The sequence below is a fragment of the Microcaecilia unicolor genome, chromosome 10 (genome assembly GCF_901765095.1).
Source record: "Microcaecilia unicolor chromosome 10, aMicUni1.1, whole genome shotgun sequence".
NCBI lineage: Eukaryota > Metazoa > Chordata > Amphibia > Gymnophiona > Siphonopidae > Microcaecilia > Microcaecilia unicolor.
The window spans coordinates 31,953,534-32,182,306 of NC_044040.1; the positions used below are offsets into that span (position 1 = coordinate 31,953,534).

At 43.6% G+C, this 228,773-nt stretch overlaps 1 protein-coding gene across 1 annotated transcript; it reads left to right on the forward strand.

Moving 5' to 3' along the window:
- The first annotated feature begins 5,313 nt into the window (after window positions 1-5,313).
- Window positions 5,314-140,276, forward strand: LOC115478627 (V-type proton ATPase subunit S1-like). Its single transcript, XM_030216112.1, has 10 exons — window positions 5,314-6,000; window positions 38,630-38,756; window positions 40,040-40,108; window positions 50,560-50,753; window positions 66,347-66,387; window positions 76,126-76,211; window positions 101,453-101,694; window positions 110,367-110,420; window positions 119,963-120,203; window positions 139,541-140,276. Exons 1-10 carry the CDS (start codon window positions 5,891-5,893, stop codon window positions 139,748-139,750), a joined length of 1,374 nt encoding a protein of 457 aa, XP_030071972.1. The 5' UTR covers window positions 5,314-5,890; the 3' UTR covers window positions 139,751-140,276.
- The last annotated feature ends 88,497 nt before the right edge of the window (window positions 140,277-228,773 follow it).

Genomic DNA, 228,773 nt, shown 5'->3' on the forward strand with positions numbered 1-228,773 from the left:
TTTAAGGCATGACTCCTCCTTAATCCTCCAGTGGTTGCTGACCCCTTCACTCTCCCCTGAAAGTGAAACTGGAAAGGAAAACCAGGTTCTATATCAGCTGCAGGCATTATATCCATTCATAGGGTTACCATATTTTGTCCTCTCAAAAAGAGGACACATGTCCCGCCCCCTGCCCCGCCCACTCCCCTTTCGCATCCTCACCCCGCCCCCTGTCACATATTCCCCTCCCCTGCCCCCCCCCCCATCACCTCCTCTCCCCTGGGTCACCTCCCCTCCTCTTACTATCTACTGCCCTGGTGGTCTAGTGACCTCTTCGGGGCAGGAAAGATGGACGTTTCTGAGATGGACGTCCTAGGTTTCGCTTATCGTCGAAAATCAGAAACGACCAAGTCTAGGGATGACCAAATCTAGGGACGACCAAATTTAAGGTTTTGGACGTCCCTGACGGTATTTTCGAAACAAAGATGGATATCCATCTTGTTTCGAAAATACGGGTTTCCCCGCCCCTAGATCGGGATGCTTTGCGAGGATCTCCATATCAAAACATGGACGTCCCTTTCGAAAATGCCCCTCCAAATAGAATCCAGGGGATAGTGTTTGCATATATATAAAACCTCATTACTTTTAATCTGGTGTATTAGTTCACCAGCCTAGCTGATAGCAATAGACTTTCTTTAGTCTCATTTGTGCAAGGGAAGTCATCTTTTCAATCAGGTCTTGCTGGTCTGTCCTTTACTCAAAGTCAGCTGAAACCTGAATGTGTGGGAGGAGTTATTGCCTTCATAATCTTTTTCTTTGTTGGTTGAATTGCAGCTTGACATTTTGTGAAGTTATATAGCTGCTGCTTGAGGATAGAAGGTAGTTCAACCTCCCTTTTGAATTTAAGAGTTCTGTACTTACTCTTTTCTATACAATACCAGTAATTTAGAGAAGTAAGAAGAGTACTGATTTTTAATAGCAGGTTTTGTTGTTAAATATGTTTACTTACTTGAACTGATTGACAGTAAATGGTATCACTTTAAGTTCACAATCAGGTGAATTTTCGAAAGAGAAGGGCGCCCATCTTCCAACACAAATCTGGAGATGGGCGTCCTTCTCGCAAGGCATAATCGAAAGCCGATTTTGGGCGCCCTCAACTGCTTTCCGTCGCGGGGATGGCCAAAGTTCACGGGGGCGTGTCGGCAGTGTAGCGAAGGCGGGACTGGGGCGTGCTTCGGAGATGGGTGTCCTCGGCCGATAATGGAAAAAAGAAGGGCGTCCCTGACGAACACTTGGGCGACTTTACTTGGCCCATTTTTTTTCATGACCAAGCATCAAAAAGGTGCCCCGAACTGACCAGATGACCACCAGAGGGAATCGGGGATGACCTCCCCTTACTTCCCCAGTGGTCACTAACCCCCTCCCACCCTAAAAAATAATCTTTAAAAATACTTTTTTTTCCAGCCTCTATGCCAGCCTCAAATGCCATACTCAGGTCCATCGCAGCAGTATGCAGGTCCCTGGAGCAGTTTTAGTGGGTGCAGTGCACTTCAGGCAGGCGGACCCAGGCCCTCCCCCCATCTGTTACACTTGTGGTAAATGTGAGCCCTCCACAACCCACCAGATACCCACTGTACCCACATGTAAGTGCCCCCCTTCATCCCTAAGGGGTATGGTAGTGGTGTACAGTTGTGGGGAGTGGGTTTTGGGGGGGTTCAGCACCCAAGGTAAGGGAACTATGCACCTGGGACCTTTTTCTGAAGTCCACTGCTGTGCCCCCTAGGGTGCCCGGTTGGTGTTCTGGCATGTCAGGGGGACCAGTGCACTATAAATGCTGGCTCCTCCCACGACCAAATGGCTTGGATTTGCTCATTTTTGAGATGGGTGTCCTCGGTTTCCATTATCGCCAAGAACCAGGGACTGCCATCTCAAAAATGACCTAAAGACGACCATCTCTAAGGTCGACCTAAATTTTATGATTTGGACGTCCCCGACCGTATTATCGAAATGATGGCCATCTTGTTTCGATAATCTGGTTTGCCCCGCCCCTTTATGGGGCTGTCCTGTGAGGACGCCCTCATGTAAAATTGGGCACCCCGTTCGATTATGCCCCTTAGGAGCTCATTATCAAAACAGAACAAAGTCCAAAAAGTGGCACAAAACGGCAGATGGACTTTTTTTTTTGCCAAAACATCCAAATTGCTATTTTTGAAACACATTTTTAAGACGATTTTCTATGCAGTTTGTATGCAAATCACAAGGGGACAGGATTTGGATGTTCCCAAAACTTGGACATTTTTCTGCCATAATGGAACAAAGCAAAAACGCCCAGGGCTAAGAGTTAGATGTTTTGGTCTAGACCTATTTCAATCATGACTAAGTCACAAAAAGGTGCCCTAAATGACAAAATGACCACTGAAAGGATTAAGGCATGATTCCTCCTTACTTTCCCAGTGGTCACTGACCCCCTCCCACCCCCAAAGATGGGAAAGAAACAGTACATACCAGCCTCTATGACAGCTTCAGATGTTATGGCCAGTCCTTGTAGACTGAAAGCCCACCTCTTTAACATTGCTTTTGACTCGTAACCACTTGTAACCACTCGCCTCCACCTACCCTCCTCTCCTCCTTCCTGTACACATTAATTGATTTGATTTGCTTACTTTATTTTTTGTCTATTAGATTGTAAGCTCTTTGAGCAGGGACTGTCTTTCTTCTATGTTTGTGCAGCGCTGCGTACGCCTTGTAGCGCTATAGAAATGCTAAATAGTAGTAGTAGTAACAGCAAGCAGGCCCCTGGAATAGCCTAGTGGTCAGTGCAGTGCACTGTAGAGAATGGGACTCAGGCCCATATCCCACTCTAACTGGTATACTTGTGGTAGAAAGTGTGAGCCCTTCAAAATCCACCAAAAATATACTGTACCCACCTACTCCTAATTGCCGTGCATCCATTTTGAGTCTGAGACCTTAGCGCCAGCCATTGACCTAGCAGTCAAGTCTCACGTGGTAACTGGGCGGTAATGACCTATGCGCATCAAATGCCACTTGGCGCGTGGCCGATACGCGCGGCCAAAAATAAAAAATATTTTCCAGACGCACGCATCGGATGCGCACCAAAAATGAAAGAGCTGATCAGGAGAGCAGCAGTCACTTTTCAGGAAACAGGGAGACTGGGCCTGGTCTTTGAAGACCGGAGTCTGAGAGGTTCCATGAGGTTTAAAGCAGAGCTCAACCAATGTCCCAAGTTAATTACAGTAAGAAATAGATAATAAAGTAATTTTCAAAAAGTGTAGTGAAGGTGCTCAAAAAAACCCCCAACGCGACTAATAAGCAAATTATTTCTCACACCAGGCCATACCCATATCCGTAGCAGGTCTCCAAGGTGAACAGTGTTTGGCATTGGGGTTGGTTGGAGCAGTAAGGCACTGGGGTAATAGCAAAGGAGGAACGGTCACAGCATTGATCCCGCAGTTTGAACTTTATCATTGAAAGATAAGGTGTGTTTTTTTAAAATTCATTTTTTGATCAAGATTATGGACTGTGGACATTGTAAACTCCCTATTAAATAATGAGGAAGTGCGATGATAGATAACAGTGACTGGCCGCTTTCTTTTTCTGAGCACCTTCACTACCCTTTTATTATTTATTTATTTCTTATTTAATTAAGTTGGGACACTGGTTTAGGATTGTATAACTATAGCCCAGGATTTTTGAGAAAAGTAATTTTTATTTTGTTTGTCGAGCTATGAATATGTATGAGATAAATCTGTATACCAATGGAAGCAGTGTATGTCGATGTATCTCATGTGTATTCATTGTAGATATCTTGAAAATCTGAGGGGCTCTTTTACTAAGCCGCATAGGTACCTACGCGTGGCCAACGCATGCCAGACTCCGTTCATAGTAACATAGTAGATGACGGCAGAAAAAGACCTGCACGGTCCATCCAGTCTGCCCAACAAGATAAACTTATATGTGCTACTTTTTGTGTATACCCTACCTTGATTTGTACCTGTCCTCTTCAGGGCACAGACCGTATAAATCTGCCCAGCATTACCCCCGCCTCCCAACCACCAGCCCCGCCTCCCACCACCGGCTCTGGCACAGACCGTAAAATGAAACCTACCAGCCTAGATCTTATCGGACTGAGTTCTTGGCTTGCAACATGAACTCTACTGAGCACAAAGAGAAAGAATAGAGAAACAGAGGCTTTAGTGGATAGTACCAGAGAAATCAAAATCATCCCAGAGCCACAAACTAGAGAAGGGGTGCTCAAGGTCAGTCCTCAAGAACTACTACCAAGTCAGATTTCCCCAATGAATATGCATGAGATCTATTTGTATACACTACTTCCATTGTATGCAAATAGATCTCATGCATATACTGTATATACTTTTGTCTTGCTGCACCATATGCCTGGAATAGACTTCCTGAGCCGGTACGTCAAGCTCCATCTCTGGCCGTCTTCAAATCTAAGCTAAAAGACCACCTTTTTGATGCTGCTTTTAACTCCTAACCCTTATTCACTTGTTCAAAACCCTTATTTTATCATCCTCACTTTAATATTCCCTTATCTCTTGTTTGTCCTGTCTGTCTGTCCTAATTAGATTGTAAGCTCTGTCGAGCAGGGACTGTCTCTTTATGTTCAAGTGTACAGCACTGCGTAGTCTAGTAGCGCTATAGAAATGATAAGTAGTAGTAGTAGTAATTTTGAGTTACCACCCGGCTACCTCGTGGCCCTTGTGGTAATTTCATTTTTGGCGCGCGTCTGAAAAATCAAGTGGCATTCTACGTGCGTAGGTCATTACCACCCGGTTAACACATGAAACCTTATCACTAAGTCAATGGCTGCAGTAAGGTCTCAGACCCAAAATGGACATGCGGCAATTCTTATTTCACAGCACGTCCATTTTTGGCAAAAATAGAAAAAAGGCCTTTTTTTACAGGTGCGCTGAAAAATAGATCTGCGCGCGCCCAAAACATGCGCCTACACTAGTACAGCCCATTGTTCAGCGCACCTTAGTAAAAAGGACCCCTGACTGACCGTGGGGGTCCCCAGGACAGGTTTGTGATGCCGTGGTCTATAGAGGATCTATCACAAGCCATGGAATTTTGAATGTATTCCGTGTTGTTCTTATTTTTGTATACTGGACCTGCAAAAAAAATTTTTTTCTCTGTAAATTTAGTTTGCACAGTGAAACCCTAGTCTGAGCTGCTTTGCTGAGGAGTGGCTGTGCTTGTTGACAGAAAGCACTGGAGACTGGCAGGGAGCATGAGCAATCCACAGAGGTAGGGCTTTCAAGCTTGACCTTCCCCCTATGTACCCTGGCCCCAAGGGTAAAGAGGTTGGTGTGCCAGTCTATACCCGCAGCAAAACAGTAGCGAAGTGCTTGGGAGGCACCTCAGAGTTACAGTCAACAACCAAAAGGGAAAGAAGAAGTTCGAATAAAATGAACAATTAAGCAATTTAGAAAGGAAACTGGCAAGCTGCAGCTCGGAAGAAACTAGTTTCTGATGCCACTTAAAAAAAAAAAGCAATAAAAAGCAATAAATCAAGAATAAAACAGAAAAAGAAAAGAAAATACGGTGATATTGGACTAACATTAATCCAACATAAAAAAAGGCATCGGCGTATTTTTTTGTGTTTTATTTCTCTGTATTACCTTTACAATGGACAACACAGCAACCACAGTGCAGTACTTTAAAAAAGCAGAAGTGGAGAAAAAGGCCCTTCCTGGAAGTGAAATACCCTTTGTATATCTTAAACAAGCAGCAACCATCTTAAACAAGCAGCAACCATAAACAAGTGCCTGGATCTAGCCAGATTCTACAGCTTTTGCCCTCACTGTTTTGAGCTCAGTGAATTCCTTGCTTGTCCAGTCAGTCCTGCTCACCTTGAAGAGGCACCAGCATGCAAGCCTACAGGGATATCCTTGTTCCCCTCATCTGCACGTTCAGTGTTCTCTTCAGAGGGGTCTTCCCCAGGGATCATGTGCCAGCGTTGCTGTGGTCAACTCATGGGTAAGTGATGGCTTCAAATTTCTCAGCATTTTTCTCAGTTGTTTGTTGAGGATTGTGAGAGAGGAGACGTTATCAACAGGGGCTACTATTAAGTCATGTTATTTTACCACTAAAGGTGGGGAGGGGAGTTATTAATGTGGGCTACTGTTAAGATGTATTATTTAACCATTTACCCTAGGTCTCATTGCAAAAACATAGGAGCTGTGCTAAAATTACATGAGTTGGGGGGGGAGGGGAAGTAATAAACATGGGCTACTGTTAACTACTACTACTACTTATCGTTTCTAAAGCGCTACTAGACGTAGGCAGCGCTGTACACTTGAACATGAAGAGACGGTCCCTGCTCGACAGAGCTTACAACCTAATTAGGACAGACAAACAGGACAAACAGGACAAACAAGAGATAAGGGAATATTAAAGTGAGGACGATAAAATAAGGGTTCTGAACAAGTGAATAAAAGGGTTAGGAGTTAAAAGCTGCATCAAAAAGGTGGGCTTTTAGCTTAGATTTGAAGATGGCCAGAGATGGAGCTTGACGTACCGGCTCAGGAAGTCTATTCCAGGCATATGGTGCAGCAAGATAAAAGGAATGGAGTCTGGAGTTAGCAGTGGAGGAGAAGGGAGCAGATAAGAGAGATTTACCCACAGGTTATTTTACCACAACGTTTGCTATTTTAGCATAGGGTCCCATTTTATGCAGTGAGACCCTGTGCTTAAATAGTGTGGCTTGTGGTAAAGTAACCTGACTTAAGGGTAGCCCACGCTGATAACTCCCCCCCTCCTAAATCTGTAAAAGTAGTAAACTCCTTTGTACTCTGGATTTTTTTTCACATTGGCCAACTGCAGAGCTTAATCTGTAGACCAAAAAGAAGTGGAACTGTGGAGCCAGAAAGGGGGTGGGTAGGCCAAAAAGCATTAGGAAAAGAGGGGCTGGATTGGGGAGTGGTGACTGCTTTCTGCTCTGCTCCATGCTGGCTCCTTCCCCCACCTTCGTTTTCCCTGCTGGAGCAGAGCACTCCTGAAGTCTGGAAAAAAGTAATAGAACTGTGTTCCAGGCCATTCCCCGCAAAATTAAGCCCTGGCTGGGGGGAAGATGCACTAAAAAAATTGTTAAACCCTTCCCTTACTGATTCCCTTAGCGAATCGGTATGGAACGGGCATGCATCGAGGAAAAGGAATGCAAATGAGCTGCTCGTTGTAGCTCACTTGCATTCTCTATTCCGTCTGTAAACAGTCGGCCAGTCGGCCGGTCGATCATGCGCAGAGCAGCCAAGCGTTATGCTGGCAGCTCTGCGCATGCCAAATACGCCTCTGTGCTGCCCGAAAGGAAGACGCCGCGCCGCTCACCCCCTCCACGGCCTGCTGCAGGAAGGCTCCAATGCGGCTCAATCCTAGCAGGAGAGTGCAGTTGAGGACGTCCATCCAAAAAGACGTCCTTTTTGGATGTCCCCCCCTCCCCCGCAATAATAAAAACGTCCTTTTTGGACATGCTTCACTCAGCTGAGAGACCTGGAAGTCTCTGAGCCAATCACAGAGCGTTAAACGCGTTGTGATTGGCTCAGAGACTTCAAGGTCTCTCAGCTGAGTGAAGCACATCCAAAAAGGACGTTTTTACTACTGGGGGAGGGGGGAGGACCTCCAAAAAGGACGTCTTTTTGGATGGACATCCTCAACTGCATGATCGAACTGTATCGGAGCCTTCCTGCAGCAGGCCGTGGAGGGGGTGAGCGGCGCGGCGCCTTCCTTTTGGGCGGCACATGTTTTTATTAAGTGAAGGACGTCAAAAAAGAACATCTTTGGAGTGGGGTTTTTTTTTCAGGTGAAGGACGTCCAAAAAGGACGTCCCTGACGACATTTCTTTCTTCCAATTTGCCCCAACAAGAGGTGTAGACCTCCCGTTAGGTTAGGTTTTAACAGTAAGGGGATCAGAAAACCGTAGTGCATCTCATTATAATAGACTTGCAATAGCCTCTGGATCATCTGCATTCCATTTTTGTTAGCTGCTACTGTGATCGGAAAATGGCTCGGAGAAGCCTTTAGTGCATGCCACGGTTTACTACTTGTTCGTTAATGGCTCGTTAAGTTTAGTGCATCTGGCCCTGAGTTTACTAGAAATGGTATTAAAAGCTCAGAGCCTACAAAGTCTGAAAACTGTGGAGTATAAGGTCCTAATACTGAGCCTGAAATATATAGGGGCCCTTTAGTAAGCTGTGCTAAAAAGTGGCCAGCGATATCCCCAGCATGGGTCTTTCCTGCACGATGAAGCCACTTTTAGCGTGGCAGTAAAATGGCTCCATTTTTCATTATTCCCAATAATGGGCAAGCGCTAATTTCCCTGCACTTACCGACACCTATATTTTAGGCCATTGGTTCCCAAACTATGCGCCACGACACACTGGTGCACTGCACTAAACTGCAGGGGTGCCGCAAAAAAATCCTGACCTCCCTCCCATGTACCTTTTGCTGGCTGGCTGCATTGGCTCAGCAGGCCTGCTGGCATGGCAACAGGAGTACGTGGTGGCTGCCTCCGCCTCCTGAGGTGAGCTCCCCCCCCCCCACATGTTGTCGCCTGAAACGAAGCCGTTGCAGCACGAAGAAGGAGCCTGCTGCGTGCTGCAACTTCCACCACCAAGGTCCGAGAATGAGACACAGACAGGACTTCTCCGGACCCCGACTTTGCCCGGCCCGTGGTTCTAGCTAACGAGCTTAGCTTAGAACGCTCGTCAGTCATCAGGCAGGCTGCAGGCAGGAAGGGCAGCCTGCTGCACTTCCTCCGCAGAAGTGCAACTTGCAGCAGGGAGCTGAAGGACAGGAGGAGCCTGCCATGTGCTGCAACTTGCCCCGCGGTGCCAAGGCGGGACTTCAGGACTCCCGACTGGGCCGTCAGCCATCAGAGGGGTTTACACCACGGTAGGAGAGCCTGCCAGTGCCTTTCCCAGAAGGCACTCACTGCAGTGCCAATCAAGCTTGCTGTATTGGCTGAGCTGTTGAGGGGTGCTAAATCCCTCTGCCTCTCTGTGGGCCATTCATTTGTTTTGGCCCGCATTCTACTGTCTAACTTCTTTAGCCACTACTTCCAAATTTCCCCAGTCATCCACAAATTTGCGTTAGCCTCGTATGACACAGGAAGTCGCTTAACTTTCTTGAAGCAACGGGGCTGTTGGCTCTTTCCAATGACGAGGGGTTCCAACTTCTCATTTCCATCCATATTGCAGCAAAGGAGGATTGTCAGTCGGTCCTTCGATGTTTTACCTCCAGTAGTTTTGGCATGTTTGAATGCAAGTGTTCCATCAGGAATCGCTCGCCAGTAGAGGCCATTTTTGTCAGCATTGAAAATGTCACGAGGTGCAAACTCATTCAAGATGGTAGGAAGAACTGAAACAACCCAATTTTCAGCACCAAAGTCATCAGCGTCTTGTTTCTCACCATGCTGTTTCTCCTTCCATCTTTCCAACCATCCAACAGTGGCTTTGAATTCAGTTAGTCCAAGACTTTCAGCTAGCTGATTAGCTTTCTCCATAAGCAGTGGACCACTGACAGGAAACTGTCTGCTCCTGACTTGAGAAAACCACCAAAGAAAAGCTGAGGATGTAGAAGATGCTCTTCACGCCCATTTACGTTTCCTGTGTGGATTTGTATTGTTTTGCCAGTCTTCCAGAAGCTGATCTTTCTGCTTCAAGATACATGACATTTGACTGGGATTGACACCATATTCTTTAGCAATAGATGCTTGACTTTGTTTGATTTCTAATTTTTTAAGAACTTCTATTTGTTCAGCCAGTGTTAAAGTCTTACAGTTCCGCCGTGACGACGACCCCGGTGTATGTCATAACAACATTATTTCGCTTATTCTGCCTGTAGCAGTTAAAGAGGCAGTAAATTTGAAATCTCGTTGGTTGTCACGTGCCAATTGGCTTCCATATTCCATGCGTGCGCTTATGCGGAGTCTTTCCAGCAGAGGAGCGGTCTTGAACCATGCATATAAGCGAATCTTGCACTTATCAGTGGTGCGCTAAAATGAAGTTTGTCCCCATAGAAATTGATGGTGCCAAAAACGGGACCGAAGTACTGCATGCAGTTAAACAGAACATGCTCTTATCCGACGTGCACTTAAATGGAGTGCACTGTATTAAAAAAAAAAAATATATATATATATATACAGTGGTGGAAATAAGTATTTGATCCCTTGCTGATTTTGTAAGTTTGCCCACTGACAAAGACATGAGCAGCCCATAATTGAAGGGTAGGTTATTGGTAACAGTGAGAGATAGCACATCACAAATTAAATCCGGAAAAATCACATTGTGGAAAGTATATGAATTTATTTGCATTCTGCAGAGGGAAATAAGTATTTGATCCCTCTGGCAAACAAGACCTAATACTTGGTGGCAAAACCCTTGTTGGCAAGCACAGCGGTCAGACGTCTTCTGTAGTTGATGATGAGGTTTGCACACATGTCAGGAGGAATTTTGGTCCACTCCTCTTTGCAGATCATCTCTAAATCATTAAGAGTTCTGGGCTGTCGCTTGGCAACTCGCAGCTTCAGCTCCCTCCATAAGTTTTCAATGGGATTAAGGTCTGGTGACTGGCTAGGCCACTCCATGACCCTAATGTGCTTCTTCCTGAGCCACTCCTTTGTTGCCTTGGCTGTATGTTTTGGGTCATTGTCGTGCTGGAAGACCCAGCCACGACCCATTTTTAAGGCCCTGGCGGAGGGAAGGAGGTTGTCACTCAGAATTGTACGGTACATGGCCCCATCCATTCTCCCATTGATGCGGTGAAGTAGTCCTGTGCCCTTAGCAGAGAAACACCCCCAAAACATAACATTTCCACCTCCATGCTTGACAGTGGGGACGGTGTTCTTTGGGTCATAGGCAGCATTTCTCTTCCTCCAAACACGGCGAGTTGAGTTCATGCCAAAGAGCTCAATTTTTGTCTCATCTGACCACAGCACCTTCTCCCAATCACTCTCGGCATCATCCAGGTGTTCACTGGCAAACTTCAGACGGGCCGTCACATGTGCCTTCCGGAGCAGGGGGACCTTGCGGGCACTGCAGGATTGCAATCCGTTATGTCGTAATGTGTTACCAATGGTTTTCGTGGTGACAGTGGTCCCAGCTGCCTTGAGATCATTGACAAGTTCCCCCCTTGTAGTTGTAGGCTGATTTCTAACCTTCCTCATGATCAAGGATACCCCACGAGGTGAGATTTTGCGTGGAGCCCCAGATCTTTGTCGATTGACAGTCATTTTGTACTTCTTCCATTTTCTTACTATGGCACCAACAGTTGTCTCCTTCTCGCCCAGCGTCTTACTGATGGTTTTGTAGCCCATTCCAGCCTTGTGCAGGTGTATGATCTTGTCCCTGACATCCTTAGACAGCTCCTTGCTCTTGGCCATTTTGTAGAGGTTAGAGTCTGACTGATTCACTGAATCTGTGGACAGGTGTCTTTCATACAGGTGACCATTGCCGACAGCTGTCTGTCATGCAGGTAACGAGTTGATTTGGAGCATCTACCTGGTCTGTAGGGGCCAGATCTCTTACTGGTTGGTGGGGGATCAATACTTATTTCCCTCTGCAGAATGCAAATAAATTCATATACTTTCCACAATGTGATTTTCCGGATTTAATTTGTGATGTGCTATCTCTCACTGTTACCAATAACCTACCCTTCAATTATGGGCTGCTCATGTCTTGTCAGTGGGCAAACTTACAAAATCAGCAAGGGATCAAATACTTATTTCCACCACTGTATATATATATATTTTTTTTCTTTCAGAACTACAAACCTTATCCTTGTATGAGTCAGTTTCATGTCCCCAGAAGAAATAACATTACATTTCTGTACAGAAAAATTTCTTTGGTAAAACTGTACCTCTTTAATATAGCATATGCTACAGGATTATAAAATAAACCAACCAGCTGACTGGCTACTAAATTGATGTGGCTGGATTCTTGTTTATCTTGAAGTACTAGAAAACAATTTAAGAATATTTTTTTAGTAGGAATTATAGATGCAAGAACAGATGCTAACCAAAAAGGAAGGGAAATTAGTTATCATGTCTGAGAATCCAAACTCAGCCTTTACAAGCAAAAAAAAATGTATATTTTAGAACCTGCGTGAGTGGTGACAGACAGCATGTGGCAAACTCAGGCGTATGAGAATGGTATGTTATATCAAACACAATTTGTATTTTGGGGGAAGAATAAGTGAGTTAAATTGACTGGTGCTGATGGTATTTAATGGCTGGGGTGGAGTCCTGGGAGATAGAGACACCTGGAGAATATAATTTATTACCAAGGCTGATTCTCAAGAGCTATAAACTGGTCAGATTTCCAGCATAATCATGAACATGAATGCATGCACATTACCTCAGTCGGATGCACATCTGTTTCATGCAATATTTTGGATTTAGCTCACACCTTTTTCAGTAGTATCTCAAAGTGAGTTATGTTCTGCTTCGCTAGGTATTTTCCTGTTCCCTGAGGGCATGCAATGTAAATTTATGTTATGCATAGTCAGTTGGGATATTCTGAAAACCACAGCTGGACTCCTCTTGGTGCAGTTTTCAGTCTGGGCAGCTGTGCAGTTTTTAAAATATATATTCAGCATCGCTATACCCATAGTCAGCAGAACTAAATATAAATATATGCCACTGACTCCTGGCAAATATATGGGAAGCAACAATATTCAGCCCGCTCTCTTTAGAATCTATTATTTATGTATTTCAACTTCATATACCACTACTACTACTACTACTACTACTTATCATTTCTAAAGTGCTACTAGACGTACGCAGCGCTGTACACTTGAACATGAGGAGACAGTCCCTGCTCGACAGAGCTTACAATCTAATCAAGACAGGCAATCAGGACAAATAAGGAATAAGGACAAAGAGTAGCAAGATTCCAGAATCCCAAAGAGTACAAGATTCCTGAATCCCAAAGTCTGCTATTACTACTACTTATCATTTCTATAGCGCTACTAGATGTACGCAGCGCTGTACACTTGAACATGAAGAGACAGTCCCTGCTCGACAGAGCTTACAATCTAATCAAGACAGACAATCAGGACAAATAAGGAATAAGGACAAAGAGTAGCAAGATTCCGGAATCCCAAAGAGTTCAAGATTCTGTGCAGAATCCCAAAGAGTAGCAAGATTCTGTGCAGAATCCTCCCAAAGAGTAGCAAGATTCCGGAATCCCAAAGTCTGCTATTACTACTACTTATCATTTCTATAGCGCTACTAGACGTACGCAGCGCTGTACACTTGAACATGAAGAGACAGTCCCTGCTCGACAGAGCTTACAGTCTAATCAGGACAGACAAACAGGACAAACAAGGGATAAGGACAGTGTAGCAATATTCCGGAATTCCAAAGAGTAGCAAGATTCCGGAATCCCAAAGACTACTACTACTACTTATCATTTCTATAGCGCTACTAGACATACGCAGCGCTGTACACTTGAACATGAAGAGACAGTCCCTGCTCGACAGAGCTTACAATCTAATCAAGACAGACAATCAGGACAAATAAGGAATAAGGACAAAGAGTAGCAAGATTCCGGAATCCCAAAGAGTTCAAGATTCTGTGCAGAATCCCAAAGAGTAGCAAGATTCTGTGCAGAATCCTCCCAAAGAGTAGCAAGATTCCGGAATCCCAAAGTCTGCTATTACTACTACTTATCATTTCTATAGCGCTACTAGACGTACGCAGCGCTGTACACTTGAACGTGAAGAGATAGTCCCTGCTCGACAGAGCTTACAATCTAATTAGGACAGACAAACAGGACAAACAAGCGATAAGGGACTATTAAAGTGAGGATGATAAAATAAGGTTTCTGAACAAGTTCTGAACCACACGTTGGATAGGCCCTACAGTGGTTTAGAAAATCAGAACAGGAGAGAGTCTAAAAATAAAAAAAAGCTGAAGAGTTCTGGCCTAAATTAAACCACTTAGCCATATAGACAGCATCTGAATGTCTCCACTATCCACAAAGTTAGGCACAACCAGAAGGTTTAATTGACAGGAGATGGCGGGAGCATGCTTGGCCCATTATCTGGACTGAAGCCAGTAAGCAGAGCTTGCCCCCATATTGAATCACTCAAAACAATAGCAAAGGCTTATTAGAAATTAGAAATAAGGACTGCTTATGTGTGGTTTGGTGTGACCAATAGTTTACTTTGCTTTGAGTATATCAAGATGGTGGCTAAGGCTTCAGCTTTGTCACATGACGCTGTCTCCTGTCAATTAAACCTCCTTGGGCACAAAACCCTCACTCTGCTCTAATTCTGCCCTGGCAGTAGGGGGGGGGATAGGTAGTTCTATAAAGAGCCACCTACTTTTAGGTGGCAGGAAGGTGCATAAATGGTTGTATTGTAGTCATTTGTGGGTGTATGCAGGTATTTATGGATGTACGTGACCTCTTGTAGAATACTGACTGGTGGAAAGGTCAGTGGCGATTGTGGTCAGCTGTCACCGGGGCGGATCGCCGCTGCGCACCTCCACCCCATCGGGTGCAGCGGCGTCCATCCCCCCTGGGTGCAGCATGACCCCCTCCCCCCAACGCATCGACACACCCCCCCCCGGGTGCATTCTTACCTGCTGGGAGAAGCCACGTGGCTGTCGGTTCCGCCTGGTCCCTGCTCCCTCTGCCCCGGAACAGGAAGTAACCTGTTCCGGAGCAGAGGGAACAGGGAACAGCGGAGCCGACAGCCGAGCGGCTGCTTTCTGCACCCCTCCAGCGGCGTGCACACGGCGCGGGACCGTCCCCACCCACCCTGCTCTCGGTACGCCACTGGGAAAAGTATGCATTATGCTTTGAGGGCGCATATTTGCTAGTGGGCATGCGCAGAGAATTTTTGATCACATATCCATACAGTATCACTAAAATCCATAGATAGGGGCCCTCTTACTAAGGCACGTAGGCACCTATGCGTGTCCAACGCACGTCAATTTGGAACTGCCGCCTGGCTTACCGTGTGCCCTGGGTAGTTAATTCCATTTTTTACGCGCATCCGATAAGCACGGCAGAAAATATTTTGTACTTTCTACCGTGTGGTGCTAACCGGGCGGTAATCGGCAGTGTGCGTGCTGATGATTACCAACCGGATAACATGTGAGACCTTACGCTAAGTCAGTGGGCGGCGGGTAAGGTCTCTCAGGCCCAAATGGACATGCGTCAATTTTTATTTTGCCACATGTCCATTTTCAGCCAAAAAAAGAGGCCTTTTTGCAAGCCGTGCTAACAAAATGGACCTGAAAGCATCCAACACACGCGCCTACAACAGCGCAGGCCATTTTTCTGCGCACCTTAGTTAAAGGACCCCTTAAAGAGCAATTCTAAAACAGGGCACCCACATTTGCACACCACTTGGGTGTGTAAATGTACAGAATACTGTCACTTAAGTGCATAAGTGCACACTTACCTGTGAAAGTGACAGCAGGGTGACCAAGTGCTGTTCTACAATAGTGCATGTAAGTGGCGTGTAGTGTGCAAATGCAAAGAGGACATTTACCTGGATTGCGCCGTAGACATGGCGGCCACTTACATGTATAGCTTACACAATACTGCCAGTTACACGCGTCCCTGTCGCATTTACACAACTGCTGTTATTCCAGATCTATGTCAGAACTGCAGGAATGCAAATGTTAAAATGGAAAGGGGACAGGGTCTGGGCATGTTTAGCGTGAGACAAGGGCATAGCAAGTTCATAAGAACATAATCGTTGCTATACTGGGACAGACCAAAGGTCCATCAAGCCCAGTATCCTGTTTCCAACAAGGCTGAGAGAATCCAGAATTAATGAAACTATTGCGTGCTTCTCTTTGCTGCACTGGATATAGAGGAAGAAAACGTTTCTGTTACAGAAGGACTGCAGTTACTGTGTTGCATAACATGAAACGGATTTATTGTTACTAAAGAACTGTTAACAAGCCACATAAAAAAGGCCAATGGAAGAACTGATCATTGACCAATTCCATTTCACAAATATATTATTTATTTATTACATTTGTACCCCACGCTTTCCCACACATGGCAGGCTCAATGCGGCTTACATAGTAACAATAAGGAGAATTATAAGTCGTAAAAAGAGTATACAATTTGTAGTAAACGTAATATTAGTGGGGTTAACGGATAAGTAAATTGAACAAAGGAGGAATTAGCTGTATAAGTAAATTGAACAAAGGAGGAATTAGGTGCAGAAGGAAATGGGCGTTAGGAGGTGGGCGTAAGAAGATGGAGAGGAATAGATGGAGAGGAAAAGATTGGGGATAGCAATAAGGATAATGGTAAACATGGTCAATATATAATAATCGTTGGTAAGGATCATGTGGGCATGCTTTAGTTAGTTGAATCGTTAGGGTAGGCTTCCTTGAATAGATGGGTCTTCAATGGTTTTCTGAAGGGCAAAAGGCTGTTGATTGTTCGGATTGGTCTTGGTAGAGCATTCCAAAGCTGGCTACCCAGAAAGGAAAAATTGGTGGCATAGAAGGATTTGTACTTAATACCTTTGCAGTTGGGGAGGGTTTTAAAATCATATCTTATCTTTTTCCTCTTCTCACCCACTCCAGGGAACAACTCAACAATATACTTTACAAAGTTCTGAGGTCACTAGTTTTCAAATTATTTAAGTGGAAGCTGTCATGTTAGAAAGCAGATGACCTCATTCATGGGTCCTTTTACCAAGCCGCGGGAAAAGGGGCTCTGCGCTAGTGGTGGTGGTGGGGTGTTTTCCCCACTTGCCAGGGCCATTTTTTCCACAGCCAGTCCACGCGGTGATATAACTTACCACATTGGCCATGCAGTGGGGAGCGTTTACTGCCACCCATTGAGATGATGATAAGGGTTCCAGTGCTAACCTGGCGGTAACTGGGTAGCGTTCCGTGATGCCTGATTACCACCGGGTTATCACCACGCAAGCCGCTTGGGGCGGGACTACCGCCGGCGGCCGTGTTGGGCCGGCGGTGGTCCCGGAAGAGCGAGCTGTAAGCCCAACGCGGGCTTACCACCACTCTGTAAAAGGGCACCTCACCGAATCTATATTATTTGTGACATACGAATGAAATCTCTTGCACTCTATGAAACTGATTCATCCACGTTTTCATTCACCTGCATATGAAGGAAAATCACAAAACAGCCCAAATGTGCAGAAACACTGGGGACTGGGATCGTTGTAAATTTTATATGCCTAGAGCTCCCTTTATAGCGAGGGTCATAAAATGTCCCCTTACATATAATAATCAAAATCATGACACACTTACAGGTGAGCAGGAGGAAAAAAAGCCTTGAGAAGCTCCTAGGTTTTTTAATAAATAACCTTAAAGGAGTGGGACGCAAGGGTAAAGCTCCATACACTACATAATGGAGGTTTTTGCCTATGATGAGGAAGTCCCGCTCCTTGAAGGTTATTAATTAAAAAACCTAGGAGCTTCTCCAGGCTTTTTTTCCTCCTTCTCACCTGAAGTGTGTCCATGATTTTGAGCTCCTATATTGTTCTTTTCATACTCTACAACATGAGTTCGTAATCTTTTTGGTTCCCACAGTCCTTTATGTGTCAACAGTTTTTATTAATGACAACTCCAAAACTACATATACATATGAGGATGTGTTAACAGTCATAGAGGAAGACTCTTCATTTTAACAATACATAATGGAACACTCAGTCGTCCGTCTTTTAACTTTTATCCCCCCCCCCACTTTCTTATATGTAACATTTTACCACCTCCACAGCTCATTATATGATCCTCCCTCATTCCCCTCCCCCTCCCTTTTCCACAGTCCTTTAATTGATAATGAATCCTTGCAGCCCCTTCTAAACCACAGTCCACTAGAGACCTTGACATCTACATATGTCGCTAGCTGTCAGCCACTAACAGTGCTAACTGCTAACATGTCACTCAATTAGAACGGTGCACACTTACATTATCAATAACTGTCCTCTCTCAGGCATAGATGGTCAGTAGCCCAACTGATTGGGGAGCCTAAAGGGGGCGGAGCTTACCTCCATACACTCCGTGGCAGCGACGTCAATGAAGAAAAAGACACTACAGACTCGCCGCCAGCTTCTCCCTTCTCTCTGCACACAATGTCCCGCCCTCGCGGAAACAGGAAATGCATCACTGCAGAAGGAGGGACACTGTGTGCAGAGAGAAGGGAGAAGCTGGCGGCAAGCCTGTAGTGTCTTTTTCTTCATTGACGTCGCTGCCACGGAAATAAAAGGTCAAAACACGCGGAGCGGGGGGGGGGGCTGCATTGCAAACGGAAGTCCACGATTGGGCTGGGGAGGCTTAGCCTTCCCAAGCCTCTTATACGGGGCACCTATGCTCTCAGGCACTGTTTCCTCTAAGCTGAGCAGGTGTCCTCCCGCTGCACTGTTGCCAGTAGTGGTGGTGGTGGTGGTGGTGGGGGCTTCAATATTGTGTTTTCAATCACCAGAGACAGACAGGTTCCCTGGAATCCTGCAGAGCTTGCCTGTCCTTCACTATTGAAAATGTAATAGTGAAACAGCTCCCCCCACTGGTAGTACTGTAGGTGGAGGACTCCCACTCGGTTTAGAGGTGACAGTGCTCTCAGGCGTTCTTTTATTAAAGTATGGGCGTAGCACACGAGAAAAGGCTTATCCAAAAATGCACTAAAGTATTTTGCAGTAATTTGCCTGTCAAAGTGCACTAATCACGTTATTTAATTGTTTTTTTTTTTAAATTTTCTCTTTATTAGTAATTTTTAAATTTTACAAGCAAAATGTATATACTTGAACTGAAAATTGGATTGCCCCAAAAAGCAAAAATACAATAAACAGGTGAAAAAAAAAAGAGACTGACTTAACAAAGGCAATAAACAAAAATCCTCTTTTAGTCCCCAATTTTGTGATCCTTCGGAAACTAAAGAGAGAACATACGCAAACCAATAATATAAATCAAATGAAAAAGGCCTAATCAATGCCCAATTTACTACCTAGAATCTAAACAGAGGGTAATTTCCAATCTGAATGGGAGACTTATTATCCAGAAATTGTTTAAAATGAACAGGATCATAGAATATATATCTAACATTCTGAATTTTTATGAAACAAGAAATCGGAGGAAAACTTCTCCACCATTTTAAAGCACGCAAGGGGTAAAGCTCCATTATTTAATTGTTTTTGAATTTTTTTCAGGCAGTGACATGTCATGGGCAGGAAATAGGCATGGACGCTTTATCCAGCTAGGAAATTCACATTACTGTGAACCAACTGGATAATGCGGACTTCATATGGGAGAACTTAGCGCCTCCAAAAGTAGGAGGCAGTCAGAGCTTTTGCGTTATTTTTTGGCAAATCCCATGTGCTAATGGAAAATGAGTGCAGGACCTGCAAAAAAAAACAAATAGGAGACATTCATCAGTAAACCTGGGCTTAACACGCATTAGCACGTGCTAAAACCCAGATTTTGCTGTGCTTAGTTAAAGAGCCCCTCCATCTGGAAAGTTTCAGTAAATTGCCTCAGATTTAAAGACCCTTCTCTGCACTCTGTTTGACCTCTTCCCACACCCCTTTGGGGTGCTGGCATCACTGCCTAGCCTAGTGGTTAGTGTGGTGGACTTTGATCCTGCGGAACTGAGTTCGATTCCTAATGCAGCTCCTTGTGACTCTGGGCAAGTCACTTAACCCTCCATTGCCCCTGGTACAAAATAAGTACCTGAATATATGTAAACTGCTTTGAATGTAGTTGTAAAAACCTCAGAAAGGTGGTATATAAGTCCCATTTCCCTTTTTGAGATTCTACATGGAATGTTGCTACTATTGAGATTCTGTTGCCACTATTGGAGATTCTACATGGAATGTTGCTATTCCACTAGCAACATTCCATGTAGAAGCCTGCCCTTGCGGATCAGCAACGTGGCTGAGCAGGCTTCTGGTTCTGTGAGTCTGAGGTCCCCAGACTCACAGAACCAGAAGCCTGCACACTGCTGACCTGCAAGGGCAGGCTTCTACGTGGAATGTTGCTAGTGGAGGAGTAGCCTAGTGGTTAGTGCAGTGGATTTTGATTCTGGGGAACTGAGTTCAATTCCCACTGCAGCTGTTTGTGACTCTGGGCAAGCCACTTAACCCTCCATTGCCCCTGGTACAAAATAAGTACCTGAATATATGTAAACCACCTTGAATGTAGTTGCAAAAACCCCAGAAAGGCGGTATATCAAGTCCCATTTCCCTTTCTTAAGAACCTTTCTCTACCATATACAGAAGTTTACTATCATTCAAGGTGCTGCTATGCAATACCATGCAATGCAGCCCATAATCTCAGAGTTCTACAGAAATTGGAATGCAAACACATCTTTGCATCTCCGTTTTTGCAAAACTGTTTACTATGTTTCATGTGACAAATAGTTAATTGTTGTACCAGCACCGGCGCTCAGGCTTGTGTAGAAGTTTTATACTAACCAGGCTGCTAACCTACAGGAAATCCCCATGGCTATGTACATTGACCTCCTTGTGAAGTGATTTGTGACAATGCCCCGAATGCTTTAGGAATTCAAGGGAATTGTAAAAAGAAAAAGTGGCATAATGATTATTTTTATTCGTTCTAACCCAACAGATGTTAGAAAAATATTATACATAAAGGGGTCAAGAATGTCTGTCTGTCAGTTTGGGGGTAAAATAGCTTTCCAAAAATTTAACAGAATAGGACCAAATTTGATGAAACCCCAGTGAAAAGACACATCAGGTTCAAAAGTGGGTTAGAGAAATAAAGCCCACCCCCCCCCCCCCCCCCCCCCACCAAAGCACTGAATTTTATTGGGAGAAACAGTTCCAGCTTCTGCAACATAAAAATTACTGAAGCAGGGCAGTTAGGGAATTGTTCCTTTCAAGCTATCTCTTTCCTCTCTCTCTCTCTCACACGCACACACACACACACACACACGCGCGCGCGCACGCCCAAATATACCATAACATAAACATTGCCATATAGGGACAGATCAAAGGTCCATCAAGGCCAGTATCCTATTTCCAACAGTGGTCAATCCAAGTCAAAAGTAATTGGCAAGATCCCAGAACAGTAAAACAAATTTTATATGGTGTGAAGCCCTGCCCAGCGCATCCCAGGATGCACTGGGCAGGGCTGGGTGCCGCCTTTTTCGAGGCAGCACTGCTGGAAGAGGAGGGAGTCTACCTCCTTCCTCCAACAAAGGTACGGTGGGGGGGTGGGAAAGAGGGCTGCTAGACCACCAGGTCGGGGGGAGGGCTTGATTCGCTGTGCACTGGGCCACCAGGGCTTTTCATGGGGGGGGGGGTTGGGGGGGCTAGAGAGCCACTGCATATCCAGCCCCCCTTGAACCTGTATCGGGGAATCCTGGGGACTGGAGGTCTGCTGGACCTCCAGCCCCATGTCGCTGGCTCGGAGTTGGGGTTCGGTGGGGGCACTAGGCTACCAGGGCCATGCTGTTTGGGGTCTGGTGGTCTCACGGACCTCCAGCCCCTGTGTTTGACAGGCACAATCCTCCCGCACTTTACCCTATGATCAGAGATAATAGCGCGCATAAATCTGCATGCTATTATCTCTGATCATAGGGGCGGTAAAGCCCTGCGCTGTTCAAGCACTATTTTTAGAGCGCTGTTTGGAACAGCGCAGGGCTTTCGATCATCTGGGCATACGTATCTGTCCATCTATCAACTTTCAAGACAGAATTTAAGTCAAGTGTGTTAACATTACTAATGCTCTTAATTTATCTTATGCTGCCCTTTCATTCACATTGCTGCTAATTCCCAACACAGAAATCCTATTTTATTAGTGATTAGCCCCCAGCTAGGGTGTGAATCTAATCTGAAGCATTTTGCTCAAAGGCAGCACAATCAGGTATCAAAGGCCACTCATTCCCTTAAGATTTGTAGTAGCACAGCACATGCTGACAAATAACGTAATTTGTCTCAACCAGCTTTGCCCATTCTTCACTGCTTGCATTGCTGGAATTCTGATTTGTATTCTTCCTTGAAATTAACTCTGCTGTTTGAGCTATGGAAAAGCAAATCTCCCAGCTGTCAACTGTATAAGATTATCTGTCTGCAGAAAGTTGCTCCTTATCATTTTTACTGTTAGCTGAGAGGAAAGCTGACAGCTGACGTCTAGGTGACCTGAAACTTCCACCACGTACATGCCCAATGTCAACCTTCCAAATATCTTTGTCTAGAAAGGACAGAGGGGTGCCTGATTTCTGCTGTGATGTCGTCGGGGGCCTGCTTTCCACCAGGGGCTGAATCCAGGGCCGGCCCAAAGGTACTGATGCCCTAGGCTATCCTTCCATAAAGCAAACCGAGAAAATAAAGCCATATAATATCCCTTCCTAAGTACACAGTGCATAAAAAAAGATAATAAATCAAATAAAAAAGACCCTCAGAAATTAAACTCACCCATACAGCTGGCCAAAGCTTGGCTGGTAGAGAGGGTGGACAAGTTTTCTCATTCACTGGATCTTCCCACTGCCATAATCAAGCCTTTTGCTCTAACTAGTCACAAGTAAATAACAAATTCCTATATACTGTGAACTCCACAGCTGACATTCATACAGCAATATTCAAATGATTTTCAAAAACCTTCAAATGCAGTAACATTCTTATTTCACATCCCACTTCACTACTATAAACGCTATACAAACTTCAAATATACGTCAGGCTCAGTCTCTGGCTGTCTTCCAGTCTAGGCTTAAAGCCCACCTCTTTGCTACTGCTTTCGACTCCTAACCATGACTCTCTTACTCAACACCCTCACTTATCACCCCTACCACTGCAATTTCCCCACCCCTAGCTGTCTGTTCATCTGTTCAATTTAGTTTGTAAGTTCTGTTGAGCAGGGACTGTCTTTTCATGTTCATTTGTACAGCGCTGTGTAAGTCTAGTAGCGCTATAGAAATGTTTAATAGTAGTAGTATGAGCCAAGTATAGGACAGTCAAGCCATTGTGACATCACTGATGAGGTTGGCTCTTAGGCATTGGTGGACTGAGGCATTATGACATCACAATGTCAGCTCTGGTTAAATCACCGCAGCTCCTCAGTACCTTTCCGCTCTCATCTCTCCCTACACTCCTCCCCGTGAACTCCGTTCGCTGGGTAAATGTCTCCTGTCGCTGCTCCCTATGCCTGGAATAGACTCCCTGAGCCAGTACGTCAGGCTCAGTCTCTGGCTGTCTTCGTCTAGGCTTAAAGCCCACCTCTTTGCTACTGCTTTCGACTCCTAACCATGACTCTCTTACTCAACACCCTCACTTATCACCCCTACCACTGCAATTTCCCCTCCCCTAGCTGTCTGTTCGTCTGTCCAATTTAGATTGTAAGCTCTGTTGAGCAGGGACTGTCTTTTCATGTTAATTTGTACAGCACTGCGTAAGTCTAGTAGCGCTATAGAAATGTTTAACAGTAGTAGTAGTAGATTTCACAAAAATGCACTCTATAAACATCCAAATATCAAGGAATAAGAAGTACAACACATCTTCTTGCTGCCAGGTACACAACTTCCATACCCAGCAGCACTGTAGCTAAAGCGTCCTGGTCGTGGAGTGAGCAAAAGCCTTCTGCTGGTAATCACTCTTCACCGCAGTCTCCCTAAGAAATGCCCCACACTGCGGGTTTCAAATCTTCTGCTTCAGGGACTCAAGTATGGCTGCGATAAACTGCAGAACAGCAAAGATGCTACAGGAAATGAGCTAGGCTAACCTTCAGCAATGCACCCTTCCAGGTAGTTCAATGCTGAAGGCCCTAACCTCCCCTGTCTAGCATCTTCCCTTCCCTTCTGTACCTCACACGTCCATCTCCCCTTTCCTTCCCTACACCTCATGTCCAGCATCTGTCCGTCCCTTCTCTACCATCATGTCCAGCATCTCCCCTTCTCTTCTGTCCCACAGATTTCTACCATGTCTACTATCTCTCTTTTCCTTTCCCGTGCTGTGCTTTCATGTCCATGCACATGGCCCACATTGCTGGCTCAGCCAAGAAGAGCCTGGATTATGGCCTGATCTTCTCATTTTGCATTCCCTGCACATGGCAGCCCTGCTCTGCCTCCCTAGCTCAAAACCCATGGGCATATTATGCTCAACTTGCCACTTCCCTGAACAGCAGGGGACTTCTTTTATTTGCCCTTCACTGCGGTTTCCACTGCAGCTTGCTAACCTGCTCATCATGATGTGTGCCAAGCCTTGGAGCCCTCTGTCCAGCCAGCTGCATTCTCTCTAGCATGGTGCTATGCCAAATGATGGCATTTTTGGTGGCGGAAGGGCCTGAGAGGAGAGTGGGGACAGCAGCAGAGTTGTAGAGGGTGGCACAAGTAAGGAGGATGTATGGCTGTACTGCAGGTTGGGGGCCAGGCTGCCCGCATTAGAAGTCAGAGGAGGGGCTGCCTACAGAGTATTTCCACTGACTAGTCTTGGTCCATTCCAAAGTCCAAGCAACTAAAATTGGGATGGGAGGAAGGACTGGAGCAGCCATAGGACCCAACTCAAGAGGTCCATGGCTGTGAGTAGGAGCACAACACCACACTGCTGACATGGCACTGCACACAGTACTTCATTCTCTTCTGGTCTGTTTCCTTCACTGCTTGATTGGGCAACCCGGTGCCTGTCAAATGCCAGCCCGAAAGTTGTGTTGCCCTAAGCTGTTGCCTAGCTTTCCAACTGCTAGGGCTGGCTCCGGTTGCAGCACCAGGAAGATGGTGACAGTAATATCACGGAGCAGTCCTAGCGAGAAGTGGTATCAAGTTGTGTAAGTGGCAGCAGTGAGGGCCATGTTGAGGGGAGAGGCAGGTCACAGCAATGAAGGAGTTTGCAGCAAAGAGTTGTTAGGTCACATAAGTGACGGTGAGGGGTGTGTTGGGAGGGGGCAGTGTCACATAAAAAGGTTTAGACATGCACGGTGTCCCTCTCTCAGTCACTTGCAATAATAGAGGGGCATTTTCAATATGACGTCTAAGTCTGACCTTAAATGTCCAAAGTCTGAATAGGAAAGAAGGCCATTTTCAAAAAAGAAAAAAGTCTATCTTTTTTTTTTTTTTTTCAAAAATACTGTTTCGAACAAGGTTTTTTGCTTTGGACATTTTGTTTTTTGGTCCATTTTCGGAAAAAAAAATCCCCAACAAATAAGTGCAAAACATAGATATTCATGCCATTGGGATGTAGGAGGAACCAGCATTTTAAGTAGACTGGTCCCCCAGACACCCAAGGAGAGCAATGGGGCACCCTAGAGATCACTTCTGTGCACTTCATAAAAATTTTCCCAGGTTCACATTCTCACCTTTGCTCCCTTATCTGTCCCTGAGCCCTCCAAAAGCCATCCAAACCCATTACCCCTCACTTCAATAGCCCTATGGGTGAAGTGGCACCTATATGTGGGTACAGTAGGGTTTTGGTGACTTGGGAGAGGTCACAGTTCCACACAAGTGTGACAGTAGAGGGAGATATGGACCTAGGTACCCCCACTGTGTACTGCACGACCACTACACTACTCCAGGGACTGCATGCTGCTCTAATAGACCTGGCTATAATATCTGAGGCTGGGAAATCATATTTTATTCACATTTTTGTGGGTTGGGAGGGGGTCAGTGACCACTGAGGGGTAGAAGGTGGCCCCTCCAGTGGTCATCTGGTCATTTAGGGCACCTAAAAACAGGTCTAGCTCAAAATGTCTTAGTTTTAGTCCTGGATGGTTTTGTTTTGTTCCATTATGGCTGAAAAAATCCAAGTCTTAGGAACACCCAAACCATGCCCCTTAACACGCCCCTGACATGCCCTCTTGCAGATTTGGATGCACTGCAGAAGAACAGCATAGAAAACTGTCTGAAAAAAATAGGTTTTGAAAATACTGTTTTGTGAAAACAACATCTAAATGCTGCTTTATTCCACTTCTTAGACGTTTTCTTTTTGGAAATGAGCCCCAGAGTCACATTCACTCCCACACTTAAACGGTAACCTCCAATTTTATCACTGGTATGCACGGTTATGGAACAGCACTGCTTACCAGCACAACCGAATTGCTTAATTGGCCCTTAATTGTCAGTTAAAGGAGATGACTATCAATAATTGGCCATTAACTAGCATTAATTTGCAATTATGTGCATGAGTTTGTTTATTTATTTATTGCAGTTGTATCCCACATTTTCCCACCTATTTGCAGGCTCAATGTGGCTTACATAGTTTTGTTAACATTGTCATTACAGGATACAGATACATCTAGTATTGTGCAGAGATTAAGTAAGGGAAGAAAGAAGAAGGAAGGAAGAAAGGAAGGAAGGAGTGATTAGGGTAATTATAGAAGGTGGGCTTCTTAACTGAGTGGGTTAGTGAGGTGGATTGTGGGTTATAGGTTCTCATTGTAGGCCTCATTGAAGAGATATGTCTTCAGAGATTGCGAAAGATAGTTTGTTTTCGTCGATTGTTTTCATGCCATAATGCGTGCTTATCACCCTATTTTATAAAGTGCGTGCATAAATTGTTGCACCTGACCTGCCACAGAGGGTGTTCACGTTGAAGGGGCATCGGTGGCTCATGAGCGTTGAGGACTATTCTAGCAGACACTTTGTGGAATACTTTCAATTATGTATTCAAGGTGCCATACTTAGGCGACTGCATTTACATCTACAATAGACAAATTTTCTGTCGATTTATGCCGGTATCTATACAGATTTGGCACACCAAGTTGCCATTATAGAATACTAGCTTAGCGCTCAGTTTTTTGGGGCTTGACTTTTTAACAACCTATGTAGAACTGCACCTAAATATGTAACACTGAAGTAATGTTCCAAACTTACTGTATACTCTGCAGCGACAATATCAAGCAAAATAATATCGTTAGAACAAATAAGAGGGGGCTGAAGCCACTCCCATGCCATATCCAAGCCACCACCCTTTGAATCTGTGCTTGGTGTGTATCTCCACGTACAAATAGCAGGTTTCTGAAATCAGTATTCTGCGTAATTTCTCTTTCTGAAACCTCAGAGAAGGTACACAATTGGTTTATCATTCCAGTCATGGAAGCTTCAGTTCAGGTCAGGTATTGGAGGTAAAGGGGGGGGGGGGAGGGGGGGTCCCAAAAATGACTGCTTTAGAAACACAACCCAGATCTTATAATCCTCTGACTTTCAATGGAATAACATATCTCACCCATTCTAAGGAAGCAGCAAACCAGCCTTCAAATGTCGAAACGCCGCATTCACTGTTGCATCCTGTACTTCCCTGAGAGCAGAACCCAATGTCAATCGCCCTCCTGTTGACCTCTGAGGGCACTGGATGTCTTTGAAGTTGGAGTGGAGTAGACTGAAGAACAGGGGTTACCTTCAAAAGCTAATCGGGTCTCGTCTTATTATTTTTTTTTTTTTAATGTTTTATTTCAGTTCTATTTATTACCATTGAAGTTGGAGACATCTCTGATTGCCACATGATCTTCAGTGGTGGTAGAGTCAACCTACCCTTGAGGTTTAAAGGCCTTGTGGGATGGAGAGGGGAGTAGGGGAACCAGCACATATTCATCTCCCATTTTAGTCCCTCACCCATGGTCTGGCCAAACACTGTTCTCTTGGCACGTCTCATATTTACACTGCCCTGATGAAAAAGTCCAGAATTTATGTGAAGATGTTTAGGGACTTGTGTAAATTTGGATATCCACAATCAAGCATGGCAGAATATTAACTTTTTTTAGCTGTGGTTCTAGCCCACTAAAGGTTAACATTTTTAGAGGGAACTGAAGCTTGCAATTTTTAGAACAAAAAAAAAAACAATGATTTGCCAGGGAGTTCCTATTTTCATTCAGTATTTCTCAGAAAAGCAGCACCCTGTATCCAGAACTAGTTTGATCAGTGTTTTGTTGCATAAATACGGTGTTGGCAACATAAACAGACAAATAGTGCTGTTATCTGCATTTTAGGAAGGCAAAGGCCATCCCAAGGTCATAATTACTCTAAAAACAAGTTGATCCTTTCACAGAGCAGCTGATGTTAACCAGTGGCACCTTGCTCTGCTCAGTTCAATGGGGCTGCTTTGCTCAGCCAGTAAAATCTGAAAGTCAGATTTGGGGGGGTGGGGAAGAGATCCCTTTTTTCCTGCATGGGAGGAAATGTTTTAAATCCAAGTGTTCCCAGGCTCAGCTGTAGTCGTCCACAAACCTATTGTAGTGAAAAATGGAATTATAATATGCCTTGAACTAGGGGTGGACTGACAGTGACCTGGGATCCCTGGGCAGTAAAGGTTATTGGGCTCCCGCTGCCCCGCTGCTGCACCGTCACCCCCTCCCGCATACTACAGCCCCCCATCGTCGCAGTTGCCGCCCCCTCCCACACTCTACACCTCAGTGGGCCCTCCCCGGTCCTATCTTGAAGGCCCTCATTGTCTAGTGGCTTTTTCGGGGGCAGGAAAGAATCCCAATGTTTCCTGCTTGCTGCCACTGTTCTGCCTGGTGCCACTGTGCTTTCAAAATAGCTGCCGAGACTTCCCGTGGTAGTCTCTCGAGTCTCGGCAGCCATTTTTAAAACACAGCGGCGCTGGGCAGAGTAGTGGCAGCGGGCAGGAAAGTATGGGATTCTTTCCTGCCCCCGCAGAGGCCACTAGATCACCAGGGCCCTTCAAGGTGGGTCCGGGGAGGGCCCACTGTGGCTCTGGGGTGTATAGTGTGCGTGGGGGGGGGAGAGCCTCTTGGTCCCTCGGGCACTGCCTTGCTGCTCAAAGGCCAGTCTGCTCCTGCCTTGAACTCCCATGGAAAGGTGAAATGTAAATGTACACTAAGTGGGGGGGGGGGGGGGGGGGGGGGATTCTCGAAAGGTTACCTAAAGTTAGGTGCCAGGATGATGTGCTCTAAGTGTGAATCCTATGGACCCAATATTCAGCTAACTGCCACCAGTGTTAAACCCAGAAATTCAGTGTCTGGGCAGCAATGTTGAATGAGCCAGCTAAAACAGCCAATTAAGTGCGATATTCAGCACTTAACCGGCTATGGGTCACCGCATGAAGATAGGACTGATTTTTATGTGTTTCTTTTTCTGTGGTTAACCTGGCTGGTTAAGTGCTGAATATCAGCAATTAACTAGCCAACGTTGCCCCCAGAATGCCCCCCAAATAGCCAGTTCGGCTCGAATCGTTTATTTTCAGTAGCACTTAACTGGTTAAGTGCCACAGAAAATTAGCAGTTATCCCCAAGCAGGCAATTTAACAGGCCAGGAGCCATTTCTGGATGGTTAAATTGCATCGAATATCAGGTCTCACAATGTCAGCTATATCGTACTAGCATATGGCTGCATTTATGTGCCTAACTAGGTGTGAGCACTTATGCCAGCCAGGGCCGCCGAGAGACTAGGCCGGGCCCGGGGGAAAGCCGCCTCACCTCTGCCCCCCGCTGCCCCCTCCGCCCCGCCACTGCTGCCCCCTCCGCCCCCGCCACTGCTGCCCCCGTCGCTCCCCCCCGCCGCTGCAGTCCGCAGTCTCACCTGCCTGCCTCCACGGCTCCGGGCCCCCTTCATTCAAAGCGGCAGTCGCGGATCGCCTCTCTTCTGGCCTTCCCTCCCTGTGTCCCGCCCTCGTCTGATGTAACTTCCGGTTTCCGTGAGGGCGGGACACAGGGAGGGAAGGCCAGAAGAGAGGCGATCTGCGACTGCCGCTTTGAATGAAGGGGGCCCGGAGCCGTGGAGGCAGGCAGGCAGGTGAGACCAGGACTGCGGTGCCGGTGGCCCGACCCTGGTGCCGGGCCCCCCTTGGAGGCCCGGGCCCGGGGAATTTTGCCCCCTCTGCCACCCCTCTCGGCGGCCCTGATGCAAGCTCAACAACTGGCATGAATGCTCACACCTAACTGCAAAATGATAATACAGAGGTTCCTAAACTGTGCACCGTGGCACCCAAACTCGCAGGGGTGCCGCAGCATATTTTCCCACCTCCCTCCTGCCACCACCCAAGCCCGCTGCTGTTGCTTCTCTAAATGAGCAGCAGCAGTGGCAAAACAAACTGCAGCCATCGTGGAGCTGGACTCTCCATACGCGCAGCTGCCAGTCCTGCCCCTTGGACATTACCTCCTGTTCCGGGGTACTATCGGCAGCCAAGCTAATGAAGAGTCTTGCTTCATGGTGGCTGTAGTTTGCTTGCCATTGCTGCTGGTCTAGAGAAGCTACAGTGGCAGGGGTGTGTGTTGGGGAGGGGGGATAGAGGAAACAGATGCTAGATTGCAGGAAAAAACAGAGGGCTTAGGCTGGATGGAAGAGGGAAGAGAAGTAGGGCAGAAGCTGGGTGGAAGGGGGGAGAGGGGCAGAGGTTGGACTTTTTACCTACTGCAGTAAAAGGGGCCCTGGCGCAAGGGGAAAATGGCCCCTGCTGCTACCACAGGGCCCTTTTTTCCATAGCTTAGTAAAAGGACCCCTAAGGAGAGTATGGTGGCCAGAAAATGTCCGTAGTTGCAGGACCAATGAAAACCTAGCATTTTGTTACCAGATGAGGATTGGCTCTACCCTGGAGCTGGCCCCCAGGATCTCTGACAAAACTGCTTGATGTTTAGACTGAGAGGAGGTGAAAAGCATTCACAGGGCACTGCATGAAAACACAGGAAGCTTACTTGATTAAGGCATGTTTCAGGCACTATGCTATTATGCACGCAGCCTGGAGAACCTGAGAGTTTCCTAGAGACCCACATTCAAGTTCAAAATCTGGAGATTCTATATCAAACCCAACGAACCCCCGGTCAAGGAGGTGACCCATGCTTTGGAGGGAATTTGAAGGTCAATCCTGGTGCTTAGGCAGCCTATCGACTGCACTGCACAAGATTTCCCCAGCAGATGTGAAGGAAATCTGACTCATTGTTGACTCACCCTTTGCAGAAATGCACATCATCAGATTCACCTACTAGGGTGAATTTGCACAACCGTCAGTATAAATAAGCGTTGAAGATTATTTCAGTCGCTCAATGTTCACCTCAACACTCGTGTTGTTCCAAAAAGAGACTCTTTCTTGAGTTCCTAAGTTGTCATGTGCAGAGGAAACATATGAAGATGCACTTGGAAATTCTTTTAAAGCAGCAGGTGGCATCCAGAACAATTGGGATCATTTCTGTATCCTTCTGCCACTTTTTCTTGGTCTCTGATTGCATTTGTTGATACGTGAGAATCTTCTCTTTCTCCACACGTACAGAATAACCACTTGGCACTGACACTTTAATGCTGTTCTCCTGCATGTCTCTTTTCTCATAGTGTTTGTTTCTCTTGTATCAAGATTTCGATCTGTGGGACTTGGACTGCCCAGGCAATCACAACGTCTTCTTTCTGCACAATTCCGTCGTTCTGATCCCAGTATTTTTCGAAAGACGCGTTACCGGCTACGGGCAGAGTTTCACTGACGCAGAAACATGAATTCATGTCAGGGGAGGTGGCCCAGCATAAACTTTCATATATAAGATAAAAGATCCATGCTTTTGACAGAATTTTTTTTATCGAAAAGAATGATTTAAAAAGGGGAATTGAATAAATTTGAATTGAATATATACATTTAAAATCATTAAAAATCGAGGAAGTTGGATCGATGAAGAATTTGGCCAGAGTTGAGTGGAAAGAAGTTATTCCCTCGTGGGCCATCTGAGGATCCATTTAAAATCTGAGTGAAGTGTGATGGTATTATATTGATAGGTGTGACTATTTAAGCCATTCCAGTATTTCTGACACAGTGGATGAGACATACTACCTTATTGTATCTTTCTGTACATAAGTTTCAGGTATGAGATATGTGACCGCTTCCAGGTCAGCACTAGAAAGTCTGGATATGTCTGTTGTATCAGTTTTTCCTATGCCGGCTATGAACCATCTTTTTTTTTTGTTACATTTGTACCCCGCACTATCCCACTCATGGCAGGCTCAATGTGGCTTACATGGGGCAATGGAGGGTTAAGTGACTTGCCCAGAGTCACAAGGAGCTGCCTGTGCGTGAAGTGGGAATCAAACTCACTTCCTCAGTTCCCCAGGACCAAAGTCCACCACTCTAACCACTAGGCCACTCCTCCACTGTTGCTACTATTTGAGATTCTACATGGAATGTTGCTATTCCACTAGCAACATTCCATGTAGAAGTCGGCTCTTGCAGATCACCAATGTGGCCACGCAGGCTTCTGCTTCTGTGAGTCTGACGTCCTGCACATACGTGCAGGACGTCACACTCACAGAAACAGAAGCCTGCGCAGCCTTCTACATGGAATGTTGCTAGTGGAATAGCAACATTCCATGTAGAATCTTCAATAGTAGCAACATTCCAGCAACATTCCATGTAGAATCTCCAATAGTAGCAACATTCCATGTAGAATCTCCAATAGTATCTATTTTATTTTTGTTACATTTGTACCCCACGCTTTCCCACTCATGGCAGGCTCAATGCGGCTTACATGGGGCAATGGAGGGTTAAGTGACTTGCCCAGAGTCACAAGGAGCTGCCTGTGCCTGAAGTGGGAATCAAACTCAGTTCCTCAGTTCCCCAGGACCAAAGTCCACCACCCTAACCACTAGGCCACTCCTCCACTTATCTGTAGAGGCATAGTTAGGTGGGGTGCAAGGGGAGCAGCTGCTCCCCCAAATGGATTTTGAATGAAATGGTGCCTATGTAGATCGACCCTTGAGCCTTGCACCGGGGACTGTTTTACAAAAGGTCCTGCTCCCTCTGACATCAAAACCTGGCTACGCTTCTGCCTCAGTCCACTCTCCCGTGTTGCAATTATTAACTCGCATCGTTAAGGTTAAATTCACCCCTCCATCACATTTCATGTATCAGGTTTTGATCCCCTTGTAGTTTCTGAAGTAACTCTATATTTCGCCCGCTATTTGTCCTTTAGCTGGTTGTTTTCGTTGGTTGCTGGTCTGTTTCACTGCTTTGAGGAATCCAAATGAGCTTTTCTAAGTTTAAAAACTAATTTGGCAGTAATTGATAAGAGAAATTATTTGTAGAGAACCATTGACGGAGCTGTTTCACATCCCCTATTAACACTTTCAGTCTATGAATGTGGTACTAATGTTGAAATTACATATCAGGATTTTTCTCCTGTATTTCAGGAAAAAATTTCATAATTTATTTATTTATTAGGATTTATTTATCGTCTTTTTGAAGGAATTCATTCAAGGCGGTGTACAATAAGAATAAATCAAACATGAGCAATAGGCAATTAAAGCTGTAAAAATATTCAAATAACAATACAAAGTAAGGCATATTTACTCTCAAAAATTCAAAAAACTGCCCAGAGCAATAATTTCAGAAACTTATATAAATTTATGCCCCAAATCTACGGTATTGATTTTATACTTTATATCAAATGTCACTTATTGTAATTTTAAACAATTAAAGCCTCATAAGCCCAGGGTACCACTTAATTGGACACCAACTGAATTGGCTATCATCATTGGCTCCTACCTCCTCCGAAACACCTGCAGAGTAAAACAACTCCGATTGGAGAAAAAAAGTCTGCAGTAAAAAACGGAGGGGGTTAAATTGCGACAATTTTTAATCAAAGTGCAAAAACAATAACCCAAATTTCCTTCTAATTCTAAAAAATTGGAAGACTAAATTTAAAGTGTAGATCATACAAAAACGGGACCAAAAAAAGAGAGTACTTAGCTTCACCACGGAAATGCTACCAAGTTAGTCATCCCGGAGCCACTCTTAATTTTGTTCAAACCCAATGTTCATAATATACTATCTTTGGTCAGTACTGTCTTCAGTCCGAAGTAGCTATCTCAAGTCTTTCTAGTATCTTTCTCAAACTATTTCTCAACAGATGCGGGAATCCTTCTGTTTTGCTACTTCATCAGGATAAAAGAAAGAAAGAAAATGATCATTTTTCTTCTGCGTTTTTCTTGTTTGCGCTGTTCGGAACGCTTATGAGGCTTTAATTGTTTAAAATTACAATAAGTGACATTTGATATGTGTAAAATCAATACTGTAGATTCGGGGCATAAATATATATACACTAGTAAAAAAGGCCCGTTTCTATAGGCAAGGAAACGGGCCTTAGGCAGGCAATTCCCCCCCCCCCCCCGCGCTATGGCCCCCTCGAAACCCACCCCCTCCCGCGAACCTGTCGATCCCCCCCCGGAACGCCAAAAACTGCCGCCACCGCCGCCGCCGTTGTTGTGCTACCTTCCCTTCCTGTAGGTTCTTCAATCATCTTCTTAGAAAGTTTAACTCAGTGCGTCTGCGCGTGTTTCCCTACTCCTCCCCTTGCCTTGGAATCAGCTGTGTTGACGTCAGTGACATCCGTGCATGTCTGCCTCGCAGACCACTTGCAGCCAGGGAGCCACGGTCCCAAGCATAGAACGTTGGAGGTGAGAATTATTATATAGGATTTCTGATAGTATGCTATTTACAATGTCAACACAATACGCAATAGAACATCTTAATTGATAGCGTAGGGTATAAGCAAACATATAGATAGGTAAGAGAGTGACTAATTTAAAGAAAAGTTTATATGCTTTATGATAAAAACACTGACCATTTCAGTAGCCACTCTCTGGATTGACTCCATCCTGGTTATATCTTTGAAGGTGCAGTCTCCAGAACTATACACAGTTCTCTACTGTAAATGGGGGTCTCACCAGAGACTTATACAGAGGCACTATCACCTTCCCAGACCTGCAGGACTATTCAAAGAGGCCTAGGTGCATTTATAAAAATACATGTCATAAATACAGCTGAGGGGGGGTCCCTAGTATATGTCTGTATACATCAAGGGATTGCTCACATAAAGAAATGTATTGGTCTGTGGCCAGGCCTGGGACCCAAAGAAGCTGGGTAGCCAAAGGCAGTTTTACCACACAGGCTACACATTCCTTCTTTAAATCAGTAAGACAGACCACATTTGGTGTTCTGAACCCAGTTTAATTTAAAGTTTTAGGACCCTGTTTATTAAGGCACCTGTAGGAATATATGGCTGTCTGTAGCATTTAGCACCCTGCTAAAATGCTAGCATGCCTCAGTAAACACTATTACTACTACTACTATTTATTTCTATAGCGCTGCTAGATGTACGCAGCGCTGTACACTTGAACATGGAGACAGTCCCTGCTCGATAGAGCTTACAATCTAATTAAGACAGACAAACAGGACAAATAAGAGATAAGGGAATTACTAAGGTGGGGATGATAAAATAAGGGTACTGAACAAGTGAGTAAGGGTTAGGAGTTAAAAGCAGCATCAAAAAGGTGGGCTTTTAGCCTAGATTTGAAGATGGCCAGAGATGGAGCTTGACGGACCAGCTCAGAAAGTTTATTCCAGGCATATGGTGCAGCAAGATAAAAGGAACGGAGTCTGGAGTTAGCGGTGGGGGAGAAGGGTGCAGGTAAGAGAGATTAACCCAGTGAACGGAGTTCCCGGGGAGGAGTGTAGGGAGAGATGAGAGTATATTATATACTATCTAATATAACCCATAAAACCCTAGATGTTCTGTCAGCTGGAAAACGTATTCCTGAATAGAAAGACAACTCTATAGGCATTCCATCCAGAACATTACTGAATCAGGGCCCTAAGACAATTAACAGGGACAATATATCAGCAGTGGCAGTAACTTTGGCAAAGGCAGTATTCAACCAGTATTTACAATGTCTCTTTATCTCCTTCTCAACCTTTCTCCTTTCTGCCATCCTCTCTTACACTCTCCTCAACCTTTCCCCTTAAGTCTATGGTGAGTAGTATAATTCAGGGGCGTAGCCAGACAACAGATTTTGGGTGGGCCTAGGCAAGAATTGGGTGGGCACCAAGTGTTCTCTCCCCCCCCCCCCCCCCAAAAAAAAAGTTTTCGTTACCATCAGGGGAAAATCTTCAGCTGGCAGAGCTTGGGATTCCCACCAGTTATCACTAAACATTTGCTACTGTTGGGTGGGCCTGAGCCATAAATGGGTGGGCCCTGGTCCACCCAAGCCCACCTGTGGCTACGCCACTGGTATAATTCCTTCAATGATGACGATCACTTACTGTCTTTGTTATGGAAGCCGGAAGGCTCAGGGATTCTGAGGATCTGAAGCAGTGTTTAAGGTAAATTGACCCTGGATGGATGTGAGATGGTCTCCAAAGGACCTCTGGAGCTGTTCCGGAATCCTGCACAGATGATGGGTAGTCCTGGGCATCTTGCTGGAAATATACATCTGTGCCAAGCTTCTCTCTTTCTCCTTTGCCCATGGAGTGGGTAGAACAGTTTCCCCATTCTCACTGTTCCTGACACAATACAGAACATAAGATGTTGCTGTTACTGCTAAAGACTCTGAGGGTTTTTTCTGAGTAGATGTTCTGGCTTGTGTAGCTAGACTCCCTTCTGTACTTTTGCTGTTGCTAGTTGGCTAAAGCCTTTGGGTTTTACGGACTCACCCTTACATTCAGCTCAGTGGCCAGTGAGGCAGAAGCTAGAGAATGACATGGGGACTCGCAGTAACCGCAGGGATGGGGGAGGGGACAGATCCGTGAGGACAGGGACAACCTTTGTCCCCGTGTTGCTTTCTACTTTGAAGCCTGTTAATGAACTGGACTGTTATTTGTATTTGATTGATGCAGGCGACAATATTTTTATTTTTTGGAAAAACGAGCAAACATTCTGGCCACAGCTAGCAAAATTTGTATGGGAGATCCTGCACATTCCTGCTACCAGCACATCTTCTATTGCAGGAGGGACTGTGGAAGACAGGAGAGCTAGACTGAATCCTGAGATTATTGATGACTTCTTATTCATCCACAGATTTAAAAAATCATAATAGTGCTGCATAGGGCATATTTCTCCCCTTTAGGGCATACAGAACACGTTGTATTTTGTACTCCAGGACATCTTAACAGGGTGGATTAGGATTCCTTGGGGTAGTAGAAGTCAGCTATTGTTGGGGTTGTAAGGGTAGAGGGTGGTGGTGGCGGGAGGAGGGTTTATTATAGCTGCTTATTGTTATTATTGTTTTCTGTTTGTAATTTATACACAACAGTTGCACAGGATATTGTTCCTTTTTATACTTTAATAAAAAGATTTAAATATAAAATCCTAAGTATTTGAGGCTTCTGCAGATGAGAACAGAGCCCACGGGGATGGGGTGGGGACGGGGACAGAGCCTGCGGGGACAGAGACAGGGCCTGCAGGGATGGGATGGGGATGCAGATGGAGCTTGCGGGGACGGGATGGGGACGGAGACAGAACCCACAGGGACGGGGCGGGGATGTGGACAAAGTTTATCCCTGTGTCATTCTCTAGCAGAAGCCAAAGACAAAGATTTTAACGATGTACAGGTTTTGTTTTATACCCTTACCTAGTTCCCTTCAAAACTAACCCCCTCCCATGATTATAATACTGAACAAAGAGAAAATGCCTCCTTTCTACAGCTTAAGAGATGGAATTAAGGTCAATCATATAGTACTCATACAGAGACAGTAGAGTTTTTTTTATTTATTTATCGCAGTTGTATCCCACATTTCCCCACCTCTTTGCAGGTTCAGTGTGGCTTACAATCAGGGGTGTGCTGGTAAATTGTTAACAGGGGGCTCTCTCTCGCCAGCAAAGTAAAAGAGAATTCAGGAGGGGTCCAAGCCCACATTTTGGGATCCATTTGTTAAAGTAGCCATGGAGAACCGGCTCCCAAAATTCTTAAAAACTTAACAAACGGCTCTCGAGAGCCTGCTCCAGCACACCACTGCTTACAATACATCATGAATGATGGAAATACAATTTGTTACAATTTGATTATGGGTTACATGGTGAGGAATTATAAGAAGACAAAGTAAGATAACATTATGAGGCAATGAGAGAGCTATAGGATAGCAACTTGAATAGAACTTCATGAGACATGTATCTCTCCACACTCGTCCTTCCCTACACCCCTTCCCGTGCACTCCGCTCCATGGATAAATCCTTCTTATCTGTTCCCTTCTCCACTACTGCCAACTCCAGACTTCGCGCCTTCTGTCTCGCTGCACCCTACGCCTGGAATAAACTTCCTGAGCCCCTACGTCTTGCCCCATCCTTGGCCACCTTTAAATCTAGACTGAAAGCCCACCTCTTTAACATTGTTTTTGACTCGTAACCACTTGTAACCACTCGCCTCCACCTACCCTCCTCTCTTCCTTCCCGTTCACATTAATTGATTTGATTTGCTTACTTTATTTATTTTTTGTCTATTAGATTGTAAGCTCTTTGAGCAGGGACTGTCTTTCTTCTATGTTTGTGCAGCGCTGCATATGCCTTGTAGCGCTATAGAAATGCTAAATAGTAGTAGTAGTAGTAGTAGACATGACACATTTCTAGCTACGAGGGAGGGGTTTCATATGTGGTGAAGGTACGTAAGATGAGAGTGCAAAAGGAAATATTATGAGACATTTCTAACTATATATAAGGAATGTATGTGTTTTGATCCTTGTGATATATTTTGTTCACTGCAGAATCTCAAAATGCAGGATTCTAGGGCCTCTACACAATATATGAGATTAATTTTGATAAACTATACTAGACTGATTCTTGGATTAGAGAACAGAAGAATCATATTTTCATAATTAATTTGATACTCTACCCAGTTTATTACTTTCTTTCCTTTTAGCTGTAGATACATAAAAATGACATTTCTTGTTTCCTTGTCAGTTACCAAATAATATTTTTACATTCTGTGACATGTGGCATGAAAAATAATTACAATTTCTCTCTCTTTTTCAGTTCCTTGTGGGACTCGAAGCCTGCTGTGCATGAAGGGCATGTCATCTCAGGGAATGAACTGCACACTTTACTTCAACCAGTGTTTACCCAGAATTCCAAGAATCTTGTGCTGTTCCTCCAAGATCAGGTGCATGCTTTAAGCCCCAGTTTGCATAGGTGAACTAGGTAGGACATCCAGGCTGGGGAACGCATAGTTCCCAAATATTTTACAAAAGGCTCACTGAACGTAGTGCCTTTTGTAATATATGTACTGTATAAGGATGCAAGGAAATACATATGCATGTGTTGGCATGTGCAGCAGGAACACCTGCTTTAACAAAAAACATGGCAAGGAAAGAGCAGTATCACTCGGGATTTGAAAGTGTAAGTGCTGGATTTTGCAAAATTGGGCATCGAGGAACAGCTAATCAAGGGTTTCGGTGAAAAAAACACTTTTGAGGCAGTTTTTAAGCACCAGAAATGTAAATACAGTAATCACCTGCCTCGCAAGATGTATAAATTCCAATGTCTATTTTTTTTTAAGGATATGTGTATTGCCTTTGCAAAATTAGAAATACACACATTCAGTCTGCTCAAAAGGCTTCTTCAACATGCCTTTTTGAAATTGTGCAGATTGCAGATCTATACATGTAAATAGGGGCTTTCTAAAATAGCTGTTTATACATGTAGAATATTTACACGTGTAAATGTTGCAATCATTGGAGCCGACTCTGTGGGTGCTGTGAGTGCTTGAGCACCCCCAATATTGAGAAAATTCCTTGTATGTGTCCAGGGAGGGATTATTTCCATTGGACTTAGCACCCCCGAATAATTTTGAAAAGTTGGCTCCTATGGTTGCAATTGGCAAGTTAAAATGTCATATAATTAACCGAATTCTGCAAACTACTAAAGACCCATCTTTTTGAAAAAATATATCGAAAGGATCAAAACACATGAAGTCCACACACACTGTTAGCAATGCATCAATACATCCTCTTCCGTACTTCTATCCCCCGCAATCTTACACGCTTAAACATAATCTACTGGTAAAAAACAGAAAATATTATACCCGAAGGATCTCTTGCTATTGCTCTGCTACCCAATCAGGATCCGGTGTTCTTCTATTGTTTTGTTGTTCTTTGCCATTGTTTTATTCTCTTTAACGATACAGGGACTTGTTTTAATTTAACGCCTCATAATGTAACCATAATTATGTTGTAACAGATTGTACTTCCATCAATACAATGTACTGTAAGCCACAATGAACCCGCAAATAGGTGGGAAAATGTGGGATACAAATGCAATAAATAAATAAATGCAAGCCTTGTAAAATAACTTCCTTTGTCTCATCATGCAGGCTGGACATGCAACATGTGCTTAATGAGCTGGTCTGCCAGCACCTGACTTTATAGTATCTTTTTTGTCTTCCAGCTTAGTGTAGAAGACTTTACATATTACAGCAAAGTCCATGAAGATGAGAAACCATTTCACAGTGTGCAGGTAAGCGTTTCTGCTCCATGTGGCAAGATGGGAAGTTTTGAGATTTTTAAAATTTTAATTAATTAGATGGACTATAGTCTTTTTCCCTAGTAAGAGCGGGTTTTAGTGCTAGTATGTTGTGCATGTTATTATTCTTTCCAACCCAATGGAATGTTGGAAAGAAATTATATATGAGGCACCAAGGATGTCTCTCCATCTGTCTGTTGGCAAATTAATTCTCTAAAAACTTAATTGCACAGGACCAAATTTAGTACTGGGGAACAAAACATCAAATTTTAATATGGGCCAGATTAGACCAGAAGTTCCAGGGACATAAAGGCCCCAAAATGGCCTAATTCATTTCTAGAGAGAGGCAGTTCCAGCAGCCGCAATATAGAAACATTTATAGACTGAAACATAGAACTTAAGCAATTGCTCCTTTTGAGCTGCTTCTTCCCTCTCCGCTAATCTCCTAGTTACAGACACAGGCAGAGTTAACCCGGATACACAGCGAGACAATTTATGCTGAGTAGCATTTCTAGTGTGCTTTCTTGATATGCATCATTGACGTTGATTCCAAAGAAAGAAGAGAACATAGAACCAGTCATTGATTTGTTTTTGTATAAATCATTAAGCAAGATGTTCTTGTTGCCACTTATGTAGGCATAGATTTTTGCTGAAACACAGCTGTGTCAGGTCCTCCTTGATTTACAGTTGCTGATTGTTTTTTGCTTTATACACACACACACACACACACACACACACACACACACACACACACACACATATATATATATCCATGGAGAAGCTCCATCATACATGTCAGACCTAATTGACTTACCTGCACGAAACATCAAAAGTTCATCACGTACCTTCTTAAACCTCCACTACCCCAATTGTAGAGGACTCAAATACAAATCACTACACGCATCTACCTTCACATACCTCTGCACAAAAGCATGGAATAAACTACCGAATGCTATAAAAACAACGCATGACTTGACAACCTTCTGGAAGTTATTGAACACGCACCTGTTCGAAGAGACTTACAATAAAAATCCTCCTTAATGACTTGATTCCATTCTATATCTAAACCAACTAATACTGATCCCTTCTAATTTGATGATGTTAATCACATTATCACTATCGGTCATTATATCTTACCTGTTTTATTTTGTGTTATGTAAATAATTCTACTGATCTGTCTACCCAATTTCCTACACAGTAATATGTTAAATTAGACCATACCTCTTACTCTGTTTATGATTATACCTTTTGCAACATAGTGAAAGCCACATTGAGCCTGCAAATAGGTGGGGTACAAATGCAGCAAATAAATAAATATATACACACGTATATATATATTTTTTTATTACATTTGTACCCTGTGCTTTCCCACTCATGGCAGGCTCAATGTGGCTTACATGGGGCAATGGAGGGTTAAGTGACTTGCCCAGAGTCACAAGGAGCTGCCTGTGCCTGAAGTGGGAATTGAACTCAGTTCCTCAGGACCAAAGTCCACCAACCTAACCACTAGGCCACTCCTCCACTCCATTTATGTATGTATCTCTGTGTTCTCTGTGTCTATATGTCTATATGTCTATAAAAAGACGGCTGAGGGGAGGATGTGATTGAGGTCTACAAAATCCTGAGTGGTGTAGAATGAGTAGAAGTGAACTGACTTTTTACTCATTCCAAAAGTACAAAGACTAGGGGACACTAAAGAAAGTTACATGGAAATACTTTTAAAACAATTAGGAGGAAATATTTTTTCACTCAACAAATAGTTAAGCTCTGGAACTCTTTGCTGGAGGATGTAGTAACTGCAGTTAGCGTATCTGGGTTTTAAAAAAGGTTTGGACCAGTTCCTGGAGGAAAAGTCCATAGTCTGCTATTGAGACAGACATGGGGATCTACTGTTTGCCCCAGGATTGGTAGCACGGAATGTTGCCATTATCTGGGTTTCTGCCAAGTACTTGCAACCTGGATTGGCCACTGTTGGAAACAGGATACTGGACTAGATGGACCATTGGTCTGACCCAGTATGACTATTCTTATGTTCTAGATCTTGATGATCTGAAGCTATTTTAAAGGTGGAATTGCTAGAAATTAGGTGGGGGCAATATTCATATGGTGGCACTCAATGTTTTGCTGACCACTGCCAGCATTATACCCGGAAATTCGATGCCAGGCCATATCTGGGCTTCAGCATTGTATTTCTGGGTTCGCAAAGCCAGTTAGTGCTTAGCTGGTTAACTGCTAAGTTTTAGCCACACTAAACAGTTAAGTGTTGCTAAAAATGAGCTGTTAGCTGTGAACAGGCAATTTAACCAGCCAGAACCTGTTTCTGGCAGAGGCGTAACTACGTGGGGCCACGGGGGCCTGGGCCCCCATAGATTTGGTCCTGGACCCCCCTGCTGATGACCCTCTCGACCTCCCCTCCTGCCGCCAACCCACCGTCGCCTATCTTTGCTGGCGGGGGATCCCAGCCCCCGCCAGCCGAGGTCCTCTTCTGGTGCAAGGCTTCGTTCTGTTTCTGTGAGTCTGATGTCCTGCACAGAACGAAGCCTTGCACCAGAAGAGGACCTCGGCTGGCGGGGGTTGGGGTGCCCCGCCAGCAAAGGTAGGCAATGGTGGTGGTGGAGGAGGGTTGGCGGTGGGAGGGGGGTCAAGAGGGTCGTCGGCAGGGGGGGGGGGGTCAAAGTTGTTGTTGTTGTTGGTGGTGGCGGGGGGGGGGGGGGGTCGGCGGCAGGGGGGGCTAAAATGTGCCCCCTCACCTCGGGCTCTGGACCCCCCTCCCGCCGAAGTCTGGCTATGCCACTGGTTTCTGGCCAGTTAAATCACTATGAGTATCGATCCATTTGGCCATAAAATGAAAGCATTGGGAATCCTGAAAGAACGTGTATGAGGTGAACATTATCAGCTTCAGTCCTGCTGATTTAGAATGCTTGCAGTATTTTAGTTAATTTACAGTTTTAAAACCGTTTTTTTTAGTAAATTCACTACATCTCTGAAGTCATGGTGTTCTACTCTGTTCTGTGATGTCACATACCTTGATGAGGCTGTATTACAAAAATGATTCATTAAGAATTAATAAGCTTTCCCTCCTAAGCATCTCTCTTTTCATCAGGATTCCTAGACATGTATTCAACAACTTAAACCATGCACCTCGTCTAGCAGGGACACTTGTGCGTAGAAAACAAAGGAAAAACTATTAAATTGTAGCAAGTGAAGAGCACTATTGGATTCTAAGCCTTTGAGGCTTCCGCACATATTAGATTTTGTAGAACTACATTAACAACTGTTTTGAGCTTTTGGGATCAGTGACTGTGCATGCAATTATAGACTTCCATTTTCACATAGCACATACACAGAATAAAATCCAGATAGATTCTCTACTAAATAATAAAGTCTGCTTACGGACATTGCCAAACACCCAAATGAACTGATGCTTGAGAAGATTGTTTAGCAAATGAACGTATCTCTTCTTCATACCTCGGTCTTCCCTGGCTTCCTTCTGTTCGCCAACAGTTTGTTTCTTTGACACAGTGAATACTTCATTAAATGGCATTTCATTTGCAGTCAGAGCACAGGGCAAGGCCTCTTTATGGTATGCACTCTTCCTCCCTTAGGTGACACTTTGTTCATAGAGGATAATTCTCTTAGTTGTCCTTTTACTAAGGTGCGCCGAAAAACGGCCTGCGCTGTTGTAGGCGCGTGTATTAGACACGCGCAGGTCCATTTTTCAGCGTGCTTACAAAAAAAGGCCAAAATTGGATGTGCAGCAAAATAAAAATTGGCACGCATCCATTTTGGGCCTGAGACCTTACCCCGCCACCCATTCACCTAATGGTAAAGTCTCATGCGTTAACTGGGCGGTAATGGTCTGCTCACATACGTCGCCAATTACCGCCCAGTTAGCGCCGCATGCCGGAAAATTTCCGGCGCGCTTAGTGGACGGGCGTAAAAAATGAAATTGCCGCCCGGGCCATGCGGTAGCTAGGTGGTAGTTCAAACTTGACGTGTGTAGGATGCGCATATGCGCCTACGCAGCTTAGTAAAAGGGTCCCTTAATGATATTTATTGATATTTATTTATTTATTTGTTACATTTGTACCCCACATTCTCCCACCTATTTGCAGGCTCAATGTGGCTTACATAGTACCGTAAAGGCATTTGCCAATTTGGTTAACAAATACAAGGTTATATTGTGGTCAAATGAGGTAGGTGTGAATCAGGAGTCATGAGGGTCAAGGGAATGAAGATTGTAAATTGTCCAGTACGATCATTGGTTATGCTGTGTTGCTGGGTCTGGGGATTTACGTTGGATTGGTGGGATAGGCCTTTTTGAAGAGGTGGGTTTTTAGTGATTTCCTGAAGTTTAGGTGGTCATGGATAGTTTTCACAGCTCTTGGGAAAGTTGTGCGCTTATGTAGGAGAAGCTGGATGCGTAAGTTGTTTTGTATTTTAGTCCTTTGCAATTTGGGTAATGTAGTTTTAGGTATGATCGTGATGGTCCGATTCAGTTTCTGGTTGGTAGATCTATGAGGTCTGTCATGTATCCTGGGACTACGCCGTAGATTATTTTGTGGACCAAAGTGCAGATTTTGAAGATGATCCGTTCTTTGATTGAGAGCCAGTGCAGCTTTTCTCGAAGGGGTTTAGCACTTTTGAATCGTGTTTTATCATATATCAGTCTGGCTGCTGTGTTTTGGGCGGTCTGAATCAGGAGAAATGACCATTGTATCAGTCTAGCAGAATGGGGATACTTTTACAAATTGTGGGTGCCTTAAATTAGGTACCTCGAGGCCACACGGTGGGAGCATCTGGATGCCAGGATCCCATCATAGAATACTAGTGTAACGTGGTATCTGTGAGCCTTATATTTACATGTCCACGTTTCCACCAGTGGCAGGGGACGCACAGAACTGCCAGTATTCTGTAAGTTCCATGTATAACTGGGATCCCCACCCATGTCCACCATTGCTCTGCCTATATATATACATATATATATATGCCCCTTGTATTAAGTGATGTAAATCATTACAAAATAACACTTAGGCACCCTGCTGGCATTTTTGTGGGTAAGAGTACACTAATACATGTAAATGCTAATATTTCATACATTTATGCATGCAAAGGAGTGTATAAATGTAGGTGCCTAGTTTATAGAATAGCCTTTTAAGGGCTAGATTCAGTAAATAGCACCCTACGTTAGACACCAGCATGATGTTCTGTAAATGATGGAACAAAATTATGCCTAGGCGTATTCTCTAAAGTATGCCTAAGTTTTATAGAATAGACTTAAATTTCCACGCAGTACATAGAATATGCAGAGTGGCTTGCCACGCGACTGGATTTGGTCATGTCCATCTAGGCCATGTTTTACTTGGTGTAAATCCCGATTCCTAAATTAGATGCAGATCGGGTGTATTCTATGATAACGTGCATAGATTTTAGAAACACCCATGGCCACAACCCCTTTTTCAATAATGCGACTTAGAATGTAGGCGCACCATGTTATAGAATACATGTAGTGAGTTGTGTGCGTAACTCTCAACTAATGCCAATTAGTGCTGATAATTGCTTGTAAACATCCTGGTAACAGCACTGAAAAATCAGCACACGTCCATTTTATTTATTTACTAGCCGTTAAGCCCGTTAAAATGGGCAAGATTTGTGTTTTGCAAAATGTAATAATTCTCACCTCCATCCATCCATGTCCAGCAAACCTCCTATCTCCCCTGCCCTCCCCTCCCCCGATCCATGTCCAGCAACCCTCCTCTCTGCCCTGCTCTCTCCCCATGTCCAGCAACCCTCCTCTCCCCCCCCCTGCACTCCCCCCATGTCCAGCTACCCTCCTCACTGCCGCTCCCTCCTCCCTCCGTGCCGGGCCCCTGCACTGACATGAGAGCGCCTCTCACCTCCGTGTGAAAGCGCAGCAGGCAGCAGCAGATCGCTCTGCTGCTGCTTGCAGCGCTTCCACACTGAGGTGAGAAGCGCTGTCATGTCAGTGCAGGGGGCCCGATACGGAGGGGGGCAGGAGCGGCGGCAACGTCGGGGATGGGGGGGGGTGGAGGTTGGTGCACCGGCGATGTTGCTTCGTCTCCAGGCTCCAGCGGCAGCGTCCGTTTCCCTCTCTGTTCCACCCTCTGACGTCATCACGTCGACGCAAGGGCGGTACAGAGAGGGAAGTCTGTACTGCGCATTTGCGGGTGAGTCGGTCACTTGTCATTTATATAGTTAGATTTATTTGTTACATTTGTATCCCACATTTTCCCACCTATTTGCAGGCTCAATGTGGCTTACATAGTATCGGAGAGGCGTTCGCCGACTCCGGTATGAACAAATACAAAGTGATGTTATGACAGGATAAGGTTCGTGTGGAAAAGGCACATTGGGGAATCGTAGGGCGGAAGAGTTTGTTATGTCCATTATGTGCTGTAGTTTCGTAGTGTTGCAGAGTCCAGGCATTTAAGTTGGATCGGTAGGGTATGCCTTTTTGAACAGGTTAGTTTTTAGTGATTTCCGGAAGTTTAAGTGGTCATACGTTGTTTTCACGGTTTTTGGTAATGCGTTTCACAGTTGTGTACTTATGTAGGAGAAACTGGATGCATAAGTTGATTTGTGTTTGAGTCCTTTGCTGCTTGGGTAGTGGAGGTTTAGATATATTCGTGAGGATCTGGATTATGTTTCTGGTTGGTAGGTCTATGAGGCCTGAGACCTTACTGCCACCCACTGACTTAGCAGTAAGGGGTCTCACGTGTTAACCGGGCGGTAATCGTTACACTGGCGATTACCGTAGCACCACATGGTAGAAAATAGAAATTATTTTCTGGCATGCATTTTAGATGCACATCAGAATTAGAATTACTGCCCGAGGCACAGGGTAGCCAGGTGGTAGTTCTAATTTAACGTGTATTGTACATTCATAGGCGCCTACGCACCTTAGTAAAAGGGCCCCTTTATTTCAAAAGTATGTGAAAGCAGGGACATAGCTGCTATGGGGCCACGGGGGCCAGGGTCCCCGTAGATTTGGCTCTGGAGCCCCCTGCCAATGACCCTCTCAACCCCCCCATCTGCCGCCAACCTGCCGTCGCCATCTGCTACCTTTGCTGGCGGGGGACCCCAACCCCCGCCAGCCGAAGTCTTCATGCTTCTCTTGGTTTCTGAGTCTGTCTGACGTCCTGCACGTACACAATGTGCAGGATGTCAGACTCACAGAAACAGAACGAAGCCTTGGACGTCAGACAGACTCAGAAACCAAACGAAGCAAGAAAACTTTGGCTGGCAGGGGTTGGGGTCCCCCGCCAGCAAAGGTAGGCGATGTCACGGCGACGGCGGGTGGGGGGTCATTGGGTGGGCCACAGTTGTTGGAGGTGGTTCTGGTGGCAGCAAGGGGTGTCGGCAATGGCGGGCGTCGTCGATAATGGCGTCGGTGTCAGCAATGGCGGCCGGGGGGGGGCGGGTCAGCGGCGCCAGGGGGGCCCTAAAATGTGCCCCCTCACCTCGGCTCTGGACCCCCCAAACGGCGAAGTTCAGATATGCCCCTGTGTGAAAGTATAAGAGGCATGGGGCCCCTTTTATTTAACTGTGCTAGCGATTCCCATGTGGCAAATGCGACTAATCCCATTCAAATTGAATGGGCTGCATCACATTTGCCATGCTGGGAATCACTAGTGTTATTTAGCAAAAGGGACTCATAGTGAGGCAGATTCAGTAAATAGCACTTAAATTTAGGCAATTTTTGCTCTGGACATTTAAAACCATACAAGAACGTAAGACCTTTGAAGTCAGAATGATTGAATATTTTAACACCCAACAGAAAGGACTTAACAAGGATCTGGGGTTCCTAGCCCATTATAAACCATAAAGCTGTATGTCTCTGTTGATCACCCTCCCCTCACCTATCCACACCTATCCTGTTAGAATATCAATGATATGCTTTGATGTCCTCATGCATACCTCCTACCCACCCCCATCCTCCCACCCTGTCAGACTGTCATAGTAATGCTTGAATGTTTTCACTTATATACACTGTCAGCTAGCACATTTGCTTATTTCCGATCTGAGGAAGAAGGGCAACCTTCGAAAGCTAATCAAGAAATGTATTAAGTTATGTCCAATAAAAAAGGTATCATCTTATTTTCTTTCTTTCCACAAGCAACATTCCATGTAGAAGTCAGCCCTTGTAGATCACCAATGTGGCCGCGCAGGCTTCTGCTTCTGTGAGTCTGACGTCCTGCACGTACGTGCAGGACGTCAGACTCACAGAAACAGAAGCCTGCGCAGCCTTCTACATGGAATGTTGCAACATTCCATGTAGAATCTCCAATAGTAGCAACATTCCATGTAGAATCTCCAATGGTATCTATTTTACTGTCATAGTAATGCTTGAATGTTTTCACTTATATACACTGTCAGCTAGCACATTTGCTTATTTCCAATCTGAGGAAGAAGGGCAACCTTCGAAAGCTAATCAAGAAATGTATTAAGTTATGTCCAATAAAAAAGGTATCATCTTCTTTTCTTTTCCATGTTTTATTTTGTTTGATTTCTATTGATGCTCTGGACATTGAAGGAGGAGAACCAACCATAAAGTAGAACAATTAAATAAATGAAACTTTGACCGCCACAGCAGTGGCGTAGCCACAGGTGGGCCTGGGTGGGCCTCGGCCCACCCAGTTAGGGCTCAGGCCCACCCAACAGTAGCACACATTTAGCTTGGCCAGACTTCCCCCTGATGGTATCAAAAACACTGCTCTCCACAATAGTTTTCAGTGCATGCTTGCTGCAGACTGCCAAGGTGCAGAGAAACATTTTTCCACCAGCTGAGATATTTTTTTGGTGTTGGGGGAAGAACACTTGGTGCCCACCCACTTCTTGCCTAGGCCCACGCAAAATCTGCTGTCTGGCTACGCCCCTGCGCCACAAAGAGTCTACAAAGATGACCCTCCGTAAAAGACTGATTTGGCTGATAATTGATTTTATTCTTACTGCAAACCCCAAAAGAATGCAGGCGTGAAGGGAAGTAATAGGGTGCATAGAGTGACACCTTGCTGGGCAGACTAGATGGACCATTTCAGTCTATTTCATTTGCATTCAGTAGAAATAAAACAAACAAAAGCAAAAATAGCACCAACATCAACAACAAAAGGAAAATAAGGTGATACATTTTTTTTTTATGTAAAAGGGCCTCATAGGGGTGAATTCTATAAATCACTTTTTCAAAGGCAGAACCTTCTTCATCAGGTCAGGTATCAACAGAAGATGACAATATCAAAATATAAAGTTGAAACATAACAAGCATTCATTGAGAGTTTTGAAGGCATGGTAGGGGTGTGCAGTGGCGTACCAAGGGCGGGGCGGTGGGGGCGGTCCGCCCTGGGTGCACGCTACTTGGGGGGGGGGGGGGGGTGCCGCGTGGCTCTTGGCTCCTCTGGTTCCCTGCTCCCTCTGCCCCGGAACAGGTTACTTCCTGTTCCGGGGCAGAGGGAGCAGGGAGCCAGCGGAGCCGAGAACCGCGCGGCTGCTCCCCGCAGGTAAAGATGCACCCGGTGGTGGTGGTGGTGGGGTTGATGCGCTGGGGGGGTGTCATTTCACCAGGGGGGGGGGGTCATGCTGCACCCGGGGGGGGGTGCGCATTGGCGATCCGCCCCGGGTGGCAGCCGACCTAGGATCGTCACTGGGGGTGTGGCAGAGGGGAGAGGAGTATAAAGGAAGGAGATGTGGATGAAGCTGACAAAGCACTATCATTTTATGGTTTATAATATGATAGGAAACTCAGAACTTTGTTAAATCCTGTTGGGTGGGTATCATCTCTTAACTTCAAAGATTTAACATTCCTAGATCGATTTGTTTCTGACATTTATATCGCACATTATCCCAAACAAATGTGAGTTCAATGTAGCTTACAATAAATAGTATAGGATACTCAATTCTAGACACCCGCAGTCACACGACCCTTGTGCACAGAAATGTCTAAAATAAGGCATATTTTCAAGGGGGTATACACAGGGGTGGACCATAGGTAGGACATGGGCAGAGCTCCCACTTAAATGCATAACTTACAGAGTACTGTAACTTAAATATGCTCCTGCCAAATGAAGGTGCTGGTGTAACTGCAGGTATCTAAATACTACATGTGTCAATACTGGATTACCCTTGTATTCTTTAAGGGAACCTAGACACTGTTATAGAATAGGAGTAGTAAGGTTCACTAGCATTTGCCAAATCTAATTTGAATATTTAACAGGTGGCCTCACCCTCTTCAGGGTGCCTCAGCTAATCGGAATTAAAGATCTCCCTTTGCCTCGCTTACTCTCTGCTCAAGCTCCAGCCCTTTTGATGTGGCGTAGACCAAAAAAAAAACAGATCAATGCAGATTTACTATGTTACTATTACTTTTTAATTAGAATATCAGCTTTTAGACTTGCTGGTCAATGCTAACTTCTACATTTTATGCATTGCAGGAGATATGTCGTTTTTCACCATCCTCGCTAGTTTTACCTGCAGTGGACTGGAAAGCTACTAGCCACCTTTTCGATTACCTTCAGAAAAAGGCTGATTGGCACCTAGTGAACATGAGTGATTGTGATGCATCAGAGCTAGTAATGGAGCCATCTAAGCCCAACTTAATTTTAGTAAAACTACAGTCATTCAGCAGGTATGGAATAAATAGACATCTGAGATGTCTGAAAATGCAGATTAAACTGTGTAGTTGTTCATTGGTTGTTAAATGAGACTGTAAAGAAAGGTCTGCTTTTCATGCCTGGGTTTAAATGCTGTTGATGTCATATTGCTTATCTATTGAAAACATTTTCTCTGATTTGTTTTAAATTTACTACTTAATAGCTTCATTGAGTGCCACCTAGTCCTAGCTGGAAACAGTAAACAAATGATTCACCTCTACCCGTTCCACTCCATGCAGTATTTTATAGACTTCTCTCATAGCTCCCCTTAGCCGTCTCTTCTCCAAGCTGAGCCTTAGCTGCTTTAGCCTTTCTTCATAGGGAAGTCGTCCCATCCCCTTTATCATTTTCATCGCCTTTATCATTCACTACTTCACTACATGAAAGCCCAGGTCACAGATATGGCTTTTAACACTTTAGTGAAGTTTAAACTTTTACACCAACTGGTACCCACTCACTCCTGAACCAGCCCTTTAGGTGAAACATGGCCATGTTGGGCCTAAATATATACGTCGGGGTCACCAATGTTTTATTTTGGGGTTCAGAGACCCCTGGGTTCTGTCTGGTACTGGAGCTCAGCTGTCCAGTGGCAGAGTGAACCCCCAAGAAGGCTGGATTGACCTCAACTCTAACTCCATCTCTAAATAGAATATTTCACTAGTACTGAGGTAATCAAGAAGTTGTGAAGTTCTAAAAGGAATTGTCACTGAGAGAGACGTTAGTCCGCCTCTCAGCACTGGCAAGGAAAAGATACCAGCCTTATGACAAACTGGATTTAGGCTACAGGTTATACAATGCAGCGAAAGGAAGCCTGATAGAGCAAAAGCATTTATACTTACAGCCTTTGATCATTAAGTGAAGCCCACAGAACATCATTTGGGATGAGGAATTTATTTGCCAAGATACAAGTCAAATCAGTGATTGACAACAGGCATGTACAATCAATTAATTATAGGACTATAATAATCCAGCTGGCAAACAGGTGTTAGCTAGTTCCTAATCTTTTATAATTCCTTTTACCAATTAAAGGTTTTACAAGGGAAAGCAATTAGGTAATTTGTCAATTCTGCTGGTCACATTGGTTTCCCCTGGAGAGAGTGAGTGGCAACCCTTCTCTCAAGCTTAAACCAGGAAATACACTGCTTTTTATAGGTGCACTTAGGATATGGGTAATATGACAGTAGATATACCTAATTGGATCCATGCTAATGTCATGGTTACCACTGATTGGCTCATGCTAATGAGTAGCCTTTATCTTGTAAACATGTTTTCGTCTTTAGCTCGCTTGACCACAAATCTTAAGCAAGACCCTACATCTAGCTATACCTTTCCTTTCTCACAACGTTGCTGACCACAATGTCACTCTGTCCTTTGGACCCCCACCTTTGTGTTTCCTGTTGTTCTCTTTAGAGCTCCAACACTGGGAGTTCAAGCAAGAGTCACACAGGCCTGTAAGCTTTTCCCTCATTTCAGAGCCTGAACCAAAGTCTAGGCAGGGGACCAAGGCTCATAGCTGTAGCATTTTTATACAATATATATATATATATATATATATATATATATATATATATATATATATATATATATATATATATATTGTTTTAATTTCCCCCTCTTGGACCTCTTTCTGACTCCAGATCACACGGGGGACTAAAGATACCTATTTCACATAACAGGTTCTGTATGGTTTCTCCAACCTCCATTGTCACCCAATCTCAGGAGGTCTACTCTGGGTTTGCATTAGGGGCTGTAATCGAATTCTAATTCCCATAACTACTGCTTTCTGTCTTCCTGGATCTAGGTATACTCTGGGCCATTTATGTTCCCAGATAATGCCTAATAAAAATCTGTCTAAGTTTCCCCAGAGACTGAGTGTATGTGATGTGCCTTGTAAGCTAAATGTAAGGTAAAGAGAAGATAGAATAAAGACAGAGATAGGTTTAAATAGATAGATACATTTTATTTCTTACCCAAAGACAAGTCTTCAAGTTGGTACGAATACAGACAGATTCTGGATACAACCGGACAGAGCCCTGCCGTCTGACAGAAGCGTTGGGGAAAATTCCAAAGCTATGGCAATTTGTCCCCTCTTTTATACACAAACCTCTCCATAGAAGTCTATGGTGAGATACCTAGCTCTCAATTTCTGAGATGATACTTTCCCACACAGTCTTATCAGCATGTTTTGGGAAGCGTTGAGATAACAGTTCCACATCTGTCTGTGTCGCAATACTTTTCACACCATCTTAAGAACTCTGTATAACCTCTGTAGCCTTCTATACAAAACTAATAAACTCCATTTTGTTCATCTGATTTAAAGTGACAGTTGTACCAGTTTGTGTCAGGACTCATTGTTCAGACCTGCTTTTTGCAGATTCTCAAATATTAAATCACTTTCTTGTTGTTTGGCCTAGTCAGTACTTTTTCAGTTGTTTTAGCTATTTAAGGTATGTAAATTGACCCACCACTATTCCAGTGGATGGATCCCAAGCGGGGACACATATTAACTTACAGGAAAAGCAAGTCCTTGCGCAGCCAGTCATAGATTTTTAAACCTAGCTGGTATTTTTACAGCCTGAGTCCTAAAATCTGGCCTTCCACCCTTCCGGTGGATCCAGTGAGGGTCTCTTGCTGTAGTATAATTATACATTCCCCACTTGTCACCCCCTCTGGAGAGGGGTGACATAAAACTCGTCAAGCGTGTCATCATCTATTCCAGAAGGTGGCAAGCTATTAAACGAGAGGGGGAGTTTTGCTCTTATGGGTTGCTAGCAGATATTATGCCAGACAGAAAACTTCATTTTTAGGTGGTATATTTCTGGGCATATGGAATTCCCTTTATATTACCCAACCCCTTGGGCCTTAATCTTGATGTTACCCCTCTTGAGGTGTACTCAAACCTGTAGTGAGAGAGGTTTTATGAATGGGACAAAACCATGAGTTCATCTATACGGGTAATAGCAATTTCAGGTGGATCATACTAATAAATACTTTCAGGTCTTTTTATGACTTAGTACATGGGGAGATAATCTAATGTATCTATCTCAGTGGTCTTGAGAAGGGACAGTGGTTTCGATTAAGCATTGTTATGGGCTCAACAAATATGTGGTTAGTATTCAGATTGCTGTTTAAGGTTATAGGTATTCAGAATCCTTAAATAGGTCGGGATTCCTGGACCTTACCAGTACTCATCATTGGCATCCAACCATGAGCACTAATAAGTGGATAGTAAGCATGAGGTTGCCTCATACAGCAAAAAGAGTCAAACCTAGAAAAATTCATATCACCAGAGGTCATGCATGGATCTTGACATATGCATAATGACCTGGAAGTATGGGAAGCAATTTATATATCCATTACCCCACTTGGAGCTTAGTCAAACCTACAGAAAGACATGCAACGTAAGTAAGCCTACACCAGAGTTAAACAATTGCATAGCTGGTTGATACTAACAGAGTTTACATCTACATTATGATATCTTAGCCCGTACTAGGGTTTGATGTTACCCTTGTATCTGAGCAAGATCAACTTCAATTTTAAATTACCTAAACAGAAATAACAGGGAAACTCTTAGAAAAACAATTAGAACAATAAAGGAAATAATAGGAAAATAAAAATAAAACCTTTTCAATATCTAGACAGGATTACTGCTAAACTAAAAATAAAACAAAATATGTATCTATAATGTCCATAAACAGCAACAGTAATTCTCAAATTAAGTATCAGTTCTAAATTCTCTTTCATCGATCATGGTTGAGGCGGTGGAAGCGCTGAAGAATCTGGACGGAGATCTGGAAGATCTAACAGGGCTGGGTTTTCAGGCTGGCCTGTTGAAGGAAGTGGTCGGTCTTGAGATGGTTAGGCTGGTAACATCTGGTTCTGCGGCTGAGTAAACACGTATATCTTAATAACAATGGTAAAGTATATGGAACAAAAGAGAAGATTACAAAAAACAATTAAAATTTAGAGATGATGGTAAATGTTCAATTATTGATATATGGAGGGCAATGCGTCGCAATCTATCGCCAATAGATATGGAATCTTCACCTACGATGACTACCATTCACCAAGGGTTGAGCCCTCAGCTGCAGGAGGCCAGCAGGACTTACGAGTTAGATGATTCAGAAAGAAGGGTAGCTTAGGAAATAGTCATAATCAAAGCAGAAGACTAATGTGCAGAAATCTAAAACTCATAAATAGTCCAGGTGATGGAAGTATATTCTGGAATCACGGTCGTTGTCTGTTGTAATAGAGAGCTCATACGTAAAGTGACATGTAGGTTCTGAAAAAGATGAGAAGCCTGCAAAAATATTCAATACAACAAAATATTTGAGAGCATAACCAAGAAGGTCTAAATTAAGGACATCATTTGAACAAAAGAAAATTCTCATTGGAGGAGGTGGCACTTTTTTTCTTGCCAGAGGTCAGTTGTAGCAGAAGTATCAAACTGGAATAGAGGCGGTAGATCAGGAATTGAATATGCCGTCTTCACTCATCCTACAGGACTTAATAAATAGAGGTGATGTAAGAAGTAATATCAAGTGGTCAAATCTCAGCATAGGACCATTAAAAAGAATAGATTATAGAATGCAATAGTTAGTTTCTTTGCGCATCAGTAGGTGGAGCATAGTGTCAATATATAATATATAATATCAGAAATTACCAGTAGGAATAATAATAAAAAAATTGTTCTCTGTATATTACATGTGGCTGGCACAGGAAGTCGGCAGAGTCTGAGGAAACATTGTGGTCAGAGTCTGTTCCAGGAAAATGCAGCCCTTAACATGATATTTTAAAAGATAGAGAAAAGCCAAAATCAGAAATGTAAAAACTATATATTTCTATGAAGTCTTCTCACGTGACCTTTACAAGGTTTAAATAGGTCAAATGAGAAGGACAATAACCTATAGTTCTCTGTAATAGTTCACAGCCAATTTGGAAAATAAGAATTATATTAACTTTTAATTTGATCATTTCTATGCTTTCACAATTTTGGGCCCTAAATTATGACAGCATATCAAGATTCCCATTCAGAGGGATAGCTAAAGATAAGCTTATATATTCCCAGGAATCAATTTACAATTTAGAGTATATTTTAAATTACAGAGTATAAGCAGCTTTATAAGCAGCAAACAAGTATAAGCATTTCTTTAAACATTTTAGTAAAATTCAAAAAAATCAAGGATATAATAACAATTTTTATTAATGCAATAAATGCATAAATTGACCAGAAAGAAAGATTAGTATGATATGTTCATATAATCCCACATTCTAAATTGAATTCTAAACAAAGAGTAGCAAGGATAACACAGAATCATAGAAAAATCCATCTGGTTATTAAAAGTTTGAAACACGTAATGAATTCCTGTATCATATACTGAGTTCAAAGCATTTGTAAAGATGAACTTTAGAGAAAATAAGAACTATAAGGGTTAATCTCTATACAATAAAACTTTAAGAGGCAGGGAAGGAATTTTGAAAGTAGTAGATAAGACGTGAAAAGAAAAATTAGAGAGCCAAGAAGTGAACATCAGCACTAGTTATTTTATTTTAAACAACGTTACAAAGAAACAGTGTTTTAGATGGCACATAATATACTACTATTTAACATTTCTAGAGCGCTACAAAGTGTACGCAGCGCTGTACAAACACAGAAGAAAGACAGTCCCTGCTCAAAGAGCTTACAATCTAATAGACAAAAAGTAAAGCATTTAAATTTAAAATATTTAAGCAGTCAAGCACAAGAGAACAGTCACAGAAGGACAGAAGATGTTGAAGGGTGGTCAGTGTGATTAGGTGTAACTCTGGTTGGAGTAGTGGGAGAAGGTAGATGGCACATAATATAGAACCTTTTCATAGTAAATATCTGGAATAATTATGCAAGTTTCAAAGAACACATACACATACAAATTAAAACTAAAAAGTGCTCGTATTTCTAGTGAAAGCAATTTACCAGAAATCAAAAACAATCAGGTATTTAATATCATGTCACAAATCAAACAAATATCGTTTAAATGAAACAATATACTATCCTGGGAAAAAAACACTCTTGAGATTTACTACCACTGCAGTTGATAGGCAATCTCTCAGAGTAACCTTAAAGCACTAATTTAAAACTAAAGAAATGATTCCCTAATAAATAGCTGGTTTAATATATGCTATTTATCACAGGACACACAGGAACATACAGACATAAAATTAAAACTGTAATTTAATCTTGATACGTAGAAAACTTAAAGCTCAGAAGAGGAAGCAAGATATCTATGTGCACGATTAAGAAATTGTTTAGGGTTTCAAAACAAAAAATATGAAAATAAATATTCCAGTAGCCAATCACAAGTCACAGCATACAGACAGAAAAGGAAAGGAAAATCACACTCATACACATACAAAGTCTTAATCCTAAATTTGGTAAAATAAAATATTTAAATTAGGGCTAATCCAACATGCCATGAGAGTATACAACGGCAAGCTTAATAGTAACACATACAATAAATGAAAAGATACTCACAATTCATGCAATGTAATTTCCAGCGTAGAAAATCAATTGAGAAAGAGAACAGTTGGCGGGATCACTACGCCCTTCCGAACTCTCGGTATAGGGAGGTCAACCGTAAAAATAGGTTGGTTTCGGAAGGAAAGTCCTTACCAGAGATCTGAATAGATGTCAGATCACCAGTATCTGGTGTTGAGTGCGGAGAGGAAGATATGATATAACGGGTAGTGAACAACATCATCCAATATGTATAATAACGGGACCTAGTGAGCAAGTGGTCTACAAATAAATTTCAAACCTGTAATTTCCTATAGAAAAATGAACTAGATTAGTAATATATATATTGACCAGACCTAGAACCTGGTACAAGGTTAGTGATTCAAAAAGCAGCTTCAAAGATAGCAGGGAAACCTAGAAATGATAATGTGTTAACAGTTTACAAAAACAGGCGATGATTATCCTGATAGTAGAATATACAGAGACATAACACATTCATACTCACGCATCTACTAATGTACTCCAACATAGAGACCCAAAATAAAAATTACTAATTAGCGGAAAGCTCAACGCTTTGACCGCAAGTGACATTAGGAGAAAGCAAGACAAAAACTGTAAACAGAAATATGCCTAGAGAGACAGTACAAAAGTAAATAAATACATAGTGTCAGCTATTATATATTTATACTACTCTATCCCAAATTAATAAATACTACTCCCCAGAGTGTGCTTCTAAAGACAGGAATAAATCTCGGTTTCTACTGCCTGCCAAGAATTATTCCGGTTACAATTGGCCATGATAGAGCCCCCAAAAAGGGACATTGCAAACACTCCCAAAATGAACTAAAAAAACCTGCGAATAAGGTCTTCTGAGTTGAAGAGCAGCGGTCCAATGGATTTCCGCAGATTAGGAATCTTCTCTTTTACCACTAACCCCTCTAATGGACCTACAGTGGTTTGGAATGTTTCTCGTTTACAACAAAACACTGAAAAATTTATGGTGAGGAATTTTCTCTGTTGCCACTAACCCAACTAAAACATTGAAAGACTATGAATTTTCTCTGTTACAACTAGCCTTTCAAAAATATTGAATGCCCTAGTCAACCTGTATACAATCGCAACGAAAGTCGTTAGACGTCTCTTTATTAACCCCGCGGTCATCTATACAAGTAACTCATAGGTGGGCAATAGTGCCGAAACCGCAGGCCACTCCGAAAAATGGAATGGAAGTCTGCTCAAAATCTAATAAATGAGATACCGTCATCCATTGAAGGGGCACCTTCGATGGATGTAAGTCTCAGACATCAGTATCAAAATTATAGCATGACACTAGTAGAAGGAAATTAAATAAATTAAAATTAAGAAATAAATAAAGGGAAAAAGAAAAAAGAAATAAGAAATATAGCCTGTTCCTAAAGAGAATCTCTGAAGCCTAATCCAGAAGTAGCAAGCAAAGAAATTATTTTAAAGGAAAAAAACATGTAAGCTCTTCTGGTAAGGCACCTTAACTTTACCGTGTATACTGAGGAAAGCTTGGAGGTGGTAGAGCGGAACAGGAAGGAAGCTAGGGCAAGCAGTACAAACTCAGTCATGCAAGACGAACAAAGCTGAAAAAGACTGAGAAATACTTAAACTTGTAGGACAGTTTTGACATACGTAGCTTAGTGTTAAAGATTATAGATGGGCAGCGGACCAGCACTGCCATCATAGAAGTAAAAGTTATGAAAATTTGAGCACAAATATTTGTACAAGAAAGAGTCTGTAGCTAGCATGCTCTGGAAATCACGCTAGACCCCTGTGTTATAGAACACAGGCACAATATAATAGCATTTAGATGTAACAAAAACAGTTGCTTCTCAACAATATAACCAAACTATGCAACAGTCTTCCTAAAATACTACCAGTTAAGCATTCAGCAAGAAATACATGTGTACTAATCATACTAAGGTAAATGTGACATTATAGTGGAACATTAAGACATATATCTGTACAGGGCAAAAGAAAGTAACATCTGTAGGAATTGAGTAATACCATTTAAAGTGCAAAAACCAGGATCATGAAGCATAAATCATGGGGGGCCACGTAAATGATTTATCAGCATAATACCAAAAACAGATTAAAGAAGCATTGTAACATAATTACAGAAAGCCACACTAGGACAAAGAAGGAGAAAGCTGGTTTTTAAAGGGGAAAGTCAAGTAATGTATGTTTGAAGGAAAGATATCTTTTTAACACTTTGTAAGCACATGGTGTAGCACAATGAAGTCTATCAGGCTGTCACTAGCAGCGTAAAAATAAAGAAACCTATCTCGGGTTTAAAATCATGACTCAGAGACAGAGTGAGAAAGCATTAGAGTATCTATTGTTTAAGGGTGGTGAGCTGAAAGAGAGGGCAACGCACAAAAGTCAAAGCAGTATGAGCATAAATTTTTGGGGAGTGGGAGACAACGTCCTAATAAAGGGAGAATGCAGAGTAAGACTAGGATGCAGTGCCGTAATCTTAAAAGTGAAGGAAAAAGAATACATCCGTACATTCTTACATGCTCAGAGGTGCACGTATAACGAACTTGGCAGCATGAAAAAGATATGAGAGGGAGTTAGTTAAATGGATTTAGGAGCAATGCAGTTGACAGAGGATAGACAGTGAGAGGTTAAAAAGAATACCTGTGTAAATGACTATTTAATTTGTACCACTTCAGCATAGAACAGGGAAAAAAACGAACGGAACAGGGAGGGAAAAAAAAAAGTCACTTTCTGAGCTTTAAAAGTGATCTGCAGAGCCTCGTCTGCCAAAGCAGTGCTGGACTGATAAGGCAGCTAAAGTGGGCAAGCTTCCCAGATTCTCATGTCCTTGAGGTAATGAACTACAGCGCTTGTTAGGGAAAACTTTTTAAAAGTTACAGAAAGAAATGGCAGTTTCGGAAGCCTGGATAAGGATATGTGAGGGAAAAAAGGGTTTAGAATTTCAGCTCTTCGGGCAAATTTAAATGGATTTATAAAGGCAGATTCGAAGCCCAAGAGGGAGTATATATGAAATATGACAATTACTAGTAATGTAGTAAGTTTTGTTCCAGAAAGAAAATTAGAAAGAAAATTAAAACGCACACCACATGGGACTGAGAAGGAAAAAGAATAGTTTTATAGGGAATCAAAAAAAATGATTTCTAGTTTGCACCAGAAGCCAAAAAGGTGTATGTAAGGTGTTAAGTTACCCCAATTGGTATCGTGCGGGCCACATGCTTATAAATTTTAGGAGTCGGCAAAGCATCAGAGAAGAGGGTAGGGAGGATTGATATGGCAGAAAAAGTGGGAGAAGAACAAAATGTTGTGGAGGAGGGAAATCAGATTGGACTTAAGGGAAAAAGAAATGGCTGAGCAGCAGTAAAAAAGGACAATTAGGTGAACTACGCAGTAAATAATAACGGGCAGGAAATGCGCTTCAAAGTGAAAAAGCCAAGCCAGATTTAGACAACGGCATACAGAGATAAGAACTAAGAAAAACAGAGACAGTACAGTATAGTGCACTCAAGTCAGACGGAGTGCAAAGACACACACAAAGATGTAAAAGGAAAAAGAGCGGACCCGCAGACCACAAAAAAGGGGAGATAAGAGATACAGAATCAGGAAATGTATGTAACAGCGGAAAAGATAACACAGGAGCATGAGATAGAGACTACATATCCATGAGGAGAAACGGAAATCAAAGGTTCTAATGCTGCACTATGAAAAAGAGCCGAGAAAAGTACAGGAAGAAGGGGGGCCGTGGGCTGTTAGAGGGAAAGCATAGTTCAGAAAACTAAAAGAACGGAATAGGGTCTTATGGGAAGTGTAGTGCACAAAGATTTGGATACGGCTTGCATTTGTTCAAAGTCATGGGAGACAGAGAAGTTTAGAGATAAGGGGAAAACAGCAGTTGAACGGCGGTAAGCAGCTACAAAGCGGAGCCCCGTAATTAGTGTTTGCAGCTGAAAAGAGAAGAGAGTTGTAGGAAGTAGGAGGGACAGTCCCGAGGCAATAATAAAAAAAAAAATCTCGAGGATAACTGTGTCAGCACAAGCAAAAGTATGTGCCGCACACACAGAGTAAAGGCAATAGCAGATGTAGAAAGGTGGGGGCTGTCAGGTATAGGAACAGAGAAGCCAGAAGGATTTTAGAAGGGAGCCATCTGAAAACGTGCTGTTCTCCTAGGGTAAAGAAAATTCCCCCGATCCGGGAGTATACAGAGAAGAACGGAGCAGGATTAGACCCAGGGGATTAATAGGAAGAGGTAGGCAGAGGAAGTTAGGATGAAGGAGAACAGGAAGAGGGATAGGGGAAGAAAAGTAAGGTCGACAGAAGGAGGAAGAACAGAATACATAGTGAGAACAAGGGAACAGGGATTTGAAAAAGGGGGGGATTAAGACAGAACACAAGATGGGATGGGAAACAGAAAATGCGCAATCTCTGAGGATTGTTAAGCGAGTATGCTAGCATAAAGACCAATCCAAAGATTTTGAACATTGAAATAAACTTACAGCAAACCCCAAATCGCAGTCGCCTGGATTCGGTGTTATGCACCATGCACACAACAAGCACAGTCTTGCGCACATCTTTCAAATCAAAGGGATGGACAGAATAGGAGAAAGAAAAAAAGGTGAGAAAAAACAGAACAGAATATAGAAAGACAGAAACGAAGGTTTGACCACAAATAGAGATCAGCATAGACAAGGGCAGAGAAGCAGGTGTGTTAGGTCAGTGCAAAGCATGAAGACATTCAGGGAAGAAAGTAAAAAGACAGAAGAATAAAAGAGTATTTAAAGTAGGGGTGAGGACAGACAGAACATTGGTGCCCCATACCCCTGAAGTGGGCAGTGTCCGTGATAGGGGAAAAATGAAGGAATAACAGCAGGGAGAGTGGGGAAGGAAAGATGAAAGAAAAAGAGAAAAAAGTGATAGAAAGATAACATAGAACATTTGAACGCACAATATAAGTATCCCCTCTTGCGTTCAAAAGAAGAGAAAGGAGGATAGAGTGAACGGTCAGCGTACGGCTGGTCACCACTGTTTTAATTTCCCCCTCTTGGACCTCTTTCTGACTCCAGATCACACGGGGGACTAAAGATACCTATTTCACATAACAGGTTCTGTATGGTTTCTCCAACCTCCATTGTCACCCAATCTCAGGAGGTCTACTCTGGGTTTGCATTAGGGGCTGTAATCGAATTCTAATTCCCATAACTACTGCTTTCTGTCTTCCTGGATCTAGGTATACTCTGGGCCATTTATGTTCCCAGATAATGCCTAATAAAAATCTGTCTAAGTTTCCCCAGAGACTGAGTGTATGTGATGTGCCTTGTAAGCTAAATGTAAGGTAAAGAGAAGATAGAATAAAGACAGAGATAGGTTTAAATAGATAGATACATTTTATTTCTTACCCAAAGACAAGTCTTCAAGTTGGTACGAATACAGACAGATTCTGGATACAACCGGACAGAGCCCTGCCGTCTGACAGAAGCGTTGGGGAAAATTCCAAAGCTATGGCAATTTGTCCCCTCTTTTATACACAAACCTCTCCATAGAAGTCTATGGTGAGATACCTAGCTCTCAATTTCTGAGATGATACTTTCCCACACAGTCTTATCAGCATGTTTTGGGAAGCGTTGAGATAACAGTTCCACATCTGTCTGTGTCGCAATACTTTTCACACCATCTTAAGAACTCTGTATAACCTCTGTAGCCTTCTATACAAAACTAATAAACTCCATTTTGTTCATCTGATTTAAAGTGACAGTTGTACCAGTTTGTGTCAGGACTCATTGTTCAGACCTGCTTTTTGCAGATTCTCAAATATTAAATCACTTTCTTGTTGTTTGGCCTAGTCAGTACTTTTTCAGTTGTTTTAGCTTTTTAAGGTATGTAAATTGACCCACCACTATTCCAGTGGATGGATCCCAAGCGGGGACACATATTAACTTACAGGAAAAGCAAGTCCTTGCGCAGCCAGTCATAGATTTTTAAACCTAGCTGGTATTTTTACAGCCTGAGTCCTAAAATCTGGCCTTCCACCCTTCCGGTGGATCCAGTGAGGGTCTCTTGCTGTAGTATAATTATACAATATATATATATATATATATATATATATATATATATATATATATATATATATATATATATATATATATATATATATATATAAAACCTGGGAGCTGAAGTAGTGAATAAAGCCTACAAATTGAATATCTGGGGCTCAATCTGCCTGTGGCAGCAGGGCCGCTGAGAGGGAGGAGCAAGGGGGGCAAAATTCCTCAGGGTCTGGCCTCCAAGGGGGGCCCACCTGGTGCTGGCTTGGCTCAGATGGTCTCTCCTGCTCCTGTGTGCCACAGCAGTACCGGGTTAACACTTTATCTCGTTAACTCTGCTGTCTGCTCTGCCGGCCACAGGTTCTTCTTCCTGTCTCGTCCCGCTTCTTCTGTGAAGTACTTCCTGTTTGGATGTGCAGGAAGAAAGACCTGTTCAATAGAGTGCAGCAGGAGGAGACAAGCAAGTGAGCAGGCCTGGGTGGGGCCCGCAGGCCCGGGGGGACCCCGGGGGCACACGTGGGGAGCTGTTTGCCCCAGACCTGGCTTTGTCTCTCAGCAGCCCTGCATAGCGGTCAGTGCTTGTTGTATTTTAAACGCTGACCACCACAGGCTGATTATCAACTGGGAAGTCTTTTGTTTTTTAAAAAAGTCATCAGGCAAGTTACTATGAGATGGCCACCTCTCCAGTGTTGAGGGAGATATGCTCTAGCAGTCCCTCCTGTCCTGTGCAGCAGAGCTTCTCATTTCCCCCCCCAAACCCACCTCCCCGCTCCCCCCCGTTTTCTATTTCTGTTGATGGCTCTCTCATTCTCCCTGTCTCCTCAGCTCGAAACCTTGGGGTCATCTTTGACTCTTCTCTCTCCTTCTCTGCTCATATCCAGCAGATTGCCAAGACCTGTCGTTTCTTTCTTTACAACATCCGTAAAATCCGCCCCTTTCTTTCCGAGCACTCTACCAAAACCCTCATCCACACCCTTGTCACCTCTTGTTTAGACTACTGCAATCTGCTTTTTGCTGGCCTCCCACTTAGTCACCTCTCCCCTCTCCAGTCGGTTCAAAACTCTGCTGCCCGTCTCATCTTCCGCCAGGGTCGCTTTACTCATACTACCCCTCTCCTCAAGTCGCTTCACTGGCTCCCTATCCGTTTTCGCATCCTGTTCAAACTTCTTCTACTAACCTATAAATGTCCTCACTCTGCTGCTCCCCAGTATCTCCACACTCATCCTTCCCTACACCCCTTCCCGTGCACTCCGCTCCATGGATAAATCCTTCTTATCTGTTCCATTCTCCACTACTGCCAACTCCAGACTTCGCGCCTTCTGTCTCGCTGCACCCTACGCCTGGAATAAATTTCCTGAGCCCCTACGTCTTGCCCCATCCTTGGCCACCTTTAAATCTAGACTGAAAGCCCACCTCTTTAACATTGCTTTTGACTCGTAACCACTTGTAACCACTCGCCTCCACCTACCCTCCTCTCTTCCTTCCCGTTCACATTAATTGATTTGATTTGCTTACTTTATTTATTTTTTTTGTCTATTAGATTGTAAGCTCTTTGAGAAGGGACTGTCTTTCTTCTATGTTTGTGCAGCGCTGCGTATGCCTTGTAGCGCTATAGAAATGCTAAATAGTAGTAGTAGTAGTAGTAACAACATGGAATGTTGCTACTATTGGAGATTCTAGATGGAATGTTGCTACTATTGGAGATTCTGTTGCTACTATTTGAGATTCTACATGGAATGTTAATGTTGCTATTCCACCAGCAACATTCCATGTAGAAGCCTGCCCTTGCAGCCGCGCAGGCTTCTGTTTCTGAGTCTGACGTCCTTCTTATCTGTTCCCTTCTCCACTACTGCCAACTCCAGACTTCGCGCCTTCTGTCTCGCTGCACCCTACACCTGGAATAAACTTCCTGAGCCCCTACATCTTGCCCCATCCTTGGCCACCTTTAAATCTAGACTGAAAGCCCACCTCTTTAACATTGCTTTTGACTCGTAACCACTCGCCTCCACCTACCCTCCTCTCCTCCTTCCCGTTCACATTAATTGATTTGATTTGCTTACTTTATTTATTTTTTGTCTATTAGATTGTAAGCTCTTTGAGCAGGGACTGTCTTTCTTCTATGTTTGTGCAGCGCTGCGTACGCCTTGTAGCGCTATAGAAATGCTAAATAGTAGTAGTAGTAGAGGAGTAGCCTATTGGTTAGTGCAGTGCAGCTCCTTGTGACTCTGGATAAGTCACTTAACCCTCCATTGCCCCTGGTACAAAATAAGTACCTGAATATATGTAAACCGCTTTGAATGTAGTTGCAAAAACCTCAGAAAGACGGTATATCAAGTCCCATTTCCCTTTCCCCCTTTCCCTTATGACATCACAATGTCAGAAGTGAGCCAAGTATCAGGCAATCAAGCCATTGTGACATCACTGATGAGGTTGGCTCTTATTGGTGGACTGAGCCTCCACCTACCCCCCTCTCTTCCTTCCCGTTCACATTAATTGATTTGATTTGCTTACTTTATTTATTTTTTGTCTATTAGATTGTAAGCTCTTTGAGCAGGGACTGTCTTTCTTCTATGTTTGTGCAGCGCTGCGTACGCCTTGTAGCGCTATAGAAATGCTAAACAGTAGTAGTAGTAGTAGTGGTGACCTGTTTCTTCATGGCTAAGGGCAACCAGCGAGAGGGGAGGGGTGGGGAGAGTGACAATCTGCCACTGAAAACAGCTTTGCCTGAGCTTGCCGTCCTTCTAATTTTTTTAAAAATCTTTTGTTTTTAAAACCAAAGGTGCCCTCTTGTTATAGAAAGAAATACTTCATTGATAGATATCAGAAACCAGTCCAGGTCCTTCAAACCACCGTAATAAGTGGCAATTACTTTTGCCTTCTGTTTCCCATAAAACCCCGCCATTGACACATATCCCAGCTTTCATTCTTTGCTCACTGAAGTATGCAGGCCATGTTTCTGAGTACACAAATCAGCCATTATAGCTTTAGAAATTATATTTTTCTTTTCTCTTTACAGAACAAATGACTTCTCTGCTGTAAAGGCCTTTGTTGAAATCGGTAAGCAGTCCGAGTGAGAACGCGTTTCATTTTGCCTTTTTTATTCAATATGCTTTCTATTTATCCTGCTCTTTGTGCAACTGCAAATATGAAAAAAAAAAAAAAAAAAGATCATAAAAAGAAATAAAAGTTCAACCATCAAGCGTTTCATCAGAAAGGGCTGAAAATTTGCTAAAACAGCAGCCAAGATATAAATAGAGATGGCACGCTTTAATTTTTAATGCAGGTGCATTTGAATCTTTTCCAAAGCCCTGTGGCCCCCGAGTAGCCTCAACATGACAACATCTTTGAATAAATTGTAGCAGATTGCTGCCAGACCTTTCTGGAAAGCAAAGGTCAGTGGCATTCTTGGTAACTATAGTTACAGTTGTCTCCGCAGTTTAGTCGAATGCTAAATAATTTAGCGTGGTTTCAGAAAGTATTTGAGTGCTTTAATGAGGACGCATGCGTTTCCTTTGTAATATACCTTAATAACAGCCCATCATTTTGCATCACTGCCAGAAGCATAAGAAAAGGGGGGGAAAACCCCCAAACAATGTATATATCTATCTCCAGTTTGTCACTCAATTATTCTTCTATTTTCCAATCTTCTGTCTGGGCTTATTTGTTTCCTACTGTTATCTGCTATCTGCTCTTACCTTCCATTTCCTACTTATTGTGATAATGGTTTTTGTAGGGTGTCCTAACTTGCAAAACAAACATGCAAATGCGCATAAATTTAAACATGGATAAATGAAATATGAACAATAAAAATGGAGCAGATTCTTAGTGTGCCAGATTAGAAGTTAAGACGTACAGAGAGATATGGAACAGATGTGCTCCAGGAACTGTGGCACGTAGCAGCCTAGTGCATGAAGTCTGTACTGATAGTTCTACGGATTTTCTTCTGTTATTATCAGTGTAGCTTGATGATTGCTTGTTTTAAAAAAATGTTATGACACACACACAAAAAAAGAAATTAATAAAATGCATGAGCAGATCTAAACAACGCAAACAGAAAACAATTGATATGATACAGACGTTCAAATATTTGAAAGGTATTAATCCGCAAACGAACCTTTTCCGGAAAGGGGAAGGCGGTAGAACTAGAGGACACGAAATGAGATTGAAGGGGGGCAGACTCAAGAAAAATGTCAGGAAGTATTTTTTCCACAGAGAGAGTAGTGGATGCTTGGAATGCCCTCCCACAGGAGGTGGTGGAAATGAAAATTGTAACGGAATTCAAACATGCGTGGGATAAACATAAAGGAATCCTGTTCAGAAGGAATGGATCCTCAGGAGCTTAGCTGAGATTGGGTGGCAGAGCCAGTGGTGGGAGGCGGGGCTGGTGGTTAGGAGGCGGGGATAGTGCTGGGCAGACTTATACGGTCTGTGCCAGAGCTGGTGGTGGGAGGCGGGGCTGGTGGTTGGGAGGCGGGGATAGTGCTGGGCACACTTATACGTTCTGTGCCCTGAAGAGGACAGGTACAAATCAAGGTAAGGTATACACAAAAAATGGCACATGTGAGTTTATCTTGTTGGGCAGACTGGGTGGACCGTGCAGGTCTTTTTCTGCAGTCATCTACTATGTTACTATGCTACTATGACCTAAGAATATCCCATCCCAATAGGGGTCCTTTAGCTAAGCTGTGGTAAGCACTAGTGCATGTTTACCACAGCCTAAAAGGGATTACCACAGAGTGTGCTCAGGCATCCCTTGGTAAAGTCCAAATGTGTACATGCTATCCACATTTTTTATTTTTTGACAGAGGGGGGAGTGTCTGGGGTGGAGAGTAGCAGGCTCATTTTTGAAAGAGAAGGACGTCCATCTTTCGACATAAATCGGAAGATGGGTGTCCATCTCCCAGAGACGTCCAAATTGGTATAATGGAAACCCGATTTTGGACGTCTCCAGCTGCAGTCCATCGCAAGGACGGATGCGTAGCGAAGGCGGGACATCTTTGACCCATAATCGAAAAAAGCGAGGACGTCCCTGATGAACACTTGGATGTTTTCACCCGGATGTGCTTTTTTTACGAATAAGGCACAAAAAGGTGCCCGAAATGACCAGATAACCACCAGAGGGAATCAGGGATGACCTCCCGTTACTCCCCCAGTGGTCACTAACCCCCTCCTACCCTCAAAAAATATCTTTAAAAATATGTTGTGCCAGCCTCATATGTCATACTCAGGTCCATGACAGTGCATGAAGGTCCCAGAAGCAGTTTTAGTGGGTACTGCGGTGCACTTCAGACAGGCGGGACCAGGCCCATACCCCCCTACCTGTTACGTTTGTGGAGGAAACAGCAAGCTCTCCAAAACCCACTAGAAACCCACTGTACCCATATATAGGTGCCCTTCTTCACCAGTAAGGGCTATGGTAGTGGTGTTCAGTTGTGGGTAGTGGGTTTTGGGGGGCTCAGCACACAAGGTAAGGGAGATATGTTCCTAGGAACATTTTATGAAGTCCACTGCAGTGTCCCCTAGGGTGCCCAGTTGGTGTCCTGGCATGTCAGGGGGGGACCAGGGCACTACAAATGCTGACTCCTCCCACGCCCAAATGGCTTGCATTTGGACATTTTTGACATGGACGTCTTTGGGTTTGAAAATCGCCAAAAGTCAGAAACGTCCAAATCCCAAGGACGTCCAAATCTAGGGACGCCCAAATTTAAAGATTTGGACGTCTCTGACGATATTTTAAAACGAAAGATGGACGTCCATTTTTTTTCTAAAATACGGTTTTCCCCGCCCCTGGATTTCGACGTTTTGCAAAGACGTCCAATTCACAACTTGGACGTTTCTTTCAAAAATGCCCCTCTAGCTGTTTCTGTGCTAACCAGTTAGTGAATCTACATTTCTGCGCTCTTAGGGCTCCTTTTGCAAAGCGGCAGTAAACCCAATGTGGGCTTCCCGCTCGCTATACACGAAGTTCCACCAGGTTACCGCAGCAGCCCATCGGTATTTCCCACCCCCAGCACGCATCATATCCAGCGCTACATGAAGAGGGATTTCCAGTTTTAAGACAACAAAGTAGAAGTGTCTTTTTAAATAATGAAGTTATTGTCAAAAATTCCTTTTGTTTAAAGTTCTACAAGAAATAATACTATAGATTCCTGACATTGTTTCTTGCATGGTGTAATTACAGCCTGCTTAGAATTTAAAAAATGCTGTACCATCCAAAATATTCTGCTAAAAGAACCCTAAGACAGAACAGAAATAAATCTGTCAGTCAGAGGTAAGGCAGGTGGCAGATGTGTGTACCCACCAGCAAGCTTAAACAGTAGCTGCTTTCCTTCTTGTGGGTCTCTTGCCAAAGCATGACTTATTTTGCATATGTAAGCAACTGGCTTTTATAGAGTCTAGGAAGCTCTACTCTACCTTGGCGTCAGCTCAGAAAAATAACTGGTATGTTACAGCACATGGGTGAACAACCTTAAAAAGTTTTGGCTTGAATTCTTTCACCTTTTAACATACTATTATTATTATGCTAACATTGTATTATATCTCTGGTATTTGAATTCCAGTGCCGTCAAATGTGTATATTTTTGATACAGTTTCATGGTAGTTCTATTATTAAGTTTCAATTTACTGTTTTCACATTTGCCTCATTTACTGTATTTATGTTTATTCTTGGTTATTTTGCTATTGTTATGCTGTTAATAAAATTGTACACCGCCTTGGGTGAATCTCTTCATAAAGGCGGTTAATAAATCCCAAGAAATAAAATATCTTCAGATGGTATTCAGTAAGGCAGACTTTAAGAAGGACATTACCATTGCAGTAGCTCGAATGTGATGCGCCAAGTCTGGAGCTCAACGGAGCATCCACTTGTTCACTGCAAAATTTTATACATGAAGCAAGACAGTTTGCTGAAGTCCTTTATGCAAATGGCCTACCAGGTCTAGGATCAAAGGAGACAAAAAGTTGAGTCCAATTCCAAAATGGTTTAGTTATTTAGCAGGTGAATCTTACTGCATGACCATGTATTTTTGTAGCCTTTTTACCCACTGAGGTAAAACAGCCCTCTCCGCTAGTTCAGGGCCCTTTTTCCTGCAGCTTAGTAAAAAGGCCCCTTACAAAATGACTTCCAGTGAAGGTTGTTTGAAAGTTACCCACCCTTTCTGCAGTTAAAATTATGTGCTGATAGCTTTTTTTGAGTTGGTGGGGGTTCTCAGAATGTATTGTTTTTACTTGATTGCAGTTACTCTTTGCTGGTTCTTGGAAGGGGGCACTCTAAGTGACCGCCTAGTCTACCTAAAGGTTAATTTGGCCCTGACCAACGCAAACAGGCAAAGTGCTGAACAATGGAAAAAATGCAAAAATGCAACAACAGCAACAGAATAATACATCAATACTTTACAACAGACTTTGAAAACTATTTGAATTTTTTAATTTACGCTTTTCCAGTGACACTAGTGATGTGACTACTCTACAGCTCTTTTATTCATTTGTAAAATGTCTTTAGTGCTTGACATTGATTGGCAGGAGGCAGGCTTGAGAATGAACTGATACTATGCGTGAAGTCATTAGTATGATCGCTCTGTGATCTGAACCTTTGACATTTGAAATAATAAATCATGCATGTGTATACTGCTGAAAGGCTTCTGATAGTTGAATGGGTCTTCCTTCCGGTATTAGCAGCTGGATGATCCAGTTTCACTATTAACTGGACTATTCTGTGTAACAAGAAGCAAAAATAAAGTGACAAAAAAATCATGTGCAAAGGAAATTATTTCAATATGCCATAACTCAATATGTACCTGTCAATTCCTATTCTGTCCTTTTGTTCCCATCAGTTTTGCAGTTTTCACTTTGCAGACCTCGATTTTAATATTCACAATTCCAGTAACGGGTCCTACAGCACGTGTACTGACTTTTATGGTCAGGAAATAAACTTCTAGTAGGTTTAATGGCTCTGGAGAAAATTGGAATCTTAGTAGCCCGTGACCTCCCAAGACTCAGATCAATAAATATGAAAGTTTTAATATTTTTGCAAGTTCTCGAAGCTATGATAGATCACTGTTACAAGTATAAAAATGCATTTCTGGGGAATCTTGGTGTTTCAGGAGCGATGCTCGCTTGCTCTGAAGGCCCTGGGTTCCAAAACGGCCACTGTATTACCCCTAGAGGTCAGGCTGCAAGATCACTGCTAGGGGTCACAGTGGCCATTTTGGAACCCAGGGCCATCAGAACACAATGAGTGAGCATCGCTTCTGCTTCCTCTAAATCAAGGGGCCTCAATAAGGTCAGGGTTGGGATTTGGAGGTAGGGGGTGGAGGGGTGGCCAGGAAAGAGGCCTTGGGGAATGGTTGGTGTTACTCAAGAGGAAGGAAGGGAGAGGAGGTAGGATCTTCAACACCACAGTACTGTTTTTTTCTGCTTAGCCGAACAGATGCAAAAAAAAGCTCTCTCATCCAAACATACATTTTTCTGTTTTGCAACATTGTTTTCATCATTTTTTTTCTCTCTCTCTCTCTTTCATCATTCTCAAAAAGAGAAACAAGGACTATGTCACCAAAGTCATAAAGGACTTCAGCAAACTGGCTTGCTTCATGTATACAATTTTGCAGTGAACAAGTGGATGCTCCGTTGAGCTCCAGAGTTGGTGCATCCCATTAGAGCTACTGCAATGGCAATGACCTTCTTAAAGTCTGCCTTACTGAATACCATCTGCAAAGCAGCTATATGGCCCTTTCTTCATACGATCACCGCACATTATTGTTTGGTTCAAATTTCCGCATAGGATACTGCTTTGGACAAGCGCCCTGATGGCGAACCTATGACACACGTGTCAGCACTGACACACGTAGCCATTTTCGATGACACGCGGCGCCGCCACAGTGTGGTCCTCCCTCCCTCCTCGCTCCCGGAAACTAACCTTAAAGCCTCCTTTCACGTCGCAGCAAGCAGCAGCAGGGCAGGCCACTCCTTCCTTCCGTGTCCCGCCCTCACCTGACGTAACATCCGCGAGGGCGGAGCACAGAAGGAAGGAGGAGAGGTCTGCCCTGCTGCTGCTTGCTGCGACGTGAAAGGAGGCTTTAAGGTTAGTTCTGGGCCCGGTAGCGGGTGGAGGGGGGGCCCAGTGGCCTCGGGTGGGCAGCAATCTCGGGTAGGGGGGGGCCCGGGGGCGGTCCTAGTAGCAGTGATTTTTCTCAAAGTGACACACCACCCGAGTTATGCTCGGTTTTTTGGCGAATTTTGACACACCAAGCTCAAAAGGTTGCCCATCACTGGACAAGCGGTACTAGCTAGTCTATCACGGCGAGTTAGCAACTCTTCAATTGTGACTATCGTGAACTGCTCCAAAGACTAGGACAATACAAAAGTGAGCAGTACTAAACTTGGGAGTCACCTACTTGAGTATCTGACTCAGTCATGACACTAAAAGCAATGTTGCATAGATTTCAGGACTGATAAGGCTCATAACCGTCCCACCTCCTGAAGAGCTGCCTGAATGTTTGAGCTTGGGAATTAATTGAGGAGATTGCTATGCATATGAAGGGCCATAAATGCCTAAAACCTTATAGTAAGTTATGAGCTCTGGGAGAGCAATTCCATTGTGGCACCATTGAATGACATCACTCACTTGTGTGCATTATCAATCCCGCTGTCTACAGAAAACATATAGATGAATAACATTGTTTATCTCACCCACTTAGGGGAAGGTTCTATATATGGCACCTAAAAAAAATCAGCGCTGAAACCATAACCATCCTTTTTCCCTGTGCGCATTAGATGTTTTGTGCAGAATTCACTTAGTGAGTTGTGTGCCTAAATTCTAATTGCTTGTTTAGAGCTGTTATCAGTGCTCATTAGTTTGTTAAGCCTGTTAAGTTATGTGTATTGTTATAGAATCTGCTTGGATTTTGGTGTGGATCTCTAGGTGCACTATATAGAATCCCCAGGCGAATGCCCCCTTCTGTGGGTAGTTTGAAAACTAGCTATTAAGGCGCTGCTTGACTAATCTAATTTAATCTAATTTAGGCTTTTATAAACCACTCATTTCCCGAAGGTCCTGAGAAGTATACAACCAAAAGAAGCCAATTACGACACTGGGAAAATGCGATATTCAGCCGGCAGCAAGCAGTGCGGTTAGTTACCGCTGCCAGCGTTTACCCTGGATATTCAATTCTGTTCCATTTACGGTGACCAGCATTGAATATGTGGGGTCTTTTGGCTGGCTATAACTTAACCGGCTATGTGAATATTCAGCACTAGCCAGTTAAGTTAATAGCGGGCAAAGATAAGACTGCTATTTAGGCGGTCTGATTTGCCCACTAAACTTAGCTGTACAGTGCTTGACTATTCACAGATAGCTGGCTATATTGTGCAATATAGCTGGTTAGCCGCTATCCCCTGGATTGTATATAGTACAACTTGAGTTGCATGTGCATATCTGGGCATATCCTGGATTTGTGTGCACAACTTAATTAGCTTAACAAGCCAATCAGTGCTGATAATTGAACTTAGCAAACAATTATTGACACTAATTGGCATTAATTATAATTTATGTGCACAAATGTCTACACATATTCAATAAAGCAATGCACGTAAATTCTAAGATGTGGATCTGAAAAGAGGATTTTGCTAGAATTTATGCGCACTGTTATAGAATATGCCCATTGCTCACTTAGTTATGCGTCGATATGTACACCAGATTTTCATTGGCATAGATGGCCACGATTAAATATAGTAGCAGAAAATGGGTGTTGGATGTGTTCCATATATTATGCCTAGATTTGGGTGGAGGAGTAGCCTAGTGGTTAGTGCAGTGGACTTTGTTCCTGGTGAACTGAGTTCAATTCCCACTGCAGCTCCTTGTGACTCTGGGCAAGTCACTTAACCCTCCATTTCCCCCAGTACAAAATAAGTACCTGAATATATGTAAACCACTTTGAATGTAGTTGCAAAAACCCCAGAAAGGCAGTATTTCAAGTCCCATTTCCATATTCTATAAACCACACCTAAATTTAGTTGCGGTGTATAGAATATGCCTAGGCTTATTTTTTTCAGTGCCGATTTTTTTAGGTGTGATATATAGAATCTAGCCCTATATGCTGTGCTAATATTCTGCAGAGATAACCGGCTATCTCACGCTGAATATTAGCGCTTAGCCAGTTAAACACTAACTGGCCAGGAGCCATTCCTGGCCAGTTAAATAGCGCTGAATATCGGGCCCGGTGAATATATATGGTTATAAAAATTTACGAAAAAGAAAGGTTTTTAACAGCTTACAGAATGAGTTATATGATCCTTCCTGCCTAATGGCCAAGGGAAGGCTATTCCAAAGATGTGCAGACCAGGGGCGTAGCCACAGGTGGGCCTGTGTGGGCCTAGGCCCACCCACTTTGAGCTCAGGCTCACCCACTGCAGATTGGAAAAGAAACAAACTATGCAGGTGTCTGTAATAAGAAACTCCCTTTAGCAGATGGAAAACTAAGTAAGTTCCTGTTTTGAGAATGAAAGGAGCAAGCTTAGATTGGTTTATTCAGTTAGGCAATCACATGTTCAGAAGATTGGCTATAGAGCTTTGAAAATAATGCATAATCCACAAAGGAAAGATATTCAACATAAAGGGATCTTTCACTTGTTCATCTTCCAATGTGGTATATATCATTCAGTGTAAAAAATGTAAGGAAGGATGTTATATTGGAGAAACAGGCCAGATGCTTAAGACAAGATTCAATTTACATAGACATCATATGAACAATACTGGTGCCAGCAGGGTTCCCACGCCTGTTGGTCAACATTTTACAGGACCAGGACACTGTACCAGTGACTTCACAGTGAGAATCCTGAAAGGTAACTTTAAAACCATACAAGAACGTAAGACCTTTGAAGTCAGAATGATTGAAGTCAGAAAGGACTTAACAAGGATCTGGGGTTCCTAGCCCATTATAAACCATAAAGCTGTATGTCTCTGTTGATCACCCCACCCCTCACCTATCCACACCCATCCTGTTAGAATATCAATGATATGCTTTGATGTCCCCATGCATACTTCCTACCCACCCCCCTCCTCCCACCCTGTCAGACTGTCATAGTAATGCTTGAATGTTTTCACTTATATACACTGTCAGCTAGCACATTTGCTTATTTCCGATCTGAGGAAGAAGGGCAACCTTCAAAAGCTAATCAAGAAATGTATTAAGTTATGTCCAATAAAAAAGGTATCATCTTATTTTCTTTTCCATGTTTTATTTTGTTTGATTTCTATTGATAAAAATAATGCATGAAATTGTATGAAAGATCTATGCTCTGACTGGAAGCCAGTGAGGATTTATCAGGAGGGAAGTGACCTTGTCCTAGGTTGCATCTAAAGATCAGTCTTGCAGCAGTGTTAGCATGTGTTAATTGCTACTGCTAAACAAATAGGGATCTTAATGCATTTTTCATCTTCAGCTTTGTTTCGTACAGGACCAGTACTTACTCCATTGCTTAGGTCCCCCCCTTCCATGCTAGATCAACAAGTTTTTTTTTTAAACAATCCCCACAGCTAACAAAATGAGTGAGGCTTTTGCTCAAAAAAGATGCAGCATCTACATGCTCATTGAAATTTGGGTTTTTACCATTAGTCCTCCATGCAGGTCATCCTGTTCACCTTGCTAGCCTAATAATGTCCATTCCACTGCTGTTCAGGATTGCAGTGCTTTTACCTTGTTGTTTTTTGTCCATGGACAAAAAATAGGTTTCAAAGAACAAATGTTTAGCCATATTCAGAACTCACTTGATAACATTCAGTAAATATTTCATTTGTAGATAAGCAAATTGGTAAATTGACCAAGACCTTGTTGAACCGAGGAATTACATTTTCAGCAATTTATACTGCAATGCGACCTTCTAGGGTGAGTAAATCATCAATATTGTTTAGACGTAGTACATACATGCTCAAGACAGTCAGAACTTACATTTAACTCAATTGTATTTTCACAACATCTAATGGAATTTTAAGTAATGTCACCAAGTATTGCAAATCAGTGCCAGACATCTGAACTCATTTTTTTCCGTCTAGGGACATGCCATATAATATTCTCCAATGTGTATTCTGTAGCTAAAGAACTAGGAATTTTGCTATCTAGGCTTTGCACGGAAGGACAGAGAGATATTTCATTATGAAGAATATATTTTTTTCCTATCTAGTACAGCATAATAGAAACGGCAAATAAAGCCAAGGGCATTCTGTGTTCAGTTTTCAGTGATTTGTGTGTAACATGAACTTGCAAACCGTATTATTCTGTTTCACAGCATTTCACATTGCGCAGCTATACAAGATAGGTAAACTCGATTTCAGCTTCACATGTGAAAACAGAATCGGTTTTTAAATTCCAAACAATTATTGAGAAAAACAAACAGAAAAATGCAGAGCTTCCTGAACTGTAGTGTAGTTGTAGTAAAGCCTTTCTGGAATACTTTGATTAATTCAGGGTGAAAAAACAATGTTATATTTATCTGACAGCTGGCAACAGGAAATGGAGAGTCCTCACACAGAGAACCAAATCCCCCAGAACATTCTGCTTCTTGCCTAATCAAGGAAAGACAAGATTGCAATTGAGTCTGCAAGAAAGGTCATATGAAATGAGAGTGAACAACCTAAGGATATATATTCTAGACCAGGAGTTCTCAACTCAGTCCCTGGGATACACCAATCCTGTCTGGTTTTCAAGATATCCATAATGATTATACATATGATAAATTTGCATGCACTGTCTCCACTGTTTGCAAATCTATGTCATGCATAATCATTTATTTATTGGGATTTATTAACCACCTTTATGAAGAGATTCACCCAAGGAGGTGTACAGCAGGTACAGTTTAACATAAAGTTTACAATTTTGTTAACAGCATAACAATAGTAAAATGACCAAATCCTATATAATGAAACGCACCTCCAACGTTCTGAAGCTGACTGCATGGCTGAGGCATTCCTGCTCTCTGTATCCATCTCCTGAATTGACATCACATACTTCCGGGTTCGTCACAAGCAGAAGTGACCAACCACAGGAGGTTTCTCGGCTTCAGAATGTTGGAGGTGCATTCTATTAAATAGGATTGGTCAGTTCCTTGAAGCACAGCCAGAGCTCAGTGTCCTGCACATTCACTCTCTCTCTCACACACAGTCAGTCTCACATACGCTCTCTCAAACATACACACTCCGAGGAAAACCTTGCTAGCGCCCGTTTCATTTGTGTCAGAAACGGGCCTTTTTTTACTAGTATAAACATAAACACAATAAGGGCTTCTTTTACAAAGCCACGCTAGTGATTCCTGCGTGGTAAATGAGAGGAAGCCCGTAGGAATTGAATGGGCTTCCTTTCATTTACCACATAGGAATCTCTAGTGCAGCTTTGTAAAAGAGGCCCCTGAGGTAAATTTCGAAATGGCAAATCTAAACCAAATAAAAGGACTAACATGAAACTGTATCAAAGATATACACATTTAACAGTACTGCAGAACAATCATATAACACTAGGAAAAAATGCCCGTTTCTGAGCGCAATGAAACGGGCGCTAGCAAGGGGCCCCCTCCCTCCGTCCCTCCGAGCTACTTGCCTTGTTGGGGGTTGGCGTTCGCCTCACGTTTTGGCCCTCCGAGTGTTATAGCTCCGCCCTCGACGTCATGACGTTTTGACGGAGGGCGGTGAAGACCCTCCCTCCGTCCCATTTGCATTGTTCGGGGTTCACGTTCGCCTCGAGTTTCGGCCTTCCGAGTGTTATAGCTCCGCCCTCGTCGTCATGACATTTTGACGCGAGGGCGGTGCAGACCCTCCCTCCGTCCCATTTGCGTTGTTCAGGGTTCACGTTCGCCTCGAGTTTCGGCCCTCCGAGTGTTATAGCTCCGCCCTCGACGTCATGACGTTTTGACGCGAGGGCGGTGCAGACCCTCCCTCCGTCCCATTTGCGTTGTTCAGGGTTCACGTTCGCCTCGAGTTTCGGCCTTCCGAGTGTTATAGCTCCGCCCTCGTCGTCATGACATTTTGACGCGAGGGCGGTGCAGACACTCCAGGGCACACCGGATATCTCGGGCGCCTCAACTTCCGTGGCGGCTTCAGAACGTTGGGGTTGCCTTTTATATAGAGAGATAAATATGGATAAATATCAGAAAATTAACATAGTAACATAGTAGATGATGGCAGAAAAAGACCTGCACGGTCCACCCAGTCTGCCCAACAAGATAAACTCACATGTGCCATTTTTTGTGTATACCTTACCTTGATTTGTACCTGTCTTTTTCAGGGCACAGACCGTATAAGTCTGCCCAGCACTATCCCCGCCTCCCAACCGCCAGCCCCACCAGCCCCGCCTCCCACCACCGGCTCTGGCACAGACCGTATAAGTCTGCCCAGCACTATCCCCGCCTCCCAACCACCAGCCCTCACCAATAGCATAACAGCATGGAAACAACATTCCCAAATAACACAGATATAATATTGTGTCAGTATAATTCATATTCATTGTGGGTACCCTGAAAACCTGACTGGTTGGGTGCGTCCTGAGAACTGGGTTGAGAATCTTTGCTCTCATAGGCACCCTGTATAAGAGGCTTGGGGAGGCTAAGCCTCCCCAGCCCAATTGTGGACTTCTGCATTGTGACCCCCAGCCCGCCCTCCCACCCTCCACGCACGTGTGTGTTATCTTTTTTACTTCGGTGGCAGTGACGTGACGTCGCTTACATGGAGAAGGAGGTAAGCTCCGCCCCCTTTAGCCTCCCCAAAACAGTTGGCTACCGACTGTCTGTGCTTGCTCTACAGGAAAGGTTTGAGAGAAACATGATACAGACATTTAAATATTGTTAGTTCAGAAAAAATATTAACAAGTGCTTTTTTTACTGAAAGGGTGGTAGGTGATTAGAAAGCTCTCCAGAGAAAGTGGTGAAAACAGAAATCGTAACAGCATTCTAAAAAGCATGGGATATATACAGAGGGGGCCTGATATTCAGCGGGTGGTGGGCAGCACTTTGACTGGCCGCCACTGGTATTAAACCCAGATATTCGATGCCAGGCCATTTCCAGCGACCAGCATTGAATATCCAGTATTTTTTTGGTCATTAAACACTTACCCAGTTAAGCCAATATTCAGTTGGCTGACCGAATAAGTTGGCTGCTATTTATGTGGCCTGATTTAACTGCTAATCTTATCTGGTCTGGTGCAGAATATCTGTACCTAACCCTATAAATTGGGTAGTCTGGAGTGGGCTTTGACAGCAACTCCAGTAGCTGGAACATAAGGACTGAGCTGGGCAGACTTCTATGGTCTATGTCCCACAAACACCAAAGAAAGACCATGATCAAGTATATAAAATCACGTTCACTGTTGATTTAAATCTTGAATTGATATAATGAATGTGACTGTTGGGCAGACTGGATGGACCATTCAGATCTTCGTCTGCCATTACTTACTAGTGTCAATAATTGCTTGTTAATTGGCCATTATCAGCGCTGATTGGCTTGTTAACTAATTAAATTTTGCATGCAACTCCAGAGTACCAGATTTGTGGACGCAACTTAAGTCGCACTACATAGAATCTGGGGGAAGTGCCTGTCCATCTTTATGGAACAAACACATTACCCTCCTCTTGCTCAAATTCAGTGGCGTAGGAAGGGGGGGGGGCGGTCCGCCCCGGGTGTACGCCGCTGGGGGGGGGGGGGTGTCGGCTCTGCTGGTTCCCTGCTCTCTCTGCCCCGAAACAGGTTACTTCCTGTTCCGGGGCAGAGAGAGCAGGGAACCATCGGAGCCAACGCAGCTCCCAGCGACATGCACTCGGGGGCAGATCGGCCCTCTCGCCCACCCCTCGCTTCCTAATTCAAGTAAGAATGCGCTCCAGGAGGGGGGGTGCACTCCGGAGGGGGAGGGTGCGTGCCGAGGGGGGGTGCGCAGTGGCGACCCGCCCCAGGTGTCAGCCGCCCTCGCTACGGCACTGCTCAAATTAAATCTCATCCACTGGTTTTCTATCCATTTACAATATGATGTTTTTTTTGTTTTTTTTAAATTATTTATTTATAATTTGAGTTATACATCTTATCCAAGAAGCATATAAAGAAACTAATTCAATTTTTTAAACAAAACAGTCTATACTTGAGACAAAAATAAATGTCTCAGTAAAAGAAATAATCATTGTTACATCGACCTCAAAGTTGGAAATACTTAACGAGATCCTAGATAAGGTAACAAATTAAGGTAATTAAATATATTTTTTCAGAACGTTACATATTCCGGGTACATTCTCAAACTATCTTTCAGTGCCCATATGAGATTCTAAACTTTAACATTAACATTCTCAGCCTCTTTAGCTAACAAAAAATCTTCGAGTTGTTTTGGGTCCATAAACTGGTAACTATTCTGAAGGTAAATAAAACGACAGATACAAGGAAATTTTAAAGTAAATGTTGCCCCCAGATTTAAAGTTCTTTGACGTAATGCCAAAAATGCCTTATGTTTATATTGAGTATCTTTAGCGAGATCCGGAAATATCCTGACTTTGGAACCAAAAAACATCGAATCTAAATGTTTAAAAAACAACTTCAATACCATCTCCCTGTCTATCTCAAGAGCAAATGTCACTAGTGCAGTTGTCCTCTGTGTAACCACTTCCAGGGAGGATTCAAGAAAAGATGTCAGGTTCATTCCTCCATCCACAACAACTTGGTTGCCTCCAGATTTAGATGGTATTAAAGTCTGAAGATAAATTACCCTTGTTATGGGTGGTAAAGATTCCCCAGGCATCCCCAAGACTTCCCGTAAATATTTTTTAACCATATCAATAGCTGAGATAACTGGAGATCTGGGGAAATTGACAAGCCTCAAATTAAGTCTTCTCTGCTGGTTTTCAAGATATTCCATCTTCTTTTTAATAAAGTTACTATCCTTAATTGTGGCTTTGTTCAAGTTCTCCAGTTTCTGAATTTTTTCTTGAAGCATTTTTGTTTCAGACATCTGACACGCGTTGATTTGATCCTGAGTCAACAGAGCTTCTGACAATGTTTTTATTTCGCCAGCGTTTTTTAACAAAACTGATTGAAGCGAAGAATGCATTGAAAAAGTTAGGTCCCATAGTGACTCAATAGTAACTACGGCAGGTTTCACCATATTGATATTAAACTCAGGAGGGGGGGGGGGGCTTTAGAAATCTGTTGTAAAGCATCTCTCATTACTATGGAAAAAGATTTTACAGTTTGTCCTACCAAGACTTCTTCACCCCTGCGAAATCGGCTGGGCTCCTTTCTCCGAGGGTCCTCTCCTTTGCAGGCGTCGGGCCCTGCGAATCACAAGCCGCTCGCATACTTCCTGGTTGTGGTGGTGCCGCACGAGCGTCAGGGCTCAGGGAAGCCCCGTCTTCACTGATGGCCGAATAGTTGGAAGCTAGGCCGATAGTGGGAGATGATGTCGCCCGGGGACCCAGCGAAACTCCGAAGCTTTCCAGCGTCGTCTGCCTCGAGAGGTGGGTACTGGTGGGGGTTACAGGAGCCTCCCTCACTTTTCCCCGCCGCTTCCCCATATCAAAAATAGGGGGATTCGGACTCCTCGCTTGGTTCCGTGTGGGCAAGTCTCGGAGCACGTCTGGGGTAGCGTCTCAACTCAGCGCCATCTTGGATCTCTCTTTACAATGTGATGTTTTATATATTGAGCGGCACATATTCTGACTCTACATACCTGAAGCAGGGCCAGCTAATTGTTGTGTAGCTCTTCCCTATCTCCCTCTCTTTCTAGGATGACAAAGGAGCTGTTGACCATGTTCGGTGGGGCGTGGACATAACCACTAACAAATACCAGAGTTTTCATATTAGAAGCTTCACAGTTCAATAGTTTTGCTATATTGCAGCAACCAGTATAGAGAGAGAGAGAGAGAGAGAGAGCCCCCATCCTGACGTTTCTTTTGTAGAACCATATTGAAAAGCTTTATCTCTTTGATACAGATTTCCTATATGGAATCAAAATGTGGTGCTGCCTCAGGCTGAGACTGCAGCTTTAGCTGTCTAATGTAAGTGCGTCTGATTATTTCAGTCACTTCTAGGTTTGTGTCATCCCAGCCTCCAGCACAGCTGGGGGACCCGCAGGAAGTAGCCTTATTTAAATCCAGACCTCGGTGAGCATGTGGAGGCTGAAGTTTTGACATGAAAAGGGGTCTGGGTGTTGGGAGACTTCACTTTGCCTGTTTGACGGATTCATTTTGTAATTTCTGTTGCAGCTGATGCCGTCATGGCTTCGTGTTTTGCTGTTGTATTTATTTGGTATTTAAACCACAGCTATACAAGACAATGAAAAGCCTATGTAGTGACTTGTCATCTTCGACTCCTCCCTCTCCTTCTCTGTGCATATCCAGCAGATAGCCAAGACCTGTCGCTTCTTCCTCTATAACATCAGCAAAATTCGCCCTTTCCTCTCTGAGCACACCACCCGAACTCTCATCCACTCGCTCATTACCTCTCGCCTTGACTACTGCAACCTACTCCTCACTGGCCTCCCACTTAGCCATCTATCCCCCCTTCAGTCCGTTCAGAACTCTGCTGCACGTCTTATCTTGCGCCTTGACCGATATACTCATATCACCTCTCTCCTCAAGTCACTTCACTGGCTTCCGATTAGGTACCGCATACAGTTCAAGCTTCTCCTACTCACCTACAAATGCAACCGATCTGCAGCCCCTCCTTACCTCTCTACCCTCATCTCCCCTTACGTTCCTACCCGTAACCTCCGCTCTCAAGACAAATCACTCCTTTCAGTACCCTTCTCCACCACCGCCAACTCCAGGCTCCGCCCTTTCTGCCCTGCCTCACCCCATGCTTGGAATAAACTCCCTGAGCCCATACGCCAGGCCCCCTCCCTGCCCATCTTCAAATCCTTGCTCAAAGCCCACCTCTTCAATGTCGCCTTCGGCACCTAACCACTATACCTCTACGCAGGAAATCTAGACTGCCCCAACTTGACATTTCGTCCTTTACATTGTAAGCTCCTTTGAGCAGGGACTGTCCTTTTTGTTAAACTGTACAGCGCTGCGTAACCCTAGTAGCGCTCTAGAAATGTTAAGTAGTAGTATGTAGTGACGTGATAAAATAGTGCTTTGTATGCTATTTAACCATGGGAAAATTTACCACAGGTTTCACTAATGTGGTACCTCAGCACCGCCAATTACTGAATCACATGCTAAATTTATTTTTGCATGGTTGTAGCCAGGAATATCAGCAACATAAAAATAGTGGGCTCAAAGTCAAGCCAGCTTAAAACCCAGGCCCACTGCATAGTAAAAATATATTCTGCAAACCTTCCTCATCTCTTTTCTAACATCCCTCACTCTTGAACGCTTTCAAACTCTCCTGAAGCCCCTCTCCTAAACAACCCCCACTCCCAGACCCTTCTCAGACATTTCAATGAACTCTCAATGCCCCCCCTCCCCCCCAAGCACCAGAGTCTCCCTTGTGGATATTGAGGAGATCAGGAGTAATCTGTGTGCTCCTGCCCTGACAGCTCCCTCACTCAAAATGGCAGCTTTCACTTCCTAGTATTACTGCTAGGGGGTGAGAGTGGCAAATAGGGTTTTAAGATGCATTAGTTGCTCGTTAACAAACACTATGGCCATAACATGGCTGAGTAAAAAGACCTCTAGGAATGTTATAACCCGCCAAATGCAACCAGTTTTCAGATTGGAGGAAGTTGGAACAGAATGGAATTAAATTTGTTAAGTTAGACTACAGTTTGAATCAGTGTGGGCCCAATAACTTGAAGTACTTTGCCAGCATGATGTGTTTAGCCCGGTTTGAATGAGGCTTTATAATTGTTTAATTCAGGTGGTTTCTGTACCATGATTTGCTTGATTTGTTTTTCTTTATATCCTTAGGTCTGCTCTGATTTCCATGTAGACACATCTTGACTTTTTCCATATCTTGCATTGCTGCTGATTCGCAGCTATGTTTAAGCCCTGGCATTTTTCATTTTTCAATCTAGAGAAACTAGGAATCATCACAGTTGAGAGGATGCCGTCGTGCCTTTGCTGGCAGCAAACCAGCACAAACATCCAGAGAATCATTTTTGTCTTAACTTTACATACAGCACACATATTTTTCATTAGGAGGCATTCTCTGCCAATGGAGGAAATTAATAACCCAATGCTAGGGCTCTGTGCTTTCAATTTGTAATAACTGCTAAGTGCTTACATTACACAGATAATAACTCAATATAATACAAGTTTAATTGCTGCTGAATACCAGCAAGTTTATGTATGGTATGCGGCAGCATACCAAACTCTTTCACTCTCTTTGCAGTGCGGAAATTTCTGGAGTCTCTGCTCCTGAGTATTTGTGTTTTCAAGATGATGTAATGCAGAATGGCCTTTTAAAAAATCCTAAACGGAGCAAAGGAAAGGATAGTTATACTGTACAAGCTAATCATATACAAAGAAGCAGGAGAGACTGCAGAAAAGAAACAGTCGCAGCAACCACGGACCCTGAAGCAGGACGGCCGTGGATAGCAACTAGACTGTATGACTGCAAAGATCAGTTTTAAGAGTCTGAACGTTTCACATAACTTTGCTTATGAGTGATTAAGACTCAGCATAGAGTGAATAACAATCATGACATACTGGAAGCTTTTATGCCGATGGTGCGAGTGAGTGCTCCGTAAAATGTACGACAGTGTAACTGCGAAGTTCGGAGTCACTTCACGACACATGAGGCTTTTTCTCGTGATCTTTTTTAGGTCACGCTGTGTATAGAAGAAAGGATTCTAGTATGTGATTAGCTTTTAAAAAATCCCCCATTGGGTGTATCCTCCCAGGATGTTTGGAGGAAACTGTAAAGGCCCTGTTCTTGGAGGGGGAGAGTGAGGGTTTTTTTGGTTTTGGGTGGAAGTCCTTTGCTACTGCTGGGCTGAGCTGCCTGAGCCCTCAGGGCCTCAGCAGGGGCGTAGCCAGACAGCAGATTTTAGGTGGGCCTAGACAAGAAGTGGGTGGGCACAAATGTTCTCCCCCCCTCCCCCACCAACTTAAAAAAATATCTCAGCTGACAGGAAAACACTGCTCTCTACCTTGGCAGGGCCGCCGAGAGGGAGGGACAAAAGTCCCCAGGCCCGGGCCTCCGGGGGGGCCCGGCGCCGCCGCTGCAGTGTGGCCCGCCCTCCTCGTTCCTCCTCTCCTCGCTCCGGAACTAACCTTAAGTCTCCTTCTTTCACTTCGCGCAAGCAGCAGCAGGGCAGGCCACTCCTTCCTTCCATGTCCCGCCTTCGCCTGATGTAACGTCCGCGAGGGCGGGGCATGGAAGGAAGGAGGAGAGGTCTGCCCTGCTGCTGCTGCTTGTGCGAAGTGAAAGAAGGAGGCTTAAGGTTAGTTCCGGGCCCGGTAGCGGGTGGAGGGGGGGGGCCTGACGACTTCAGGTGGGCAGCGACTTCAGGTGGGCGGTGACCTCGGGTGGGGTGGGGGGCCCGGGGGTGGCCTTGTCCCGGGCCCGGCCCCGTCTCTCGGCGGCCCTGTACCTTGGCAGCCTGCTGCAGGCATGCGCTGAAAACTGAGCATGCACAGTTGCCAGTATCGGCAGCTTAGGAAGCTCAGACTTCTGAAGTGGAGAGCAATGTTTTCAGCACCATCAGGGGGAAGTCTTCAGCTGGTGGAGCTTGGGATCCCCACCAGCTACCACTAAATGTGTGCTGATGCTGTTGGGTGGGCCTGAGCCCTAAGTGGGTGGGCCCGGCCCACCCAGGCCCACCTGTGGCTACGCCACTGGGCCTCAGAGTTGCCTTTCTTAAAAGGCCAGCTAGACCTTGAGAGAAGGAGAGAAGTTCTGTAGGCCAGCTTTGCCTAACAGAGGGCTCGATGTAATAAGTTGCACTATCCTTTATGTAACCCCCTAGTCCCATGAGCTGACTCTGTCCTACATGTACCCGAATAGGATTTAAGTGTGTCACCGGTGGCCTGCAACGTTACCTCAGACAGAGTGGTCATGTAAAGGCAAAGGGAAAAGCTTCATCAACAAACTAACCTCGTCTCAAGTTCCCAAAAAATTTGAGAGGAAAAATAAGTGAAAATCTAGAGAAAAGGTGTTACATTCCAAAGGAAAGCTTTTGCCAGTGGAGGAGTGGCCTAGTGGTTAGGGTGGTGGACTTTGGTCCTGAGGAACTGAGTTCAATTCCTGGCACAGGCAGCTCCTTGTGACTCTGGGCAAGTCACTTAACCCTCCATTGCCCCATGTAAGCCGCATTGAGCCTGCCATGAGTGGTAAAGCACAGGGTACAAATGTAACAAAAATAAAATAGATACTATTGGAGATTCTACATGGAATGTTGCTACTATTGGAGATTCTACATGGAATGTTGCTATTTCACCAGCAACATTCCATGTAGAAGGCTGCGCAGGCTTCTGTTTCTGTGAGTCTGACGTCCTGCACGTACGTGCAGGACGTCAGACTCGCAGAAGCCTGTGCGGCCACATTGGTGATCTGCAAGGGCTGACTTCTACATGGAATGTTGCTAGTGGAATAGCAACATTCCATGTAGAATCTCCAATAGTAACAACAGTGGAGGAGTGGCCTAGTGGTTAGGGTGGTGGACTTTGGTCCTGAGGAACTGAGTTCGATTCCCAGCACAGGCAGCTCCTTGTGACTCTGGGCAAGTCACTTAACCCTCTGTTGCCTGCTGCATTGAGCCTGCCATGAGTGGGAAAGCGCGGGGTACAAATGTAACAAAAAAATAAAAATATACAGGATAATGAAAAGATGACCAACTGAAAGTTTAACAGAATATGTTTATTCCACAGTATTAAGGACTATTTCTGGGCTACCCTGAGCCTCCCCTTCCTGAAATGGGCTTCACCCTTCAGGTAAACAAAGTAATAATTAACCACAGGATACGTTTAACATGGCCGTTTAGTTTCATTTCTCCCATACTCACATTATGCAATACGGTTTTGTCATGGAAAAATCCGCAATAAAACCATCACGCTCTAGGGTAGCACAGTCGTCATGCAAATCCAGTGTCTGTCTGCCAAATCAGGAATTGCTCCCAATGTAAAAATCCAAGCTGAATTTTGGCATTATCCTTTTAAAGTTTTCCTTTAGCACAGGATCTTGAGTTTGGGCAGAAGTAAAAACGCTACACAGGAGCAGTAGGGTCATCTGACTTGTTGTCTTCTACCTTGTGCGTAAGATACTTCCCATACTTCACCTTGCAGGTGGAAAGAGTTGGAGTAGATTAGCGGCAATAACTTTTACTAAGTTCTTTTCCTTAGGAATTGGAGATACATAGGGAGACTTCTCAACTCCTGTAAATTGTTCCAAAAGACTCTCCACTGTCTACTTTAGCCACAATCCTACTGGTTCCATAGGAGTAAAAAAAAACCAACCCATAATACCATAGCACATCTGTGCATTTATGGATCAGTTGCAGGCATTCAGACAATATTGGCCTCGTTCTGGATATTTATTTAAGCAAGTTCAACTGTTACCCTACAATTAATAAGGAATGTGTCAAGAATCTAATTTGCTCATAAGCAGTGGCGTACCAAGGGGGGGCGGTGGGGGCGGTCCGCCCCGGGTGCATGCCGCTAGGGGGTGCCACGGCGCGCGCCTGTCGGCTGCGAGTTCGAATCGCTACGCTAAATTCTCTCGTTCGCTGCAGCTCCCTCCCTCTGCCCCGGAACAGGTTACTTCCCCCCCCCCCTAGCGGCGTGCATCCAGGGGGGGTGTCATTTCGCCGGGGGGGGGGGCCCGCTGCACCCGGGGGGGGGGGGCATCGACGATCCGCCCCGGGTGTCGTCGACGCTAGGAACGCCACTACTTATAACTCTTACATTATTTTCAGGATTTTGCAAATTATATTTTAAACATTTTTGCCTGGCCTTCTCTGGCAGCTGTTACTATGCAGGCACAACTACATTTCATTAATTGAGATTATTTAATGACTCACCTGAAGTGCTGATATTAAACTTTAAAAATGGTCGTGGTCTGAGTCACCAGTGGCTCACGTGCAGTGCTGTGCAGCGACAAATGGAAGGGCCTGGGACGGGTTGCCAGATGGGAAAAATTTTCCCCACCCAAAATCAGCCCTAAAACCGCCCAAAGTCAAACCACGCCTCCAATGTCATCGACCCCGCCTCCAATGTCATCAACCCCGCCTCCAACATCATTGACCCCGCCCCTGGCGTCACCTCTGAAGTCATTAACCCTGCCCCTGATGTCACCTCTGACGTCATTAACCCCGCCCCCGATGTCAACCCCACCCCGGAAAAGTTTCTATTGGACCAAATTGGACTAATAGAAGCCCCGGAAAAAGCGCCCAAACCCGCACAGCTGCAGCGAAAACTACTACTACTACTATTTAGCATTTCTATAGCGCTACAAGGTGAACGCAGCGCTGCACAAACATAGAAGAAAGACAGTCCTTGCTCAAAGAGCTTACAATCTATTAGACAAAAAATAAAGTAAGCAAATCAAATCAATTAATGTGTACAGGAAGGAGGAGAGGAGGGTAGGTGGAGGCGAGTGGTTACAAGTGGTTACGAGTCAAAAGCAATGTTAAAGAGGTGGGCTTTCAGTCTAGATTTAAAGGTGGCCAAGGATGGGGCAAGACGTAGGGGCTCAGGAAGTTTATTCCAGGCGTAGGGTGCAGCGAGGCAGAAGGCGTGAAGTCTGGAGTTGGCAGTAGTGGAGAAGGGAACAGATAAGAAGGATTTATCCATGGAGCGGAGTGCACGGGAAGGGGTGTAGGGAAGGACGAGTGTGGAGAGATACTGGGGAGCAGCAGAGTGAGGACATTTATAGGTTAATAGAAGAAGTTTGAACAGGATACGAAAACGGATAGGGAGCCAGTGAAGCGACTTGAGGAGAGGAGTAGTATGAGGAAAGCAACCCTGGCGGAAGACGAGACGGGCAGCAGAAAAAGAAGCCCAATTTCCCGCAGCCCGCAGCCTTCGAAAATTTCCCGCATCCTCACTTAAAAACCAGCCCAATTGGGTCGGAAACCGACCCATCTGGCTACTGGCCCTGAGTTCATATAGAAGAGTATGGAAAAGAGCTGGAGATGCTGGGGAGGCAGCATTTACAGCCCTCTGGGGAAACAGCCATGGCTCAACAGTGAACCCCCCCACCACCACCACCACCTTCACACACACAAAAGGAACAGGAGGAAACCACTGAGCCAAAAACACAACAAAAAAATCATTGCTCTAAAAACTCTGAGAATGGAGAAGAGAATAATAAAAGCAAAAAAATCTTTATAGGATTTTATTAAATTATTATTTTTTTATTACAAACATTAAGAGATATGCAACCTCTGAAGAGCGGTTCAAACAGTCAATTTCCAGCTTTTAAAGAGAAGATAATAAACCAGAATACTTAGGACTTCTTGTGCTGCCGAGAAAGTACCTGTGTCAAATTATAGTTTCCACAAAATTATAAGTTTCGGTGCTCAGCTTTCAAGCTTGTAAGTCTTTGATCAGTCTTCCCTCAAATGTTATTTGGAGATTTTTCTTTCATTGTTATAATATGATTAGAAAGCTTCATTCAATGAGGGGAGAGCAATTTGAAAGGGGGTAATTCCCTAACTGCTGTGTTACAGTGATTCCATGTCTGTATGTTGCAACTGCTGGAAATGCAATAGGTTGTTTTATTTTGAGGGACTTTAGGGAAAGGGAAATGGGACTTGATATACCGCCTTTCTGAGGTTTTCTGCAACTACATTCAAGGTGGTTTACATATATTCAGGTACTTATTTTGTACCAGGGGCAATGGAGGGTTAAGTGACTTGCCCAGAGTCACAAGGAGCTGCAGTAGAAAATCGAACCCAGGTTCCGAGGCCACTGCACTAACCATTAGGCTACTCCTCCACTAGCAACATTCCATGTAGAAGCCTGCCCTTGCAGATCAGCAAGGCGGCCGCGCAGGCTTCTGTTTCTGTGAGTCACAGAAACAGAAGCCTGCGCAGCAGCGTTGCTGATCTGCAAGGGCAGACTTCTACATGGAATGTTGCTAGTGGAATAGCAACATTCCATGTAGAATCTCCAATAGGGAAAGGGAAATGGGACTTGATATACCGCCTTTCTGAGGTTTTCTGCAACTACATTCAAGATGGTTTACATATATTCAGGTACTTATTTTGTACCAGGGGCAATGGAGGGTTAAGTGACTTGCCCAGAGTCACCAGGAGTTGCAGTGGGAATGGAACTCAGTTCCCCAGGATCAAAGTCCGCTGCACTAACCACTAGGCTACTCCTCCAATCTATTCTCTCTATTCTTCACTTTATTTCTCTGAAGCCCACAGTCCAATATAAACTATTTTTTGAACTTAATGTGCCTTTTCACCTCCTTGCCAAATCTGGGGTCCTTTTACTAAGCAGCGCTAGGCACTACCACGCGCTTTCCGTGCACCAAAATGCATGACTGCGGGGTGCACTCAGGCATTCTGCAGTAGCTCAGGCATCTGTGTATGATGGACACATGGTTGGGGGTGGAGAGTAGGCATGTCCAGCGCTAATTGGAGAGTACAGCTACATTGCCGCACGCCAACTGATTAGCGCATGGTTTGCACGTGAGCTTTTCTGCCTACTAAACAGTGGCGTACCAAGGGGGGGCGGTGGGGGCAGTCCGCCCTGGGTGCACGTCGCTGGGGGGGGGGGGGGTGCTGCGAGCCTGTTGGCTCTTCGTTTTCATGCTCCCTCTGCCCCGGAACAGGTTACTTCCTGTTCCGGGGCAGAGGGGCAGAGGGAGTATGGAAACGAAGAGCCGACAGGCACGCGGCACCCCCCCCAGCGCCATGCACCCAGGGGGGGGTTCTTTTGCCGGGGGGTCGCGCTGCACCCAGGTTATTTTGCCGGGGGGGGGGGGGGCGCTGCACCCGGGGGGGGGGGGGCGGGACGGGGCGCATCGGCGATCCGCCCCGGGTGTCAGCGCCCGTAGGAACGCCACTGCTACTAAATAACTATTGGTAAAGGCTCACCCATTAATGACCATGTGCAAATCTGGAAATTAGTACCTAGCCATTAATGAGAAAAATGGAAATGCACTCATTTTACAGGCACACTAAAAGTGGCCTCAGAGCATGGGGACGCGCTAATCACGGCCACTGAGAGACTGGGCTGGGCCCGGGGCAAGGCCGACCTGAGGGCTCCACCCCTGCTGACCTCACCCCCTCACCCCCCCACCCCCCAAGGTCGCCACCGCTCCCCGAGATCGCCACAGCCACTGCTCCCCCCTCCAACCCCCCCCCCCCCCCCGAGGTCGCCACTGCCGCTCCCCCCTTCCGTCCACCACCGGGCCGGGCCCCCTGCATTGAAATCACAGTCTCACCTCCGTGAAAGCAGCACTGCAGGCAGCAGAACACCTCCCTTTGGCCCTCCTTCCCTCCTTGTGTCCCGCCCTCGCGGAAGTTACGTCAGACGAGGGCGGGACACAGAGAGGGAAGGAGGGCCGAAGGGAGGCATTCTGCTGCCTGCAGCACTGCTTTCACGGAGGTGAGACTGTGATTTCAATGCCAGGGGCAGACGGTCGACAACGGAGGGCGGGCGGGTGGGACTGCGGCGCCGGGCCCGGGGAATTTTGTCCTCCCTGCCCCCCCCTCTCGCCGGCTATGACGCTAATCATAGTGCAAGGAATGTGAAAAATTACAAGAGGACCTTATGAGACTGGGAGACTGGGCATCCAAATGGCAGATGACGTTTAATGTGAGCATGTGCAAAGTGATGCATGTGGGAAAGAGGAACCTGAACTATGGCTACGTTATGCAAGGTTCCACATTAGGAATCACCGACCAGGAAAGTGATCTAGGCATCATTGTTGATGATACACTGAAACCCTCTGCTCAGTGTGCAGTGGCGAAAAAGAAAGCAAATAGAATGTTAAGTATTATTAGGAAAGGAATGGAAAACAAAAATGAGGATGTTATAATGCCTTTGTATCGCTCCATGGTGCTACCGCACCTCAAATATTGTGTGCAATTCTGGTTACCACATCTCAAAAAAGATATAGTGGAATTAGAAAAGGTACAGAGAAGGGCAACAAAAATGATAAATGGGATGGGACAACTTCCCTATGAGGGAAAGCTAAAATGGATAGGGCTCTTCCGCACGGAGAAAAGACGGCTGAGGGGAGGTATGATAGAAGTCTATAAAATAACGAGTGGAGTGGAACGGGTAGACGTGAATACTTGTTTACTCTTTCCAAAAATGCCAGGGCTGGGTGGGCACGCAATGAAGCTACAAAGTAGTAAATTTAAAATGAATCGTAGAAAATATTTCTTCACTCAATGTCTAATTAAAATCTGGAATTTGTTGCCAGAAAATGTGGTAAAAGCTAACTAGCTTAGTGGGGTTTAAAAAAGGTTTGGATATCTTCCTACAAGAAAAGTCCTTAAGCCATTATTAAAATGGACTTGGGGAAAATCCACTGCTTATTTCTAGGATAAGCAGCATAAAATGTGTTGTACTGTTTTGGGATCTTGCCAGGTATTCCGTTCACAGGACAAATCCCTCCTCTCATTACCCTTCTCCACCACCGCCAACTCCAGGCTCCGCTCATTCTGCCTCGCCTCACCCTATGCTTGGAACAACCTTCCCGAGCCCTTACGCCAAGCCCCCTCCCTACCCATCTTCAAGTCCTTGCTTAAAGCCCACCTCTTCAATGCTGCGTTCGGCACCTAACTCTTTCAGGAAATCCAGACTGCCCCAATTTGACCGCCCCTATCAGACTGACTGTTCACGTGTCCTTTAGATTGTAAGCTCTTTGAGCAGGGACTGTCCTTCTATGTTAAATTGTACAGCTCTGCGTAACCCTAGTAGCGCTTTAGAAATGTTAAGTAGTAGTAGTAGTACTTGTGACCTGGATTGGCCACTGTTGGAAACAGAATGCTGGGCTTGATGGACCTTCGGTCCATCCCAGTATGCCAATACTTATGTGCTTATGTACTAAGGTCCTTTTTAGCACAGTAAAGGGGCCCTTTGGTCTTTTCCCATTAATTTTAGTCTTTATTTGCATTTACTATACCACCGTTCACTAACGTGTGAAAGTGCTTTACAATTTTCAAATAATATGGAATAAAAAGAAAGGAACTCCATAGATCTGACAGGAAAGGAGTAACACATTCACACAAGTAGAATCATAATTATTACAACAAAGTAGAAACACAGTAAGTGGCAATTCATAGCTGGAAAAAAATCAGATCAGTCCATTCCCATGTGTCTTCAAACCAGCCATGAACCTAAGGTAAGACTGTTCGGCACATAAAAACAGAGGGAAACTATTTCATAGAGCAGTGTGACTCATGGATTCCCAGTGAGTCTGTTTAGGACCCAGAAGGGACAAGATGGTGATTACTGAAAGAACGGAGAAGTTGTGGAGGAACATAAGAGATAGTGAGAACAGATAGACAGTAGGGACAATGCCTCATGAAGAGCCTTGTGCATCAATACCAAAACCATAAATTTGATTTGAAATTTGACTGGAAGCTAATGTAGATGTAACCCTGGTCTCGCTACACAGTTCCGGGACCAGCTAGCTCTTCGGGTCAGCACTCATGGTTCCATTCTGAGCTGGGCGCAGGCCGGGGTCAGGCTTGATCCCGGTAGACCGAAGGGTTTTAAGCCACACTATTATTTATTTCTTTTTCAGTCTGGGAGCAAATAAACTTCACTCATTCCAAAGAAACTTTCCAGTCCAGAATTTATGAAAGAAATGCAAAACTATACTGGAACACTGCAACAGGCAGATATCCAAACTTCATACTTTTTTAAAAATATCAAACAGTTTATTTTGTATCTAAACAGTTTACTCAATATCAAAAAGTTCAACTATCCGAAAGAGGTTTCTGTGCCAGTCCAAGACTATTGGTAAAATCACTGTTCACTAAATTAGAAGTCTCTTATCATTCTAGGGTTATTTATTTATTTACAGCTCTGCGAGTCCAATACCCAGCCTTTTGGGCAAGACTGTGCTTGCAGCACTGTTTGCAGCAAGCTGTCCCACTGGGCTTTGTCCAGCTGCCGGACCCACTTAGGACCAGACCTCCCTGTCTGTCTTTCCTCAAAATGTGCACTTCTATGAGCTGCTGACTCTGGTGCCAAACAGGCTCTTTCCTGTTCTGCTCCAGGACTGAGTTAACCCTTCTACCCATCCGGAGCACTTCTCACTCTCCAGTTAATGCTCATATTGGCAAAAAAACTCTTCTTAATTCAGCCTTAGGTCACTGGTCCAGGCGGGGGTGAAGGCAACCAAAGACCATGCTCTGAACAAGAACAGTTTTTATTAATGCTTAACTCCACTCCTATGTGACATCTCCTGTCCAGCAAAACCCACAAACATTTCCCTCAGCAACTTTCCCATAAACATTCTCCTTGGGGCTCGGCTTGTCACTCTCCCTTTCCAACCCACTCCCTCCCCCCAGTAACTCTGAAGAACGGGTTCTAATAATCCCCAATATATTGAGGGATTACATAGACTAATCAAATGCAGGGTTATATGGTCTCTTCTCTTTGCACAATACATGATTTCTGCCACAGAGCTATGCAATATTAGGAGTTTTATTTCAAGTTAGCATGGGGTACGTTGGCATATATCACATTGTAGTCCAGCTAAGGTGTCAGAAGTGCATGAATGAGGGTGTGAATAGGAACAAACACTTCTGAACTTGTGCACAATGTAAAAACCTGCATTGACCACCAATGCTATCTGATCTGCAAAAGAAAGATGATGATCTATAATGACCCACTGGATACTGTGGAGGCTCATTTTCAAAGCACCTAGAATTACAAAGTTACGTGAGGTCCCTTTTGCTAAGCCATGTAGGTTCCTACATGTGCCCAACATGTGCCAAATCGGAGTTACTGACCGGTTACCGCGTGGCCCTTGCGGTAATTTCAATTTTAGTGCACGTCTGAAAAATAATTTTTTATTTTCTGGCGCACGAAGCAGACGTGTGCCAAGTGGCATCTGATGCACGTAGGTCATTACTACCCAAATTCTTTACCGCTAGGTCTATAGCTGGCAGTAAGGCCTCAGACCCAAAATGGACACGCGGCAATTTTGATTTTACCACATGTTCATTTTCGGCAACCCCCCCCCCCCCCCCCCCGAGGCATTTCTTGCAGGCACGCTAAAATGGATCTGCGCGCACCCAAAACCCACGCCTTCACTACCGCTAGCCATTTTCAGCATGCCTTTGTAAAAGGACCCCATAGGTTACCAAATGATTCAACAAACTGAACAAGGAAACCTGAGAGAAAGGAACTCGAAGAAGGATGAGACCCGGCAGGCCACAGATTTTTTTCAAATGGTGGGTATGAAAGCCAGGAGGTGACCCTATCTAAACAAATTTGAAAAGGGGATAAATTAAGCTGAATACAATCAGTATTACATTTTCAGAGAGTTATTTTTTGTTTATATTGACAGATAGGCAGGCAAGCAACATTTTTCAACCCTTCGTGTGTCATTTATTTTCTAGCATTCCATTAGGTTGGAAAGAATAAAAAAATTGATTACTCAAATCTGAGTAATTTTAATATTTGCAATGGATTTCTATATCATCCCCTTCTAAACTGATGGCATAAGATCCAAGGACATGTGCATTCTGACTGGCTTGATCTGGATTTTATTCATTTAGCAAAGCCAACTAAAATACGCTGTATTCCAAAGTTAACAATATAGAGATAAGATGGTAGAATAGCTTCAGTCTGGTCCTAGCCAGCTGTATAGGGTTTTTGTTTTTAGAAAACCAATGATCATAGAGGCAGAAAATGAAAACATGTGCAAAATTTGGCATGCCGTTTCTATAAAAATGTAAGACACAGCGTTCTCTTCATGTTACTTAACAATTTACACTTTAACTTTGGGTAATACAGTGCCCCTGTGCTGCACCCAGATGTACTCCTAATATCTAGGAGTTTTGAGGGGAAGGGAGAGAGGGAATCTGCTCTGTGTGCTCACTATTTCTTGCCTTATTCCTTCTGCCTGTCATCCAGCAGGACCAGTAATTTCCCTGTACAGCCACATATTAAAATTTCTGGCAAGCGGAATGTGGCATAATTGTAGAACAGCTGATTCTAGTCCAAGTTGTTCAGATTTTAATTACACCGAGAAAATAGTTTATCACATTGAGGAACTGGTTTGGAACGGGTTTTGATGAGTAAATGTCTTAAGAGTTTAACAATTAAAAAAAAAAGGTGATCTGACATTTGTTTAATAAAGCCTGATGTAATTAAAAGCATGGAAAGAAAACAAGGTTTCTTTATGCATTACATTTAAGCGATTTTTTTTTGTTTGAACATTTCTTCTTTCTTCCCTGGAACCCTGATGTCATGAGGCTTCATTTGTAGCTACCAGGGAATTTTCTCTTGTTTTGGTAGATCTTCCCCCTATCCCTCTCCCCATTCTCAATCTGGATATGCAGGGATAGCTTTCAGCCAGGGCTCCTTCTGAAACCCAACATCATGGGTTCCAAATCCAGCTGCCTCTTTGAATTTCACTCCCCCTTTATCTCCTGTTATGTCCCTGATGGCTGACACACTTTGCTTATCTTCGATCATCTTATATCACTCCATTGTTCACTTTCTCACTTTTTATTGCCCTCCCTTCCTTCTTAAGTGAACCAGAATCTGTGCCATGTTACCTGTATCATCCTTCCCACTCCCATCCTCAGGGCTGGTGGAACATGAGAAGTCAGGTAAGCATGGCACGAAGGTGCCAACATTTGAAGGGTGCCATCCTCACCTGGCTTATCACTGTGACAGACCTGCGCTCCAGTGCTGTGTATCCTGTTGCTTCCAACAGGACGGTGCCAGAGTGCAGGCCTGAGGAAGAAGGCTCCACATCAACATAGTGGTGGTGGAGGTGGCAGCAACAACAGATCGGAGAGGGAAGGTGGCAGTGAACTCAGAGGAGAAAGGTGGCGGTGGTGGCAGGCTCCAGGGGGGCCACCAGCAAGCCTATCTCCGTCCCTGCCCACCCTCTTATACTTTTTGTGGAATAAAGTTCAACAGGGACGAAGATGTATTCATAGAAATCTGTTTTGTAGCCAGAAGATAGCAAGCCCAAATGTCTCTATCCAAAGGGCAACATTGTGAGTTACAAGATCAGCTCTGTCTAGACACAATGTGTTTATTTTCACATACACTCTTAGAATTATGCAGGTCTGTCAGTTTATATAATCAGTTGGGTTATTGAGTATGAGAAAGCAAAACAGATGGCAAATGTCTTCCTAATTGCATTCTTGTGTGAAAAAGTACACGTGTTCTTACTTCGTGTGGAAGAGACTAAGAAGTTTAACTTTTGCCCTGTGTACTTGTTCATTCATTAGAATGAATGCAAAAAACACCCAACAACAACCCCGCCCCCCCCCCCCCCCCAAAAAGAAAGAAAGAATGTGTACTTCACAAACAGTTTTATTACTTCCTTCAAGCTGGAATAGAGATTGAGGAATTCACATAACTTAAATTTGGAATATGTTACTATGGTCTGCTTAGATTTCAGCAAACACTTTGATACTGTTCCTCATAGGAGCCATTGGCGCCGACTCCGTGGGTGCTGTGAGTGCTTGAGCACCCCCAATATTTCCCCGCTGGAACCGGAAGTTCCCCAGGAGCCAGCCCGCTGCCCGACCTCTTCTCCCACTCCTACAACAGTCCTTCGCCTGCCCCTCGCCTTCCTGCATGCCGCCCATAACTTAAAAGTCATCTTAACGGGGTCCCGACAGCAGCAGTAGTGAAAGGTGAGCACGAGCAGGCTCGGCGAGTCGGCGCTTCAGCCTTCCTTCCCTTCTCGTTGCTCTCAGCTCTGCCTCTGGTCCCACCCTTGTGGAAACAGGAAATGAGGGCGGGACCAGAGGCAAAGCTGAGAGCAACGAGAAGGGAAGGCAGACTGAAGCGCCAACTCGCCGAGCCTGCTCGTGCTCGCTTTTCACTACTGCTGCCGCCGGGACCCCAGTAACATGACTTCTAAGTTATGGGCGGCATGCAGGAAGGTGAGGGGCAGGCGAAGGACTGTTGTGGGAGTGGGAGAAGAGGGGCTGGAACTCGAGTCGGAGGGAGGGGGGTCTGGTACTCGGAGGGAGGGGGGTCTGGAACTCGGAGGGGAGTCTGGTACTCGGAGGGGGGAGGGGGGTCTGGAACTCTGAGGAGAGAGAGGGTCTGGAAGGAGGGAGGGAGGGAGGGATTGGGTCTGGAACTCTGAGGAGAGGGGGGCCTGGAACTCTGAGGAGAGGGAGGGGGGCCTAGAACTCTGAGAAGAGGGGGGGTGAGGAGAGGGGAGAAGAGGGGGGCGAGGAGAGGGAGAGAAATGCACCACCTGTAAAAAAAAAAAAAATTAAGCACCCCCAATCATTTTGAAAAGTTGGCTCCTATGATAAGAGCCTTATGAATAAGACTGCCAACTGGATCCAGATTCACAGGACAGGCTTGATCCAGTCTTTGGGTTTACTGTGTTGTATGCAGGGACTTGTAGTTCTGATTTCCCCATGGCAGTTCCTAAGAAAATCAAGACTATAAGTCCCAGCATGCACTGGGGTAAACCCAGGACTGGATCAACCCCGTCCTGTGAATCTGGATCCATTTGGCAGCCTTACTTATGAATAAACTGAGCTACCTGGGGATGGGTCCACAGGTGGTGATCTGGATCAGAAACCCGTTGACTGACAGACACTGCCTGTGGCAGGAACAACTGTAGCCACCTCACTGGGCAGATAAGATGGATCATGCTGGGCTTTTTTCTCTGCCGTCTGTTACTATGCTAAAAACTGTTTGTTCATTGCTATGCTTCTGTTCATAGCACCACACAGCCTTTAACTTTACTCTTTCCAAACTGAACTTCCTACCAAACAAGGAACGAGTGGGCTTTTATTTTTTATTATTAAAAAGAGTAAAGGTCAAGACATTTCCTGTTTTGCCTACCCTGCTAGGTTACATACCTCCTACTTGTTCTGGGTCTCACAGTATTTGTCACCAAGGTAGAGTGTCTGGAAAGAGATCCTCGAGCACATGTGTTTTTATTTTTTTGTTTATTTTTATTATACGTCTCCTACTAAGGGTCCAAAGTGCTATGCAGTTTTCCCAGACACATGGGGGAGGGGGGGGGGGTGTAATTTTATAAAACATTTTTGCAGGTAAAAGCTGTTTTATGTGCAAGAAACACTCATAAAATTAGGTCATACCTAAAAGTATGTGCAGAGCATGGGCAGACTCATGATTTATACACATATTTTATTCAATTTGGACATACGTATGTCTGTGTAGGGTTACCAGATGTCCTCTTTTTGGACTTCTTCAGATATGCCCTCTAGGATTTTTAATTTTTAGGGAAATGTCCTCTTTATCTTTTATGTGCTCCCTCAACAAGGTCTGATTCCCTCTTCCTACCCTCCCAACAAGTTCTGATCCCCTGCCCGGTCCCTTCAAGTCCCAGCAAGCCCTCACCCTGGGCTTATCTTAACAGGTCTGGATGTCCATTAGTTGTCAGGAGGAGGAGCAAACCCCACTTGCGTCTGCGCCCTGAGGATCCTGATTGAAAATGGCTGCCATGACCTCTAGCAATAGTCTCACAGTACTATCAATAAGGGTCAGCCTTTAACCGTAATACCATAAGACTACTACTAAAGGCCATGGTGGCCATTTTCAATCAGGAGGGGGCATGAGAGGGGGTATTGGACTTTGTTGAGGGGCAGAAAGAGGGACTGGACATTGGGGGAGGAGGGAGAAGGGAAATATGGATTGTCCTTATGCAGGCCTGGCCAATATTCAGCCAGGACCCATATGAGGGTGGAGGTTATTAATATAGGCCACCATTAAGATGTGTTATTTTAGTTTATTTATTTATTGGTATTTATTAACTGCCTTCCTGAAGAGATTCACCCAAGGTGGTGTACAGGTTTAACTCCATTTATTAGTGTAACCCAGTTATAACCTGGGTTTTGATAGAATATAATTTGTGCGTTATTCAGACAGGCATTTTGATCTTCTTTGTCAGTTTTTGATGATGACCAGGGTTGCCAGATTTAAATAATTTTCCCACCCCAAACCAGTTCTAAACCCGCCCAAAACCGCACACCCCCGCCCCCGACGTTCACAGCTCCACCCCCCGACGTTCACAGCTCCACCCCCACGTTCACAGCTCCACCTCCTATGTCACCAGCTCCACTCCTACATCACCAGCTCCACCCCCTTCATCACCAGATCCACCCCTACGCCATTAACCACGCCCCCCCGCGGCGCGAAAACCGCAGCCAAAGAACAAAACAAAACCCGCCCAACCGAACGCGAAGCCACCCAAAAAACCACGACCCGCAGCAGTCAAAAATTTCCCGCAGCGGGTTGCGGAAAGCCACCCAATTGGGCGGGAAAACCGCCCATCTGGCAACCTTGATGATGACATATGTTTGTGACTAGACAGGCTGTCAAAAAATGTATCAATTTCCCATCTCCATGACAACCGGTGCTATGGAAAAGGGGAGGGGCTTTCTGAGGAGGCACGATATCAGTGAGTGTTTTTCCGGCTCAAGTGGGGGAAGGGGAGAGGGCTTCTGTGGAAACTTTCAGTGAGGGCAGAACACGGATGAGAGAGGTGTGAGATATTTTAAGAGAGCTGAGCTCACATACTGTACGTTTTGCAGTAATTTCCTGAGGTAAAGAGAGGGGAATTTTGTCCATTAATACCCTTTTACCACAGCTTATAGAATAGCGCTATGCACTTTTATTTTTGCTTGCATCTAGATTTTAGATTCCATTTACAGAATCTAACCCTAAATGTATAAGTACTCTATATGTGAATTTTCCGCAGCACTATCTAGAGAGTTACTCTGAAAATTTCACCATCCAAATAGTGCCAGTGCAGAGCAATAATATCTAGCCACTATCTATATAGTTAGGCCGATTTATTTAGGCCAGAACCTCCCCCCCCCCCCCCCCCCACAACTCTATGGATAGTGGTTGAATATTGCTCCTACCTGCATAGTCACTGGCATTGAGTGTATTCCATGTATTTTCAGCACCACCGCCTAGCCATATAACAGAATATATGTGTTTTTTTTGAGCACCATTGTCACTCAGGGTGGGTGGAGAGAGCGCTTCCTTGTAGCTGGGGTACTCCTTCCTGTGTCCCTTTCGCTAGAAGCTAACAGCATATGAATTAATTTTATCACAGGTTCCCGTCCATACGGCTGTTGTCTCGCAGGCAGGAAGACGATTAATGGAAACTGATGAACAGCCCCCCACAGTTCCCGATCGCCCGTTCAACTGGACCAGTGGAAATGAGACATGTATTCTGATGTACGCCACCACCTTCACTTTGAAAATTGGAGAACTTGCGTTCAATCTGGCAAATAAAACATTTATTTCTCAGGAAGTGGATGCAAGCTCATCTTATTGCTCAGATACTAATACAACGTAAGTAAAATCAGTAGGTTTCAAACCATGTAGAAGTAGAGGAGTGTGGTAGCCGTGTTAGTCCACTCTTAAGGTTTTCAATAGAAATCAAACAAAATAAAACATGGAAAAGAAAATAAGATGATACCTTTTTTATTGGACATAACTTAATACATTTCTTGATTAGCTTTCGAAGGTTGCCCTTCTTGGTCAGATCGGAAATAAGCAAATGTGGTAGCAGATAATATATGTAAGAGAAACATCAAAGCATTACTTTGACAGTCTGACAGAGTGGGAGGGTGGGGGTATGTATGGGGACATCAAAGCATTTCATTGATATTCTAACAGAATGGGTGTTGGCAGGTGAGAGGAGGAGTGGCCTAGTGGTTAGGGTGGTGGACTTTGGTCCTGAGGAATTGAGTTCAATTCCCGCCACAGGCAGCTCCTTGTGACTCTGGGCAAGTCACTTAACCCTCCATTGCCTGCCATGAGTGGGAAAGCACAGGGTACAAATGTAACAAAAAAAATAATAATAAACAGAGCTTTGATGTCCCCATGCATACCCCCACCCTCCCACTCTGTCAGACTGTCAAAGTAATGCTTTGATGTTTATCTTACATATATTATCTGCTACCACATTTGCTTATTTCCGATCTGACCAAGAAGGGCAACCTTCGAAAGCTAATCAAGAAATGTATTAAGTTATGTCCAATAAAAAAGGTATCATCTTATTTTCTTTTCCATGTTTTATTTTGTTTGATTTCTATAGATTCTACATGGAATGTTGCTATTCCATAGAGCAACATTCCATGTAGAAGTCAGCCCTTGTAGATCACCAATGTGGCCGCGCAGGCTTCTGCTTCTGTGAGTCTGACGTCCTGCACGTACGTGCAGGACGTCAGACTCACAGAAACAGAAGCCTGCGCAGCCTTCTACATGGAATGTTGCTAGTGGAATAGCAACATTCCATGTAGAATCTCCAATAGTAGCAACATTCCATGTAGAATCTCCAATGGTATCTATTTTACTGTCATAGTAATGCTTGAATGTTTTCACTTATATACACTGTCAGCTAGCACATTTGCTTATTTCCGATCTGAGGAAGAAGGGCAACCTTCGAAAGCTAATCAAGAAATGTATTAAGTTATGTCCAATAAAAAAGGTATCATCTTATTTTCTTTTCCATGTTTTATTTTGTTTGATTTCTATTGAAAACCATGTAGAAGAAATGTGACCTTGCAGAAAGCTGTTTTATTTTCTCTATGAGTGTATTGTAGTTTCTTGTAGTACTTTTCTTTTTTGTTTTTATTTTAAAAGCATGTTTTTTTATTGGAAATAATAACTAGACTGTTCCTTCATAAGGAACAAACTGTTGTCTAGCCAGTAACATCAAAGAGTTCTTTTTCACCCACTTTGGCCCTCATGATCAAACCTCGACGCTATTTTAGATAGCGCTCTAGAAATAGCGCTGTTCCAACGCCGTAGTAACAGGGTGTAACGTTATGGCATGATCAGAACTTAATACATGCAAAAATATGCAGCGGTGTAGCGGCGCAAATCTCTGTTGACGGCGTAGTCAAATGAGGGTAAGTTGCCATGACGCATACACACTAATGTAACGCGCTAATCAGACGCGCTAGTCAACGAACAGCACGCACGCGCATTGGGGTGGTTGTCGTTTTGTCGTAAAGTGTGTTAAACCGTAAAACGTTTCTCGCGGAGGGTATGTATTTTTAAAGGGGCTGCATTTTATGTATTTTGTATGTACATTTATTTTGCATGTAATTTACAATCGTGCATAGGATCCAAAGTGTTCAAAATTAAAGGGGGGGGGGGGGTGCTAAGGCAGTGGAAACAAGCCCTCCCTGTACACATACAAGGAATATTTTCAATATTGGTGGTGCCCAAACAACCACAAAACCCACATGGCTCCTATGGTATCGTGGAGAAAGGAAGAGGAAATGACCTTTTTCGGGGAGAGGGGGGGGGGGGGTTCTGATGGGGCCTGCCTCACAAGAACGCCAGCTAGGACCTGGCGTTATTCTGCGGCGCTGTTTCACAGCATAGCGCCGTTCGACAACTCTGTTCATGAGGCACTAGTCTTTGATCATCAGAGAGGAATAGAAAAGGACCTCATTACCATGAGATTGATTACATTAAAATGTAATTTGCGCTAGTGCCTGGTGCGCTTGCAGTTTACGGCGGTAATCAGGTTGATCATCACACGTTGTTAAAAGCGTGCGCAAAAACAGTGATAATGGGCTGCGCATAAGCGTTGACTTTTGATCATGAAGCGTTGACTTGATCATGAGAGCCTTTGAGGTTGGAAAGATGGGCAGGTGAAAAGCTGTTTGGAAAGGTAGACTGATAAAGAAAGTCAGCATTAGAAGCTAGAGATCTGGAGCAGAGGGTGTGTGGGAGGCCAAGCAGAAGCAAATTGGAAGATAATGAGCATATAATGAAGTGCTTGGTGCCTTCTCACTTTCCAGCTGTAGAATGTAACGTCTGCCTCATTACTCTACACAGGAGACTGGTTATTCCCTCTCAGGCATGTACAATCATTTAGATGACATCAACCCCTGAAGAAAAGGCGAGGGAATCGTACCGAATGTGCACAAGTGTGACATCAGTATTAATAAAGGCAGGGAGTCCAAAAATCCCTTGCTCACAATTTGAAACACTTGTTTGTCCATAGGGATTAGTGCAGGAAACCTCATTAGCTGCATAAAACTTATACAAATTTATGACATTTCTAGAGTATGAGGAACTGGCGTTCCAGGCCAGCATATATTCAAATGTTTTTGAACTCTTTTCCTGACTGACACAATCTTTGTTCATCACCTTTCGTTTACAATTTGTCACGACCGCTGCAGTCGTGCCTCGGACCCTGACTTACCTCCTGCCTCTGGAGGCTGGGTCCTGTGGCAGCTTTGGGGTCTTTGGCAGCTTGTCTTCCAAAACAGAAATAGTGTTTGAGTGAACCCTTTCATGAAGGCAAATATTTCTGAAAACCTGATATTTGAATGCTGGTTTTCTAATTGATGCTCGACACCTCTGGGAATTTGGAGTGCGGTGGAATGGATCAACCCAGTGGTTTGTATGTGTGAAAATCTGTGCATATATCCAAACTCTGATGTCACCTGCATTGCAACAGCGTGTTCTGCTTTGCTAGGGTCAGAGTTCATATTTCGAAACTTAAGTAGGAGTAAGGTCCACAGAGGAAATAGTAGAATAATTTACTTGTATGTAATAGACATCTCACTTGCAAACATTATGTGCCCAATGGTAGGGCACATGCACATCCACACACCCGAAAAAATAAAAATTAAAGGATCATAGGCATGGGCATGTAAAAGCATCAAAAATCGCAGTCTTATAGCATCATCTGTAAAGACAGAATTACTCTGCTGTAATTCCAATCTATCATTCTGTAGTTAACAGACTGTATTTGTTCATATTATTTAACCAAATAGTTGCCAGGATCTATTTTATTTAGATTTTGCTCACACCTTTTTCAGTAGTAGCTCAAGTTGAGTTACATTCAGGTACTCTGGATATTTCTCTGTCCCAGGAGGGCTCACAATCTAAGTTTGTACCTGAGGCAATGGAGGGTTAAGTGACTTGCCCAAGCTCACAAGGAGCAGCAGTGGGATTTGAACCGGCCACCTCTGGATTACAAAACCGGTACTCTAACCACTAGGCCACTCCTCCACTCAGTAACAGTCCATGTAGAATCAGCAGTAATAGCAACATTCACACTTAAATCTCCTCCCTCCCAGTCCCTTTCTATTATATCTAATTTATCTAGGAATCTTCATGATATTGACCCTTCATCTCTATCCTCCCATGTTTCAAACCTCCTCTCTACTGTGGCACCATCCACGTCTGTCAACGAGGCTGTTTCTTCTTACAACAATACTCTATCCTCTGCCTTAGACACTCTTGCACCTTTGATGACCCGCCCTATAAGGTGCACAAAACCCCAACCTTGACTGACTTCTAATATCCGCTACCTACGTTCCTGTACCCGCTCCGCCGAACGCCTCTGGCGGAAATCTCGGACCCTTGCTGATTTCCTACACTTTAAGTTCATGCTGACCTCCTTCCAATCTGCTCTTTTATGCGCCAAACAGGATTATTATATCCAACTGACCAACTCTCTTGGCTCTAACCCTCGACTTCTCTTCAGCACATTGAACTCTCTCCTCAAGGTGCCCCCTCCCCCAACTCCCCCTTCATTATCTCCTCAGACCCTTGCTGAATTCTTTCACGACAAGGTTCAAAAGATAAACCTTGAATTCTCTACCTCGCCACCTCTCCCTCCACTAGTCCGTTCCCCTCTCTCTCCTTCCCCTCATTCTTTTTCCTCCTTTCCTGAAGTTACTATAGAGGAAACTACACTTCTCCTTTCTTCCTCAAAATGTACCACTTGTTCCTCTGATCCCATTCCCACCCACCTTCTTAATGCCATCTCACCTGCTCTTATTCCTTTTATCTGTCACATTCTCAACCTCTCACTTTCCACTGCAACTGTCCCTACTGCCTTTAAACATGCTGTGGTCACACCTCTCCTTAAGAAGCCTTCACTCAACCCTACTTGTCCCTCTAATTACCGACCCATCTCCCTCCTCCCTTTTCTCTCCAAATTACTTGAGCGTGCTGTTCACCACTGCTGCCTTGATTTTCTCTCCTCACATGCTATTCTTGACCCACTACAATCTGGTTTTCGCCCTATCCACTCAACCGAAACTGCTCTTACTAAAGTCTCCAATGACCTATTACTGGCTAAATCCAGAGGTCTCTATTCCATCCTCATTCTTCTTGATCTTTCCGCTGCTTTTGACACTGTTGATCACAGCATACTCCTCGATATCCTGTCCTCACTTGGATTCCAGGGCTCTGTCCTTTCCTGGTTCTCTTCCTACCTCTCCCTCCGCACCTTTAGTGTTCACTCTGGTGGATCTTCTTCTACTTCTATCCCTCTGCCTGTCGGCGTACCTCAGGGTTCTGTTCTTGGTCCCCTCCTCTTTTCTATCTACACTTCTTCCCTTGGTTCATTAATCTCATCCCATGGCTTTTCCTACCATCTCTATGCTGATGACTCCCAAATCTACCTTTCTACCCCTGATATCTCACCTTGCATCCAAACCAAAGTTTCAGCGTGCTTGTCTGACATTGCTATCTGGATGTCTCAACGCCACCTGAAATTAAACATGACCAAAAACGAACTTCTCATTTTTCCCCCCAAACCCACCTCCCCACTCTCCCCGTTTTCTATTTCTGTTGATGGCTCTCTCATTCTCCCTGTCTCCTCGGCTCGAAACCTTGGGGTCATCTTTGACTCTTCTCTCTCCTTCTCTGCTCACATCCAGCAGACCGCCAAGACCTGTCATTTCTTTCTTTACAACATCCGTAAAATCCGCCCCTTTCTTTCCGAGCACTCTACCAAAACCCTCATCCACACCCTTGTCACCTCTCATTTAGACTACTGCAATCTGCTTCTTGCTGGCCTCCCACTTAGTCACCTCTCCCCTCTCCAATTGGCTCAAAACTCTGCTGCCCGTCTCGTCTTCCGCCAGGGTCGCTTTACTCATACTACCCCTCTCCTCAAGTCGCTTCACTGGCTCCCTATCCATTTTTGCATCCTGTTCAAACTTCTTCTACTAACCTATAAATGTACTCACTCTGCTGCTCCCCAGTATCTCTCCACACTCGTCCTTCCCTACACCCCTTCCCGTGCACTCCGCTCCATGGATAAATCCTTCTTATCTGTTCCCTTCTCCACTACTGCCAACTCCAGACTTCGCGCCTTCTATCTCGATGCACCCTACGCCTGGAATAAACTTCCTGAGCCCCTACGTCTTGCCTCTTCCTTGGCCACCTTTAAATCTAGACTGAAAGCCCACCTCTTTAACATTGCTTTTGACTCGTAACCACTTGTAACCACCTGACTCCACCTACCCTCCTCCTTCCTGTACACAATAATTGATTTGATTTGCTTACTTTATTTTTTGTCTATTAGATTGTAAGCTCTTTGAGCAGGGACTGTCTTTCTTCTATGTTTGTGCAGCGCTGCGTATGCCTTGTAGCGCTATAGAAATGCTAAATAGTAGTAGTAGTAAATGTAGAATCTCAAATAGTAGCAACAGAATCTCAAATAGTAGCAACATTCCATGTAGAATCTCAAATATTTATTTATTTAGATTTTGCTCACACCTTTTTCAGTAGTTGCTCAAGGTGAGTTACATTCAGGTACTCTGGATATTTCTCTGTCCCAGGAGGGCTCACAATCTAAGGTTGTACCTGAGGCAATGGTGGGTTAAGTGACTTGCCCAAGATCACAAGGAGCAGCAGTTGTATGTGCTTGTTTAAACAAATATTATCAATCTGATATCCATTTGTTACATTAAGTAAAACAGTGAAAAGCTGAAAGGCTGTTTCAATGTTGTAGGATTATTTTCATGAATGTATTGACTTTGATTAGGCAATGCGAGATGATCCCTGTTAACACTGCTCGCAGAATGAATAACGCTTCTCTGCTTAATTACTATATGATATTTCAGGATGCATATACTCTACCTGTATAAGATGCCTGTCTTTTTTATTGACTTACCGATGAAGTCTTTTTAGATATTACAATTCCTCCTGATTGAAAAAATGGCCGAAAAGTTAGCTCTTCTGGGAGATTCTGTAGGTCAAAGCTATCAAAATGGAATAAATTGTTCCTCTCCATTGGTTTCTTGTATACAGTTGTATTGATAGATGCTCCATTTATACGGATGATCTCTATAGTCTAATGACCCACAGTCTATAGTAGATGCAGTTCCTGCCCTCTTACCTAAGACTTTTTGGAGTGGCGGAGTGGCCTAATGGTTAGTGCAGCAGGCTTTGATCCTGGCAGCCTGGGTTTGGTGCCCACTGCCACTCCTTGTGACCTTGGGCAAGTCACTTAGAGGTCCTTTTACAAAGGCACACTGAAAAATGGCTTGAGGTAGTGTAGGCGCGCGCCAGTCCATTTTTTAGTGTGCCTGTAAAAAGGCCTCTTTTTTTGCCGAAAATGAACGTGTGGCAAAATCAAAATTGCCATGTGCCTATTTTGGGTCTGAGACCTTACCGCCAACCATTGACCTACTGATAAAGAATCCAGGCAGTAATGACCTACGCGCATCAAATGCCACTTGGCGCATATCCGTCAGACGTGCATATCGGATGCTCACCAAAAATGAAATTACCACAAGAGCCACGCTGTAGTCAGGCAGTAACTCCATTTTGGCACACATTGGGTGCGCATAGACACGCACGTGACTTAGTAAAAGGGGCCCTTAACCCTCCATTGCCCCAGGTACAAAACCTTAGATTGTGAACCCTCTAGGGACAGAGAAAGGATCTGCATATAATGTGTACAGCGCTGCATATGTCTAGTAGCACTATAGAAATGATTAGTAGTAGTAGTAGTAATTATTGAGCTGTGAATAGGGTTACCATATTTTGTCCCCCCAAAAGGAGGACACATGCCCCACCCCCTTTCACACCCGCCCCACCCCTTTCACGCCCCATCCCTTTCATGCCCTTACTCCGCCCATTTCACGCCCTTGCTCCACCCCTGTCACATGTCCCCCTCCCCCCTGTCACGCATCCCGTCACTCCCCCTCCCCGACACCCCCTTCCCCTTACCTTACTACTGCCCTGGTGGTCTAGTGACCTCTTCAGGGCAGGAAAGAGCCCTCTCTTTCCTGCCCAGAGCGCTGCCCTGCATGCATCCTTCCTGTTCGTGATCTCAGCGCCGATTCAAAATGGCCACCGAGCATTGAAGTTTCGCGAGGTCACTTCAACTCTCGGTGGCCATTTTGAATCGGCGCCGAGATCACGAACAGGAAGGATGCATGCAGGGCAGTGCTCCAGGCAGGAAAGAGGGGGCTCTTTCCTGCCCCGAAGGCGGAAGAGGTCACTAGACCACCAGGGCAGTAGTAAGTAAGGGGAGAGGAGGCTAGCAATCTGCAGATTAGCAAAACCTGCCCGGTTGCCCGGACATGTCCTCAAAAAGAGAACATGTCCATGTAAATCCGGACATATGGTAACCCTAGTTGTGAAGAATCTCATTCTATTCAGATCAGTCCTCTGATTCCTGCTCCAGGCCCCTCTCTCTCCTAAGCAATGTTCAGGGGACAAGAAGGGAGGAATGAGGCTGAATCTGGAACAGAGTAGACTCCTGTGATGAAAGAAACAGGCATGGAGGGGATGAGATTGGAGAGTGAATAAATCAGTGGACAGAAGAGCTACTCTGTGTCCTAATCCCACCCCTTCCTTCTTCTGGTGAAGGAAATAGGAGGGGAAGGGATGAGGTCGGAGTGCATACATCAGAGAAGAGCTACTCTAATCAGCCCCTCCCTTCTAGTTGTTCCCTCCCCCCCCACACACACACATAGGAAGGCTGCAGAAAATAGAAGGGAAGGGGCCAGCACCCAGAGATTTCTCAGGTTTCTCTGGAGAGCCAAAAATATTTCTATTTAAGGATATAACTCATCTCAGTTGTCTTTTTCTTCTCTGAGCTGTATTCCAGAACACAGTTTTTTCAGATTTTTTTCTAAGTTCTTAAACGTTGCTTGATTGGCATCATAAGGTTTTATAGTAATTATGATTCACAGAAGGTGTCTGCAATTTATTTTACAATTATTTTTTTTTTTCCTTTTCAGATTGTCCTTAAAATATACTAATCTACAGAACATAAACAAGAGTTTAGAAGTAAGGTATGTTTTCATTTTTGTTTTTATTTTGTTTATCACAATGTCTTGCTGATAAATTGTGATTTGATAAAGATGAACCTTCTTGTGTCAATATTGCAAATGAATATAACATGAAAAAAAAGTATAGCTTTGTCAGTGCCTATATAAGAAAAGTCTGGAACACACAGCATCTCTTTGATCATATGCAGTCTCAGTTTTTAATTCATAGATTTTCTTAATTGATAGATTTACAATTAGCTAAACATGAAATCAGATGTGGAACATCTAGTTGATTGCCATAAAATCCAGCTATAAATGTCACTGTTACGCAGTGTGTGAAACCCACTAAAAGTGGAGGAATACTCAGTCCCTACGGGCGTCGACAAAGAAGTCCAAAGAGTGGGGTAGGCTGGCTCTTCCAAAGAGCAACAAGGGAGATGCTTGCTCAAAATAGTACTCTTTATTGCAAATAACCAAACGATTCGACACAGCTGCCGTGTTTCGGCACCAAAGCGCCTTCTTCAGGAGTCTTATAGTGTAGGTTATGCAAAGGTAAAAGGTTTTTCCAAAACAAAATGCAAAAAATGGTTATCCAAGGTGTAGGGTAAGCACTTTCAACAAACGTCAGCATGTACTTACACCATAGACATGAGCATATATTTAACCAAGTGAATAAATTCTACTTAATCTCTGTTGCTCTAGTATGGGCATAAATGAAAATGTCAACATTATGTTCCATATGTTATGAAAGGTCGAATTGATGTTTATTCCAGCAGTGCTGGAACCATGCATATTTGTCTTAGTGAGATGGCTCTAATTCTGTAAAGGGTATGAAATGTTAGTCGCCAAGATGCAGTGTGCTAAACACTAACTGGCTGATATTCAAAACTATTTAACCGACCAAGAACATCTCTTGGCCCGTTAAATAGCATTTTAGCATCTAACTGTGGATACTCAGCGGGAGGTGACCAGCAAGCTGAATATCAGGGAGACATTGTATTGCAGCACCCAAATTCCATTCTAGAATACTAGAGTAAGTTGACATTTATGCCCCATCATTTAGGCACTCCCACTCATGCCATAGTAGGATCTCCCTCTACACACAACCAAGGTCACTAAGGTCCTCCCCAGGAGTAGCCCTAACCACACCCTCTCCAAAGGACATCAGACGATGTGATTCTCACCAGAGAGCCATCTTCAGAGTAGTCCCCACACTCAGGAATTCACTCCCTGAAAGGCTTTGCTTAACACAAAGGCATAGAGGAGTAGCCTAGTGGTTAGTGCAGTGGACTTTGATCCTGGGGAACTGAGTTCAGTTCCCACTGCAGCTCCTTGTGAATCTGGGCAAGTCACTTAACCCTCCATTGCCTCTGGTACAAAATAAGTACCTGAATATACGTAAACTGCTTTGGATGTAGTTGCAAAATACCACAGAAAGGCAGTATATCAAGTCCTATTTCCCTTTCCCTCTACTTCAGGAAGCAGATGACAGCTTGACTCTTCAACCAGGTCTTTAATGGACAAAGTAATTGACTTGCTAGTCTCACACATAAGGAGTGACGCCAGCTACAATACTTATAGCAGGACTTGTTTATCCACTCCTAGCCTAGTTAAGATGATAATCAAGCTTCTTTCTGACCTCATGCAACTTTCTTTAAATTACTCCCCTTATTTTCTTACTCCTGTTTCTTTATATTATGTATCTATATGTTCCATCTTTGCTTATACCCTATGCTGTCTGTTTCACTGTGTTGACATTGTAATGTAGCATACTATGCCATACTTTGTATTGTTATTTGAATATTTTTACTGCTGTAATTGTCTATTGCTTATGTTTGACTTATGCTTGCTGTACACCACCTTGAGTGAATTCCTTCAAAAAGGCGGTAAATAAATCCTAATAAATAATAAATGTATACACCTAAATGGCACCTTAATATGTAAATTTCAGTATTCTGTAAGCTATGCATACAAATATGGGGCCTGCCCATGCTCCGCCCATGTGTACATCCCCTCGCATTTATGTAGCAAACGAGTTGTGTGCCTATGTTATAGAATATCGCTGAGCTCACAATCTTACGCGTAAATGGTATTGTTCTATAACGGCAACAGAGAAGGTAGTGAGACAACAAAGGAGACAGGATTCGATGAGTGCATAAGAAGCTTTTAATTAACTTGTAAACTCCAAATCAAGGAAAACATGTGTAAAGGTGAATCGACCCGGCCGTGTTTCGGCGTATGTACATGCATCAGAAGTCCTTCTAACTTTGCAATCAGCTATACAAATATCAATGGTATGTATGGAGACAAACAAGCAACAAACAGAGTGGAGGAATGTTCTATAGAACGAATGGAAGTCCAATATCTTCTGAAAAGTTTACTCTCCTTATAAGATCGCATAAGTCACCTGGACCTGACATGGTCCGCATTTCGGCTGTTATGCCTTCATCAGGAGTCACAGCTAGACGCCAACAGTGTTAAAAAAATATAAAAAATAACATACATATATAAACATGTAAAAAATATATAAATTATTTGCAGATATAATTATTCTAAACAAGAAGGTGATGCAAAAGGTGAATGAGTGTTTGTTGTTTGTTTGATTAATCCTGCCCCGTTTGCTTTTGGTTTGTATATGGAGATGAATCAAAAACAATCAGCAGGTGCATAAGTGGCCTGAATGCGAAGTAATCAAGTAGTGTCCATACCATACACACCATTGATATTTCTGATGGAATGCAACAGGAGCAAAATATGACAGAGATTTATAATCTATTATGGGGCATTTTTATTCTATCTAAATGTATACAGCTCAGGGGTTTCCAACCCAGTTCTCTGGATCTGCCCAGCCAACAACTTGTGAACCTGTTTGTAACTCACCTTGAGCTTGTAAAAGACAAGTAATTAAATAATTAATAATAATAATAATAATAATAATAATATAATAATAAAATTAAAACGTTGCTTTTCAGGGTGTCCAATGTGAATGTGTATGAGACTGAGAGATATTTCAGTACAGAGTGGAAGAGTAGCCTAGTGGGTTGCCAACCACAGAAGCCCGCTTGAAATCTCACAGCTGCTGCTTGTGGTCTTGGGCAAGGCCCTTGAGCCTCCATAGCTTTAGGTACAAGCCTAGGTTGTAAGCCCTCTAGGACAGGAAAATACTGAATGTATCTCATCTATTACTGAAAAGGTGTGAGCTAAAACCCAATAAATACATACTCTGATTTGCAAATCTATCTCATGCATGTGTACTGTGGGAAGACTAAAAACCCAGATCCCTTAGGGGGTCTTTTACTAAAGATTAGCTCAAGTTATCTGCAGCAGGTCCCATAGGAATAAAATGGGAACTACTGCAGATAACTCGAGCTAAGCTTTAGTAAAAGACCCCCTTAGGTAGGCACTTTAAGATCATCTCCACTACATTTTTATGCAGGTCAGTGAAGGTAATTTTATAACAGAACATATAGGTTTAGAGAAGATGCCTATTTTTATAAAGACATTTAGGGCTCATTTTCAAAAGAGAAAAACATCCAAAAAGTGGCATAAATCTGCATTTTGACATTTTTCTCACAAAAATGTCCAAATTGTTATTTTCAAAACCAATTTTTAACTGTTTCTCTATGAAGTGCACACCTACAGAAGGTGACCTCTCCACAAGAGAAACGAAAGCCAAACAAAATGAACAGTGGATCCAAAAAATTCCTCTCTGAGATGTCGGGTTTGAATAAAGACTTTGTTCAAGAAACACCATCTGAGAGAGGAATTTTTTGGATCCACTGTTCATTTTGTTTGACGTTTGTTTCTCTATGAAGTCCATCAGAAATGCGTTCAAATCACAAGGGAGCGTGTCGGGCATGTTAAGGGTGGGATCTGGGCGTTCCTAACATGTGGACATTTTAGTCTAGACCAGATGACCATTGGAAATCAGGGATGACTTCCACTCCCCCAGTGGTCACTAACCCCCTCCCACCCCCCTAAAATTTGATTAAAACATTACTTACCAGTCTCTATGCTAGCCTTAAATGTTATTCACAGGCAGTGCGTATTTCCTAGTAAAAAAGGTGCCGGTACTCAAATGCTAGGCCACTCTTCAGGGGTGGGGCAATCACTGAGGGACCCACCGCACAATAGCCAAGCCCCCTGCAACCGGTCACAGAATGTATGACAAGGCAGAATTGGTGTGTAGAGACTCAGCTCTTTCATTAAAACTTGGGGTCCATGGGTCAATTTTAGCAGACAACAGAAAAGGTGCTGGTACTCAGTACCCCCAAGTACCCCCTCAAAAAAAGCCCTGTAGGTCTATTGGAGCAGCATGTAGGTCCCTGGAGTAGTCTAGTGGTGGGTGCAGTGTTCCCTCTAAGGTGAGCGCATGAGCAATCACTCATACAAATCAGGAGCATTGTTCACTTAAGATCAATGTGTGCTCATTTCAGAGGGAACGCTAAAATGTCCCCCCCCCCCCCCCCCCCTGCAGTAAAGAAATCCTTTTCTCCCTTCCCTTCCTCCCTGCAGGCCTCACTTACAGGATTCTGCAGCCGGCAGCGATTCACAGGAAGAAACGGTCTCCATGGCCTTCCTCCTGCCATGTCCCGCCCTCTACTAGGGGGGATGCGGATGCGGCAGAAAGAAAGCCAAGGAGATGGCCTCTGACTGTGAATCGCTGCCTACTGCAGGAATCCAAGGAGGTCAGGGTCGCTTTACTCATACTACCCCTCTCCTCAAGACCCTTCACTGGCTCCCTATCCGTTTTCGCATCCTGTTCAAACTTCTTCTACTAACCTATAAATGTACTCACTCTGCTGCTCCCCAGTATCTCTCCACACTCGTCCTTCCATACACCCCTTCCCGTGCACTCCGTTCCATGGATAAATCCTTCTTATCTGTTCCCTTCTCCACTACTGCCAACTCCAGACTTCGCGCCTTCTGTCTCGCTGCACCCTACGCCTGGAATAAACTTCCTGAGCCCCTACGTCTTGCCCCATCCTTGGCCACTTTTAAATCTAGACTGAAAGCCCACCTCTTTAACATTGCTTTTGACTCGTAACAACTTGTAACCACTCGCCTCCACTTACCCTCCTCTCTTCCTTCCCGTTCACATTAATTGATTTGATTTGCTTACTTTATTTATTTTTTGTCTATTAGATTGTAAGCTCTTTGAGCAGGGACTGTCTTTCTTCTATGTTTGTGCAGCGCTGCGTATGCCTTGTAGCGCTATAGAAATGCTAAATAGTAGTAGTAGTAGTCAGATGAAACAGGAGACAGGCTGCTGCATCCATGTTGCCGTTCTTTATTACTGGTAGCATTTTTATTTAATCTCAGTTATATTTTTCAACATGCTGGCTTGTACACAAAAGAACTATAATATTATAAAAATACACTTAATATTGTTTATTACTACTATTTACTACTGGTTGATATACAGCAGAAGTTAACCAAGTCGACTTCATGCTTTCTAATATAATTTTTTAACAGCATTTTCTCAGTTATTACCCAAATGTGAACATAACTATAATGTTAATTAAGAAATTTTGGATGCTACTGAATTCTATTATTCTGTATCACTGTATTTCCAGTTTTGGCACAGTGTAAGTCATCACAAGCACAAAATATAAGAAAACCAATGGACTGCATTAGTGGCTTATAGCCCATTTAGTTATGTTTAAACAAATGAGAGATCTGCATGAAAGAAAATATTCATTTTTATTATTTTGACTTATGAAAAACTCTTGTCCCTGAAACATGCTCAAAACGGAATAATCCATTTGTACAAAAGAGAAGACGTGAAGATGTGATTCCATGTGCCCCAATGAATGGAGAGTTTAATTTTACTTCCAGTCTTTATAACACCAGGCTTTCCAAGTAAACCCATCAGTAAACAAGATATCCTCACTGAAATCTGGTCGTGTATTACTGTTTGAAACTGTTTTAGCGATATTCAGTTTTTATTTCATGATATTTATATCTACATATGGGAAGCTTTCAAATAAAATAAAAAGCTGTTGAATAAGTAAAAAAATAAAAAAATTTAAAAAATGTTTTATCCTCCACTGTTTAAGGCCCTGTCTATCCAACTGGAACAGCTTTTGACTTTTTGCAGATGGACCATGTGGATAGCTGGAGGGGGGCAGACACCCCCACCCTGCTCTTTTTTAACTGGCGGGCTATTTTCAACACTCACTGCTTGAAAAACGTTTTGCACGCAGCAGATTGCTCCTTAGAAGGAACACTGGTGCATTGCACTGCAGATAGGTGGACCTGGGCCCATACCTCCCCCTGCCTGTTACACTTGTGGTGGAAACTGTGAGTCCTCCAAAACTCACCAGAAACCCACTGTATAGGTGCCCCTTCACCCATAAGAGCTATTGTAGTGATGTACAGTTGGGAGTGGTGGGTTTTGGGGGGGGGGGGCTCAGCAGACAAGATAAGGGAGCAACGATGACATGTGTACCTAAGAGCATTTATTTGAAGTCCATGGCAGTGCCCCATTGCTCTCCTGGGATGTCTGTGCGACCAGTCTACTAAGAATGATGGCTCCTCTTACATCCCAATGGCTTGATTTTGTGCATTTTTTCACTTGGACATTTTTTTTTTAAATTTTATTTATAATTTTCAATATTACATTCATATGGGATTTGCGTTACAAGACGTATGAGGATAGACTTGCAGACCTGAACATGTATACCCTGGAGGAAAGGAGAAACAGGGGTGATATGATACAGACGTTCAAATATTTGAAAGGTATTAATCCACAAACAAACCTTTTCCGTAGATGGGAAGGAGGTAGAACTAGAGGACATGACCACTACTAAATGGACTTGGGAAAAATCCACAATTTCGGGAATAACATGTATTAAATGTTTGTACGTTTGGGTAGCTTGCCAGTGCCCTTGACCTGGATTGGCCGCTGTCGGGGACAGGATGCTGGGCTCGATGGACCTTTGGTCTTTTCCCAGTATGGCATTACTTACGTACTTATCATGTACAAATGTATGAGATATTAGGATTTTTCATTTAAGTATTAAAAAAAACCCCAAAGAAAGCATTTCGCCAATCACATTGACCACAAATATTGGGCAAGAAACAAAGAAATACTTTCAGGAATTGATTTCAATTAAAGAGAGAGGGAAAGCACAAATTGCTCGCTAGCCGACATTAACAGCATATATCCTGCATGAAGATTCAGGCGTTAATATCATCACTACACTTGGACATTTTTTTTCTGAAAATGGATCAAAAAGTTAAATGCACAAAACACAAAAACATCTAGCAAATAGCCATTTTTGAAAAAAATAAAAAAAAGATTGACGTTTTTCTGTGTTGAAAGTGGCTTTATTCCCTACTTGAATTTAGGACGTTTTTAGCAAAATGTCCAAAGTTGGACTTAGACGTTATATCAAAAATGCCCTTCCTAGGCACCTTTGGTCTTTCTAAAATACTAACACAAATCCTGCAGAAATCTCGCCTAGGCTGAAGATGTGGGCATTATACCTGCTCTTGAGCAGGTGTAAATGTTAGAGCATTTTTTTTAATAAAATACACATGTAAACTGCAACTCTGCCCATGACCTTCACCCCTGAACATACCTATTCAACAAGCATATGCCAACCTGCACCTTGGGTACTTCTAGGCATGACAATTTTATAAGAGGTCTCTTATGCGCTGAAATCAGCATTTTACATGCAAAAAAGGTTTATAAAATTACTCCCTCTAGAGGTAATGTTACAACTTAATTTTACAATTTAATTCAAAAATTGTTTTATAAAAATTGAAATAGGTGCTGAAGACTTTGAGGCAAGTGATTGATGTATCTAAGAGGCGCTAGGATCTGAACTAGCTGCGGCTATAAGAGGTCCGATAGCCCATGATACATGCATCTGACGCCTCATTGTCTTTCGGTGTCCTTTTTAGTTGTTGTTACCAGTTTTTCCATTGCCACTTACACTTGTGTTCCCCTTCCCTTTTCTATTTTATGTGATTTATTTGGAAGCGGGTCTGTTTTCTTTTCCCCTCTGTTTTTTTCACATAAGTGTGTGAATCGACAAGTTACGCATGCAAGTGTGAGTCCCGCTCAGCTTGGAAAAGAGACAGCTGAGGGGGGATATGAAGAGGTCTACAAAATCCTTAATGGTGTAGAATGAGTGGAGGAGTGGCCTAGTAGTTACGGTGGTGGACTTTGGTTCTGGGGAACTGAGTTTGATTCCCCCTTCAGGCACAGGCAGCTCCTTGTGACTCTGGGCAAGTCACTTAACCCTCCATTGCCCACCACATTGAGCCTGCCATGGGTGGGAAAGCGTGGGGTACAAATGTGACCAAAAAAAAGTGTGAGTCCCACTCAGCTTGGAAAAGAGACAGCTGAGGGGGGACATGAAGAGGTCTACAAAATCCTTAATGGTGTAGAACAGGTAAAAGTGGATCAATTTTTTAACTCTTTCAAAAAGTACAAAGACCAGGGAACACTCAATGAAATTACAGGGAAATGCTTCTTAAAAAAATAGGAGGAAATATTTTTTCACTCAAAGAATAGTTAAGCTCTGGAACTCGTTGCTGGAGGATGTGGTAACAGTGGTTAGCGTACTGCAGCAGACACTTCTGCCTGAGATTTGAGACATTTCTGAGTGCTTTATTTTTCAACAGGATGGAGCTCCATTGCATTGAGCTTGCAAAACTGTTAAGCTGTTAATTAACGAAACCCCAGAATTCATTGCACCAACAGCTTAGTGGCGTCGAAGACTTCATGAATGTGTCAAGGCTGAAGGAAGATACTTTGAACACAAATTATGAATGAACTAAGATAAAAACCATTATACTAATATATTTCCAAAGGTCGTACTAAATGTTTAAACAATTGCAAAGTATTTTGAAACTACGTAAGGGGGTCCTGTTTTATTCAGACACCTTGTATAATGAAATCTGAGTACTGCGTGGCATTGGAATGCCTAAATGGAGATGCCCCACATATAGAATGGTCTCCATAATGTGTTGGCCTCATGAATTACTCTTATGTTTCATAATACGTTTCTACATTGCATTGATGTTATTCTAGAGTAACAACACCAGTAAGAGGACTGGATAGCTGAGCTCTAGCTCTTTGTATCTACCTGTTCTTTTGAATCTGTCTCTGTATAAGGAGTTGACTAGTCTAAAGGAACACTTGACTCCCGTCTAATGGAACAATGTGCCCTGGGCCTCGAGTTCTTTATCAGACAATTTTCTTTTCTCTTTCAGATTTCTTTTGACCAACCAGTTCTACTTAGGATCAGCTCGTAACTGGTCTACGTTAGACTTTGTTCAGATAGGAGTTGACTAGTCTAAAGGAACACTTGACTCCCGTCTAATGGAACAATGTGCCCTGGGCCTCGAGTTCTTTATCAGACAATTTTCTTTTCTCTTTCAGATTTCTTTTGACCAACCAGTTCTACTTAGGATCAGCTCGTAACTGGTCTACGTTAGACTTTGTTCAGATAGGAGTTGACTAGTCTAAAGGAACACTTGGCTCCCGTCTAATGGAACAATGTGCCCTGGGCCTCGAGTTCTTTATCAGACAGGTTTGTTTTCTCTTTCAGATTTCTTCTGACCAACCAGTTCTACTTAGGATCAGCTCGTAACTGGTCTACGTTAGACTTTGTTCAGATTTTTCAAGACGACGTCCTGGTTACTACATTTAGAGTTTATACAGCTTCAGCTCCCGCAGAGTATTCATTCCACTGTCAGCTGGTGGGAACCAGTGAACAGAATGGCTCAAGACTGGTTTACGATGAGAAAGGTAGCTCACAGAAATGGGATATTCTCATGACTGATTTCCAAGTGAGTACATGGCACCAGTTTGGCTGCAATTCCAAGAATTATTATTTCTACTGCACGTACTAAGATGGCTGAGGACTGTTAGGCTTATTTAGGGACCCTTTTGCTAACTTCTTTAGGTGCTAACGTGTGCTTAATGCAACAACAACAAAAAATGCTTAATGTGGGACACTATAAAGCATCTTGCATTAGTTTTTGGCATGTGCACGCACTAACTACGTGTTAATTATTTTTTGAAATTTTATATGAGGGAGTGTATCAGGGGCGGAGAGAGGGCATTCCTGCCCTAACAGTTAGTTCATTTACATAACTGCTCACTAAAAGATTGATATTCAAAGCGATTTAATTGGGCAGCAGAAGCTCCCCGGTGCCTAACCGGGAATATTCAGCGGCAGTTAACTGGACAGTGACGCTGAATATCCCCTGAGACCGCCCAAACAAAAAGTGGGCAGGTCAGGGGCGGCACTGGGGAGGAGCCTCAGGTTATGTGGGTGCCAGAAATATTCAGTGCCGACACCCGCATAGCTAAGTGGCTTCAATTAGGACAGTTCTAGACTGTCCTAAATAAGGCCAATTAGCTATTTGGGTGGCGGCTCAGAATATGGGGCTAGCACCTGCATAGCTTTATTTTGTTGTTGTTTAAAAAAAAAAAAAAGCCCCGAGCCCCCTCCAGCTCTAATGTCCCCTTTTAACTTCTTTCCCTCCCCATGCGCATTAAGACACCTCCATGCACATTAAGACACCTCCCCGCAAGACCCCCATCTCCCACCTCCCCCAATGGTGAAGGTAAGCCCCTGGGTTTACATACATCCCTGGTAGTCCAGCGGTGTCATGTGGGGGCAGGAGCACAACTCCCTCACTCCTGTCCCTTGTGACGCCTCAGTAAAATGGCTGCCGTGACCTCTCATGGCAGATCACGGTATTTGTGCCACAAGGGGCAGGAGCAAGAGAGCTGTGCTTCTGTCCCCCACAACCCCGCTGGATCACCATGGATGTATGTAAGCCCGGAGGCTTATCTTCACTGTTGGGGGAGGCGGGGGATAGGGATCTTATGGGGGGGTGTCTTAATTCATGGGGGGGAGGGAAGGAAGGAAAAAGGGGACATTGGAGTGGTGGTGGGGAAAACAGGGGCTTTTTAAAAAAAAGAACAACAAAAAAAAAAGTTATGCGGGCCGGAGCAGCCAGATAGTCAGCCGGGGCCACATAACTCTTATGCGGCCCTTGCTGAATATCACAGCCAGGCCTACATAACCTCTGGCAGCCTGCCCACCTCAAATTATCCCCCGATTTTCAGTGCTGGTGCCCGGACATTGCCCGACACTGAATATCAGGGGATAATTTAGCCAGCAACAATCAAGCTTTTTAAAAAATGCTGACCGCCGCTGAATGAATATTGAGGGGTAAGTGTTTAGCACACGGTAAACGCAGTAAATTTTAAAATGGCCAAATGCTAATGGTAACATAAATGAATATAATAGAAAAAAAAGTCTTTTTGCAGTTGCGGTAAACATGGCCTTAGTGTGCAGTAAAGACTTGTCTAAGTGCATGCTAAGGCCAGTTCTCATCTCAGTAACAGGACCCTTTAATTTGTTCAATTTAATTTCTATTGAAATGGTTCTACTTTCTCTTCTTTACAACAGAGGATCCCCTGCACCCCTTGAATTCTGTTACTGTTCTTGCCTCCACTGTCTCCCCGAGAATCTATTTCACACATCCACCGCCATCTTTATGAAGCAATATTTCTAATGTTACACCCGAGTGTACCCCTTACGTGCCTCATATCTTGAGACACTGGTGAACTTTTCCCATTTAGTTAATCCCTAAGTAAATGAGAAAAAGAAAATTATTTGAATTCAGCAGCCTTTATATAAAGCCTAGTTACAGGTCACTCTGGTATGTTCCAGTGAACCCTGTGCACAGACAATAAACAGCATAAACTAGGTGTGATTTATAATAATGTAGTAACAGATGGCAGATAAGAAACATTGAAGCAGAAAATGAAGGCAGAAAACAACCATATGGCCTATCTATTCTGCCCATCCATACCATCTACTATCCCTTCCTCTCCATTACAGAACTTACGTACTTGCAGCGGCCTAGCAAGGGCGGGGCAGTGGGGGCGGTCCACCCCGGGTGCACGCTGCTTGAGGGTGCAGAGAGCAGCCGTGCGCCTGTCGGCTCCACTGGTTCCCTGCTCCCTCTGCCCCGGAACAGGTTACTTCCTGTTCCGGGGCAGAGGGAGCAGGGAGCCAGTGGAGCCGACAGGTGCGCGGCTCCTCTCTGCACCTTCCAGCAGCCAAGAATGCACCTGGGGGGGGGGGGGGGCTTGATGCGCCGGGGAGGGGGGGGTCATTGCGCCGGAGGGGGGTGTCATGCTGCACCCTGGGGGGACGGACGCCGCTGCACCCGGGGGGGGGGGGTGCGCAGTGGCGATCCACCCCGGATGGCAGCTGACCTAGGATCGCCGCTGCGTACTTGTCCCAAGCTTTCTTCATCTCTACTACCTCCACTGGGCATTTCCGTAGGTTTCTCCTGTCCCCTTTCACCTTCATCCTATACCCCTTTTTTCAGTGCTTCCTTTCATACAAACAGAGAAAATGAAGATGAGCACGGCCCATCTAGTCTTCCCAACAAGGTGGCTAGACTCCTATCTGCCATTCTGTGCAGAACACATTGACTATGGTCAGCAATCGCTTACCATCTGCAATTAAGCTGAACCCAACGCTCTAACCAAAATGTTAAGTAGTAGTAAGTAGTAGTAACAGACTCTTACAAAACTTAAAAATATACAGCGCAGTTGTGTAATTCCTACAACATAAATTGTAATTATATGTGATAGAAAGTTTTTTGAAGACCTCAGTGGTGTGTGTGTGGTTGAGGGAGGTGCACTGGCCCTGTAATGAAGAACCCCCCCCCCCACCACCACCACCACCACCACCACCACCACCACAGCCTCACTCACAGCCCCACACATATGATGTTGCTCTGGCCCTGCTCTTTGCCAACAGTTTTTAGCAGTTTGGCTTTTTATTCTGCCCAACCCAATGAAATTTGGAAAGAATTATACGTGAGGTGGTGAGAATGTCTGTCTCTCTGTCTAGGAGCAAGATAACTCTGGATCAAATTTGATATTTGGGAAAAACTGGTGAAAAGATACATCAAGTTTGAAAACAGGCCAGATCAAACTGGACCCCCCCCCCCCCCTCTAAAAAAAATGGCCTAATTCTTTTCTATGGGAAAAGAAGGTGGATAGCCTTTGCTGGGCCTGGACCCTTCCAATTATTCTTCAGGTCCACCCAACAGCTGGGGACACCATTCATGTAGTAGACGGGGATCCCCAAACCCTGCCAATTTGACAACTGTACTTTAGCTGATTTAGGGCAGGCACCAACTAAGGTATTTAAATATTTTTGGGGGGTGGGGGAGGGTGAGAGGGATGAGGAAAGTGTGTGCCTAGTGCTTTTCCCATGTTATCTATCTCTCCCCCTCCCCCCGAAATTCATCTCTGGCCATACCACTGGAGAGAAGGAATTCCTGCAGATACAGTGAAATGTAGTAGTTAGGGAATGCTCCTTTCAAACTGCCTAGTACCTCCCCACAACTATACCCAAATCCTGCAAACTACCCACTCCCAAAGTATCCCTCCTCAACCACTCTATCATCTCCCAACTATCCTTCACAACTACCCTATCTTTCCCCCAACTAACCTATTTCTCACAACAACCTCCAAAACTACCACATCAACTTCTAACTACCCTTACCTCCAAATATATCACCTGCAACTACTCACCTTCTTAAAATTAGCCCATCATGCTAACTACCCCACCATCCAAAATGGATCCACACAACTACCCACCACCCCCAACTACATTACCCTTAAAACAACCCTTTCCCCCCTAACTACCCCATCTCCCAAAACTATAGCCCTCACCTACACTCCTATCTTCAACTACCCCAAGACTCTCAACTACCTTTACCCCAATAACTCCCCCCCACAACTACTCCAGCCTCCAAAAACTATAGCTAACCCTTCACTCCAGTTCTTTGCTCCCCCAAACCTAACCTCCACAATTACCTGATCACTTCCCAACTACTCCACAAAATTACCCTTCTACCTCTCAACTACCCATCTACCAAGTTACCACCCCAGTACTAAAACTGTTCCCTCAACTACCCATCACCCCTAACTATCCCTTCCTCACTTAGTGGTTGGAGTACCAGTCTTGACATCCAGAGGTGGCTGCTGCTTGTGATCTTGGGCAAGTCACTTAACCCTCCATTGCCTCAGGTACAAAATTAGATTGTGAGCCCTCCTGGGACAGAGAAATAGCCAGTGTACCTGAATGTAACTCACCTTGAGCTACTACTGAAAAACGTGTGAGCAAAATCTAAATAAATATTTGAGATTCTACATGGAATGTTGCTGTTGCTACTATTGGAGATTCTGGAATGTTGCTACTAGTTTGAGATTCTACATGGAATGAATGTTGCTATTCCACCAGGAACATTCCATGTAGAAGCCTGCCAGTGCAGATCAGCAATGCAGCCACGCAGGCTTCTGTTTCTGTGAGTCTGACGTCCTGCACGTACGTGCAGGACGTCAGACTCACAGAAACAGAAGCCTGCACGGCTGCTTTGCTGATCTGCAAGGGCAGGCTTCTACATAGAACACTGCTAGTGGAGGAGCAGCCTAGCGGTTAGAGCACCGGTCTTGCAATCCAGAGGTGGCCGGTTCAAATCCCACTGCTGCTCCTTGTGATCTTGGGCAATTCACTTAACCCTCCATTGCCTCAGGTACAAACTTAGATTGTGAGACCTCCTGGGACAGAGAAATATCCAGAGTACCTGAATGTAACTCACCTTAAGCTACTACTGAAAAATGTGTGAATAAAATCCAAATTTTAAAAAACCCTAAAATTACCCTATCATCCCCAAGTTTACCCTCACAACTATCCCATCACCTCCCAACTACCCTCACCTCTGAAGACTTCATTCTCACTTCCAAATTATCCCTACTTCCCAAGCTATGCCCTCAAATCTACCTCCAGAACTATTTCATCACTGCAAAACCAACCCATTATACCCAACTACCCCATTGCCTTCCTATACCCCGCCCCAAAAACTACCCTATGACTATAATCCACCTCCAAACTACCCCATCATGCTCAACTATGTCTACCCCCAAAAATATTATCTACCCTTAGCCCCCCCCCAAAACTAACCTCATCTAATCCCACCCCCAACAGTAAAATTGCAACCAAGATATAGTGACCAAATAGTGCCTAAATTAAAATCCAACTCCAGCTTGCCCCTAACCTCTTCTTATTTTAAACCGACATTGACTTGTCTGTCCAAACTTTATCTGTTAGCTACTGCCAGAATTTGAGAATGATAGTCTTATTTTAGACTTTATGTTAGATTTGTAAACCTCTTTGTTCTGAGTTTTCAGTGGTATAGTAAATATTAATAAACTATAAACCATAGCATGAACCGTACCTTACTTAGCAAAGAACTGATGGAAAAGTTTCTCAGTTGACAAACGATATAGGAATCTGAGCTGAATTTTTTGTAAAGGAAATATTTAGACTTTTTTTCTTTCCTTTCATGGTTTGCGTTGTAATACTGTATGAGATGGAGTGGTATAATGTGGCTAGACAAATAAGTATAGAGAGAGAAGCCTTTGTAAGCCTTTGTTCTATGTCTTATGTGAATAACGTGAAAATTGGTCTATTGCCCAAAAAGGTTCTGGATAGGGAAACATATTCAGTTGTACTTCGAAGTAGCAAAATAAAATTGCCCATATATCTAAAAGCATAGTCAGTATACTGCAGCTCTCTTTGAAATAAGCGTGCTTTCAGCTCCAGTACATCTCAATGGAACTAGTAATATATTAGTTATTAACAATAATAATACATTTCAGATTTGAGTAAGAAGAATTTGATTGACTCTTTCGTTTCATAGATGCTCCCAACCCCTAATCATACGGTTTCCTCTTGTTTCTTTCTCTTTTCCATCAGTTGGATGATGTTCCGTTCCATCTAATTGTCTGTAAACCTCATTGTTATTTGTCTCCTGAAAGGCGGTAGGGGGTCGAGCTGCTGGCAGAGGTTGTACTGCCCTCACAGAGTGTTCCTCACATTATGCTTGATAGTCAGTTTAAAGCAGAGTATAGAACACTGCTGAGAAGAGACTCAGAACTCTTGAACCAAAAATCTTCTTTAATGCAGTAATTAAACAAGAACAAGTAACTTATAGTTCAGATGTGCTGGACAAGAGTTTTTGCTTTGCAAACTAGGAGTCTGTTCTCAATCAGCTCTGCCCATGCATGAAAGGCTGGGAGGTTTCAGCAACATGCTGATTAATAATGCTGCTTGCACTTTTACACTGGTGAAATCTTGATGGAATCGCAGTACTTGAAGGGATCGTGAAGCAAGAACACGGCATAACGGCATAGGCAGTTTTAGTTCACAGAGGAAACATGCTGCAGACTAACTTTTACAGACCGGATGGAGAGAGAGAGAGAGAGAGAGAGAGAGAGAGAGAGAGAGAGAAGAGAAGACTACTTGCCCAGCATGCTTAGTGAACAAAGTAAGCCAATAGAAAGAACTCCATAAGACATAGGAAGGTGGACATGTGTTCTGAAAGAGCCTATTATAGGGAACTACAAGACTACAGGGATTTGTAGCCCTATTATACAACCCTATTACCTGCTTCCATGCAAATAGAGGCATGGAACTCCCTGCCTGGTATCGGTAGATACCACTATTTAATTTTCTAAGCATGCAAAGTCCATTAATAAAGTTGGACCTTGAAGGCTGACAACTCCTAGCTTGCCTCAAGTTCTCTGTTGTTCAGGTGACTTTCCTCTTGCAGTCTTGCAGGAGCTAAAACAAGAGACAGACAACACAAACAACAAACAACATAAAAGAGAGAAAAAGTCTCCGAGTCTCTGGATTGCACAACGGTCCACAGAGTTCACGCTTCTTCACAAAGAAAGAAAAGTACCACATTGATGACTGATCAGATGAAGGTTTCTCCATCTCTTGATTCATAGTCTTAATTTGCAGCTTGTGGACTTTCCCATCTTCACTCGGAAAGGTTTTACTGATGAACCCCAAAGGCCAACTTTTGTGCTGTGCTTGGCTGTCCTTCAGCAATATGAGGTCACCTTCTTGTTGGTTAGGCTAGTTATCCTGCCACTTATTTCGATACTACAGAGTAGAAAGGTATTCCCTCTGCCAATGTTTCCTAAAGATGTCTGTGAGGTTTTGAACCTGCTTCCTTTGATGCTTGTAGATACCTGCTACCTTTGAACTCTCCTGGTGGAGTAGGAATGGCATTAGTCTTTTGTGTCACAAGTATAGCAGGTGTTAAGATCAATGGTGACTCTGGATCTGAAGACACTGATATTAGGGGTCTGGCATTTATGATAGCTGCAACCTCTGCAAGAAATGTGTTAGAGCTTCGTGTGTTAGTTGAAGGTGATCAGTTTCTAAGAGCATGGCATTAACGATAAGATGAGCTGTTCCAATCATATGCTCCCATGATCTTCCCATATGAGAAGAGTGAGGAGGATTGAAAACCCAGGTACACTTTGATCTCACAGGTACCTTTCAATGGCAGAATGGTCCAATTTAGTAGATGTAATGTTTAACTCCCTGCAAGTGCCCACAAAGTTGGTTCTGCAGTTGGAATGGATATGTTTTGCTGGGCCTCTGAAGGAAAGGAATTTTCACAAAGCATTAATAAAACTTGATGTGAACTTCTCAGATGATCATGCATATAAAAAATCACAGCCCAACGTTTACTGTTGGACCCTTCACCTCTTGTGTGTCATGTCACAACTGACCAGGGTACAAAGACATCTAGCCCCACATAGGTGAACAGTGGTTCAGTACTGAGCCGGTCTGCTGGCAAATCTACTATTGTTTGTTCTTGATGCTTGCTCCGTAGTCTACGACATTTAACACGTTGGTGAACTGCAAAGGTAATGCTATGTTTTGCTTCCACAATCCATAATCCTGTGGCTCTGATAGTGCCCTCTGTGAAATGTCATTGAACATAAGTGTTGCCATACTGGGACAGACTGAAGGTCTAATAAGCCCAGTATCCTGTTTCCAACAGTGGCCAATACCTGCCAGGATCCCAGAACAGTAAAACAGACTTTATGCTGCTTATCCTAGAAATAATTCTCAAGTCCATCTTAATAATGGCTTATGGATTTTTCTTTTAGGAAATTATCCAGACATTTTTTAAACCCTGCTAAGCTAACTGCTTTTACCATGTTCTGTGGCAATGAATTCCAGAGTTTAATTACATGTTGAGTGAAGAAATATCTTCTTCAATTTGTTCTAAACGTACTACTCAGTAGTTTCATTGTGTGCCCCCTAGTTCTTGTATTTTTGGAAAGAGTAAACAAGTGATTCATGTCTACTAGTTCCACTCCATTCAGTATTTTATAGACCTCTATTATAGTTTCCCATAGCTGTTTCTTCTCCAAGCTGAAGAGCCTTAGTCACTTTAGCCTTTCCTCATAGGGAAGTCATTCCATCCCCTTTATCATTTTCGTTGTCCTTCTCTGACATTGGTGCAATCTCATAACTTTCTCATTCAGTGGAACCAAGGCAAGAACAGGACATTAAAAATATCTGAAACAAAAATACAAAAATCCAAACATTCAAGAAGTCACTGTAGATCTAGATAAGTGTTGTTTTTAACACGACATGTGATCATTTTAATTTCTCAAATCAACAAATATATTTTAGAATAAAATGTTCTAAGTCCCTATTTAAGGTGAATTGAGGCCACTGTAAAAATATGGCATTCTTTAGCAAATCCAAAATGGATATCATCCTGAGAGATGCTTGTTATTATTTCTTGACTCGCAGCTCCTAAATACATCTATTTCAATCCAGAAATTGTTTGTAGCTTCAAGGAAGTTTTAAAACATTTATGTTGCACAATGATGTATTTGAGAAATGTCTAGCTAGGTCCCTGCCTCTACATCTATTCTCTGTTAAACATTTCTACCTTTCAGGGAAGAAAATATTCATGCATTAATCTTTACACTACTTTATATTGTATATTCAGGATATTCATTAGCATAAACTAATTTTGTTTGTGTATCAAGACCTCTTTCTTGACAGTTAGTGAATAGGCTTGGATAGTAATGAGAAAGATAATGACATAATGTAATATCCAGAGTATTTTACTTAAATAAATGCGAGCAAACAGATGGTAGAGGACCCAAGTTTTCATTAAAAAATGTGAATATCTTTCTAGAGCTTGAGTCAATTATCTTTTCAGAGTTACAGTCACTTTGTCAGGTCACCCTTTTGTCATCCTGATGAAGGGAATTTAATCCTCAAAAGTTAATCACAAAAATTTACTTAGGTAAGTCCTGTAAATGTTTTATTTGTAACCTGTTTGTTATCCTTTCTGTATATGTGAAAAAGAAAGGCAGCCAGCAAAAAGTGACAGGAAGCAGTAATAAGGTGAAAGCTACCAACACGTTAGATCATGCTGTGAAAGAATTCATTTATTCCACAAGTGCAAACAGGATCGAGTAGAAACGAACAGATTCTACAGCATCTCTGTTCTATTTTCCCCAGAGCAGCTCATTCAATCTCCTCTACACACATTTCTTTCTTACATACCATACTCACTAATTACCTTCCAAGCAGTAAGATTACAGATATCACATCCTTACTTAATCGCCTTTATTCCCTTGAAAGTCCACACCTGTATCTCATGCCATTTCTGAGTTATAGGCTGGAATGGACACATACACATTTGTTCACAGTGCAATATACACAGACATCAGTATAATCTCATAAGCTTCTCATCCAGTGGAACCAAGGCTAGAATAGATATTAAAAATATCAAAAATAGAAATACACCCAACCGTCCAAGCATTCAGGAAGTCACTACACTCTAGATCTGGACAAGAGAACCCATTTAACAAATTCAAGAGCAAGGACCAGATTTAAGCATAAGCATCACACACACATCCCTAGGGCATCAAATTCTGAAAGTGCCCCAAAAATGGTCTCGCCAACTGCTGGCTGATTTCTGGGGAGGGCAGATCTCCCACTCTTCGTCCTCTACCCATGGTCACCATAGCCTTAAATTTGTTCCTGCCAAGTGCATGACTTGCCCTGAATAATTTTCTACTTCCAAACACCTGGCACTTTTCAAAGACCAACAACATCCTTGCAAAAGATGCAAATCACAGTAGCAGGGTGCAAACTTAAAAGACACCAATTAAATGCAAAGGTACTTCAACACGCAGATTTAATGGTGCATGTAATGTCAACAAGTACAAATGTCATACTGCCTCATTCTTTTCTAAAACACAGGTGATAAAGATGAAATCAACAAATGATTCCCACACAAATGAGAACTACTGAGCAACAGGTTCTACCAAAAACTAGAAACCAGAAGCAAACACTAAAACCGTTAGGGGGTAATTCTGTAAGGAGCCTCCCAGTTTTGGATGGCAAGAACATGCTTAAATACCAGGGTTCTAGTTATTTATATGTGCATGTGGACACATATGTGCGCAAATCCTAAATTTTTTACTACACGGTTTTCTGTACGTTTCCACCAAGATGGTGGTCGTTCACATGGGCGGAGTTTGGGAGCAGCGTGGGTGGGTGTCACGTTCACTAAACAGGAACTGGGTTTGTGAGCCCTTGGGCCACTGCCGAGGAACAGCAGTGGCAGGCAAAACCACCCCACACCAGAAGCAAGGCAGAACAGACGTACCGGCAAATCCAGGCTAGGTCTCTGGCGGTCAGCCAGCAAGCAGAAGACAGGTCCAGGCAAAGGTTCAAAAGGCAGGAGGCAAGCAAAAACAAAGTCCAGGTCCAGGCAAAGGTTCAAAAGCCAGGCGGCAAGCAAAGCAAAGTCCAGGATCAGGCAAGGTTCAAAAGGCAGGAAACCAGCAAACACAGAAACAGGTCCAGACAAAGTCTCTCAGGCAGAAGTGCACAAGCACCCACGACCAGGGCCTAAGACGCAATGCCAAGGCAAAGCCAGAGAGTTTCAAAATGGCTAATAAGCCCAGACAGGAAAGACTCAGCTGCAGCAATCACCAGGAAGCTATGGTGGCTGTGCAGGCTCAATCCAAGCAAGCAAACCTGGCAGCCTGGAAGATCCGGACCGGACTCAGCTAAAATCTGGAATGGGTGATGGTCCATAGCAGCCACCTGTACTGGCCACCAGAGAGCGAGGAAAGCACAGACGTAACGGTGGGGCATACAATTTCACATGTAGATTATGAAATCTGATAATCTACACACATTCTTTTGCAGTCTAAGTGCAAGCACTTGCAAAACGTATTCTTTATAGAAAAGACTTCAAACAGGCGCCTCCTTATAGAATTGTTCTTCATGTGCATAAAGGCATTATGGGTTGGATTCTATAAATGGTGCTCAAAATTAGGCACCGGAAAAAAAAATCAACACTAAGCGCTATTCTGTAAAGGGTGTGCATCCTTTATAGAAAAGCTCTTAAGCGCAGATGTTGCGCCTGACTTTGGGTGCCAGAGTTACGCCTGTTGAAACCTTGTGCACCTGCTGGCACCCAGGTTAGACAGACTGACCCGGTATTCTATAGCTACATGCACAATTTTTCAGAACGTCCCTGATATGGCCATGCTCCTCCCATGGCCACACCCCCTTTGGAGATAAGTGCTATGGGAGTTAGGTGCACCGCTTATAGAATAGCACACAACCAGCTTTGCAGGCAAATATTAATGAACATCAATTAACATCAGTAATTGGTTATTAGCAATAATTAATGTCATTGAGATCATTAAGCAATTAATTTGTGGGCGTATCTCGGGCACATGCACAAATTTGGGCACCATATATAGAATCAAGGGTGTATATGGATTTTCACTTCCCCAACCCAAGGAGAGTACTGCACAAATCTATGTTCATTTCATCTTTTACATACCAGGTGGCTCAATGGTGCAATTTATGGCCCAGGGAGTTAAGAGGAAAGTCCTTTTATGCTGAAGTTTGAAAATTGTTATAAACTTTTGTGTTTCAGAAATTTATATCGTGTAAAGTTTAGTGGTAATTGGAATATATAATACTTTGTTAATTCCTAGGTATTCCTAGCTTCTTAATTGTTAGCTGCAATGAACTTGATTTCAAGGTATGTGTGAGATAGAAATGCTATAATGTAATGCATCCCCAAACCTACGCAGGGAAGCTACTCTTTGAAAAGTATTCAGCCTCTGTTATAAGCCACTAAAAGGCCCACAGGCTAGAAAGAAGCCAAAATAGGAAGGAAGACAATGCCCATCTTGCTTAATGAAGTGCTCTTTACATAAGTATATAAGTATTGCCATACTGGGACGTCGGTTCATCAAGCCCAGCAACTTGTTTCCATCAGTGGCCAATCCAGGTTACAAGTACCAGACAAGATCCCAAAACAGTACAATACATTTTATGCTGCTTATCCTAGAAATAAGAAGTGGATTTTCCCCAAGTCATTTTAATAATGGCTTATGGACTTTTCTTTTAGGAAGCTATCCAAACTTTTTTAAAACCCCGCTAAGCTAACTGTTTTTACTACATTCTCTGGCAAGTAATTCTTGAGTTTATTTACATTTATTCATTATTCAAATAAACAATGAGAATGGTCTCCAGCTAGTCTCTCTGGACTCCATTCAGTTTGTAGACTCTGTGGTGGATTTTCTGCAAAGGGTCAGGCTGTTTGGATTTATTTCCTTCTGGTCAGACTTTGGTGGTTGGTGAGCCCTGTGAGAGGACTTTAAAGCTTTCCTTATTTTGCCATTTGCTTTTGAAGAGCTTTTTTAAAAATAAAGATTATTGTCCGAAAGGCTGACTCTAAGAATCAATTCTGTTTGCCTTTGTTGAAAACTATCTGATTGATATTCAAAATGACCTTATCCTCCGAATTCTATAAATAGCGTCCAAATGTAGGTGCACTATTGGGCCTGCAGTTATAGTATAGGGCCAGTTACAAGTAATTAACTGATCGGCATTAAATTGACAAATCCTATATAATAATTCTCACCTCCAATGTTCTGAGGCTGCCTGGAACCGTGGTTTCCAGCCACAGCTGCTCAGGAAAGTGGAGTAGATAAAAGTGATGTCATTCCTGAAGTGCCACTGATTGGCTGCTATGACATGCTGCAGGACGTTCAATAGACAGGAGTGGAAGTGAACAAAGCAAGTCTATGGTAAGCAAGGAAGCCCATTGGTTAATTTCTGGTTCCACTCCCCAAAGCAGCTGTCATTCCTAAAACACTCAAAAAAAAAAAAAAAGGAAACCTAGAAGCTGCTTCTCATTGCCGTTTTTACAGCTGTTTCCACTGGACAAAAGGAGGGGGAGACACACAGACCCTGCAACTGGGAAAAAGGGAGGGAGGGGGGACCCTGCAACTGGGAAAAAGGGAGGGGGGACCCTGCAACTGGAAAAAAGGGAGGGGGTACCCTGCAACTGGGAAAAAAGGAGGAAGGGAAGGAGGGGAGGACCCTGCAACTGGGAAAAAGGGAGGATGGGAGAAGGGGGGACCCTGCAACTGGGAGAAAGGAAGAAAGGGAGGGGGGACACCCCTGCAAATGGGAGACATACCGGGGGGAGAAGACCCTGGAACTGGGAGAGAGGGGGGACCCTGGCACATACTCTCATTCTCACACACACACTCGCACCCAGTCTCACTCTCTCTCTGTCACACACACACACACACTCGCACATTCACACTCTCTCAAACATACACACTCCGAGGAAAACCTTGCTAGCGCCCGTTTCCTTTAAAACAGAAACGGGCCTTTTTTACTAGTTGGTAATAAATACCAGTAATTGGCGTTAAAAAGCACTATTTGGTGCTAATTTACCATTGTTTGCATAATATCCTTACGCCCCTATTTCATAAACCGCACACCTAAATTCTCTCACATACTAATATAAAGGGAGCGTTAATATGGGAAGGGGAGGGGTGAGTCAGGGGCATTCCGACTATTCTTCTGCACAGTTTATAGAATAGTTGCATTTCCACACCCAACTGCGCCATTTACGGTGGCTATGTGGTTGTATCTAAAATCTGGCGCATAACTGCAGACTTACACTAGTATTCCCGCTATAGGATACTAGCTTGGTACCCAGATTTTTAGTGACCTGTATTGAATTTACCTCTATATGTTTAACTGCAACCAAAAAGGAGGTAATTTTACGAAGTCATTTCCATATGTACGTGGTTATATATGTGTGTAAATGACCTCTTACCTAGAAACATAAAAAAGGATGGAAGATAAAGAGCAAAAGGCCATCAAGTTTACCCCTTCATATCAACTAACTTAGCTGTACAATCCCTTCCTCTCACTAAAAGATCCTCTGTGCTCATTCCATGCTTTCTTAAATTCAGACATGTGGAGGGGCATTTTCAAAAGAAACGTCTAAGTTTTAGGCTTGGACGTCTTTGTTTCGTTCCATTATTGCTGAAAGACATTCATGTCTTAGGAACGCCCAAGTCCCGCCTTGAACACGGCTCTAGCACGCCCCCTTGAGATTTGGACGTCCTTCTGACAGACTTCAGAGAAAGGCATTCAAAAAGAGGTTTTGATAATACTGATTTGGACGTTTCTGTAAGATAAATGTCCAATTGCTGGCATGTCACTTTTTGGACATCTATCTCTTTTGAAAATGAGCCTGCTAGTGACATAGACATAGTAGATGACGGCAGATAAAGACCTGTACGGTCCATTCAGTACACCCAACAAGATAAACTCATTACATAAGGTATGATGTGATACCTCATATGTATGCCTGATCTTGATTTGTCCATGCCATTTTCAGGGCATAGACTGTAGAAGTCTACCCGACTCAGTCCTTATTCAAAAACTTCAGAAGTGGTCATCGAAGCCCTTGAAAGCTCCACTCCAACCCATCCAAATCTATTTATCACCGATCAGGGCACAGACCTTAGAAGTCTGCCCAGGATTTGCTTTGTTTTTCAACTTCTGAAGCGGAATCTGTCTAGCCACAATCAGGGCATAGACCATAGAAGTCTGCCCAGCACTGGCTTTATCCCAAAGTAGTGTGGGATTTGAAGTGTCTGATCCTGACCATTGAAATCAGTGCTGCAAGTCCCACAATACACCATGATAGAGTGGTCAGAAATCCGAGACTATCTCAAACTCCAGCCTGGAAATGAGTAACTTGGCATCTCTTCTCTTCTCTATTACATTCAGGCAGCAGATACTCCTCTTCCCCCTTTCATTTCTTGGTTTATATGTTATTCCAATCCAGGTTTTTTGATACACTAAGCCCATAAGCGGCAGTGCCTTAATACAGAGTCCATGTGCTGGGACTGCAATCTCCCTTTTCAAGTAACATCCAGCTTCTGCTGCATCTGTCAGAACAACATTTCCATTTGCAGCTTAACCCCACTTTCCTCCTCTTCTCTCATATTTTCTATACTCTCAGTAAGAGGGTAACCCCCCCCCCCCCCCACAACTAGAGCCATAACTCCCTATGAAGCATTCTCCATGGGTATCTTCCTGCACACCTCTTTCACCCTGGACTGGCCTTCACCCTCCACCAAAGCTAGGGTTACCGTATGGCTGCAGATAAAGGAGGATGGATTGAGCCAGTCTGGGTTTTACTTCAATTGCTTTCAACAGAACCATGAATCTTGCTACTATTTGGGATTCTGACAGGTACTTGTGACCTGAATTGGCCACTGTTGGAAGCAGGATATATGGGGCTAGATGGATCATTGGTCTAGCCCAGTAAGGCTTTTCCTATGTTCTTATAACAATATTGTGAATGTCTTAATGAAGTTTCTGTCCATTTTTGCCTGTGAAGGAGGTCTATATATCACCCTGAATGAAATGATGTTCCATTCCCTCTTTCTAGATTAACTCACAGTACCTCCTTCTCACACTATAAATCTTGCAATTCTGTTGGTTTAATATAATCTTCGACAAACAGTGCCATTCCTCCGTCCTTTCTTCCTAATGTGTTCTTTCTGAAAAGATTATAGCCTGGTATTACTATATCCCAATCGTGCTCCTCTGTGAACCATGTCTTCCCGACCACAACTAAATCCAAGTCCGCCTCTTCCATCACAGCTTCTAGATCCAGAACTTTATTTCCGATACTTCTGGCATTAGTGTACACTCCACAGTTGCCCTTTATTCCCCATTTCTATAGAGGTATTTAATGTTTTACTTGCCTTTTACTTACCTGGGGCTTTATTCACCCATTCCCAGCTGATCCTAGTTTAAATCCCTCTTCAGTAGGTTAGCCAACCTGCTGCGGAAGGCACATCATCGTCTCTGCTCAGCAGCCCTTACCCTCTATGGAAACGGTAAACAAGAATGCCATCTGTGCATCTGTCTGCTTTGCTCTCCCTCCCAGAGTCATGAAGTCATGTTTGATATGTTCAAAGAGATTCATAGCAGTATCATTACATAGGGGCTAGGGTACCTCCTAGTTGTATGGACAGTAGCAATAGTCAACGGCTCTCCAGGGCCGCTGAGAGGGGGGGCAAGATTCTTTGGCCCCGGCCTCTAAGGGGGGGGGGGTGGTTGGCAAGGTTTTGAGGGAGCAGGACCTAGATGATTGCATTAACGCAATAACCCAGGTCCTGGCACACAGAAACAGGAGACGGCGGACCGAGGGAAGAGCAGACACAGGAAGGTAAGGGGCCAGGACAGGGGCAGGGGCTCAAATAGGGGTGTGTGGCATTTTGGCAGCCCAGGTGCAGGGGTCAGTCCTGCCCCGGGCCTGGCTGTATCTCTTGATGGCCCTCCATATAACTGAAAGCAGGCACAAAATCAACAACACAGTTATATAGAGAGTGGTTGAATATCGTCACTGTCCATATAGCTACTGACAGTCAGTGATAAATCTATATATTCAGGGCTACTGATCAGTTCTGAATATACAGACAAATTAAAATGCGAAGCCAGGTTTAAAAAAAAAACTACTAACTGCAGGAACTGAATATTGAGCCATATGTGAATAATACCCTGTCTGTTGAGAATTTCCAAGATCTTAGGTAACCTCAGTTTCTTTATTTCTTTGCTTTATTTAGTTCCTAAAGCATAATCAATATGTTTTAATAAATACTGAGATTTTAGTGAACACATATACTAAGTACGTGTATTTAATAGAAAACTTTTCTGTGTAACTTTATTCCTCTCTGGTTATTTCCCCTCTCCTGAAGGTAAGAAATCCTATTTGAAAAGTCTCTCATTCCTTATATAGGTTCTAGGGGCCATTTCTTCCTGTTTTGCTGACAGCAGCCTGGGTACCAACCTAATAATAATTATTAATATATATATATATTTTTAAGTATGATTTTTCCCTGGACTGTTTTCCTTTTTTAAACCTTTTCTTTTACAAGCAAATGGGGAAACTAGCAGAATGGAGGCATTTTAACTATACATTATGTTATATTATACTTATATACCACCTTCCTTGAACAAAAGTTTAACATAGTAACATAGTAGATGACGGCAGATAAAGACCTGCATGGTCCATCCAGTCTGCCCATGACAAACTCATATGTGTATACCTTACCTTGAATTTGTACCTGTCCTTTTCAGGGCACAGACCATATAAGTCTGCCCAGCAGTATTTCCCGCCTCCCAACCACCAGTCCCGCCTCCCATCACCGGCTCTGGTACAGACCGTATAAGTCTGCCCTCCCCTATCCTCTCCTCCCAACCACCACCCCCTCTTCCCCCCAACTGCTCTGTCACCCAATTTCAGCTAAGCTTCTGAGGATCCATTCCTTCTGCACAGGATTCCTCTATGCATATCCCACGCATGTTTGAACTCCGTTACCGTTTTCATCTCCACCACCTCCCGCGGGAGGGCATTCCAAGCGTCCACCACCGTGAAAAAATACTTCCTGACATCTTTCCTGAGTCTGCCCCCCTTCAATCTCATTTTATGTCCTTTCGTTCTACCGCCTTCCCATCTCCAGAAAAGATTCGTTTGCGGATTAATACCTTTTAAATATTTGAACGTCTGTATCATATCACCCCTGTTCCTCCTTTCCTCCAGGGTGTACATGTTCAGGTCAGCAAGCCTCTCTTCATATGTCTTGGAACGTAAATCCCATACCATCCTCGTAGCTTTTCTTTGCACCGCTTCCATTTTTTTAACATCCTTCGCAAGATACGGCCTCCAAAACTGAACACAATACTCCAGGTGGGGCCTCACCAACGTCTTATACAGGGGCATTAAAACCTCCTTTCTTCTGCTGGTCACTCCTCTCTCTATACAGCCTAGCAATCTTCTAGCTACTGCCACCGCCTTGTTGCACTGTTTCGTCGCCTTCAGGTCCTCAGATACTATCACCCCAAGATCCCTCTCCCCGTCCGTGCCTATCAGACTCTCCCCACCTAACACATACGTCTCCCTTGGATTTCTACTCCCCAAGTGCATCACTTTGCATTTCTTCGCATTGAATTTTAATTGCCAAACGTTAGACCATTCTTCTAGCTTCTTCAGATCTTTTTTCATGTTTTCTACACCCTCCGGGGTGTCCACTCTGTTGGAAATCTTGGGGTCATGCAAAAAGGCAAACCTTACCTTGTAACCCCTCAGCAATGTCACTCACAAATATATTGAACAGAATCGGCCCCAGCACCGATCCCTGAGGCACTCCACTACTGACCTTTCCCTCCTCCGAGCGAACTCCATTCACCACCACCCTCTGGCGTCTGTCCGTCAACCAGTTCCTAATCCAGTTCACCACTTCGGGTCCTATCTTCAGGCCGTCTAGTTTATTTAAGAGCCTCCTGTGGGGAACCGTGTCGAAAGCCTTGCTGAAATCTAAGTAGATGACGTCCATAGCAGTTTAGAATTCGCAAAATTATGCAATAACCAAACACATCATCAAATATGAAGACAGAGCTACTACTGCAACCTCCAAATTCCATACCTAAGTACTACTACTACTTGACATTTCTAAAGCGCTACTAGGGTTACGCAGCACTGTACAATTTAACATAGAAGGACAGTCCCTGCTCAAAGGAGCTTACAATCTAAAGGACAAATGTACAGTCAGTCAAATAGGGGCAGTCTAGATTTCCTGAAAGGTATAAAGGTTAGGTGCCGAAAGCAACATTGAAGAGGTGGGCTTTGAGCAAGGATTTGAAGATGGGTAGGGAGGGGGCTTGGCGTAAGGGCTCAGGAAGTTTATTCCAAGCATAGGGTGAGGCGAGGCAGAATGAGCGGAGCCTGGAGTTGGCGGTGGTGGATAAGGGTACTGAGAGGAGGGATGTTCTAAATGTTCTAAATGTCTCCAGTTGGTTTACCCTATCTTTTCATTTTTATTGCAGATTCAAGGATTCAACATTAAAGACAATCAGTTTTCCTATGCGAGTGACTGTGCATCGTTCTTCAGCCCTGGAATATGGATGGGCCTTGTGACATCTCTTGTATTATTATGGATCCTTTGCTATGGTATTTTCATGATAATGCGTCTTTCAACAAACGATAGATTTGATGATCCAAAAAGCCAACCTTTGTCTGTTCCTCTGACAGAATAGTGACATGCTGTGTTGCTTTCACATTGATGGTTATGGTGATCCTTTCTTTAAGAAACAGTGCATTGCCTTTTTCTGGTAGAGACTGATCTATTGATCTTTAATTAGTCTGTCGGTACACCATGAACTGACTAGAGGACCATCCTTGATCCTGATTAGTCTACTGAGGCTTTGGCAGAAAGATCGGGGTGAACTGCGGTTCACCTGATCACCCTGTTCACAGCCAACAAACAAGCAATATTTTCACCTTCAGCTATATTGCAGTTTTCTGAATAGATGAGGGATATTTAATATGATGAGAAATTTTAGCTTAAATGTATTTCTTTTCATCTGAATGCATTTGGGATTTGATTCCAGTCTGTTGTAATATTTGATAAAGAATTTCCTTTGATAATCATCCTGTTGTACACTAGAAAGTCCATGTGGTGGTTTGACTTTTCACCTCTCCTTATTATCTATTTTCTCTGTTTCTTTGATTCTATCTAATTTAATTCTAATTTAATTGTAACTGTATCTTCTCTGATCTGGCAATAGCCTATCAGTGCATTGTAAGCCACTTTGAGCCTGCAAAACTGTGGGAAAAACATGGGGTATAAATGTACAAAAAGAAATAAATAAATATACATACCAGAAAGTCTACATACTAATTTGAAAATGCAACCAATGTGTATACTTTCCCCTCCCCTGCCTTAGGTGAAAAACATCGGCTGCCAATATCTCACAGGATCTCCTTCAAAATCCTAACCTTAGTGCAGCAGTTCCCAAACTGTGCATCATGGCACCCTGGTACACCGGTGCAAACTCTCAGGGGTGCCATGGCAAATCCTGACCTCCCTCCCACTGCCACCCGAACTGCCTCCTCTCTGTCCCTGCTTCCCCCATACATACCCATCCCTGCCGCTGCTGCTTCTCTAGATGAGCAGCAGCAGTAGCAAAACAAGCAGCAGCCACCAGATTCTTCACACATGCAGCTGATGATCCTGCCCCCTCGAACATCACTTCCTGTTCCTGTTCCAGAGCACAGCCAGCAGCCACATGTATGGAGAGTCTGGTCCCTCATGCAGCTTGTTTTGCCGCTGCTGCTGCTGCTCATTTAGAAAAGCAGTGGCGGCAGGGATGGGTGTGTGGGGGGAACAGGAACAGAGAGGAGGCAGATGCTGGACTGGGGGGAGAATCAGAGAGGGGGCATAGGCTGGATGGAAGGGGGCATGATGAAAGGCAGAGGCTGCATGAAAATGGGAGAGAGGGAGGGTAGAGGCTGGATGGAAGTGGTGAGACAGGGAGGGATGGAAGGGAGAGAAAAAGAGGGCAGAGGCTGGATGAAAGTGGGAGAGAAGGAGGGCAAACGCTGGATGAAAGGGGAGGAAGAAGGAGGGCAGATGCTGGATGGAAGGGGGGTGAGAAGGAAGTCATGCATGGGAATGCAGGTGTTGGCGGCTGAAGCATGCTACCAATTTGCTTGCTCAAGCAGCATGGAGCTTGGACCTCAGGCAGTGGACCTCTTCAGCTTGTGGGGTTTGGGCATCCCCATCAGCATAGGTAGGACAGTGCTGTTGGGGGTGGGGGCAGAGTGTGGGGCCAGGGGTAGGGGTGGGAGAAGATGGATTCGGATAGGCTAGAGTGGGCTTTGATGGCAACTCCAGTAGTTCGAACATAAGGACAGAACCGGGCAGACTTCTACAGTCTATGTCCCAGAAACACCAAAGAAAGATCACATTCATTGTTGATTTAATCTTGAATTGATAATGAATGTGACTGTTGAACAGACTGGATGGACCATTGAGGTCTTTATCTGCCATCACTTACTATGTTACTATCCAGCTTATTTTCGAAAGAGATCGCCGGCCATCATCCGACACAAATCAGGAGATGGCTGGCCATCTGCTGAACCCGGCCAAATCGGTATAATGGAAAGCTGATTTTGGCCGGCTCCAACTGCTTTCCATCGCAGAGCCAGACAAAGTTAAAGGGGGCGTTTCAGAAGGGTATGGAAGGCAGGACGGGGGCGTGGTTATGAGATGGCCGGCTTCAGCCAATAATGGAAAAAAGATGGCCGGCTTCACTTGGTCCATTTATTTTTAGGACCAAGCCTCAAAAAAGTGCCCCAATTGACCAGATGACCACCGGAGGGAATCGGGGATCACCTCCCCTTACTCTGTCAGTGGTCACCAACCCCCTCCCACCCCCTCAAAAAATTTTTAAAACATTTTTTTGCCAGGCTCTATGCCAGCCTGAAATGTCATACCCAGCTCCCTGACAGCAGTATGCAGATCCCTGGAGCAGTTTTTAGTGGGTGCAGTGCACTTCAGGCAGTGGACCCAGGCCCATCCCCCCTACCTGTTAAACTTGTGATAGTAAATGGGAGCCCTGCAACCCCCCTCAAAAAACCCACTGTACCTACATGTAGGTGCCCCCTTCACCCCTTGGGACTATGGTAATGGTGTAGAGTTGTGGAGAGTGGGTTTTGGGGGGATTTGGGGGGCTCAGCACCCAAAGTTAGGGAGCTATGCACCTGGGAGCAATTTTTGAAGTCCACTACAGTGCCCCCTAGGGTGCCCGGTTGGTGTCCTGACATGTGAGGGGGGCCAGTGCACTACAAATCCTGGCTTCTCCCACGACCAAATGCCTTGGATTTGGCCGGGTTTGAGATGGCCGGCTTCAGTTTCCATTATCGGCGAAAACTGATGCCGGGCATCTCAAACCCGGCCATCTCTGAAGTTTGGCCGGCCCCAACCGTATTATCGAAACAAAAGATGGCCAGCCATCTTTTTCAATAATACGGTCGTGGACAGCTCTTTACGGTGCCGGCCATATAGATGGACGGCGCCATTCGATTATGCCCCTCCATGTGTACCATAGGGGTGCCGTGACCCAAGAAAGTTTGGGAACCACTGCCATAGTGCATAAGGTGTATTAGTCAGGATCTTCTGTGTATCTCTCTTGTTTAGTGATCCCTACTCTCCATCTAGAACTCTCAGGACCTCTCATCAGAACTGTCTTATGGGTCCAGAAGTTTAGGCAGATTTATTTCAACTTTATCAGAGCCAAGGTATTTAGTGCTGGAAGCCCTACATTGTGGTATGCTCTCCTTCCCCATCTTCGTTTGGAGAGGTACTTTGGAAAATGCAAAACTGGATTAAAAATATTGCTCTTCCTATGCCTATGAGTTTGCCCTACCGCCATGTTTTGGGGCTGGCCAGGTGGTTTTGGGAAGGCTCTGTAATGCTCTGTAATGACATTGTGATGACTTTGCTCTCATTCTGTCCTATCCGAGAATGTATTTCCTTTTTCTACTTTCTTCCTATTCAATTAAGTTAGTATAGTTATTCTAAACCTCCTTGAAAGGCTGCTCTAGAGCAGTATATCAACATATAATAAACGTGAAACCTGAATTATCCTTTAAATAAATGAATGTAATGAAAATGCCCATCCCTATTAATGATGCTAGTTATGAGTTGTTCAGTCTCATGGCCAAGTGGTGGTCATGTGTTTCAATAAATGGACTGGTCATCTACTTCAGAGTATTTCTTTATGTTATATGACATATGCTGTGGTATTGTCCTAAGACACGTACATTTTAGAGTTTTGTTATAAGATATTTACAGGACATTTTAGGTCAGACTTTCAAGTACCTTCCAGTAGCTTGGGTACTGGGGAAAGGGTAAGAGTGATTGCTTTAAAATGTATATTGGGATCATGGCCCATTCCTTTTGGGAATAGAAAAAAAGGTGCATGCATTAATTCTATTGAAAAGTCAGAGTGTCAAATATTCTCCTAGAAGGAAAAATCAATTTTTGCAAGTCTGATGGTTAAATAATTGGGGGGATAATTTATAATGTTATGTGAGTATGTTTGGTGCCCTGGTTGGGAGGGTGGGGGGAGGATGGGGAGTGAAGACTGTCACATTACTGTTCTAATGATCACTGCAAGCATATTGTGAGGGGACTATAAGAATCCAGGTCCCTTCTGGTTTATAGTGTTTGATGTCTTATGCGACTTTTAGGGTCTCAGCATTAGTGCTTTTGATTCTCAAGGACTGTTGATAGTGCTCTTGGTGTCATGATTTGAGAGGGGGAGGGGAAAGGCAGGTTTTAAAGGGGTGTATTAAAGACTCTTCTGATAGCACTTGCAACTGGTATATTGGGGATTTCAGGGTGGAGGGTTTGGATACGTTGGGTGGGGGGGTTAGTGTTTGACTGCAATTCCGATGGTGTACTGTTGCATTATGATGTTGGTTTGTTTGGTGTATCTTTGGGTCTGCAATAACATTGCTCTTTAAGGTTTTTTTGAAAATACAATAAAAAGATTTATACATGACTGTGCTCCTGTGATTGGGTGAATGGAGTTGGGGCAGGAGGCCTTCATAAATATACAGCCATACAAAGGAGGAAGTTAAACAAACTCTTTATTAAACATCTACTGAATCCTGTTTCTTCACAGTGCAACAAAATAAAGAATAAAGTCTTACTTAGGTTCAGAGGCAACCTTTACACAAGCTTGTAAACTATTGACTTTAACGCCACAGTACGTACACATATACCCATCCACTTGCCAGGTTTTACCACACAAGTCTGCCTGCCACCAGACCTCAAGAACAGACCTTATGAAGCTTAGAAGCTTAGCCTACCTTGTATCAGGTTGGGTAGCTTCTACACACTATACTGTGGAGACCCACACTCCAGGGTGGCTTGTCTCCTCCCAGGGCCTCCCTGGTGGACTAGAAACTTCTGTATCGGGGTCTCCCTGAACTGTTCTGGCTCAGGGAATTTAACCCTTCCTGGACTGAACCCCGTCCCTCTGACTCAGGCTCAGCCTCAGCCTCAGCAGACTGGTGCCACCTACTGCAAGATGGCTGAACTATATCAACAGTGAGGGAGTGCTCTTCCCCTTACCATCCACTCCCTCACAATTCCTAAGATTTTTCATTTGAGGATATTTGATTAACAATGACATTGTTTAAATGAATTATCTCTGTGAGCAATGTCTGAAAAAAAATCCCCCAGAATGGTTCTATTCAATGATTAATTTTTTCAATAATGATCAAACAGTATTTATAAAGGGTTTTTTTTCCCCAGTAGTATTTCTTTAAGGCTGAAGAAGGAGAGAGTTGGTGTGCATGAGGACCTATATATTAATGTTTTGTCCCATGAAAATTTGTTATCTGTAATGAAAATGAAACAGAAGTTATTTGAGTTCTATACATTTCACCCCTGAGGCAAGGAATATTCTGGAATCGAGGAACATTTTCATACATAGTAAGTGTTTTTATTCCTAAAGAGGTGATTCCATAAAGATATGCCGAAATGTAAGCAGTCCTGCGCCGATTGCAATTGGGTCGATGAGTTCTTCTGTGTTTATTCTCTTCTTTACCCTGGTTTTCAAACTATTCTTTTGTACTATATTACAAACCAATTGTTGGAAATGTTGTTTCTTCAGTAGCTTTTCTAACATAACCGATAACAATTCTGTGTGAGGTAATATACCCAAGATTACATTTTTTGTTATCACCAACTTGCTTGCTTTTTCTTTTTTTTTAATCACAGAAGGAGAGACTCTACATTTCAGGGTTGATTAGTCCAATGCCTGTAGGCCATTTTACCATGGTACTTGTTTTGACTGCATCAATATCATGCTTCCATTCTTAGCCCCTTTCCTCTATTACAAACTCCTATCCAATTTTCCCTTTGCCTGAACAGACAATGTTTTGCAAGAGTACTGATCTGGAAATGATAATGATTCTACTCTCGTTTTCATTTGTTTTGATTTACTTAAACTAAAATAGAAATTCCTACAGCCTCCATTAAAAGAGGCAGGTGAGATAATCAGAGTTCCATCATGTTCTTTAATTATTAGGTATAACCTCAGCTTTCTGAGGAACGATGCGAAGAGCTGGCTAATTTTATCTCAATTACTGCTAAATGATTTGTTCAGATAACAAAGGACAAACATTTTTTTTCTTGATCCAGAGCTTTGGTGTTGAAGGATTTGTCAGGAACAAGTTATATGATGTTCATTTCATATGAAATGTTGAATGGAGAAAAGAAATAAACATTAAAAAAAAGATTTAGTATCCAAAAATAAATGTTATCCTCAGTAGGATGTGCCTTGGGTTTACAGGGAATATAGTTACAAGTAAATTGGAGGCTTATTCAATGTGGCCTATGCCTTGTGGCCCTTGTTTAAAAGTCTAATTGACACGTTATAGCTGCTTTTACATGTATACATCTCAAACATGTGTAAAACCTGATTGTAGAAAGCCAGTATTTATACATGTAAATATGCAGTACATGTAGGTTGCAAGGTAACGTGTTTTGGGTGGTGCTTGGATGAGCCAAAATTCACAAGCGTGTTCCCCATTTCAGAAATGGAATGTACATGTATGTTCCAATATATTGATGTCAGATTTACAATTACTCTCTGGCACGTATAGATTTTTTTTTGCAAGTGATCATTTCAGCCACCATTTCCAGAAGGGATTAAGGAAGATAGACTTCTTAATCCCTTGCTGGACTGAAGCAGCAGGTGGGGACCCAAATGCTACTCCTGCTGCTGGTAGTGCAGCTCATTCAAAGGGTGGGGGTCAGAGTATCAGGCTCAACCTTAATAAAGGGCTCAGTTTAATTCCCCCTCCCCTTTGTACATAGTTTTTTTAATATACAAAAGTTTAATCTAGAGGTATAGCTAGGTGGGTCGCCAGGGGAGCAGCCGCTCTCCCAAACAGACAGTACTGGTGCCTGTTTTTTATGCAATCTGTCGCATTTAAAATACACTTCGATGAACCATCATGCAGCTGCCAAACTCCATTGGCTGGGACCCTCATCAGCCCAGAACACTGGCCCAAGCATAAGACAGCCAGCATCGGCCAACACAACAACTACCATCCTGGGGCCTGTACCAAGGTGTCCAAGGCACACAGAGGCAATGAGGTGCCCAGACTTTGCTGGTGTAGTCAAAGCTGCAGGCTGCACTACCGCATCAGATGATAGTGAAAGCCCCACAGTTCAGCAGCAACAACACCCAGCCCAGCCCCAGCTACTGAGGGACAAGGTGGGAAAGGTACTAGCCAGTGTAGACATGGAAAGTGAAGGGGGAGGGGAAGGGGAAGAGAGGCAATTCTGTGAAGGCCTGTGCTTGAGGGTAGCCATGTGCGTGGGGGGGGAGTGTTTGTGAGGGTGGTGGTGGAGAAGATGTGATGGGGGTGGACGTTCAGAGTATGTGCACGGGGAGGGTGAAGGAAGTGGGAGGGTATGGTGGTGGTGGTGGTGGATCAAATCAGTAAATGTGCATTACCTTCACTAGAAATTTGTCTCAATGAGTTTTTGTTGGGCTCGGACACCAGCTGATGTGCGCTGTGCTCTATGGGTGGGGGGTGGAGGAGGGGGCTGATCATCATCTTGGTCTTGGACCTGCTGCTATGGCTGTGGATCTTCTGGGAGTGCCTGTCCTCTGTGAAGGGCCAGGATATGTAGTATGCAGCAGGCCATGAAGATCTTGGCTGTATAGGAGCTCCCCTCCAGAACAATCTAGACATCGGAACCTGTTTTTTAGTTGGCCAAAGGTGCACTTGATGATGCCACGTGTGGTCTGATGCCTGCTGTTGTAGTCCTCCGCCACTGTTTGAGGGTGCACCAGTGGGATCATGAGCCAGGTCCGCTGTGGATATCCTCTGTCACCTGTGAGGCAAAGCAGGAGAGACATGGGTGTGTATTGTGCAGCTGGCTACCTTGTGGAGGTGGGCTGTGAATTGTGGGTTGTGGACATACCTGGAGGAAGGCAATGCTACGGGTTAGCAGGTGGAGGGGGATATGGGTTTGGCAGATCCCTGTTGCACTTGCCTAGGAGCCATCTACTCAGTCGAACCTGCGGAAGATTCCAGAGTGCTGTACTATGTAGGCATCATGGGTTGAACCTAGGTATCTGGCACACAAGTCTACAATCTCCCCATGGATGTCACACACAACTTGCATATTCATGGAGTGGAATGCTTTCCTATTCCTATAAATGACCTCTCATGCCCAGGGGGGTGGGGTGTCTGAGTGCAACTTGTGTTCAATCAATGATGCCTATGACCAAGGGGAAGCAAGCTATGGCGTAGACGTGAGCCATGTTGTTCTTCAGGACTTGGGGGGTGGTGGGGAAGGTGATATAGTCTGAGGTGTGACTAAGAAAGGTATCAAGGAACTGGGTGAGACTGTTTAAAATGGCGGGCTTTGTGAGGACTGTGTTCACAGCTAGCACAGACTTGAAGCTGCCAGTAGCCAGAAAAGAGAGGGAGGCACTGACCTTGAAGTAGACAGGGATGGGATTGTTCCTATGGATCCTGGGCTACAGGAGGGGATGGAGCAGGTCACAAAGGTGCTCAATGGCAGCCCTGTCAAAGCGATACCTATTGAGACACTGCTGATCTGTAAAGTCCAGGAAATGGGTACAAGGCCTAAAAACTCTGGGATGTGGTATCTCCTGCATAGGGTTATCATATTTGCCCTAAGGAAAAAGAGGACACATGCCCTGCCCCCTGTTGCACCCCTCCCACCCCATCACACCCCCCACTCCACCTCCTGTCACACCTCACCCTGCCCTCTGTCACTTTGACCCCCCCCCCCAAAGAAAGCTAGATTCACTCTCTCTCCCCCATGTATATCCCCTCCCCAATTTCCAGCCTCCCTCCACCCATATGATTCCATTCAGTACCCTTCCCCTCCCTTCCTGTACCTTATTGTAGTGCCCTGGTGGTCTAGTGGCTTCTTCGGGGCAGGAAAGAGCCCCCTCTTTCCTGTCCGGTGCGGCTGTAGACCTCTCTTGCTCCCGGCGCTGATTCAAAATGGTTGTCAAGAGTTCAATCAGTGTCCTTGCAAGACTTCTGCAGAAGCCTCACGAGGCCGCCAATTGAACTCTAAGCATCCATTTTGAAGTGGCGCAGGGAGCAAGACAGTCTGCAGATGCACCAGGAAGGAAAGAAGGGGGCTCTTTCCCGCCCCAAAGCGGTCACTAGACCACTAGGGCACCACACTAATGCAAAGGAGGGGAGGGAAGGATAGGATGCCCGCCTGCCCGTCCGTCTGCCAGCCTGCCCATTTGTCTGCAAATCCGGACAAGCAGGCAGGCTGGCAAACCCACTCGGATGCCCGGCCGTGTCCTTAAAAAGAGGACATGTGTGGGTAAAATCGGACATATGGTAACCCTACTCCTACAGGGCCTCCCCTCCAAACTTTCCTCCTCCTCCAACATGTGAGCCACCTGTGCATTCAGTGCATCTATATCCCAACACCACAGGTGAAACCCAGTGACCCAGACATACCACTGTGCTCATCTCTCCCTACCAACTTGGTGAAAACCACTACCAATAAACACAACCTGACACTTTCCCACCTCTGACAAACAATGCAGTCACACACAGCACAGCCAGATAGCAATCACTCTCTCAGCCACTGTAAACACTCATGCCACACCCTCTACCCCACTCACTCTCCAAGCAGCATCTAACAGTCCTCACAAACACACACACACACAGCAGCAGCACACAGGACAAAAAGAGCAACACAGACAGACAACAAACAGGTAAGGGGGTGTATTGAAAGGAGTGTGGGCTTGGGGACAGTGAGTGGAGAGGGACAGGAGGAGGGAAATACAGAGGAAGGAGTAGTTGTGGCTGAGGGGGGCTAGCAGGGGTGGACAAGGAGCTGAGAAGGTGAAATACAGAGGAGGCGGGTCAGGGAATGTATGGGTGAAAAGGTTCAGACTAGGGCACACAGACAAACGGTGACACAACACTCAGCTACTCTCAACTTTCTCTTAAACCAACGATTCCTCCACTCTCCCTCCACAAAATCTCAAATGGATGTACAGACAACTTTGTCCTTACCCCAGACGCTTTATATAATGCTGTACATTTTTTTTCACCAATGTGACAGCGTTTGTCTATCCGTTATGGGCTGGAGACTTTCATTCCTTAAGACCACCCAAGGCATGCCTTCGAAATACCACCTCTGGAGACGTTCTAATTTGGACGAACTGGCGATTTAGACCATTTGTACGTTTTTTCTTTTTTGAAAATGAGCCCCATAGTAATGAAATGCAATACATGCAAATTCATGTAAAGCAGGTCATTACTATGTACATTTGGGACCATGGCTTGTGATATGCACCTGGTGCACTCCACAAGCCGCAGTATTGCTAGTAAAATAACCCCAGCTAAAAACTGAGGCTATTTAACCATCCAGGAGCATTTGGGCCACCAAGTGCTCCCAGGCCATCTCTTAAAGGGGCCAGTACTAGACACAGAAGTTGGGTGTCCCCTATGCCCACAGTGTTCCCACCAAACAATGTCAATAGCCCCTTTAGTGGCCAACTTACACCCAGAAGTTGCCCATCTCTCCAATGGAAGCTCCTTCCCCAACATGATACCCTTCCTCCTCTCCAAGGCCTCCCCAGGCAACCCTTATGCAAAATTCCTTGGTGTCTAGGGGTTGGGCAGACATTGGCCACTAGGGGGAACTGTTGATGGGGAGGGGGACTGGTTGGGTCCCTATGCCCACTACTTCTGTGTCTGGTGCCCTTTAAAAGATAGCCCAGGATTATCAGGTTGTGGCTTGGTGGTTCAGTACTCCAAGGCTGATGGACTAACACTGTGTGAAAGGTGGCTTGCCGACATTTACCATGAGAGTAAGCAACCTGTGGTACTGAGATACTGCAGATTGTTGACTCCTGTAGTAAATCAAGGTGTGATAAAAGCTCGCCTTTTACCACACCTTGATAACTACTCACCTTATTTAGATACCTGTACAATCAACAAAAGCTCTTTCTTATAATTTATAACTTGAAATAAATTCTAAGAAAGAGCTTTGCATGATTCTTTTCACAAAAATTGTATACATTTATCTTTCACTTTCTATCAAATAAAGTCCCACTGCTAATTAGTTTGTGGGGGAGGGAGGAAAAGGGATCATTAACACAACAATATGTTGTAATCATCCTCAGTTATATAACACCACCCACACCCTCATTTTGTAACAAAGAAATCTCAGTAATAGTAATAAAACAGAAAGCTTGCATGGAGATGTCTTATCATACTGCATCTGCATAACGTTAAAAAGCATTTGTGATCAGAACTGACGGCTGCCTATTTTCAATCCATGTGGAAGAACTGACTTGGCTCCAGAGTAAGTTTTCGAACCGCGAGTCATGACTAACACAGATGCAGAGATGTGTGAATACTAGAGATCTGAGAATGTCTTCAAAATACGAATGTCAAATGTTTGGATGAACCTGGAAAAATTCCAGAAGTTCATCAAAACATTTTGAAGAAATCCAGAGCTGGGTTGAAAAGTTCCCCTCTGGTTTTCAAAAATGTAAAATGGATTTCATTGAATTCTCAATCTACTGTAGATTTTGCCCTTCTATATATGGCACCTACAAAATTGGCATCGAAAACCCCCCGCTTAAGCGGTATTCTATAAGCCACGCCTAAAGTTTGGTGCGGTTTATAGAATTAACACTTAGGCGTGGAGGTCGCATATGAATTTAGGCCCTGCCATTTGCACCAATGAAAATGTGGTGCAAATGCCCAAGCCTAAATTTATGCGTGGAGTACTGTTATTCTACAATTATGCGTGTAACTCAAAACCACACCCCCAATCTGCCCCGAAACACCCATGACCCTCCATTTCCATGCCCCTTTTTAGGTGTGGATCTTGCGCCTAACTTTACACGTATAAGTTCCAATTAAGTCTAATTAGTGCCAATAAGTGCATATTTTAAAGCCAATTATTGGCCCTAATTGCCTCGTTACTCCATTAAATTGTGCATGCAAATCAGGAGCATGTCTAAATTTGCACATGTTATTTTACTGTTAACCCAGATTATTAGTAACTAGGTCTCAATGCATGAAATTGGAACTGTGCTACAAACAATCCAACTTCTAATCTAATATCGATTACTATGTAACCACACAAGGCTGACTAACCTCACTGCCAAACACTATCACTTTTACCCTAATGTCGATACCTGAGCAACAACATAATGTTGACACCTACGCAAGATCACAATGTATTCTTATACCATGTAGTTATGCACTGAATGTAAAATCATGTGCAACTCTGTAGACTGGAAATGGCGATCGCCACTATAGCAAATGTAAGCCACATTGAGCCTGCAAATAGGTGGGAAAATGTGGGATACAAATGCTACAAATAAAAAAAAATAAAATAAAATAAAATTGCACAAATTAGCAGTAAAATGACCTGTCTTAACAGTATCCTATGTTGATTACTGTGCCCCTTAATGCCAGTTGTCCCACTACTGCACACCCATCCTTCCCATACTACTACTACTACTACTACTTAACATTTCTAGAGCGCTACTAGGGTTACGCAGCGCTGTACAATTTAACAAAGAGAGACAGTCCCTGCTCAAAGAGCTTACAATCTAATAAACAAGTGAACGGTCGGTCCGATAGGGGCAGTCAAATTGGGGCAGTCTGGATTCACTGAACGGTTAGGGTTAGGTGCCCAACGCAGCATTGAAGAGGTGGGCTTTAAGCAAAGACTTGAAGATGGGCAGGGAGGGGGCTTGGCGTAAGGGCTCAGGAAGATTGTTCCAAGCATAGGGTGAGGCGAGGCAGAATGAGCGGAGCCTGGAGTTGGCGGTGGAGGAGAAGGGTACTGAGAGGAGGGATTTGTCCTGTGAACGGAGGTTTCGGGCGGGAACATAAGGGGAGATGAGGGTAGCAAGGTAGATAGATAGATAGATAGATAGATAGATAGATAGATAGATAGATAGATAGATAGATAGATAGATAGATAGATAGATAGATAGATACTACTACTACTTAACATTTCTAAAGCGCTACTAGGGTTACGCAGTGCTGTACAATTTAACATAGAGGGACAGTCCCTGCTCAAAGAGCTTACAATCTAGAAGACAAGTGAACGGTCAGTCCGATAGGGGCAGTCAAATTGGGGCAGTCTGGATTTATTGAACGGTAAAAGCTAGGTGCCGAACGCAGCATTGAAGAGGTGGGTTTTAAGCAAAGATTTGAAGATGGGCAGGGAGGGGGCTTGGCGTATGGGCTCAGGAAGGTTGTTCCAAGCATAGGGTGAGGCGAGGCAGAATGAGCGGAGCCTGGAGTTGGCGGTGGTGGAGAAGGGTACTGAGAGGAGGGATTTATCCTGTGAACGGAGGTTACGGGCGGGAACGTAAGGGGAGATGAGGGTAAATACTTCCCATCCCAGACTCTTCACCCACACCCCAAAGGGAACCATGCCTTCAGTTGTTTCCTGAACCTTATGAGATCTCTCTTCATACTGCACCAACTGAAGAAATAGCAGCACAGTTATGGATCAAGGGATGTTTTTAAAGGTGAAGGCTTGTTCAAGGTGAAGGCTGACCAAACTAACAGACAAAGACTGTAGCTAGAATGGTACGTGCGCAGGAGTTCAGGGAACAGAGCATGAGGTAATAGATAATGTAGCAAGGAGTTTTTGGCTGTAGAACAAAAGAGAGTAAGTTGATAAGTGAAAAGAATGAAGTAATGTCTTTTATGAAAAGGCTTTGTGTAGAAACGGTATATAAGTAGCAGCATGATTAGTAAACATTTGAGACAGTCTCAGCCAATACTTTTGCATAAGCAGAACTGTACTCCTATGAGAAAATGTATTTTAATTCTGTATGCTCTATTGGTAAGTTAATAAAGTGCTTTTCTCATACGTTACGTGGCCTGGTCTTTTATCATTCCAATCTTTTACTGGGATATGTATGATTATTGTGATGGTGGTAAAAAGACCTAAATCTTAATTACACAATAAAGTGAATTCCATAACCAAAGCCTAATTGCTGAAACTGTCCAGCTTATAACCCTTACGGGGCCCTTTTACTAAGCCACGTAAGGGCCTATGCATGCCGAATGCACGCCAAAATGGAGTTACCGTACAGCTACCGCATGGTTCTTGTGGTAATTTCATTTTTGGAATGTATCCGATATGCGTGTCCAAAAAAAATCATTTTTATTTTCTGCCGTGCATATCGGACGCACGCCAAGTGGCATTTGGCATGCGTAGGTCATTGCCGCCCGGTTACTGCTCCTAGAACAGGGCCCCTTTTACCGCAGCTTAGTAAATGGGCCCCTCAAAGAATAGTTAAGCTCTGGAACTCATAGCCAGAGGATGTGGAAATGGTGGTTAGTGTATCGGGGTTTAAAAAAGGTTTGGACAAGTTCCTGGAGGAAATGCCCATAGTCTGTTATTGAGTTGGACATGGGGGAAGCCACTGTTTGCTCTGCAATTGCTACTAATTGGGTTTCTACCAGGTACTTGTGACCTGGATTGGCCGCTGCTGGAAACAGGATGCAGGACTAGATGGACCATTGGTCTGACTCAATATGGCTACTCTTGTGTTCTTATGCTAATGACACCTAGATCTTTTTTTTCTATTATTATTGGACTGCTACCTTCAACAAAGGGAAGTTTCTCTTAGATTCTTCTTTCAGCCAGACCATTTCCAGCTATTGGTACAGGCAGTAATTTTCTCACCACTAAATTACTGCAATGTATTATCTGCTAAATCTTTTAGAAAATTAAAATTTTTTGCAGAATATGGTAGCAAAGTTAATTTTCAAAGTGGATAAGTTTGACAGAGGTGCCCCACTGTTAAACCAAGTACATTAGTTACTGATTCAGGCACAAATGTATTTTTTTAACAGGTTGCATGGGTTTCAAAATATAGTCCCTCCTTGTAAAACACACTATGTAAGTTAAGCAGGTATTTAGAAAATAGCATTGAGGTGAAATTTGGCCAGTTACATTCATAAATGCCAATATTCTAAACATTTACATGCATAAGGGGCACATAAATATTAGCACCTATGTTTTAGAGTAACCCCCTGTCACGGTTGTGCCCATGTTTCGTGCTCGCCTTCTTCTCACCACCTGGTGGCTGCAATGGACTGTCTGGTTACTGTCACTCATTCCAGATTTCAGCCCAGTCCGGTCTGGATCTTCCAGACTTGCTCTTTCTGTTTGAACCTACACAGCACCTGTAGTTTCCTGGTGATTGCGGCATCTGAGCCTCAGCTGCTGCTGGGCTTATTAGCTAGTTTGAAACCTTTCTGCTTTGCCTTTGCATCGCCTAAGGCCCTGGGGTTTGTCGGTGTGCTGTGTGCCCATCTGCCTAGTCTGGTTTTATTGTATTGATTCTTGTCTGATTTCTAGTTAGTCTGTGTGTAGTTTAGTTTAGGGTTATTGTTTATTTCTTAGTCTTGTTCCTTGGTTGTAGTTCTTTGTGTAGTTCTTAGGTTATCTGTGTTGTCTGTCTTCAGTGGCTGCTTGCAGCTTTCAGTCCTGTCCTTTAGCTTTTCCTTTCCCTGCCTTGCTGCCCCTGTTTATTCCTTTCCCTTTTGACCCTCATTCCCTGTTCAGCCTAGTTGGGATCCTGTTCCTGCCTTGTCCTATAAATCCTGCCGGCCACCTGCAGCCAGGGGCTCAACTCCTGGGGAAAGGTGGCCATGTACAGATGGAGCCTAACTGTTTGTCAGAGTTCTGCCCTGTCTCTGGTGTAGGGTGGTTTTGCCTGTCGCTGCCACTCCTAGGCAGTGGCCCAAGGGCTCACAAACCTAGTTCCTGCTTGGAAAATGTGACACCCCCTAAAAGCCCAGATTATGGCTTTCAATTCACTGTGCAGCTTTTACCAAGCAACAAGAGTAAAACCAGCAATGACCTCCTTCCCCAACAGTCCTGTTTGTTGAGGTAACCAAAGCAGAATAAAAGCACTTGGAGACTGACTCTACTTTTTATTGTTTAATTTCTGCCTTGAGGCATCCAGTCTAAGCAGCACCTCTGTCTGGTAGCAGACCTACATTTCTTCACTACCAACACCAGCTGCTGCTTGCAAAGACAGAGGAGTGGCCTAGTGGTTAGAGTGGTAGACTTTGGTCCTGGGGAACTGGGTTCGATTCCCACTGCAGGCACAGGCAGCTCCTTGTGACTCTGGGTAAGCCACTTAACCCTCCATTGCCCCAGGTACAAATAAGTACCTGTATATAATATGTAAGCCACATTGAACCTGCTATGAGTGGGAAAGCGCAGGGTACAAATGTAAGAAAAAAAAAGTCCTAATATAAAGAAGTTTAAAGTTCATAAGTCAAATCTCAGGTTCTTAGTCTTCCAAATCATGAGGCATGATATTTGGACTAATATAATATAGTATTTTCTTAATGAAAAGATTTCAGTAGGTCTGGATAAGTAGCTTAGTATAGGGAACTTTGGGCTTCTTTCACAAAGAAACGTTAGCGATTCTCGCACGGCAAATGAGAGGAAGCCCATAGGAACTGAATGGGATTCTTTTCATTTGCCGCACTGAGAGTTGGTAACGCAGCTTTGTAAAATAGGTTCTATATAAATAATTCTATTTAAATCAAGAGTTTCCAGGCCTTGGTTGAAATGTAAGCTTCCGTCCTGTCCTAATGATCTTCAAAGCCTGACCAATCTTCTCATTGGCGTAATCCATGTGGCATACCGCAGGGCTCCCCTCTTTCCCCTGTATTGTTTAATGTTTTTCTTTAATCTTTTGTTGACTGTTGGATAGAAATGGTTTTCTTCACTACATCTATGCAGACAATATCTCTGTTCTGATTCCACTTCAGTCGCTATTCAATATTGACCTTACTAGAATCCAATTTTGCATTGATCTGTTGGACAAATAGATGTATGCTCATAAATTAAAACCTAACACTGATAAAACAAATTTTTTGTGTTTCAGCCCTAAAGCAGAATACATTCCTAAGACAATCACTATTAATCATGTTGAATATAAATTTTCTTCAGTTATTAAATTTTAGGAATTCAAGTCGACATTTCTATATCCATGGAAATACAGGTCAACACATTAGTAAAAAAAAAAAGATTTTTCTTAATGGAAAGGTTGTATACTATCCATAAATATTTTGAAGTAATTCTGTGTAGTTAGGCTGCATGAAAAGGCTACTAAGGAGACATCAAATTGTGCAGACAATGGCCATATGGTTATTTTTTGGACTTTCTAAATATGCTAGTGTCTCTTCTTTTTATTCCAGACTTCACTGGTTATCAGTTGCAGCCAGAATTATTTTAAAATTAGCTTGTTTTCTCTTTAAAACACCTCAAGGTTTGGTCCCTAGTTATCTTTTTTTTCATTTTTGCTTTGTAGCTTCATTAAGAACAAGGCGCCATGATAGTGTCAAATATTTCATCTTCCCTTCTGTTAGAGGTAAGACGAGATTGTTATTTTATGAGAAATCATCGGCAGTTCAGGTTGCTAGACTATGGAAGGATATCGCTGGAATATTTTCACTCTTTCATTCTTACCTGTTCTTCAGAAAGAAAGTTAAAACTTTTCTTTTTAAGAAATTTGTACTTTTGATTTGCTGCTATTCTGTGGTTAATTAATGTAATTCCCAGATGACTGTTCTGTTTTCTTGATGGTAGTTGCCTGCTTAGAACTGAAAGGTAGTGGTGGGAATATAAGCCATGATGTTAATGTTAATTAATGTCTTCAGCAAATGAAGGGACCCTTTTACTAAGCTGTAGCAAAATCTAGGTTTAACAAGTGTTAATGTGGGACCTTCCTGTGTGCTAAGCCCAGATTTACTGCAGTAGTATATTAAGGATATTTCCAATTTGTTTTTTTGCATGTCTTACACTAATTTTTCCATTAGCACATGGGACTTGCAAAAAGCCAACATGAGAGCACTTACTGCCTCCTATTTTGGAAGCGCTAAATTATCTTCCATTAAGTCTGCATTGTCCAGTTAGCATGCGCTAATCAGTATACACTAGCTGGATAATGCTTCCACACACACTCACTGCTCATGACACGCCCCTTCCCCAAAAAAGGTTAAAAAAATTATAGTGCGTGATTAGTGCGTACTGACAGGCAAATTATCTTACGTTTTGCGGTAAGCCTTTTTCCTCCATTAAGTACACATTAGCATTTAATATGATTTAGTTAAAGGGCCACAAAGATATTTTATAATTTTTTCTATACCACTTATCCTTCAGATATCTGGAAACACTTTAAAAATAAATAGGATGAAATATTTTTTCACTCAATGAATAGTTAAGCTCTGGAACTTCGTTGTCGGAGGTTGTGATAATAACAGCATATCTAGACTTAAAAAAGGTTTGGACAAGTTTCTGGAGGAAAAGTCAATAGTCTCTTATTGAGATAGACGTGGGGAAGTCACTGCTTACTCTGGGATTGTTACATGAAATGCTGCTACTCTTTAGGCTTCTGCCAGGTACTTGTGACCTGGATTGGACACTGTTGGAAGCAGGATATTGGACTAGATGGACCGTTGGTTTGACCCAGTATGGCTATTCTTATGTTCTTACACTGGGGGACTGGGTATTGCATTACATATGGGATATTATTGTTACATGCCTAGGATGGTAAAGAACCAATGATAAAATAGCCCAAACTGACTAAAATAATGAACGGTTCTACAAGTGGTCAAACCTGTACGTCTGGCAGCTGGGATGTATCCTTGTGGTTTGGTTTAAGTAGGCAGACTGGATGGGTGGGCCAACTGGTCATTTGGAGTCATCATCTATGGTACTATGAAGTTACTTTTAGTCTGTCTGTCTGTCTGTCTCTCTCTAGACTGTTAAAGAAGAACAATAGAGTGTTTCATTCTTTTGCTGAAACTCATGTGTAAGAGTGACTCACTGTTCAAATACTGAAAGTTCTTGGAACAGCAAATTACGAGAAAACTAAAGGTAGTATTTTGACATGGGATTAATTCGAAATTTTTGGAGCGCTGTACAGGCAGTTCCTTTGTATCTCAATGCACATATCTATTGCTTCCTGCTCTTCAAGACTGATTAAAAGCTATTCTGTAACATATTCTCTTGACTATTTATTGAGCGGTACAGTCCTCTCAAGAGCTAGCATGTTGTATTTTCATTTCATCCGTATTCTACTGTTGGGATGTTGGCTATGTACTCTGGATAGGACACTTTTATTCAGGTATGTTTTTGAACTCTAATCTCTGAAATGAGAGTTTATAGATCTTTACAAATTATCTTTTAGTCACACTTTTCTTATAGCAAGGTACAGTGCAAAGAAAGGCTAGGCTGATTTCAGTGATAGTTGGAATAGCTGTTCATAGATTTCTGGACATCTTTGCTTACTCATGAGACAGACTTTGGTCAAAACATGAACTGTGTTGGGTTGGACTTAGTTATTCATTTTCTGATGTCTCAGTTGTCATGGTGGCATCTTATAAGAACATAAGAATAGCCATACTAGGTCAGACCAATGGTCAGTCTAGCCTAGTATCCTACTTCCAACCGCGGACAATCCAGGTCAGAAGTACCTGGAAGAAACCCAAATAGTAGCAACAGTCCATGCTACCGATTCCAAGGCAAGCAATGGCTTCCCCCATGTCTATCTCAATAGCAGACTTTGGACTTTTCCTACAGGAACTTCCATGGTGGTAAAAAGACCTAAATCTTAATTACACAATAAAGTGAATTCCATAACCAAAGCCTAATTGCTGAAACTGTCCAGCTTATAACCCTTACGGGGCCCTTTTACTAAGCCACGTAAGGGCCTATGCATGCCGAATGCACGCCAAAATGGAGTTACCGTACAGCTACCGCATGGCCTAGTGGTTAGGGTGGTGGACTTTGGTTCCTGAGGAACTGAGTTTGATTCCTGCCACAGGCAGCTCCTTGTGACTCTGGGCAAGTCACTTAACCCTCCATTGCCCACTGCATTGAGCCTGCCATGAGTGGGAAAGCACAGGGTACAAATGTAACAAAGATTTCATTGAGTGTCCCCTAGTTTTTGAAAGACTAAAGCACTGATTCACTTTTACCCATTCTACATCCTCTTTAGCCTTTCCTCATATGAGAGTTCCATCCCGTAATCATTTTGGTCACTCTTCTTTGAACCTTTTCTAATTCCACTACAATTATTTTGAGATATGGCGACCAGAATTGAACACAGTACTCAAGGTGGAGTCACCCATGGAGCGATACAGAGGTATTAAATATTCTTGGTCTTATTTTCCATTCCTTTCCTAATAAATAATGGAAAATAAGACCAAGAATATTTAATACATTCTGTTTGCTTTTTTAGCTGCTGCCACATACTGGGCAGAAGATGTAAGCGTATTATCTACAATGACACCTAGATCTTTTTCATGATTGGACTGCTACCTTCAACAAAGGAAAGTATCTCCTAGATTCTTTCAGTCAAACCATTTTCAGCTAATGGTACAGGCAGTAATTTTCTCACAACAAGATTACTGTAATGTGTTATCTGCAAGATATTGCAGGTACTGCTCCAGAATGTGTTTCCATTATTTCAGATCTCCATGAGGGGCATAATCGAAAGGGGCGCCCAAGTTTTCCTGAGGACATCCTTGCATGACGTCCCGGTGAAGGGGTGGGGAAACTCGTATTATTGAAACAAGATGGGCATCCATCTTTCGTTTCGATAATACGATCGGGGATGCCCAAATCTTGACATTTAGGTCGTCCCTAGAGATAGTTGTCCTTAGACTTGGTCGTTTCTGATTTTCGGCGATAATGGAAACTAAGGACGCCCATCTCAGAAACGGCCAAATGCAAGCCCTTTGGTCATGGGAGGAACCAGCATTTATAGTGTACTGGTCCCCCTGACATGCCAGGACACCAACCGGGCACCCTAGGGGGCACTGCAGTGGACTTCAGAAAAAGCTCCCAGGTACATAGCTCCCTTACCTTGTGTGCTCAGCCGCCCAACCCCCCCCCCAAAACCCACTCCCCACAAGTGTACACCAGTACCATAGCCCTTACAGGTGAAGGGGGGCACCTAGATGTGGGTACAGTGGGTTTGTGGTGGGTTTTGGAGGGCTCACATTTATCACCACAAGTGTAACAGGTAGGAGGGATGGGCCTGGGTCCGCCTGCCTGATGTGCACTGCACCCACTAAAACTCTTCGCTACGCCTCCGACACGCCCCAGGGAACTTTGGTCGTCCCCGCGACGGAAAGCAGTTGGGGATGCCCAAAATCGGCTTTCAATTATGCCGATTTGGGTGACCCTGTGAGAAGGACGCCCATCTTCCAATTTGTGTCGAAAGATGGGCGTCCTTCTCTTTCAAAAATAAGCCTGTAAGTCTAAAAGATTCTCCCGTTTTAGAGATCTACACTGTTTGTGCTTTCTTTGTGTTAAATGGGTTGTGGAGAGCTCATTTTTATTTCAGGCATCTCAAATTTGGAATAGTTTACCACCTTTTGTGAGGTTGCAATTTTCTTATATGTCTTTTTGCTTTAGGCTAAAATCTTTTTTTTTTTAATTTGAGAAATTGTTGAATACCATGATGACAATTAAACATTGGAACATGTCAACTAGATATTCATAAAAATTGTTAAGAATGGTTTTTTTTTACTATGTAACTTCCCAAGTTTTTCGGTTGCTGGTTTCTTTGTTATGTGATCTGCCTTGGACACAATGAGGAGTGGATGGAATATGAAGATGAAGATTAGATTAGATTACTTTAGTAGTGTAATACCTTACTTGTACATTGCAATTGAACTGCGCTGATGTCTAACCGTACTTAGTATTTTTCAGATCGTTGTTTACTTAAATACCCTTCAGTTAGGGTTGTATACTTTAAGAATATATTAGTTCTTTTTCATGTCAGGCTGCAAAATTTGGAATTTTTGTCTTTAAGCATTACATATTGGTTTTATATTTTGTAAAAGCCTGTACAGTTCCATAAAGATCCAACATCACATCTTAACTTGTAAATCAACCCACATATTTCTTAAATAAAAATGTTTTAAGTTGCTTACAAAATGTTAAATAATCCATTAAAGAACGCACTGAAGTAGGAAGAAAGTTCCAGACTGATGCTGCCTGACAGACAAAGATAAAAGTAACTGTCTAACAAGTCTGACTGAATTCACTGAAGGGAATTTTAATAAAATCTGCCCCTGCAATAATTGACTATTTAAAAGAGGAAAAAACCTCTATCAAACATAAAGGAGCATTCCCATACTTGGACCGAAAAAACCAGAGTACATAACTTAAAATGGGACCTTGCTACCACCGGTAACCAGTGGAGTTTATTGAAATATGGTGTTATTGATTCATCTTGTTGTAAAGAAAATATCACCCTAATCACTAAGTGGACCTTTTACTAAGCCGCGTAAGCGTCTATGCGCGCCCAACACATGCCAAAATGGAATTACCGCCCAACTACCGCATGACTCTTGCGGTAACTTCATTTTTGGCGTGCGTCCGCTGCACGTGTCTGAAAAACATTTTTTATTTTTGGGTGCACATAATGGACGCGCATCAAGTGGCATTTGACGCACGTAGGTCATTACCACCCGGTCACCATGTGAGTCTTTACCACTAGGTCAATGGCTGGCAGTAAGGTCCAGACCCAAAATGGACGCGCGGCAATTTTCATTTTGCCGCACGTCCATTTTCGGCAAAAATTGTAAAAAAGGCCTTTTTTTTACAGGCGCGCTAAAAAATGGATAGGTGCACGCCCAAAATCCGCGCCTACACTACCGCAAGTCATTTTTCAGCGCGCCTTTGTAAAAGGACCTCTAAATTCTGGACCGTTTATCACTTTTCACAAATTTGTATAACCCACATAAACAATATAGCAATAATCTGGTTTTGAAAGTAACAGTGTGATTGCACCACAAGTTGAAAAGATGGTAACTCAAAGTATCTTCGGATAGATCTCAACTTTCTCAGGAGCAAAAAAAAGAACGTTATACTGTTTTATTTACTAGGTTAGCCATAGTAAGCTGATTATCCACCTCAACCCCTAGAATACATGAGGAAAATTCAAATTTATGGTTCAACATTTTTATTGGATGACAATTCAAAAGAAACACATTCAACAATACTGTATTTCTATGAAGTCCGTCAGAAGTGCGTTCAAATCACAAGGGGGCATGTCAGGGGAATGGTAAGGGTGGGATCTGAGCGTTCCTAACACTTAGACATTTTTTTGCCATAATGGAACAAAACAAAAATATCCAGGGCTATGTTGGATGTTTTGGTCTAGACCTATTTTTATTAAAGAATAAGCCACAAAAAAGTACCCCCAAATGACTAGATGACCACTGCAGGAATAAAGGCATGACAGCCTCTTACTCCTTCAGTGGTCACTGACCCCCTTCCATCCCACAAAGATGTAAATGAAACAGTACATACCAGCCTCTATGAAAGCTTCAGATGTTATGGCCAGTCCGATTAGAGCAGCAAGCAGGTCCCTGGAGTAGCCTAGCAGTGGGTGCAGTACACTTTAGAGAAGGTGACCCAGGCCCATAATCCACTCTAACCAGGGGCGTAGCTATGGGTGGGCCTGCTCAGCCACCTCCCACATGCTTAAGAAACTCCGGCACTCACTGGCAGCTCCTCCTCCTCAGCTAGCGCGCGACGCCGGGCCTCATGAAATCTCGCGGCGCGCACAGTCTCGCGGAGTTGCGGCTACTGTTCTTCTGGATTTACAGCGAGCAACCTCAGCTGCACGCACCATCACACTGTATCTCTCCCCCCCCCAGGCCCATCCGGGGATGGCAGTGTGCAGTTGCGCATGGCACAATGGCGTCATGCCGGCGCACACAGTGCCGCATGGGAAAGGTCGCGGGTGCAGCTTCAGTCCACACTGTGCCTCGTGCCCTGCCCTGCCGGCCAGGTCTATGATTTTGAAGTCAGTTCTTCTTGGGGAGTCAATTGATTGCAGTCACAGTAGCAGCAGTAGCTCTCTCCCGTGGCCCCATACAACTACAGGAGCCAGGTAGTAAATGCATATATATTTAAAAAAAAAAATTCTGTGAGTTATGTAGCAATTGTATTTGTACTCAACTGCCTAGGATAAAAAAGGTATATTTAATGATTAAATATACCTTTCTTTTTTGCCATAGAAAGTGAAAAGCCCACCCTCACCCAGAAGCCCACCACCAGCCAGCATTTTGATTACTCTGGACTGGTGTTGGGCTTCTGGGTGGGGGGTGGACTCTTCACTGCCTAGGGAAAAAAAAGAAAGGTATATTTAATCATTAAGTATCTGTTTTGCCTTAGACAATGAGGAGCTCATCCTCACCCAGAAATTCACCAACAATAAATTTTAATAGTGCCCAGGCTCATTTTTTAAAAGTTGTCTGTTTCTCTCATTTTGGTAGGTTTTTGGGAGGGGATGGTCTCTGCAGTGCCTAGGTTTAAAAAAAATGTAGGCAGTTTTCTCTGGGTGGGCCAGTGCGGAGGTGGGCACATCAATGCCCAGGACATTAAAGAAAAGTATTTTATATTTAATGCCAAGGGGGGGGGGGGGGGGTAGGGATTAGGACAGGGCTGAGCTAGGCTACAGGGAGGGGTGGGGTGGTAGGATACGGCATATGCTTAGCTATGGGATGGATGGTGGGGAAGGGAAGATACTGGACTACAGGGATGGATGGGTGGGGGTAAGGTAGAGAAGGGAAGGGCTGATGCTGAGCTATGGGGACGGATTGGGAGTAGGGAAGTGAAAAGCTGATGCCAGGCAACTGGGATGGATTGGGGGGGGGGGAGAGAAGGGAAGGGCGTAGGGAAGGGAAAAGCTGATGCCAGGGGCTGCTGGGATGAATGGGGGGGAGGTAGGGAAGGGAATGTCTTTATGTTTTTGTAATATGTTTTAAAATTATGTGTATTGAATTGTGATCTGCTTAGAATTGCAGCAATAGTGTGGCTTAGAAATTAACTCAAATTTTTGGTTCTGTATTCTGTAATTGATGAGGGTTGGTCTGTTGTCTGCATGTGACTGAGCAGGTAAGAGTTTCTGCTGGCATGTGGTTTGTATAGGGATCTATGAGTCTGACTTGTCTGGCTTTTCCAGTGGAATGCGTACTGCTGTTGTGTATATTCACTGCTGCCTTTTTAAAGGTACTGTTATTGGAACTGGTGTTATGGTTTGCAATATAGGCACTGCAGGATTTAGTGTTACTTCACACAATACCTGGCAGTGATTGGATTTTATTGCTATTATTGAGGTGCTACCAGAATTTGAATACATTGTTATATGTCCACTGTAATTATAATGCAGGATCCTGTCATGTGCGTTGAGATGTTTGCTATTATAGTAGACTTATGTCTGGTCAAGTTTGATATGATATAATGTAACTATATTTACTAATATTGTTTTTTTATGATGTATGTACTGTATGTATGTATGTATGTATGTATGTATGTTGTTTATGTTGATGCAGGGCAGCTGTTGGGCAGCATTCTAAGGCATTATTTTGTACTATCCTGAGAAACACTACTCATACCTACAGTATATACATAATGCCCACCCGTATTAGCTCTGGGCCCACCCAAAAAGTCAGGTCTGGCTACGCCACTGACTCTAACTATTACACTTGTGGTAGAAAGTGTCAGCTCCTCCCCTCCAAAACCCCCCCAAAACCTACTGTATCCACATATAGGTGATACCTGCTGCCATAAGGGCCATTGTAGTGGTGTATAGTTGGGTACAGTAGGTTTTTTATGGGTTTTGAAGGGCTCATCATACAATATAAGGGGGTAATGATGAGATGTCTACCTAGGACCTTTTATTTGAAGTCCACTGCAGTGCCTCCTAGGGTGCCCCACTGCTCTGCTGGGATGCCTGTGTGGCCAGTCTACTACGAAATCTGGCTCCTTCTACATCCCAATGGCTTGATTTTGTGCATTTTTCACTTGGACTTTTTTTTTTGGGGGGGGGGGGGGAATGGTCCAAAAACATAGACATACTAAGCACAACAACATCTAGGAAATGGTCATTTTCAATGAAAAAAGATCAACTTTTTCTGGTTTGCAAATGGCCATTTTCACGACTTGATTTTTGGACGTTTTCAGAAAAATGTTCAAAGTCGGATTTAGAAGTCATATTGAAAATGCCCCTCTCTGTAGTCCTCCTGACCTGCGAGATTAAACGCCTGTCTGAAGTAATGTCACGGACTGTCACGGAGTCCGGAGTAGTGAGCCCTTGGGCCACTGCCAGTGACCGGCAGCAGCAGGTGAACCACCCAAACAGGGAGCGAGGCTGAACACAGACGGGCTGGCACGAGCATGACCGGAACTGAAGCTGTAGATAGGATTATCAAACAGGATTCAGGATTCTCAAACAGGCTTGGCTGGAACTGGATTCTGGAATGGGCTTGGCTTGACTGGAAGCAAGACAATAAACAAGGCAGGAACTGGATTCAGGATTCTCAAACAGGATTCAGGATTCTCAAACAAGCTTGGCTGGAACAGGTTTTAGGCAGAGCTGGAATGGAAGCTGAAAGCAGACAGGGCTGGAACAAACAGTGGAGGAACTGAAGCTGAAGACAAACGAGGCAAACACAAGCAGGATTAGAACTGAAGCTGAAGGTTTGCAGGGCTGGAACAACAGGGTTGGAGTAGAAGTTGAAGACTGGCAAGACAAGAACTAGCAGGGCTGGAACTGCAACAAACACACAACAGACGAAAACTCATCTGAAGACCTCTGTTGCAAAGGCAAGCCTGAAAGTTCCCAGGTGCTTAATAAAGGCAATTACAGATGAGGTCACAAGTAAGTCTGAAATGATGGAACATCAGAATAGGACTGGAATGGGCTGGAACCGGATGCTGGAACGGGCTTGACTGGAACCGGATTCTGGAACATGTTTGGGAAACAGAAGAAGACAGTCCACAGCAGCCATAGGGCCTGGCCACCAGGAATCGAGGTGAGTGTAGGCATGGGATACAGTCACAACCGTGAAAAGTAAAACGTTTTTAATATGATCTTAAACTTTGTTAAATTCATCTCTGCTCGTATTTCTCTAGGGGTAAGATTCCATAAGAAGGTGCCACGAAGGTGAAGTCCTTTAGGAGAAGGCCTTTTCCCTAGATCATTCTCCCCTTGCTTTAATTCTGGTGGGTAGTACCATCCTGAAGTCTTCTAATGATCTAAGTACCCTCCAGGGAAATATGGGATGGTCAGATTATTTAGATATGATGACTGTAAACTACAAAAAGGTTTATGAGCTAAAACTAAAGTTTTGAAAAGAATTCTATATTTAATGGGCAACCAGTGATAGCGAATAAATAACGGAGTAACATGATCAATTTTTCCTTTATTACCTAAAAGTTTTATTGCAGCATTTTGTAAGGTTTGAAGCCTTTTTAGCTTAGAATTCAATAAACCTGTATAAATTACATTAGGGTAACCTAGCCTGGAAATTAAAAGGGCAAGAATTAAAGTATGTAATTAAAAAGTGGCCTGTGGTAGTGTGGGTGCGTGTATTGGATGCACGCTGGACAATTTCTCCACCGCGTCTGGGAAAAAGCTAAACGTTGGCATGTGCGGCCAATGTGTATGCTTCCATTTCTTTCCTACCATACTTCAGTTGTAGTGTCACCTTGTTGAGATTTGGTATAAACGTAATACAATTGGGCCACTATGTGAGGAAATTCAGCAAGACTTGGGTAGATTAACTCCTTCCCCCCCCACCTCCTTCGTCTTTCAGTGAGGGACAGCAATTCACTTGCTGCTGCCGAATTTTATATTGTGCCTGCTGGTCCTGCTTAACTGAAGCCTTAGTGATTGGATGCTAGACTTCTTGCATACCATGTATGAGGCCTGGGCGAGACTGGGAGCAGGACAAGGTGGAAGGCAGGGCAAGGCAAAGATAGAGGCAGAACACTGGAATCAGGCCAGGAGACAGGAACTAAGGCTGGGGCAGTAGGCTGAAAGCAAGGCTGAGGATGTGTTGTAAAGGCAAGGCAGAGGGGGGCCCGATGGCCTAAAAAAGCCCCAACTGGATGATAATTTATATGTATGTATATCCGAGTTTGATTTGTCCCTGCCTTTCTCAGGGCACAGACTGTAGAAGTCCGCTCTGCATCGGTTTTATGCTCCAAATACCGGCGTCACCACCCAAAATTCCATAGGTCCTGTCATCTTGGAGTGCCTTTGGTTACAAAAAAGTGGCGCGTTTATTGTCGGTTACGGATTGTGGCAGTATGAATCCGGGTCCCTGATGAAGATGCCTTCGAAACCCCGCAGTGTTGGACATTAAAAGGATCCTACCAGTGACAGCCTGTTGGTGTTTGGAAAATATTGGGCGCAAACAACATTGAGACGTACTGGCTACTGGGTGTGGTGCACTCGCCTGACAGCCTTATGATAACCACTTACAATGTAGTACTTTAGTTCATATGTTAATTAAACTATAAGCTTAAATTATAAGCTCATCTTTATATGGTACAGATATGTTGGAAGAAGTAAGATATATTAGAAATAACACGGAGATGTCAGAAGTAGCACTATAAGATACTGAGCACTTTACACACGTGGTCTTTTCATAGACGGAAGGATATAAGAAATGTTATAAATGCTTTAAATACTTTAAGTGAGAGACATTTCTGTTGTCAAGATAGTTTTTATTGAGGTATTTATAGTTTATCTACTGTTCACAGTGTATGACTTGGGTGTGAGTATAAGTATATATCAGAAAGAATTTGGAGCACAGGGTGTGCTTGTACACATATATATATAAAAAGAAAACTTATCCACCCTCTAAGACTAGCCTTTGACCTTAAGGGTGGCATTCTGCTAGGGTGAGTTATTACTCTGAGAATTTCTCCTGATGTTTTTCTGGATATATAGGGTTATTTTTATGCTTGTATTTTTTTTATTTATGCATGACATACACTGCTTTCAGTTGATTAGGTATTGAGGAAGTTTCTTAGGTCCTTCCTGGTACTTGGCATTTAGCACCCTGGTTTGTTATTGTTATTTGATCTTTAGTTTCCCAGTGGTATTATTGGGAATTTTATATTATAGTTTGGTTTACCAATAAAAAAGCAGCATCACATTTCATAAAACTGGACACCCAGGAAAAACCGGTTAAGGAGACAAACAAAACCCCACTGTTTTATGCAATTTTGAGGTGGGTTGTAACAGTAGAGAGTTAAGCACAATTGTCCGTTCTCTCATGGTGCAAATCCTAGGTCCAAATGAGCTGTTGGCTAATACTTATGCCTACCTCTGAGCAAATGTAAATGCAGACATTCAGATTTTATAGAGGATGCACCTATTGCTGTTGTAACATAGTAACATGTAACATAGTAGATGACGGCAGAAAAAGATCTGCACGGTCCATCCTGTCTGCCCAACAAGATAAACTCATATGTGCTACTTTTTGTGTATACGTGACCTTGATTTGTTTCTGCCATTTTCAGGGCACAGACTGTAGAAGTCTGCCCAGCACTAGCCCCGCCTCCCACCACCTGCTCTGCCACCCAATCTCGGCTAAGCTTCTGAGGATCCATTTCTTCTGAACAGGATTCCTTTATGTTTATCCCATGCATTTTTGAATTCCGTTACCGTTTTCCTCTCCACCACCTTCCGCGGGAGGGCATTCCAAGCATCCACCACTCTCTCCGTGAAAAAATACTTCCTGACATTTTTCTTGAGTCTGCCCCCCTTCAATCTCATTTCATGTCCTCTAGTTCTACCACCTTCCCATCTACGGAAAAGGTTCGTTTGTGGATTAATACCTTTCAAATATTTGAACGTCTGTATCATATCACCCCTGTTTCTCCTTTCCTTCAGGGTATACATGTTCAGGTCAGCAAGTCTCTCCTCATACATCTTGTAACGTCTTGTAAGATCAGAAATACATGCTTACTTATCCAGCCCACCCAAAGCACACTCAGAACATGCACCCTTCCAAACTGTATATGCTGTGGATCTGAACATGTAAAAAGCAGCTTTCTAAAATCTAGTTATTTGTGTAGGGCATTTACATGTGTAAAGGCTGCTATTTATGCTGTGCAAGCCTTTTCAAATAACTCTTTTGTGCATGGCTTTGTTACTTCTGCTGCAGCATTATGCAGAAACCACCATGATATTGAACAAATTAAGGCGCGGGCTAGATGAAAGGACTCCGGAAAGATTTTCTTAAGCAGAGATATGACAGAATAGAAAGTGCATTCCAAAAAGCACAGTGGAAGGAAACTGAAGGCAGTCAAGTGGCTACCTGTACTGCAACAGGGGGGGGGGGGGGGGGGGCCTGATATTCAAAGATATTTATTTGGGTAGGAGGGGGTGATAAATAGTGCTGACCAGAGCCGATTGGTAATTATCAGCAGCATTATCCAGATCCAGATAGTGCCAGGGCAGTCCTGGGACAGAGTTAAGGTCAAGTTGGGAGTAAGGATAGCAAAAAGGCCATTCAAACTTCTGGGTACCTTTTTCAATATACTAGTATCTGGATAAGGGCTAGTGATCACTTGTACCTGGATATTCAGTGCCAATGCCTGTCATTGAATATCGATGTATAAAAATCCTGCAGTGACTGGCATTTAAAAAAACAGTGACCCCCCCCCCCCCCCCCCCCACTGTGGGTTGAATATTACCCCCAGGATTTAAGAAAACATTGACGTCCGCTGTGGGCCGAATATTACCCCCTGGATTTCTAACTCCCTTGTAGTTCTTCCCCTTTATCACTTCTCCCTTTGCAGTCCCATCTCCACCACTAGCCTCTCTTTCTCCATCACTCTCCTACTTCTTTCTCACTTGCTTTCCCCATCCCACTCCTCAACCCCTTCCCTATTTCATCCTTTTGCCTTCCCTCTCTTTCATCCCCCTTTATTTCCCTTGCCTTGCCTTCTCCTCTCCTACACCTTCAATCTCCCCCTTCTCCACCTTCACCATTCTCCCATTGCCTTGTGGTAAGAGAGAACAGTTTTCTCTGTCAATGCAGTCTCAGGTTAGCTGCCAGCTCCACCTTTACAGCCTCTTGACTTGCTGAATGGGTCTGAAGGCCCCTAATTCAACCCTGGACCCTCCTACGCCCCAATGCCTTGGATTTGTTCGTTTTTTGAGCTGGGCGCCTTCGGTTTCCATTATCGCTGAAAAGCGATACCGCCCAGCTCAAATCCGCACAAATCCGATGCATTTGCCTGGCACCCACCATATTTTCGGAAAAAAGATGGACGCCCATTTTTTTTTTTAAACTATCGTTTGTCCCGCCTCTTCACGTACCTGTTCTCGGAGATAGACGCCCATGGAGATGGGCGTTCGCGTTCGATTATGCCCCTCCATGTGAACCAGCCGACAGCGCTCTCCAGTGCATTTTGATATGTTGATGGATTTTGTAAGAATCTCCTGATGACGAAGCAGTGAAATGTGCCCATGTAGAGATTCTATTCCAATGGGGAATATCAACTGTTTGATAAGAATACTAATGGACACCTGGTGGAGAATTCTTTCAGTGGTTATCGATTGGTGATGTATTTACATCTGGAAATATTGTAAAGGTTACCTTGTAAAGATCTCAACTAGGAACATTGGAAACATTCTACCTTGGATTTAAACTTATTTTCAAAGTCTTAAGGAAAATCAAAAGATATTTATAAAGCATTGGGACTGTAGAAAACACCAATACACAGCTCAAATATGTATATTGTGGATATTAAAAGTCTGTCTTGTATTAAGAAAAGGATATTGATGTAGTTGATTACTGGTGTATATACATTTGAATACTGAACAGCTAAATGCATTAGATTACTTCCTAGTGATTTTCATTACTTGATAGACTTTCTAATTAAGCATAGGATTTTGCAATAATGAGAATTTTCTAAATAATATATTTTAATAAATTATAAACACAGCTTTGTTGTTACATATGTGTTGAATGAGTCTCTATAGTGAATACTGATTTGCTTAAAACAAGTTCCAAAGCTGCAGAGTTAATGAAAGATTTGAAGGTAATTTTATAAAGGCTTTTTTGCATGCAAAATGCATTTTTTAAAAATTATCCCACATATACAAGGAAGACTTTAGTATAGGCATGTTCTGGAATGGAGTTTGGGCGGAATGTAGGTGGCGTTATGATTTACACCCCGATAAACTGATGGGGGTTCATTTTAAGCACAATTTCTACAGGATTTTTGCTAGTATTTTATACAGGCAGATAGGTGTCTATGGAACTCATTTCCAAAGCACATGGATGTCTCAAAATGACAAATAAATATTCATCTGCCAAAAATGTCCAAATTACAATTTTGGAATGGCAGAATTCAGACATCCTATACTGCAGTTTCTCCATACAGCAAAGGCATGTTGTGGGCGGGACTAGGGAGGGCCCAAAATTAGGATATCCTAACTGTGATAATCGAATGGGACGAAACCTCCAAGTCTAAAAAGAAGGGCATTTTTATTTAGACCTGTTTCAATCACATCCAGGGTACAAAAAGGTGCTCTGATTGAGCAGCTGACCACTGATTCTTCATGAATCCCCCAGTGGTTGCTGTCCCCTTCCCTTTTCCCTGAAAATGAAACCAGAAAGGAATACCAGACTCTAATTATTATAGGCATTCTGAGCAAAGCAGAAAGCAGGTCTGAGGAGTAGCCTAGTGCTCAGTTCAGTGGACTGTAAGCCAGGGGCGTAGCCAGACTTCGTTGGGAGGGGGGTCCAGAGCCCGAGGTGAGGGGGCACATTTTAGCCCCCCCCCCCCCGGCGCCGCTGACCCCCCCACCATTGCCGGCCCCCCCTTGCCGACCCACCGCCACTTTTCACAACCTCCCGCCCTCTTGACCCCCCCCCCCGCCGTCGCCTACCTTCGGTTTTGCTGGCGGGGAGCCCCAATCCCCGCCAGCCGACTCTTCATCCTGCAGTCAAAAAACTCTTCGTTCTGTTGCATGCTGATGTCCTGCTTTGTTCTGTTCTCTGAGTCTGACGTCCTGCACGTACAACGTGCAGGACGTCAGCATGCACCAGAACGAAGACTTTTTTGACTGCAGGACGAAGAGTCGGCTGGCGGGGATTGGGGTACCCCACCAGCAAAAGCGAAGGTAGGCGACGGCGGGGGAGGGGTCGCGGGGGGGGGGGGTCGAAAGGGTCATCAGGAGGGGGGTCCAGGACGAAATCTACGGGGTCCCAGGCCCCCTCAAGCCCCACGTAGCTACGCCACTGCTGTAAGCCAGGGGACCCAGGTTCAAGTCCCACTTCAGTTCTTGCTCTTTTCTCCTCCTTTACATTGTGAGCCCTCCAGAAGCATACTGTACCTAAATATTTATAACACCTGCAAGCCTGAAAGCTATTGAAGTGGTGTACAGTCAGATACAGTAAGTATTTCCTTGCTCCTGGAAGGCTCCGTCTTTAAGATAAAAGATTTTTTTTTAATTTGGGGGTGGGGGTGGGTTTTGTTTCATAATAATGGGTAAAAAAAAGAAGTTTTGCATATGTGCATTGTATCATATTTCACTGTTTAATGTTTTATTTCATTTTCAAGCAGTTTATTATTGCTTGATTGTTATTGTTTCTTTATGAATTGATATTGTTTCTTATTGTCTAATAAAGACTTAAGTTTCAAAAAATAAAAGAGTTTTAGGGGGATATGAACCTGGGTGCCCCGGTTTACAGTCCACTACTCAGACCACTAGGCTGCCCCTCTGCTTTCAATGACATCTGTGTAGACATTTCTGTGAACATGCTGCCAGACAGACATCCTTGTCCCTGGAGTTTTGGCGTTCATAGTTTGGACTCTTTAGTTTGTAAAATGGCTGTTCATTTTGGACGATTCTCGCGTATTTTCGAACAGGAACCCCTGACATATTTCCTGTTCGAAAATAGCTGTGAGATGGATGGACTTTTTGGACGTCAAGAGCAGGATGTCCCAATTCTGACTTTGACATACTTTCGAAAATACCCCTACATGTGTGTAAGTTATAGAACAGCAACAGTTGCGTGTGTAACTTAATTTAAATAACCGGCTTTTAATTGATTTTAATGAGCAATAATTGGCTACAGAAGCAGTTAATCGGTTAATTGGCACAAATTAGCCATTAAGTACGTAACTGCCATTAGTTGATATTCTACAAAATATGCATGCAAAATCCATAGCACACAACTTCAAAACTGCAAGGGGGAGTGGACCTGGGAGAGGAATTGGTGGGTCAGGGCATGCCTAAGACTTATGCATGCAAGTTATAGAATACTATTAGATACGCAACCACCTACAGTTAGATGTGAGCATATGTACACCAGCCAATGAGTTAGCGTAAGGCTCGTGCCTAAAGCTAGTTACATAACTTTTGACTAGCTGACCAATATTCAAAAGTATTTAACTAACCAGAAATGGTACCTGGCCGGTTAAATACTCTCAAGTTGGCTATCCGCTGATATTCAGTGGGAGGTAACTGGTCATCTCCAGCTGAATATTCCAGTCAGTGACTAGCCTGGTCAGCAGCTATGTCGCGTGACATAGCCAGTTACTGCCAATTTTCATCGGCTGACCGGTTAAGTTTAGCGGTCAGATAGACCCACGTAAATAGCAGGTCTATCTTTGGCCGCTATTACTTAGCTGGTCAGCAGATAAATATTGGTTTAACCGATTATGTTTTCCGGTGTATGCATGAAAACAATTCTACATATGCACATGTGCGTTCTGCTCATGCTCTGCCCAAACTTCAGCCATGCACACACCCACTAGCAAAGTATGCACCATGAAAGCATGGCTCGCACTTTCCCCTTGTCAGTATTCTATGTAAGGTCACTTACACTCGTAAGTAGCCAACTACACACATAAATGACTAGATTACTGCCGTTCATGCACTTTCTTGCAACGAAAAGCAGATGACTCTTTATCAAAGTACCTTTTATTTGTTTTTTGTTTGTTTGGTTGTTTTTATTTATGTATTTATTTATTTATTTATTTATTTATCATATTTAGATTACTATTCAAGCATACATCTTGAAAATAGAAAAAGATGATTTTAAGTTAAAAAAACCCAAGCAAACAGGAAAGTACACTAATACATTATTACACAAAGTATTGATCTATTACTCATCTCTAGTCCAATATCTGAGGCGTCGCGGGGCTGGCGCGTTGTTTACCTCTCCTTTTAGGCATTGTGTAAACAGGTAAATCGGATCTAAAAAAAATGTGTCGTGAAACGCGGAGCTGCTTCTTGCACAACTTACTCAGTCGCCATCTTGGCCCCCTGTTTTTAGTTATTTATTTATCATTTTTAATACAAAATTTCAAGATAAACTTGAAAATAATATTGCAAAACACAATCAAATCTATTTTTAAAAAAAGGTAAATATACAGGAAAACTGTTACAACATTATATCATAAAGGAAATAAGGAGGAGAGGAGAAGAACAAGAGCTCTTTGTCAGAGATTACAAAAGAACCTTAAAAAATAAGGAACAAAATTAAAATAGGGAAACTTATTAATCAGGAGTATCACATAATACAGGAGGTGGAACATCCATCATTAGTAATTATGAAGGAGTAATGGTGACCATAAAATTAGATTGAGACTTCTTGCCATCAATAAAACTTTTCAATTGTTTAGGGTCAAAAAAGACATAATTATTACCCTCTAAATTAATACAACATTTACAAGGAAATTGTAGGAAAAAAGTAACCCCCAATGCTGCTATCTGCGATCTTAAGGCCAAAAAGGCTTTGCGATTCACCTGTGTGGCATGGGGGAATCAGGAAATATAAAATTAATTCTATGATCCAAAAACAATAACTATAATGCTATACATAGACAGGGAAATTCTGGGGTCCTTTTACTAAGGTGCGCTGAAAAATGGCTTGCGATAGTTTAGGCGCAGGTTTTGGGCGTGTGCCGATCTGTTTTTCAAAGCACCTGTAAAAAAGGCCTTTTTAAAATTTTTGCCGAAATGGACATGTGGCAAAATCAAAATTGCCGCGTGTCCATTTTGGGTCTGAGACCTTACCGCAGTCATTGACCTAACGGTAAAACCTCATGCAGTAACCGGACGGTAATGATCTATGCGCATCAAATGCCACTTGGCGCACGTCTGACATGCGTGTCCGAAAATTATTTAGTGGACGCATGCCAAAAATGAAATTATCGCAAGAGCTACATGGTAGCCTTGCGGCAACTCCATTTTGTCATGCGTTCGGCACACATAGACGCTTAGGCGGCTTAGTAAAAGGGTCTATATATATATATATATGCCTACGAACATTAGGCTCCACTTCTGTGCTGAATTTTTGGGCCAGAAAAGCGTTCTAACAGATGCAAGGTACCGAAACAGGGCCGAAACGGCAGATTCATGTGAAAACTTACTTTCGCACCCATTTAAACAATAAATAGCTCCTAAAGTGTTTCCATGCAGATCTCCAAAAGGAACATAGCTGTGAGAGGGGCGTGGGTGGGTCAGGGGCCTTCCCTTAAAATGTGCGCAGTGTTGTAGAATCCATGCCCAACTTGAACACCGGGTGTAATTCCTCGCACCCATATATGAATGCAGATCCAGGAGCTAAACACTGTTCTATAAAGGCTGCCGGGCCAGGAACACCTCTTTTAGAATACCGTTCAGTGTCAAATTTTGAGCGCCATTAACTGAATGCAGCCCAGAATGCTCCTGATTTTTTTTTTTAACAAAAACAGTTATATGATCAGCAGAGTGACAAACATATAACTGCTTTTTGAATATCGACCTAATGTCCTCATCTAGCACACAATGCAGAGAATTACCCTGATAATAACAATAAAATCTCTGAAAGAATAGTCATGGGCTCATAGGTCAATGTGTCATCATAGCAGCAAATATAACTCAGCTGTTGAAATCTCCTTCTGTTGGCCTGTTGAACTAAGGACATAAAGACTTTATGACTTTCCCAGTAGTACCTGGAGCACTGCATGTATTGCCTGAGGGCATTTTTCCATGGTACATCCTCTAATTATGTCTTTGACACATGGAAGACCAGTGTGAGCTGGCCACAGGGTCACTAAGCAGGCCTTAGTGACACGAGGAGGAACAGTAGAATCAGCCACTGGGATACAGAGGCAGAGCCTTCAGAGGTGTGCCGCACCAGCCACTAACGCCCAACTTCGATCAATTCCCAGTCCTGAGTAGCAACAAAAGGCAGGTAGGCAGGAGGGCTATTGTGCTGCTTTGATGCTTGGCTTGGAGACTGCCTTGCACGATTGCACGTGGCTAAATATGGCCGTGCAGAGTGCAGACAGGCACCGATTAGCAATCACAGAAACTAGATCCACCCGTAGCTATGCCCCTGATTTAAACTGCCTGCCTTGCTTCACACTACCTTCTTGCCACCTCCAGAATCTTGTCAAGCTGTTGGGAGGTCGGTTGTGTTGGGGATAGGAGGAGGGATGGTGCCCAATATGTTTGCACTGGCCCTTTGAGACAGCAATCAAGAATAAGGATGCCATGCCAGGAGACTCCAGTGAGTGTTCAAAGATCCTGGAGCCTCCCTCACAATTCCTTTCTTCTAGCGGGACCTTAGAATGGGAACTGTAAGTAGGAGGTATCTGATCATTGGCGTATCTTAGATGTCAGATAGTAGGCACCCACTTCCAGATCTATTACTGTGGGCTAGACAATGATCATATCTTTTCTGCCAGAAAGGCGGCTGTTTCTTTAAATGCTGGGTAATTTGGAACCAGAAATTCAGTACCGGCCCTTATCCAGATTAATTACCCAGATGCTGCCAGTATTCCACAGTGGTACCCAGACAGCTACCCAGTCTACATAGGACAGCCTTTGAGCTGTCCTAAGTTAACCATATAGTTATCTGGGTGCTGCTGCTGAATAACAACGGTGCCCAGATAGGTCTCGGTTTTGCTCTGACTCCGCCCCCAAACTGCCCCAGCAGCACTAACCAGATAATGCCACAGCAATCACTCAGGCAGGTTATTATTTGCCACTGAATATCCAGTTGGCACCTGGTCAGTGCTAGTTAACCAGGTAGGAGCCCATTGTAAGAATCTGAAGGAAATACTGCTGAGGGAATATTTTTATCTCATTCTACCCAGCATTGTACCATAGCTTCATATAATAAAAATTCAATCTTGTTTCTGTCTAACATGCTCTTCAACAAGTAGAATACGTCATTAAGGCTTGATTTATTAGTTTATATAGATCTGATGAACTGCTTTTCCTACCAGCTCAAAGCAGTTTAAATAAAATTGTTCAAAGCAGCAAATAAGATTAACCTACACAGCAGTAACACATCATAATGAAAAAGAATATCAAAACTCATAAATAAAAAGAAAGAATAAATAATGTAATAACCATTCATCAAAAAACCATGACAAAAAAAAATCATAAAACTGGGCATCAGACACTGAGATAAAAATCTAACCCAGAGAAAAAGAATGAATACCTCATGAAATCTTGATAAAAATTCAAGCCCCTGAAAATTAATAAAAGAGAAGTCACTATGAAACAAACGACCAGACCAGAAAACCTTAGGACAAATGATAAAGATGTGATACAACAGTTGTTTCTCAGCTGTAGCTAAAGCTTGTTGAAATAACCAGGTGCACCTTAAGCAGAACGCTGTCAGTTCTGCTTAAGGTGCGCCTCTCTTTCTAGCAAATTAAACAGATACGGGACTACATAGGGGGAAAAAAAAGCTCCAGGAAATCTCATTTCCTTTACTGACAGGACTCTAATATACAGTAGCACTCACCCCTTAATTTTAAAGCAGATGTTGACATGTATAGAGACATTTTTTTTAAGTTACTGGGGCCAAAATAGCGTAAAGACCTTAGCCTGAAAGGCCACCGAACTTACTGATGCTCTCTAGGAAGGATATTTAGGAGTAATGATATCTCTAAATCTATACCACCCTTACAGAGATAACAGATTGTTTTACACAGGTAATCAATATAAAATGCTTGAGAAGAAGTAAGCAGGAAAAGGCAAGATCATAAGCAGCGGAATGGAATGGGTGACTAGGGCCATGGCATGACCAGTATTTTGCGAACGCAGGATTATCAATTGGAGAGCTTGGGGGTGGGACTGAAGATTGATTTGTTGGGCCCTTCCAACCAAAAAGGTGTTCTGCTGTCTCTGGGCAAGACCCATCAATAGCAGAGGGAAAGGATAGGAGTGAAGCAGAAAGTCATGCACAGATCAGTAAAAAGCAGTGGAATTTTGGAATAAATATACGTTTTGTAGAATCTTTATTGTAAGACCTAAATATAGGATAAGGCAATACATCACACTAGCCCACTCCTCAAGTCACTTCACTGGCTCCCTGTCCGCTTCCGCATTCAGTTTAAACTTCTCGTACTGACCTTTAAATGCATCCACTCTGCAGCCCCCCATTACCTCTCCACTCTCATCTCTCCCTACATTCCTCGCCGTGAACTCCGCTCGCTTGACAAATCTCTCGTCGTCCTCCTTCTCCTCCACTGCTAACTCCAGGCTTCGCTCCTTTTCTCTCGCGGCACCTTATGCCTGGAATAGACTTCCTGGACCTATACGTCTAGCTCCATCTCTACCTGTTTTCAAATCTATGCTGAAAACCCACCTTTTCACCCCTTCCCCCTTTTAGCTCCTAACTCAATTGCCCTCCCCTTGTCCCTTTCTTCCTTCTCACCCATTACTTCCCTCACCCGTAACTGTCTTGTCTGTCTGTATTATCTAGATTGTAAGCTCTTTTGAGCAGGGACTGTCTCTTTGTTTCAGGTGTTCAGCGCTGCGTGCGTCTGGTAGCGCTACACAAATGCTAATAATAATAATAACATGCAATGCTATAGTAGCATGAATTATGTTGCAAATCTTAGTGGGCAGATTTGTCTCAACTAGTTGAAGCAACTTCTAGATACCAATGCAATCTATGGGGTCCTTTTACTAAGCTCTAAAATGGCCACATCTCTATTTTTTTTCCAAATTAGCGCATGACCATTACCGCCGCCTATTGAGAAGGCGGTAAGGGCTCACGTGCTAGTCATGTAGTAATCGGGCAGTGCGCAGCAATGTGCCCGTGCTACCCAATTACCATCAGAAACCCCTATTCCCCGCCCCACATGCTAGAAAATAAAAATGATTTTCTAGTGCGGAAAATGGTGCACAGCAAACCCAGAACTACCACAGGGCCCCTGGGCACGCCCGGCATTAGTGCTGTCTTGCTTCGCAGTAGCCCTGCCACACCGTCGTAAAAGGGCCCCCCAACGCATCCATAAAGAGATGGTCACCTATAACTAGGATAGATAAACTATGGCCCATGAATAAAAATTGGCCTATGAGTGCCTTTCGTTTGGCCAATGTTTGGTTCATCTATGGGTCATTTTCGGATTTGTATGCCCAATTTGCAGACATCATTAAGGTTTATTCCAGAAATTAATGTAATTAACCCGCATTAAAACATTTTAACATGAGCAAATCAAATTTACATGCTGAGATTTTATGCATGTAAAGTCGAGTTAGTGCATGTTAATCCCTAGATAGCAAGATGGAAACCAAGCATTAAGCACCTCAGGGACCCTTTTACTTAACCGTGTTAAGCGCTAACACGCACTTAACGTGGGGAAAAGGCTTACTGCAAAACACATTAAAGCATTTTAGAGTAATTTGCTTGTCAGCATGTGCTAGATGCAAGCAATTTAATTTTTATAATATTTTTAGGAGGGGGCGTCATAGGGGCGGGGAATGAGCATGGAAACATTATCCAGGTAGTGTGCTAATTGGAGCACTTAGCACCTGCTAAATAGGAGGCGGTAAGTGCTTCTGTGTTAATATTTTTGCAGTTCTCACACGCTAATGGAAAAATTAACAAGGGAACTGCAAAAAGAAAAAAAAGCCCTATTTAGGGATGGGCTAGAAATGAGATTAGCCTGCAGGAAAATCCCACATTAAAACATGCTAAACCCATTTTTTAGCATACCCTATTTTTGTATGTGTGTGTTTTGTGGTCTTTTGAGTTTTCTTGTGTGAAGAAACAGTGGGGTTCTTTTACTAAGCTGCGTAAGCATCTATGTGCACCCAACGTGCGCCAAAATGGAGTTACTGCCTGACTACTGCGTGGCTCTTGCAGTAATTTCATTTTTGGCGCGCGTCCGATATGTGCGTCTGAAATTATTTTTTATTTTCGGGCGTGCGTAACAGGCACATGCCAAGTGACATTTGGTGCACATAGGTCATTACTGCCCGGTTACTATGTGAGTCCTTACCGCTAGGTCAATGGCTGGCTGTAAGGTCTCAGACTCAAAATGGATGCGCGGCAATTTTCATTTTGCCACACGTCCATTTTCAGCAAAAATTTTAAAAATGCCTTTTTGGCAGGCACACTGAAAGATGGATTGGCGCGCGCCCAAAACCCGAACCTACACTACCGCAAGCCATTTTTCTGCGAGCTTTTGTAAAAGGACCCCAGTGTGTTTTAAGTCTGTAAAATGTATTATTTTCTTATTTTAATTATGTTCTGAAGTGTAGGAGTAGCCTAGTGGTTAGTGCAGTGGACTTCGATCCTAGGGAACTGAGTTCAATTCCCACTGCAGCTCTTTGTGACTCTGGGCAAGTCACTTAACCCTCCATTGCCCCTGGTACAAAATAAGTATTTGAATATATGTAAACCACTTTGAATGTAGTTGCAAAAACCTCAGAAAGGCAGTAAATCAATTCCCATTTCCCTTTCCCTATTTGGCCAGTAGGTGTTGTTTCTTTGCTGTAAAGCTGTTAGAGGGAACTGAATGTTCTTTTTCTTTAACACAACCAGGAAGAAAGCAGCAGTATACTTTCAAATCTTGTTCACTGGGCTCTGATTGGCCCAGGAGCTCATTTTCTTTAGAGTGTTCTGATTTTGCTTTCAGTCTTGGCCTAGAAGAAGAGGGAGACAGATCTCTTTGCTAAGTAACTGGTCTTCCCAGTTACTGTTTAGACAGTATATAGTTAGAGGTATAATTGATCCATATTTCAGTTACCTGTTATTGTTTGCCAATTGCACATTTTTGTCCACTGTTTCAAGTTCTGAGAATAAACACAATTATTTGTTCATTCTGCCTGTCTGGACTGATAAAGGATCCTGTTGGTTTGTGTGTTGGGTCAGTGTGTTGGGTCAGTGAGTGCTTTCCGGGAACCGTGGGACCACTGGGAGTATGGCCCCAGTAACCTAGAAATCGAAGCGGTTGTGACCCAGTTGGTGGGAGGAGGGTGCTAGTATAGAGCACAAGCGGCAGGTGCAGGTGGACCTGAGCTGTGCTGGAGATGACCTTCTAAGTGGCCATGGGGTAACCCCAGGCAGGTGGCTAGGCATTTCATGACAGCTTGTGATTTGTATATTTATGATTTTATGAATGTTTTTACTGCTTAGTTCAGTTCATTATTATGTATTGTATAGTAGTATATAAGAATTTTAAAAAAGATAAAGTTAAAAGGACCCCCTCACTTCAAAACTGCAAGCAAGACATGAGGGGAGCAGCGATTTCAACCCTAAATGAAGGCATTTTTGGTAACCTGCCTGAAGCGGCAATTATAACCCTATCTATCTTATTGAGCTGACTATAGGGTCCTTTTACTAAGGTGTGCTAACAGATTTTGAGATACTTTTATGTATGTTATGTGATATGTTGCATTTTGTAAATTGCATTCTGTAAAATTTATATTATGTATCTAAAACTTCTGATCTGCCTAGAATTATGGCATTATGCAGAATAGAAGTTTTAAAATAAATAAATACATTTAGCATACGCTAACGAGTTAGTTTGCATTAAGTGCCATGTAGCCCATAGGTATACGATGGGCTATGCGGCAAGGCCAGCCCTGTGACTCTGGCCATACTGCCTTTTACCCGCTGCGGTAAAAGGGGGCCTCGTCGTGCATCAAAAGCACACTCCAACACCAGTGCAGGCCCCCTTTTGCCGCAGCTTCATAAAAGGACCCCTTATTGTATGTATGTTTATTCTTGGTTATTTTACTATTGTTATGTTGTTATCAAAATTATAAGTTTTATGTTAAACTGTACCTATTTTACACTGCCTTGGGTGAATCTCTTCATAAAGGCGGTTAATAAATCCCAATAAATAAATAAATCTTTCTGTGGCCCATCCCCAATTCACATGGCCAAAGAAAGCATGTGATCCCTGAGCAGCCCAGGACAATGATATCCTATGAAGTGCCTGCCAAGGTCATGACCCCGCCCTCAGTTTGGGAAGCTCTGTTCTAGGGGAAGGTGAAGAAGAAAAAAGTGGAAAAAAGAAAAGCTGTTGAATAGTAAAGCTCAAAATAAGGCAACATATTTGATTAGTGAAAGAGATGGATACCCACCTCAATATATTTACTGAATTAGACAGAACAGTGCCTGAAGCACCGGCCTATGACTAGATCATCAAGTTGTTGAAACCCATCAGTTTGCTGCCACTCCCTACACTGAGAGCTTCAGAGAGATAAAGCCACAGGGTTTTGAGGATCTCCTGAAAATAAGTAACAATGAAGAATAAGAACTAGAGATCATTAACTTTTAGTGAGCCGACGCCAAGAAACATAATAAAACTAGTGGAACCATGCCCGTTTCCTCAACAAGGAAATGGGCCCTAGGAAGGCTGTCATGTAAGCTTTTTTTTTCTCTCTCCCCTTCCCCTCCCATCTGTGTCCCACGATTATCTCCTCTACTGTCCTCCCAACCCATCCATTCCCCTCTGCCCTGCCCTCCCCTCCCCTTCCCTTCCTCCCTCCCTCCCTCCCTCCCCTCGATGTCCCGCGATTCTCTCCTCCCCTTGATTTGTACCTGAAAGTTCTCTGGCTGGCTGACGCTGGCTTCCATTCTGTTAGTAACATTCCTTCTGACATCAGCTCGCCTCTAGCGTTCCCTTCCTTCTCACTGTTCCGCCCTCTGACATCATTACGTCTTAACGCAAGGGCGGGAAAGTGAGGGGGAATGGAACGCTGGAGGTTGGTTAACGTCAGGAGATTTTACGAACCCAGGCAGCCAGACATGGAACATTGGAAGTGCAAATTATTATATAGGATGAAAGTAGATAAATACCATATGGCCTATCCAGTCTGCCCATCCATGACATCTACTTTCTCTATCACTCCCTTAGAGATCCTATGTACTTGCCCCACGCTCTCTTAAATTCAGATACTGTTTTCGTCTCCACCACTTCCATAGGGAGAATTCAAGCTTCACTCAAAAGTTTAGAAATTGTCCGGATATCAGTACTGTATAATAATAATAATAATAAAGGGTAGTATTAGTGTGGTAGTACCATACATAGCTCATAACATAAACAAAGATTTGCCTTGTATCACCAGAGAATTTGAACTTCATTCTGAAGTTCAGAAATTATCTAGATATCGGTACTAAACAATAATAATTATTATTATTTTTTAACACTAAATTTTTAATGAAAAAACATAATGCATCCAGTACAAATGATCATAGAAAACTTTCCATCCACACTACATATACTTGTAATCGTAATAAAAAGTGCAATCCAAGGTACCAAATACCCCATTTCCCAAATAAGTACCCCCCTTACCACCCCCACACTAATCCCACCCCCTCAGAACCTTTAAGACTTCTGGGTTAAAGTAACAAAAAACATAGTAACATAGTAGATGACGGCAGAAAAAGACCTACACGGTCCATCCAGTCTGCCCAACAAGACAACTCATGTGTGCTACTTTTGTGTATACCCTACTTTGATTTGTACCTGTGCTCTTCAGGGCACAGACCGTATAAGTCCGCCCAGCACTAGCCCCGCCTCCCAACCACCAGCCCCGCCTCCCAACCACCGGCTCTGGCACAGACCGTATAAGTCTGCCCAGCACTATCCCCGCCTCCCACCACCGGCTCTGGCACAGACCGTATAAGTCTGCCCAGCGCTATCCCTGCCTCCCAACCTCCAGTCCCGCCTCCCACCACTGGCTCTGGCACAGACCGTATAAGTCTGCCCAGTGCTATCCCTGCCTCCCAACCTCCAGTCCCGCCTCCCACCACTGGCTCTGGCACAGACCGTATAAGTCTGCCCCGCACTATCCCCGCCTCCCAACCTCCAGCCCCGCCTCCCAGGGTCATACTGGCCCAATCTCTATAATTATTATTTTTAATATAATTGTAATTAATATTAGCAGTAGTAGTAGTAGTAGCAGTATACATAGCTGATAACATAAAGAAAGCTTTTTGTTTGGTATGACCGGAGAATTTGAGCTTCACTCAGAAGTTTAGGAATTTTCAGGTATTGCCATAAAGTTACTATAATTATCATTATTATTATTATTATTGCCGCAGATGGCAGGTTCTGTTCATTCTAGGTTTGTCAAACCATATCAACCAAAAATAATCACTAAGATTCTTGTTCCATCATACCTATCATATCTACTACTATACCACTATATCTTCAGCCTGCCTCCCATCGCAGTGCCTGCAATGATTAACACTTCCAAGTAAGAATTTCACGATGAAATTTAAGTGGAAGAGGGCATAGGTCATATTGGTTGAATTTAATAAGTGCCAAGTTGAGGAAACATAAACTGCAGCTACAGTCTGGAACAGAAGACAGAACACTTTGTCAGCTAGAGAGCTCCAGATATGAATGATCAGGAACTGCAAGTTACAAAAATGATGCAACTTGTAAAACAGATTATAAAACCATCAAAGAAAAAAAGGTAAAGTGACAGAGCAAAAAAGAGACAAAACTGCAAAAGAAATCTAGGAAACGATCACCGTATGGTACTTTCAAGTCCTAAATTTGTAAACCACAAAAGAACTCAACGACTTGGAACAATCTCCCCTTCGAAATTCGTGGAGAACTATCTCTTCTAAAATATAAAACTACAATTAAAACTTGGCTGTTCAGGCAGGCCTTTGGTTAGTAACTATGGGGTCTCTTTACTAAGCCGCAGTAAAAGGTGGCCTGTGATAGTGTAGGCGCGGGATTTGGGAGCGCACAGAATTATTTTTCGGCGCACCTGTAAAAAACACCTTTTTCCCCCCAAAATGGACATGCAACAAAATCAAAATTGCCGCACATCCATTTTGGATCTCTGACCTTAACACCAGCCATAGACCTAGCGGTAAAGAATTTGGGCGGTAATGACTTACACGTGTCAGATGCCACTTGGTGCGCGTCTGCTACGTGCGCCAGAAAATAAAAAAAAATTTCAGATGTGCGCCAAAAATGAAATTACCGCAAGAGCCACACAGAAGTCAGGCGGAAAGTTCATTTTGGCACGCGTAGACACTTACGCAGCTTAGTAAAAGGAGCCCTAAGTCAAAGTTCTGGTGACTTCAATTCCTCTCTCTTTTTATCTCTCTTCTCCCTCTGATTTTTCCCTATTTTTTCTTCTTTGGTTGTTTGGTATATGTGTGTGTGTTTTTTTCCCCATCTAAACGATATGATATTGGAGTTCCTTTTCCTGTCTTTAATTTGTTTTTATTTTTATTAGCATGTAAGTCACTTTGTTCTGTGTGTCAGCTAAAGCAATATAGTAAGTGTAAATAAAGAATAAAGACAGAGAAGGTGAGGAAAGGAAAAACAAAGAAAGGAGAAGTAGACCCTCTAAGGAAAATAGCTTCCCTTATTATTCAGGGTTGTTGATAATAACAATTAATCTAATTATAGGCCAACCCCCCTCCACAATAAATGAAATTAAAAGTAACACATAAAGCAAAAATGGAAAACATAAAGACTAAAAGGGAAATAAGCACTTATTAGGAGTGGCCTAGTGGTTAGGGTGGTGGACTTTGGTCCTGAGGAACTGAGTTCAATTCCCACTTCAGGCACAGGCAGCTCCTTGTGACTGGGCAAGTCACTTAACTCTCCATTGCCCCATGTAAGCTGCATTGAGCCTGCCATGAGAGGGAAAGTGCAGGGTACAAATGTAACAAAAATAAAATAGATACTATTGGAGATTCTACATGGAATGTTGCTACTATTGGAGATTCTACATGGAATGTTGCTATTGCACTAGCAACATTCCATGTAGAAGGCTGTGCAGGCTTCTGTTTCTGAGTCTGATGTCCTGCACATTGGTGATCTGCAAGGGCCGACTTCTACATGGAATGTTGCTACTATTGGAGATTCTACATGGAATGTTGCTATTCCACTAGCAACATTCCATGTACAAGGCTGCGCAGGCTTCTGTTTCTGTGAGTCTGAAGTCCTGCACGTTCGTGCAGGATGTCAGACTCACAGAAGCAGAAGCCTGCGCGGCCACATTGGTGATCTGCAAGGGCCGACTTCTACATGGAATGTTCCTAGTGGAATAGCAACATTCCATGTAGAATCTCAAATAGTAGCAACAGTGGAGGAGTGGCCTAGTGGTTAGGGTGGTGGACTTTGGTCCTGAGGAACTGAGTTCAATTCCCACTTCAGGCACAGGCAGCTCCTTGTGACTCTGGGCAAGTCACTTAACTCTCCATTGCCCCACCGCATTCAGCCTGCCATGAGTGGGAAAGCGTGGGGTACAAATGTAACAAAAATTAAATTGCTGAATGTTCTCCTTTTTCTTTCCACGAGGTGACATATTCCAGAGAAGGTGCATGTCTTTCGTACTTTCACAGCAACTCAACATAACTGAGACTTACCTTCCAGAATAATTTAAATATAATGTTTCAGCCAAGATACTTCTGTATGATGATTTAATTCATCCTCTTAATTACACATCTTAGATAAATCCAAGCTAAGGGCAGGTTAGTGACACATATGCCCAAGTGGGTTTACAATCTAAAAATCTCAAAACTTACTATACCTAGAACTCTAAACAATTAGCACTGTATACTTAAAAACATAACTACTTACTGCATTGTATATTGACTAATATGCCTCTGAGCTTAGTGAATTTCTTGTGAATTGCCACTTTCTTTTGTTTTCTCTTCCTTGTGTTGATTTCTATTTTGGGAACATTCTCAGTTACCATGAATAGCTTGCAGACCCGGTGTGCATGTGGGTGCAAACATTTTAAAAGAACTTATACACAGTTCAATCTCATTTAACTTTCTCCTTTTCAAGAATGGAAAGTGTGTGCTCCTAAATAACACATAGTCATTACCAGCATATGGCACAGTTTAGACTCTTCCCTGGAAGCCATATCCTGCCATATTCTAGAGCAGAACTTCCAAAACCTGCTCAGGGGGAGGGGTGGGGGGGCCCACAGCCAGCCAGCTTTTCATGCTATCCACAGTAAATACTCATGGAATAAATGTGCCTACATTGGCAATCTAATACGTGCTTATTTTACTCATGCATGTTCATTGTGGATATCCTGAAAGCTCAGTTGGCTGACTTTTGACATTTTGGAAGCCTTGTTCTACAGTATGTCTGCATGTAGAGGTGCGTTAATGCCTCAATTTCATTTTTATTGGTCATACCGTGAGCGACATCTGTTCCCATTTTGCGTTTTCGAATCAAACTGGAAGCAGCTAGAAATATTTGTTAACGCTTTCAGAAATCTGACTATAGAAAAAAAGAACTATTTTCACTTTGTTGAGTATTTTATTTACTATTTTTATAACGGGACAGGTTTAAAATAACTAAGGGGCCCTTTTACTGAGCTGCATTAAGTAGCTAACTTTAGAGTTTACTGCATACCAGACAGTAGATCAGACCCAAGCTACTGTATCCTGGTTCAAAAGACAGCCACTGCGGTAAAAATTCCACATTTGTAAGAAGCTTTATTTCAAAAATATTCGGCCTCAGTTTAAAGGAAATAAAGTTTCAATATTTCCAGATGGACACAACAGAGAAGAAAAAATTTTTTGGATATGAAGCAAGAACTAATCGTTTTCAACTGAGATTTCCTTGCAAGTGTTTGTTAACATTTAATGATAAGTGATACGTTTTTTTTTTTTAACCAGAACAACTAAGAAATTTTCTAAATATGCAGAGCAACAAGGAACAGTCCTAGATAGAGCGGTTTAAATATAGGGGTAACCTCCTGCTTGTTTCCTTTTGATTTTGTCAGTGGCGTACCAAGGGGGGGGCGGTCCGCCCCGGATGCACGCCACTGGGGGTGCCGCGGCACGCGCCTGTCGGCTCTGAGTTCGCTAACTTCGCTCATTCGCTGCAGCTCCCTCATCCAGGCTAGGCATGCCACTGGATTTTGTAAGAATGTTTAAACCATCTTCCAATGGTATAATTCTTAATATCTTGGTATCTCTCCCCCCTTTTTTGTGGACTGTATAAACCAATTTTAAAAGAAGAAATTACTATTTCTTTCTTTCTCCTCTTTTCAGTTTTTACCTGTGTTACTTTATTCAAAATTGGTGTATCTATTCAAAGATTGTATCTTTGTAATAAATGAAAACTCAATAAATATAAATTAAAAAAAAATTCCACATTTGCTGCCTAATGTGGGACTGGTCCAGATCTGGGTATGACATGGGGAGGTGGAGATGTGGCATAGCGCAGCCAAACTTGGTGCCACCTTGAGGAGGTGGTAAATGCCGCTGCACTACCAAAAGCTGTTAGTGCAGGCACTGGCACAGGAGTTGCAGCAGTGCTGTTCTTCCCCTTTTGCATCCCTCCTCCAACTCCTCAAGCCAATGATAGATATTGTTCCCCCATACATAAGTACATAAGTAATGCCACACTGGGAAAAGACCAAGGGCCCATCGAGCCCAGCATCCTAATCCAACTTTCAAGAACCCCCTCCTCCAACAACCTAGCCCCTTGATAGACAAACCCTGCCCCCTCCTGTAAAAACCCTGCCTTTTCCACTAAAACCCCTGCCCTGGTCTATCCTCCCCCACCTCTGGACTCACCCTGGAGGTCATCACATATCACTACCACTAGGGGTCATCCTTTTTATATTCCACGCAATGCCACGCCACCTGCATTTACTGCAAAGGCTTTGCAGTTACCACGTGTTAACTTTTTATTTTTTTTTTATTTTTGTGATACCTTTACTATGAAATCAATTCAACCATAACATGACAAAACAAAACCGGGTAGAGAATACATAACAAATGTCAAAATTGTTCACAAGCTATGCATATCACATTTTTATACATTACAAACTAAGGTTCAATACTCTCAACAAACAGGTTGCAAACAATTTACCATGAAAAATTGGTAAACAGTTGGTAAATTTGTGTGGCAGCTGAACTTTTTGTTCTGGATGGAAAACATTGTGGAACTGTGGGGGTTTTTTTTTCTGGTTTCAAGCTCGCCCACCCTTCCATAACAAAAATCTAAAATTTCCCCTTCTTAAGTGCCAAAACTTTTTAAGAAAGACTGACAGACCCCATCAAATTTGTCTCTTCACTGTATCTGAATAGCTCTGAACTTTTCTATATAATATATATCCCATATCTGAATTAACCAATTTTTTGCAGAAAGCAGGTTAACCATTTTCCACCCAGAGGCCAGAAGAACGCTGCAGCTAGACTCATATTCAGTAAAACAAAATATGAAAGTGCTAAACCCCTTTGTGAAAAGTTACACTGGCTCCCACTTAAAGAATGTGTCACGTTCAAAATATGCTCCCCAGTTCACAAAATCATTCACGGAGGCGCACCAGCCTACATGTCAGACGTGATAGACCTACCACCCAGGAACGCTAAAAAATCATCCCGCACATTCCTTAACCTGCACTTCCCCAACTGCAAAGGTCTAAAATACAAACTAATGCATGCGTCAAACTTTACCTACTTGAGCACACAGTTACGGAACGCACTGCCGTACAACTTAAAACCGATTTACGAACTAACCAACTTCCACAAACTACTGAAGACCCATCTCTTTAATAAGGCATACCACAAAGATCAACAAATGTGAACATACACCACTCCTCCACATATACTCAGAACTGTCTTTCAATATCTGCTTGTTATATTACTATCATGTTTTATCATTATCATGTTACCCAAGATCCTTCTGTAACAATAAATGTCTATTTTCTAATGTATTTCCACCATTCATGATGTATTGTAAGCCACACTGAGCCTGCAAAGAGGTGGGAAAATGTGGGATACAAATGCAATAAATAAATAAGAAGTTTCATTGCATTCAAACACTGTTCCAGCAACAAACGCTGCATGACTTTAAGACCAGGCACCCACTCACGCAATACTGCACATTAATTTTAGCATTCAGTGTGGGCTAACTGCAAAACCTACCACCATTTGGTAAAAAGGCCCTAAACCATTTCACCATCAGACCTTCAGATGCATTAGGCAGTGTAATGGTGATGGTGAAGACCATCTATTTCATTTAAAATAACATCTTTCTATATTTGCTTCTTCACCGGAGGAGGCTCTTGCCCCACGGCGCTATGTAAGCCACATTGAGCCTGCAAATAGGTGGGAAAATGTGGGGTACAAATGTAACAAATAAATTAATTAATTAAGGTGCCCTTTTACTAAGCCGTGTAAGCGTCTATGCACACCCAACGCATGCCAAAATGGAGTTACAGCCCGGCTACCGCGTGGCTCTTGCGGTAATTTCATTTTTGGCACGCGGCTGATACGCGTGGCCCAAAATTTGTTTTACATTTTCGGATGTGTGTATTGGGCACACGCCAAGTGGCATTTGACGCGTGTAGGTCATTACCGCCCGGTTACCGCGTGAGACTTTACCGCTAAAGTCAATGGCTGGCAGTAAGGTCTCATCCAAATGGACGCGTGGCAATTTTCATTTTGCTGCACGTCTATTTTCGGCAACAATTTTAAAAGGCATTTTTTACAGGTGCACTGAAAAATGATTCTGCGGGCGCCCAAAACACGCGTCTACACTACCACAGGCCATTTTTCAGCGTGCCTTTGTAAAAGAGCCCCTAAGAACCGATTGATAAAAAACTGAATGACAAAAACCATCGGTGAAATGTGTTAGTGAATGTTTATTTACAGAATAATATCGTTAATATGGTAATATCACCCCAAAACGTGAAGCACAATTGTGTTCTATTACATCAATAAAAGGAATAATTTGTTGGTGGTGGTTGGGGGGGGGGTGTCTTCAAATAATGAGTGGTTTTGCAATTAGATATAATGGTTAATTTTAATGATTAATTGGGACTTTGTTTTCTATTAACAGAAAGTGTTGCTCAAACGCCAGCTAGCAGACGAACATCTGAGCCCAGATTTGCAAGGTGGGCAAAAAAATGTACACTAGAAAGTTGCAAACAGAGGGTGCAAAGCACCGGAAAGGTAGCTGGTGACTGCAGCTTTTCAAAACTAACAGACCTCTGGCAATTAGGCACAGCTTCAAATGAGATATTTGTCTGTAAGACACAAAAAGATAAATTCCTGTTCATTGAAGCTTGTGACTTTTTCTAGCCCATGCTAACTGCTTAGTGCATGTTAGTAAAAGGTACCTTAGATTATTAAGGTTTTGGATGAAAAGCTTCAGAATTTTAGTCCAGCAATTCATTTGTTTCGAAGGGGCCCTTTTATAAAGGGCGCTAACCCCCTAATTCTATAAAAGTTGCCAAAAATTGCATGCACAATTTAATTGAATAACGAGCTAATTAGTGTCAATAATTGGCTTTTTAACAAGCAATTATTGGCACTCAATTAAACCGCCAATTGCCATGCGGGAAGTTTTTTCAAGGCTTTGTTTTGTTCCCACGCTGTCAGCTTGGCGTCACTCAAGTGAGTTTCGTGCAATTTTGTCTTTTTCAAAACAAAGGTGTTTGCCTTTATCGGATGACTGATTCCCTTGGATTTAGACACCTTCATTTAGACTCCTGAGGCAGGCATTTCACATCGAAACATGGACCATGTCTGGTCTGATCAATAAAGTACAGTTGAGACGCCCCTATCTTGAAGGCTCCTTGTGCTTCATACGGCTATTTACTTGTGTACTTAGCAGAGGTGCACTTAACATCTCCTCAAAAGGGGCGTTAAGACAGTACACTTTAGTGTTTATTGTACAATTTAATATACCGCCGGCCTAAAAAAATAATAGATCACAGTGATTTACAAAGTGTTATAAAACAGTACATCAATAGAAAAGAACTCCATTACAAATAGGACAGAATCCATGCACAAGAAGGATAGAATCCATTCATTCCAAGAGGTACAACATTGCGTAAACACTGTTAATCAACTACTATAAAAAGGGCCTAGCTAATACTGGGAGAGACAACCCTTAACACTACACAATAAAATTAATACACAAATTATGTTAAATTAAAAGCCAACTGAAAAAAATGACTCAACAACACCTTAAATTTAATAAACGACTCCACCCCATAATGAAAGAACCACCCAGAAAAAAGCTTTCTTCCTCATGAAAGCTCAACACACTAAAGAAAGGGCAGGAATTACCTTCCTATAATCTGCCTGAGACCTCAGTGGCCTCTGCGGTATGTACAAGACATCCAACGATATCAAATAAATGAAGTCAAACTATAAAATGCTTGATGTGCAAGATCATAAAGGATGTTGGTGGGAGAAAGAGGATTTGAACTCCTGTTCACAACCTGTAAAGTGGGCTTTGCTCTGTCCTCACTTAAACATAGCAGCGAGTTATAGAATATCAATCTAACTTCATAGAACTTTCTGTGCTACAAATCACCGGTGTAAAACATATAAAAATCACACCAGATTAATATTCACTAATCACGATCTCCCCAATATTGTGCTGACCGACAATGGTTAATCTACAGTTTTCAAAGTTCTGGATTTTCTAATTTGGTTGTTAGATAGGGATTTTGTCCAATCACTTTTTATCCCTCATCATTAACAAGCTAGTGATGAAAAATCTTCTACAGAAAATAAGAGACTGATGTAGCTTTTCTTAATTATATGGTAACCCTTTGCACCAGTACAATCAAAAATTACAGCAAGATTTCCACGCACAAAACTCAGATCTCAAGCAGCTTGAGAAAAAACTCTCAGTGGATTATGCAGAGAAAATAAAAGTAAAAAGATGTCATTTTTTATATCACATATTTATTGAAATTTTCAGAATACATAAAAACAAGGAAATATTCCAATAATGAATACAAAGGAAAAAGTGCCTTACATATTATAAATTTAAAGAAATAAAAACCACAATACATATATTAATGAAAGCACAAGTCCCCAAACTGAAAAAGGTATGTTATGTTCAAAGATCTATAGCTTTACTCATCTGAAAAAATCCAATTTCAGGCTCATTTTCGAAAGAGAAGGGCGTCCAAAAAGCGACAAAAAAGGAACATGGGCGTCCCCGTGAAAGAAGGCCGCCCAAATCCAATAATTGAAACAGGGCCGTAAGGACGTCCTCAGCACGAGGACGCCCATCTATGGTCACCCCCACAGGGGGCATGTTATGGGCGGTGTTACGAGATGGGCGCTTCCAATGTATAACGGCTAGCGAAATGGGTTTGCATGGGCAGGAACATGGTCGTCCTTAGTTAGACCTGAAATAAAAGTGACCGGAGTCACCAGACTAAAGGGGAAGTCGTCTTTAGACCCATTAGCGATTTTGTGGAGTTGGAGAGTGGCGAGATCGTTGTTGGGAGAGAAAGTTGAGAGTTGTTCAGTGCCCTGTTACCTTTTTTTTTTTTTAATTTATGAGAAGTCTTTATTAAGTTACCTATGTCTGGGTCCCTGGTTTGCTGCTCTATCTGCCCTTCAGTATGCTGGGGCTGGTGCCCACTAAGACCAGTTTCTGTGTCTGACTGGTGTCATCACCTGCATAGTAAAAGGGGCGGAAGTGTGTTGGTTAAAATAACTCAGTTTTGTTTTGCAGCATTCATATACATAGCCCCAGGAAACAGATGATGAAGAATGGCATTAGCAGGTAATCACAGATATCACTGTAGATGGTACAGAGCTGGAGATGAGGAGCGCAGTGTACTACACAGACCGATGTAGAAGAGAGCCACACAGGCAGGTGGGTAGACATAGAACTGTGGAAGGAGTGCAGTGAAATTACCTTTGCGGGTGGGTGACTGTTTTGGTGCCATTCTGACAACGGGATGCAGAAGTTCGAAAATACTGAGAAGGACGTCCCAAGGACGCCCATGTAAGAACAGGATGGGCGTCCCCAAGATGGTCGTCCTTATTTCGATTATGGGCAAAATCACTTAACATCCCCAGCTGCTCCTTCCGATTTCGGCATCCTCATTTCCATTATGGGTGGGAACTATGGACATCCCCAGCTGCTCTTCCTGTTTGGAAGTTTGCATTCCCTTTATTGGCGCCTCTTTAAAACGGCTTTCTCTGTACTCGCACTTTAGAGGTTTTTCTTTAGATTATGGGGTGGTATTTTTAAGCGTTTTACCTTCAGTTATAGTAAACCTTGTTTTTGCCACTGTGTACTTTTGTACACCTGTTTGTTTTTTTCAGTTTAATTTTTTTTTTTGGGGGGGGGGGGGCACCTTTTGGCTAATTCTTAAAAGATAACTGGTGTGTGGGCTGTGTACCTTTCCTTTCAAAAAGTTTCTGACTGGGCATTACCTGGCAGCTTAGCATATACTCTGCATTTTCTGTATCTGACCAACTCTCCATCGTCTACCCTCCAGGAGCTGCTTGCTCTGTTTGATGCGGTCCCTCACTGACCCCCATTCTCTCTCCTTAGTTGAAGCAGCCAGCTTCTGGCTCTTTGGAGCAAACAGATTGGTGTTCCTTTTGTCAATTTCTGGCACCACAACTTCAAGGTAGGCTCATACCTCTCAGCCAACTCTTCTCCTTCTGCTACGTAGGTGCTAAACAAACACTTCCTGCATCTTGCACTGCAGCTGGTCAACAGGATTGCAAGGGACAGCAGTGGACTCTAATACACTGGACTCTGATAGTAATGATTGTTTCTACCCAATTCATTGTACAGATGTCTTGTTCTCTATTGGACACACTCAGTTGTGGCTGCCTGTGGGGGAGTGGGGGTGGGGGAGGGGAAGAGGCCCTGAGAATGAATGTGTGCATCCCTCATGGTCAAGGGCTCCCCATTCTCTGTATGTTATCTGCATTCAAATCTTACCTCTATTTTCACCAGGTTTGCCGGTGGTTGCTGTGCAGTGGTGGAAGGAGACGCCATTTGTTGCTGCATCAGGGCTGTACTGTGTGCTTGCAGGTCACGCCATAGCAGGGCCGTGCCTAGGGTCTCTGGCGCCCCCCTGCAGACTATCAGTTGGCGCCCCCCCCACCCCCCAGTGAAAATGATCGCTCACCACTTGCCACACTGAAAGGAATTGTCAGCAATATTCTTAGAAACAAATTGCTATACATTGCAAAATAAGATAACAGATGTAAATTCTCAAAGTGGACATATTCCAAACGTTAAAATGAAAATAAAATGATTTTTTTTCTACCTTTGTTGTCTGGTGACTTTCTTTTTCCGATCATGCTGGCCCGGTATCTGATTCTGCTGCTATCTGTCCTCTTAACTCCGTTTCCAGGGCTTCCTTTCAATTTATTTATTTACTTTCCTCCTTTCTTCTTCATTTCTTGCTCTATATCCATTTTACAGCAATTTCTCCTCTCTCCCTGGGTCCTTCCCTCCCATCCATGTCCTTCCTTGTCCCTCTCTGCCCTTCCCTCCTCCATCCATAGCCAGCAATCCTCCTCTCCTCTCTCCCCTCACCTCCATTTTCAGCAATTTGTCCTCTCCCTGGGCCCTGCCCTCCCATCCATGTCCATCCTTGTCCCTCTCCGCCCTTCCCTCCTCCATCCATAACCAGCAATCCTCCTCTCTCCCCTCCCCTCCATTTCCAGCAATTTGTCCTCTCCCTGGGCCCTTCCCTCCCATCCATGTCCATCCTTGTCTCTCTCTGCCCTTCCCTCCTCCATCCATAGCCAGCAATCCTCCTCTCTCCTCTCCCCTCCATTTCCAGCAATTTGTCCTCTCCCTGGGCCCTGCCCTCCCATCCATGCCTCTCTGCCCTTCCCTTACCTCAGCTCCACGCCCTGGGGCCTTTAAATCTTTTACCTCTGGTCGCAGCAGCGTCAGTGAAAGTGCTGCCGACGTCTCCCTTCCCTTCGCGCTCGTTGGTTCCCTCAGTGTCCCGCTTTCTTCTGACGAGCGTGAAGGGAAGGGAAGGATGACCCAGCTGTTTGTAGCTCCTTCCTAGCCCTCACCAATGTGGTTTGGTTGTGGGTGTCTGCTGATCATAGTACAAACATAGTCTAGGTGGTACCTATGGTTATCTGCAAGTTTGTACTTCGCAGATCACTAGTGCTAGACAACATACCTATTATTTACACAACTCTGTGCTGTGGGGCTCTATGGTAAGGGGGGAGGCTGGATGGGCATTTCTGTTCCTTCGGCGAGCCTAATAAGATGGATGTACTTTGGTAGTTCTGCGAGAAATACGTTCTTGCTACTGTACTGTACAGTTATGAAGTTCTCTTTATATTTCCCGTATTGCTAACATTTGTCTTGGGAACGTCCTTTGGTAGTTCTGGAAGATGGGTGTCCTTTTTTACTATACTTTGGGTGTCCCTGATTTGGACGTTTCACACTGCGATAATGGAATGTCTAAGGGCATCCATACTATTTTTTCGATTATACCTACCTGATTTTGGACAACTTTGTGAGGGCGTCCTAATTCATACTTGGACGACCTTTCAAAAATGCCCCTCCACGTCTCCTTAACAATAAGCAATTGGCTACTAAGTTTATCATGTTTAGGGGTCCTTTTCAAAGGTGCTGTGAAAAATGACCTTAGCATGCCCTTACGCAATTCTTTCCCTTGTGCTAAGGCCATTTTTACCGCAGCTGTGAAATAGCCTATTTTCTATTTTTTGTATTAATGGCCATGTGCTAATGTTACCATTAGCATGCGGCCATTTTTTAAAATTACCATGTGATCAAGTCCATTTTGTAGTCAGTAAGGGCTCTTGGAGTATCCCTGTGCTAACCAGTTAGCACACAGAAATATACATGTACTGACTGGTTAGCGTAGGAATGTCCATTCTCTGCCCCTGATATGCCCCCTGAAAAATTAGAAACATTTTTAGCGCACAGTTAGCATGAACATATTTTGAAGTTACCTCAAGACACCTGAGCAAGTCCCATAGTACTTCATTTTTTGTTTCTTTAAGATGCACATTAGCGCCTAACGTAGCATAGACAAATAACCCCTTAAAGAGGTAGTTATATATTCATACTCATTTGTCATAAGAGAAGAGACAAAAAAAGTTGATATTTTGTTAAATATTCTAGCACAGTGGTTGGCAACTCTTGGCAACTGAGCCATATGGTATTATGTGAAGATCTTTCTCACGGCACATTCCTTCCTCTCTATAATGTTGGCACCATGCTTATCCTCAATTTGTGCATTGATGCTGCTCATCTGATATCTAAAATTATCAGAGGCAGCTCACAAGTTTTAAAACTATGTTACCAATATCACAAAGGGGAAAGGCGTGTTAGGTGATTGGAAGAGTGTGCCAGGAGGTCAGAAGAGGCAGATTTTTGTGAGCTCCACTCTGCAATGTAACAGAAGCCACAAGATTTCACTGTGGAAACACCAAGAAGAGGTAGGATTTCATTACCCTTTCCCTGGAACAACTTCTTTCTCCCCATAAAAGATTTCAAGTGCAACAGGATTTCATCACCCACTTCTCCCCACAGGATGCAGGTCCTTGTTGGGGTTCACCTTTCGCACCTTGAGGCAGAGGTCAGCTCACCACCAAACTTCCCTTGGAAGATGTGTGTTTATTGTCATTTTGCAAAAAAAAGATTGCCGTGTCAACTCCTGTATTATCACAACTAGTTTCAACATCTCTGTATTATGAGCACTGAAAATTCTAAGAGATGGAGACTTGCCAGTCACCTCAAAGGATCTGAGAAAAACTGAGATAAGAAAATAATGTCTCCAATACCTATCAATTATTTTAAACCACTACAAGACATCCTGCTACTCAGAATTCATTAAGAAGAATCGTTAAGACGCTAAGTAGACTTATTGATTGATTAGTGCATGCTGAAACCTACCCTGTTTGATCACAAAATCATTGCTGAGATGCATTTCTGTTCAAGGAGTGGTTTGTTTTAATTGTTCACTGATTAGCCAGAAATAAACATCTGCTGTTACCACAACTTTGTTAAATGCATTTTTACATAACTAAAACGGCACAAGCTGGAAGTAAAATGCTGTGGTTTTCTGAATCAATAATAATAAAAGCATTCATGCTGTTCTTTAAAACAGTTTATGGTTCCAACCCCAAATACAGATATTTCTCCTGTTACATATTGTGCTCACCTGCGAGTGTTTTGTTCTTCTATAAGAAGTATTATCACAAAGTAAAGTAAACAACAGCAAGACAAACGTGAAATCAATATAGGCTTTGAAAAGCTAAGGATAAAGGAATTATCACTTAGAAAGTGCAATCATAGACCCAGAAGAACAGAGAATTATATCTGATTTTAAAAAAAAAACATAGGTGAAGCTTATGGAGTCCCAAACCGCAAACTTTCAGGAGAAGAAAGAAAAGAGGTGTGTTAGTGAGACGCTCAAATACTTCAAGTGTAACACACTCCTAGTACTGTGTGGGGGGGGGGGGGGGCATTTTCAAAAAGATGTCCAAGTCAGAATTGGATTGATGTAAAACAGAAGAAACAAATCTCCGCAAGGGTATATAGTGTGTGAAGAGACAGCGAAGATGACTCAAAAAGTAAACAACGCCGTCTCGTCACACAAGTCAGAACTGGGAAATCCTGCTCATAATGTCCCCAAAAAGCCTCGTCCATTTCACAGCCATTTTCGAACAGGAAACACATCAGGTTTCCTATTCAAAAAATACATGAGAACATCCAACGTGAACGACCATTTTACAAGCTGAAGCATCCAAATTATGAATGCTAAAAATCCAGGGGCAAGGATGTCTGTCTGGCAGCGTTTTTACAGAAATGGCCACACAGACATCCTTGCAGAGCAGAGGAGAAGACTAGTGGTGCAGTGGACCATAAACCGGGTTTATATCCCCCTACAACTCTTATTTTAAATGCTGAGCCCTCTAGGAACATGGAAATACCTACTGCTCCTGACTGTACATCACCTTAATAGCCTTCAGGCTTGCAGGTGGCATAAATATTTAGGTACAGTAGGTGTATGTCTGTTTCTGGAGGGCTCACAATTTAAAGGGAAAAAAAAAGAGAGCTGAAGTAGGACCTCAACCTGGTTCCTTGGTTTACAGTCCACTATACTGACCACTAGGCTGCGTCTCAGATCTGCTGGAGTAGAGGAGTAGCCTAATGGTTAGTGCAGTGGCCTCGGAACCTGGGTTCGATTTCCTACTGCAGATCCTTGTGACTCTGGGCAAGTCACTTAACCCTCCATTGCCCCTGGTACAAAATAAGTACCTGAATATATGTAAACCGCTTTGAATGTAGTTGCAAAAAAACCTCAGAAAGGCAGTAGATCAAGTCTCATTTCCCTTTCCCTATTTGAGATTCTAAATGGAATGTTGAGATTCTGTTGCTACTATTGGAGATTCCTAGATGGAATGTTGCTACTATTGGAGATTCTACATTGAATGTTGCTACTATTGAGATTCTGTTGCTACTGTTTGAGATTCTACATGGAATGTTGCTTTTCCACTAGCAACATTCCATGTAGAAGCCTTCCCTTGCAGATCAGCAACACGGCTGCGCAGGCTTCTGTTTCTGTGAGTCTGACGTCAGACTCACAGAAACAGAAGCCTGTGCGGCCGCATTGCTGACCTGCAAGGGAAGGCTTCTACATGGACTGTTGCTAGTGGAGGAGTAGCCTAGTGGTTAGTGCAGTGGACTTTGATTCTGGGGAACTAAGTGATTCCCACTGCAGCTACTTGTGACTCCTGGCAAATCACTTAACCCTCCATTGTCCCAGGTACAAAATAAGTACCTGTGTATAACATGCAAAGCACTTTGATAGTAACCACAGAAAGGCGGTATATCAAATCCCATTCCCTTACCATTTCTGCTTTGCTCAGAATGCCTATAATACTCGATGGTGATATACAGCCTGGTATTGATTTCCAGTTTTACTTTCGGAGGTGGATGAGGGGGAGGGCCAACAACCACTGGGAGATTTATGAGTGATTATGCCTTAATCCTTCCAGTGGTCAGCTGTTTTATCAGAGCACCTTTTTGTACCCTGGACCCGACTAAAATAGGTCTAAATAAAAATGTCCTTTTTAGAGTTTGACATTTCTTCCTGTTCAGTTATCACTGTTGGATGTCTTAGTTTGGACCCTCTCTAGTCCCGTCCAAAATACACCGACAACACGTCCCCTTGCTATTTGAACAAACTGAAGTGTAGGACATTCAAATTCCGCTATTCCAAAATCGCAATTTGGACATTTTTTGAAGGTAGACATTTCTTCTTTGCCATTTTGAAATGTCCATGTGCTTTGAAAATGAGCTCCATAGTATATGATGGCAGATAAAGACTGACCTGGCCACCAGTGAGTTGTCCAATTTGGTGTGGATGAGCAGACAAATTCTGATATAGAACCCCAAACAGGATGCTAGGAATTATTAGGAGAGGGATGCAAAATAAGAGCAAAAATGCCTCTGAATCGCTCCATGGTGCAACCTCACCTTGAGTATTGCATTCAATTGTGGTTGCTGTATCTCAAAAAAGATATAGAGGAATTAGAAAAGGTTCAAAGTAGAGTGACCAGAATGATAGAAGGGATGGAACTGTTCCCGTATGAGAAAAGGCTAAAGAGGTTAGGGCTCTTCAGCTTGGAAAAGAGATGGCTGAGGGGCAATATGATTGAGGTCTACAAAATTCTGAGTGGTATGGAGCAAGTGGAGGTGAATCGATTTTTCACTCATTCAAAAAGTACAGAGACCAGGGGACACTCAATGACATTGCACTGAAATACTTTTAAAACAAATAGGAGGAAATATTTTTTCACTCAATAGTTACATTTTGGAACTCTTTGCCGGAGGATGTGGTAACAGCGGCTAGCGTATCTGGCTTTAAAAAAGGTTTGGACAAGTTCCTGGAGAAAAAGTCCATAGTCTGTTATTGAGATGGACATGGGGGAAGCCACTGCTTGCCCTGGGATTGGTAGCATGGAACGGTGCTACTAATTGGGTTTCTGCCAGGTACTTGTGACCTGGATTAGCTACTGCTAGAAGCAGGATACTGGGCTAGATGGACCATTGGCCTGACCCAGTATGGCTATTCTTATGTTCTTATAATGGTTTTTGGGTTGTAACTGCTGCTCTGTACAGACTATCTCGGCATTTTCTCATACATCCAATGGTTTTAGGGTTGCAACTGCTGCTCCATTTTTATTTATTTCAAATATTTTTGAATATGTTACATACATAGCAAAGAAAAATGCAAATAAGAAAATAAAATGTTAAAAAGGCGGTAAATAAATCCTAATAAATAAATAAATATCTTTAAAGAAAATCAAATAGCAAATGCAAATAGCATTAAAGTCCACATCAAGGGGATACAAAGTTACAAGAAAACTAAAAATAAAGAAATACAAATATTTTCTCTGCATTCTCATAATAACACTAAATGTTGCCTGCTCTTAAGCATTTAGGGGCCCTTTCACTAAGCCAAAGTGGCCAGTGCTAGTTTTGGCGTGTGTGAAATTGACACACTCTGGTCCACTTTTTGCTGCGGTGGGAAAAAGGCCTTTTTTAAAATAGGGCAGTAAATAGCCATGCACTATTAAGTGTAATACGTGGCTATTTACTACCTGAGCCCTTACCATCACATATTTTGTAGGCGATAAAGGCTCATGCAATAAACCTATGGTAATCGGTAAATGGCTGTGCTGCCCAATTACCGCGGTAGAAAATAGAAAACTGCGTGCCAACCCTCGGAACTACAGCTGGGCTCCCACGCTATCCTGACAGTAGGGCCGATTTGGCGTGTGCTACCTGTGCAGTAGCCTTACCGTGCCTTTGTAAAAGGGCCCCTTAATAAAGAAATAAAAACAAGAATCATGATTTAACCTTCTCTCTTTTTAATAAGAAATTCTCCAGTTGAATGGGATCTGAAAAGACATAAGAATTAGTTCCTGCAGTTACCAGACACTTATAAGGAAACTTTAAAAAGAAAGAGGCTCCGACCGCTAAGACCCTAGGTCTCAGCTGGAGGAACGCCTTACAATGTAATTGCATAGGTCTGACAATGTCAGGAAATCCCAACCCTCTTTGCCCAAAAAACAAAGTAGTCTCCTTCAGAAAATAAGCCTTCAAAACAAGCATTTCTGTCTGAAATGAAATAGCACAGTTTACAATAACCTCTTGCGACAATTCGAAAAATTGAGTTAAATCCAAACTATCTGTAGAGTCTATCGTATCATACTCCCCTTCTTTATATACCACCCTAGAACCTCTAGGCAAATAATACAAGTTATTTATCACCGAACTATCAACTGAAATAAAACACACATTTCTCAGATACAATTTAAGAAGTTCAAGAGGTGATGAAAAGTGGGTTATTGAAAAATTCAATAGGCGCAGGTTACCAGCCCTAGCCGAATTTTCAAGATTCTCCAAATGAAGATGCATTACTAAACTGTCTTTGGTATTCGTTGCAACGGCTGATTGACAGACAGAATTAGCGCGTTTTAACTGTGTCTACACAAGCGCTGTTACTGTGGTGGTATAATGGTTAGTGTGTGCTAATTCGTATGTTAACTTCATGTTGTGTTAGGTGGTGGGTCAAGGAGGACAGTTCTATACAAGTTTGTGATATCTCGGCGATGTTTATCTTTGGAATGGTTTTGTACTTTTTGATAAGTGTATTGTGTTACACATTGTTTTACTTATCTGTTTGTTCTCACTGTGCTTTGTAAGCCACATTGAACCTGAGGTTGCTTGGGATAATGTGGAGTATAAATGTCTTAAATAAATAACTAAATAATAAGACTGGAGATGGCATAACATCAAAACGCTGAAGCCGGTTTTCGGTTTTCCCAAGCAGCCGCCATATTGGTGTATCCAAAACAAACCTTTTGAAAACTCCCCAAACCCCTCCCAAATTCCCCGCTAACAGAAAGAATGCAAAACCAAGGAGGTTGAATAATACAATATAAACCTTATAAGTTTGCTATTGTTTTTCAATAGCGTCTGCAAACATTTTGGGTCACTCAATATGGCGGCAAGCTTCAGCCCATATAATGGGCCAGATAGGCTCATGCTGTGTCCTGTCATATTAAACCTCCTTGGGTGGGTCCTGGATGGAGAATGGATGTGGACTGCTTACTACAGCTAGTACACTCTACTTACTTCACAGTAACCATCATTTTACAGTTAGCACAGGTTCTCTTAGTGCCTCCTCAATAGGAGGTGCTAAGCGCAGCCACATTAATTGTGACCCAGTTTTACACATGCTAATGCACATGTCCATGCATGTGGAGTGGAGGAGTGGCCTAGTGGTTAGAGCACTGGTCTTGCAATCCAGAGGTGGCTGATTCAAATCCCACTGCTGCTCCTTGTGATCTTGGGCAAGTCACTTAACCTTCCATTGCCTCAGGTACAAATGTAGATTGTGAGCCCTCCTGGGACAGAGAAATATCCAGAGTACCTGAATGTAACTTACCTTGAGCTACTACTGAAAAAGGCATGAGTAAAATATAAATAAATAAATCAGGTTTACACATGTTAGTGCAGTTTCCAGAGTGGTAATTGCTGATGACATGCTGGGCACAGTATCAGCAATTACCACACAGCTCTTGCACTTAACATGTTTAATTTTTGCTGTTCTTGTTTGTCTGTCCTAATTAGATTGTAAGCTCTGTGGAGCAGGGACTGTCTCTTCATGTTCAAGTGTACAGTGCTGCGTATGTCTAGTAGCACTATAGAAATGCTAAGTAGTAGTAGTAGTAGTAGTCTTTGGGATTCCGGAATCTTGCTACTCTTTGAGATTCCGGAATCTTACTACTCTTTGTCCTTGTCCCATATTTGCCTTATTTGTCTGTCTTGATTAGATTGTAAGCTCTGTTGAGCAGGGACTGTCTCTTCATGTTCAAGTGTACAGCGCTGCGTACGTCTAGTAGCGCTTTAGAAATGATAAGTAGTAGTAGTAGTAGTTAAGGTGCACTAAGTGCAAAAACATAACACACTTCAGTTAAAGAACTCTTTTATGTATTTTTCTAGCTTTATTGGACATAGGCCAGCAACACCATTAGAAAATGAAATAATGAATGCAAAGGAGAAAGACGAAGAGAACAGAAGCGATTATCAAGAGATTTAGTTCTATTTTCAGTAATTCTCATTTTATTGTATACGAATTAGGAGTGAATTTAGTTGGCTTTAAACTGTTTGGATTTCACCTCTGAGTTCTTGAATGTCAACCTGTCAAGCCTACTAAATCCTATCAGAGCTGGTAAAAATCATGATTCTTTGAACTGGGTCTACTTATGCTCCATGCACAAAGTTGGAAAAACTGCAAATTTTAAAGTCTGGTTTTTATTTATTTTTGTTACATTTGTACCCCACGCTTTCCCACTCATGGCAGGCTCAATGCGGCTTACATGGGGCAATGGAGGGTTAAGTGACTTGCCCAGAGTCACAAGGAGCTGCCTGTGCCTGAAGTGGGAATCTAACTCAGTTCCTCAGTTCCCCAGGACCAAAGTCCACCACCCTAACCACTAGGCCACTCCTCCACTGTTGCTACTATTTGAGATTCTACATGGAATGTTGCTATTCCACTAGCAACATTCCATGTAGAAGTCGGCCCTTGCAGCTCACCAATGTGGCCGTGCAGGCTTCTGTGAGTCTGACGTCCTGCACGTACGTGCAGGACGTCAGACTCACAGAAACAGAAGCCTGTGCAGCCTTCTACATGGAATGTTGCTAGTGGAATAGCAACATTCCATGTAGAATCTCCAATAGTAGCAACATTCCATGTAGAATCTCCAATAGTATCTATTTTATTTTTGTTACATTTGTACCCTGCGCTTCCCCACTCATGGCAGGCTCAATGCGGCTTACATGGGGCAATGGAGGGTTAAGTGACTTGCCCAGAGTCACAAAGAGCTGCCTGTGCCTGAAGTGGGAATCGAACTCAGTTCCTCAGTTCCCCAGGACCAAAGTCCACCACCCTAACCACTAGGCCACTCCTCCAGTTTGTTGGAACTGAAAAGTACCCACAATTTCCACCAGCCCTGAATTTCCAAAGGGTACCTCTAGGTAGTTTCTCTTTGAAACCTTCCTAGAGAAGCATGGATACAAAAATACCTAAGAACATAAGAGTAGCCATACTGGGTCAGACCAATGGTCCATCTAGCCCAGTATCCTGTTTTCCAAACAGTGGCCAGGCAGAAACCCAAATGGTGGCAACACTCCATACTCCAAATCCCAGGGCAAGCAATTGCTTCCCATGCCTGTCTCAGTAGCAGACTATGGACTTTTCCTCCAGGAATTTGTCCAAACCTTTTTAAAACCCAGATACGCTAACTGCTGTTACCACCTCCTCCAGCATAATAACTACTGTGTAACTTACTCAAAACTGCCCCTTTAATGTAGAACCTACTCTGTGTTTATTTTTCCTCAGTGTCCTCTCTTGCAGGAGGATGATCAGAATCAAACGCCGGCGGTAGAGACTGTTAGCGCCATATTAGCGCCGGCGTTCACTACCGCCCCATGATCAGAGCCCTCGAACGTGTGAAACAACGTGCCCGAAGGCTCTGAATGCAACTAGCATGCAAATACATGCTAAACAGGGCTAAACATATTCATCCGCAATGATCAGCAGCCAGCGCACCAAAGATTGGGTCGCTGGCTGCGGCAAACCCTACACCAGCTCCGAGCTGGCATTAGGGTTTGCAGATCATTGGGGAGGAATGGTGAGCCCTATCCAGCATGCATTTGCATGCTGGCAAACCCCATTCCCCCCAACAAAACAAACCTGCCAGCGACAGGGGACAATCACCCCCCCCCCCCCCCGGTTCAGGGAAGGCTGGAGATCCGGTGGGTCTCCAGCCCCCCCTAACTCCCCTCAACATGTCCAAGCGGTCCCTGGTGGCCCAGTGGGTGACCAAACCCCCCCTGACAGGGGGGCTGGAGGTCCCCCCCAGGTTCTGTACCGCTCGCTATACACAGCTACCACAGCAGCCCCGCAGTACTTCTCACCCCTAGCAAGTCGTCATTTCCAGCGCTACAAAAATGTATTTAGTTTTGTAATGCCGGAGTGTACCCGGCAGTAATCGGGCAGTGCCGCATGCTGCCTGGTTACCATTGGGTTAACACGGGAGCCCTTACCGCAACCTCAATGGGCGGCAGTAAGGGATCCCCTCCGAAATGGCTGCACGGCAAGTGCTTTACTTGCCGCACGGCTATTTCCTGCATGAAGGTGAGACCAGCGGAGTACCAAGGGCGGGACAGTGGGGGCGGTCCACCCCAGGTGCACGCTGCTGGAGGGGTGCAGAGAGCAGCCGCGCGCCTGTCGGCTTTGCTGGTTCCTTGCTCCCTCTGCCCCGGAACAGGTCACTTTCTGTTCCGGGGCAGAGGGAGCAGGGAGCCAGCGAAGCCGAGAGCTGCGCAGCTGCTCCCAGCAGCCAAGAATGCACCGGGGAGGGGGGGGGTTGATGCGCTGGGGGGGGGGGTGTCATTGCGCCGGGGGGAGGGGGTGTCGTGCTACACCTGGGGGGGGGGTGCGCATCGACAATCCGCCATGGGTGCCAGCCGACCTAGGATTGTCACTGGGTGAGACTTCCCCTTTACCAGTTGCGGTAATAGGAGGCATTTGCGCATGTGTAAAACGTACCGATGCCAGCGCCAGCCCCCTTTTGCAGCAGCTTGGTAAAAGGGGCCCGTAATTGGTATGGTTATACAGATTTTATCAAAACTAGAAAAGGCTGTTCAAAAGTAGCTGCTTCTCTGTTGCATCTGATGAAAGGCAAGTTGCAGTAGAATTAATTAGTTACTGAGGCCTTGTAGGAAGTAGAATCAGAATGTGACCATACTACCCTAAAAATATCAGATCTAATCAACCCTTATGTTGTCACACGTGAAGCTTGTAAAACGTTTGGATTTATCTTGAGACAGTTTCAAAAAGGAGAAATGCAAATGGACACTGTCATTTGAACCAGGAAATTAAATGCCAGAGTGATTAAATGCTCTCTCACAGGTCTAAAATGTCTGTCAGAGGCAGAAGCCCCGAGGATATATCAACTATATTTATTAAGAAAACCTTTCACATTGTATACAGATCATCAAGAATAGCAGTGCTTATTAACAAAGGACAGCACTTCAGGATGTATCTGGAAATGGCTATATAAATTATCAGAGTTTAAATTCATAAGCCATCTTCAGCCTGGAGAAAATGAACATAGTACTACAGCAGATTTAGGGATAGCGTTGGAAGTGTCAAGATTAGGTCCTGAGTTGTCCGTTCAGGATGTTCTATTAAAGAACCAAATATTGACTCTTTATAACAAGTGTCAAAGAAACAATCCCTACCAGGCAGGTGTGAGGCATGATGAAGAGTTTGGTAACTAAGATTTAGTACGAAAATATGCACAGTCATGCATCTGAAGTGCTAGAGTACATGACAGAAATGATGTGGATACTGGTGTGATGAACTGTAAGTTGCCCAGTAGTGCACAAGACAGAGATGAAAGCCGGTAAAATTGTAGTGTACAGGGAAAAGAACAACCAGTAAAAAAAAACGTTACCTCGAGTCCTTGCTTAAAGCTCATATGCAGTGCTGTTCTCAGCTCTGCAGGACACTTCTCCTAAAGGTTACATTTGGAGTAGAAAAAGCTCAGGTATAGTCTATAACAAACTGTAAAATGAGATTATTCAGGGGGATAGTTTTATTTACTCTAAACACATGTTAAATGGCAAAATCCTGTGTTATTTTACTAACACATTGTTATTTTATGTCAGTAGTTCCCAAAACTGGTTCAGGAGGCACCCCAGCCACTCATGTTTTCAGGATTCCTGCAATGAATGTTCATGTGAGAGGTTTGCATGCGCTATCTCCACTGCTTTTAAATCTCTCTCGTGAATATTCAATGGGTGTTAGGGGTCCTGGGTGCCATAGGCGATCAGTGGCCCAACTGTTTGGGGAGGCCAAAGGGGGCGGGGTTAGGGGTGGGACCAGGGGTGGAGCTTAAATCCATAATTGTCTGATAACACATAGAAAAAAAATAAATAAATAAAAGTCACAATTAAAACCTTTTATTAAATTTAGATATTAGATATGTATCATATGTCAAAGAATAAAGTGGTTGCTCAAAGCATATTCTAAGCACAATCGCTCAACTGCAAAACACTATGCACAACTTTGTGCAAAAACGCACTCAGAACCTTACTGTACCATAAGTATTACACTGGGCAGAACCTAATACACCAATATACCACCCATACGGAAAATGCAGACCGTCAACAATATGAAACAAGGGATCATAATATCACAATTCTCATGTACAGCCACAAAACACCCTAATTCATGTTTAATGTGGGATAAAATGCCTTAAATAAGTAAATAAATATAAACTTTTAATGTTGAGCACCTGATTCTCAAAGTGGACATATTCCAAACACTATAATGAAAATAAAATTATCTTTTCTACCTTTGTTGTCTGGTTGTCCGATTCTGCTGCTATCTGTTCTCAGTGCAGGTCAGGAAGTCATCCTCCTTAAATATCTCCCTGGCAACCCAGCCAACCCCCCCCCCCCCCCTCCCCCTGCTCTCCCAGCAGTAAGGTAAACAAACCATAAACCAATTTCTACAATTGGTTACACAAGGCTAGAGGGCTTTCACTGCAGCTCCTGCTGTGAGGATGGAGGTAAATCAACAATTTAAACCTCTCAGAGCACAGCAGGGGAGGCGTAGCCTGTCCAAGCCTCTTATACAGGGCGCCTATGCTGGGTGCCATTTTGAAACCAGTGCTGGAAAAAGCAGGAGTGACTGGATATCACTTCTGACCTATGGCCATGTCCCTTAGACCAGCGTTTCCCAAGTCCAGTCTTGGAGGACTCCTTACAAGTCAGGTTTTCAGGATATCCACAATGAATATGCATTAACTTGATTTGCATACACTGCCTTAAACTAGACCAATTTCTTGAGGTAGGTCTGGAGGGGGGGGGGGGGGTCTTTTGGGGAATCAGGGGGACCAATGGAAGTAGGAACAAAGCTTAAATGCTTACTACCTAATGTGCCTTCGGGCAATGGGGGGTTGGGAAATATGTTCAGCAGGGGAGTCTTTGCTGAGGAAGGGGGTCCCGGGCAACAGTCTATTTTATAGTACCAGCCTCTTTTTTTTTTTAAATTCTTTATTTATACTTTTAAATACAATATTCAAGGATTACCTTGTACAGAAATGCAGGAAGAAATAAAATAATATCCAAACATTCACATATAATTCAAGGCATTATAATAAAGGGAAAAAATATATATACTTAGAATGTTTGGGGTTTTTTTTTTTTTCAAACAATATAAATGAAAACCTTTCTTAGACCCCAATTTGAGTGAGGGGGAAAAAGAGTAAGAGAAGTATATACAAACTTATATTCAAGTTAAGGTAAAGGCTGCATTTTCTCCAAAAACAATTTCATTTCACTTGTTTCAATTCTACAAACGACTTAAGTTGTTCAGGTGAAAAGAAGGTGCATTTAGTTTGACCCAATTTAACTACACACTTACACGGGTATGCAAGAAAAAAAGGAAGCACCGATATCTATTGTCTTTTGTTTTAAAGCAAAAAATAATTTCCTTTTTTGTTGAGTAGACTTGGTGACATCTGGATACATCCACACTTTTGAACCGTAGAATTGAGCTTTCAAATTTCTAAAATAAAGTCTTAGAATAGTATTGTAGTCCTGCTCAAAAACCATAGATACAATCAATGTAGCTCTGTTCATTATAATGTCCGAGGATTGTTCCAAAATATCAGAAATGTTTTGTAAATCAGGAATATCTTTCTCAGGGCCTTGTGCTCCTTCTCTTATTTTAGGAATATAATATATTTTGTTTAGTGGACCAGCCTCTTTAAGATAAGCTTCCCAGGAGCATCCGGCTGCACATTAGCAGCCTGATTTTCCCAGGTAGCAGAACAATGCAGCTTGCAGGCTGACTGCAAATAGTGTCATTCCTTTACCACTGAGGTCTCTAATCTGCGGTACTGCATTACCATCTATATATATATAAAACTCACCCTCAACGTTCTGAAGACAGTGACGTCAGTGAAGCCAAGCCCTGACTTCCTTCAAAAAGGTTCGAAGGTTCGTGGTGGTGAAGCCACCAAAATCGCTCTGGGCCCCGCCCTCGAGGGCGGAGCAATGGCAGAACAACGATGGGGTTGGCAGGGAGGGAGGCAGGGAGGCGGGGGGGGGATTGGGAAATCGCTCCGGGCCCTGCCCTTGCATCAAACGTCATGACGTTGAGGGCGGAGCAATGCCAGAACAACGAAGGGGTTGGCAGGGAGGGGGGGTGTGTTGCCGACGAAAACCTTGATGGCAGAACAACGAAGGGGTTCACAGGAAGGGAGGCGGGGGGGGGGGGTTTGCGAAATCGCTCCGGGCCACGCCCTCACGTCAAACGTCATGACGTTGAGGGTGGAGCAATGGCAGAACAACGAAGGGGTTGGCAGGGAGGAAGGGAGGCAGGGAGGGGGGGGGGAAATCGCTCCGGGCCCTGCCCTTGCATCAAACGTCATGACGTTGAGGGCGGAGCAATGGCAGAACAACGAAGGGGTTGGCAGGGAGGGAGGCAGGGAGGCGGGGGGGGGAATAGCTCCGGGCCCCGCCCTTGCATCAAACATCATGACGTTGAGGGCAGAGCAATGGCAGAACAACGAAGGGGTTGGCAGGGAGGGAGGCAGGGAGGCGGGGGGGGGGGGGGGGAAATCGCTCCGGGCCCCGCCCTTGCATCAAACATCATGACGTTGAGGGCGGAGCAATGCCAGAACAACGAAGGGGTTGGCAGGGAGGGAGGGAGGCAGGGGGGGTGTTGCCGACGAAAACCTTGATGGCAGAACAACGAAGGGGTTCACAGGAAGGGAGGCGGGGGGGGTTGCGAAATTGCTCCGGGCCACGCCCGCGCGTCAAACGTCATGACGTTGAGGGTGGAGCAATGGCAGAAGAACGAAGGGGTTGGCAGGGAGGGAGGCAGGGAGGCGGGGGGGGGGGGGGGGAAATCGCTCCGGGCCCCGCCCTCGCGTCAAACGTCATGACGTTGAGGGCGGAGCAATGCCAGAACAACGAAGGGGTTGGCCAGGCAGGGGGGGTGTGTTGCCGACGAAAACCTTGATGGCAGAACAACGAAGGGGTTCACAGGAAGGGAGGCGGGGGGGGGTTGCGAAATCGCTCCGGGCCACGCCCTCACGTCAAACGTCATGACGTTGAGGGTGGAGCAATGGCAGAACAACGAAGGGGTTGGCAGGTAGGGAGGCAGGGAGGCGGGGGGGGGGGGGAAATCGCTCCGGGCCCCGCCCTCGCGTCAAACGTCATGACGTTGAGGGCGGAGCAATGGCAGAACAACAAAGGGGTTGGCCAGGGAGGGGGGGGGGTGTTGGCGACGAAAACCTTGCTAGCGCCCGTTTCATTTGCTCAGAAAGGGGCCTCTTTTACTTGTATATTAATGTTTCCCATAGTAAACCATGCTGTGGTAAAGTGCCATATTTTACTGCAGTTTAGTAACTCCCCTCCCTTAATATCTTGTGTCTGAACTTCAGATAGGGCCAGATTGACTTCTGTAGCCTTTGTTCCAGAAACACAAAAGAAAGACCATAATCAAGTATATAATATCACACTCGTTGATTTAATGATGAATTGATCATGAGTGTGACTATTGGCAGAGTGGATGGACCATTCAGGTCTATTTGCTGTCACTTAGTATGTTACTATTAATCCTCTTTGCTCCCAGGCTGGTGCACAGACCTCAGCTCTGACACAGGCACGAGAATCAGATGTCACCTGACCTACTGGCACGTGCATGTGGCGACCTCTCAGCACACAGTGCAAGTGAATCGGAGACAAGTCTTACATGTGCGCACCAGAGTGTTCCAACTTCCGTTCCTTCCTTGCCTACAGTGCTGTGGCTCAAATCCAGAGAGAGACTGAGGGAGCTGACCGGAATTTTCTTTTATGTACCATTAAATTCTTACGGGGATGGGTGGGGATGGGTTAAATTCCTGCGGGGACGGGTTGGGATGGGTTAACTTTTTGAGGGGATGGGTGGGGATGGGTAAGATTCCAGCGGGGACGGGTGGGGACGGGTAAGATTCCAGCAGGGACGGGCGGGAATGGGTAAGATTTCTGTCCCCGTGCAACTCTCTAGTCTGAAGGGCTGATGAAAATCAAAGGTTATCATTTGACAAGACTTGTTGCCCAATCTTACACAAACATTGAGCATAACATTGAATTCCTCTGCACCAGCAAATACTTTGCATTAGCCCGTACAGAGAGATATGGAGGCTCCTTCCTTTTCCTTCTGCACAACTGGGTAGCAGGCAAAGTACTCACCACCAGACTCAACCTGTGACTTTCCAGTACCTTAACCTGTAGGGAAATAAAATTAAACCAAACTCTCTTTTGCTATTATATTGATCGTGTGACTAGAAAAGTAGCAGTCCAGATGAACTTGAAGAAAGAGCTATGCATTCATGATTGGGGAGTGGCCTTTACTGCCCCATGTTAATCCATTCTCTAACTCAGTATGGTCTGTCTGTCTATGATTTATGGTTTACTAGCTATTAAGATACTGCCTTTCAAAGCAAGTAGCAAACAGCAAAACAGTTTACAATACTTCAATAAAAGAAAGAGAAATCTGTCATGATAACTAGATTGCGCACAGAATACAACAGCAGACAAAGACTCATCATATTAGTAGAATTATAAAAAAAACAACAATAACAGCAAAACAAAACATATAAAAGTCTTAATAATAAATATATGTAAATAAACAGGCACTGATCAGGTGCACAGACTGTCCCACCATGCTTTGTTAAATAAATATGTTTTCAAATCAATTTTGAATTTTGGAAAAGAAAGCTCGCACGTGACCTGAATAAGGAGTGAATTCCCTAAAAGAAGAGCCATACAGTAAAAATGAAGGACATGTGGAATCCAAATGGGCACGAGACAGTCATTTTTGCACAGATGTGGCCACATCTGCATATAAAGGCCTCTTATAAAATACCAAAAGGTGTAAAGAGTACACACCATGCCATAATGGTGTGTACTTTGCTGGTAGGTGTATACAAGCGCCGAGTCGGGCATAGTTCACAAGTACCTGTGTAAATTATAAAATTTGTTTATGTATGTGCAGATGTGAATAATCTAGGTACAGACATTTATGCCAGCTCCAGAGTAAAGGGAGACAGGGGAGTGAGGTAGCTGCCACTGTGGTGCTCTGGGGGACTATCTGGGCCTGAGCCACTGTTCCCTGTAAGCTGAGTGGCAGTCCTCCAACTACATTGCTGCCATTGTGTGTGTGTGTGGGGGGGTGCTTCAATATTGAGTTTTCAATTGCTAGGAACAGACAAGTTCCCTGGAGTCCTGCAGACCTTGCCTGCTCCCACTTTGGAAAACATGATAGTAAAACAGCACCCCCCACAGGCAGGACGTAAGTACATAAGTAATGCCATACTGGGAAAAGACCAAACGTCCATCGAGCCCAGCATCCTGTCCCCGACAGCAGCCAATCCAGGTCAAGGGCACCTGGCAAGCTACCCAAACGTAGAAACATTTTATACAAGCTATTCCCAAAATTGTGCAACTACTGATTGACCCCTGATGAAGGTTTTTTTAAAAACCGAAACACGGACCGTGTTGGGTCCTTAATAAAGTTCTTCTGGAGCATCTCACCTCTTGTCTTGGATTGATCCCTTGAAGTTGTTTTTCCACCTGTTTCTTTTCTGTGTTGGATTTTTCCCAAGTCCATTTAGTAGCGGTCCATGGACTTGTCCTTTAGGAAACTGTCCAACCCCTTTTTAAACTCTGCCAAGCTAACTGCCTTCACTACGTTCGGCAACGATTTCCAGACCTTAATTATGCGTTGGGTGAAGAAAATTTTTCTCCGATTTGTTTTAAATTTACTACACTGTAGTTTCATCGCATGCCCCCTAGTCCTAGTATTTTTGGAAAGCGTGAACAGACGCTTCACATCCACCTGTTCCACTCCACTCATTATTTTATATACCTCTATCATAGGTGGAGGACTCCCACCTAGAGGGAACAGTGCCCTTAGCTGCACCACTGGGTATAAATTTGAGCATCAACATTTGTGCACTGTTGGGACAAATTCTGAGAACCTATTTTACAAAGGCAGCTATGTTGCCTTTATAAAATAGGCTTAAATTAGATGCTTTTTCAACTTCTTTTACAGACATTATATTATATTAAGGGCTTGCATAGCTCACTATTTTTAGCATGTACAAAAGGGACTACATTTGCAGTTACAAGTGTACTGTGCAGTCCGTTTATGGGTGCTCTTCCTTATCATCTGAGATGGCTACTGTAGCTACAATTAAGTCCACTCCCTCCATGATAAAATTATTTGGACTTTGTCAGCACAATACTTTATGAGCTTTAAGCCACTTTTTCAGAATGGCTTGGGCTTTCGTTCAGCCAGACAACTGCAAAGGCAGAAGTGAGTAGAATATAAGCGAACAACCCTCAAACAGGCTTCAGCAACTGCTACCCATCTCCTCTACTCTGGGTTGCAGACTTCCACACATAACGATGTCATTTAAAACATTGCCATACTGGTACTGGATGTTTTAACCTTTGTTCCTTTCCAACTTATGAATGTGAAAAAATACAAACAGCCGACAAACTGGCCAAGACGTGTCCCTTTCACTGTCTTGTGCAAGAATAGGCTTTTTTCAACCAACTTACAATGGATGCCAGGTCTGACTATATTGAATTGCAAGACAAATCTGCTAGGGTGGGGCCCCCTTAACGTTTTTTCAAGTGCCTGCTCAAACGCTTTATCCCAGCTCTTCCTCACCCCTTAACCGCCTCCTCACTATCTTCAATTCCTACCCCAGGGTCTTCTCTCTCTTTCTCTCTCTCTCTCTCTCTCTCTCTCTCTCTCTCTCTCTTCCTTTCCTGCTTCTCCCTCCAAGACCTGGTCAGCAGGAGAGCGGGGCCAGTGGTACGGCACCTCCAGCTGCCACACATGTAGCTCAAATCTGCTATTTGACCCGTAGAAAAAATGAGCTGGTGGCAGCAGAGCAGATTAGAAGCACTGGACTGCTAGTCCTGTTTTCAAAGCAGTTTTGAATTTTGGAAATGAAAGCTCTAACGTGACCTGAATAAGGAGTGAATTCCATCAAAGAAGAGCCATACAGTCAAAATGAAGGACATGTGGAATCCATATCGTGAAGAGAAGTCACAGAAGAGAGGACCTTGAAGTTTTTCCCTCTCACCTAACATAATCCCAAGGGTGGAGAACCTGGCCTGGCAGCCTTTACTCACACCGTACACTGGTAAAATCACTGAATAGTGACATAAGAACCTAAGAACAACCATACTGGGTCAGACCAATGGTCCATCTAGCCCAGTATCCTGCTTCCAGCAGTGGCCAATCCAGGTCACAAGTACCTGGCAGAAACCCAATTAGTAGCACCATTCCATGCTACCAAACCCAGGGCAACCAGTTGCTTCCCCATGTCTGTCTCAATAGCAAACTATGGACTTTTCCTCCACAGATAACCAAACGTTTTTTTTGATCATGGACCCTCTAATGAAGATCCAGTGTTGAAAACAATTGATGCATTCTTTTAACTTCAGATGTTTAGAGAAACAAATAACCCAGAACTGGTTGGGGTACAAGTAATTGAGGTTCTAGTTTAGAAGAAAAAATCACTAAGAAGAAGCAGAGAGTGCTCATCATCACCCTCCAAATTACTACTACTACTATTTAGCTCAAAGAGCTTACAATCTAATAGACAAAAAATAAAGTAAGCAAATCAAATCAATTAATGTGTACAGGAAGGAGGAGAGGAGGGTAGGTGGAGGCGAGTGATTACGAGTCAAAAGCAATGTTAAAGAGGTGGGCTTTCAGTCTAGATTTAAAGGTGGCCAAGGATGGGGGCAAGACGTAGGGGCTCAGGAAGTTTATTCCAGGCGTAGGGTGCAGCGAGATAGAAGGCGCGAAGTCTGGAGTTGGCAGTAGTGGAGAAGGGAACAGATAAGAAGGATTTATCCATGGAGCGGAGTGCACGGGAAGGGGTGTAGGGAAGGACGAGTGTGGAGAGATACTGGGGAGCAGCAGAGTGAATACATTTATAGGTTAGTAGAAGAAGTTTGAACAGGATGCGAAAACGGATAGGGAGCCAGTGAAGGGTCTTGAGGAGAGGGGTAGTATGAGTAAAGCGACCCTGGCGGAAGACGAGACGGGCAGCAGAGTTTTGAACCGACTGGAGAGGGGAGAGGTGACTAAGTGGGAGGCCAGCAAGAAGCAGGATGAAGGAGTGCATGAATGTTCAAGTATGTACAAATAAAATGGGCTACGTGTAGAAAGATTAGTGGAAAAGTGGAAACAAGCAATAAGAAAGGAAAGCGTCTATGAATTTGGTTACATTTCAAGTTTATGCCGGTTTAAAATACATTTTGTCAGATTTTGCGTTTTTTTTTTTTTATGTTCACATGAGCTATTTGTTTTTAAGGCATGTAATATGGGGGTAATTCTATAATTAGGTGCCTCTATTAGGCACCCTGAGGCCATGTGGTAAGAGCCTATTCTATAATGGAACCAAGGGACCTCAGCCTACGTTTGAGAGAAAAACTTGTAACGTTGTACATTGGTGAGAAAAATATATGAGACATTCCAGCTTATAATCAAAATAGTAAAACGCCTATATTGTGATCCAAATCGGGAGATAGACGTTTATCTCACAAAAACAAATAAAGCAGTATAATCGAAAGCCGAATTTGGACGTTTTCAACTGCACTCCGTCGCAGATGCGGACAAAGTTGATGGGGGCGTGTCGAAGGCGTGGTGAAGGCGGAACTGGGGCGTGGTTATCGGCCGATCAGAGATAGGCACCTTTCGCCGATAATGGAAAAAAAATATGCGTTTTTAGCGAGAATTTAGGGCACTTTTCCTGGACCCTGTTTTTCCACGAATAGGGCCCCAAAAAGTGCCCTAAATGACCAGATGACCACTGGAGGGAGTCGGGGATGACCTCCCCTGACTCCCCCAGTGGTCACAAACCCCCTCCCACCACAAAAATATGCCGTTTCACAACTTTTTATGTTCACCCTCAAATGTCATACCCTCCTCCCTGGCAGCAGTATGCAGGTTACTGGAGCAGTTATTAGGGGGTGCAGTGGACTTCAGGCAGGTGGACCCAGACCCATCCCCCCCCCCCCACCTGTTACACTTGTGCTGGTAAATGGGAGCCCTCCAAACCGCCCCCCAAACCCACTGTACCCACATGTAGGTGCCCCCCTTCACCCCTTAGGGCTATAGTAATGGTGTAGACTTGTGGGCGGTGGGTTTTGAGGGGGATTTGGGGGGCTCAACACACAAGGGAAGGGTGCTATGCACCTGGGAGCTCTTTTACCTTTTTTTTTTTTTTTTTTGTAAAAGTGCCCCCTAGGGTGCCCGGTTGGTGTCCTGGCACGTGAGGGGGACCAGTGCACTACGACTCCTGGCCCCTCCCACAAACAAATGCCTTGGATTTTTTTTTTGTTTTTGAGCTGGGCGCTTTCATTTTCCATTATCACTGAAAAACAAAAACGCCCAGCTCACAAATTGTCGAATAAAACGTGGACGTCTATTTTTTTTCAAAATTACGGTTCGGTCCGCCCCTTCACGGACCCGTTCTCGGAGATAAACGCCCATGGAAATAGATGTTGTTGTTCAATTATGCCCCTCCACATCATTTGAGGGAAAAGTCCATTGAACATTATTAATTTTTTTTTTTTTGGGGGGGGGGGGGGTTGCCGGGTTCTTGAAGCCTGGATTGGCCACTGTCGGAGACAGGATGCTGGGCTTGATGGACCCTTGGTCTTTTCCCAGTATGGCGGTGCTTATGTGCTTATGAACACGAACAAGTGCTGTCAATCTTATATAGAAAACAAATCAGCGTCTAAAGAGTACAATTCAGCGTCCCAAGCTAAGTACACTCTTTTTATTTTTATTACTTTTGGCATATCATATGTTTGATAGTTTATATTCATGTATATTAAAGTTTTGATGTTTTTGTAACTATCGAACATTTTTGAAGGTTGAAGGTTTTTTGACCTATGATTATAGTCTGACCGTATACAATGTCAACTGGCTACACCCAAATCTGAGCCTTAGTATCTTTGATAACAGTCATATATGAGTTCTTTCCCTCGTTATTTTTTGTGAGAGACGATATAAGACAAGTAAATATAAGGGTAATAAGTGAATTCCATAATTCCCGTAATTTTCCATTAGTACACCAGTGTGCATTTTAGATAATTTCTAGTTTGATTGGTGTTACAGATCTTTTTTCTTGGTTGTCACAACTCCATTATAGAATGTAAGCAGAACTCAAGTATTGGTTTGTCTAATATCTTGACGCTCTCACCGATGCCAGTCAAGAGCTAGTGTAAGTGCGAGCCAGACATTGGGTCTTAGGCAGTGTGTTTTTACTAGCAAAAAAGGTGCCGGTACTTAAATGCTAAGGCCACCCTTCAGGGGTGGGGTGATCACTGAGGGACCCACCCCACAATAGCCAGGCCCCCTGCAACCAGTCACAGAATCTATGACAAGGCAGAATTGGTGTGTAGAGCCTTTAGCTCTTTCATTAAAACGTGGGGACCATGGGTCAATTTTAGCAGACAGTGGAAAAGATGCCGGTACGCAGTACCCCCAAGTACCCCCTCAAAAAAAGCCCTGGTCTTAGGGGAGGGGAGCCTCAGCCAAAGTGGGGGAACACAAAATTTTGCTCTGCCTTGCTGCTGCTTTTCATCCCCCTATGACCCCCACATACCTGAGCTGGCAGGGGTCCCCCAAGCCCCAGTAGTGGATGTGCTCCTTTACCCACAGCTTGTATGTTCCTTGGATGACCATAGCCACAGGGGAGGGGGGGATGAGGCTGGGTATGGCGGCAGTTGCCTTAGCCATCCACAAAACATACAGCCTGCAGCCGTAAAAGTGCTTCCAGTGGTGAGGGCTCAGGGAACCCTCACCAGTGAGGGGCCCAAGCCTAAATATGAAGGGTTCTAGGCCTCCAAAGCTCCCCCCCCCCCCCATGGCTACACAGTGATGCATGTAACTTACAGTGTTCTGTGAGTTACACATATATGTAGGAGTCTCAGCAGTGCTCCATCCATGTGTAAGCCCCCTTGCTAATATGTGCAATATTTACCAAATTGCACTTATATGGAATATTAACATATAATCACACATGCATATATGCTAGTATTCTAAACATTTATGTGTGTAATGAGCACATGTTAATGCCTAATTTATACAATTGACCTTCACATGTACTTGAGAACTTTAAAAAGTGCACAGTCAATTATACACATGTTAATTCACAGGTATACACTGCAATTTGCATGCACTTCAAATGTTTAGTCCCAAATTGAATGTGTGCTCATAAATACACACTCCTACTCTCCACTAGTCCAAAAGAATTACTAGAGTTATACAATTATGGCTCAACTATCTCCTAAAAATAATAAGCCACACCTTCAGCTCACGGGTGCTTATTGCTTCTTCAACATCACAAAATATTTTTGACCACAAGGGGTGTATAATTGTTCTCACCTGAGATTTACATTTCACAATTTCAGATTGAGCTGAAAGACCAAAGTACAAGAGAAAACTATCAAGCTATAAAAAAAAAAAATCAGCAGCCCGATATTCAGCGTCACTTATCCAGGTAGGAGCATCTCCTTCCCAGATGCCACTAGAAATCCAGACAGACCACTCCGGAGGAATCTGGTGAGTACCGGGTGGACTGGAAGCAGAGCTTAGGAGGAGCTGTATTTCATCTGGGGATATTCACCTCCATTACCCAGATAACTATCTAATTAACTTAGAATTGTAAGGGGGGGAAGTTATCAGCGTTGGTTACTATTCAGATATGTTATTTTACTGTTAACCCCAGTTATTGGTAACTAGGTTTCTTTGCATAAAATGGGCCCTGTGCTAAAGTAGCACAAGTTGGATGGTAAAATAACGTCTTAATGCAGGGTTGTCCAATCTCAGCCCTCAAGGACCGTAATCCAGTTGGGTTTTCAGGATTTCTCCAATGAATATGCATGAGATCTATTTGCATGCACTGCCTCCATTGTATGCAAATAGAGCTAATGCATATTCACTGGTGAAATCCTGAAAACCCAACCTGGTGAGAGCCGAGGTTGGACACCCCTGTCTTAATGGTAGCTCGTGCTGATACCTGTTGTGAAGAGATTCAGCCTCTGGTAACCAGAGATAATATTGTGATGTCATAATGCCTCATTCCACCAATTCCTAAGAGCCACCCTCATCAGTGATGTCACAGTGGCCTGATTGTTCTATACCTGGCTCACTTTTTTTAATTACATATAGCAATAATTTCAATTTCTATAGACATTCAGTTTTCTTTAATCAAGGAGAGTAATTTATCAAGGTGGACTACCATTAAGATGTGTTATTTTACAGTTAACCTCAGTTATTACTAACAAGGTCTCACTGCAAAAAATTGGGACCTGTGCTAAAATAGCATGAGTCTGTGCAAAAATAACATGTTTTGACAGTATCCCATGTTGATAACTATGCCCCTACAAAGGCTGTGCTAAGTTAACCAGATAGTAATCTGAATACAGTGCTGAATATCACCAATACCTGGGTAATGGCGACAGGCACACATCCATACCCAGATTTTCAGTGCCAATATTCAGATATTGGCTGGCACTGAAAATCTGGGTATAGCTTTAAATACCACTGACAATGTTTAAAATAACACCGATAGCAGCGAGGTCTCCAGAAGAAGCCTGAAGCAAAACGGGTCCCCGTTGGGACCTGCACTGTTCCTGTGCTCGAGACTGTGGAAGATTGCATTATGGTGTGCAACAACTTTGCTCCTGTGGGATAAGAAACTGCAAGGAAGCTCTGCGTAGAATATTCCATACAAAGTTAAAATCAGTGGCGTAGCCAAGGGTGGGCCTGGGTGGGCCCAGGCCCACCCACTTTGGGCTCAGGCCCACCCAGTAGCAGCACACTTAGCACACCTATCATGTGGCTGGCAGGGATCCCCAAGCCCCACTGGCCAAAAACTCCCAACAACTGTCCCTCCTGCATACCTTGTAAATAGCAGATCTTCACCTGCAGCAACTGATACATACTGCTCGCACCAGCCCCACAGCCTTCCCTCTGATGTGGAAACAGGAAGTTGCATCAGAGGGAAGGCTGTGGGACCAACATGAGCTGTGTGTATTAGTTTCTGCTCGCTGCTGGTGAAAATCTGCGACTTAAAAGGTATGCAGGGGAGGGGGGATGTTTGAGAGCCCATATGGCATGCAGGCGCGAGAGGGAGAGACAAAATCACTTGTGGGACAGGGTGGAGTTCTTCTGCCCACCCATCTTAGGCCCAGGCCCACCCAAAATTGGGTGTCTGGCTACGCCCCTGGTTAAAACAAATGTGAAGCTCCATGAAGGCATCAGTACTCAGCAAGATTTGCCTCACAAGGTACACACTGATGCTGGCCAGTGGCCAGACTTATAAAAGCCATATACTCTTTCTCTAAAATCCATAAAAATAACTAATGATCATGAGTGCCACAGTTCAGTTCAGGTCAGTGCAGTATGTTTCCCTGAGAAGTACAAGCAAGTCTTTCTAGCTTGGTTATGGTTACTTTTCCCATTTTAAAACTTTCTATTTTCCTGAAAACAAAATGGGAAAAGTAACAATATGATTATTTCACAACTAGTAAAAAAAAGGCCCGTTTCTGAAAGAAATGAAACGGGCGCTAGCAAGGTTGTCCTCTAATGGCAATTATGTTTTAAAGGGACCTGTTAGGAGAGAGTATGTGTGAGAGAGTGAATGAGTATGTGTCAGTATGTGTGAGAGAGAAAGAGTGTGTGTCAGAGACAGAGAGAGAGAGAGTGTGTAATTGAGAGACAGTGTGTGATTGAGAGACGGAATGTGTGTGTGTGTCTGTCTGTGTGAGTGAGAGAGTGTAGTGTGTGTCCTGTGTGCACCAATTATGCTTTGTCCCCTGCATTCATCCATATGCAGCAAACGCCCTCTGTGCCTTGCCCCTCCATCCATCCATGTGCAGCATCTCTCCCCTGCCCCCTCCATTCATCGTGGTGCAGCAATTCTCCTCTTTCCTTTGCCCCCCCTACATGTGCATCACACCTCCCCCCATCCACCTCCCTCCGAGTTCCAGGCCCCCCTCCCTCCTTCCCAGTTCCAGTCCCTCCTCCCTCCCCTCTCTCTCTCCTTTCCATCCCCCCTCCCTCCGAGTTCCAGGGTCCCCCTCCCTCCCAGTTCCAGGGTCGTCTCCTCCCTCCCAGTTCCAGGGTCGTCTCCTCCCTCCGAGTCCCAGGATCGTCGTCCCTCCCTTCCTCCCTCCCTCCCTTCCAGTTCCAGGCCCCCTCCCTCCGATTTTTAACACTCATCTTCACTTACCACGTCAGGGTTATGGCGGCCGGCAGCAGCAGTAAAATGCGTGCAGGCTCGGCCCTTCTGTATCTCTCAGCTCTGGTCCTGGCCTTGCGGAAACAGGAAATGAGGGCGGGACCAGAGCTGAGAGAGACAGAAGGGTCGAGCCTGCATGCGTTTTACCGCTGCTGCTGCTGACAGCCGCTGTAACCCCGACGTGGTAAGTGAAGATGAGTGTTAAAAATTGGAGGGAGGGGGCCTGGAACTGGAAGGGAGGGAGGGAGGGAGGGAGGGAGGGAGGAAGGGAGGGATGATGACCGTGGAACTGGGAGGGAGGGGGGACCCTGGAACTGGGAGGGAGGGAGGGACGACGGCCCTGGAACTCGGAGGGAGGGAGGGAGGGAGAGAGGGATGGAGAACATTGAAGGAGAGTGACATCAGGAGCTGGTTACAAACGCAGCCAGAGACATTGGAATGTTGGAAGAGCAAATTATTATATTAGATATGATTATTTTCTTTTTTTTCTCATCATCTGCTAAGTTAATTTTGCTGTTCATAAAACTATAAAAATCTCTTCAAATGAGCGCAGGTGCATTTCAATGTTTTCTCTGATTTATTAAAGCATAAATAAAGGAAGCATTGTGTAGTAGCCCCACCTCTTCTAAAATTGGTTGAAAGAAAAATTACAAAGAATTTAAGAAGCCCTTTTATTAAGCTGCATTAGGATGACTTCCCTATGAGGAAAGGCTAACGTGGGAAGGGATCTTTAGCTTGGAGAAGAGATGGCTGAAGGGAGATATGATAGAAGTCTATAAAATACTGAGTGGAGTGGAACAGGTAGAGGTGAGACACTTGTTTACTCTTTCAAAAAATACTAGGCCTAGGGAGCACGCAATGAAGCTAAAAGTAGTACATTCAAAACAAACCAGAGAAATTCGTTGCCAGAGAAGGTGGTAAAAGCAGTTAGCTTAGCAGGGTTTTAAAAAGGTTTGGATAATTTCCTAAAAGAAAAGTCCATAATGCATTATGAAGATGGACTTGGGAAAATCCACTGCTTATTTCTTGGATAAGCAGCATAAAATCTGTTTTGCTGTTCTGGGATTTTGCCAGGTACTTGTGACCTGGATTGGCCACTGTTGGAAACAGGATGCTGGGCTTGATGGACCTTTGGCCTGTCCTTATATGGAAATACTTATCTCCTTATCTTACGTAAAATGGTGTATTGCAGGAAGTGCTCAGGCATCCTTCTGTAAGTGCTATTTTAGCATGTGCTAATCCAGGCACTAAAAAGCTTTTCTATTTTTATTTGGAGGGGATGTGTCAGGGGCATTCCTGCACAAATCCGTTATTGCATCTTCTTTACTGTGCATTAATTGGTTAGTGGAGGAATGAAAGGACAAAAGGAGGAGATGATCCAAACACCTCACGGATGTGTGGATAACAGCAAAAAAGTGAGGAAAGGAATAAGAGGACTTTGAAAGTTCAAAGTTTCTAGACCTTTAATGTAGTCACAGATTCTGCCACATAAGTCCTTACCGTCTACGGTAAGTAATCACGTGGTAATTGTTTTAAATGGCCACATGCTAATAGCAATAATTCCAGTGTAAACGCTGGAAGAACAGATCAAGTGCAAAAGTAAGGTTGGCAACAATTTATAATGAAGTTCCTGATGAAGCACTCTGTAGAACATGAATTTACCCAAAGTTAAGTTGCCATTTTTCAGTTTTATATAAATAGATAATAAGTTATATGAGCGTGTTTGCTATGAATGCTTTCAGCAAAATATTCAAAATGCTTTTTAAAAATTTAAAGAAAAGATAAACAAATGTTAAATATAAAATTAAATACAAAATTTGAAGGTTGTTCTTGACTAGTGATGAAGCTGCTCAGTGTAAAGATGAATGTCCAGAGACCGATAAGGTTAAACTGAGCTTCTGTAGTCTTTTCCTCCAAATTTTTGAAAAACATAATAGCCATACTGGGTCAGACCAATGGTCCATCTAGTCCAGTGTCCTGTTTCCAAGGTCATAAGTAAGTGGCAAAAACCCAATTAGTTGAAAATTCCATGTTACCAATCCCAGGGCAAGCAGTAGCTTCCCCCATGTCCATCTCAATACAGACTATGGACTTTTCCTCCAGGAACTTGTCCAAACCTTTTTTTAAACCTCTGTTACCACATCCTCCAGCAATGAGTTCTAGAACTTAACTATTCTTTGAGTGAAAAAATATTTCTTCCTATTTGTTTTAATTTCATTGAGTGTGAGTGTCCCCTGGTCTTTGTACTTTTTGAAAGAGTGAAAAATTTACTTTTACCCATTCTACACCACTCAGGATTTTGTAGACCTCAATCATACCCCCTCTCAGCTATCTCTTTTCCGAGCTGAAGAGCCCTAACCTCTAACCTTTCCTCATATGGGAGCAGTTCCATCCCCTTAACATTTTGGTCACTCTTCTTTGAACCTTTTCTAATTCCACTATATCTTTTTTTGAGATACGGTAATCAGGATTGAATGCAATACTAAAGGTAAGGTTGCACCATAGAGCAATACAGAAGCATTATAATATTCTTGGTCTTATTTTGCATCCCTTTCCTAATAATTCCTAGTGTTCTGTTTGCTTTTTGGGGAACTGTTGGCCATCAAGATGGCACTGGAGGAATGGCACCATCTCCTTGAGGGGATGAAACACCCATTCACTGTGACCACAGATCACAAGATTCTCCTGTACCTGCAGGAAGTTTGAAGACTCAACCCCCGTCAGGCCTGCTGGTCTCTATTCTTCTCCATTTGATTTTCAGGTAGTCTTTGGCCCAGCTGAGAATATATGGGCTGGCGCCCTCTCTCGCTCTCTGGAGGTTGACAAGGAGAGCTCTGACCTTCAGACCATCTTGGACCCTGTCAGGATCCAGAGGGTTGTGATTGAATCAAGTGACAAGAATTTAGCCAACTGATTTTTGCAGCCTATATCATTAGCACGTGGCCATTAATACAAAAAATGTCCGTTGCAAAAATGTCCTTAGCATGTGGGAGAAATCTGTCCAAAGGCATGCTAAGACCACTTCTTGCAACAGCTTAGTATGAGGAACCCTAAGTGAAGATAAAAGATAAGTACAGCCCAGATTTGTTTGATTACAAAAGATCTTCGCTTTCCCTTTTCATCTGAAATTCATTTTAGTAAGAGTGGAGGTCTATTTACAAGAGAGGAAGACTATCTGAAATTCAAGGAAGTAGTGTTACTACTGTATTGGTCTATTTAGATATACAGGAAAAATCACAGCATACATTGGTTATTTTTGCCTATCAATACATTTTGACCAGCTTTTGCGAGCTCTGCTCCCTTTGGCATGATGGTACAACAACATAAAAACAAAGAATGAAAAATCAATTAAGATCAAAAAAGGCTGATGAAGGAAACCATCTTCTGGGTGTACCGTAGGCTGTTGGTCATTCTCTTCATTCTGCTGATTCTGCTTCCTCTGCCTCTCCTTGCCAGGAGCAGAAGTAGATGGCAAAACAAAAGTAGACCCTGAAGTAGAAATAAACCATACAGCGTTGTCTGAATATTAGTATCATTGTTAAGTTGTTTATTTTAATTTATTTTATAATCATTTATGTAAAGCCTGATAATCCAAAGTTCTCTGTGGGTTGCAATAAACCATATATAATCATATTCAAAACAATACAAACTTAAAAACAAACAAGAAACAGATATCCTGAGGTAACAGCAATCAAAAAGATAATTCTGGCCATATATTCAAAAAATCTTTTCTAAACAAGAAAATCCTTAATCTCTTTTAAAATCAAGTAAATTAAAAAATCTCCCCCACTATTGCTTCCAGTCTACATTTACATTAACCTGCATGGGCTTTACGATCAGCATCTAGTAACATTTTGGATGTTTATTTATTTATTGCATTTGAATCCCACATTTTCCCACCTTTTTGCGGGCTCAGTGTGTTCCTTCATTTAATTGATTTATCTATTTGAGTATAGGAACTCAATTTTTTATGTAGCTTTGGAGTACCTTTCCTTTAAAAGTAAGGTCTATGAAGACTATCCAGCTTATTTTCGAAAGAGAAAGACGCCCATATTTCGACCCAAATCGGGAGATGGGCGTCTTTCTCCCGTGGGCGACCAAATCGGTATAATCGAAAGCCGATTTTGGGCGTCTTCAACTGCAATCTGTCGCGGAAACGGCCAAAGTTGACGGGGGCGTGTCGGGGCCGTGATGAAAGCGGGACTGGGGCGTTTTTATCGGCCGAGGAGAGATGGGCGTCAGCCGATAATCAAAAAAAGAAAGGCATTTTGAGCGCGAATTTGGGTCACTTTTTTTGGACCCTTTTTTTTCACGAACAAGTTCCAAAAAAGTGCCCTAAATGACCAGATGACCACCGGAGGGAATCGGGGATGACCACCCCTGACTCCCCCAGTGGTCACTAACCCCCTCTCATCCAAAAAAAACAACTTTAAGAACTTTTTTTTTCCAGCCTGTATGCCAGCCTCAAATGTCATACCCAGCTCCATCACAGCAGTATGCAGGTCCCTGGAGCAGTTGTTAGTGGGTGCAGTGGACTTCAGCCAGGTGGACCCAGGCCAATCCCCCCCTCTACCTGTTACACTTGTGGTGGTAAATGGAAGCGCTCCAAACCGCCCCCCAAAACCCACTGTACCCACATCTAGGTGCCACCCTTCAGCCATAAGTGCTATGGTAATGGTGTACAGTTGTGGGGAGTGGATTTTGGGGGGGATTTGGGAGGGCTCAGCACCCAAGGGAAGGGAGCTATGGACTTCAGAGGTAGTTTGCTTTGTTTTTTTAATTGTTACAAGTGCCCCCTAGGGTGCCCGGTTGGTCCTGGCATGTGAGGGGGACCAGTGCACTACGAATCCTGGCCCCTCCCACAACCCAATGCCTTGGATTTGGTCATTTTTGAGCTGGGCGCCTTTGGTTTCCATTATCGCTGAAAAACAAAACCGCTCAGCTCAAATCCGCACAAATCCAATGCATTTGGCTGGCACAAACCGTATTATTGGAAAAAAGATGGATGCCCATTTTTTTCAAAAATACGGTTTGTCCTGCCCCTTCACGTACCCGTTCTCGGAGATAGACGCCCATGGAGATGGGCGTTCGCGTTCAATTATGCCCCTCCATGTCTGATTTTAAAAAAGCTTTAAAAAACATTTTATTTCAAAGGGTAGTTTCAGCTCCTTAATTTAAGGATCTTTGATTGTTTCTGGATAGCTTTGATGATGAATTTATTATGTGCTACATTGTTTGGTGTGTATGTTTTGCGTTTATAATTATGTTTGTGTTTTGTTTCCTGCTCAGATGATGCGGGCTAGAAATTTTATAAATAAATAAATCACAGAAGGTCTATAGGCAATGAATTCTAACATGTGTGGCCTACACATGATAGAGCCTTATTAGGTATCCTCACCTGTTGTGCTCTTTTCAAGGAAGGAGTTGTTAGTAAATTTGGATCTTGTGACATTCAGAATAAAATCATCCAAATAACTATAAACATTACTCTCCATTCAATTGGCAGGTTTAGTTGTGGTCACAAAGCTAACAGCAACATTTTCGATGAGCTATAGACCCACATATAAGACATTACAATTATCTATTGAAATGCTGCACCACAGTGCAAAAATCATTGATTTCCAGAAGTGGCTTTAATCTCCTTAGCATCCTCAACTGGCTTTCTCTGATATTTGAAATGATAACCGTGTAACGTATCACACTTCCCAATGAATTTATACCTGACAGTCTACAACATCAATCTGATCAAGAGTATCTTTAGTTGTACTTCCAGAGATTCAGTCTTTCCAAATTTAAATGTAAACGATTCACTAATAAGTTATTATTAGTAATACCCAGGAAGAAACTTCCAAACTCACTTGTCCCATAAACGTTGTCATTAATCAGATCTTTCCTAACAGGTAAAAA

Excerpts from the sequence above, each read along its gene's own strand:
- LOC115478627 (XM_030216112.1), top strand. The coding sequence starts at position 5,891 with ATGCAAGCCTACAGGGATATCCTTGTTCCCCTCATCTGCACGTTCAGT. Across the intron at positions 40,109-50,559 it reads AACCATTTCACAGTGTGCAG|GAGATATGTCGTTTTTCACC; the intron begins GTAAGCGTTTCT and ends TATGCATTGCAG. Across the intron at positions 120,204-139,540 it reads TTCTCATGACTGATTTCCAA|ATTCAAGGATTCAACATTAA; the intron begins GTGAGTACATGG and ends TTTTTATTGCAG.